This window comes from Thamnophis elegans, chromosome 1 (genome assembly GCF_009769535.1).
Source record: "Thamnophis elegans isolate rThaEle1 chromosome 1, rThaEle1.pri, whole genome shotgun sequence".
In the NCBI taxonomy this organism is placed as follows: Eukaryota; Metazoa; Chordata; class Lepidosauria; order Squamata; family Colubridae; genus Thamnophis; species Thamnophis elegans.
Genome location: NC_045541.1, coordinates 86,429,359 through 86,685,278, shown reverse-complemented (window position 1 = coordinate 86,685,278; position 255,920 = coordinate 86,429,359). Strand labels below are relative to the sequence as shown.

Sequence of the window (255,920 nt, the reverse complement as noted above, 5' to 3'; positions counted from 1 at the left end):
GACTTCCGGTTTGCTCATGGGGTCATTTTTTGTCCTTCAGAGCCTTCAGGGAAACCTCTGGAAGGCCCCTAAAGGCTCTGGACGGCGTAAACCAGCCCTACGAGCAAACCGGAAGTCCATTCCCAAACTTCCGGTTTGCCCATAGGGCCATTTCTTTGTACTTCAGAGGTTTCAGGGAAGCTCCTGAAGCCTCTGGAGAGGCTTGTGGGGAGGTGGGGGAGGCTGTTTTCACCCTCCCCAGGCTGCTATAAAGCCTCTGGAGCCTGGGGAGGGTGAAAAAAGCATACAAAAGATGGGAGGGTTGTGCCTGTCATGTGCGCATGTGTACTGGGGGATTCATGCATTGCATTGTGAGTATGGCATGCCCACGCACAATCCCTCTGCACTCCCCCCACTTATGGCACGGGAGCCAAAGAAAGGTTCGCCATCGCTGCAATATAGTATATACAGCTACTTAGCAATAGCAATAGCACTTAGACTTAGATACCACTTCATACTGCTTTTACAGCCCTTTCTAAGCAGTTTACAGAGTCAGCATATTGCCCCCAACAATCTGGGTCCTCATTTTACCCATCTCGGAAGGATAGAAGCACTGTTCCCTCTAAGGTGCGCGGCTGCGCGGCCACGCACATGGCAAGAAAACCCCGCGCAGCAGTTTTTATCTGCCGCACAGAGATTTCTTTAAAGCAAACGTGGGGAAGTCCTTTGCAGGCGGCTACAACTGGCCGCCTGCAAAGGACCTCCCCAGACTTGTTTTGAAGAGCACGGCTCTTCAAAGGGGGATTCCTTCCTGTGAGACCCCGTCCAGAAAATGCGGGGAGCGGCAGCGGAGCCCCGGGGCTGCTTCTGCTGCGACCGTTGGACTGTGGGGCTGGGAAGGGGGCGGGAAGAGTGGCGGGGCTGCCGGTGGCTGGCGGTGGCAGGCTGGTTCGCCTCCTCCTCCTCCAACAGCACTGCCGGATTTCCGCCCAACGCTGCGGGGGCGCCAGCGGGAGCTTTGGCGGCTTCACCTCAGCTGCAGCGCTGGGCAGCAAATGTGTTGGTGCTCTTGGAGGAGGAGGAGGAGGCGGCAGCAATAGCACCTGAGGACAGGACAAGAAGCAATGCAAACTTGTCAGAAGGAGACTCAAGCTGGAAATAAGGAGAAATCTGACAGTAAGAACAATTAAAATCAATGGAATCTTAATTCATTTGCTACAGGTTTTCAAAAGACTGGACGGCCATTTGTCTCAGATGATATAAAGACTCCTGCCTTGGACAAGGGGCTGGACTAGAAAACCTCCAGTATCCCTTCTGATTCTATGATTTTAAAAACCACAAGCTTTTTACAGCTCGCTTGCAACTTTACCAAATTTAATTCAGCCATTTCCTTTTGTTATTAAATGGGTATTGCTAGTTCAATGCACATGCGCTCCATTTTTAAGATGCTGAAAAAATCCCCATGACCTGCAACAAAATTCATTCTTCCACTCTTATCTTGCCCTAACTTCTGATAGGTTCCTGAAATATAGATCTATAAAATTTAGTGAAAATATTTCTATCTATTTTAATACAGACTCGTAAAACAGATTGGGACAAATGACATTAGTGCTCTGGGATAATAGCAGGTTTACTCTATTTGGATTTTCAGATAAAAGGTATCTTTTGTGCTAAGTTCTAACAATGTAGTTCTCTAATGTAACTAGGAAACAGTCCAAATATATAATTCCCCTCAGGGAGGAATTCTGGGAGTTGAAGTCCACAAGTCTTAAAGCTGTCATGTTTGAAGACCCCTGGTTTTTTTTTTCCCTAAAGGGTTAGGGGTGCAAGGGTCTTGTAACAACAGCTTTAAGACTTGCGTGCTTCAAATGCCAGACTTTCTGAGCCAACATTTTGGTTGCTAAGCAGGAGCGTTGTTAAGTGATACTGATATTATATAACACTTTTAATTAAGCGGGTACCTTGAATAAACATAACTTTGAGTTTCAAATAATACTGATTTCGTTGTTGTCTTAGATGACATCTGTGAAAAAAATTCGGGTGCTCAGGCATGAAAATATGCCGCTCAAACACTATACTTTTCTGCTCACACTGAAAAAAAATTAGAGGGAACATTGGATAGAAGGCTGTCAACCTTGAGCCTGGTGAGATTCCAAATGCTGACCCGCAGCTAGCAGTCACCTGTAGTAGCCTGCAGTATTGCACTCTAACCACTGTGCTACCTCAGCTCTCTATCACTTACCACCTCAACCCAAACCAGATGAAAAAAAGGAAAAATGCAGCCAGATATTATCAGCATATTGATACTCCAAATCCTTGCTCAGCAGCTTCAGTAATATGTCTTACAAAATCTAAAGAAGCTGTAGTAGAACAAGTCCATCTCATCTGGCTCAGCCCCACCATATTTCTTGGCTTCTTGCCTTGCTCTTTTCCTAAGCCACCCAAGGGTTCCAAGCAGTGTCCTCCTGCTACAGGTCAGGCCTGTTTACTTGATCACACTTAGCTTAAAAATAGATTCAGAAAGGCCAGTGGTCAGGACCACATAAGCAGATGCATGCACCAACTCTTTTTCTTTCATTACAACATATGTGAATAGCTTCCTTTGATGCTGCATAAGTTTCAGCATAAAATGAAAAGACACAAATTGCTTCCAACCTCACCCAATCTTCTGTACATCAGACAATATGCAAAGTTATATATTTATATCTGTACATCAGGCAAGAGAGATAGAGAGACAGAGACAGAGATGATCGAGGTAGAGAGAAAGAGATGTTGCCTGTGTCCTAAAGCATCCCTGCTTGTCCTGGACAAGAGAACCCTTAAAGCCCCTGCAGCTGTTGTTTACTATTTGGTTGAATATTCTGGTCCTCCATCTGTGTCTCTGTGGACATACAAAGCTCTTTACAAGAAGTGAAGGACAGAATTTGTTATGTAACCGGTGAGAGGCGGCAACGGCAGAGAGCAAGCAGGATGTACAACTAAAAAATCTACTGGATGAGATTATTTCATGACAATAGGATTTCTTTTCTCCATCCCATCCCAGGTTCCCCAAAAGATTTAAAATATGACCAAGCAGAGGATATATTTACTGGAAGACAAGGGGTGCAGACAAAGCTACACCAAACCACTTGCCAAGAAAGACACACACAAAAAACATTCAAACAAATGCTAGCTTCCACAGAAGAAAAGGACAAAGATCAAAAAACTTGGAACTGGTTATTACAATTGCACGCATGAAATGCCTGGCGGAGGAGCCATCTCAACTGTCAGTATTGGTAAAGAGAAACAGGCAGACATTCGGAGTTTGATGGCCAGATTTCAGCAAATATTTTCGCTCCGGGAAACAACCTCAGAATGCAGATACTGCCACACTTTTCCCCTCACATTTAATACCATAGTCTTCACCTTCTGCGCCTTTCAGATTAGGAGTGCAAGCAATCAGATGGGCAATGGAGAATGCACAAGAAATGTATGACATTGCAAAGAGCTGAAATTTACTTAGATGGTGGCATTTCTGCAAATCAGCATCAGCTGATCCAAAAGTCATGCTCCTAGCTTTCTCTAGGGCAGGGCTGCCAAAGTCACGAGCCGGGGACTGGATGCATCACGTGCTGGCCACGCCCAGTTTAGCAAAAGGGGGACAGTCACGATACGTCACGTGACACTGATGTGACAACGCGAGTTTGACACCCCTGCTATACGACTATACAAATTAAATTGAAATAACATCTGATCCAGATCATGTCTTCATTTGCCAACGCTGGCCACATAGCTGGCTGCTAAAGTAAACAGATTGAAATTACTCTGCTGCTGTGCCATCCCTTTAAACAGAAGTCATTAGGTAACCAACTGCTGATTTATTTCCATAGTGCATAACTAAGGCACTAAAGAGGTTGGGAGGTTTAGTGGAATCCTAAACATTAAAAAGAATTAGCTGTGGTTTTACAGAAAGGTCTAAGTAAGAATGGCCCCCTACAAAGAACCCACCAGGCTCAGTGATGGCAGAATGCTTGGTTGACTGAAGAAAGAAGCATAAAAGGGAATGAACATGAATAATCTGTACAAAGATACTGAATAGAAAAATGCACTGCAAGCCTCATTGACTTGCTATTAACACGTGCCTCAAGACATGTTAGAAGCTTTCTATGTTAAGAAAAAACTATGACTCAGCGTTCTATCCTTCCAAGGTTGGTAAAATGAGGATCCGGATTGTTGGGGCAATATGCTGACTCTGTAAATCACTTAGAGTGGGCTATAAAGCACTTAAAGCACTGTGAAACGGTATATAAATCTAATTGCTATTGCTATTTCACCTTACGGTTCCAGCTAGATATAGCTTAAGATTGACCAGTTGTTGATTCAAGGCCAGTGATACCCTGTCATATAAACAATACATTGTCTGTGTTACATACTGATTTGAAAACAAGGTTTAACTAAGTCCTTTCAGTAGTTCTTTTTCATGGTCAATCTGTTGTGTCCACCCCTCATCAAACCATTGAAGTTCATAATTATGATTTCAAAGTGCTTCTTTTCTTTTCCATGTGTTGAAAGAACAATCAAGTCCAATTTCAAGCTAGGAGAAAAATGCTGCAAATAAAATGGAAGCTGACCACAAGGAAATAATGTCTCTGTTAGTTTGGTTTCCAGAAACTTCAGTGACAGCAGCATGTTCCTGGGATGGCTGACAAAATGGCTGAATGAGTGGATGGATTTTTAATGGGTTCTGGGGTTTGGTGATTGAGATGCTCCAGGAGGTTCTGTAATGTAGCGAGCTTGTGTCTTTTGCTAGTCTAGTGGTGGTGGGTAAATCCTAAGTACCTGTCCTGTCCTTAGAATTAGGGTGGGTGAATGTAAATTATTACTCCCATCAGCTCCAGCCTTCTGTGGGAGCTGTGGCTGAAGGTGTTTTGTTTATGAATAGATTGGCCAAGTTTTTCTTAATAGGTAGAAAATATCCATCTCTAAAGGCTTGAGGCTTGTGCTTGAGGCTATGGCAGGAAGACTGGAGCAGCTTTCTGCCTTTGTTAAGATTTTCCTCCATTTCTCATTTGAGGAAATATAATATTCTGCCTCTTTTAGGTAAGAGGTAAAGGTTCCCCTCGCACATATGTGCTAGTTGTTCCCAACTCTAGGGGGCAGTGCTCATCTCCATTTTAAAGCCAAAGAGCCAGGGCTGTCCGAAGGCGTCTCCATGGTCATGTGGCCAGCATGACTAGACGCCAAAGGTGCATGGAGCACTGTTACCTTCCCACCAAAGGTGGTTCCTATTTTTCTACTTGCATTTTTACATGCTTTCGAACCGCTAGGTTGGCAGAAGCTGGTACAAGTAACGAGAGCTCACTCCGTTATACGGCACTAGGGATTCGAACCGCCAAACTGACGAATTTTCTGATCAACAAGCTCAGCGTCTTAGCCACTGAGCCACTGCATCCTCTTTTAATATTCCCCAAAATATTTAATTCTCTAGGATGGGGGGACGACACTTCCCATACTTGCATTGCTGGTCCAGGGGTATTAACTCTTTCAGAGCTGAGAACCTCAGATCTAAAGGGACAGAAGGATGGAGACAGAGTTAACATCTCCACCATCATTCATCTGCCCTACTTCTCTGCCTGGAGACTGCCATTTTCAGGCCTTTTTCCTATCTTTGCTCCCAGGCACACAGATAGAGCCTTTTGGTCCTCCTCAAAGTAGCTAATAAGGTGCTAAGTTACCAGCAGCCCCTCCGTGTATTTTCTTAAATAAATAAACCTTAAATCTTAAAACCTAACTTAAATAAACCTTGTTCTGATTAAAGTGACAAACCTGCTTCATTAATCCTTGCTCAACATAGAATTTCACTCTCACAAATTCCCATGTTGTAATCTTATCTTTCCTTCCTGCATTGCCAGTTCATGGATGAAGCATCTAGAAAAATCACAGTTCATGTTATCAACAGGTCTTCTTTATGTTGTTTCTAAGGCACCAATGTTTTGCATGCCACAAAGCAGAATATCCAAATTCACCTCAGCATGAATTTGCTTGCTTGAGGTACTTGAATTCACACAGCAAATAATACCTTATTCCTCATCTATTTCTAAATTACATGGTTTGGGATTTGCCTGCTTGCCTTGTTAGATGCAGAAGGCCAGGAAATTAGAACTCTACCTGCTGTTGTGATGGACTTGTTCTCCTATTCCAGCTTTCTTTGAGCATTTTTATATAACTTTATTATTTAAAAAAATACTAAGCAGAAAAAAATGAAAAAAAGAAAACGCTCAGGAAAGAAAATGAGAAGGAAGGAAAGCAGGAAAGAAAGGAAGGAGAGGAAGGAAGGAAGGAAGGAGTAAAAATACATCAAACTCTTACTCTAAGGTTAAGATTTGTCTATATTTGCAGAAAATCTACATTGATAATCCCATATAATTCTAATCATCCAATCCCCAAATCAACTCTTCATTTAATTTCTTGCAAAAAGTCCAAAAATGTTTTCCAAGTAGAAATAAAAGTTGTCAAAGTCTTTTCTTTCACCAAGGCTGTCGATCCCCATAGTGTTTTGTGGTTTTTAACGAGAAAAGTTAAGTGCTTACTTTGATTTAGAAGGATGAGCCTTAGGCCAAGACTTTCTCTTAGCCCACTGACCACAAGAGACCTCATCATCTTCTATAAAATGGGTCTTCTCTGAAGCTCTTTCCCATTTTACCTAAAATAACAGCCATCTGGCACAAAACTTTACAGTGTTCATTAATGTCAGGCTGTGAGCAATTCTAGATGGATGGAGAATTGTTTCTTCATCTCCTGGAATCTGATCAGCATTAAGAATCTGTAACGCTGCAGCCGTAAATATAAGACACAAAGGTAACATTTATATTGAGTCAAGTTTTCTTGGCAACAATATGGAAGCTAGTGATCTTTCATATGGTCCACTCAAATTCTTAGTCCGGTTTTTGTTCTTATGTCTTATGCTATTTTGCAAAAATAGCTCCCAATTGGTATCATAATGTTAAAAGGCTGACTTAATATTTCTAAAGCAACACTAAGCTTCTATTTTACAAATGTCAATTATTTTACCCTTTTTAACAGCATATGCCTTTTTTAAACCTTCGCTGTTCTACAAAATGCCTTAAAGCTTTCACATTCAAAAAATAATTTATATGGTTGAATGTTATTAAGCCTGTTTTTTAATATTTTAATAGTAATTTTATTTTAAAAACACAATTACAATGAAAAAATTAATACAAACAAAAAAAGAAAAAGAAAAATTAGAAAGTACAGAAAAGAAAAATAGAAAATTATATACATACACACACACATAAAGAAAAGACTTGCACTTTTATCACACAATAAGTATAAACAGTTTTAGTTACTTCTATTAATATACAACAAATGGTCTCTTCTTCCCATATCTAATCTCTTCTCTATAAACAAATCATTAAAACTTCATCATTTCAATCCTGGTGAGCAAAAATCCATAAAGGGTTACCAAAGATATGATAGAACATATCTATTTTAACCCTGATCAAATAAACCAACTTTACACTCCTTCCTTTTATATTTAACAATCTTGATTTTTAGTCCCATCAAATAATGTCTTATAACTTGATTTCTTTTCATTTTTCTTACGTTGCTTCTCACAAAATTCTTCAAAACCTTAAGAAGCCTCTTTTGTAAATCCAGCATACAAAAATTATCCAGAGCCTTTTCAGTTTTTTATTTGTATATCCCTTTTAATTATTAAGATTAAGTTCCCTTTTTATGTTCAGTGTTTCATCTTTGGATTTCTGGAGAAGAAATTGCAAACTGAAAAAGTTCTACTTTTATGATTGCAGCAGAATGAAGTGTAGCAAGTAGTAAATAGCAAGCAAGTAGACTGGCTGTTTCTCTACAGGCAAATAGACAGCCTGGGATCGCCCACAAGTGCTGCTTATGGAAAAAGACTTTAATGGAAAAATGCTTTTAGGGAAAAAGGCTTCTGTTTTTAATTCTATTAAAAACATCATGATAAGAACTGAGGTGGCTCAGTGGTTAAATGCAGCACTGCAGGCTACTTCAGCTGACTGCAGTTCTGCAGTTCGGCTGTTCAAATCTCACCGGCTCAGGGTTGACTCAGCCTTCCATCCTTCCGAGGTGGGTAAAATGAGGACCCGGATTGTTGTTGGGGACAATATGCTGACTCTGTAAACTGCTTAGAGAGGGCTGAAAGCCCTATGAAGCGGTATATAAGTCTAACTGCTATTGCTATTGCTAAGATGAGATTTTGAGGGTTGGACAATAGAAGGAACCCAAAAGTACTGAAGATTACCATTAAAGAAAAAGAATATTTGACTTGCTAATATAAAATAATATAAACATTATAGTGTAGGGCCGAATATTTTAACATTGAATATATTAATGAACATTTTGGAGTAATCGATTTAGAACTAAATTTTAAGAGGATTTGGCTCTAGACCGTGTTAGACTGTGATACATTGTTCTTAGAGCCAAGGTGGCGCAGTGGTTAAATGCGGCACTGCAGGCTACTGCTAGATCAGCAGGTCAGCGGTTCAAATCTCACCGGCTCAGGGTTGACTCAGCCTTCCATCCTTCCGAGGTGGGTAAAATGAGGACCCAGATTGTTGGGGGCAATATGCTGACTCTCTGTAAACCGCTTAGAGAGGCCTGAAAGGCCTATGAAGCGGTATATAAGTCTACTGCTATTGCTATTGCTTAGAAGTTGTTATGAAAGAGGAACAGGTTTTACTGGACAAGACTGATCTGAAAGTGGTTTTAAAAATGACAGGCTACAAGAATAATATGGGGAAAGAATGTTATGAAGCTGATGAGGTTGTGCAAGCTTTAGAGAGTGACTACACTACGTGAGTGTACTTTTAATGATCTATTTAAAAAGAAATGAGAAGGAAGCCAATTGTTTCTGACTAGAACTGCATAAATATAAGAGATACATATATTAACAGTGGGAGAAGCGATTTGCATACAAAATACTGCAGACATCCATTAGAATGAATAATTATCCAACAAGATGTTTACATTTCAACATAGTATATATTTTCACCTTCAAACATCTAACATGTTCCAGGGATATATTATGGAGCTGGATATCGACAAGGAAAAAAATATATTAAGACATCTCAACATGCTGTATGCATTTTGTGAAACATTGTTGCAAAGACTCAAAAACAATATAGGCCAATTATGGCAAAGCGACACTGAAATTTTAACAGCAGATGTCACCCTATAGTCTCTACTATATAGCCACATTCTAGCTTTCTATACAAGTGTGTGATTTTTAAAAAAGATATACATCTAATTTTCTGTGTATATATCAGAGGTGGGTTGCTACTGGTTCGCACTGGTTCAGGCGAACCGGTTGTGGAAATTGCAACTGCATCACCAAACCGGTAGGATGGCAGGCTCACCACACCCCCGAAACGGTTCCCCAGTTGCCACAGCATGTTTGTTTGACATTACAGGCAACTGTGCATGCAAATGCACCAAACTGGCAGTAATGCTGACAGAAACCTACCCCTGGTGTGTGTGTGTGTGTGTGTCCCCTAATATATTTTCCTACATATCAGAATTATCAGGTTGATGGGCATGCTGGATTGAGATTATAGAAGGGATAATCCATCACAATGGAAGTTTCCAATTGGAACCCATGAGTGGCTCAGATCCATGTGAGATGCCTGAAAAAAGGTCTTTCTCAGTTAGATGGGAACAATTCAATTTTGTTGCACCTGAGGAAATGGACAGGGACCTCAATGCAATAGTGCAACCACCTTTCAATTAGATCCTTCTGATCCCCCACCCAGTTGGTGAAAGCCTCGAGAATGGTGACTAGCAGGTGAGCAAAGACAATGATAAATTCTTCACTGCAGGAGGGGATGTTCCCACGGCCTTTTAAGGAGGCCTTGGTTCAGCTCCTCCTTAAAATCCATTGCTTAATCCTACCTGCCTGGACAATTTTTGACTAGTTTCCCATCTTCCCTTTTCAGAGTAGCTGGTAGAAAATGTGGTTGGTTGTCAGTTTCAGGGGTCCTGAATGAAACAGATTATCTAGACCCATTTCAGTCAAAATTCAGGCCTGTATGGCACAGAAACAGCATTGATCACATATTGGTGGATGATCTTTGGCAAGAGCAGGCTGTACATAGTGCAACCATCCTTGTTCTCCTTGAACTCTCAGCAGCCTTCGATACAACCAATTATGGTATCCTTTTGAGCCGGATATGGGGTCTGGCAGCACATGTTGGATTGGGTTGGTTCCTTTCCCCAAGGCCAGTTCCAACCTGGTGTTAAGTGAGTGACAACTCAGCCCACACCTGCTCCTTTTGGCATATCACAGGAATTGGTACTTTCTCTTCTCCTTTATAACATCTACATGACGCTACTGGGTGAGATCATCCATCACCATGACATGAGGTATCTTCAGTATGCTAATGATATTCATTTTTGTATCTCCACTTCCGGTGACCTAAGTGATACTATCACTGCCCTCTCACAAGGTCTGGAAGTTAAGGGACTGGAGGGGCGAGTATAGTCTGGCTGAACCCTGGCAAGACTGACTGGTTTTGGGTGCATGGAGCTTCAAGATCTAACACTATGACATCCTTAGTTCTGGATGGGGTGATACTACTCCAGACACATCTTGTCCACAAACTTGGGATTCTCCTGGACTCACCACCAACTCCTGCTCAAAAATCGAGTGTCAGTCACAGCTAGAAGAGCCTGTGGGTTATGGACCACTTGTGGCCTTAGATGGATCACTTATTGTATGCTCACTTATTGAAATCCTGGTCATTTCATGTCTGGACTTCTGCAATGTACTTTACATGGGGATTAATGTAATAAAGATCAAGGCAATTACAACTACTTATCTTTTCTCTAGTAAGTTATCTTCATATAATGCTGCTACTAAGTCTGTTCTCGGTGAAACACAAGAGTTCTATCTATATGGTACAGCTATGGCTGGTAGAAAAGTACAAACGTTTTAACTATGATTGCTAATTGTTTTAAATTAGTGTTCCATTTTTGCATTATTTTTAAACATGAATGCTTTAAACACACCCACCAGTTATAACAGCATAGCCAGGTGCTGAGTGTGAACAGGTCAAGTTAAAGGATAACAGGAATATGTTTCCATGATATGATAAGATATGATTTCCTTAGGAATCACTTTGAAGTGCTGAACCCCATGAGAGGGAACCAAAGAAAAAGTAAAATGAAGACAAAGAATGTGAAAACAGTCTGCCAAAACTCAGAAAACAAAGGAAATCAACTGGACATAAAAGCAAATGATAGAAATCGCCAAGAAGAAAAGAAAAGACAAAAGCTAAGAGAGACAAAGATTTCAGAAAGGAGTTTAACAAAAGATTTTCAAAGCACTATTAGAAGAGACAAGAAGCAACAACATTGGTAAAGGCATCAAAAGTGGAACCAGAAAAACAAGGAGTCTTTGTCATTCTTGGGCTTAGCCTGGCAGAACACTTCTAGCTATGTTTGCATAATTCCCCTTCAATCTTTTACCTTTTGTTCTAAAGAAGGAATGCTTTAACTAATATTTTATTACTATAATGCCAATTCCCCCAGTAACTCAACTTGTAGTGCAAGTGATGTACTACAACAAAGTTACTAAGCATTTAGAAAGTTATTTTAAAACAAGATGTTGACTTGTGCACCAAGTTTACCTCCCAGGAAAAGCATTTTGAAAGTGAGACTCCACTTTTTGAGAAGCACCTCTCCCCTACAATCATTCCACTTCATTTCACTTGATGGAGGTACCCTAGTTAGTATATAAATGATCTCTGTCAGAGAATGAATATATTTTATTCAGAGGTGATATTCTACCGGTTCAGACCGGATTGCCCGAAACAGTAGCAGAAATCACAAGGGGCTCCATCCACCCGCACCTGGCTCTATGGCATCCCATTTCTGCCCTTTTTTCACCAAAAGTGCATGTGCGGAAGGATATGCGCATGCACAGAGATGATACGTGCGAGCGAAGCGAGCGTGCTCACATGCTCCTCACATTTGCGAACCGGTAAGGAAGGTAAGTGTATACCACCCCTGATTTTATTCTACTTTCTTCTATCGTGGAATTCAAAGTGATATCCAAATTTGCCACTAATAAACAGAATCAAAGCTGCAAGGATTAATATCAGAAAGAACTTGAAGTACATGAAGTTCTATGCACCTTTCTCTATAGAAGCTCAATAGGTTACCCCCAGCTTCCAAATTAAAGGAAGAATATAAATCTGATAAAAGTTCTTCCTGAACAAGAATTGTGGATTAAATCAATGCAAGGAGCTAAATGATCTAGGGCACCAGTGCTTTCATTTATGGAAATGCTGTGTCACTATTGAATGATTTGAGGATCACTATATAAGAGTCAACAATGTGGTACATATAAGTCCCCTAGGACCACATATTAAATATATTTTAATTTATATCCACATGTTTTGAGATTTTGCTACTGCCCTATAACCAGTGTGAGATTTAGGATATGAATGCCAAAATATGACAATCCAGGGTGTTTGTTTTAAATTAAATTAAAAATCATTTCTCAGCTTGAGTCACTTCATTGTTTGACTCCCACTAAAAGATGATTTTCAGTACATTATCTCGAACTCTTTAGAAGAAAATCAGGAATAGAATAGTAATATAAATACAACCATTATGTAAAAGCTTTGCACAAAGTCTCCTCTATCTTTGGGTTCTTCTTAGTTCTGCCTCTTGCACTTTCTGACTTGCAAACAGAAACTTGGAAAAGAGTGGAAATCATGTAATCACCCTTCTTCGAACTCTCCCTTCAGTGTTTGCATTCAAGCACGTGTAAGTCTATCTCCCCATGAGACTTCCTGGCTGGACATGCAGAGGTTAGGAGGAGCAAAGCACAGGATGTGCAGGACACAATGGCTGGAGGGAATGGGTTGGGAGCCAGGATACATCCTGGGTGCACTTTAGTCCTCTTGTGCTCATTACGAGCACCCGAAAAGGCTTTCTCCAGATTAGGATATATATATTCTCCTCGTTTATTAGAGAAAGGCCTTTTATGGTATTTTGATAATATTCCCTCTGATAGAACCTACCTATACAGCAACTGAGCACAGTGATGAAATTTCATGAATACACAAGAGTGCCATTAAAATCAATAATTAACCACTGTGGTGTGCTTTCTTATAGCACTTGATTTCAGTAAAAGCTAGTATGTCTTTAGTAACAATGGATATACTTTCAGGAAAGAAATATCAATCCATCCAACTGCTTTCCCATCAGATAAAAGAAGCAACACCCAAACATGATACTTACCGTATTTCAGTGATTCCACTGAGCTGAATCCTCATTTATTGGGAAACCTACATTCTTTTTTAAAGCTTTCTTTTGTCTAAAATGTCCATAGAGTCAACTACTCAATGCTGGAAGCTTTCTTATTTTGTGAACTACCAGAGCTGGGTTCAACAAAGCACAGCATAAACATTGTGTTGCATGGTGCTCCCAAATGATTCCAGAATGTAATTAAAATTACATTTGAATTACATAAATAGTGTGAAGGTTGAAGGGCAGGGTAGGCAAGATAGGCAGACACTTGATTTCTTTGTGTCCTCAGCTGGGATTAAGAAACTAGGAGATGAGATAATCTCATGCATCTGAAATTTTCTGCCTCTGTCACATATGGCTGCTATGCAGGAGTACCCTGATGTCCTCCCTTTTCTCATGAACTGCCTTTTGGGAATGGACACACTTTATCTCCAACGTGGCATTCAGATAGTTTTCTGAAGCTCAACTTCATTTTTTCTCAGGTCAAAAACAATGCCAGCAGCTACATATCTTTTCCTCCCTGAACTTTGATTACCACCAAGCAATATTTGGTGACCAAAGCCCACGTTTAATTTGGGAGGCTAAGCATCAAAAGGTGGCTGCGGTCAGAACAAGTTTTAAAAGAAATTTGGGTGCTTTTCTTAACGTTCTTATATTATGTCCACATCAGCAGAAAACTACTGTCAGTCAACTAGGGTGCTCCAAGGCCATGCAAAGAAGGTTAAGATGGAGCTATCACACTGCCTATGAAGACAGACACTGTAAAAGGAACTAATGAAAAATGTAAGCATTTTGTCAGCCCTGGAGGCCATCTTTTTCTTTGGATCTTCAGGGCAGCCACACTTAGTGCATAGGCATGCTGTGGGAAAATGGGAGGGGGATTGCATGACGTTGGTGGAGATATATAGCCATAACAATTTTCTTTTCTCTGGAAGTCAAGGATTTTTCAGCCTGCACTTGGAGAGGCGTGACTGGGGAATGTCTCCACTTGGGACGATGGATTGATTGGACTATGTGATGGACATGTGGGTGCAGGGCAAGGGACTTTGACTTTCCTTTGGGTGGGGAAAACCCAGGGGGGCTTTCAGATTCAGGTTTTCCCCGATGTGCCAATATGACATCTCTAATAACATGGAACTTTGAGGAATTACCTGACTCTGACTGCATGTGAGTGTATGCATAATCAACTACTTCTGAAGGCCTTTATATCATGGTTGGCATAATGGATACGCTTGTAGTCAATGGCCATCCAGAGGTTTTGGGATAGAGCTTCTAGGAATTCATGCCAAATGGCAAGTCTAGCGGCTGAGCTGGCCACTATTTTTTTTAAAAAAAAAAACACGTGTCAGGGTTCTAATTAATACTCCCAACCACATAAGAGTCCTGGAGGTGGTGAACCTTTGAGAGCTGTGTGCAATGAAATGTTAATTTTAATGTATGCCAATTAGTGTACATTCAAAGTGACAAAGTTATTCTATTCTGTTCTGTTCACTTTTAAAGTTTACTACCCATTTTCAGACCACTCTGTTATTTGCAGTGGTCTTTAACAATTTCCATAACCATCTTTGGTGCATCTTGTTCTTTGCTGTTCTTCTTCTGATCAAAAGGATGAACCCTATTGATGACTTCTATTTCCTCTGCTCCCCTGGATAATAATTCTGCCATAAACATTCATAATCCACAGTTATGGAAAATGGCCAGTTGAGGACAAATGGAATGGAATTCAAGCCATGCCTGGAATTCTAATTTGAGACAGCTCTAGAGAAGAGCTTAACAACTCTTTGCTGGTCCTCTTGGGTCTGAGGTTTGACAGGAAATGAGTTTGAAAGGTTCAGAGGCAGGTCACAGAACTCGCATCACTGCCAGTTGCTCTGATGACCCCAACAGTATGTTTTGAGAAACTTAATACACATGCTTATTATAAAGCTCTTTTTCCTTGCAAAAGGCACGTCAAAAAGTTGGTTCCACTAGAGACATGGCTAGCCTACTGTATCCTTCCTCCCCCACATTCTTCTCAAGTGAAACCTATCGTCCGACCTAAGACTATAATGATGCAAACAATGCTATGTTATTAACTAGAGGACAAATTCAAAAGAATTATTTGTTTACAGGAACTTTCCAGAATTGCTTCCTTTGCAACATTTGTTGTGGTTAACAGTCGCCCCCAAATCCAGGAACAAACAAAGAGCTGGAAATTCCTGAGATCTGAATCCCGTGGAGCACAATCGGATGAAAATAGTTCTTAGAACACAACTACTGAAACATGGAAAACTGACTGGACTAAATGCATCTACACTAAAGTTTACTATTCGAAAAAGCCAAATACAAATGGATGCAAGTATGATAGAAGAGTGAAAATCTGAAGGTTTTCTTGTCCTTGCAGACCTGCAGAAAGGCTTCTATCAAGTCATTCCTTTGCTACTACAAAGAAAATGGTGAGGGGGACTTACCCCTGGGATTCCTTTAACAGTTCCCACCTGAGCATTCATGGAGTAAATAAGTGAGGCTAAACTTACCCATCCCCAGCAGAGCACTAAGCATCTGCATAATTGAAGTCAGATAGGGACCATTGTAACATAGCAACATTCTCACTTCCTGTGGGTGAATTACAGATAGGCCTGTTATTATAAAGTCACAAGAGAGAGGATTCTATTTGAAATGGAATGGTTTGTGTATCTCAGTATATGAAGATGGATATCAATTAATTTTATAAGTGATAAAATTTTATAAATTTATAAAATGATTTTATAAATCATTAAATGATTTATTAATCAGTTATTCTTTTATTTTTGGTCTTTTTTGGCAAATGTGTCATTCATGTGTGTGTGTGTGTGTGTGTGTGTGTGTGTGTGTTTGTATATATCCATGTGAGTCTGTCTGTCTGTCTGTCTGTGTGTCTATCTATATCTATCTCTATCTATCTTATCTATCTATTTATCTATCTATCGTATCTATCATCTATCATCTATATATATCCATGTCCATATCCATATAGTTCAGTAATAGTAACTGTGAGTGGGATCTTAGAAAAGTTAAATAAAATTGAATTATATTAAAATGTTGGCAAAGACAAGTAACAAAAATCAAGAATGAAAGAATAAAAACCGATACATAGAAGTCTTAGATGAAACTTAGAAGCAACTTAGAACTAAGAAGAAATTTCCTGACAGTTAAAACAATTAATCAGTGGAACAACTTTCTTCCAGAAGTTGTGAATGCTCCAACACTGGAAGTTTTTAAGAATATGTTGGTTAACTATTTGTCTGAAGTGGTGTAGGGTTTCCTGCCTAAGCAGGGGGTTGAACTAGAAGACCTTCAAGGTCCCTTCCAACCCTACTATTCTATATTTTATATTCTAAGTCAGTTTGACATACATTTTCACAGCGTACAATATTTAAAAAGGAGAGTGAGATAATCCACACACATGGCCATTTCTAGTTTCATAGAAGGGAAACGGAAATGGGAAGACATTAGTTCCAAATCAGGAATTCATTCTTTCACGTGAATTTAAGTGATCTTGAATTCTGCTACTTCTATGGATGACCCTTCACAAAACAGAGAGGACAGAATCATATTTTGTGGATTTGTCTTTGGTGAGGTTTAGTGCTGGTATTCCCTGCGTGACCATAATAGATGCATCTTTTTCTTAATGATAAGGGTGTAAGTGTTTTTTCAGATAAAGCTATCACATATGAAGGGAAACAATGATTTTTAAAAAATCTTGAATTCTGAAAAAAAAAATGTAACATGAAAGATTATGGAGAGAACAGATGTCTGTTGCTCTTCTTAATAGAAGCACCGGGCCCAGAACAATTCCTGTCCTTTTATAACACCTAAAAATCTGCTGTCTGATGTAATTAGTTAATGATAGAGCTGACTTTGGATGGGCATTTGCAGGACAGATAGATTATTAGAACACTTTAATATTAAACAGACAAAAAATTAGTTTGCATTTTTCCCCAAGAACCATTGATTAGTAGTCACTGAAATTCCCTCGCAGATGTTTTTCAAATGTTGAATTCTTGCCTCCACAGCAAAGGGAATATAAAACATCATGTTTCAATATTGCAAGCCAACCTTAAACTATTCTTAAAATTCTCCTTTGGCATCATGTATGCCAAATCTAACACTTAATTCATTCTTATGAAATGCTGAAGGTTGATCCATGCATTGGAATCACAGTTTTGGACCAAGTATCTATATGTCTTTGTGGTGGTAAATAAAGAAATGTAGTCTTAATTGCAGAGCCATTTTGGAAGTGATCTTCTGGGAAAGTATCTTGACCCTATTTGATCCATTTTGGAGTACATTCATGATTCACATCCAATAATGTATTCCAAAATGGAATACATTCAGTCTGATTGCATTCTAATCTAATGGCAAGATTAGACTGAATGCAAGAAATACATAGGAGTAATCAAAAATCTAAGCTTGCTGAATTGTCAAAATCTGGGAAAAATATCAATATCTTCTAATAGCAACACATGGTGTCATGTAAGAGAAATAGTTCCATGAAATACAGTCTATTAGCCACATTTAATTAATGAAAGATATCAGCAAAAAGATACAAAGTGAACTAATTTAGCAAATTGTTCCTATTTTTGTAGTTTGAAAAAAAACCAACTTAAGAACAAGTTTCATGTCTATTTTGATCTGATCTTTAAAGTTGGGAACACACATTACATATGAAGAACATAATCTAACCAAAAATTAATAAATAATCTCACAAAAAATATAACTAACCCAAAAAATAGCACCATACTAACACAATAAATTTCCTATGTTTTAAGCAGAGTTTCTTCATAAGAGAACGCACTGCCCCAATCCCAGAAGGAATGGAAATAGCTTAGACTACACTGTTTCTTCTTGCCAAAGCAGGGAATGAGCTAAACAAAAAAAATCCAAAGTATTTTAATTGATCCCGCCTGGCTCCCCAGGGTGTACTGATTCCTCAGCTTGTGGGCAACAGAACCAAGGAAGTTGTCCCGTAGTGATCTGTCATCCCTCTGCTCAAAAAATGGAATGCACAGACCAAGGCTTGATTGACAAGCCATCTGACCACAAATGGAAAAGCTGACAAGACATACCTTCCAAGTGCAGAGTGATGTAGACAAAGGTCAGAGAGCCTCATTTCACTGTAGACTAAATTAACAGCATTTCTCTTAATTTAATTAGCTGTTACTACACTTCAGTTGTGCACATTCCAATGGAGGCATATTTGAAAGAACTGGCAATTCATTCAATGAAAGGGAGGCTTCAAATAAGGATTGAAATGTACTTAATTAGCATCCCACCCACCCACTCCAAGTAGACCACTATAAATGACTTAAATAGTCATAAACCATTCACTTTTCTCATCTCTTTGCAATACAATAAGGATAAAGCTGATATACTGTTGGAATTACACTGTAGTCTTATAAAGGAAAAGTTGTGAAAGAGCTTTTAAAATAATAAATATAGATAAATATGAAGGGTGGAAAACAGAGTAAGAATAGGGGCGGGCAAAAATATTTTAAATGTCAAGCACTTAATTTCATATTCCAAACAGTTGTTTCAAGTTTGGGATGGGTTGTTCCAATTGTTGTGGTGATATTTCAGGCTCACAAAAATCTTGTCTCAAAGCCCTTCCAAAATAATCAGAACGATCCATGTCAAGCAAGTATTTTAAACTTAAAATGCTTTGTGCACCTTAGGTTAGGAGGCAAAAGGGCACCTGCATTCATCAAGCAGGGGACGTGAAAAGCTAGACCTATCATGTTCACCGTGCATGTTTTCCTTTAAATTTCTGTTTTCAGCAAGGCAGAAATTAATATGCCAGGAATTCATGGCAATCTCTCTTAAGGATACATTTTTCTCTGAACAGTATGTAACAGAATAACAGAGTTGGAAGGGACCTTGGAGGTCTTCTAGTCCAACCCCCTGCTCAAGCAGAAAACTCTATACCATTTGTCCTATCTTCTTAAAAACCTTGTGTTGGAGCACCCACAACTTTTTGTGTATCAGGGCACAGCTCAGGATCCAAAGTATTGAGATCAGCCAGTATGCTAAGCCATAGTTTAACTGGTAGACTCATTCATAAAACATTCTAAGCCAAGCCAAGCAAAGCACTTATACTGTAGTCTACAGGTAAGCAACTCTGTGGAGTGAGCTGGAGCCTCCATCTGGATCTTGATACCGAACAACTTTACTCAGCGCCAATGTTATTATTTAAATCTGAGATTAGGCTCTCATAGTTCTGGCAAAAAGATGGTATTTCAGGAGTTGGGATGCTGATGCATACTTGATTTTGCTCTCCCTATTTCAAAAGAGCAATCTGTTTCTTTTCTGAATCCTTCAAAGCTGGTGGGGTATTGCTTACATTCAAGCTTGACATAATAATTTGATGTTCTCCAGACCAGGTGTTATTTTAAATAGTTAATCATATTAATTTTGTTTGCTTTGTTTGTTACAGGATGTTTACATTTCATTTTTTTCCCTTTCACAGCTGTTGATGCTGTTTGTTTGTACTTAACCTGTCTTGCTGAAGCTTTCTAGGCATTTCGAAATAAAATGAAAATTAAAAAATTGAATAAAGATTAGAATGCAAAACAACAAAAGATACTGTTTCTGGAATTGGAAGTCCTCTCATGAACCTTTAGTTGATGGAATTGTACAGATTCAGGCCCTTCTGTCATTGTTTTCGTGAACTGCAGTCTTTAAAAAATAATGAAAGAGCAAATAAATGTGTTTAGGGTTAGGTAACATCCAAAGTGTAGAAACAGCTGTAAAAATGCATATACTAAAGGAAGAGAAGGTGAGCAGAAAATGTTGCTTGTGCCCTTCACAAACTACACGATAGAAGAGAAACATTAAAATGATTCTCATTAGAACAATTCAGGATCCCAACCTGCTTAGGGGACCATTGATAAAAGAGACTAACACAAACACAAAATAATCTCAGTCTTTCCCAGCAGATCATGCTAGTTCAAAATTATTGGATTTGAAGCCCAGTATATCTAGAGAATGCCCACTGAAGAAAGCAAGAATAAATTGTGTTGTTAGTCAAAATGTATGTCTTAGATCAGTGGCAACACAAATATATCCCACACAAAAGCAACCAAACCACCAATGAAAAGTAGGTAATGAATGTTCATCTATAAAAAGGGGAATAGATATATTTTGTTTAAATTTGTAGAATGAAACAGAAAGACATACATGGATTAATTATTAGAGCAAACATATAAAGTTTTCTCCAGGCCATAAGGTGGCAGCTTTTCACTGCTTTTCACTTAAAATTAAGTGGGCATGTCTCAATATCATTAATATATATTTATGTAACTCATTTTTTTTCTAATCTGTGATAAATGAATATAAATTTTCTGTTTAACCAGTACCTCAATAGAGTTTGAACTGAAAAGTAACAATAGGGGGAAAATGCTTCCAACAACTGAAGCATTCAATTATGCCAGTTATACAGTTATGTACGATTAATTCCAATTGCCCATCTCCCACCCCTTAAATTTTAAATCTACAAAGGAAAATTTAAAATTGTAATATAATTTAAAATGGTCCTTTTGGGACTTAAGGTTATTGTTGTTGTTGTATTAATATAGTTGATGTGGTAACATCTAGTAATGTAATAACCACAAGTTGATTTTTTGCAGTTACTATGTATTTTGGATTGTAGTTAAGTTTTTGTAGTTACTGTGTATTTTGGATTGACTAGTTCTTGGAAATGCTTCAGAAATCAGAAGTAATCAGAAACATTTTCCCAAGTGGTATAGAATCACAGAATTGAAATGTTAGAAGGTACTTTGGAGAACATCTAGTCCAACTATCACTCAGTGCAGAATTAACCACAATAGCATTCTTGTCAGTCTGACAAGCTACATGGTCTTTGATTGAACATTTTAGTAAGGAAGAGTCCAGCACTTCTGAAAGTAATCTGTTCCACTGTTGAATGAGTGGAATTCTCAGGAAGTGTTAGGACTATTTAATCTATCCCGGGCTGGTTTTCCAAATATTTAAAGTATTCCATTATTAGTGTAGCTTTTCTCTCTGAAAATTGGTAACTTAGTTCAGGAGGACATTATCCTGATCATCTACCTATTCTGACAAGTCTACACCACAACCCAATATAATTCTTTGTTGGTTTGTTTCTTTATTTTTTTTCTTTCCTTTTATTCATAACGAGCCATCATGTTGAGTCACAATCTAAAACCATGCCTTGGAAATCTTGAAGATTTCAAGTTGCCAAAAAGACATTTTATCAAGCCCTCCTAGGTTTTAAACTTTCTTCTTAGCTAGGCATTCTAAAGTTAGTAATGTAACAATTCACCCGGAAATAGAGTTTATTTAACTTATTCTGGAAGAGGCAGCCTCTCACAATTCCAAGCCATGACATAGCTCCATTAAAACTCAAGCTGAAAGCCAAAAATCTTCCAGCCCAAGAGACCCCAAAGAACATCTAGAAAACAGCAAGGAATAGAAACAGCTGGAAGCAGGCCTTGTGTAATAAGCAGGCAATTAGACCTGCCACACCTGATGTTGTCATTGCATTCTTCCTTCTATTCTTATTTTTGTAACCAATGTTTTACAGACAGTGAACACATGCATGTTACAGATGCTCTTTTAACTCTTTTTTTAAAGCCTCTCTCTCTCTCTCTCTCCCTCCCTCCCTCCCTCCCCCCCTCTCTCTCTCAAGCGCAACAAGACAATGGGAAGAGTCTCTATTTTTTCTTTAGTCATGATGGTTGCCATGATTTAAATGAGTTGGAAATAAGAACAACATGGACTCAAGAATATTTCTTCTTTTTCAATAAAGGCTGGAACCCTTTTTTTAAAGTAGGATATTCTTTATAAAACAAACAAAAGACGAATAAAGGAAAGAGGTGTCCTTTGTAAGATTTTTAAAAAATCAGCAACTGTGGTCCCCAATCTGCTTTTGTCTCTCTTTTGGGGGATAATATTTTGAGAATGACCCTTGGATTTTTTGAAAAAAATGTTTATATAAATTGGCCTGACTAAGCCTGACTAAATGACTTGAAATAAAACTTTACTGTGCCTAAAACAGATAAATAACATTTTAAAACAATCCTATGATAACACAGCTGTTAGGAAAGTTAACTGCAGTGACAATATTTGTGACACAGTCCAATGTGCTTAGTAGCTGGAGTTTATTTAAGGCAGGCAGAATCACCTCTTATCACATTGTTCATCAGGCTGTTTATTAACCTGGGCAATTAACATGCTTAAGTTCTGTTTTCATTAACACCGATGTTCAAGCTTTGATTGTTTCTGCAACTCCATCTCAGATCATTGTTTTGGAGCAGGAAAAGCAAACATAAAACCACACTTCCAAAATATTCATTTGCACAAACAAATCACAGGCATGAGGACATCTGTGTGTTCTGTGCTTCAAATCCTTTCTCTTTATTATTTTGTTATGGGTATCAAACATACATTGGCTGTAGCTGCTACACTTATAGAAATGATTGGTTGCTCCCAGGATTTTACCATTCCCAAATAAATTCCATATAGTTTTGCAAAATGCTCAAGGGACCTGTCTGGCTTTATGTGGGAATAATAATAAATGTCAGCCCCAGTTAAGCCTGTCTGCCCAGCAAAGAAAGAGTGACGATTCTGCAGAGACATGAACTCTCAGAAAGAGATCCCAGACCTGCACTACAAAAATCCAGTTGACCATAGGATGGCAGTAAAGAGCTAACAGAAGGTTCTTTATTCTTAGTGGTCAGCAGAGTTTCAACAGCTCTAGTAGAAAGAGATTAACTGCACTTCTCCTTTTTGTCTCTTACAGAAAACAAGCTTAATAAAAAAGCAGGGGGAGGGGAGGTCGTGCGCATAGCATTATGGGTGTGGGCACGCCTGCGCACGACCCCCCTGCTCTCCCCCGCTTTTGGCACGCAATGGGAAAAAGGTTAGCCATCACTGATTTAGTGCATTCATTCTCCTTTCTTTCCCATTTACAAGATAATTGACTTTGTTCTTTTAAAAAAGTAATTTCCAGCACAAATATTTCTAGGATAAAAGTTCTCAATCAAGAGAAGAATTAAAACAGATTCCTTAAAACTATTAGTCAAAGCTCTGTTCATAACACTAGAATTTCCCACAACTTTTTCCCAGAATCTAATCAATTCCATCTAACATAGTTCTTCAGTCTCCCCATTGATTCATTCTTCTTTCATTCATTCTCCTTTGTATACTTGTGTTTTGCAGTTGTATTCTTATTCTTCCTACGTGACTAAAGTATCTTAATGTGCTTACTTACTCATTTTTGTATACCATTCACATTCTTTCAGCATCCATTCATTCATGACCCTTCCTCTAGTTTTATGACAAGCATTCCCATTTTACTCAACTTTCATACTTTTCTTGATAGACTTAACTATGCCTTCCACATAACAAACAAGCAGAAGCACTTTTCTTTCTTTTTTCAATAAATGTTCTTTCCTCTCAATAAAGTGTTTTCTTTCTACCACAGTTTGCATGTCTCCAAATTTCTGCTTTCCCATTTTTAATAATCATTCTACCAAGTATATAAATCTATTTGCTGTAGTTGGGGCTATTGGGTACATCTTTCAATTTGTCCATTTTACTGTCAAATAGCAATATAGCAGTAGACTTATATACCGCTTCATAGGGCTTTCAGCCCTCTCTAAGCGGTTTACAGAGAGTCAGCATATTGCCCCCAACAATCTGGGTCCTCATTTTACCCACCTCGGAAGGATGGAAGGCTGAGTCAACCCTGAGCCGGTGGGATTTGAACCGCTGAACTGCTGATCTAGCAGTAGCCTGCAGTGCTGCATTTAACCACTGCGCCACCTTGATCTTTAATATATTTGCCTTGGTCTTTAATATATGTAGATAAGTTAACAGATTAACAGAATTGGAAGGGACCTTATAGGTCATCTAGTCTAACCCCCCCTCACTCAAGTAGGAGACCCTACATCATTTTTAACAAATGGCAATCCAATCTCTTCTTGAAAGTCTCAAGCAATGAAGCTCCGAGGGCAAGCTGTTCCATTGGTTGATTGTTCTCACTGTCAGAAAGTTCCTCCTTATTTCTAGGTTGAATCTCTCCTTGGTCAGTTTCTATACATTATTCCTTGTCTGGCCTTCAGGTGCTTTGGAACATAGCTGGACCCCCTGGTCCTTCTTTTCACTAAACTAGCCATGTCCAGTTCCAATAATGTGTTTTAGTCATATATGTCATATATATAACTATATATAACTCTGTGTGTGTGTGTGTGTGTGTGTGTGTGTTTTCCGAGGTTTTCGCGGGTGTTTGTATGTAGGTCTTTGGTTATTCGGGTTTTCTCCCGCGTAAATTTGGAAGTGTCTTGGTGAGGTTTTGATGAAGTCTCATTCGTCATCTTCAGCCTGGTTTGCTCAGCTTTGTGATCCTAGAAACACAAAGCTGAGCAAACCAGTCTGAAGATGACGAATGAGACTTCGTCGAAACGTCGCCAAGACACTTCCAAATTTACGTGGGAGAAAACCCGAATAACCAAAGACCTATGTATGTATGTATGTATGTATGTATGTATGTATGTATGTATGTATGATAAAGGAGGAGAGCCTGTGACCTAGTGGCTAATACAACTGCCTAATATGTAATACAGCCCAGGTTTGAATCCCAGTTAAGGGTATGGCTAGCTGATGAGGGCTAAATAGCTTGAAATAGATCTATACTAGTCTCCCTTTATTTATTTATCAGCACAAATGCAAATGAATATAAAAAGCTCATATAAAAGCAATAAAACTAATAAAATAGAGAAACATTTAATAAATTGATAAAGTAATATAATAAAATAACCCACCCCACCCCCGGCCCCAGTGACAAGTCATCACATGAGCCATTTAATGGTCTCCATCCCACTCTGCATTCCCCAGGCTCCGTGGCATCTTCAAATCCATTGTGCTTGTGCATCAGTGTGACATAGTTTAATTTAGTGTCTGATCTAGTACAATGCCTCTCTGGCTTTGATCTTCCAAGGAAAAACTGGACAGTGCTCAGCGGAACTGTGCAGGTGCAAAATTGGGACTAAAAAATGGGGCCTGATTGATAATACTAACTGTGACATCCCACAAAGTTTATATCATGTTGCAACGGAATGCCCTCCTCATAAGGTTCCATGGATCCCTGCAAGAACTACAACGTCTCAAGGGCACTGCTGTCCAATGGCTAAACAATCTAGATATCCAGCTATAGACTCAGTCTAGTAACTGCTCGTACGTAATCTAATTTTATTCATAATTTTGTTTATCATTTATATTATGCATTTTAAATAGTTCACTGTACTAGTGTTTTATATTTTGATTCACATTTTATATGCTGTTTTTGTGGATGTTATGCACCAATGCTGTATTGTGTTATGCCATACAAAATAAATAAAGTGTGGTATAGTAGTTAAGGGGATGGGATATCTGGAAGGCAACCTAGCTTCTAGTCCACCCTTAGTCACTGAATCTCATGGTGTGACTTTGGGTCATTCATTCTCTCTCAAATAGAGATTGGTTTATTTACTGAAGAAACTTATAGGACCACCAACTCACAAAAATCACAATTTGGGTCAACATAGAACAATGAAGCTAGTACTGCTGTTGTGAGGAAAAATAGATAAAAGGACGGTATTGTGGTATTGCGTTTATGAATAAATGGTGGGATATAAAGTTAATGAATATATTTATGTAGTAAACATTCAACATTAAATTATTCAACAGCACTTTTTCCTTTGGCTTTCGATAAAAATAGGATCGCCAACATGATCGCCAACATCTGATGACAGATATGGCACAAGAAGAAGATAAATTATTCAGGCTCTGGCAGAATCATGGCATTATTTGCATACAATCTTATACTTGCATTTACACCTCCAATCAACACATCTGAAATGTCAACACATTTATCCATAAGTACATTGTGCAACCAAGGGAAGGTCATATACTTATTGATAGGTATCCACTACTAATCATGTGATGAAAAGCAAACAAGACATCCCAGCACAGATCTGCTGACAACATCAGATTCAAGTCACAATGTTCACTTAGCTTTATCATTTCCCTCTTCCTTTCCCCCCTCCCCCTTATGCATGTCCTGTTTAATGTTGAACCACTCCTTTGTTGTCTGATTTGGGGAACACAGTTTCAGTCCCATTTTCAGGCATTGCCTTAATTTAAATAGGGAGTTTACAGGCCATGGTAACTGTAGCCAGACTTTCTTAATCCAAATATGTTTACAGTGATATATAAATTGAAGCTGACTAAAGTTCTCACCACCTGAGAAACGTTTGTGCACACTGGCTTGTGCACACCGAGAACTCACTTGTGGGAATTGCTCACTATGCGTCACTCCAGACTGTTTCTGAATTTCATCCCAGCATTTCTGTCAACAACCACATTAAATTTTTCTATAAAATAGTCATGACCTGACATGAAGAAATTAAGCAGGCTGCTTTGCTGTTCCTGGCATGGGCAAAAAAAAAAGAGGGGGAAAGCAATTTTCACATGACAGACAGATGTTAAAGTCACAGAGGCAGAGACACTAAAAGAAAGTTGGCCACTCCATTAATAGAGAACCAGGGAAGGGAGAAATTGACAAGCCAAATCTGAAGGGTAGGAGAGGGGAAAGAACAGATTCTGACAAAGAACACTTGAAATAAAACAGACCCTTGGAAATTCCATCTGTGGACAGCTTGCAAAGTGAAGGAGGTGGTGCAGAACAAAACCAATAGCAAAATTGGAAAACAGTAGGGGCTGGATGCAAGAAGTCAGAATCAATTCTGCTATTGTTGACCCTCTTACTTAGATTCTGCTCTTAAAAATAAGCAATTAACAGGGGGGCCCACCTTTCTCCCTTTCTCCCTTTCTCAAAATAGAATAGGAATGTAGGGATTTGTGAAGTTGGTCATGGATATTGTCAAGTTTCACCTAAGAGGCACTTTAGATTAGCTGTTAACTATAGCATGCCTATCCAAGTACTCGAAAGCATGTTGTTTAATAAATTGTTCAACTGGACCAATATAGATGTCACACTGACAGGTCTGCAGTTTTTTGGTGGTGGCAGTGGCGATGGTTGTTGTATGCTTCTTCTTCTTCTTCTTCTTCTTCTTCTTCTTCTTCTTCTTCTTCTTCTTCTTCTTCTCCTTCTCCTTCTCCTTCTCCTTCTCTTTCTTCTTCTTCTTCTTCTTGATGGGGAAGACATTTGCTCTCCTCCAGTCTTCTGAGATCTTACTACCTTGCTGGGAGATCCAGTACAATGGTGAGGGTATCTCTTCACAAGCTAAGGCTGGTTTGATTAAATAATTCACTCCATGAAGAAATATTGTGATGGACCATCTGAATCAGAAATCCTGTAGAATACAAGCACCTAATGAATCCAGAGGGTAATCTATTGAATTGCTTGGAGAATTAGCTAAATGTTGAGAGCAAGAAAATTTAGGAGCAGATTTTGTTTTATCTCAAACCATTGTATATCTTCAGGACAAGGTGTTGATATTGGTTAAAACAGCCATAATGGACAGATTATTTTAAACAGTCAAGAAATTTATGCAATGGTTGCAATGAGTAGCATCTCTACAGATATTTCCATTAATCCAAAGGTGATGCAAAAGCCAGCAAAAGGTAATCATATAGAGTCTAGTGACATAATGTTCCAGGATTCGTATCTAGCAAAAATTCATTGTTAATATTGTGGATTATTGCATCATTTCAGAGATCACTGTTGCCCACTGAACCCCCTGCAAAAATTATATTGCAAAAAAGATGGACATTTTATTGGATCCATACAACAAGCACACATTTACAATAATTAATTCTTATTCTTCTTGCCCAGAGGCAGTTTTGTTGCCACGTATTTTACATGATTCCACTGTCAATGCACTGCAGACATTTTTGTTCATTTTCAGTACACTTATTAAATATTACAGTTGATTATTTCTGAGAGGTGGTCAGTTTCCTTTCTCTGATCTTGTCAATATACGTGTGTGTGTGTGTGTGTGTGTGTGTGTGTGTGTTTAACACATATTTCTCCTTATTATGCCAAGAATAATTGAAAGATAGAATGCTTTCATCACAATTTGGGGGAGGGGGATGCATACTGCACACTGTGAAGGGAGGAACTGAAAGAAGTAATTTTCTAAGGTGTTAAAGACATAAAGCTTTGTGCTACCCTTAAGAGTTTGAAGGGAGACACCTGCCAAATTGCTTCTTTCTGAGGATCGGTACTATATTTGAATTAGTTTCTATCCTGAAATGAAGATGGGTTTATTTGATTCAGCTTCCAAACATGTCTTCAGAAGTGCCAGGGCAAAATGAAAAATTATGCTCATATCCCAAACACACAACAGTTTTAAAATGTAACATTTAAAAATTAAATTAAATTAAAATTACTTTATAAAAATTTCAACAGCAATTTTCAAGTTGGGAACTGAATATGTGTTACTAACAATATAGTTTGGAGCCAACCTATCAGAATGTTCCCTATAGTTTGGAGTACTCTATGGACTACTTAAACACCAAAGATGATCATATTGAATTAGAAATTCCAACTTGCTGAAAAGTAGTGACAGCTGCATCTCAAGATTCTGGGGCCAGACAATAGAAAAACCTGCAACCCCCCCCCCTCCCACCCCGATAACAGCAAGATGTGGCAGACCTTATAGATTTCATAATATAGTTATACAGTTATATAATTTTGAGTAAAGGTGTTCCATATATAATTCTTAGTTTGCTTCTTTTTAGAATTGTGATATTTTCTGTGTTAGATGTGTAACTTATTAATGTATTTATCATCACATTTAAATTTATATGCCACCTATGCCACTATCCAAATTATCTCTTAAAGGGTGTTACGTTACAGCTTAATCTGTTTAGCTTGTGTTAGAACCTTTAACAAAGAACATAACACTACCATTCTTTTCGTGATCGTTCAAAGTTACAATGGCACTGAAAAAAGTGACTTATGACCATTTTTAACACTTTTGACCATTGCAATATCCCCATGATCATGTGACCAAAGCTCAGACATTTGGCAACTGACTCATATATATGACAGTGGCAGTGTCCCAGGGTCATGTAGTCACCTTTTGTGACCTTCTGACAAGCAAAGTCAATGGAAAAGACTGATTCACTTAACAACCATGTTATAACTTAACTACTGTAGTGATTCACTTAATAACTGTGGCAAGAAAGATCATAAAAAGGGGCAAATTTTACTTTGCTTATCAAAGGAAAGTTTGGGTTCAATTATGATGGCAAGTCAAGAACTACCCCGAATATGGGAATATTTTCAAAATGTATTTATTAGACTTATTTATTAGACTTAGCTAGACTTAGAAATAGCTTTCTCTCTGAAATACTGATTATCCAAGGTTGTTATGTAATGTTTTAAAATATACAATCCTGTATTATTCCAACAAGCAGTCTTTTTGGCTTAGTGTAACTCTTAGCTTTTTTTTTTAATGTAAACAAACATTGAGGAATAGAAAGTCTAGAATGTTATTCCTGAGAGCCTGAAAAATAATTGGAAATTTATATTTAGTACTTGGGCAAGAAAAAAAATCTAATAAGCTTTTCAAAGCAATTCTATGTATCTGAAATAAAAGTTGCTGTCTTCACTGGAATGTAACCCCAAGTGCATGAGCTTAGTCTTAAGTCATAGCAAACTCACAGACTTTTCTTAGCATTTTAAAATCAAATTACATATACATAGTTTCATAAACAGCTTTGTCAAGTTGAACTTTAATTCCCAAATCTGAACACACATGGAAATTTTCCAGAAGGCAGAGATGAAATGAAAAAGCAGCAGCTTATTCTGCAGATCTTAAAGCACTTAAGGAATTTCCTCCAAAGCATCATCTACTGGTCTTTTAATAATTATCTATGCAACAAATCTGGGACATCTTCATAATCAGAATGTTAGACAATTTCCAGAACTGTTCCACAAGAAGGCACAGGACATTCGTGCTACAATATTGAATATTGTAAGAACTGTCTCTATTTCTAGGCCAGACAACATGTGTGACTTTTATAGTCCTGTTAGTCATGTGTCTGTAACTTAGATCTGACACTTGTCTCATTAATCAATTCCAGAGAGAGAGAAGGGAAAAACGGGTTCTACTCTAAAGAAGTTGAAGAGTCCACAGCTGCATAAATCTGATGCAACAATTGCTTAATGTTGAAATTCAACATTGCAAGAAAGGAATTGAAGTTTCATGTATAGGTAGTCCTCGATTTACAACTGTTCATTTAGTGACCATTCGAAGTTAAAACAGAACTGAAAAAAGTGGCTTATGACCATTTTTCACACTTATGACCATTGCAGCATCCCGATAATGATTTACAGTCGGATGCTTGACACATTTATGGTGGTTGCTGTGTCCTGGAGTCACCTTCTGACAAGCAAAATCAATGGGGAAACCAGATTCACTTAACAACTGTGTTATTAATTTAAGGACTGCAGTGACTCACTTAACAATTGTGGCAAAGAAAGTCATAAAATGGGGCAAAACTCACCTAACAAATTTCTCACTTACCAACATAAATTTTGGGCTCAATTGTGGTCATAAGTTGAGGGCTACCTGTACTTTCTTAATGACTAGATGTGATCTTTTCCCTACTCATAAACAGCTAATCAATATGAAAGATCAACAACAATCCAATAAAAAAATATTATTTTACTGGCTGCACTTGATATATTAAGTTAACTACCAAATAGACTGAAATAGGCAGATAATACATAGTACAGTTCACTCCCAATTAAATATTCAAAGGATTTCATTTTAGGTCAATATATCAAGCATAAATATGTGGAATTATAAGAAACGGAGAACAGAAACTCACTACCAGCAGATATTCTATAAACTAACAACAGTAGAACTTCAGAGGGATACCTAAGATCTTATTCAGCAGACCATGAACAAGTATGCTAAGACTTCTCACAAAACACTTTTCACTTCCAAAGACGGTGAACTTTTCTCATCTTTAAGCCTCACCCCAGATGTTGATTTTCAAACTTTTCCTCTTATGAAGAGTGTTTAAATCTATTTCTTTTTAAAAATAGAAATAACAGTTTGAAATGTCATTCTCCTGCAAAGTAAGAAAAGCAGATTAAAAAACAAGATGGCAGATTTGCTCAGCAACAGAACTCACAATTTGCTCCAGCTGCCAGCCCAAGGCTTGAGAGAAGAGCCTGGTTTCCAGGCGCTCCAGAATGCTATTAGGATTACATCCAGATTACAAGGAGGCCTTCATTCCGGAGAGCAGGCACTGTTTAAATGAAGAGGCCCAAACATGCCAACCCTGTCAGTTTGCATTATCCAGGCAAACTGAGAAAGATGGCCCTGCAAATAACTGAGCCTTGTGCCATGTAAGATTTTATAGATCATAATCTGCATTTTATAGATCATAATCTGCATTTTAAATCACACCTGGAAGAAGACCAGCAGCCAATGCATAGCCAAAGATTCCCATGGGCATACTAAGTCATACCTATCAATACCATACCACTGCGTCCTGTATAAATTAGAGTTACCAAGTAGTCTTTAAGGGCAGCCCATATACAGTGTGTTGCAATAGTCAAGCTATGGGATGACTAGGGCAAGAATTGTCAGAAGCGTCTTTCTTATTCAGTAATGGGTGCAACTGGGATATCAGATTAAGACTTGCAAAGCCTTTTTGGCCATAGAAACTAAGCAAGAATTGTGAAGACCCAATATTACACACTACACTTAAGTGAGTAACTGCAATCCCAGATTAAAGTTAGAATCTTCCCTGCTCTAGAAGACCCTAAATATGCACAACTATTTAATTTTGGTAGCCTTCTCCATCCTCTGGACACTGGAACAGGACTTCCACAGCCTCACTTGTATGCTGATGATATCCAAAATATAATTAGGTGTGGTCAGCATACTGATAATATTGAACCCCAAACTGACCTCATTCAGTAGTTTCATGTAGATTCTGAATTGAAGAAAGTGCCAAACTCTGAGGCTCCACAAAGGAGGGGCCTAACAAGTGACTTCTCCCCCTCAACCAACATTAGCTGCATTATTTTTTTATTTAGCATATGGCATGGAAATCTATAGACACAATGCAATCCTGACAGCCTAGGCCCACGATGATGAACCTATGCCACGTGTGCCTGAAGTGGCATGTGGTGCCATGTTGCCTGGCATGCGCTGCATTGCCTGTTTCTCTTCTGGGTTTCTGATGTGCATGCACACGCGGCAATCAGCTGGTCTTCGTACTTGCAGCAGTGCCAGAAACTGTGTGAGCATGTGCGTCGACCAGCTGATCGTTGCACGCTCATGCACACCAGAGTGTGTGCATATGTGCTGGCCGGCACATATGCACACACCGGAAACTGGAAGTTCATTTTTGGGCACACACATGCACTCTGAGCAGCTCCTCTTCCAGGTTGAGGCTCAGACGAGCGCACACACTTCCTTTTCGGCACTTGGTGCCGAAAAGGTTTGCCATCACTGGCCCAGACCTATCCTTGGTGCATCACATGCCAAGAATTAGCATTACCCCAATCAGCTAGCAGCGCTCATGTGGCTGGCTCTTCCCAGCTTCCTTCACCAGAGTCACCTCGCCTCATGCATTGATACCTCATGTCTGGCCAGGTCCATCGCCAGCTTCTGCTTTTCACACATGAATGCAGCTAAGTGGTACCCATTTATCTATTTGCAATATTGCATGCTTTTGAACAGGTGCTGGGCAGGAGCTAGGGATTGAGTAACAGGAACTCATTCCATCTCACAAAGCTAGGCTTGAACCACCAGAGTGCAGAGCAGTTCCAGCATCATTAAGCCACTGCACCACTGCATCCCTGACTGACTGCAACCAGGGAAGGAAGGAAGGAAGGAAGGAAGGAAGGAAGGAAGGAAGGAAGGAAGGAAGGAAGGAAGGAAGGAAGGAAGGAAGAAAGGAAGGAAGGAAGGAAGCCGCCATGGCTGTGCTCCCAATTTCCAACCCAATTTTCCCTGGAGATATTCAAAAGGACACCCTAGTTAATGGTATCAAAAGCTACTGAGAGATCAAGAAGCACAAGAATAAATGCATCCCTTCCATCCCAGATATGCCTCAGGGTCATCAACAAACATGATTAAAGCTATCTTCGTACAGAATCTGTACCTGACTGTAATGGATCCTTCTAACACCAAGAAGAAAACACCTTCTTTTATATTTAGAATAATAATATACATCTCTTTCATGTAATCCTAATCTCTTTATTTTTTATCTTAAAAAAGAAAACTCTAGGCTTAGGACATATTAACCTTTCCTCGTAGGAGAGTTGCCCAGCCTGTTCAGCATTTATGTGGTCATCAGTAAACCATAGTAAAGGAGTATGGGACCACATGAGCCCCTTGGCAGAGGCTAGAGCCATTGAAGGACAACATGAAACTTCTTGGGGTAGCCATCAAACAAGAGCATCATAACCAAAAAGGATTTACTTACTTATGAAATATGACTTTGGCTTAAGAGGGCAGTCACTGAAGCTCTCTGTTTTCTTTTCTTCTTTATATTGTGTATTAGGATAAGCCATTTTGCAATTTGGGGAGAATGGAATTTGTTCTTGGCTTCCTCGAATGTGGATTCTCAAGAGAGCAGTTGTGGAGCATTCCCTTATGTCAGGCATAATGTACTCAATGTCCGGAGTGCTCTTGGGGTCAACCAAACTGCTCTCAGTGTAAGACAAAAAACGCCTCTGCGTGGCAGCACTTGCATCAACACAAGGGCTCCTTGTCCAATTACACATCTGCCAGGTGATATGCACAGGATGCTGGGAGTTTCGATGGATTGTACTGTAGTTATAAATAATTTTGTGTCAAGCCACAACAGCTGTTTTACAAAGCCAAACTGCACACATCTATATATTACAGCCCGTGCTACATTTAGGGCCTGTCAACATATCTAGTTTTGGAGAAGGATCTTGGCAGTTAAGTTGCAGGATTACAACTAATAGTTGACACCGTATTCCTATATTGATGCAGGAACTGATGTGTTTTTTTTAACCAGATATGATATGCATCAGTTGGCCATAGAGAGAAGGCTTTATTAAAAAGTCAAGACTGTTTTTAGAGCAACGAGACAGTGGAGTTTTCAGGATGCCAAAAAAAACAACCTTCTAGTTCTACTAATCTAGTTAATCAATGCTTCTAGCATTCCTTCACAGTCTTAATGTTTATCCTAGTAAGATTACTCATGAGCACGTCCAGTTCATTCTATATGTGTTTCTGATCTGTATCTGAATGTCTGAACCACCTTTAAACTGTCCAGTGTTAAGAATCTACATTATTGGACGTCTGGAAAGGGTACTTCCAATGACATGCGGGCCACAGGTGGCACATGGAACCATACCTGAGGGCATGCAAGGTGTTGCCCTATGTCAGCTCCAGTGCCCATGTGTGTACTGGCCAGGTGATTTTCAACTTTTTGGAGGATGAGGGAAGCCATTTTTGCCCTCCCCAGGCTTCAGGAAATCCTCTGGAGCCTGTGAATGGTGAAAAATGGGCCCAACGGGCCTACCGAAGTTCAGAAACGAACTTCAGGTAGGCCTGTTGGACTGTTTTTCGCCCTCCCCAGCTTTGAGGAGGCTTTCCTGAAGCCTGGGGAGGGTGAAAAATGGCCCAACAGTCCTACCGGAAGTCCAGAGACTTCAGTGAGGCCTGTGCACATGCATGAGGGGAGTGCAGGGGGGTTGTGCGGGCATGCGCAGGAGGAAGGCATTGCATTATGGTGTGGGCACGCTATTGTGTGCACGCGTGCTCTTTTGGCACCCAAGCAGAAAAACATTTGCCATCACTGCCCTATACTATTCCAGACAAATGGCTGTCTAATTTCTTCCTATAAATCTCCCACAACTATCTGAACCCATTCCACTGATTAATTGTTCTCACTGTTAGGAAATTTCTTCTTAGTTTAGGATGGATCTTTCCTTAATAAGACTTGCTCTCGGGTGCTTTGGAGAATAGGTTGTCCCCCACCCCTCTTCTTTGTGATAGCTTGGAATGGACGATTCAAGAGTGACCCCGGGAGACGCCTTAAAAGTCCCATAAGCCATAGGTCCCTTCCATTTCTTTCTAAACCTATTGAAGATGTAACCTTTTCCTCAATGTCAGATTCAGAGTTCATCTTCACCACTGTTTTTCTGAGCCTTATCCATGCAGGAAAATAAAGGTCCAGAAATAGCTTAGGGCCCTTAACAACTAAAAATCAACAAGGAAGCAAAACAACTGCACTCAGCAATAACCATCAACATGATTTCACACCTGCAATAATAATTTGGAGATTTTTTATCATTCCTGACACATTTCGAATGGTTGGTTATCAATTGAGACTGTATTACATAAAAAGCAAACAGAGACACTTTGTTTCATATCCTGAACTTCCAAAAAGCACTGGGAATAATAAAATGTAAATTATTACAGCATCTGTTATTTCTATTTTGATGACCTTTTGATAATTACAATAAGAACCTCACAGGGTTAGAACTACTGGAAGACCAGGTCGTGGCAGCATTCCTTGGACTTCAGACCCTGCAGATTTTTGCTGGATTCTCTGTGACGATTTTGCTCTTCCAAGAGAATCTGTCAGCTAACATCTTCTACTCTAGGTTGGCAACGCCTTGTCTGTGAGTCTGTCACATTTCTCCTTTCTCTGAAATGACTTCTGATGTGAGTGTTCTTTGCTTCTTCGTAGGCACCTCCTCAAGGGAGCCACTCTGAATATTCATGCTGTAATCTGTCTCCACTAGACTTCCAGCCAAGCAAAAATTATAACCTACACAAAAAACATGCTTTAAATGTGACCTCATTTGGGACAAGGATTTCCTTTGCTAAGCAAGGCACTTATTAAGTGAGTCACATGATGGTTGTTTTTTTTTACCATGGTTATTAAGCCAATCGCTGCAGTTGTTAAGTGAATCACATAGTCATTAAGTAATTCTGCTCCCCCTTTTCCCCCTTGACTTTGCTTGTAGGAAGCCAGCTGAGAAGGTCACAAAAGGTGTGTCAGGCCTGGAAGCCATCTTTTGCGTTGGGCCTTCAGGCCTGCCACATTTATTGCTGTGGGAAGCTGGGAGTGGAGATTATATGGAGCAGGGTAGATATAGTCAAAATAACATTTCTCTCTCAGAGAGTCAAGGACGTCTCACCCTGCACCTGGAGTGGCATGAGTGGGAGGCAGCTTCAGTTGGGACGGTACCTGATTGGACCATGTGATGGACCTGTGGGTGCTGGGCAGGGATTTGAAATTTTGTTTGGGTAGGGAAAACCTGGAAATTTTCAGATTCAGGTTTTCCCAGATGTGCCAATATGTCATCTCTATTAAAATGGAAGATACTAGCTTCAGCTATAATGGTTTCCACCAAGGTCCTCTGTTCCGGTGGGAACAGAGGTTTAATCTCATTGGTCGAAGGGTCTGACAGCTCTCTATAAAAGGGCTGCTGTCACTCAACCTTTGCGGGATTGTACATAGTTGTTACTGAGTTAATAAAGAGCTGTTGTTACCATTAGCCTGTGTGTGCTTTTCCGTTACCCGATGTAACAGGAACTTTGAGGAAACTCAGGCCTCGGAGTCTCCTTTCATCAGGGGTGTTATTTGGAACCCTGACATTGTGATCACATGACCTCAGGACACTGCAATTCCCATAAATACAGATCAGCTGCCATGTACACAAACTTTCATCACGTAATTCCAGTATTTATTAAGCGTGAGGACTGGTTTAAGTCACTTTTTAGTGGAGTTGTAACTTTTTAAATGAATGGTTGTAAGTGAAGGACTACCTGTAATATGTTTTCTATCGTGGCCCGACAAAACCGCGCTCGTCAAAATAGCAGCGACAAAACCGCGTCGCTAAAGCTGCGACGTCATCACTGCGACATCATCACCGCGGCGACAACAGCGCAGCGACAGAAGGGCACTTTAAAACAGCGTGGCTACAGAAAGCCGATTTAAATTAAGGTAAGGGTTAGGATTAGGTTTAGAGGTTTGGTTTAGGGTTAGGTTTAGGGTTAGGGTTAGGGTTAGGTTTAGGGTTAGGTTTAGGGTTAGGTTTAGGGTTAGGTTTAGGGTTAGGTTAGGGTTAGGGTTAGGTTAGGGTTAGGGTTAGGGTTAGGGTGCTGAGCGCTTTGGATGGCGCGGATTTGCCCTCCGCGCTTATGTCGTCGCGCTAGGGTCGCCTTTTTCCTTAGCGCTTCGGACGGCACGGAATTGCCCTCCGTGCTTATGTCGGCGCGGATAAGGGCTTCGCAGTTTTGTCGGTGAATCATTTTCTATGAGAGTCTACTTTCTCCTTAAATTGACAAAAGTAGTATCAGCTAGTCCTCCTCCTTCTCATCTCCTTCATGTATACTCAGCCTGCCTAACAAACCTTAAATGCAATGTGAAATTAGAAAGAGGAGATACAGCCTGGACCAACTTTGGGTAGTTACTGAATAGGTTTAGAACGAAATACCAGGCAGCAACAGATGTAAATGCCTCTATTCCTCTTTATTGACATTCTCTTTTAATGGAGTTCTATCTCTTTGTATGAGACAGAATTTTACTGAGAATTGTCACAATCTTACATTTTAGGGCCAGAAGCAAATACTGTCTATCATAACTGATATATACCAAAATGAATCTTGATACAGGTAGTTCATTTAGTGACTATTCAAAATTACAATGGCATTGAAAAAAATAATTGATGACTGTTTTTCACACTTACGACCTTTCTAGCATCCCCATGATCATGTGATCAAAAGTCAGTGCTTGGCAACTGAATTATGACTTATGACTTTTGCTGTGACCCAAGGTCATCTGATCCCCTTTCGCAAGCAAAATCAATGGGGAAGCCAGATTCACTGACTAATTTATGTAACTTACGTTACTAATTTATGAACTGCAGTGATCCACTTAATAACTGTGGCAAGAAAGGTTGCAAAATGGGGCAAAACTCCCTTAACAAATGTCTCACTTAACAACTGAAATTTTGGGGTCAATTGTGGTCGTAAGTCAAGGACTACCTATAGTGCCAGTAGACTGTCCTTTCCAATTTCAGGGCTTCTATTTGGCCCAGCAATTGTTTTTCCTCAGAAGCGGACCACGTGATTTTATTACTATGAGCTCTTGCCCAGTTCTTAGCATTGCAAATACAGCTTGAAACATCAACAATTGGTGCTAAGTCAATGCATGCATTTGGTCATCCCAGTTTTCAGTTAATTTAGTTCAGTACCATTCTAACCTGAGATCCGTCAGATCACGGGTAAAGTTCAAGCAGTTTGGGGCACTGTTTCTTTTCTGATCTGCTGGACATGCACAGCCCCCAAAGTTGAATTTTAATTGCTCTCTCAGGAAAAGTCTACAATACCTCAGCACCCACAAGCACAGCACCAAATGTTACTCTCCCCCCTTGTTTCAATCCAGATGTTATAGGTTTGCATAGCCTTTGGGAAAAAAACTACAGTATGAAATACTACAAGAAAAGGGGAAAATACAAAACATTTTATATTATAGTCAATTTAGTCATTCTGAAAGAGAGGCCTCATTATAGAACATGGGTGGGGAACAAAGTTATTATTGTATTGTTGACTTCTGTGTTTCCCTGGGAATAATATTCAAAAGCCACATGCCAGCAATGGGAAAGGTCAGAACTGGCAACTAAGCAGAATCAGAGAACAATTGCATGATTTCATAGTATTTGTCCTCTTTGCCACACATCCTATCTCTAAAGTCTGCAGGAAAAATAAATAAAAGTAAAGACGAACATTCAGGATCCTGCAGTCATGGTCTACAATATTTACGACATAGATGCGTTTGTGAACTGTATTCCTGAAATTTGTAGTAAAGGCAGGTTTATGGCAGTGCTTAAAAAACATAAAGGGGATTAGAACAGCAAATGAACATGAGAAAGAGTACAGATGTATGAGATCAAAAAAGGCTGCATTATGGCAGAAATTGGCCAAGAAAGCAACTCTTCAGAAGAAAGATAATAAGACAAAGGAGAAAATCCAGGAAATGAAACTGACTGCCAGAAACAAAAGAGATGGAAAATATTCTGCATTGCTGGAATACAGAAACAATTTTGTATCCCTTGCAGAAGAAATTATTTCTGAGCTTTCAAGGGAAGATAAGAAATCATTTGGAGTGAGAAGGAGGACTGCAGAAAGGGTTATCTTATATTTTAAACTGTGTGGTTGTGATTTACTTGTGGAGCTGCTGTAGGCATTTTGACAAAATATCTCCTGACATTATCTTGTTGGGTGTCATCTAGACCAGCGGTCACAAACTGGGGTCCAAGGACCACTGGTGGTCCACGAGAAAATTTAGTGGTCCACAGAAAAATTATTTGCATTTTCTATAATGCACTAAATCAGGGGTCCTCAAACTATGCTCCCTGGGACAGATACATGCAATGAACATTTGTGTTGCTGCAGAGAGCCTCCCCTTTAGGGCCTTTTTGTGTGGGTCAGAGGGGGGCAGAAATTCCAACTTGGGGTCTGCCTCCTGGTGCGGGGCTTTCAGCGAAAGGCTGGAGGGAAGTGCCACTGAGAGCCAGAGGGCCTCATTCCAATGGGACTGCATCATGGTCTGGAAGTGGCTGACCATCTCAGAGCACTGAGTCTCCAGGTGCTGGCATCTGGCCTTGCACTCTCGCTGGTCTTCCCTCTGCTTGGAAAGCCTATGCTCATAGTCCTCAGTGAAGTGCTTCTGCTGAGCCTCCTTCTCGGTCAGATCCAATTTGAACTGAACCAGCTGCTTTGCCAACTCTTTCTCATGGTGGCTGTTTAGCAACTGCTTCTTGTCGGGGCCCTAAGGATCCCGGCAGACAGATGAGGAGTGGCAAGTAGAGGCTGGCAAGATGCCCCTCGATGTGAGTGACATTAAGTTGGCCATGCCCACCCAGTCACATGACCACATAGCCACGTCCATCCAGATGGTCATTAGGCAGATCATTTAGTGGTCTGCGGGATTTAAAATTATGAATTTAGTGGTCCCTGAGGTCTGAAAGGTTGGTGACCCCTGATCTGGACAGCATGACAATAAAGTAGCTAGATTGCTGGTTCCAAAATGGTACTCAGAGAGAGTTCCTCACCAAACTAAAGAAAAAAAGGTATTCAATGGGACACGGCAAGGTTGACTTTTGAATCATATATTCAAATGATTTTTATTAATGGGTTGGGTGAAGAGATAAAGAAATGATTATCAGATCAGCAGTGATGCAAACGGCAGAATAGTTAATACTGTAGAAGATAAAACTAAAATTTAAAGGCATTTTAATAGATTAGTGCAGTGTTTATCAACCCTAACAACTATGGACTTTGCCTTCCAGAGGTCCCCAGGCAGAAGCCATCGCATCTTCAAGTTGCTTAGGTTGAGAAACACTGGATTAGAAAAAAAAAGGCTGAACATAACGCAATGACAATTACCAGTTACAAATACAAAATTCTTAGGAAACAAAAATGAAATGCTTATGTATAAAAGATGGGATATTTGGCTAGCAATACTACCTGGAGAAAAGATTTTAGAATAATAGTTCCACTCAGTGGTGGGATTCAATTGTTTTTACTACTGGTTCTGTGGGCATAGCTTGGTGGGCGTGGTGTGGCTTGGTGGGCGTGGTGTGGCTTAGTGTGCGTGGCAGGGGAAGGATACTATAATATCTCCATTCCCACCCAATCAGCTGGAACTTGGGAGGCAGAGAATAGATGGGGGCAGGGCCAGTCAGAGGTGGTATTTGCCGGTTCTCCGAACTACTCAGAATTTCCGCTAACAGTTCTCCAGAACTGGTCAGAACCTGCTGAATACCACCTCTGTTCCACTCAACAGTATGTTGATCAGAAGTCAGTACAAATAAAGTTCTGGGCACAATACTTATTTGGGTAATTTGGAACAGATTGAGCCACAAGGATGACCAGAGAACTTCACGGGGGGAAGTCTTCTGAAGGGAGATAGAAGGAAATGAGAGTGTTTGCAGAATCTGCAGAAGGGAAGTTTGCAGAAAGATATGATAACACTCCCCAAAAAGAATATAAACACATAAGAAGGTCATCCCTGAGTTCAAGCAGGCCAGAGTACAGGGCACAAAATGATCCCCCCAAGTTATGGGAAGGCAGGAATCATTTCTAATTATACAAAGGCTTGTCCTATCTGCTCTCTGAAATGAAAATTCCACTCCAACCCCAGAAATCCAAATGACTCCTACCCTGACAGCAATACCACATAAGACTTACATGCTGCTTCACAGTGCTTTACAGCCTTCTCTAAGTGGTTTACAGAGTCAGCATATTGCCCCCAACGATCTGGGTCCTCATTTTCCGACCTTGGAAGGATGGAAGGCTGAGTCAACCTTGAGCTAGTGAGAATCAAACTCCTGGGGTGAGCAATGAGCTAGCCTGCCAGAACTGACATACTAACCAATGAGTCACCATGGCTCTTTTGATGATGTCAGGAGCTATTAAAGCTATTAAAGACTTATTTATTCTCTAGTCTCCCAAGCTTTGGGGCAAGGGGATAGAAATACCCCGCTGGATGGGGGGGTTAAGGTGAGGTACATGTTTGTCTTCAGGACACTTACCGAATTTCTTCTTTGTATTTATATATTTTTTTCTCGTTTGTAATTGTAAACTTCCCAGGGTCACTGGGAGTAGAGCAACCCATGCATTTTATTTAAAAACAAAACAAAAAACAATAAATACCAATTGAGTTTTAAAGATTCATAGTGGTAGGTGACATTCAGAGTGGAAGTGGTGGATTTCCCTTTGATGGATATATTCACGTGTAGTCTAGGCAGTCCTCTGTCCGGAATAGTTTAATCTGAATTCCTTTACTGAGCAATGGCTAGACCTAGTACTTAGAAATTCCCAACTCCGTCCTCTATGAAATTATGGCAACATAAAACATGAGATAATGCCACACAAGAATGTGTGAGAGAGGAAGCACATTTTTATTTGAAGAAGATTACACTACTGATCAACATCATTTCCGTTTAGGAGCAACTATCTGATTCTTTTTCTCTGAAATCCCTAGTGGATATGGATCAGAGCTATTTTACAGCCATATGCATTATCCCACTTAAAATAGCTTAGTAATCTCATTCGTAGTCACAGAACAGAATGTCTCTGTTTCCAGCCTTTTGAACTCAGCATGGGTAGCCAGTTCACCCCTTTAAGGCTTGGATAGATTAGATTTTATTGTAAAAATTGCTGGGAGATGCCTGGGAATGCAGGAAGGTATACTAAAAGCCACTAGACTCCTCTGCAATAATAGCATTTTTCAATATCTGGAAAATATGATGCTGTGAGGCTATGTCTTGATTGCCTTAAAGCTGACTGCTGCAGTCTTCTGTCTCAGACCCATACATTTCAAGAATACATGGCTGTCAACAACAGGGATTAGCATGTTGAAAAGAAATGTAGACAACGTCCCGAAAGCATTTGGCTTCTCAGCCAAAATGCCATTTTTCCTATTTTCTGCTTCTTCTTTGGAATCACCTCAAGCCACTTGCTTTGGATTATAGGGCAATGTAAACAAAGAACATGTCTGTGACTACCACAACATTCCAGGAACCAGCCTTATCTCTCATTCCAGTCATGTATCCTTACATGACTCTTTAATCCCTTGAAACCAATATTCAAAGATCATCATCTGCAAACATTTCCCGTTTCTCATTTCAATGTTACCAATTCATTATAACAGAGTTTATAATGAACCATTATGCGACTGAACCATTTTACTGTTTTCTTGTAGTTGACCATTTTTTAAGGGAACATGGCTTCAAAATACTTTACAATTATCTCAGAATCTTACTAACCATATTTCTGCCAGAAGCATATTCAGCTGTAGCACTGAAGTTCTTACTCTTACCATTGGGATTATGCAACTATCATAATGTCTTAAAAATTGTATTAAGATGTCTTCTTTTCTTTCCTAATTCATACGTGGATTCTCTTCCTCTATGAAATTGAAATTGTGCAAAAAATATTTTTTCATAGGTTGGTAGAGAGTATTTGGTGTTAGCTTAACACCAAAGCTTAAAATAAATAAAATTGTTTTCTACATACATAGCAACACTTGAAATATATATTAGGATGGCCTTCAGATGGTCTCTAAATGTTTCTATCAAATGAGGCATTTCTAGAGAATGACATATTTAGTGATTACTATAAGTGGAACAGAATACATGGTCCAGAAAGGTTCAACTAGTTCCTATTTTCTACTCTGTATAGTGCCAGGATATTTTTTTCCAGCTATCTAAGCATTTCAGTTTTTAATCAATGTTAATATTCATTCTAATCTATATTGTTGGTCAATGTGATTTTTCCCTGCTTTTTTTATTTTTTATTTTGTACATTTGCGTTTAAGTCTTAAACTGAATTAAAATTCATGAAAAGTGTTCCAGAGAACTTTCTATTATAATAAGGTACAAAATAATATGAATAGAAAACAAAGGAAAGGGAATATTGGGAGTACTGAGAGTACTCTCAGCCTAGACTTCTGCTTGACTACAGATTTTTGGCATAATCTTGTAAAATTAACTTAGATTATTCCAGGCTCATCCTTTAGTATGGGTAGTAGTTGTGTCGCCAAAGAACAACATTCTTTAATTACCACATCATAAATGAAAGAAAAAACATTTTGTCAATCCAAGCTGACAGCATTGTAAGGAACAATTTCAAGGTAAAATGTTTGCAACCAATCATATTTCAACTGCCTAGTGATGAAATGTACGGAATGGAATTAAATGAATTAAAAATGAAATTGGATTCTGAACTTTATTTAAGGGTCGCTGTGGGATGAGTGCTAGACAGAAGAAAATATTTTGGCTTTCTGGCAATCCAGCTGTAATGCGCTATAATAGAGTGCGCTATTCATCAGTCTATAATTTGTCTAAGGAAGTATGTTCCAGATCCTAATCAATTGAGATGAAGCCTTACTGGACCACATTCAGGTCAACTTCTCATGAAAACTAAATCCACAAGTCTCAGGGGACACTAGGCACGATAAGCTTAGTTAACGCTGGAATGTTAGCATTTATAAAGAAAAGATCTCATGACACAACATAGGATGTATAAAGCCATGAATGGAATGCCTCTACTGTACTGAAAGAATCTTTTGGAGCAAGTGCACACAGCCAATTTACTACCTGATGCCAATATTGGGCTTAGATCTCAGCACATGTTAGTTTTCAAAAACCATTTTTGATCTGTGTACTAAAAAAACATATCTAGATAAGGTCTCTGGGGTTCTACTCCATACTGTAAGAGGGGAAAGATTTTCTGAACCTATATTCAGTGGTGGGATTCAAAAATTTTACTACTGGTTCTGTGGGTGTGGCCGGTGGGCGTGGCATGGCTTGGTGGACATGGCTTGGTGGGCGTGGCAGGGGAAGGATACTGTAAAATCTCAATTTGCTCCCCATTCCAGGGGAAGGATACTGCAAAATCCCCATTCCCTCTCGATCAGCTGGGACTGGGGAGGCAGAGAATAGATGGGGGTGGGCCCAGTCAGAAGTGGTATTTACCAGTTCTCCAAACTACTCAAAATTTCCGCTACCAGTTTTCCAGAACTGGTCAGAACCTGCTAAATACCACATCTGCCTATATTGCAATAATACCTTATTTTCTATATTGTATCCACTACCCAAATGGTCAGATAAAGCAAGCCAACTGGCTAAGTGGTAGCAAGGGAAGTCTTGAAAAATTGCTTTTTTCCAAGAAGGCTTGCTGAATGAAAATAGCCAAGCCCAGCATTCTAGCTACAGACCTGCTAGACTCACACAAATAGACTTCCTAAGACTACCATTTTTATTTGCTGATAACACAGTGCAATTGAGCGGCAATCAAAACGGCAGAAAGGTGACTTTTCTATCAGAGCTGACCATTCTATCAGCATTAGAGAGTAAAAGAGAAAACTACTGAGAGAAGAGGAGATAGTGGCTGCAAACAATCTTTCAGGTAATCCTAAACACTCTCTATTCGGTTGACTTACTTTGTGTCGTTATTTTAGCAATCACGTAGATTGTTCAGAGGTTCCCAAATTTAGAGGAGGAAGCAGCAGGCTTTGAGAACATTGTGAAAGGAAATGCTGCTATGAGGGATGTCCATTCAGAAAATAGCTTCCCCGAAGGGCATGGTAAAATATAACTTACTAAAAACTTACTTGCAAACTGGCATGAGGTCAGGTTATTTGTCAGACTATCTCTCCCCTGTTTTGTTTCTACCTATCCCACTAGATCCATCAGAAAAGACACTCTCTGTTCCCTTCAATTAAAAAATGTCTTCTTATGGAGCTTCAGAATTATGCTTTTTCTGTTGCAGCACCTGCCCTCTGGAGCACCATATGCCCTGAGAATAAACTGACCTGGTCAGCCTTTCACACAACATTCAGATCCATAACATTCTCTGGGACTGAGGGATTGGAAGGTTAAGTGTCCCCTCAGAGGACACTTTGTTAATTGTTTTGCCTAGGTTTGTCTTTCATAACTATGGTAATTTTCATTCTTTGCTAGTGTTATTAGCATTTTAACATGTTGTTAGCTACTCAGAATTGCATTTATAAGAGCAGCCATATAAATCAATTATATGACCAAATAAACAAATTGCTAGTGTCTTGATAGCATTTTTTTTCATTCTGGACAAATGGACTTGGACTGTTGTGCCTATCTTTTTTTTATTTATTTCCTAAGATCTCCTCTGAGGCTCATGTCAAATCCAAGGACATTCCTGGAAATAAAGATAAACCTGAGACTGATGCATTTCTCCCACCTCACCTCACCCCAACCCAGCATGTCTGCTTTCTCTTAAATATTATTTAATACTTCAAAGTGTCTCTCAAATTGAGCACATCTTCTGGTGACTATATGGACAATGAAAACTTCTATATAGTGCCTTTATTTACTTTTACATCAAAGCAAATAAATAAAACAATGGTGTGTGGCAGCTGCTAGAAAACAAGGAAACGCTGGTGCTCAGAGACTTCATACTGTACTCGGAAAAGCAGTCTTAGTGCCTATTAAGGTTGTCAAAACCATTTGTAGTCAGAAAAGACACTGTCACTCCTAAGCTGTAACTGCTGTTTGGCTGGTACAATGCAAAGCCTGATTTGCACGTGTGAGGGATTGCTCATAACCACTCATATTACAGCGGCTTTGCTGAATCCTTTCTCTGACATAGCAAATAAGCATTATGATGATAACTGTGATTCTAACACTAGAGGTATGAGGGGAGTCTAAGCCAAATATAGAAAGTTAAGAAACTTGGATTCATCCTGCCTATGGATCACTGACATTAAACAGCAAAGTCTTTTTTTTGGGGGGGGGGGTAAATAAAATCCTCAAAGAGAGAAGGAAGTTTGGAGACAGATAGGAAAGGGGTGCTACTGGCTATTGAATTTTAAGCCTCTCTACATGTCGGCTACAAGGAACGCGGTGGCTCAGTGACAAAAAACGCTGAGCTTTTCCATCAGAAGGTCGGTAGTTCAGCGGTTCAAATCCCTAGTGCTGCGTAATGGAGTGAGCTCCCGTTACTTGGCCCAGCTTCTGCCAACTTAGCAGTTTGAAAGCATGTAAAAAATGCAACTAGAAAAACAGGGACCACTTTGGTGGGAAGGTAACAGTGCTCCGTGTGCCCTCGGCATATAGTCATGCCGGCCACATGACCACGGAGACATCTTCGGACAGTGCTGGCTCTTTGGCTTAGAAATGGAGATGAGCACCACCCCTCGAACTGGAAACGACTAGCACACATGTGCGGAGGAACCTTTACCTTTACTTGTCAGCTGGTTAGCACATTAATATTTAAAGATCATTGTGAAAAAATCAGTGGTGAAGATAGTCAAGGGGCACCATCATTATTTTTAAAGTGCAGGGGAGGGGTGGCTGTGTAGACATGCCCTGTGTAGAAGAATTGTATCAATTCTAAGAACAGACCTGAAAATAATTATACAAATATGACTTCTTTAATTTTTTGTACAGATCACAAGATTATTCCAACTGCAGTATATTTATTGTCTTTTTAAAAGAACCTGCATATTTTGGTAGAATTCATATTCTTTGGGGGGTCTCTTCAGTGGAAACTCAGAAAACATATAGAATGTGCTGATATATTTAAATTTTATTTGCTTAACCTTTCATATCCTAATTTTTTAAGCAGCACATACTGTATACTTATTCTATAGCTAATATTTGTTACTAGATTAGGGGTTTCTTTGCTCACAAAGAAACGATTCCAGCTACAACCGTTTTGAATGCCTTAAGTTTTGCTCTTCAGAAAATAATGTATTATAACATAAGAATCAAATAAGTTGACCTATCAAATCAAACTGATGGTCCCTCTAGTGCAGTTTTCCAGATGCTCACAAGCAAAGGGTCTCCCAAGTTTTTAACTAGAAGATTTCTCCAACCTTACTTGGAGATACTATGAATTGGAGCTTATGGAGGTAAACATGTGCTGTAGTATTGTATTATAATATTTTGCTTCCAAATGCAACCAGAGAGCATCAAGTAATTTATGAGGATGTTTGCCCTAAAACTGCTTTAACAATATGTCCACAAATAGGGCACATTTCATGAAGTTATTTTTTGGTGACAAGCCATTCAAGACAAACTCAATCTGTACAACAAACCGCAGTTTAAGAACCGCAATGTTCAAGCAAGACAACAGGAGTCCTATGGACATATGAGTCATGCTTTCTCCATCGTACATTCTGTTCATTCTGTCACAATAAATACTATTTGTTTACTGAATTCGTCAGAATTAAATAGTGAACATGACCAAAAAATTCATATTATTTAGGCTTTAATAATACCAAACATTTCAAAATTATTTTATTTCTTTTTTCCCCCAAATTCAATTATCAACTTCAAAGTTTCAAACCCTAATATTTTCCAGCCCTTCAAGATTCTGCAGAATAAAAACAACAGGAAGTGAATCAGGCTCATAATTTTAGCATTTATGATATTTAATGTTGGAATAACTCCTCATAACTTCATTTCTCCTTCATGTTTTGTTATAATGAAACTTTCTGGAGTTAATTTTTATAAGACCAGAGAGAGTTGTAAGAAGCAAATGCAATTTATATGGAAAAATCCATAAATAAGAACAATATTTTATAAACACTATATTTATGGCCTGGAAGAGTAATTTTAAATTTAACAAAACATTCCAGTCCATTTATCTTATAAGATGTAACAATTTCAAATTCAGTCATATTGAAAAATATGTATTTCTCACAGTGGTTTCATTTGTATTCTTAGCATAGTTATTAGATAATACTATCATAGATTGTGATCCAGTCTCAACGAACAAGGGGCTAAATCTATAAGAAATTATCTAAAATTATGTCATCAGGAATGTGGATTGGAGATACTGCAATGTTATGGGCCAAAGAATCTAAGACAATGTTGATATGTCATTAACTTTATAAAATCAGCATTATACAATAATATAGAATAGAGAATGAATAGAGGCAACTCAAAGCTGTTTTTTCATTCCAGATACCTACTGTCTGAATAAAGATTTCAACATATGTACTATATTATTTACTATATTATTAATATAATTAATACTAACATGTTGTCCATATCTTTGCTAAGAAGCAATTAATGCAGAAGATAAAATATAGCAAGAAACTACAACAGCTAACATGTAACGTATCTTAAAATAAGTAAATCAAGAATACAGTGAAAGTAATTTAAAAAAAACAAGTTCAAAAGATGTGTCTTAATATTTTTCCATACGTACAAGCAGGATTTGGATTCCACTATCTTTGCTATAAATGTCTTGTCTTAAAAGACCTTTGTTTTCTAGAAACAAAAGGACATAGAATAACCAATGACATAAAGTGGCGGTATTCAGCTGCTTCGGACTGGATCAGGTGAACCAGTAATGCTGACCTTTGCCCACCCACCCCGGCTCTATGCCGTCTTATTTAGCCACGTTTTCTACACATGTGTGCAAGCCACCCACATAAGCAAAGCACATGCATGCAAGCCATGTGTGCGAGTAAAGCACATGTATGCAAGCTGCGCGTGTGAGCAAAGTGCATACATGCAAGCCATGTGAAGAGCAAAGTACATGCATGCGAACCACAGACAAAAGCAAACCACATGTGTGCAAGCTGTGTGCGCTCACAGTTTCAGTGCACGGCGAACCAGTGGTAAGATTATGTGAAACCCACCTCTGATGACATAGATATGAAGTCTGATATTATTCAGGTACCACATGGCTTTTTATATATAGTACCTATTCAAGCCTTGAATGGCCAGTTTATTGTCATGCATTTCTCTTTTAATTCCAGCCAGCAGTGCTGGCTGTCAAATGTGCAGTATTTCTCCAGTGCATTAAATCACTTAAATCATATTCTGCATGTACCTTCCCCAAAGCCCACTGTCAATTAAACATAATCATTTCCAGGTCCAGATAATTTACTTCTGACATTTTCATCCAATGGCAAGAAACAGGACCTAATCTTCATTAATAACTAAAGCTGACAATTCTTTTAGTTCAATTTTTGGATAGTTAACCAAGGAGCAATGGGATCCAACTTGCTTCTGTTACTTGGAAATTATCATTGTTTTGTTTTTTAATGAAGAAAAAGATGGAATTTATCAGTATTTCAAGAATATGGAAAATGGAATTTTTCACATCACATTCTTTTCAAAGAATGGCATTATACATTATTCTTCTATATAATACTAATTATGTACTAATTTCACCTCCCAAGGAATCTTATTACCAAAATGTTCAGTAAAGTCTAATAGATTTCTTCAGTGAAATTTTAACTCCTATTGTTGGCAAGTTTCAATTTTAAAAGTGAAACTCTCCTTTAAAGCAAGACTAGAGGTATATTTAGCTTAGTACTCTAGTATTTATTACAAATACTCTGATAATTTGGTTTCAGACACATAGTTCGCAGATCAGACCTATCTGTCTGAAGCATCTGACTAGTCATTATTCCTAACAGAATGCCAGACTAATCTGATCTTTCATCAGCAGGGGTAAACTTATCACTGTAGAGCAATTTGTCATCTAATACCAAGGAGACTGTTGATAGCTTTCAGAGTTGCCTAAATGCAAAGATGGACTGAAGAACTTGAAATTAAAAATTGACAACACAATGATACATTCAGCCAGTAGAAAATCTGACTGAAAGATTGGGATGTAACTTATTCTGAGAGCAATGTTCTTCTTGATTCTTATCCATCCTTGGATATTACCGGTAGTTGATGCATATTTGTAAGATAACCATTGTAACTTGTACTGAGTTTGTCTGATTTGGCATCTATTATTCCTAGTTTGCTTACATCACATTTAAACAACCGCAAGGTATTATACATGGAGGTATTCTTGAAGACTGTCTAGAAACTCCAGTTAGTACAAAATTTGGTAATTGGGATGCTAAATTGTTGCAGTATATGTTGAAAGACCTGTACTAGTTGTACAAATAATTATTTTTGACCGGTTGAACATTAATTGAAATATCAAAAAGAGATCTTAATTGTGATGAAAAATGCACCAGAAAGAGACCCTGTCCACAAAGTGGGGGGGATCTATTCAGCAGGATTATGCTGTAATAAAGTGATTTTATATGTCCAAGTAGGAATGGATTTAAATGTCAGCTCAAACATAATGCTCAGTGAGTGACCACAGATTACAAAATGAAAAAGGAATGAATAAATTCAATCACTTAATTTGTTAATAATCAATTAAGATCTTACTAACACAATAAGATTCAACTGAGCTGGACTATCTGTCTAAGAAAATCCAGCTTTCTGTAGAGAGACAGACAGCTATGATTTGTTTTCTAGACAGGCATTAGCCAAAACAAACTCAAGTTACATTACCATTTTGGCTTGAAGCAGCATTTATTTTTATTTTCTTTATTTTACGAGGCACATAAGCCATTCCACCAGAACTCAATGATGTATTTGAGACGTCGAAGACTATTGGAAAGCAACAATGCACAAGGCAACCAGAAACAAGCATGTTAACAGTATAACCAGAGAAGGGAACTTACTAATGCACAACTATGGAAATAGGTGTCTGGATAGGAAATGGATTGCTTTTGGTTTGCCAATTCTCTAAAAGAAAACAAATTTAGTTTAGAATGTCTAAAGATGCCCTTGGGCAAAAGTCTCAGCTTCTTAAATCCTGTCCGTACAACATATAAATCTTACTTTGGTAATATTTTGAATGAAGAACAGTGTTGCCATTTTCTTGACGGGATCTGCTATTTACAAATGGAAACATTTGGGCTGGATATATTAGTTTTTCCAGTATCAACAGCTTAACTGGAACAGTCTAAATGGTTTACTAAAGCTTTGCTGAGTTTTTCCTCTCTGCAAAGGTTTATCTGCGTGAGGGGGCGATACGTTTCATTTGCATTGTTAGATGATCCTGTTGTTAACCAAACCACTTTTATTATTAATTACTTCATGTTCGTTACTGAAACATAGGCAGCTGCTCTTCATTAATTGTCTTGGACTCCACAGCACTGATTCCTGTGATGTAATGGCATAAACAGTTGGCTCTTCTCTAACCTTCCACCCACAAGGTCTAATATGGAGCATGGCAAATCTCTACAGATTGCAAAAAACAGGCTAGGCTCAAAATGGGCTCCAGCTTCAAGTCTTGCTTGATTGCACCAAACAACAAAAATGTGCTCGTGCTCTTTTTTTTTCTTTTTCTCTTATAACAAGGATAATAAATATGACTCAGATGCACATGTTGGCTATGGAAGTGCTTCGTGTTGGCTATCACTTCATGGCCCTAGGAAGAAGCCAAGGCAAATAAAAATTGTTTTGCATACATACTACATTTCTAGAGCAGGAAAAAGTTTACTCTTAGAGCCAGTGAAAATGATAATTGAAGCAGGCAAGTATCGCTGAATCTTTCCCCTTTCTTGTGTTTTTGCAGATAATTTGCAGCCAAAGGTCATTCTTTGCACTGATAGTCTGAGGTTTTGCTATCCGATTTCATTTTGAGCAAGTCTCAGCACAGTCAGGGGAGTAATGGAATTTAAAAAGCCCTTATAATTCAGGTAGTCTCTACTTTTTCTTTTCTTGTGTTGAAATACAAATTTTATTACAGAAAAATATCCAAGCTTTGTTGCAGCCCTGGCACAAAGTGGATAGGGAGTGTTCCAAATGTATGCATTTGCATACCTGCCCAACTATTATAACAGTGTGTAATACATTGCGTAAAAAAACTTACTATGAATAGCCATATCCACCTGCTACCTAGCTTCTACACTTAGCTAACTTCCATAAGAACTGTGGTGGCACAGTGGTTAGAATTCAATATTGCAGGCTAATTCTGCTGTTTGCCAGTAGTTCGATTCTGACCAGCTCAAGGTTGACTTAGCCTTCCATCCTTCCAGGGTGGGTAAAATGAGGGCCCAAATTGTTGAGGGCAATGTACTGATTCTGTAAACTGCTTAGAGAATGCTGTAAAGCCCTCTGAAGTGGTATATAAGTCTAGGTGCTGTTGGTATAGTCCTTCAGTAGCATGGACAATGGATGTTGGATTTCAACTGCTGTAGAAAATATCATGTAGAGAAGGCTAGTCTTGTGACTAATCCCAGTAAATTCTCATATTACTGTCCATTGATCCAATGAGTATTAGAGGCTCTAATTTGGTGAACTAGGATCTCTATTCTCACAAAGCATACACACAGAGACACACACATGACCTGGAAGACACTTCTTTTTTCCCTTACTTTCACTTGTTCCAATTTCTCTTCCGTCTCATTCAGTGATGGAATTTTACGGGCAGCCAGACATCCAGAGTGCAATGAAGTCACGTTCTATTTAAAGAAGACAAGTCATGGATTCACTAGGACATTGGGAATAAGAGACCAGTGTATTAATAACTTTGGAATAAAGAGGTTTTTTTTCAATACCTTCTTCTTAAATGACATTTAACACTTTTGCATATATGTATTGAATGTAAATATAATATAAACTACATATGTACATGAAATCTTAAGTTGATATAAGTGATATGACTTCAGCTATTAAACCATATGAGCTTTCACTGGGTATTTTGCCAGCTTCAGTTAGTTTACAATTATCAAACAAAATTTCTGTTCCTTCCTCTACTTCTCCTCTCCTCTCCTAGAATATACCTACAATTCTTCCTTGCCCTTCTGGCTCTATAATGAATTCCTATTCAACACAGCACAGAAGTATTACAAAGCACTATTCCACTTATTCCTTTTTAATTGAATCTATATAAAAGCACAAAGAACTGGCTGCTTAAGAGCAAATTAAAATGACATTCATTAGTTGATGTTGCCACCAGTGTGAAGAAGGAAAAAAAGATAACTAGTACTTAGTAGCACAGGAGCCTTACTGAATGGGAAATAGTTCCTAAGACATGATGATGATGAGCATTGGTGGAAAAATATTATATTAAGTCCAATTGGGAACCATCATTTTACGTCTACTTGTAGCTAATTTTGGAAAGTTATTGTGGAGTTCTGTAGCTCCCTGAGAGACACCATTGCCATTCCCGTACTGAAAAAATTCTCAGTCTAAGTTTCTAGTTTTATTAATATAAATGGAGCATAAAATATTTATTAGTTGAAAAAAGGTGGAGAAAAGCCAAAGAACTATTACCGTGAAAACTCTTAGAAAAGCACTCAGCCAGCATTACCAAATAAATTCAGCCATTATTTCAGGAAGAATATTGTGACTGCAAAGTTGACTGATTGCCTGAGAATAATAAAATTTTATTATGTTGTTGTGGACAAGTACTTTGTGTGAGGGAGGGAGGAGAAGAGACTAAATATGCACTAAGTACTCTGAAAGAAAAAAATGGTAAATCAAATGAAACCCATTTCATTTAGGTACATATTTTCCCCCTGACATGGGCTGCTTGTCCTTCTTTTCAGCGTAACGGTAAAATATGTTGATATTTAGAAGAAAAATGGACTGTATTCTGGGAATTTTGATTTAGAATAACCAAGTGTTCTAAAAATGTCATTGATAAAACTAGACCATACTGGCAGAGAGAAACATTAACTTATGTCCTAATGATACAAGGGGTTCATAGGAAAGCTACTATAAATAGTCCTCAACTTACAACAATCCGTTTAGTGACATCACAGTTTTTCACATTTACAACCACTGCACATAGTCACGTGATCAAAATCCTGATACTTGCCAACCAGCTCACATTTATGACAGTAGGCATATCCCAGGGTCATGAGACCGACTTTTGTGACCTTCTGACAAGCAAAGTCAACGGGGAAACCAGATCCACTGAACAAGCATGTTACTAACTTAATAACTACAGTGATTGACTTAATCACTGTGACAAGAAAGGTCATAAAATGGAACAAAACTCATTTAACAAATGTCTCAACTAGCAACAGAAATGTTGGGCTCAATTCTGTCATAAATTGAGGGCTACCTGTTTAGAAGGTTACAATAGTAAAAAACGGAATTTAATTTACAAATACTGCTCAACTCTGGGAATAGTTTAACCAATGTAAACTCCCAAGCCAGCTAACAGTCCAAGGAGAAACACTAAAAAATGGAGTCCTGTATCAAATTCATGTTTTGCTTCAATCTGTGGACTCTGAAGAATAATACTTCTATTTTGCAGGATGCCAGAAGCCATTCCTGCCAGCAGAAGAGCTCAAAATAGTAATAAGTGAAAATTATCCTTTCCTTCTGCATTATACTGTACTTTACAAGTGTAATACGAGGAAGTATTTTTAAATAGTAGAGCTTGTAAAAAATTCAACTATTTGGCTAAACGTACAATGGACATTTAGTAACAGGAAGGTTGGTGACATGTGACTGCACTAGCACTGAATGAAGTAAAATTTACTATGCTTGGAAACTGAAATCCATTGATAGGATACCCAAAGTTTTATTTTAATCTTCATTGCAATTAAAGATGCATATAGAACTCGCCGTGCATTTTTAAGAAGCTAACTTTTTGAGGAAAATCATTGGATCCAGTTGACTGAAAATCCCACTTGTTTGCTTTCTAAGTGATTCTTCAATTTGAAAAAAAAATATGGGCATCTTCTTTCAGGAAATGTGCTTAAATCTTTCATCTAATTCTCACAGACAATGTTAGTCTGCTGTTGATGTTGTTGAAAGAAAGAATATGCATTCATGCCTTTGATTAATTATGGTGAATATTATAATTATTTTATGGTATTTTAGGTTACTCACTGGTTAAAGAATTGTTTTGGTTTTGGTTTTGTGGTTTTTTGAGGTTTCTTCATGGTTTCGTGGTCTCTGATATACAAAAAATGTATATCAGAGTTCAGCAGAGAAAGCCACAACATGTAAAATGATGCAAGCAGAATAGCCTGGAATCCAGGTAGCAGTTTTCACATTCAGCCTCTCCTTTTCCATTTTCCATCTTTCATTCCTTCTAAATAAACCCAGTTTTCTCATTTCAGGGACATAGTATGAGTTCAATCAACAATACAACCTTTTCAGCACTCTTCTTTCCGGTACTAAATTTATATTTTAAATTTAGTTTTGACCTTCTTTAGATTGTTTATTTTGCTGTTTATTCTGAAATGCATAAGCTAAAGAGAATTCAGCAGTCAAAAATAAAATATGGGGTGCAGGAAAATAAATATTGGTTTCATTCCGCAAGGAGAAAATCAACTCTTTAGCCAATTTTTTTTATTCACGGGGAAACTTTTTCAAAGCAAATTTTCTACTCTTGTTCTGCAGGCTGTGGGTGCCATCTAGTGCCCAAAATCTCCAGCAGATTCTTCAGTCCCTGACCTAAGGTCGGGCAAAGAGAAAAGGAATCCTTGCTGAACTGAAACTTATTTCCCAAAAAGCTTAAGTGGGGCATGAGATTTGTACTACTATCCATTACCATCCTTGCAATGACAAGTGGTATTGATGTCTTAGGATCCAGAGCCCAGGATTTGTTTTTTGCCTTGGTTTTAGATATGACTGGTCTCCTGAAGGAAAAATAGGATAGAGGAAATGTAAAATGATTTCATTTAATTCAGGATGGAGCTGGAAGGGACCTTGGAGGTCTTCTAGTCCAACCTCCCTGCTCAGGCAGGAGACCCTATACTATTTCAGACAAGTGGCTGTCCAGTTTCTTTTTTAAAACCTCTAGTGATAAAGTACCCACAACTTTCGAAGGCAAGCAAGTTCCACTTGTTAATTGTTCTCACTGTTAGGAAGTTTCTCCTTAATTCCAGATTGCTTCCCTCCTTGATTAGTTTCCCCCCATTGTTTCTTACCCTACTCTCTGGTGCTTTGGAAAATAAGTTGACCCCCCCCCTCTTCTTCTTAGCAGCCCCTCAAATACTGTAACATTGCTATTATATATAGCAGTCCTAGTCCTTCTTTTCTCTAGACTAGCCAAACCCAAATCCTGGAACCATTCTTCATATGTTTTAGTCTCTAGGCCTTTAATTGTCTTAGTTGCTCTTCTATGTGCTTTTTCCAAAGTCTCAACATCTTTTTTCTAATGTGGTGACCAAAACTGAATGCAGTACTTCAGGTGTGGTTTTACTAAAGTTTTATAAAGCGGTATTAATACTTCATGTGATTTTGATTCTCTGCCTATTTATACATCCAAGAATTGTATTATTTAAGCCACTTGTTGCCATTTTATTGTAGTATCCCTCCTTCTAAAAAACCCACCTTATGACTGATTTAATTTATAAGCAGCCTTGTGTGACCCTTTGGTTTTTATAAAAAGTCAATAAATTCACTGCCACTGTTGCTGTCACTCCAAAAACTGTGCTGCTAAGCAATGCCTGTAGGCTTCAGCCACCAGCTCCAGCATTATTGCCATTCCCCTGTCTTCCAAACAGTTAATCAGCCTGCCAGGTAATCCTTGGCAACTGGTAATGCTTTTTTAATTAATCAATGTGGTCTTTTTCACTCTACAAATTGTGCAGGCTTAATCCTAATCTATGTCCAATTTAAAATAAAAACAGAAGATTTGGCATCTAGCACCCCAAGTGCAATCTTCTCTGAGATGATAAATTTTGGTAATAGTTATCTGTGCTGTAGCTACATCCTTTCCTCTAGCAAAACATTTGTCATCAGTACAAATTTTATTATTTCTTTGCCCCACTTCTAAGCCATCCAACTCCAAAAATGACTTGAGGTGGTTTCACGAAATTAAAAATGTTTAATAAAGTACAATTGGCCCACAGGAATTATAAAAAAATTAATAATCCTCCACCTCATCTCTAACCTGGAGGATCTAACAGACATTCTAGCTCAAGGCTTAGAGCTCTCTGAATAGAAGCAATAGTATAAATATAATAAATAATAAACCAGCAATGGATTTTTGTTTGTTTAATTCCAAATTTGTACCTGGATATTCTCCGCAAAATAAGATAGAAGCGGCACATATTAAACTATTTGCCCTTGCCAATGGCTCGCTGAGCTCAATTTAAGATGTTGATATTAATCATTAAAGCCTTTGTACCCTTTAAAGTTCTTGGGCCTGGCTCTGTAAAGATAGGGTATTTTAATGACTGCAATTCAGACTGACAGCTGGGCATTAAGCAAAGCAGTAACTGAAAATCATGTGACTGCAACTGTGCTTATGATTTTACTTCATCTTACCTGTTCTGTTTGGCATCAGAAGGATAAGACCCCAAACAGCTGGGTGAGCCCAAACAGCAGGGAAGGCTTACAGAACTTGAGTCACAAAGAAGGTGAGTGAAAAGGCCAGTGGTGGGTTCCTACCAGTTCGTCCGAACCGGTAGTGGTTTGGCAACCTGGGTCGCTGAAACCAGCAGGGACCCAGACCTGCCACACCCACGAACCAGTTCTCCAGGCAGCGCCAACAGTGGTGCCATCTTGTTTTTCGGTTCTGCGCAGAACAATTTTTATTGCACTGCGCATGCGTGCGCAGCATGCACACGAGCAAACTGTCAGTAGTGCCTGCCAGGACCCACCCCTGGAAAAGGCAAATCTTATATGTCTTTTCCCCCACACCTGCGGTCTTGGGAATGCTCACCCTGCAGTGCTGGGATAATTAGCAAAAAGAGCTGTTTATATTGGAGTCAACAATTTAACATACAACCTGTTTGCAGCAGTTCTTAAAAGCAGTGTGCAGATTCAGCCCTTCATCATCTCAAGGAAGGAGAACACCATCCACTATTTTTAGTAGCAGGCACCATGTTCATATCTAGGGTCAAAGTTCAGTTGGACATTCTTAACCCTGGGGGCTGCCTGAAACGTCAAGGGAAGCTGTCTTAAAGGCTCATTTCATCATTGTGGCTTTTTGGCTTTTATTTATTTATTACAATGAGCATTCCAACTGACTTATGACAGCATGGACAAAGGGGTGAAAGATTCAGGAAAGTGTTGGTGGTAGGTGTGGCACCTAAGCAAAAAGCAAATAAGCTGAATGAGAATATTTCTCCCTCCATCCCAATTGAGCCCATGTGCTATAATTGTGTGGTACACATTGTTGTTGTTGTTGTTGTTGTTGTTATTTGCAGGCCTGAAGATTGTACACAGCCTTTGTAGGGGAGGGAATGCAGTAAAGAATTAGTGGAACAAAAAAGTAAATTTACTTTTTATTTCATTTAAAGTTAAATGCAAAGAATAAGATTACCTACTGAATTGGTTGCCCTTTTTCTCCCCACACCAAAAATTACAATGTAGTTCTAACTTTGGAATGGTTTCAGGGGCTACACCCAAGCTTTAGGGAGCCCCAGGTTCTCCACTCCTATTTTAGATTCAAATTCAAAACTAAAAATGCACATCAAAGGTTTCTTTGGAAAAAAAACACAACTTAAACTCAAATCATCACCTTTGCCCTACCAACATTCTAGACCCTGCAGCCAGGCAAATGGAACTAGTATAGACAGCTGGTAGGTGTTTTCTGCAATTAATGGTTTTGCCATAGCAAAAATTGGCAAGCAGCCCTCATGTAATGCAAGCAAAGAATATAGAAGATGCCTTACAACATTCTTGGCTGAAGTCCTATTACCTTGAAACAGATGGATAAGATGTTTTGAATAGGAGCTCTATCCAAGCAAGGTAGATCGGTTTTAAATGAAAGAAACATTTTGTTTGATCTCTGTAATGAACTTTCAGGTCCTCACAGGATTTATGCTAATGAAAAAGGGTTGTTTAAACAGGTCTCTCTTACCCTGGGAATCCTCCGTATAACAATATGGGGAGGACATACATAAAAAGCCAAAAATCTTAATGTGTTCTTAGTTACTCCATAATTTTTTCAATGTCAGCAGGAGCTGCTGCTGCCTGCTCCAAGACTGTGTTTGCATAGCGTATTACAATGATTATTTTCATTATGGTTTATGTCACTTAATTTTCACAAGATACACTGAAACACAAATCACCACAAACATGTTTAAAGTTTAGGAAATGGTTTTTCTAAGATGCTTTAAAAAAAAAGTTTCAAATGCTTTCGATTTCCAGAAATGTATGATAGACGCACACTCTGCCAGAGAGAAATTCCCCGAGGATGGGCTCCAGCACAACTCTGAAAGCTTGGAAGACTAAACCTCTGGTCCTGGTGACTGACCCAGATTGGATCTTCCATATGACAGTTGCCTTAGACCTGGCTACTGATCCATCATGTACCTTTCATACCAGTCTTTGTAGTTGGGAAGAGGTCCTGAAATAGGTGTGAGTGCATATGTGTATACAACATGCATGTACAAATACATACAAACCCAAGAGCCTCTGGATTTGTGGTAGTGATGTGGCCACATCAATAAGGCAGAGGTGAACTTTCCAAATATCCCCCCCACCTCAGATTCTGAGGATTGGGTCTCACACATACACAGCAGAGGTGGGTTGCTACCAGTTAGGCCCGGATTCCCTGAACCGCTGGTAGCAAGGGCAGGAGGCTCCACCCACATGCCCAGATGCTTCTGCGCATGTGCAGAAGTGTCACACGTTCCCGAATCGGTAGTTAAAAAATTAGCAACCCACCTCTGATACACAGGCACAATCAGTATATGAAGCCACTTACACAAGAGCAATTCTAGCAATTCTGATCCTTCATTCTTGGCAAGAGGCTTGCCTGATATTTCCAGGTATTATTTAAACTAAAGATGATTAACTATTTTGTCTAGATGATTGCATACATCACTAGTTGTAGCATACATGCTACCTTTAATCTTTTTTCCCCCCTTTTGCTCCTTCAAGTCAATCTTGATTCTTTTTTTTTTTCTCCTTTTTTTTTTTAAACAGAACTTTTTTATTTTTCTTTAAAAAAAAACACAAATATGTCATCATTTGTCAATCATTAAGACATTGAAGTACAATTTTTTTTGTTGTGTGTGCCCCTCCCTCCCTCCACCCCCCACCCCCCCCTCCTCCTTCCCCCCCCCCGACTTCCCAGAACCCGTACACGGTATGGATTTTTAACTAACACAGTCTAAAATCTATTGAGAAAAAAGAAATAAAGAAATTAATGACATTCTAGATTGACCTTAGCTTCTTCTTACTGAACTAACTTTTAACAGTTTAAATCATTTCTGATCTTAAGCATAGGCTAACTGGAATTTCTTAGTCCCGTATTTATTTTGTATATAGTCAATCCATTTTTTCCAGTCTCGTTTATATATCTCATTTGAATGATCTTTGAGATATGCCGATATTTTAGCCATCTCGGCTAAGTTTGTTACTTTCAATGTACATTCTTGGATTGTAGGCAAGTCTTCCTTCTTCCAATATTGCGCCACCAACAGTCTTGCTGCAGTTATCAGGTGCAGAATCAAATTGGTCTCTACCACTGTAAAGTCAGTACATATACCTAGTAAAAATAACTGAGGAATAAACTTTATCCTTCTTTTAAAAACATTTTGCATGACCCACCATATTTTTATCCAAAATGCCTTAACCTTTTGGCAGGTCCACCATATATGATAATATGCAGCATCGAGAGAACCACACCTCCAACATTTAGGCTGTACATTCGGATACATAGAAGCCAACTTTTTAGGATCTAAATGCCATCTATAGAACATCTTGTAAAAATTTTCTCTCAGATTTTGAGCTTGTGTAAATTTCACATTTCTTACCCAGATTCTTTCCCATGTATCCAACATTATTGGTTCCTCAATATTTTGAGCCCATTTTATCATACAATCTTTAACTAATTCTGTTTCCGAATCCATCTGTATTAATACATTATATATCCTCTTTATATGCATTAAGCTTTGATCTCTTATTTGTTTAAACAGATTATCCTCAACTTGGATAAAACCAATTTTTTGATCTATTTTCCACCTAGCCTGTAATTGCCCATACTGAAACCATGTTTGAACTACCTTCTCCTCTTTTAATACCTCTAAAGATTTTAATTGTAATACCCCCCTTTCCGAGGTAAGAAGCTGTCTGTAAGTAATTCTGTCCTGTTTTTGTGCTGTATTCATATTTTCAATTGCGTGTCTAGGAATTGCCCACATGGGTATCTTGTCATTTAATTTATATTGGTATTTCTTCCAAACCCGCAATAAAGCATTTCTTAAAATATGACTTTTAAAATTCTTATCCAATTTTTTGTTGAATAACAGGTAAGCATGCCAACCAAATACCAGATCGTGTCCCTCAATATTCAATATTCTATCATTGGTTAAATGAGTCCAATCACTAATTACAGATAATGCCACTGCATCATAATATAGTTTTAAATTAGGTAGTTTCAATCTTCCTCTCTCACGTACATCTTGCATTATTTTCATCTTTACCCTCGGCTTCTTTCCTGCCCACACAAATTTGTTGATACCCTTCTGCCATTCTGAAAGGTTCGCATCTTTTTTAAGTATAGGTAACATTTGGAAAAGAAATAAAAATTTTGGTAAAATGTTCATTTTCACTGCCGCTATCCTACCCAGCAAAGATAAGTGCAATTTCTCCCATTTTTTCATCTCTGTCTGTATGCTATGCCAAAGTGGTTCATAATTATGCTTATATAATTTCCCATTTGAAGTTAAAATGTTAACTCCAAGATATTTGACTTTTTAACTACCTCACATCCTAGCATCACTCCTAATTCTTCCTTTTGTTTAATATTCATATTTATAGCTAATATTTTGGTTTTTCCTAAGTTTATTTTAAAACCCGACACTTGACCATATTGATTAATCGTATTCATTAAAACCATACTGGATTCCTGCGGTTGTTCCAATATTATGACCAAATCATCCGCAAAAGCGCGGACTCTATATTCTTGCTGCCTAATCTTGATCCCTTTTAAACCATCCAAGCCCCGTATTTTATTCAACAATACTTCCAAAGTTATAATAAACAATAATGGGGACAAAGGACAGCCCTGTCTTGTACCTTTTCCAATTTGAAAAGAGTCTGTTAAATTTCCATTGACTATAATTTGTGCTGTTTGCTGTTGGTATATTGCTTTAATTGACTGTAAAAAATTATCTCCTATCTGCATTTTTTCAGTATCTTCAGCAGAAATTGCCAGTTAACTCGATCAAAGGCCTTCTCAGCATCCAAAAATATAAACGCAGCAGGGATCTGGTTGTTCTTTCCCAAATATTCTAATGCATTAATAATTAATCTAACATTACTTTTCATCTGTCTCCCTTGTATAAAACCTGTTTGGTCCATATGTATCAATTGTTGAATGACCAACATTAACCTATTTGCTAATATTTTAGTAAAATTTTATAATCTACATTCAGTAATGAAATAGGTCTATAATTTTTGGGTTGAGTAGTATCTTGATCTTCTTTGGGTATCAAAGATATAAACGCTGTCTTCCAAGATGGAGGGACTTTACCTTCCGTTTGAATCATATTAAATAATTCTCTAAGAGGTTCTACCATTTCTAACTGTAAGTTTTTATAGTAAACCGCTGTCAAGCCATCTGTACCTGGTGCTTTCCCTGACTTTAATTGCTTAATTACCTGCAGGATTTCCCCCGAGGTTATTGGTTGATTCAATTTTTGCCTGTGTTCTTCTCTAACTGAAGGTATTTTCTCTTTGTCTAAATATTTGTCTATGTCTAAACCATTAATTTTATCCCCTTTATACAGTTCTGTAAAAAATTCCCAGAAAGCCTTTTGAATCTCTTCCTGTTGAAACACCTCCTTCCCTCTGTAAATCAGTTTAGATATATTTCGAGTTTTCCTTTTTTTCCTAATCTGATAAGCTAACCATCTGCCAGGTTTGTTTGCATTACAAAAAGTATTGTGTTTTGCATATAATAAATTAGTAGCTACCTGGTCAGAGATCAACATGTCAAATTGAGATTTTAATATGTTAATAGCTTCCTTAACCTTTGTATCGTCTGGGTTCATTGTTAACTCCAGCTCTTTTCTCTTAATTTCCTCTTCCAGTTCTGTTCGTTTTAACCCTTGCTTATTTCTATGTGTTTTATTTATATTCATCAAAACTCCTCTCATATACGCTTTGCTTGCGTCCCATACAAATTCCATAGATGTACCCTTATTCATATTCAAAACAAAATATTCAGATAGTAATTTTTTACAATCATTAATATACTTTTCATATCTAAATAAGTTTTCATTCAATCTCCAAGACCTTCTTGCCTGCACTACCCTTCCCAACTCCATCCAAACTGGGTTGTGGTCCGAAAGGACCCTAGCTGCAATCTTTGTTTTCTTGACCCTAGAAAGCAAATCATTAGTGGTTAGGATAAAATCAATCCTTGAAAGGGATTGATGCCTGTCCGAGAAGAAAGTGAAGTCATATTCCTCTGCATTTCTTTCTCGCCAAATATCTCTCAATTCAAATCATCCATAATGTCAAAGAAAGATTTGGGTAACTTTGCTCGCATCTTGGTATTTAGGCGGGAAATCTTCTTATCTCTCTTAGTATCTATCACTCCATTCCAGTCACCCAATAGTATACAGGAACTATAGTCCCACTGTACTAATTTAGCATGAAGATTTCTATAGAATCTATCTTGCTGTTGATTGGGAGCATAAATTCCCAAAAGTAATGTCTTTTTCCCTTCTAAGATTAAGTCTAAAGCAATATATCTTCCGAAGGGATCTGCTTCTATTAATTCAGCTTTCATATCTTTTCTTAAGTATACAACTATACCATTCTTCTTTTCCATAGCAGAAGCTGCAAAATGTTGACCAAGTTTTGAGTTGATCAAATATTTTTGATCAGTTGACTTGATATGAGTTTCTTGCAAACAAATTACATCGTTCTTAAACTGTTTGAGATAATGAAATATTTTCTTCCTCTTCTGTGGAGAATTCAGTCCGTTGACATTCCATGTTAAAATCTTAGTTGTCATCTTTGGTTGGTTGAAGCATTTTTAGAGCTTCCTGCACGGCCTGTTTAACCTTAGGTCTAGCTCCTCCCACTGCTTCCAGATTTGTTATTGTAGTTCCTTGATCGATGGCCGATGATTGTTGATGCTGTTGCTTTTTAGCTTGTTTCTCCATACGTCTAGTAGTCATGCGGCTAGGTCTTAGTTCCATAGCACCTTGCACTTCTAGAGAAGAGAGATGCTCCATCTTGTCTGGTGGTTGTGTAGTTTGCTGTCTATCCTGTCCTTCTTGTGGTCTTTCTCTGAGTCCAGATGGTGCAGGGTGTCCGGCCTTCAATATATTATAATAAAAATCTCGGGCTTTCCATACAGAGTTGAGGCGGTACCTTTGCTTATCAAATGTAAATATGATGCCAAATGGCGCATCCCATCTATACTGTATCTGACGATTTCTGAGTTCTTCGACCAAAAAAGCGTAGTCTCTCCTGGCTCTTAACATTTGAGGTGGTATCTCTTTCAAAACAGCCAGGTCTTGACCGCCAATTTGAAGCTTAGTGTTATAAGACGCTTGCAGTACCATATTTCTAAGCTCTCTTGTAGTAAAATATATAACGATGTCTCGAGGAAGCTGCTTCTGCTTTGCCAGCCAGGAGTTAACGCGGTAAGCTTTGTCAATTTGCCAGTCTTGGTTGGTCCCTGGTCTTCCCATCAGGCGATCAAAAGCTTCCGATAGGATCTGTTTCAGGTTCTCCTGTTTCTCCTCACGCAGCCCCCTTACTCTTAATGCGAACTCCATTTGTCGGTACTGTATCATAATAATTTCTTTTTCAGCATTTTCCACTTTTTGTTCCACCACCTCTGTTTTCAATGTCAAGTTAGCATTGGCATCATTAAGAACCTCTAGAGTATCTTCCATTCCAGAAATATGTTCTGTTAATACAGTTACAAGACTCAGCATGTCGTCTCTAATTTTATCAACCTTAGCGTCAAATTTCTCATACAGCTCCTGTTTAAGTCCTTTTATTTCACTTTTAATTTCTTCTTTCATTTCTTTTATTTCCTCTTTTCTCTCCTCTCTATTATCTCTAAACTTATCTTCCATTTTAATTGTCTGTGCATTAAGAGCCTCACTTAGATTACTCAGGAAAAATTCTTTCGTTAACACATCCCCAGCAGGGGGCGTAGGAAGCGGAGGCTGCAGCTTTGTGCCAGGCACTGAAGATGTGCCCCTGGAAGTAGAGGGTGACAACTTCAAGTTAATATTTGGTTTTGAGGCCATTTCAAAATTTATCTGCCTGCAGTTAGTAGAACTCTATTGCCTGTATATGCAGCTTTAAGTAAAGAGGCTTTTATTTTGAAGTTTAAGGCTTGGCAAAACTTTCAGTGAGTAAACATTGTATCAAAACCGTTCAGCAGATTCATCACCATTTAACTTCCAAATAAGGAAAGTTAATGAAGGAGTAAAATTCTTCTATTGTGAAACCAAAACATATGATAAGCAATCTCTTTTGTTTTGAATTCTTGTGAGGATTAGCAAAAAGTGTTCGTTATTACCGGAGAAACCAGCCTGCTCGGCGCCATTTTAAAAGCCTCTAAGTAAATAATTTTTCGGAGGAGAAAAAGAAAAGAAGCTAAAATGTTGATAAACAATTATTGTCCACGCAGTAAATGGATTCAGCTCGTGATAAGATTAAATCAAACAAAACTTTGAGTAGAGTGGGGGAGACTTACTTTGTCCCTGCACAAGGCAGTTTGAAGTTCCCAGCACGGACAGCCGTTCTGCCTTGGGCTAGCCCCCCTTTCCTTGCAAGCACAAAAGCTGCAAAAATCGAAGAGCATTTGCCAGCAAAACAGTTTCTTCTTTCCTTCTTGCCTGAAGGATAAGAAAACCTGATAAGACGTCAGATGGAAGATCCTCTAAACAGGTACGTAGCCAGGAATTCGGAGGCAGCTGATTTTTTGCTGCCTCCACCAGCAAGCTCCTCCCAGGAAGTCTCAAGTCAATCTTGATTCTTAATGGCTGCTTGGACAAAAGTCCCTGTCATTTACTTGGCAACATTTTCAGAAACATTTTTTTTCCATTGTCACCTTCTAGGACTGAGGAGTGACTGCCCAAAGTAATCCAGGTGACTTCATAGCTAAGACCAGCCTAGGAATCTCCCATTATTTTAACCTAGTGCCTTTAACTGCTACACCAAACTAGTTCTCCTAAATGTGTTAGCTTATTATCCTCAAGTACACAACAGGATAATATTCAGGTAGGACTACTTCTATTACAATTCCCCAGAATTAAACCACTGAAAAACAATTCCTGTGATGCAGCTCTTACCACGTAACTTGTAGTCTTCTTAAAACAAGATTATCCGAAGAACTATGTCAGACCAGTCTGGCACAAGGTTTTACCCAGTCCTATGCCAAATTATCATTTGATTGTATAGATTTATTGATGTCATTGTTTGACATTCACATAGAATTGTACATTTAGTTTTCCCATTTAGAGCTTAACATAAACCTTTAAAACATTTTAGTAAAACTACCATCCATAGATAGTCCTGCTATGGTGCCTCATTGTGGAGCATGGGGTATTCCTAAGAGGGATGGTGAAAGATGGTGGGAGGGTAAAATTTATGTTGCCGAGACATATGTTGCTAAGTGAGCTTTGTCCCATTTTACAACTTTTCTTGCCACATTTGTTTAAGTGAATCACTGCAGCTGTTAAATTAGAAACCCAGTTATTAAATGAATCTGGTTTCCCCTTTGACTTTTGCTTGTTAAGAAGGTTGTAAAAGGTGATCAGGGACACCGCAATCGTCATAAATGTCAATCAACTGTCAAGCATCCGAATGTAAATCACATGACCATGGGGATGCTACAACAATCATAAGTCTGAAAATTGGTCATCACCTTTTTCAGTGCCGTTGTAACTTCGAGCAGTCACTAAGTGAATAATAAATCGAGGACTACCTGTAATCTCTGCAGGGTCAGCCAAGATCATCCTAGTTGCCCAAATAAATCAAATAAACACCTAAATTAGGCAACAGCAATATAGGAAGATGCTGGAGACTTCATCGCTTTATGGACAATGGGAAAGGCATCATTTCATGCTATACAGAAGACAATGGCAAGCCACTCTTGAATTTTACCAAGAAAACAACACAGATAATATAAAGTAATTAATAATATAGTCCCAGATGATGGCTCTCTCTGGTCAAAGGCACTCAATATGCTACTGAGGAAGAGTTTTTGGATTACTAATGGTATTTATGAAATTGGTAGATTAAAACTTCTGAGGCATCTGGTTGCGTACATTGCCACGCTGAAAAAGAAAACTGAAAGTCCAAAAGCAGAATTACAACAGGAACACAGAAAGTTAGAAGGGCATGGAAAAGTGCAACACAAATTAAATGAAAAATTAAATAAACCTCTTATGCATTGGTATTTTAAACATCAGTGAATTAAAACAGACTGGAATTGGTCAATTTGGAAAATCATGTTTGCTACTCAGGTTATGAAAATCAAGGAAGGAATAATGCTGTTTTCAGTCACAATTCCAATTCATCCTGAATAAGATTCACTAAATCATAGGTGTTTTTTTTTAAAAAAAAGTCTATTGAACTGGCATTATATATATGTTAACAACTGCAAAGGTTTTATGTGTTTTTAATTGGAAAAGATCTTTGATGCTCTCTATGGATCAACCAAATTGTAGGAATGTGCTTCAATGTCTAGAATAACTTCATATTTCAAAAGTAAGTTTAACATATAAAACAATATTATTTGGAATTAAATTTTAATTCCAATTATAGTTACAACTGCAATTCTATACATGGAATTGTGCTAAAATTTGAATTTTAGAGTTTTTATTTTGAAAAATAACCTACACACACATTGTCTGCAGTACTCTGTTCGTGTATTATTATCCATACAGGTAGTCCTCAACTTACAACAATTTACAGTATTTAGTAACCGCTCAAAGTTACAACAGCACTGAAAAAAAGTGATTTTATGACCATTTTGAAGACTTGTGACTATTGCAGAATCCCCACGGCCACGTGATTAAAATTCAGATGTTTAGTAATTGACTAATACTTACAACCGTTGCAATATTCTGACAAAGTCAGTGGGGAAGGAAGATTCACTTAACAACCATGTTACCTAATAATTTCAGAGATTCACTTAACAATTGTGGCAGGAAAGGTTGTAAAATTCAGTTAACAACTGTCTCACTTAGCACCAGATATTTTGGGCTCAATTGTAATCATAATTCGAGGACTACCTATGGTTTTTTTCCTCTTATTGACTTTAATGATTTTAACCAAATATTTTTAAAGTTCAACAGATACATGATTTATTTAGAAACTGGTTATGTCTTACAGTACTTCAAGCTTTTAATTGCATGTTAGAATATATTGGTAGCATATTTTAGATTTGTGGCTTATCTCAGATATTTTGACAATTCATTAAGTCTTTATAGTATCTAAAATGTTAAAGAATAACAAATGGTATAGGATCTATAGTATCTATAAAGTGGTGGGATTCAAAAATTTTTACTACCGGTTGTGTGGCTTGGTGGGCATGGGAGGGGAAGGATACTGTAAAATCCCCATTTCTTCCTGATCAGCTGGGACTCAGGAGGCAGAGAATAGATGGGGTTAGAGCCAGTCCAAGGTGATATTTATCGGTTCTCCGAACTACTCAAAATTTCCACTACCGGTTCTCCAAAACTGGTCAGAACCTGCTGAATACCACCTCTGTATCTATACCATTTGTTATTCTTTTAAATTTTTCTTCTTGTAGTATTTTTATTCCATTTCTTTTGAAAATTATAGTATTGTCACCTAGATTGTAAAAGCAAATCAATAAAATATTTATATACATAAGGAGATCTAGAAAAGAATCTTTTTTCATCCCCATTTTTTCATGCTTAGAAAACCGATTCTATGACAAAGATTTGTTTCAAGTGATTCCCTCATGTATTAATTCTGAGTAGATTGCATTCCACTGATACGTTTCAATTGTAATAGTTTTGATCTCTGCAGTCGACATTAGAAAACACCACTAGGGGGCAGTAAAGCCACACACACACACACAAATATTAATTAGCTCATTCTACCACAAATTGTCTATTTTATATTGTAGAATATATATATATATATGTGTGTGTGTGTGTGTGTGTGTGTGTGTGTGTCTGTCTGTCTGTCTGTCTGTGTCTGTGTGTCTGTGTGTGTGTTTTGTATTTGTGCTGATAAATAAATAAAGGGAGGCTAGTATAGATCTATTTCAAGCTATTTAGCTCTCATCAGCTAGCCATACCCTTACTGGGATTCGAACCTGTGCTGTATTACATCTTAGGCATATATATATTATATATATATATGTATGTATGTATGTATGTATGTATGTGTGTGCGTGTGTGTATATATATGAAAATATATATATAGGTTTTTTATAGGTTTTATTAAACACTTATAGGCCGCCCTTTTCCCTGAGGGGACTCAGGGCGGCTAACAATAATGAGGGAGGGGAGTGCAAGACAAGACATAAAAGAAAATGTGAGTAAAAATAATTAACAATAAAAGCACAACATTCACTCGGCATTCGGGCAGGGAGAGAGTAAAGTCCTATCCCCAGGCCTGACGGGATAGCCAGATCTTAAGGGCCGTGCGGAAGGCCTGGACGGTGGTGAGGGTGCGGATCTCCACGGGGAGATTGTTCCATAGCGTCGGAGCTGCAACTGAGAAGGCTCTCCTCCGCGTAGTCGCCAGTCGGCACTGACTGGCGGATGGAATTCGGAGGAGGCCTACCCTGTGCGACCTGATGGGACGCAGGGAGGTAATTGGCAGAAGGCGGTCTCTCAAATAGTCAGACCCACTACCATGGAGCGCTTTGTGGATGGTAAGTAGGACCTTGAAGTGCACCCGGAGATCAACAGGTAGCCAGCGCAGCTCACGGAGGATCGGTGTTATGTGGGCGAACCGCGGTGCGCCCACGATCACTCGCGCGGCTGCATTCTGGACTAGCTGAAGTCGCCGGATGCTCTTCAAGGGCAGCCCCATGTAGAGCACATTGCAGTATTCCAGCCTAGAGAGCACAAGGGTTCGAGTGACTGTTGTGAGGGCCTCCCGGTTCAGGTAGGGCCGCAACTGGCGCACCAGGCGAACCTGGGCAAATGCCCCCCTGGTCACAGCTGACAAGTGATGGTCAAAATTCAGCTGTGGGTCCAGGAGGACTCCCAAGTTGCGGACCCTGTCTGAGGGGTATAAATTTTGCCCCCCCAGCCTGATTGATGGAACATTAGCCAAATTGTTGGGAGGAAAACACAACAGCCACTCGGTCTTTTCCGGGTTGAGTACCAGTTTGTTAGCTCTCATCCAGTCTTTAACAGCCTCAAGGCCCCGGTTCATCACGTCCACCGCTTCATTGAGTTGGCACGGGGCGGACAGATACAACTGTGTATCGTCCGCGTATTGATGGTATTTTATCCCGTGCCTCCGAATGATCTCGCCCAGCGGTTTCATGTATATGTTGAATAGTAGGGGGGATAAGACCAAGCCCTGCGGCACCCCATAAGTTAGGGGCCTCGGGGACGATCTCTGCCCCCCCACCAACACCGACTGCGACCTGTCCGAGAGGTAGGAGGAGAACCACTGCAAAACAGTGCCGCCTACCCCCACCTCCCGCAGTCGTCGCAGAAGGATACCATGGTCGATGGTATCGAAAGCCGCTGAGAGGTCAAGGAGAACCAGGATGGACGCATGGCCTCCATCTCTGGCTCTCCAGAGATCATCGGTCAATGCGACCAAAGCGGTTTCTGTGCTGTAACCGGGCCTGAAGCCGGACTGGAAGGGGTCAAGATAGTTAGCTTCCTCCAAGGTACGCTGAAGCTGGAAGGCCACCACCTTCTCAACAACCTTCCCCACAAGGTGTGTGTGTGTGTGTGTGTGTGTGTATGTATGTGTGTGTGTATATATATATATATATATATACATATATATATATATACATATATATATATATATATATATATATATATATATATACACACACACACACACACACACACACACACACACACATATATATATATATTAGATTACATTTATTTTCACAGGTGTAGGTATGCTGGTGTTGTTGTATTCGGGTCTTTTCCTGTGTAAAATTGAGATTGTCTTGGCAACGTTTCAGCGAGGTCTCACTCCTCATCTTCAGGTTGGTTTTTGGGCTTAAAGTGTGATTGGAGCTGCAGTCTTTCTATAAATCTTGTTGGGGATGTGTGGAGTTCTGGCTTTGTTTCAGTAAGTGGAATGATTGGTTGTGTGGTTGTATCATGATTGGTAGATTGGTGCTGATTAGTGCTGGCTGTGTGTCTATTGTTATTTCATGTTGTAACAGTGGTGGTGGGTGGGGCTCGTTTGTTGATTAGGGCTGGTTTCCAGATGTCTAGTAGGTGGGAGGTATCGTCACATTTATTCATGTTGTGGGGGTGTTTCTCTATTTCAATAGCTTCCATAATTATTCTCTTGTTGAAGTGTTTTGTTTTGGAGATTAACCTGGTTCCTTCAAAATTAATTTCATGTCCTGTAGCTTTAAGGTGCTGGAAAACGGCAGCTCCGATCACACTTTAAGCCCAAAATCCAGCCTGAAGATGGCGAGTGAGACCTCGCTGAAATGTTGCCAAGACAATCTCAATCTTACACGGGAAAAGACCCGAATACAACAAGACCAGCATATATATATTCTACAATATAAAATAGACAATTTGTGGTAGAATGAACTAATTAATATGCACAATATCTAGCAAAGCTCATTTGATGTGAAATTTGTAGAACTGACATGCTGAAAGGGCTCACTAAAGAGCCACATCCCCTTTCTAATCAAGATGACTCACATTGAGCTCAGCAAGTCTTATCTGATTAAAAGTAGGTTAAATGGAAGAACAAAATTGAAAGCAAGTACAAAATCAAATGGAGCTAAAGGCCCTGCGAATTTGAGGGGTAAGAGTGTTGGGCTCTATCATAAAATTGGTCTAAAATTGAGTGAGAATGGTACTCTAGCTCAGGGTTATCTTCAACACATGGCAGTTTTAACTACAGATCCATTTCCTGAAATCATTTAGCTGACTATCTACCAACTACAAAGAATATACTCTGTTAATGAATATTGCACTGCTCAGAAGAATTAAGACATTTGACCAAACTCGGGAGAGGGGGGGGAATCTTTGTAAATCACAACCAATAATAATGGCAAAAAGCCTATCTCATCACATAGTTTTCCTACGTTCTCCATCTACCTGATATCATTCTCCACAAAATGCCTCTGTGAATTAAGGACTAAGATCATTGGAATCCATATTATACAGGGTTGAGTTATAGTATCTGTTCATTCATGTCCTTTAATGAGGAATACATGTTTATCTCAATCTATCAGCACAACTCTTACATAACTTACAAGGGATACTTTTTGTTGTTATGATCCAGGTATTTTTAAATGAGTTCTGTGGGCCACAAAAGAACACAGTAGTGAAGTTACTCTAAAAGGCATACATTTTAAAGCTGATTTTCCCCCTTGTTTTTGGGGGGGAGGGGGGATGTTTCCGTTAAGAGGATATTTGATAGGGATTTAAGCAAGAAGGGGTGGTGTTAAACTCTATAGCGGCTTAATATGTCATACAGCTTACTTTTACCAAAAGCTGTAGAGAAAGGAGCCATCAAAAATAAATATTTTCCTGCTGAATATTAGCCTATGCTGTCAGACATCTCTTTCCTACATGAATATTAACTATCATAAAGAAAGAGAAAGCGTGGCTGTAACAGGGAAAGAAATATTTACATTTGCATTTAATAATCTATCCAACTGAAAGCCAAACATAAGATGGAATAAATATGCAAATACTAAAGTTGTTTTTATTTATTTTAACAAATACTAAACCAAAAACAAAATGGAACATATGAAAAACTGGCAGTTTCTTAATTTGGTCCAACCGTAATTAGCACAACAAATAGCTTAACTAATGTAAATTAACAATCATGATTTGGTAGTTTTCATATTATAAATATATCTCAACTGGTTTCTCAGGATGTACCAGAATACAACACTCCTAGTACAGTATTATTGGTTCCTATCCAACTAGAATGTTTATATATCAACAGCATAAAAAGTCATGATTACTGTACAGTAACTGCACATTTAAGAAAACTTAGTATTACACTATAATACTCATTAAACAGGTTGAACTTATTTTATAAACACTTTTCAGTTAGAAAAACACAACAAAATAAAAATGGAGATTTGTGCAAAGCCTCAATTTGATGCTTCACTTTGATGGCCTTCAATGATGCCTCCCATGTAGCTCCATAAAACAGTCCAACTTTCAGATGGCAATTCTGATAGGCTATTTTGCATATACAAAATTATTTCCATCAATGTTAAGTGGCCTATTTCCATTCTTTGTGGAGACCCCAAAGCTTAAGCCAGTAGTTTTTCCTTTGATATGTGGCTTCAGTGATCATAGTCAAGGCAGTTCCATGATACAATATCACTCCTAAAAAAAAGAAACTACACAAAGAAGCTAACACTGTTGTAATCCATCAATAGTTGCTCATTTCTTATTTTGAAAGTTATTTCACTATTTAGTATCTTGCCTTTCTAGACACAATTTTTTACAAAAAACCCCCACCAAATCTCATTAACAAAAGCACAACACAGTTTAAAAACAAATATCCAAGATAACTTCCTCCTGGGAAGATGATGTTTGAGATGAGTTTTGCCTACCTATCTAGCTTCTTTTCTTAAAAAGGCCCAAATTTTGAAGTTTCCAACTCAGTCAGCATTATTGATGCTGCATATATTCCTAATTTCAACTCAATTAATAAGAGAGTTCCGTCATTTTTAATTAAATGAATGGGCACTTATTTGACAGCATTTGCATGATTCTCCTAATGACTTCTACAATTGATTAGCTGATCTTTTTCAAAGTAATATTCTACTTCAGAAATAGTTGAGCTACAGAGAATCTACTGATAATATTATAAACTTCATTACTTTTAAGTCTAATATATTAATGCTACATTTACCTGCAAAATAATTTAACAATTATTCGTTGTATCTGGACTACATATGAAATCAAGGAAATTTAGTGAACGAGGATAGATTATTAATTTGAATTGGTTGTAATCAATTGGTTGACCATATGGATAACCCTATGCATATTTTCACAGAAGAAATATGTTCATATGGTCAAGATTAGACCATGTATTTCTGGATCAAGATCCTAACCATCTCTCAACAAAATCAAAAATGATATTCAGCTATCTGTTGGCTTCATGCTATTAGTGTAATGATAAAAAAAATCAAAGAAGGCTGCGAGGTGTTCAATTTTTCTTTCTTTTTCTCCCTTTCAAACTACAGAATTATTAAGAGTCAAAAATTACTACTTGAGAATATATTCTGTATTTATATGGGGAAAGTATTTCAGTCACACACTAATTCAGTGCACCACTAATATCCTGACATATTGGTTCAAACTGCTGTATCTCCATGTATCTTTGGCCTGGATTTACCAAAGATAACAATCTTCCTACTGTTCACATAAGCTTTTATTGCCCCAGGTATAAAAATAGATGGGTACGTTCGCAGTTTTCTATTGTTAGAAACAATATGTTAACAATATATTCCCAATATGTTCTAGCTCATTCAACTTGTCCAATTCCAAATTTAAAAAGAACACACTTCAAATTACAGCATTTAGATTTTTATAAACTGTACACAATTATTCAGTTTATGTAAACTTTAATTTAGCTCTCTCAGAAATTCTGTTATAATTCATGTTGTGCGGTAGAATTTGTTTTTTGTATTCAATTTCTTTAAGTATCTTGACTAGCATGCAGTAAATTGATTATTTAATTATCAGATTTCTGATCTGTATGGCCCTCAATTGTATTTCAGCCACGTTTCCTAATCAGACGTGTCCCTTTTCCCTTTCCAATTCTTCTCTCTTTGCTCAAGTTCAGCTTCAGTGAAGGCCGCCGGCCCCCAGTTAGTGATCAAATAGGAATTCTTGGAACCTATAAGACATAATAGTTTAGATTTAGTAATTTAAACCTAATTTAATACATGTGCTAAAATCTAGTTCAAACATTGCTTTATGATTAGTCATTTGAAAATATAGCTGGGGAAAATATATTAAAAATGTGCCCAATCAAAAGCATTTAAATAAAAATATTTTTAAAATACCTTTGATCCTTATGTATAACAAGGTGGTTTGAAATAAATGAATAAAATGATTATAAATAAACCAAATAATATTAATAAAATGATTTAGCCAAACCTTAATTTTCAAATTAATTCATCTTTTTGTAAGCCGCCCGGAGTCCTTCAGGATTGGGCAGCCTATAAATTATATTATTATTATTATACAATTGTATCACAGCGGCCAGTTGTTTCGCTGGATTTGGCATTGGTTACTAGTCGGGCCCCACCCAGGGGCCTAGGACGTCGTAACATATTTTCGTAATATGCGTGCAGATCCAAGCAGTGCGGCTTTTTGCATTTGACTGATGGTGATTTTGTCAATTTTTAACTGTTTTAAAAGTAATTCCAGTGCTTTTGGTATAGCACCCAGTGTGCCAATTACCACTGGAATTATCACTGCTGGTTTGTGCCATAGTCATTGAATTTCGATTTTTAAGTCCTGGTATCTTGCGATTTTTTCATGTTCCTTCTCGGCGACCCTGCTATCACCTGGTATTGCAATGTCTATGATTGTGACCTTATTTTTCTCAACCAGTGTGATGTCTGGTGTATTATGCGCCAGTATTTTGTCGGTTTGTATACGGAAATCCCACAAGATCTTGACCATCTGATTTTCGGTGAGTTTTTCAAGGCTGATGTTCCCACCAGTTTGTTGCTGTTTTAATATTATAATTTTTGCACAAATTCCAATGGATCATTTGTGCTACTGAATTGTGCCGCAATTTATAATCAGTCTGCGCAATTTTTTTACAGCAGCTGAGGATGTGATCAACAGTTTCATCAGCTTCTTTGCAAAGTCTGCATTTGGCATCATCAGAGGATTTTTCGATTTTGGCCTTAATGGCATTTGCGCGGATAGCTTGTTCTTGCGCAGCCAGGATTAGTGACTCTGTTTCTTTCTTTAATGTACCTGTTGTTAACCTAACCAAGTTTGTTCACTGTCCACTTTATCTTTTATTTTTTCCAGAAATTGGCCATGCAGTGCTTTGTTCTGCCAACTCTCCATTCTTGATTTTATCACATCTTTTCTGTATTCTTGTTTCGTCTGTTGGGCCTTCAGTAGATTTTTCTTCTTTACTTCGATTAATAGATGTTCTTGACTTTCTTTTAAATTATTATTATATAATTGTATCACAGCGGCCAGTTGTTTCGCCGGATTTGGCATTGGTTACTAGTCGGGCCCCACCCAGGGGCCTAGGACGTCGTAACGTATTTTCGTAATATGCGTGCAGATCCAAGCAGTGCGGCTTTTTGCATTTGACTGATGGTGATTTTGTCAATTTTTAACTGTTTTAAATGTAATTCCAGTGCTTTTGGAATAGCACCCAGTGTGCCAATTACCACTGGAATTATCACTGCTGGTTTGTGCCATAGTCGTTGAATTTCGATTTTTAAGTCCTGGTATCTTGCGATTTTTTCATGTTCCTTCTCGGCGACCCTGCTATCACCTGGTATTGCGATGTCTATGATTGTGACCTTATTTTTCTCAACCAGTGTGATGTCTGGTGTATTATGCGCCAGTATTTTGTCTGTTTGTATGCGAAAATCCCACAAGATCTTGACCATCTGATTTTCGGTGACTTTTTCAGGCTGATGTTCCCACCAGTTTGTTGCTGTTTTAATATTATAATTTTTGCACAAATTCCAATGGATCATTTGTGCTACTGAATTGTGCCGCAATTTATAATCAGTCTGCGTGATTTTTTTACAGCAGCTGAGTATGTGATCAACAGTTTCATCAGCTTCTTTGCAAAGTCTGCATTTGGCATCATCAGAGGATTTTTCGATTTTGGCCTTAATGGCATTTGTGCGGATAGCTTGTTCTTGTGCAGCCAGGATTAGTGACTCCGTTTCTTTCTTTAATGTACCTGTTGTTAACCATAACCAAGTTTGTTCACTGTCCACTTTATCTTTTATTTTTTCCAGAAATTGGCCATGCAGTGCTTTGTTCTGCCAACTCTCCATTCTTGATTTTATCACATCTTTTCTGTATTCTTGTTTCGTCTATTGGGCCTTCAGTAGATTTTTGTTCTTTACTTCGATTAATAGATGTTCTTGACTTTCTTTTAAATAATCAGCCAGTGCATGTTTTTCTTCTTCAACTGTTTGCTTCACTTGTAATAATCCTCTGCCACCTGATTTTCAGGGCAGATATAGTCTATCGGTATCACCACGTGGATGTAAACTGTAGTGCATTGTCATTAGTTTCCTGGTTTTTCGGTCCAAAAGGTCCAAATCAGCTTGTGTCCAGTTAACTATACCAGCTGTGTATCTTATAACTGGTATTGCCCAGGTATTTATGGCCTTGATTGTATTTCCACCATTCAATTTAGATTTCAAAATTTTCCTAACTCTGTTGGTGTACTCTCGCCTGACAATAGTTTTTATTTCTCCATGTTTGATGTTATCCAAGTGCAGAATGCCTAAGTATTTGTAGGCTTCATTTTCTTTGCATTTAATTAATTGGCCATTGGGCATTTCAATTCCCTCGCATGCAGTGATTTTGCCCCTTTTTATGGATACAGTGGCTCATTTTTCCATGCCAAACTGCATTGAAATATCGGTGCTGAATACTCGGACTGTGTTTGTCAATGATTGGATTTCTATTTCTGACTTTCCATAGAGTTTCAAATCATCCATATATAGTAAATGTGAAATTTTTTCAGCTTCTTTGGCTGTTTGGTAGCCTAATTTCATTTTTTTTAAGATTACTGATAGTGGGATCATTGCGATGATGAAGAGAAGAGGTGAAAGTGAATCACCCTGGAAAATTCCTCGCTTGATATTAACCATTCCGTAGATCTCATTCCCTACTGCCAACTCAGTTCTCCATTGTTTCATTGCCTTTTCAGTAAAGGATGTAATATTTTTGCTAATGCTAGTTGTTTCTAAGCATTTTATGATCCAACTATGTGGCAGTGAGTCAAATGCCTTTTTGTAATCAATCCAGACCATATTCAAGTTCGTTTTTCTTTTCTTACAATTTTCTAATATCATTTTATCAATTAGAAGCTGATCTTTTGTGCCTCTGCTCCTTCTTTTGTTGCCTTTTTGCTCTACTGGCAAGATGTTGTTTGTTTCCAAATAATCCATCATGTTATCTGCAATAATGCCTGTGAGTAATTTGAAGGTTGTTGGCAAGCATGTTATTGGTCTGTAGTTTTCAAGTGTTGTTCCTTTAGTTGCATCTTTCTGAATCAAGTATGTTTTTCCAGTTGTCAACCATTCATCAATTTGGCCCTTTTGTAAAATTTCATTCAGTTGCCTGGCCAATATTGCATGTAAACTGGTCAGATATTTGAGCCAGAAACCATGTAATTGGTCCTTTCCAGGTGATGTCCAATTCTTTACCTTTTTAACTCGATTTTTGACCATCTGAGTTGTTATTTCTAATACATTATTAGAAATTCTAATAAATTATTATTATTATTATTATTATTATTATTATTATTATTATTATTATTATACAATTGTATCACAGCGGCCAGTTGTTTCACCAGATTTGGCATTGGTTACTAGTCGGGCCCCACCCAGAGGCCTAGGACATTGTAACGTATTTTCATAATATGCGTGCAGATCCAAGCAGTGCGGCTTTTTGCATTTGACTGATGGTGATTTTGTCAATTTTTAACTGTTTTAAATGTAATTCCAGTGCTTTTGGAATAGCACCCAGAGTGCCAATTACCACTGGAATTACCACTGCTGGTTTTTGCCATAGTCGTTGAATTTCGATTTTTAAGTCCTGGTATTTTGCGATTTTTTCATGTTCCTTCTCGGCGACCCTGCTATCACCTGGTATTGCGATGTCTATGATTGTGACCTTATTTTTCTCAACCAGTGTGATGTCTGGTGTATTATGCGCCAGTATTTTGTCCGTTTGTATATGGAAATCCCACAAGGTCTTGACCATCTGATTTTCGGTGACTTTATTATTATTGTTGTTGTTGTTATTATTATTATTAATTAATTATTATTATTGTAGTATAATAATAATAATAATATACAAATATTAATATACATGTATATAATAATATACATGTTGGATGCAAAAATACATATAAGTGACATATCTAAATAGATTTAAGCTATCTTCTGGATATAAAAATATATTTGATTTATCAGTTTTCCATGTTATGATAAATCACACTCAATACAATGTTTAATTTAAATTTAAAACAACTACTAAAACATTTAGTAATGATGACATATCAAAGCTGCTGTGAACAGTCTTTCATTATCTTTTCTGATAAATTATAATTAGACAATAATGTTCACATTGCATTTTAATGCCATCAACAATAATATAATTCACTTGACTGAAAATTTCCTGTTGAATCAAGAGCTTGTACTCTTTATACGGTAGATTAACTCAGTGGTTGTTTAACTCATGTTTGCTTGGTTAAATTCCATTAAAAACCTGAAACTGAACTTCATTGTTCTTTCAAGATAAACCATAAGAAATATCCTTCAGGGGTTCAGCACCAATAAAGGGTAAAGGAGATAAACCTATATACATTACTAGCTGTATATCCATGCTTCACGACCAAAATATGTGATAGGGCTGTGCAAGAGAAATTTGGTTCACTATCAGTTGACTCAGTGGTAGTCAATGATTGAAACACATAAGAGAATATCACCCCCACCGCCTTGGGTCCGGAGCAGTTCCATAGGTGGAAGGCGTAGACATTTTAGTGAGGTACTGACATTTAGTACCATAAGGAGCCTCAGACCTCTCCTGAGTGAAAGAGTGGAACGTCTGCCAGTTTGAACTGAGGTAATGGAATGTGAGGCAACTGGCAGTTGGAACAGAGTTCTTTTCAGGTGGGGAGGGAGAGTAGAATGTTTAACCTCTTAGTATCAGAGTGTGCTAATATAAGGCAAATGGCAGTTAGAACAGAGTTTCAGGTGGGGAAGGAGAGTAGAACTCCTTAGCATCAGAGTGTGTTAATTACTGTATAAGAAATACTAATGATCTGATGGTCATTTTGAAAAATCCTTTCTTAGTGAGCACCTAGAAGCCAAGAGGAATATATGTGCCAAATTTCAAGTTTGTAGACTTTACGGTTCTGGATATTTCATGATAAGTGAGTGGTACTTGGCTTTTGTATATACTGTATATAGAAGATTCTATCCTGGATGCAACATAAATGCATCTCTTATACAGCACTTATAATTGGATAATAATAAATAAGGACAGAATAATCAAAATAACGTAAATGTTGTAACTAAACCTCAAGAGCTAAGGCTGACAGCTTTATGTCATGATGAGGCTAATGAGAAATTTGACTTGAAGGCACCTAAAAATCTCAGCTGGCAGTGTTTGCATTGACTTCCTTTCTTTTATTCAGAATTTGGTTCAGCTACGTTTCTCCAGACAACAGCACACACTAAACAGGAAGTGCAGCCTAGGCTGACTCAGTAATATTCAGACTTCTTGGAAACCATAATGGTTATTTAAGATAAAAATAACAGTATGAGTGCTGATTCACAAAATAAAGGGTTGTTTCCTACCTGGTTCAATTAATCGAATTAATCCCTCATGATGAGCTACTCTATCTTTCCAATTTTTAGTTTTGCTTGCTGCTACGTCCAATTTCTTCTTTACCTCCTGAAACAGAATTAACACCAACATTATACAGAAACATTTTTTTTCAACAGAGATTCTCAAAACAGCACAAAAAGAATACCTTTCCCCAAGATTACAAAAAGCTGAACTTTTTAAGTTTTTACCTGGATGTGAGCAGGGATCAGATAAGGTCAGCACATGAAGGACTACATAATTGCAAACATTTGTAAAGCATGTATTCACAGTGCCCAAGGCCAATCTTAGCTGCTGTTAAGTTACCCATCAATTACTAGGACATAATTTTATTGTATATCCCTATAGGCATGCTTTCATAGCTACGATAAATTTACCAAATTTTATCAACTTCCTAAATCTATTCCTGATATGGCTTTGAATTACAATTATCTTTGATCCATCTCTGCCCATTTTATTATTGTACCAAACTGGTACAATGTTTTATACTAGTAATTCTCTATAGATAATTTTCAGTTAATATCTATTATTATGTCTGCGTATACAGAACAAACATAAATGCCCAATAAGAAATGATTCAACTCTGTGAAGTGGTCAGAGACTCTGCAGTCTGGTGTCTCAAAGAAGGTATAATCAAATGACTTAGATAGCCCAGTTACCAACACTTGAACACATTTAGGTGACTGATGACAAGCTGTTGTGCACACATGCTTATGGAGATGACTTGGGAAAGCTTTACAGCACCCACACTGAGCCCTCTGAGGAATGCAATTGCCTTCACCCTTCAAGGAAGAATGCTTCAGGCATATTAATGCATTTTGCGAAGTGTCCCTTCGTATAATCCTAGGAAGGTTACAATAGCTCACCTCATATTGTTCAAAGGCTTGCTTCCTCTCCAATTCCAATTCTTCCAACTGCTGCATGGCGACCTGTAGAGCATGTTCCTTCATTTTCCTCTGGTTTTCCAATTCTTGCTTTTCTGCCTCAGTCACCTGAATGGCCTGTTGCTGTTCCAAGTGCCACTTTTCCAACTCTGCTCTCTTGGTTGTCTCTTCTTCTAGCAGTCTAGAAAAAAAATTAAGTAACCAAGGAGACATATTAATTCAGGACTGACACAACATGTATGCCTTTCCTACATGAGCTAAATAGTTAAGAAAGCATAACCTAAAACAGTTCCATGGAAATTGCTCGTTTTTGTGTTTCAAGTCCATCAAGATACCACATTCAGAAATGAAAGCATCCCACACATATGGTAAGTGGTTTCCTTTTTCATTACCCCATTTAGCATCTGCAGGTACTCCTTGACTTATGACCATAGATGGGACCAGAATTTTGGTTGCTAAACAAGTCATTATGCAACTGGACCCAACTTTATGAGATTTGCCATGGTCATTAAGCAAATCATGTTAACTAAATCATATGGCAGTTAACTGAATTCAGATTTCCCAATTGACTTTGCTTGTCAGAAGTCATCTGGGAAGCTCATAAATCGCAATTGTGACCATATGATTCTGTGCCTGTCATAAATGAAAGCCATATGCCAAGCATCTGAATTATGATCATGTGAACATGGAGGAGGTAAGATGGCCATAACTTCGAGGATGGGTGGTATGTCCTTTTCCAAGGCTGTTGTAACTTTGAACCATGGTTAAATGAAGAGTCATAAGTCAAGGACTACCCGTACGTCAGTTAAATGTGCTTCATACATTTGCTTCAACTTACTTTTTGGTCTACAAACAACTCCACATGATATATTTTGTTTACATCTCTGTGGTACTTAATATGCTGAGAAGCAGAAAGAAGGAAACAATCCTTTAGAATGAGTCAAGGACAGAGAATTCTTTTTAAATGTAAGAATGATATTTAGGGGTGAAGGTTCATTCTCTGAGGTTGTGGGTTGGTTTCCAAATGTTTCCGAACAAAATGTTCGGAAACCAACCCACAAGTTCGGAAAACAAAACTTCACCCTCATCCTATACCCAAACTACAGATATTCGCCACTATTGCAATGATATTTAGGTTACTTGGACAGTCTACAGTTTCTATAGTCTCTGCCATCCTTCCTCTGGAACATAAATGACTGCCAGCCTTAGCATCCAATTCTATCAAATTACACACTGACCTGGCCTGAAGTCTCCTGACAGTTTCCTCATCTTGACGGGCTTGTTTCTCATCCTCCAAAGCTTCCTGTAGCTGATTATACATTTCCTCAAGTTCTTTGACTCTCACTAAGTACTGCTCAAGCTCAGATGATTTCTGAGCAACCTGTTCTTCCATTTTCTGTCTTACCTAGAAAACAAGAAATGAATGAATGCTTCAGGACAAGCCGTGCTGCCTATTTCCATGGAAGAGAAGAAGAAAGTTTGCAGCCTTTTTGTCCAAACATGTGCATGCTGTTAATATATCATTAAAGAAACCACATCAGAGTTATCCCATTCTTTTGCTGACATGTACCATTTTTTCTCTCTCCAGTTCAAGACTGAATCGATCTTGTAATTCCATATGAGTCTGCAGACGTTTTGTCTCTTCTTCTGAGGCTCGAGCGGCTGCCTCTTCTAGTTGCTGGGCCAAAGAAAGAAAACAATAATCATCTGTTTCCAGTTAATGTACACATGAAAGTACAGATCAGCTATTCAATATGTACCTATAAATATACTTCTTCTATTTTTTCATAAAAGCAAACATTTTATCAAAGGGAAATATGTATGTATGTATGTATGTATGTATGTATGTATGTATGTATGTATGTATGAAAAATTAAAAAGAAAGGAATGATGTGCATCAAGAAGGGGGTAAATTAAGGAGGGAAATATCTTCAAGTCTTCATATAAAACTTTCTGAAAAGATCAAGCACTATCAGCTCTCAAACAATGCATAAACAATAAAAAGTTGGGGAAAGATTAAACTCTACATAGGTTTCTGTAGAGCTAGAGATAAGATAAACATTTCCAAAAATAGCACAGTCAATGCTGAAAACTCATGCAAAACCTGTTCCTTCTAGTTCAAATTTACTGTCAAAATAAGTAAGCTACAGTATTTTGTTGCACAAGAAGTATGAGAAATTTGGCAACTAAATTTCTCTAGTAAAGTAATCCCCACGTATTTTGAGGCACGCCCAATTAGAAGTTTCTGAATGGTTTAGTTAAACGAAAACAAGGAAGTAGTATGATGGAGCACTTCTGCAACATTAAATGCTTACAGTAGCACCACTGTTGGTTCGTAATTTTCTCAAATTGCTGTTAGGAAGGCACATTTCAATGACTCAGGTAATTTGGCTTGGCTGAACTGACATTTTTTTCTATCAACAATTAAACTTTAGGTTTGGATTAAGACAAACTTGAACTCATTCTTGTTTTTGTTAGGATGCTATGCTGCTTAAAAAAATATAGCAAGCCACCATCAGTGTCAAATACCCAAATTCAGCATCTATGACAGAATGTTTTTTTCTAAAACTTCAGAATGACACAATACTCCTGCCTTATTTCATAAGTACTCTCAGTGTTCTTGGATTCATTACTTGACTAATGCTGGAACTTTTCCTTGAGAGTCTGGTTAAAATATATAAATAATAGCTTTTACGTGCTATATTCTGTTCTTGTATATTTATTCTTTGCTGGAATGTTCATTTCATTTTACATTGAAAGTGCTCAGATGTAAAAATATATCTCATCCTACAATCACCATTAAAGATATTTTAGATGTGCATATGTCAAATTTTAGCTATGAAATATCCTAACAATTCTGCAATGATCAAAGCTGCCAATGAAGATCTGGAATCTTAGTTATTATTTACAGACAGTTATGCTTTCATAGGCATAAAATACTCATGCATATGAAAGCATTAGGAGAAAAAAAGCAGACACACTTATCATTTCCTTAGTCTGCAAAATTATTTCAAGCTTAACTGAGTGTCTGGCGTCACCCAAGAAACCTCTCCTTGACTGCAAAACAACTAAGATAAGCAATGTGCAAATTACTGGGAAAAATACCTCTGTTATCATTCCAAACTAGAACTTTCGTGGTTTCAGTACATAGCATTTTTCTTCCAACAACTCCTTCTTTAAATCCAATAAAACATCTATATTCATCCCCAATCTTTGTGGGGACAAATAATTTCTCCTGCCCTCTGAGTTTTCCATAAGCTAACATTTCCAGAAACATTTAAGAAGAATGATGCAATTACCAATTCCCTGTGGCAATGCTGTAATCTTAAGAAGGAATTTCATCAACCTGTCCTCCTTTCTGAATGCCCTGAAGACTTGATTTTAGACAATTGTGTTCAGGACACTTTCCTAGGAAAGTTGACTATTTTATTTCCATATGTTAATACATACATTGCTATAGTCATGAACCACAGTGTATTGGTTAAGCTACTGGACAAATAATGGGTAGACTGGTTCTAGTGTTTTAGCTATAGAAGCCAGTTATGAGGCCCTGGGCCAGTCAATCCCTCAGTCCAAATCAATGTCAAATTCTGCAGTGAACAGCCTGAAATGTAGCCTCCTCAGGGCATCATACATTGACAGTTCTGTTGCGTGAACTAAGTGAGCCTGAAACAAAATCAGAAGACCCTACTATTTAGCAAGACAAATTCTAAGAACATCATTAATCAAGAATAAAAAGAACTAAGAAGAACAATGACTTCTATAGTCCCCTCAAATCTATGGCCTCAGAAATACAGTTTACAACTAAAGTACTAATCCTACATTCTAGAATGCTACAAAATCTCAGATTTACCTTTCGGACGGTTTCCAGTTCCTTCTGTTTATTTTCATTTGCTATTTGGAGCTCTTTCATTTGTCTCTCCAGTTCTGCTTGTTCCGCCTGCAGTTTTTGGCGTAATTCTTTCCGTTTCTGGCGTGCCTCTTTATGAGGTGAAGGGCTTTTTAATTTCAGCAGATTTACCATTGTCTGAATGGCTAAATAATTAGAATAGCCACAATAATATTTCTAGCTTAAGCCCATAAATACCTTTATTACTTTTTCAATCTTACAATGCTGTTTGGTTTCTAACATTCATCAATAATTTTAAAAATAAAGCCACATTTGTTTGCCAAAAAAATCCCCATAGTGTATCAATATCAAATGTAATAGTGATATATAATTATAGTACCGTGTTTCCCCAAAAATAAGACAGGATCTTATTTTCTTTTGACCCACAAAATATGCCTTGGGCCTTATTATCAGGGGAGGACTTATTGTTTTGGGGTTGCCGGACGGCTGCTCCCTTGCAAGCCGGCTCCCAAAGAGCCAGGCATAGCCTCAGGGGTGAAGCAACCATGAGGTGACCACACTCACGAGCAATCGGAGTGCGCTCTATGAGCTGCCATTGCTGGAAGAATTGGAAGCCAAATTATGGAGTTTGGAAACTAGAGAAGAAGTTATGCTCGAAGCACAGTGGTAAAAGCGGCGGCGGTACCCTGGCCCCGCAGGGAGAGCTGGGCCAGGGCATGGTGAGGCTGGGAGGCATGCGAGCTGGGGGCAGAACAGGCGCTCGCGGAACCACCCTCTCCAGCCGGGCAGAGCTCCACCCACTGACCTAGGGGTATCCCGAATGTGCCAAGCCGCGGGAGCTTGGGGGTGGGTAGATCGCCATGTGGCTTGGCGCCTTCGGGATACCGCTAGGTCGGTGAGCGGTGCTCTGCCTGGCTGGAGGGGGGATTGTCCAGGGGCTTATTTTCAGAGGGGGCTTTATATTTTTGCCCACGCAAAAAATGTGGCAAGGCCTTAGTTTCAGGACAGGTTGTATTTTCGGGAAAACATGGTATGTGAAATATCAGAATGAAAACAGTTAATATCAAATACAATTTGTACTTTGTAATAATGCTAGTTCTCCATACAATGAAATACATTTTTCACCCTAATCACTGCATGGGGGGTTAATCTGTGATAAAACCAGTCAGATGTACAATCAGACATATAATACAGAACCAAAATATTTGGCAAGAAGAGAGAAACAGAAATAGTAATTAGATAATTATTTAACTCAGATTAACAGAGTTGGAAGGGAGGTCTTCTAGTCCAACACCCTGCTCAGGCAGGAAAGCCTATGCCATTTCAGACAAATGGTTGTCCTATCTCTTCACTGGCCTGAAGCTTAGTAGGACATCTACTGTCTTATTATTAGTCAGATTTATAAGTGACTTCACAACAGGCACACGAACAGGAGGTTCCATTATGCAGTGAATAGAAAAACAGAATTTACAAACTTCCCAGCTGGCTTCTATCAACCAAAATGGTAAAAGTTTACCTTGAAGCCACTCCTGTTTCTTCTTCTTATCAGAGGCACTAATCTCAAAACATTTCTCTGAATTATTTATAAGAAAGAGACATTTTTTGCCATCTTTGTCGGGCAAGGCCTAATAAGGGAAAATTAGATTTAGTTTTCTATGAAGTATAACAAATATGACATTGAATTGACATTTACAATATTGTTTGTTAGTTCAGAGCCTCTGAACATATGAAATATCCTCAAAATAATATCCCCATACACAAAAGTTAAATATGAATAAATGTTATATCATTTTTTTCTAAAACAAGCTAACAAGGCATATTTGGGGCAATTCAAATTTTTCTCCCAGTTTCATGGAACAAAATGTGCCATAGATAATTGTATGGACAGAAAATATCTGAGTGGTATGTATTTTTAGAACATCCATACTATAAAGATAAAAATGGTGTTGATCAATGCTCTTCACAAGGAAAGTACTTTATTCTGAATCATATTTACAAGCTATGTCCCGCTTCTAATGAAGCCTTTACAGGAACAGGCATAAATTAAAATAAAGTGTGCAATCTTTTTTAGGCATGTCAGAGAGAAAAAAAACCCAGCGCTATAGTCTATATATACTACTCTTTTTCACTGGTTAACAAAAATTCCATAAATTAAGAATCCTGAATGGGCATTTCAAAAAATAAAGATTCTTCCCTCTTTTCATGAATACTATTGTTAGCACTCCATTGTATTTTCCATAAAAATAAAAATTCCAGAATTTATCCAACAGGTTGAATCAAATTTATGTAAGTTATGTTGTTTTCATGTTCATCATCTAGAAAAGTTTTTTTAAAAAACATTTATTTTTACCTCTGCAGTACAGTTGCCATCCAGTGCAATGTCTCCTCTTTTGTCTTTTAAATCTTCACTAACATAGTAGGATATAACATTTGGTTTTAAAACAAACCAACGTTCTGTCCAGTTTTTCCTTTTGTGACCCTTCTTCCACATATAACCCTATAAAAACAAAGAATTACTTTATTACATAATTTTAACTTGGAATGTTTAAATTCTTCAAGAGATATTAATCAGACTTTTCAATCCAATCACTGTAGGCATTTAAATATAATTTTTAATAAGCACAGTTTATGAAAAACCATCGAAGTAACTCAACTTTTTATTTTCAGTGAGAAAAAAATGCAAATACTTAGAAGAAAAAAACACCCACCCTGACATTTATTGGATGGAGAAGAAATTGAATAGAGAAGAAGTCCTCTCTACCAGTTAAGCACAGTGACCATCAGCCTCTACTCCCCAACCTCCCCCAGTCCATGGACCGACACCTCTCCGCAGTATCCAGAAACCAGCTGTGAAAACAAGTGAAACCTCATCCACGGGATGCAGGCAGCTTGAGAAATCACATCCCATCCCATCCACTGAAAAATCTCTCTCCATGGAACCAGTCCCCAGTGCCCAAAAGGTTAGGGGCCACTGGATTACATGATGTAAACAAAATAGGTCTTTGAAAGGCGCAAATTATCATCTATCATTCAGTATCAAATAACCCTGTTGAAAATTTTAAAAGACACAAGTACATACCTGTTAGAAATCCACTTTGTAAACTATTTAAATAGTGTGAGACAGAAAGAAATTCACATTTAAAGATAGATCATTCTATTATTTAACATGAAATAATTTACTAGACACCAAAGACTCTGAATATGCCATGAATCATCCCTTGAATCTTTTCCTACCAATTTTATTAGCATAAATACCCACCAGGTTATTTTTCTTTCTTAAAACATTGCAATATGAAAGAGAACTCACATTAGAATCACAGATTTGGAAATGACTACTTAAGCATCAAATCTAATAGCCTAACTATAAAGGAATCCAAATTCAAGCATTCCTGAAAAATGGCCATGCAGCCTCCACCTGAACTGATTCGATAAAAGGGAACCCACCATCTTCCTGGATAACTAGTTCTGTTGTGTATTAAGGCTTCACTCCGGTCCGCTATTCAAGCGGGAGGAGACATTCGTTCTGATTGGCTGTCCACCTGACAGCTGACTATAAAAGAAAGAGAATCAGCTGTTGCTGTTAGCTGAGCTGTCACTGTGAGCCAAGTTGTTAGAACTAATAAAAATTTAGCTAAACATTATGTCTCGCCTCCGTTCTTCCATCCTCTGTTCCCAGAACACAATAAGTGTAACAATAACTTCTTATTGTTAAGAGGCTTTTTCCTTCCCTAAAATTCAAACAGAATCCGCTTTCCAGTAACTTAAATTCATTTTTTCATGTCCTATATTCTGGAACAGATGTCTTCTATTTGAAATTCTTTCACATATCCAAAGAAAGGCAGCTAAACTATCCCAATCACTATTTATAGGTTACAGTTTTTAGTGCCCTGATCATCTTCATTGCCCTTATCTAAATATGTGCCAGGTTTTTTTTTTTCCAAATCCTCCTTAAAGTGTGGTGATCAGAACTGGACATTGTACTCAAGATGAGACATAAATAGAATAGGGTGGAAAGATTACTTCCTGAGTTTCAAAATTACGCTTCTATCGGCGCAGCCTGAAATTGTATTTTCTTGTTTTCAGCCACCTTACGTTGTTGATTCATATTCAGTTTGCAATGTATTATAGGTAGTCCTTGCTTAGCCCAATTGGGACCAGCAAATCCATCGCTAAATGCCATGGTCACTTACTGAAAAACCATGTGACCATGGCAGATTTATAATGTCACTTCCCATGTGCTTGTTATGTGAGTCACTGCAGCTGTTAAGCAAGACATCACACAATTGCAACTTGAAATTTTACTTCCTCATTCTCCATTAATTCTGCATATCAGAATTTCTTTTGGAAAGTACAAAAATGGTGATCACCAGACCACAAGGTCCTATGACAGTCATTAATGTGAGAAGAGGTGGCAAAGCTGCTGGTTTTAGACCACTGTAACTTCGAACAGCCATTAAACAAGACATTTGGTAATAAGGACTACCTATACTACTCCAAGATATTTTTCACATATCTCATGTTCTACAGTACATGCATGCATATAATTTTTGTATCCTAATAAATCTTTGAATGTTAAATCAATAAAATAACCACATTACTGGTTAAACATAAAGAAAAATAAGGGAACATTGTATCCATATAGCAAAACTAAATAAAAAGACAACCACCACACTAAATAAGCTCATCTACTATGGGGACCTAATTTCTGGGTGGGAAACCAGATACTGTCAGCTAACTCTTCCTTTTTCTCCTTCCTGAAGTTGGGAACACTGCTTACTATCTTCCAAGCCCCTGGCAATTCACAAATCCTTCAGGATGCCTCAATAATACTGCATGAGAGCTTGTTAGATTAATTCCTTTAATACCCTAAGTCCTAGGATGCCATTTATCTGGTCCTGGATATTTACATTCATTTCAAACATATAAATATCACATCCATTGTTCTATCAGTCTCAAGCTCCTTCAGTTCTGATCTTCACAATGTCCTGACACATCACAAAGAGTTTTATTGAAGAAGACCCAACTAAAGCAAGAGTTGAGATGATCATGATCATGGTTCATCACAGTCAGCTAGACAGTCTATCCTATTTGCCTTTCAGAAAGTTATTCATTTAGGCAATCCACAAGTTTGTTAAACATTTATGAATCTTAACTAAATGGGTTTCCTCACTAATTCTTGTGTCTTTCTCTTCTACCTGTTTTTAGAAATCTGAACTGTAGTGTCAATTCACCAACTAAAACACAACAAATACACAACTTCATATTTTTAAAGATAAAAACTCTTCAATGCTTTACTATAAGGAGGATATATTATCCTTAAAATAAAGCACAATATGAATGCTGCTGAATCTCTGTAAAGCACTGAATTAAGTTTAAAGAAAACTAGATTTAAGCTAGATGTCTTAGATCAATTGCAACATGTGATAACTTTTCTAAAAACTTTCATGAAAGGCAAATGAAATGCTTTTTATTTAAAAATGCTTTATCATAAAATATCAGAGCTTCGGGCAGCAATGTAATTTGTTCCATGCAGTGCTGTGAACTTATCAATGATAAGAAACTTGTGCTGTGCTCAAAGGACACTTAATCACAATGCCTTACAAAGAAAATTAAATTTGGGGAATATTAGTGAATCGCCTGACAGAACTGAGTCAGATGTGCAACCAATCCTTAGGGGCCTTGGTTGCATTAAAACTAAACCACAATTGACATGTGTTTTAAGCAAATCTTTCCCACTCTTCCTCCTTCCCAGCCATGCACCTGGACTTCTGAGATTTACGCTTCCTCTTTATGCTCTCATATGCTCCATGTTTCATGTCGTATTCAAATTTGAGAAACCACAAAAAACTGCAAAATAAATGTATGCATTTTTGTAGAATTTAAGTCCTACAAAACTTTGTTCTCTGTGCTTTTAAGATGTTTATCATCACATTACTATTTGTGGCAAACAGGATATTGATAACCACCATTTTCCCATAAGGCTACACTTTGACTGAGGGGGAGGGAGATGGCCAAGCCCGGGTTCCCACATGTGATGACTACTGTTAGGAATATAATCTAACGGTTGGGTTGGCAATATATAAATCATGTAACAATGGTGTAACTGTTTCTTTAAATCATACTGTAAAATGTGATTGGTTGCTGTTTTCCTCAACCGGCCATAAGAGGGAGCCAGAACGACTGTTAGCTCTCTGTTCGTTAGATGCTGGGCTGATCTGATCTGAGTGTTTTGGAAGCTGGCTGTTAGAAAGCGCCGTGAGCTATTGTAAGTTTTGCAACTGTTAGCAAACTTTGTGTACCGGACTGATTATATGATACTGGACTATGCTATTTGGATTATCCCTTAACTGAAAGACATTGATGACTGTCTTAACCGTGTATGACTTGGACTGTTTGATGGACTCTGATATCTCTATTTCCACAAAAGTAAAAGTCTATTTAAACTGCAGTGTCTCTGTATGCTGGTTTGTGTGTTCTCCAACAACACTCTCACAACTCTTCGCTGAACGTACTCGCTCTCCCAACGGGGAGCTTACCTAACAACTACCACTTCCTCAGGCTGCTTTAGGCAAGGGGCAAGCAGTGTACATGTGCAGAAAACTGCTTTGTTTCTTTGCTCTGCTGTGGCCATTAGCAAAACTGAAGGAGCACACGGCAACTGCACAAAGCGGGATCTGACTCAGCTTCTTCTGTCTACCCTGCCATGTGCTTATTTAGATCTGATTTCTAATTTCCGATTGACCTCACATGGGCTGGACAGGGAGAGCCAAAGGGCGGGATGTGGCCCAGGGACCATAAAATGCCCAGCTCTGACCTAGGATATCATTTTGGTCTTGGGAGTAAGGCAGATCAAATCCTCAGTAAGTGATTTGCATGACATTACAGGACTTAGTTGCATGGAGTAAGTTCAAAGGTGGATTCCTACCGGTTCGGACCAGTTCAGCCAAGTAGGTAGTAACTTGGCCGCCCATGCACCCAAACCAATTCTATTGTTGGCAGTGCCATCTTGATTTTTGGTTCTGCACATGCGCAAACAATCTCCATTGCAGAAATGTAATGTTTTCCTTTTTCCAACATTCTGCGCATGTGCAGACCTTTTTAGGTGTAAATGCGCATGTGCATGGAGCACACGTTTGACATGTGCGTGAGCAAAGCAAGCGAGCACAATTTTTTTTTTGCCGGTAGCAACCCACCTCTGGGTAAATTAGCTTAGCCCTAAACAAGTCTGAGAATATTGGGGGGGCCAAACCTGTTTTTATTGGTTATATCTAATATAATCAATTATAATTTCTAACATTGTAGAAAATTATAATCTGTGGGTTAAAAAATTCAGATGGCATGTTTACCTCCCGTGAGCCATATTTGGTAGTCAGCCCAAAATCCCATGTTAAACTGTTAATGTGTTAGTCAGAAATGGTGCCACTGAATTACTGGTATACGAGTTCTATGATGCATTTTGTACCCCAAGATTAAATACAGAGTGATGTAGAATTTTTAGAATTTTAACTTTCATTTCAAAAACTCTTCTAGCAGTGAATACCTATCCAATAGGGACGCGGACTTTACATTTCATAAAGAACACAGCAAAAGTTTTTCAGTTCAGGGTTCTTAATTTCTTATGAATTGCAGAAGCTGATTAAAATAATGAGAATTTATTTGTTCATCTAATTGATATAGGTGTCCAATATATACAAGGAAGTAACTTCTTGTGGCAAAAAATATATATTTTCAAACTACATTAATTTCAATTATTTTTATACTGAGAATTTTAGCTTTCCTTCATATAAAATGTACTCACCAAACAGTTTTTCTAAATGAAAAACGTCTTGTTTCCATATAATTTTATGAGGCATAAATAATGTTGCATAATTCATTCAAGTTTGTCTGTGTGTAGGCTGAGCTTACCTGTTTTAATACGTCCAATATAAGTTCACTGAAGACTTCATTAATGCCCATTGAAACTGTTGTTCCATCCAACCCTTTGCTAAACCGACCACTTCCAATGAGCTCAATCAGTTCCCAAACAGAAAGACCTTCCCAATTGGCATCCAAACTGATCTTATAATGTTCAAACTGTTCTTGGTGCCAACCTAATCCCATTGCTTCTGTCAGCTTCTTAAGCAAATATTCAATCTGTATAGAAAAAGATACACAACAGCTGAATGAATGTAACAAATATGTGTAGGAAAAACTATTGCTCTAAAATCTCTCAACACTGCACAACTGCACTTTTTTTGTGTGTTCCTTCAAGTCAGTGTTGATTCCTGACAATTGCCTCAACATGCCTCTGCATTTTTCTTGGCAATGTTTTGAAAATGGTTTGCCATTGCCTCCTTCTGAGGGCTAAGAGATACTACCTTTCCCAAAGTCACCCATCTGGTGTGATGCCTCAGGACTAGAACTCACGTCTCCTAGTTTCCAGTCTAGTGCATTAAACACTGAATGCAACTGACTCTCTTGTACCACTCATATGACCAAAATATTGGCTGAAAACTGAGCTTGTGAGAAAAATAGCTCTGTGTCAGTAATATGTATAATTGCATGAACCAACATACACAGAATTGACGGATCATTTTTTTCTGTTAAAAATCAGTGGAGAGAAATTATTCTGTTATGTAAAAAAATACTGTAAAAAGTCATCAGTTCTACTTAGCTCAAAGAAAAAAAAATCTGATGCTTTCATACCTCTTCTGGCACGATGATTAATGGATATTTGTCTTCAGATAGAAAATTGAAGATGACCCATACTTTAAAAGCATCTTCATCAGTAAGGAGTAATGTACTTTTCTTGAGATTTTTTCTGGCACACAGAGTCCAGCACATTTTATAGAATTCAACTTTGTCAAAGTTGTCTTGAACCTAAATAAAATAAAATAAAAAGTATGGTACAAGACTCAACAATAAACTCAGGATGACAATAGCAACAGTGGGAAGATGTTGTGAATTCCACTCCTAAACCAACAGCAAAGGAGCATTTTCTCAGACAACTGAAGCTAAACAAAATACCTATTGTGTAGACTTTCTCAAAAACCACCTCTCCAGCTGTTAAACACTGCACTTCATCTACTTCCTTGATTACAGCGGAACATTTATTTTCTTTTATGACCCTGTAATCCTTTAATTTGAGAAAGAGTTGGGGAGACTGAATGAAGCTGATTTACTGGCCAGATGTCCTTCCTGATGCCTATGTTGAGTTTGCAAGAGGTATTTTCTTTTTGCACCCCGAGAGAGAAACATCTACTATCCTAAGGATTAATCATCCAAGTGAAAGATTAGCATTTCTACCACTAGGCCACCACACTATTTTTGATTACACTGATAATACTAGCAAAAAAATAATAATTCTTTGTTCAGACTTTATCTACTACTTATTTTTACAGCAATCACTGGTTTTTCTTCTTTTTTACCCTCAAGGCCACATTATACTTGAGTGTAAATATTTAAGAAGCAATTGTTTAAAAACCATGAACTTTCTTGATACTTGTTGCTGTAACATAACTTGTTCTTAATTAGAAGTTTCAGATTCAAAATCTAGACTGTAAAGAAAAAAGAAAAAAAGAACTGTACTACCCATTGCTTCTTTTTGCTAAACTGCCAGCCTGGGCATTTCTCCACTTCACTCCCAGTTCAACAGTCCACACTTTGTTGAAAGCTAAGACTTGCCCACTGAGCTAGATAATTAATTCATTTGCCATCAAGAACAGAAGAGAAAGTATTTTGTAAATCTAATTGGTATGGTCAAGGTGTTTTCCAGGAGACATGTGAGACAGGAAAACGAATGTTAAACCAAGAGTTTATTGTATTTCTTGTGGAAATTATCTTGAATGATCTGTGTGTAGATAGGATAAGAACAGAACAGAACCAGTGCTCTTAATACAGCTAAATAAACTTTCTAGATTTCCGTCAAAGCAAGCAATCAGTAAGAAAAATGTATATGATAATTGATAAAATATATTCTTTCCATAAAATATCATTGCCTAAGAAACTGTATTTATATTAACACAATAGAGTGATACTTGGAATGTATGGCCAGAAAATTCTGCATTCTTAAAACACTGATATGCAAGCAATCACTTTAACGAAAAGGTTTTTCAATCAATAACCAATATATCCAGGTTGATCCAGAGGTGGTATTCAGCCGGTTCACTCCAGTTCGGACGAACCAGTAGCGGCGGCTACGGCAGGCTCCGCCCACCTGCCCCGACATAATCCGCGAGCACTGCGCATGCACAGAAGGCGGTGGACCTGGATATCTGAGAGACCGCCTCCTGCTACATACTTCCCAACGGCCGATAAGAACTCACAGACTGGGCCTCCTCTGGGTGCCGTCGACCGGACAATGCCGGCTGGCAGCCCCTCGGGGGAGAGCCTTCTCTGTAGTTGCTCCGGCCCTGTGGAACGATCTACCCGCAGAGATCTGGACCCTTCCCACTCTCGCGGCCTTCCAAAAAGCTACCAAAACCTGGCTGTTGCGGCAGGCCTGGGGCTGTTGACCCATGAATGAGGTCCAGCCCCCAGCTAAGTCGAGTGTATGGTGTGTTCTTTTTAAATTGTTCCTGTCTTTCCCCTTTTTTTTATTTTGTTTTATCTTGTATTTGTAAGCCGCCCGGAGTCCTACGGGATTGGGCGGCATATAAGCTTATTAAATTACGAATTAATTGCGGTGCATATACGCAGACATGTGCGCTCACATTTGCAAACCAGTAGGGAAGGTAAATGAATCCCACCTCTGGGTTGATCCATATATAGTAAGAAACTACGTAGCACATACTAAAAAGCATGGTAAAAGGCCAACCATATTCTACTATATAACTTTAATATAAAGGCATTAATATGGGAGGAAATGGGGTTATCACATCCTTCCCCCGTGTTCCCAACCTGGCTCAGATCATCAGGCATGGTGTTTGCACTGAAAAACAACTTTACCCTGAAACCAATGAAAACCTTTCCCCTTGCACTGAATCTAGTCTTCTTTGGGACCAAAGTTTCACTATTTAAAGATGGTGTATTGTTTAACACTACGTGCAGAAGACATGTGCCTATCGTGTTGGTAATTCAAAACTGCTTCTTTGAATCTCTGATTGAAAATTATCTTCTACTAGAGAAAATACCCTACATTTAGGAAAGAAAGAATCCTGCAGAGGGGCTGCAATGGTGACACACAGAAAATCTTACCTGTGTTCACTTTGTGTGTGCCTGAGCCTTCAAGTCATTGCTGATTGCTGGCAACTGCTTGGACAGGTCCATGCAATGTTTTTGGCACTGCTTTTCCTAGGGCAGTGCTTCAAACAAAGACAAAGTGACTCGCCCTGAGCCATCCAGCTGACTTTGACGTAAACAACCCACTCCCCTGATGTCTAGCCTGGTGATTTATACCACTGCATCAAACTGCTTCTTAAGTGGCTCCCCAGAAACCGTTAATTTAAAGCTTTCACAGTTTTGAAAAGCAACAATTTCTTAGGACTTTGCATATGTCTCACCTCATCCAACGTCAAAGAAGCAGATAGAGCTGTCTATTCAGGAACCTTTCTTTCAAGTGCTACCAAGTACCAAGATAATTCCTCTCCAGAAACTAACTGCTTTCCTGTGTGTGTAACTTTAAAGGAGAAATCAATCCTACACAGAGATATAATCTGCCCTTTTGGGAAGAAGTAACCCAGTCCTCAGTTTAATTCTTATGCCCCCACCTTCCTCTCCACTTTGGATCAATCTCTCAACTTAATATGAAGGGAGATTCTTAAAATCAACCACTTTTGTGCAAGCCCCACTTTCCACAATCAGATATTCAGAGAAGTGGGAAATAATTCTACAGCTTCCTCATACCTGAAATCAGATTCCTGTGGTATTTATTACCAGCTTCCAAGTTGGTTATATTCACCCAATCACTGAGTTTCAGTAAAATGATGAAATAACATTGAAAAAATAAATCTCAGGGGATTTTATTTGTAATTAGACATATAGAACAAGGAAGTTCACCTTTTGGAGTTAAATATTTACATCTTATTCTATTCCCAGATTTTGCTACATATTTTTAAAAGGATAAAAGCTTTTTAAGCTTGAAGAAAAAGGTTCTTCACAGTTTTGTATGTATATTCAATTTTTTAAAAAGTAGCACGTTAATAATGATGGCAAACTATAATCCCATACCAGTCAAGATAGTTCTAACATTTGCACCATTGTTGTTACCAAATTTATGACTATTCAACTTTGTTGCTTTACATATGACAGAATAAGTATGTGCCAGTAGTGGGTTTCAAAAAAATTTTAAACCTATTCTGAGGTGTGGCCTGTTTTGTGGGAGTGCCTTGGTGGTCATGTGACCGGGGTGGGCATGACTTGGCAGTCATGTGACTGGGTGGGCGTGGCCAAGTTGGAAAATGTGGTGAAACTCACTTAACAATGCTCTTGCTTAGCAACCAAAATTTTGGGCTCAATTGTGATCATAAATTATCTCCCTCTCTCCCCGTCTCTCTCTCTCTCCCTCTCTCCCTCCCTCCCTTCCTTCCTCTTTCTTATTCTTTCTTTCTCTCTCTCTCTCATTCACACAGACACCATTTCCCTCATGTCTGTCACTGACAGCTCTCAAAGATAAGGAAGGACTCCTGCCTTGGGAAGGGGTTGGACTAGATTACCTCCATGTTCCCTTGTATTCCTCTATGTTCTCTGTCCCATTTAGTCACAAACAGCCTCATTCACTTTAAAGTTGGTCGCAAACTCCACTCACCCTGCACGTGCCCTGGTCCCACCCAAGGAGGCGAGCTGTGGGGCAGGGGAAAGGGGGGAGCCTGTGGCTCCACATCTTTCGATCTTCTGCCCTGCCTCGGTTCTGGAGGCAGGCGGGTGGGTGGTCAGCGCGGCGGTGGCGGGGGAGTCGGGGCGCTGCCCGCTACCCACAGCGAGCCCAGGAGCAGTAGTCACCGCCCTGCGCTGCGATCACTCGCAGCCCCCTCATTTCCAATTGGGGGGGAGATCCATGGATTCATGGAGAGGGATGGAAAAGATGGATTTCTTCCTCCCCCCCAATTGGAAACGAGGCAGCTGTCAAAGCAAGGGAGCGTGCCCCACGTGGCTTGTTCAAACAGAAGAATTAACAGGAAGGGAGGATTCGTTGGATAAGCCAACCAAGCCAACGGGCATGCACTGCTCTTTCCTCTGACAGCCACCTCATTTCCAATGAAGGGGGTGGGGAATCCATGCAATTTCCTACCTCTGCATGGATTCCCCACCCTCCCTCCGCGCGCACACCAGCCAAAACCTGGGGGGAGATCAGGCCAGGGGAGGGACCGTTCTGGTTCCGGGCCCCCAGAAGCTCCGGTACGGGAAGGCACGCCAAATTCTTTCAACCGGTACGGGCGTACCATTCAGAACCGGCTGAAACCCACCTCTGGTATGTGCCCAAAGACTGCTTTAAATATATGACTAAAGCAGCACAGAAGTATTCTTGATTTAGACCACTCACTTAGCAGCTGTTCAAAGTAACAACAGTCCTCCCTAGGAAAACTTATGACCCAGTTCCAACGTTTCAATGGCCACCTCAACCAACCCGCAGTCCTGTTATTTCATTTTAGGTGCTCAGCAACCAGACCGGATTTGCCGCATCTTGGGAATACATGACTGTGTTTTATGTTTTGCTGAAAACCACCATTTACTTTCAGTTTTTGACAAAACCAGACCATAGCAGACAACTGATTTGCTTAACAACAACTGCAAGAAAGATAAAACCAGCTGAGTCATATGAGTGACCTGCTTTACAATAGTTATGACTTACAACTGTAATGGACAGGCTCCATTATGGCCATAAGTTGAGGACTCTCTGTATAAATTTTGCAAAGACACACAAACACACATAAAATCACATCTACCGAGTAGTTCTTATACAGCAGCATGAGATCCAAGGAAAGTCATGCTTTCCATGCAGTCAGCTATAACAATGTTTTACTGGTCTAGACAAAAAACTGTTTAGAACGCTACTACTTATTTGAGGTTACTGGAACCAATTTGAAAATTCTGATAATTTTCAGACAGAGAAACTCGTAGAAATTTGTCTTATTGACAATTAAATCTTGCAATTTCTTATTCCTTCACCATTCTTTCCATTTTCATGAAAACACATGATTAATAACAAAGCAATAGGTGATAAATCTGAGCTAATTTTTCCTATGTCTATTCCATACTTTTAACTTACTTCTTATTGAATTATTATTGACTGTTAGACACTGTATCCAGCTAAAAGTGATTATATAAATTACTTGGAAATCCTGCTCTCTCAACTAGTCTCCTGGCTAACTTAGATAGCCGGCTTGATAATACAGTTTGAAGTTTGGCATTGTCAAGCTATTCTTTTTCTGAATCTTGTAATATCTTAAATTTAATTTCCTTCTTTTATCAAATCATATAAAGGTAGTTATTTTTCTTCTCTACTCGTTAATATCGCATTTTTAATAATTATTGAAATAATTTGAAACAGCAAGTTACGCCTTGGCAGAATGTGATTATATCTCTTTGCAACAAATCTAGGCTGATCGGGAAATAATAACTCAGTTAGGGTTTATTTTCTCTGCAAGTATTGCTGTAAAAAAATACTGTATATTCAGTAAAGAATCACTTTAGACTGCAAAGACCCTGTTCTCAGTCAAATGATCAGAGGGAAAAGAGAGACAGTTGATAGATTCTGAGTCAACTTTTTTATAGGAAAGCAATGGGTTTTTTTTAAAAAAAAAATCATTTGGAACTTTTTCTCTACAGCTCCTGGTTGGATCCTTCCCATTTCCAAATTTGAACCTTTTTTTTTTTTTGGTCTCTCTGTCCTATTCTGTTCATTCTTTGGAGAGTTATCCAGGTGACTAACAAGAGTTCCAAGGCAAAGATCTTTACATATTTCCTGTATTTTGTTGGGTTGGAAAGAACAAAAGCTCAAATGAAAACTAACCATGCAATTAGGAATAGAGGCACACATACCTTTTCCAAGATGAATTTATTTAAATAAGGCATATATCCCTGATTAGAAACAGGCCCTTCATCATCATCCCTAAAATGCTCCTCTAAGGCCACTGGATCATGAGGAACTTTCAACAAAGTGCAGAGGTTGTGAGAAAGGACCTAAAAATAGAGAAAAACAAATTAATTAAGATGGTTTCATTGTTATTTTCCATACCTGTTTGTATAGATTTCTGGATAACAATACAGATATAGTTTGCTACTATTTTTTTCTGGGATGCTATATAATTCCTGATGCTATTAAATACTGAAGGAGAGGGGAAACACTTGCAATATTGCTTTTGAGAAAATACGGACTCCATTGGAACTAATGAGATATATGAATGACAAAAGGGAGTTTGCATTGTAAAATTTAGGAATTCATACAGAATAATTACTACCCCAAAAACGTATACTGGCTTGAGAATGAGCATGTAAACCTATTTTAACTCTAGGCTTGAAATATAAATGAATAAAAATAATGATCCACAAGTGAATGGTCATATTCCTTTACTCCAGAATTAGTAATTGATGTTCACTTTTTTTCCTTGTCAATGCTTAATAGAGACACACAGAAAAAATTCCTAATCTCTTTGTCAATGAAAAAAGAAATTTATAGAGGACAGATCCTTTAGAAGCCAGTGATCTGCATATTTACAACCAACGCATTCCGCAAATGTATTAAAAGCAACTACAAGCAGAAGGGGCACCTTTAATACTGAAAGCCTGGAAACCGTTCCAGAGCATCATTCCCACAGCAGATTGTTTTTAAATTTTTAGAACCAAAAGCAGAGGTGGGTTCCTACCAGTTCGCACCAGTTCAGTAGAACCGGTTCGTCAAATCTACCGAACCGGTTAGAAGAGGTTCCACCAGTGGACCCGGAAAGCAAGCCACACCTACAGAAGAGGTTCCAAAATGTTTGAAACCCACCACTGACACACACACACACACACACACACAAACAGACTCAGACAGAGAAAGAGAAAAAAAGGAAGAAATAAATAAATTAAAAAAGAAAAAAAGAAAGAAAAAGTGAGAGAGATGAAAGAAAAAAAGGAAAAAGGGACAGAGAGACAAAAGGAAGGAAGGAAGGAGAGAGAGAGAGAGAGAGGGAGAGAGAGAGAAAGAAAACACATGGCCGGCAAGCCACTCTCACCAGGTCACACGGCTGGCAAGCCACTCCCACAAAGGAGGCCACACCCACAGAGTAGGTTCGAAATTTTTTTGAAACCCACCACTGACCGAAAGTAAGGAAAGCATGACTTCTAAATTTCTTTCTAAACTCTCTATCTACAGCAGTGGTAGTCAACCTGGTCCCTACCGCCCACTAGTGGGCGTTCCAGCTTTCATGATGGGCGGTAGGGGTTTGCTGTAACTCTGCTTTATCAATTCTATAAATTAAACTTACTTCCATACTTTATAAATCACCATTACTGTGGAACCGGTGGGCGGTTAGAAAATTTTACTACTAATAAAGATACAAAAGTGGGCAGTAGGTATAAAAAGGTTGACTACCCCTGATCTACAGCATCCATCTGTGTTTCCTTTTATGTAACAAAGCAACATTTTGTTTATATAATTATGTACTTTCTCTATATGAGCTATTTGGAGAGTCTCCACTTATGCATTCCCCCCCCCCCCCATGTTGTGCATCTGAATGCTTGTTCATGCCCCGGAAATCACAGGGGAGGCTGCATAATCTCTATTGTAGGTTACATGACCAGGGTGAGAAGAAGAAAAGGTCTTGGAATGGAGCATACAACAACATTCTGAACATCTGTGTGTGTTTCTCTCATACGATTCATAAAAAGAATATGCAGGGAATTTTTTCTGGCCCATCTTCAAACTCAATCCAAATCCATCAACTGAGGGAGGGACAACTTGGAGAGGAGCAAATAACAGCATGTGCACCATAATGTAATCACCAAATGTCATGTCTTACATATTTGCATCATTACCTCCTAGTATTATTAGTAAGATTAATGTCATTGAGCACTTGTCATTTTGAAATTATCAAAGATTTCAACTAATGCTGCTGAATTAATATTCTTTTGAAGGCTCCAACATTGGAAAGTTTTAAGAAGAGATTGGATAACCATTTGTATGAAATGGTATAGGGTTTCTTGCCTAAGCAGGGGGTTGGACTAGAAGACCTCCAAGGTCCCTTCCAACTCTGCTATTCTAATAATTCTAATCAAAAACTGTGTGCATATGTATATAGTTGTATAAACAATTTAGATGGGGGGGGATCACAGTACTTTCATTTCAGCTTGCTTTGCATATAGGAAGGGGTATGTCTTGCATATCAGGAGGAGAATTCATGTCCCTTTGTGCATATCAGAAGGGGTAAGATTTACAGAAGAGCCGAGGTGGCGAAGTGGTTAAATGCAGCACTGCAGGCTACTTCAGCTGACTGCAGTTCAGCAGTTTGGCTGTTCAAATCCCACCAGGCTCAAGGTTGACTCAGCCTTCCATCCTTCCGAGGTGGGTAAAATGAGGACCCAGATTGTTGTTGGGGGCAATATGCTGACTCTGTAAACTGCTTAGAGAGGGCTGAAAGCCCTATGAAGCGGTATATAAGCCTAACTATTACATAATGGGAGTATTTGCGAGACAAAATGGTCAACAAACCCCTGCAGATTACACACTACTTTGTGACACTCATGGAAGCATTGTGCAACTTTGGCGGATCACCAGCTCAGAAAGGGGTGTACCATCTGCCATTTTGAGTCAACAGCCTGCTCATAACTACGAGTTGTCTGTAAGCCGGATGCTCTTGCATTCATTATTGAAGATCCTAACTAAACACAACCACCAATAGTTTGAATAATGAACTCCTAAAGAGTCCTGTGCTTTACTGAGAAATATGAATAATGTGTTAGGTCGAGAGCAGTCCAAACAATGTTTTGGACCAAGTTCAAAGACAAAGGAAGGAACTGGAAAGATCAACCAGGCAACTTTCACAATAACCTTGGCATGACATCAAAGCACAAACCAATAATGCTACATTTTCCTCTGTCAGAAACCCTCACAACCTACAAATATTCTAATGCTCACCCAACTCTGATAAACTGAACTAGCTTCCTTCTATGCCTGCTACCTTTAAGTTCCAAAGTATCTTACAATATCATTGATGAATGTTCTGTGTTCTTTATAGTTTGACAGAAAAATGTTAATAATGCAGAATGCCAGTATTCTATATGCTCGTCCAATTTTAAGGATTTGTACCTTTTATGAGACAAAACAAATACAAAAGTCATCAAGACTGCCTTTGAAGATGGTCCAGGAGCTTCAGTTAATTCGGAATTCAAATATCTGGTTATTACCAAAGCATACAACGTTGCTTCTGTAACAAATTCCCAGCTAATTCTGTGCTTATCAGCTTAAAATAGGTTTGGTCCAAATAACTTGAAACACTGCTTACACATGTATAACTCTGCCCCAGGTCCTAGGAACTTATTACACTGGCTAGCAAAAGAGATATGGCATTTCTATGATAGCCTTTCGGTCATGAAGGCTTACCTGTTCCAAGATAAGAATCACGCAAGCCAAGCTATTGTTATGACATTCTTAAGGAAAGGAAAGATGGACTTTGAAGACAAAGGACAGGAAGACTTTAAATCACGGGTGTCCAAACTTTTAGTTTGCCTGGGCCATATTAAGTAAAGAGGAATTGTCTTGGGCTGCATATAACATACAGTTAGTAACACCGTTAGTGAATATAAATAACAAACTTCCTGTTAAAAGCTTACAATGTTGTGGGGCCACAATACTAGCTGTCCAAGACTGCATGTGGCCGGCAAGCTATGGATTAGATGCACCTGCTTTAAAGAGATGGATGATTATCTATTTTTACATGAACCAATGAACATTTTTATTTTAAAGATTGCGCTTTTACAGATAGTCTTAAAAGTTACTCAAGAGCAGGTGACTAGAGTGACCACAAAACATTCTGGGAATGCAAGCAGCAGAAACCACAAGTAATAAAAGGAACAGGGTAATAGGAAAATAGTTAGAAGGTATGGGTGCTCCAACACTGGAAGTTTTTAAGAAGAAATTGGACAACCATTTGTCTGAAATGATATAGAGCTGTGATGACAAACCTATGGCACGCATGCCACAGGTGGCACACAGAGCCCTCTCTGCGAGAATACAAGCCGTCACCTGGTTCAGCTCTAGTGCATGTGCATGCACCTCCTGACAGCCAACTGATTTTCAGGTCTCTGCCGTGCATGCGGGAGATGCGCGTGCATGCATGGGGGAGCATAGTGCGCGTCCCCCATGTTCCATTTTTGGTGCCAGGAGGCTTCTGGGAGGTCCTCCGAAGCCTGGGGAGGGCGAAAAACGAATCTCCCGGAAGTTCCAGAATTCCAGAAATGGGCCTCCGGAAAGAGGCCTCCGGAGGTCCTCTGCAGCCCAGGGGAGGCCGTTTTCACCCGCCCGGAGGCTTGAGAAAAGCCTCCAGAGCCTAGGGAGGGCAAAAACGCCTCCCACAGCATTGGTGCAGGAGGCTGAGTAGGCCATGGGAGGATCGCACACACAGGTGCATTGCATTATGGGTGTGGGCACAAGCACAATTTCAGCATGCGAGGAGAAAAGGGTTAGCCATCACTGGTATAGGGTTCCCTGTTTGAGTAGGTGGTTGGGCTAGAAAATCTCCATGGTACCTTCCAACTCTGTTATTCATACCTTCAATCATTTGTGTAAGATGCAGTAAAGTACTATTAAAAAAAAACAAAAATTGTAAATTAAAAACATATAGGATGGTAATTCTGATGTCCTGTCTAAACCAGTGTTCCCCAATTTTTTCAGCTTTGCAGAATGACAGAGGGGTGGGGAAAGGAATGGTTCTGCACGAGCGGCAGGCAAGCGCATGTGCAGCTCCATTTGCATAATCCGTGGGTACAAGCACCCGCCACTTGCGCAAATGGAGCTGTGCACATGCGCACACTCACCCGCTGCTCACAGAAGTGGAGCCACGCACGCGCTCACCTGACACCGGATCCGAATAGGCCACAGCCCAATATTGGACCATGGCCCGGAGGTTGGGGACCCCTGGTCTAAACCGTGTTCTATTACCAATGATTGAAGCAAAGATATTTTATCTCTGTAGATTTGCATTTAATGTACCAGCCTTAATCAGCGAACATAACATTAAAAAACAATATAATGGGATTATATAAAGCTTCACCCTCTCTCAAACTGGAAGATTTTCAATAGTTACCATTCTTTTTCACCTTGTTATTAAAGGGGAAATCCTTTATTTTACCATAAAAAGGCAAATTTCATAATCCACCTTCATGACAGAACTACCATTCAATCTACATGATTTATACATTAATGCTTGGAGCTAAGATGTTGTTGGCTGCAAATTGCAGACTATTTTTAAAAAGAGAAGTTGTGAATGGCACTGTAGTGAATTATCAAATAAACCAGTGGTTCCCAAACTTGGCAACTTTAAGACTTGTGGACTTCAACTCCCAGAATTCTCCAGCCAGCAGAGCTTGGGAACCACTGAAATAAACCAAAGCACCTTCCCTACCCCCACATGCTCTCAAATGCTGAGAGAGTGTACCTGTTAAGAGTAGCCAGATAAAAATTCCACTAAATAATCTGAAGGACCCACAAAGCACTCTTCCCAAACATGGAAAATTACAGATAAGGTGGCCTTGAACTGCCAGCATTATTGCAATTACACCTGAGTTCGTCTCACCAAACATAGCACCCTCACAGATTTGACACTTGTACACAATTTGAGAGAATCCATCTGCAAAAGTTAATTAATTAAAAAAACATGATTCTAGTACTGGGAAAGATTTTTTCTAAGCAGATTTTACTTAGCGCTATCATCCTTGAGGAAATTCAGTTTTCAGTACAATATATATACATATATGATTTATGATTTATAAGTGTATCATTCATTCCAAGTAATTAAGAATATCTTGAACAATATTATCTTAACAGAGATTAATACAGATCTGTTCCAAACATTACTTTCCACTATACAATACAATACAATAGCAGAATTGGAAGGGACCTTGGAAGTCTTCTAGTCCAACCCCCTACCTAGGCAGGAAACCCTATACTATTTCAGACAAATGGCTATCCAACATCTTCTTAAAGACTTCCAGTGTTGGGGCATTCACAACTTCTGGGGGCAAGCTGTTCCACTGATTAATTGTTCCAACTGTCAGGAAATTTCTCCTCAATTCTAAGTTGCTTCTTTCCTTGATTAGTTTCCACCCACTGTTTCTTGTTCTACTCTCAGGTGCCTTGGAGAATAGTTTGACTCCCTCTTCTTTGTGGCAATCCCTGAGATATTGGAACACTGCTATCATGTCTCCCCTAGTCCTTCTTTCTATTAAACTAGACATATCCAATTCCTGCAACCGTTCTTCATATGTTTTAGTCTCCAGTCCCCTAATCACCTTTGTTGCTCTTCTCTGCACTCTTTCTAGAGTCTCCACATCTTTTCTACATCGTGGTGACCAAAACTGAATGCAGTATTCCAAGTGTGGCCTTACCAAGGCATTATAAAGTGGAATTAACACTTCACGTGATCTTGCTTCTATCCCTCTGTTTATGCAGCCTAGAACTGTGCTGGCTTTTTTGGCAGCTGCTGCACACTGCTGGCTCATATGTAAATGGTTGTCTACTAGGACTCCAAGATCCCTCTCACAATTACTACTATTGAGCAAGGTACCACCTATACTGTACCTGTGCATTTCGTTTTTGTTGCCTAAATGTAGAACTTTACTCTTTTCACCATTGAATTTCATTGTATTAGATAGTGCCCAATGTTCAAGTTTGTCAAGATCCTTCTAGATCCACTAGCTTTTCATTGTAGCACTTCCTCTTCTATACTACAATGCCTTGCTTCACTGGCTCTAATACTTACACCATTTCCTCTTTGAACAAAATAGAAATATTAACCTTATGAACTGCCTTAAAGCTGTTGAGATTGCCTACTTTGCAGCTTTTTTTGCAGTGTTAAAATATGTATGGTTATAGACTAAAATATGGACAATAACGCAGCCTTTAAGGGACAGGGAGGTCCTCCCAAAATCTTGCCAATAAATTCAGCAATAAACTAAATTACAATGATACAGTTTCTTATTTTAAAAAAATACAGCCAAATTCTTTATAGCACTGATTTGGTGGGGAGCTCTAGTGCAAGAGAGAGAAGAAATTCTATTTTTTGAAGAATACATCTCCTAACACAAAGTTAATTTAGGCGCTGCTGAATTGGCAATGAACGCTGCAGGATGGGTGGGCTAGTTTGCAACAGGGGACAAAGTCTCTACTCACTAATAGGAATACAGCAGTGCAATGTTTTATGGGTTTTAAGAATGCAAGACTTGACAGATTTGGTTTGTAATGTGTCAACATATCTAAATCTTTTCTAATCTCCACTTCCCTCATGCCAGAAAGCAGTCCATCAGGTTTTGAACCTGCCACATGCATAAGGAAACATTTACAACCTTTTACATGAAATAATTGTATATATTTAGATTCAAGATATGTATATTACAATATGATCCATAAGATTTTTTTAAAATATTGAAGTGTAACATTTTTAAAAAGTAGAGGAGCAACACTTAAAATAATCTAAAGTTTCAAAAATCAATTACACTTCATGATGCAAGTACCATACAGAGATACAGAGTCTAGCGCTGTAAAACCAAATATGCTACAATCTTATATAAAATACTCCTAACCCTTTGATTACTCAAACTACAGAAACTCCTATAACTGCTTGCTGCACCTCTGCCCAATGCAATTAATAAATTTTCACTGCAGCTTCACACAGAAAACTGACACAGCATCTACTCGGCTAAAGTTATTCAATGTAATGCAGAAAACAAATGCTAAATTCTTCCTGTTCCTTATTTTTCTCTACAATGTCTAAACTAAAGTAATTTTTTCCTTGTGGTAAGCAGTGTATTCATATGAGGATACGAAAGCTTCCACAGCATCACTGTGGTGTGGAAGCACAAGGTATTTGCTTTAATCTTGGCCTTCTACTTGCTCCATGACATGAAATCTACTCTCAAATTTCAAGACCATTTCATACTTAATCTAGCTTTTAATTTAGAGTTACCACCCATTGTCTCAATTTAAGTAAGAAGAAGAAGAAGAAGATGTTTGAAGAACTGTGTAAGATTCCCAGCAACGTTTATAAAAAATTCCACAGACAACTTTCAGAACACTTATAAATACAGAAAAGAATTCTGGGATTTCTTTCAGTCCTGCCTAATTCTCTTAAATCTGCCATGAATTATTAACAGAATTCACAGTTGCCAGCACAGACTCCAGCCAAACTAGTGATGTTACAATGATCTACTATCAGAGGCATTCCACAGGTGTAGAAGCCTTTTCAAAACATTCTTAGTGTTGGCTTACTGAGAGGAAATGAGGGCCAAGGGAGCTTGCTGGAATATGTCCAGATTTACAGATCAAAGATCTACAAACTGTGTAAGAGTGCTGTGGTGAATGCTCCAAAGAGTGTGTAGCAAGAATGGAGCTCTTGACTACTTGTCCTATTTGGTCTCCAGTACAGAATATCTCCTTTTGGCAAGCTCCACACGGAGCTGAAACAAAAGCCAGTTCTTTCATTTGGGTGTCTGAATGTTGTAACCCAATGGAGTAGAAAGAGCAACAGCCAATTTTTATGTTTTGCAGCATTAAATGTGAAATACAACGATAGAATAATTCTTATAATAAAAATGGCTTCGTTCCAATTGTGCCTGGCAGCCCAACCGTGGCCTAAAATAGCTAAGATTATATGCTCTTTATTTTCACAGAACAAAAAGATCTACAGTAATGAGCAATTAAAATTTGTCAGTACTTGAATGGACGCTACAGCAAAAATGGCAATTTTCTAAGCCAAACTGAACTTTTAGCTCAATAGTTGGGTGTGCCGGATATTACTGTGCTTAAATCACTTATTTTTTTAAAAAAACAGGGGAGATCCACATTCTAAACTAATTATAAAATTATGTCTTTGTTTCAGTACGTCAAACAATTTTTTTGTGTTCTATGATTTGAAAGACTGAAGAAGGAACCACACTTCAGTGCTAGAACTTTCTAGCAGATCTGGGTTCCATCCCTCACAATTAATACGTATCTAATAACAAGTGATGGGAAAGCTTTATCGAAAACCCTTTTAGGATAAAGCGTGTTTTATAGGTTTTTGGGGGGAAGTTCTTGTAATCAGAGCAAGGACAAAACTAGATGTCCTTGTGTAGGTGTGGCGGTCACCCATGGCCCAGTGCATAAAAGGGCATGCGCAGCCACGCTGAACCACACAGGAAAAAACAAACTCCTAAAAGACATAATATCCTGATAGTTCACTCTAGATGTGCCTTACCCAACGACACCCAGGATTTGACCATATATAGACAGAACTTCCCTGAGCAGATTAGCAATTGTAGTTTGACAGGCTGTCTTAAATCACATGCTGATTGCTCCTCCTGCCTTTGTCCTATCTCAATAAAAGGGACTCCCAGACCCCAATCTAGGTTGCCTCATCCCGAGAAAGCTCGTGTCCGTGTCTTTTCTCAACATTGGCCTCATGGGCGAACCACGGGTACATCACAACTAGATATGGTAAAATAGAAAGTGGCTGCCTCAAGAATAGAGTGCATTTTTTAAAGCCATATACAGGTTGTCCTTGACTTACAACCAGACTGTTTAAGTTCCAGATTTCCAATGGCTCTTCACATTCACACATGGTCCCATGACTGCATTTTCAGGCAATCAGCTCTCTTTTATGTCCAGGTGTAGCATTCCGTGGTAACAATGTCCACAATTTACAACACTGTAGTTTTCAGCACAAAAAAACGCTCATAGGATTACTTTGGTTCACTTATTGACTATTACAAAACAAATAAGAAAATTGGGTCCAGTCACATGGTTGTCTCAACTTATAAGAGTCTTGACATGATGAAAATTCCAGGCTCCATTACAGTTGTAAGTTGAGGATTATCTACATGGGTTTCCTCCACCATTCATTTTCTTAAAATCACTAAGCTTAATTTACCTTACTATAAAACAGTGGCAACTAAGAAAGCGATCAGTGTGCAGGAAAAAACAGGAAAAGTTCATTGTCTCTCTAGATTCTTTACTTTTTACCCAAGAACTAGAAAACATTTTTATATAAGGCAGCTTTATATCTCCTTAAACTATTCCCAAAATTCTAGGTATCAGCCGAGGTGGCGCAGTGGTTAAATGCAGCACTGCAGGCTACTTCAGCTGATTGCAGTTCTGCAGTTCGGCTGTTCAAATCTCACCGGCTCAGGGTTGACTCAGCCTTCCATCCTTCCGAGGTGGGTAAAATGAGGACCCGGATTGTTGTTGGGGGCAATATGCTGACTCTGTAAACCGCTTAGAAAGGGCTGAAAGCCCTATGAAGCGGTATATAAGTCTAATTGCTATAATTGCTATTTTATTAATTAGAATATATCAATTAGAGAGAACTCTAAAATAAGAACAATTATTCACTAATTAATCTAAACGGATCTATGATGTCTGGGTTAAGAAACTAAACTGGTTTGGTTAATAATACATGGATTGTGACAATCAGGGAGAGCTAGCTTGGTCCAATGATTAAGGCTTCAGGCTAGAAACCAGGAAAGTGTGAGTTCTAATCTTACCAGTTGGTTGACTTTGGACCAGTTATTCTCTCTCAGCCTAACTCAGTTCACAGGGGAGGTTGTTGTGGGGAAAATAGAAGATAGAAATATTAGGTATGTTTGCTGCCTAGAGTTATTGATAAAAATAATAAAAGTGGGATAAAAATATAAAATAAATAAAATAAAGTTTCACATATCTACCCCTACGAGAAGGAGTATTAGGGAATATTCTTAGAAACAGCCAAAATATTTTGATAGGGTTGAGGTAGGCAAATAACACATCACAAAGCTGCAAAAATTTAGAAAACAGCAAGAATTACTTTACTCCACATAAAGGCATTAATATAGTTAGAGCAGTCTTGTCTAGCTGACTGGCTCTTCAAGAGAGGGGAATTTCCAAGTTTTATGTGGAACTATGGAAGACTGAATCTTATTTTTTTCCATGCAAATTAGGCGCTCTAGCCCAGATTCTTCTCTTACACAAATGAAATGAGATCAATCATTAACAGTGTGTTGTCCTTATACAAGTATGTCTCATCTGATCATTTAAAATAAATCACTGCCTAATAGTGTAACATTGTATCTGAAAAGTCTATCCACAAGCCCAAACATGTTAAGAATATAAGTATATGGATGTAATTTCTAATCTGCACTGAAGCATCTGCAAAATGCACACCTTTTGATATGTAAACTGTTTTAAGATTTAAATCCCACCCCGCATGCACATTTAGCTATTTCAGCATTTATAGAACTCTAGCATGCCAATAATTAAATGGGTAATGAACTCATCCTAAATTACAAAATGAGCACATGACCACATAGCAACATTAGCAAGCCAAAATCATCACATTTACACAAAGTGCAACATAGCTGATACCCAAGTGGCCCCAAGAGCAATCTACATTGAAAATATACATAAATGCCACACTAATTTATTGTATTATTTTATAATTGTTTTAAATTAGTTAAAACAGAAGAACACCTGAGTTGCTAATATCCTTATTCAGATATCAAGGGGGGGAGTTTTTTCTCTTTTTATATTTTTTCTAGAGTTCTTGATAAAGATGGGCTAATAATTTGAAATCTGCTTGCCTCGTCCTTTGCCAGTGTATTCTATCACTGACCCAGAAAAAAATAAAATTGTCTTCTAAAGAAAAAAGCATTTTCAGCCTCCCAGCTTGCAGAAACAAAAAAGTAGGTTTGCTGGAGGGGGAGGCAAGTATTACTAAATGTCTCTCAGAAGCCCATCTTGAAGGAACATACTTTGATTTATGGATTCTCCCAAACGAAGCCCAAGATTACTCTGATCAGGAGTTATCAACTCCTGCCTCGCTTCAGATATCGTACTTAGTAATTACATTGTTTATTTGGTTTTGGCTTCAAGTGTTCTCTTAGCCCAGTCTGTGGGATTCCAAAACATGCTTTATGGTCAGCCCGTTGTGTGAACCCATACAATTGTGTTCCTCATTGGCTCAAGGTTGACTCAGCCTTCCATCATTCGGAAGTGGGTAAAATGAGGACCTAGATTGTTGGGGACAATGTGCTGACTCTGTAAACCGCTTAGAGAGGGCTGTAAAGCACTGTGAAGCTGTGTATAAGTCTAAGTGCTTTTGCTACTTCATAAAGTCTGATAAAGCAACCAATGGCTTATTGTGAACAAAGTTTTTAAGTAAGGTCCTCTATGAAGTATACAACAAACAAAGCCTCTCTGCAAATACAGATGGTCCTCGACTTAAAAGAGTTTATTTAATGACCGTTCAAAGTTACCAATGACACTGAAAAAAGGGACCTATGACTGTTTTTCACGTATGACCATTATAGCATCCCTACGGTCACATGTTCAAAATTCAGATGCTTGGCAAGTGATTCATATTTATGACGGTTGCAGTGCCCTGGGGTCATGTGATCAAGTTTTGTGACCTTCTGACAAGCAAAGTCGATGGGGAAGCCAGATTCCGTGTTACTAACTTAACAACTGCAACTATTCACTTTAACAACTGTGGCAAGAAAAATTATAAAATGGGGAAAACTCACTTAACAAATGTTTCACTTAACAGCATACATTTTGGGCTCAATTGTGGCTGTAGCTCGAGGACTAGATGTACAGCCACGGTACCATGGAGGGCATCCGAGCTGCCTGTACCACCTCCACCATCTGCCATCCTAAGGGACTCACACTCTGTTTTAGCCCTGAGGCCAAAAGACAAAATGCTCAGAGACGCCACCCACTGTGAAAACTAAAGAAAAAGCTGCCCAGGTGGAGAAGAGTTTAGGTGGGACAACTGGGCTTAGCAATGGAACCGGTACTACCCCTGCTCTTGACTCTAGCTCTCCCTGCCGCTCTGACCCGTGCCTGGAAGGCTCTTCGTGTCTGCCAAAAAAGGGGAAATGCCTTGGGAAGGCGCTGCCGGGGACAGCAAAAGGGCTTCCCCTCGAGGGCTCCCCAGAAACCGCACCCCTCTTCCCCCCAAACCCCTCGCCTGGTGGAGGGCTGGAGGCGCTCTCCCGTCTCTCTTGGACTTGCCTTAAGCTGCGACTTGGAGACTTTACCGCTCCTGTCCAAGTCGAGGGCGGTGAAAGCGTGCCAGATGGGCTTCAGGAGCTCTTCCTTCAGGCTCCCCATGGCTCTCCTTCTCTGCCTCCCGGCGCCTGGTTCAAAGCGCGCCTTCTCCTCCCCCGAGGGAGTCGCTCCGCCGCTCGAGCCGCGGGACCTTCGCACCCTCGCGGGCTGCCTCCAGCCGCCTGCGGTAGGCGGCCCCGCTAGGAAGAGAGCGGCCTACGCACCGCGAGGTTTACGAAAACGTTGTGCGGCTGTGCTTCCGTCTCAGCCCGGACCCCGTCCTGGAGCGGTGCTTTACAGAGAGAAGACTTAACTGGAGGGCACAGGCGCCTTCCTCCCAGACCAGGCTCTGACTTCATCTGTGACGGTGGGCGGGACTAAATTGCAAAGCCTTTCCCGACAAAAATGCAGAGAAATTCAGGCAGATCTTCCTCAAATCCGGCTGAAGTCTGATTGTTTTATATATAGCATTACCGTTCGCCGCAGCCTTGCCTAGATCTCGTGTTTACTTCCTTTGGGGTATATAATTGTAGCCTTCATGGGACGCTGATCTCAGAAAAGCTTTCCTTTTGCTTTACAGGGACACAAAAAGAAGAGTTGGGGAGGGGAATGGAAAAGATTTGAAATTGGAAAAGAAAAAATACCACATGTTGTTCTCTACCTGGTGTATATAGGAAGGAATGTAATAAGGACTTCATTTGCTAGGTGTATATCACTATTTCTTCCTGGGGAACATCTGTCTACTATGATGGTGCAGCTTTGCAATGCAAGAACCCATAGAAAATATTTTTTTCAAGCTGTCTGTTAAAAGTTTCTAATAGTCTTAAAAGTCTTTTAATGGCTTTGATTTAAACTTACAGCATCCAGTAAATGGTATTTATTATGCTACTTAGTAATACATGAGAAGTTTTTCAGTTGGTTTTGAAATCTGTTACAAAATGTGCACAACTAGTGTGTAAAGTAGAAAACAAATTTTGTTTTGAATCTGGAAGAAGCCATTGCTTTCCAGAAGTTCTGCAAACTGTTTACCATATGCAACTATTTTGTTCTATAGGCGATCCCAAGCTTCCAAAATGCTTATGTGTTGATTCAGCCAAAACCAACTGTTCTTCACACAAAAATAGTACGTATATAGTTTTGTGCATTCTTAGTCATATTGATACCAAAGCTGCACATTGCCCAGATGCATACATGTACCATGCCTCAAACCATGATATATGAAAATTAAAAACAAAACAACTTTATTTTATTTATCGAAAACAAGGAAACCACATCTCTAGGTAGCCTAACCAGTGTTCCTTAAAATATGTTCCTGGGATTATGGATCCCAAAATATCCTCTTCTCGTTGGATTTGTAATAATAGATCATTGTTGGTTTTTTGTTTTCAATTTTTGTGTAATTATAATTGTGTAATTTGTTTTCTTCCTCTAATCCTGCAGTTGGTTGCTCAGCCAACTGTCCTCAGTCCTGCAGTCCATTTATCATGAGATGTCCAGGAACTCCAGCACCTAGTGGTCCTTGTTGGCCCAGGCAATGACCAATTCAGTATGAATTCTGTAAAATGCTTGTCACCATATTGTTTATGGGGGAAACAACCCTTTGTCTGGCTTCTCTGATGAGACCTCTCCAGTATGATTGAACCTCTGGCATAGCTGTCTTTTTTCTCAGAGAACAGAAACCTCACAACCGCATCAGCCCCAAACAACACTGGAGGATTATTAGTGTACCAACCAGTGGTGGGATTCAAAATTTTTACTATTGGGTGTGGCTTAGTGGGCATGGCTTGGGCATGGCAGGGGAAGGATACTGTAAAATCTCTATTCTCTCTCCATTCCAGGGGAAGGTTACTGCAAAATCCCCATTTCCTCCAAATCAGCTGGGACTCAGGAGGCAGAGAATAGATGGGGGCGGGGGCAGGGCCAGTCAGAAGTGGTATTTACCAGTTCTCCGAACTACTCAAAATTTCCACTACTGGTTCTCCAGAACTGGCCAGAACCTGCTGAATACCACTTCTGTTACCAACATATGGCAAAACACATTAAGACACTTTTTTTTACATATATTTGAATCAGATAAATTTAGCAGAATAGTTTTGGACCATTATTGAAGAAAAGGAAGATACGAGGATCAGAGAAAACCTGGATTAATTATTTCCACCTGTCTTTACAATAGAAGGTGGAGATATGACATGTACTTTTCAGACAAGGAGTTGAGGCAAAGGAAATTGAGATACCCAGGTAGATATTCTGGGTCATTTTGAGAGACTAACAATAACAAGACAATTCTGATTCTGAAAGCATCTACTCTTCTACACTTCAATAAACAGAATGTAAAATTGCTCAATATCTACCAAAAATATTGTTTTTTTTTATTTTTCTGTGCCAGAGGCTGGAATATATTTTTAAAGGATCCAGGAGAAAAAGATTTGGAAAAACTGGAAAAAGTTTAACATCTATTCCAGACAAATAGATTTAAATGGTAAGCTAAGCAATAGTATGAAGCCTAGCTGAAGGGATTAGCATAGATCCTCAAAATTTAAATCTTCCCTCATTAAACTATTATAGTTTTTAAGAGGTCAGCAGATCCAGCCATACAGATGGCCTCTTGATATTGTATACTTGGATTTTTCAAAACCCTTTGGGGGAAAAAAACAGTCAATAACTATTGAGTAAATTAAGCAGTCCTAGAATAAAATGATCAACCATTGTATGGACTGCTAGCTCAACAAAGACCAGAAAGTCAATAACAGGAATGTATGGACAATTTTCTCACTGAAGTCTCTCAAAAATCGATGCTGCAATCAGAGGTTTATAATTTGGGAAATGATCTCGAGAGTAATTTGGGGACTGGCCATATTTCTGGAAATAAATCGCGGACTGGGCTATTCAGGGTGATAAAGTGAACTGAAGAGCTTCTGAAAAGTGAATGGTCACCCAAATAGAAAATGCAATACAATACAATACAATAGCAGTGTTGGAAGGGTCCTTGGAGGCCTTCTAGTCCAACCCGCTGCCTAGACAGGAAACCCTATACCGTTTCAGACAAATGGCTATCCAACATCTTAAAGATTTCCAGTGTTGGAGCACTCACTTCTGGAGCAAGCTGTTCCACTGATTAATTGTTCTGTCAGGAAATTTCTCCTCAGTTCTATGCAGTTTAATGTGATGCATAACGGGATTCCCCCACCCCCACCACGCCACCAAAAGAAAGTCATATATAGACTGATAGTGTCTGAGTTGTCTTCAACCAACCAGGAAAAAGATCTCAGAGATGTAGTGTTGAGAGCTCAACAAAGATGACAGCTTAATGTTTGGCAGCTGTAAAACAGCAAATCCCATGAGTAAGGCATAATTGTAATTATGTGTCTCAAGCAACATCCATATAAGAAAAATCTAGAACATTTAGGACATAGCTTTGAGAAAAGTTAACTGAAGGAACATTATGCAAATGATCCGGGTGTAATAAAACCATGCATGGCATGGAGAAAATGGAGAGAGAAATGCTTTTGTCGCTTTCTGAAAACACTAAGATGAGAGATGTAGCTGATTTAGTTGACTGGAAGAAGATGTAGAATACAAGAAAGCATTTAAGATAGTGATTGGATTATTGTGCCATGGAAGGGGATTGGAAAAGGAAGGAAGAAATGGTTTCAATTAAGAGATTTGGTCCCTAAACACATCAGCAGAGAAATAGCATCAATATTATGAGAAGTTATAGTACTGTTTTATATTGCACTAGTGAAGCCACACTTGGAATACTGTGTCCGGTTCTGATCACCATAATACAAAAAGATGCTAGTACCCTAGAAAGAGTGTAGAGAAAAGCAACTAACATAATAAGGGATCTGCAAGATAAATTGTACGAGGAATAATTAAGGGAGCTGAGTATATCTAGCCTAATGAAGAGAAAAATTAGGGTGACATGATAGCTGTCTTTGATATATGAGGAGCTGCTATAGAGAGATGGGGATCAACTTATTCTCAAAGCTCCTGAGGGTAGGACAAGAAGCAATGGGTGGAATGTCATTAAAAAGAGATCCCAACTTGAAGTTACTAAAAAGAAATCCAATCTAGAACTAAGGAGAAACTTCTTCACAGTGAGAACAATTAACCAATGGAATAGCTTGCCTCCCGGAGTTGTGGGTGCACCATCGCTGGAGGTTTTCAAGAAAACATTGGACAACCATTTGTCTATGTTTATACAAGGTATCCCGTGGGAAGTCCCTTCCAGCCCTATGATTCTATGATTCAGGCCTTTTTTTTTTTTTTAATAAAAGACAGTCACATAAGATGGGCTGCATGCAGTGATGGGTTTCTGCTGGTTCGCACTGGATCAGGACAACCGGATGGTGAAATTTACTGATCCGGTGAGAGGAGGTTTCACCAGTGGACCCGGAAGTAACTTCCAGAACACCTGCCCCTGCCCTGTTGCTCTTCGCTCACCCCCGCCCATCCGGAAGCCGCTCCATCGCTCGCTTCCACTGCCCATCCACACTATCCTAGCCCAATTCGGTGTCAAGTCCCATATCTGGGAGTAGAGGTGGTGAATGGAGAAGCATGGAAAGGTCCAGCGGCACAATCCACTAGACAGCAGCGGCAAGCTCAGGAGTTTTCTCCTGGATTCCTCTCTGTCTTGCCTCCTCCGATCTCCCAAAGTTCTTTCACCAGCATGTGATAGCTTTCTACTGGATTCCTCTCTGTCCTGCCTTCTCTGATCTCCCTAATTTCTGCCCTTAATCCTCCAGTTGTCTATTTTTGGGAGGTTTTCCCCTCGCTTTCCCCCCCCATAGGAGTCCCCAAAAAAATTTCCACATGGCTTGGGGATGGTGGTCATGTGACTGAGTGGGCATGAGTGATGTCAAGTTGACCATATCTGCCCGGTCACATGACTGCCAAGCTGCGCCCACAAAATAGGCCATACCCACAAAATAGGTTCTAAAAAAATTGAAACCCACCATTGGCTGCATGATACAAAAAAGTCAAAATGTTTCAGCTAACAATATTGAAACATAGTGGTTGATGAGAGATGCTTTAAGCAAAACCCTGGTAGGGTTGAAAATGGAAACTCAGACCTGAGAAGTTGAGATAAAAATTTGTACACTGAAGAAGGAAGTGAAGGATTGACCACAGTTCGATTTTTAAAATAATAAAGAGGAAGAACATTTGCTTATGAAACTTGCAGCCTTTGTTGCTTATTTATTAAAGCTTAGACTATGAGCATTGTAAAAGTTCAAATGAGCTTGAACTCATAACATACAAAGAGAAAAAAAGATTTATTTATTTATTATTGCTTTTAAAATAATGGAAAAGGGAAAAATAAACACCAAGATAATTATGATAAAAAATAAATACATTGTTAAAGAAAAGGGGGGAAATAGTGCTTTTTTTAAAAAAAAAATGAAGATCTTTCTAGGAGGTATGAAGTAGTAATAGTGAAGATTTTAATTATGACAAGATCAGAAGCGAAATACCCTACTACACATAGTCTCTCGCTAGACTGTGGGAAACTTGTGACTTGCTTTGCTGATTATCACTTTCTCCTTCAGGGAGTAGAGTAATATGCAGGAAATCAACTGCTTGTCTTGATTCCTGCAATATGAAAAATAAAGGCTTTCCCCAAGTTAAAGCAATAACCTCATATAAATTGTATCCTGGATACATACTAGCATTCTGGTCCAAACTACATAAACATGGTACAGAATTTGCCAAATAATTGAAGAGGACAAATATACCTATCGTCAAAAAGGAATAGGCTCCAGGAAACTATCAATCTGGTAATAACAATCTGACATAGAGCAACAAAGTTTATCTAACAAAGTTTCCAGAGCAAATGGAATGCTGGAGCCATGCAAGCTTCAAATCTGATTAAAAAGATGTGCTTTAATCCTCATGCAAGCCGTTATTCTTTGTAACACCTTTCTTTTTTCAGACTTCGATGTGTGTATGAAGAAAGATACGGCTGCTTTAGGACTCACATTAACTTTAATAAATTGACTCTTTAAAGCACTTTTTGTCCAGACTCTCACAGATATTGGGGGGGGGGGGGGCTGCTTGTGCTGCAGAGAATCTTAGGTGAGATTTGAAGCACATTTTTCAAGTCATTTTTAAAGTGTGCACAATGCTTTCAAATGCCCTTTCCCCATATTGTAAGCTGTGCTATTTATAATTATAAAAACAGTTATAAATTATACATACTTGCATACATATATCTTACATGGTGTTGCCACATGACTCCACATACACACACAGGCTAGAAGTTAGGCAATTTTAAGTGATATTTCTCTTCAAACCTGCTCACTAACCTCTAGTTTATAGGAAGGTAGCCAAATAGATACTGGATTGGATTCTTGGAATTTCAAGAACCATTGACAAAGTTCTTCACCAAAGGCTCCTGAGAAAATTCAGCTGGCATGAAAAGGACAAGTGCTCTCACGGACTGTCACTGATTGAGAAACAGAATAAGAATGAGTAATTCTCATACTGCTAAGATGTACAACAATGATATCACTTACGAGCAATGCTGAGACCAGTGCTATTTTTTTACATAAATGATCTGGAGTTCAGGCAGAACATTGAAGTAACTGTGCCTAAACTGCTCAGGTGGGTAGATTCAAAAGGAATTATAAAAAGCAAATGCAGTTCAGTGTAAACAAATGTGAAGTGACACAGATTGGCACACACAAAAAACCTAAATTTAATCTGTATTAGTGCCAACTGAGCTAGCAGTAAATGGCTAGGAAAGGGATCTCAGAGCCCCTATGGATAGCTTAATGAAATACTAAACCAGAATGTGGCTAGTGTAACAAATTATGAAATCAGGGTTTGGAAATAGAAGTGTCAGGATAATAAGCCCTTATATCATTAGATACCAGTTCAATGCAGTACTGGTTATTCTATTTTTTCCAGAACCAAAAAAGGTATAAAAAGCACAACTAAAAGAGCAATCCCTCTTTTGAGCAAAGACTACAGCTAATGGTGCCTGTTAACTTTAAACAAAAAGGCATGACATAAAAATATGTATGGTAATGGTAACTTTTTCTTTCTCTTTTTCCCAATTTTAAATTTGCTTTGGTTTTTGTTAATTAAATGCAATTTAAAATATGTGATTTTGGAACTCAAGGTCCTCCATTCAAACTCAGGGGCAGCAGAAGGAAATCCTTTTAACACAATGCATAATTATACCGGCAATTCTAGTAATAAAGCCAATTTGGATGGCTTTCAAAAAAGGACTGGACAGGTTCATAAAGGACCAGATTTTCAACAGTTATTAATATGGCTATGTACCATACTGTCATCTCGGTCATAGGCAGCTGCTATTAAGCCATATGGGCAAAAGCTTTTGGGAGCTTGTCTGCATGAGTTATTAGTTGGGGATTTTTTTAATCACCTGTCTGCATTTGCCCTCATATAATAGTAGCTTCTGTGGAGGAATATTTTGCAAACAAGTAGCATCCACTAATATATACATATATATACAGTATATCCATACACATATATACTTGCACATGCACATATACACCCAGAGGGTGGTTTATAATATAGTAAAAGTGTAGATTGTTGGAAATAATTTTCAGATGAAATTGACAGTATGATAGCAGAGTTCACTATGAATTAGTAGGCAATGTTTCATCAAGGAATGTTTGCTCCCCTCAGGAATCCTTCTCTATCTTAGAGACTATTTACCACAAGTGTTCACATTGTGCTAGGGGCAAATTGAATTTTTGCCCATGGTCTTTTGCAAAGGGTAGGAAGAACATGACTCATACATGGAAGAATCCTAATCTAAAATTAGGATTTGAAACAATCCCAAGAGTTATTTCAGTATTTTGGGTTCCCCCACATACTTCCTACTGAACCATTGTTTTTGAAGGACAAAAAAAGACAGAAAAAAGTATTACATTGTCCAAAGATTCTGTGAAAAATAAGAAAGATTCCCAAAATAGTAAAAAAATAAATAAATGAAGAAGCAGCAGCAGCAGCAGCTTCTGGCATCTAATTACTGTCACAGAAATGCTTCCAAACATACAAACTCACACCCCTACAGAATTTCTCCTTATTTGCTACGGCAAATAAACAGTGATGTTGCTTAAACTCATCTCTCAATGATGTTTAGGTGTGAGATTATGAAAAAATGACCCCCGAAAAAATCCAGAATAGTTTTCAAACATAGAGTTTGTTCAATTTTAAAAATATTTTTGGAATTGATTGTACTTGATCATCTCCTAGAACAGGGGTAGTCAACCTTTTTATACCTACTGCCCACTTTTGTATCTCTGTTAGTAGTAAAAATTTCTAATTGCCCACTGGTTCCACGGTAATGGTGATTTATAAAGTAGGGAAGTCATTAAATGTTAAAAAGGAAAGTGCTTCAATATCGGACAAAACCCGTACCGCCCACCATGAAAGCTGGAACGCCCACTAGTGGGCGGTAGGGACCAGGTTGACTACCACTGTCCTAGAACAACCTGCCTGATATAATGTTGCTTATTGTTTTAATATCTCTTATAGTTAGTTCTCAGGTTAGGGATAAAAAAAACCAGAAAAGTGTAGTAAAGATCTGAAAACAGACTATCGGCTAAGGTTTTCATGCATTTCTTCTGAACTTTTGAAAAGCATCTCCTTATCCACCATTAAAGCAATTTAAGTATTATTCATTTATTTAATGTATAAGTATATATTTCATGGAGTAGGTAGCCCTGATCTGGTGCCTACTGCTTGCTTAGATGCTGTCAAAGAATGCTCCCTAGGCAGCTGGTGAAAAATATCATAAAAGAAGATTCTTATATTCTGAAGTTTCCAAAAAGTCAAGACAGCTGCCTCCTTTTTATATGTGTAGTGAGAGACATATATAAAAAGGATGGATTTGATCACATAGTTGTTGCTGCCATGTTGACATTCATCAGCTCCTCACAATCTTGCTTATGTTCCTAAGAGCAGTTTCTCAAGCTACTGAACAGATACTAAGTACAGGTAGTCCTCGACCTACAACAGTTCATTTAGTGACCATTCAAAGTTACAACAGCATTGAAAAAAGAGACTTATGACTGTTTTTCAGAGTTATGATCAGAGGTGGGTTGCTCCCGGTTTGGCCCAGATCATGTGAACTGGTAGTGGCAGCGGTGGGAGGCTCCGCCCACCTGCCCAGACGCTTCTGCACATATGCAGAAGCGTCGCGTGGGCGTGAGCACGAATGAACCGGTAGCGCCAGGATTTGAAACCCATCTCTGCTTATGACCATTGTGGCATCCCCGTGATCACACAATTAAAATTCAGATGTTTGCCAACTGGTTTATATTTATGACAGTTATACTGTCCTGGCATCCTGTGATCATCTTTTGCAATCTTCTGACAAGCAAAGTCAATGGGGAAACCAGGTTCACCTAACAACTGTGTTACTAACTTAACTGCAATTATTAACTTAAAAACAACGGCAAGAAAACTCACTTAACATATGACTCAAATAGCGATGTAAGTTTTAGGCTCACTTGTAATCATAAATCGAAGATGACCTGTACAGTACATTTGAATTGTTAAACAAATTCTTTGCTATGTCAGCTTTGATGAACCATGGAGATTAAGGGTGCAGGTGAGCCAGCTATTCCTTATCTAGAGATGAATGAAGCATTTATAATACTTACAATCAAGAAAACAAGAGAGAAAATTTAACAACTTGAACCCTCTGAATAGGACAAAATATCTTAGCATAGTATTCCATAGACTCTTGTGCAACCTAGTGGATGATCTTCCACAGTGCAGGTCCAACCTACTTTTGCGAGACTATAGTGTGAAAAATGTAAGGACTTACAAGAAATTACAAGCCATAATGTGTGCATTTTAGTGTGAAAAGAGCTTGTGCAAAGGATGCACCAAAACAAACCTTTTTCTGGTTCACCACCTACTTGCTTCATGCAGCACTTTTCTGCTAGAATATAAACAGTTCTGTGAATAGAAGCTCTTTATGAATTAAATGGGACTTTAGATCCAGACAATTTCCATTTAATTCTTATTTCATGCTTCTGCAGAGGATGGAATGTTTTATGACTATTACTAAATAGCTGGGCTCTACAATCTAAGCTAGATGAGCAGATTTATTCAAATGGTATTTGGTTCTAGCATGTTAGATAATATGATATAATTTGCAAGTGCACATCTGTGTGTGTATGTAGAGGTAATGCATTTTAAAGCACACATTTGTAGAGGGAGAAGGAAATCAATCTCACATGTACATTTTTCTCTCTCCAGATATTTTTCTAACTTGGGGCTATTTTTGTTCAGCCTCAGCTAGTAGTAGCATTTGACCAGATTTGTCTGTGCTTAGAATCAGAGTTAGATCTGGTTAATACTTGCATTGAGGCAATAGGGCCCAGGGCAATCATTACATGGGTCAAAAAAGTCGCAGGTATGACTGTGTAATTAAGCTTTGCCCTCTTTTAACATGTCACAAGTATATAAAAAGCAGGCAGGGCTTCAGTTGATCCACCACTCAGTTGACGATCAAAACCACCTTATTTATATTTTACATCCCACACATACATCTATACTCAACTACAAGCCATTTTTGTGTATGGCTGTTAAGAAACTGCAAGATTCTACCCATGAAACAGCAGGGAGTTGAGCTTGAATCCATAGCTTTGTTTTTGTATTTTGTCCCAGGGGTAATTTTGAAAACAGAAATAACACGCTCTAGTAGAAACACCGATGAGGGAAACAGCCAAAACTGCACAAACCTTACTCTACTGCCTACTTTACCTCTACCAGGTTTGGTTATATTTTTGTCTCAATCAAGAGAGAGATTTTGTTTGAATTTGTTGATGTTGTTATAGTTGCTTAGAACTAGTTTGGAGTAACAGTTTAAGGCACTAAGCTAGAAATCAGCAAGCTGAGTCACTTTGGACCAGTCTAGTCTTTTCAGCCTAGCAAACTCCACTCCTCTGCTCACAATAGAATCCCTTATGCCACCAGCCTCGAAATTTTAGGCTTGGACAATGTGGAACTGCGCCGCCTGAGTTCGGACCGAAAGATAATACACAAAATTGTCTGCTACAATGTCCTACCTGTCAACCGCTACTTCAGTTTCAACCACAATAATACATGGGTAAACAATCGATACAAACTCAAGGTAAACGGTTCCAAACCCGATTGCAGAAAATTCAACTTCAGCAACGGAGTGGTCAATGCCTGGAATGCTCTACCTGACTCCGTTGTTACATCTTCAAACATCCACAGCTTCAGCCTCAAACTGTCTACCGTGGACCTCACCCCATTCCTAAGAGGTCTGTAAGGGGTGTGTGCATAAGCGCACCAGTGTGCCTACCGTCCCTGTCCTACTGTCCCCATTTATTTGTATTCATTCCCTTTGTTCATGTCCATGTTCATATTTATACCTGCTATCTTGTATATGTTTGACAAACTAATAACTAAATAAATAAGAAAATGGTCAACCATTATGAAAAAAATCCTTAGGAAATTGCTTGAACTTTTTTTTTTGCTAAGAGTGATTTAAAGGTGGGGAAAAATAAGTATTCTATATTTCCCAAATTGATAATTACCCAGTGGTAAGACGGGTGGCCAATAAATTTTATAAATAAATAAACAAATGATCTTGTGGGCTCAATACCGAGCTAGCAGAGTATTATCCTTTTCCTTCTTTTCCCCATTAAAATCATAAGAATGGGTCTTCCATAAACATAGAGGCAAATATTACAAATGAATGCAATTGTTTTAATGTAAGTACATGCTGTACTCTCACAAAAGACAGATGTTAATACTGCTAATCTAACATTTGGAGGAGTTTATTTGCACTCTGACCTTTTAAGTACCGGCAGGGAAATTGTCTCATAGTCTTTCAATGGTGACTCATATCTTCAGGAGGAAATATTCACTAAGCTATGGCAGATGACAATCACTTTTCCCTGAACAGCTTAATTATCAGAAAATGCATTATGTAAGTTAAACAAAGTGTCCTTAAACCTAGTACTGTAGCTCTTTGTGTACCCAAGAATATATACTTTTAAGTCATTGTTAAGATTTTTTCTATCTTTTGCACATTTCTTAGGGCCTTGCACATGAGTAATACATGAGTAAATGGATGGAATCTGATGGTCTGATTCCATTTATGGAAGTAAGATTTTCCTCAGGCTACTGGAAGGTATGATCAGTCTTCCATGCATCCTTCCCATTATCCTTCCCTATTATCCTTAATAGGGAAAACGGGGGAAAGGAGGAGAAAAGGATAAAATACTATTGATTATTTTTGGATAATACTAAATTCCGTTGAATATGCCTAGAATTAGATTGATAGGATCTTTTTTGAGCTTAATTCATAGTCATCTTAAAATAAGAGTCTTGTTTATTATCTCTTTAAACCCTGTTTTCAGCTGTCCTATGGTAGCCAAAAGTAACCTAAAGGCAAAACTTTAGGTAGCAGCATAGACTGAATGTGAAAGTCATCTAAAATAAAGCACCTAATTAATATGTATCATCTAGGAACAGAATGTTTAAATATCTGCTTTTACACATATAAGGCTAGGTATTTATAGAGACTCTGCCTTGATTTAATTGACAGTAGAAATCCAAACGATATGGGGAACAAATCTTTTCTGTTGTTTAGTGTCCTGATTGTTAATGTAACAATTATTTAGACTTTCAGTTGGGCCTTTAATTAGGATTAATTCTCCCTTATAGCACTATTATCTTTTTAAAAAGATTTATTTTTGTTGGATTTTAGCAAAAAAAAGCCCTTATGAATTTCATAATTGATAAGCTGTCTTGGAGACTTTACGAGGAACTGAAAGATTGGACGTATTTTGTTCTATAAGCTATACTGATAATTCTTTTGGGAATAACACTTTTAATGTATAGTTTTAAGATGAAACAAATAGTATGAGGGAAGGTTTCTTTAGCTGAAGGACAGTGTGATGTGATGACAAGTAAATATAATTCCAGATGTTTAGCTCGTTGGAAACTTTATCTCCATAAGCAGCAAGGCCAAATCCTAAGCAACAGCAGACCAGCACAAGGATGTGTGGTATTTGAAGATATACATATGTGATTCACTGAATTGCATTATATCTTCAGTGTCAAAAGCATTGAAGGCCTATAGAGATGCACATATTAACTACTATGTTTAAATAGCATCAGAGCACATTCAGAGCTAATTAATATTCTAAAGTTAATGTCAATGGCATAATAAATTTATGAAACAATTCTTGAAAAGTTTTTCTCTGCCCAGCGCAAGGAGAATTACTTGTCCATCGTATGCAGAGTAAAGCATGCCAAAATAATTATTTCAATTGGTTTAGGCATCTGTGTTTGAGCATCATAATAGATTAAGTACCACAGATTTGAGTGCAATGGACTATTCAGAGAATTAAATCAATCTTTTACTCCCTCTTTAATGAACTATTCATGTATTTTTATGTATGCTTTATTTCTATCTTATTACCCTCTTACTATATTTGGCAACAACAGTTTTTCAGTTACTCAAACATTCCACAGTTCCAATCTATTTGCTTTATCCAATTACTCTTAATCAAGTACAACTATTTCTTATAATCATAGATTTTTCAATGAACAAAAGAACAAAATTCTGGCATGCATATGCTGCACGGCACTCTCCAAATTTTGTTGGCACCTCACATACCCTTCAGTTGGAATTCTGTTTTGTTTCTATAGTTTTTGCATTCAATCTTATTACTTACCCATTCATTTGTATAGGGAAACAAAAGGACTATTCTTTAAATCCTCATGCTGATTGGTAAATGCATATTAAACAAGGTAAGAGTTGTTCTATAAGCGAACCATATCCATATTTAACATTCCTCCAATTATAGCTATTCCTGAAATTTACCACCATACATTATTTACCAACATTCTCAAATCTGTCTTTTTTCTTCTGGTGATATATTTTAGCATTCATTTTGATTCATCTTTAACATACAATTCCCAAACAAGTAGACAAAATACATCTTTAGAACCCCTTATTGCAATTTTATCCCAAATTATTATCATTTTCAATTCCATTTCCACTTGGGGTCTCATTTATTCCTCACCCACTTCCAAAACATTTGCACCTTTTAAATCTTAATGAACAAAATACTTACAACCAGTCCTTGAAGTTGCAGCTGTGGAATTCCCACTCACACGATCATGATTTGGGCATTTACAAGTGTTTCCTGGTCACATGATCACAATTTGCAACCTTCACGGTTGGCTTCCAACAAGCAGTCAATGGGGAAGCTGGCAGGAAGTCACAGGTTGTACTCTCATGGCACACTTAATGACCTGTGGTGATTCACTTAATGACTGCATCTGGAACTAATACTAAGCTGGGCATGATCATGTTGTTTAATGATGGTGTTACTGGTCCCAATTCCACTGAGGGCATTTTTTTTCTCGCACGTAGCCTTTCATTTCAGAATTGCATCCAGCATCCCTTCCTTTTCCTACCTCCTAATAGCACAACTCTATTGCAATCTTTTTTTTCCAGTCTCACGCAGCTTCCACATCTTCTCTTACATTCACTCTGTTGGAAAATGAATATTGCTACTTTCCTAGTTATACTACATTGACTCATTTCTTTCAGATTAATTTTTCAAAGACAGATTCCTCACGCTACCCGTCTGTCCAACAATTAGGATCTCTCATTATCCTTTTATCTTTCATTGTTTCAATAGTTCATCATGAAAATGTTTTATTCGTTCCTTTTCCAAGTTTACTCATATTATATTAAACATTGTGCTTCTATTACCAAGTGGGAACAGTTCCTTTTATAAGCAGATATTCACCAATCTCATTAATTTTTAGGACTTGAATTGGCCCATAGTTTTTATGTATGCTCTCATCTTTCCATTTGCAATAGAACAACGAGAGCCTTAGCTTATATTTAAAATCCGGATATACTATAAATAAAATAAATAGGCCCTAGTTCTTTCATCACCACCATTCATTCACTGGTGTTTAACGGTAACATACATCTTGGAATTCTTACTTTTATAGAATATGCACGTACAACTAGATAATGTTGCTCTTTAATTTATAACTAACTTTTTTCATATATATACCACTCCACGTGAGTTTTTATTCAAGTCTATTTATATTCTTCCCTTTAATTTCACATTTTTATTTCCATTTCACCTGAAATCATGTTTTGCTATTTACTCCCCTTTCATTCCAAACTGCAACTTTCCAAATGCTGTCGACATCACCAGCTGGACCTATAGATATTGATCTGATTATAACTTATCTTCTTGCTAAAGACGGTACCACCATTGTAGGCATTTTAACTAGTACAGCACAGCCAGTCATGTTTTATCCCAAGTATCTTGATGATATGCTATGAAAGTTAGGATTTCTAATCAGAGACAATCTAATAGGGCAACCTTATTACCTGCATCTATCTAACTAGGAGTTATGTATACTGTAACTGGCACACTATCCAGGATGAAATGAAGAGTACTGAAAGCTAACATCCTGTCTCGAAAGCATCAGGCATTACCTCAGCAGACATACTGTCCTGAACAGCAGGACTGCATCAATGGGCCTAAGCAGACCTAGGAATGTTTTTCTAGAATGGTACAGGTGTAATCTTTGTAAACTGACCTCTTTCCCGCAAAAAAGACAATGTTAATTTCCAAGTGGCACTTTAATATTTGATGCAATGCTAATTAAAACAGAGTGAAACATTCAAGTAGGAAACTGGTTTAAACCAAAAGCCAGTAATAGATAGCACTCTATTTGGGAAATATGAAACAATTATTAGGGTACCGATTATATTATTCTTTTAACTAAAATTGAAATAAATTTGAATAGAATCTTTTGAAATTGCAAACTACAGTTTTTATGTTGCACAATGTAACAGTTATATACAATTATTTTGAAAAATGTTAAACAGTATATATGTACCAATAGTGAAACACATGAACAGTGACATTCACATATTAATAGAGGAGGGAAGAGAAGGTAGAAAAGGAAGAGGAATTAACTTGACAACTTTTATTAGAAACAATTATAAAAAAGACATTTACCACTAACAATGTAATTCAAATATAAAATTGGTGTGCTGTACACTAGCTTCAAAGAAGGAAGCTGCTTTCACTAGAGCAACTCTGGTATTTTTTTTCACATAATTTTTAAAAGAAAGCCCATTAACACAATGATTGTTTTAATGCTACAGTTTACAGCAAGACAAACTAAAAATAGCAGCAGTTTCACATGGCATGTATCCACAAGGTTACTCCTGTGGTTTGCAACAATACCTAACAAAGTGCTCCCAGTTGATTCCAACGAATAAATTCACAATAGATTTACCTGACAGCAGGTATGGTTTGGCTTGTTGTCCTTTAGACTTTCTCCATGGCACTTCTTATCTCCATGCCCCGATGGAGCAATTTATAAAGTAATTCTTTATATTATCAGGAAAATGCCTTTCTAACGATGCATTAAAACTAAAAAGTAGCACACCATTTCAATGGTTGGGTCTGGATGATATAATATATACTATAGTCAAAGCCTCTTCAGCAGTGGCTCCATCCAGTGTTCTCTGAGCAGCCTTCCTTTGTGCATTGGGATCTCCCTTTCTTCAACTCCCACAAAACATCTCCCAAATCTACTCATGAGAATCCCTTTCCTGACATCCCTAAACCCTCTAGAAATGCATTTAGGGAGTACACAGCACTGAGGAGAACTCCATTTCACTTGGCGGTGGCTATTTTTCCAGAAAATGAGATCTTGAATGTAACTTCTAAATATTGAGAGAAGCAGACAAAAGATTGTTAACTGCATCTTTTAAAATTCAAATTGCATAAGGTTCTTTATAAAACCATTGACAATGCTAAATAGAAACTTAGGAACAGACTCCTCTCTACTGTTCCTAATTCAATCAGCAATAATCAATTATCTTCTTTGTCAGTTTATGAAATAGAATCATTAGTATATTGTGAACTAACTGAACGGTTCATTTTTTTCCCAGTAAGACGAGCAATTCTACTCTGTGCTGTAGATTAGTGTCATTCGATCTGTAAATTGTGCTCGCTCCTCAGCAGCCGCCTTTGCCATTTGTGCTTTCTTCAATTCCCTGCAAAGAGGGTAAAAAATCTGTTATTTCCCTTCAGATATATTGCAGAAATTGTATCTAAATCATTAAAAAGAATCTGAAACAAAGGTATAACATAAATGGCATATCTCCATATTTTACTTTTTCTACAACATGATTAATTTGAGATGGAGTAATTCATAACACCCTGTATATTGGGCTGTGTTACTTCTTTTCACACCAACTTTAATTTGATCGCTCTTCCTATGGAATCATTCTTGTAACATCCCATCTTATGTTCCTTGACTCTTCACAACCAGTTTTATTCTCTCTTGTGCCCACCACCCCAAGAAAAACTGCTCTGATCATACTCCTGCCACTATTCATATACATAATAATACTAGAACATCCCAAATCATATCTATACAGTCTCACCCTAACCACCCCACTATTTTCTTACATTACAACCCACCATTCTCTTATCAATTAACATTCCTTCCTGGCCATTTAAACAGAATAGGCAACAAGGATTCCTTCTTACCACTCTCAATATAATCCTCTCAGATCAATCCTTCTCCAATATACAAAACCTTGATTATGGCACTGCAACTCATTTATTCATCCTTCTACTTCTCACTGAAGGATGACATCCAAGAACCAATTTTCTATTTAATCCACTACTGAAGTCCAAAAATCAAGTCACCCTGGCTACACCTCCAGAGATCTAACTATTTGAAGAACTCTACACAGAACTCCATCAGTTTTCAAACCAAATCCGACTTTGTTCTTAAGCAGACAGCCTTGCTCTGCCCTACAGTCAACCAGCAGCTTACCAGGTGAGGCTCCAACCCCAAATTCAAATATCGCCATGAATGCTGGAAGGATGTTCCAGCCTCATATGTATTTTGGAAGCAGCCTGACAACATTCATGCTGCTTCTTCCTACCATATCCAAGATTGTTCTCCTGCTGCTGTCACTGATGAAATCTTCAAGCCGTCACCCACCAATGCTTCTTCCTTCCTACTTGTCCTGGATTGCCAGACTCTAATGGAGAGTTTTCAGAATTAGCCCTAACTTAGGTCATTTGGTCAAAATCACTGAAATGCTCTTGTAGTTCAATCCTTCATGAGGCTGTGAGCAAGTGTCAAAAACCAACTGCTATATCCACACTAATACCAATGTTTTAATTTGTTGTCTTACTTCCCCAATATTGTTTTGCATATTCTGTAATAACCCTGCTTTATACTCCTCTCTTAAACTTATTCCAACTTTACACACTCGGCACTGGACAATTTACATCACATTTAATACATTTTCAAAAGGAAGGAGAAAGGACTGCAATAAGTATATTAGGTAGTACTCGACTTACAACCTTTTATTTAGTAACTGTTCAAAGTTACAGCATTGAAAAAACAATTTTTCAGGTTATGACCATTGCAGCATCCCTATGGTCATGTGACCAAGATTCAGCTGCTTGGCAACTGGCATATATTTGTGACATTACAGTGTCCCAGGGTCATGTGATCACCTTCTAACAATCTGGAGAAGCCAGATTCACTTAACAACCATGTTACTAACTTAACGGCAGTGATTCATTTAATCACTGTGACAAAGGTAGGTTGCAAAACTGGAAAATTCACTTAACTGTCATGCTTAGCAATGGAAATTTTGGTCTCAATTGTGATTGTAGGTCGAGGACTACTGGTAAAACCTTGCAATTTTGAGCCAATCAGGTCTCCTTTAAGAGCCCTATTGAAAAAAAAATCCATGAATCACAAAATAAAATAAAAAAACAGAATTTGGCGGGCAGGGGGAGGGGAGAATCATGTAATAAAACTAAAGAAAAAAACAGATCCTTTGCTGCCAAACCAACAGAGGGATGGATGAGGGGACTGTAGATGAGTTTCAGGATATATGCAGGATGGGGGATATTTCCTACCAAAATTTGAAAGCTTTTTAAGTTCCATGAGTACGATTTTGTACAGATGCCATTATCCATGAGATAATCCCAATTTATTAAGACTGAAAAGCATGCTATTTCTGACACTGGAGGCACTTCCTTTAAATCATCAATTTCAAGCTCCATTGATAAAGAAAACAAGTCATTTTCATTTTCATGGTGCAACCTGGCATGCCACACGTATGGGTAATTTTCACATTCAATTAGAACATTCACTGAATTCTCACCTTCCTTCTGATTATAGTATTCTATTTATATTCTGTAAATTACCTTTGGGTTTGATTTCATCAACTACACTGATAATACTTTAGAAAACCATCCATCTTCTGGGGATGAAAATCAGGATGGACTTTGCTCATCTATATCATTCTTTAAAAAGGTGATATAAGCATACCTCTTGCAGAACAACAACAATCACCTATCCATTTTCTTCTTATTGGGAACACAAAGATCTTTCCACAGCAAGTGAACACATTGTCTTTAAACACTTAGAAATCACAGTTTCACTCCAACTTTCTGTACTGGCACCCTGAGTTATTTTCTAAAGCCAAAATTTTGATGTTCTAGTTCAAATCCTTATGTATTAATGCTTTAGAAAAATTGCAGACCTCTTTATTTTGTTGGACAGTTGTTTACTATCAATATTACAGTATTTTAAAACTAAAATAGGTATAGTATACATTAAACTTACTTCTGCAACAAAGAGTTTTTGAACTTTTCAGCATTCAGTTCTATTCGTAGCTGATCAGCACTCTTTCTCGCAGTGGATAACAATGCAGAATGCTTAACTAGAGCACCTGCTGAGGGCCTTTTCTCTGGGTCAGGGTTTATCATAACCTGAAATAGATTAAAGATTCGTTGATTAATGTTTTCATTTTCATATATGAAGGAAATATGTATGTTGCTATATATGCTTAAACTTACTTTTAGCAAGTCTAATAAATCTTGAGAAAGAACTTGTGGGATTTGGGTAGTCTTCCTTGTCGAATTTCATGCCATTGATCCCCATTGGCTGGCAATGGTTCTGCCCCAGCAGCACATATCAGAGTTAATGCCAATGCAAAAATATCTGCTTTTGGCAAGTAATTATAGTTCTGAAAAAAAATCGCCATACAAAAGACACCAAATTAAACAATCTTTTTCCCAAATTCCAGCTCTGTTTATAGAAACAGAAATCTAAAACAATCCTTCTGTAAATCTAATCAAGATTAATACTCAAAGTTAGTTGTTTTGCCATAATTTAAAAGTGCATTACCTCTTGTAAACTTCATTGGCAAGAAAACGACTATCTCCTTCCTCCACCTGAGGACTGGCTATTCTAGTGACGTGACCAAGATCACCTTTATTAAACAGTAAAGGATAAAAAATTACTTTCTCAAACTTAAAAAAGGTTTGCATTAATAGATACCACTCTAGTATTCCTACCTATTTTGAAAACAACTCTGCTAGATGACCATTCATCTTCATCTCCTTCTTCAGATATAGTAGTTGAATTGAAGTCCTAGATATGAATATATTACCTACAAAGAATAGATTATTAAAAATGTATCAAAATATAAATTAATTTCAGAGGTAGACTTCTCACTGCTCTCTTGTGCCTCTTTCAATAATGTACACTAGTATTAACAGCTTCCTTGGAAAGAAGTCAAACTTTTAAAGACAAGCAAGCCAACTTAATCCCACAAAAATATTTCCAAAACAAATACAACAGTTGGCCAACCACATGTTTCAAAAAAGAACATTTACACTGTATTCTGTAGTTGGATTTGAAAAGTTTCAGTTGCTAAGGTGTGGTTCACTATTCATTACTACTGTACTGTACATGTATGTTCATCATGGAAAAACATTAAATTGTTACAATGAAGACATCAGATTTAAAGTACTTACTAGGTTTTATATCCAGGTGCACCAGTGACATTGAATGGATGTACTTTAAACCATGAGCAACTTGTAGTAGCAAATCTTTCAATTCTGGTTCACCAAAGTAACGCATATTTCTATAGTTTTCACTTATAGCATCAGCTAAACTGCCACCTGCATATAAAATTAATGATATCTTATTTTTAGCATGTAATATTTAATAATTGTTCTCAAAAATATTTGGCATCATAATGTTTATAGAAGCTATATGTTTACAGAATGGATTTGTTTATTGCTGGTATTTCTACGCCCTTCTACTCCAAACAGCTCCAAGCACAGTGGTTAAGATCACTACTGAGTTCACAATAAGGAAGAAATGGGAAGTATAACTCAGACTTTATATTCATGCTAACTCTAAATGCAAGCAGCACAAGGAAAATCTATGCTTTTTAAAGTACAAGTTCACAATGAACTGAATTACAAAATCCTCACAAATGTAAATAAGCCTGACTTTAATCAAATGCTTTTTAATAATAGTGTGGGAGCCAAAACTATGAATTGGAATGACTGAATTACAAACTAATAATAATCTCAGAAAACCTATTATTTTTAGGCTTCTCTAACTCTATGCAATAAGGAGATATTAACATTAATATTAACTAGATTGTCTAAATGATGCTCATGAATGTATATAAAACATTTGAAATACTTAACAATTATTGATATGCAAAGAAAACATTTCTTTTGTGTAAATTAAGAGTCACATTTGCTTGTACAGTCTGTTTAATTTTTTCAAAAGCTTCAAAAGTTCCTCTGTTATTTTACATCAATAGATGCCTCATAGATGCCACGTGTGACTTTTTCCATTGATTGGGCTGAATCCTGCCTATTGTTAAAATATATCACTGGATCAGAAGGCAAGAAAAAAAATTAAGGAAACTATAGTGCAGAGCTGTGCCTGCTCACAAGAAAACTAAGTAGTAGTAAGACAACGAGAAGTATAAATTTCAGCTTCCGTATGAATTCCTGTTGTCAGCGGACCCGACATTTCCATTGTGGAATAAAAGATAATCCTTTATGTGTACATTTTGAGGGTCGCTCACAATTAATGTAAACAAAATTAGCAGCAGAGAAAATGTATTTCAATATTTAATTTTACAGTTTCAGTTGAACCTGAAGCACATTAGTCAATTACTAACTACAGTATTACAATATTTTTATTTTTTTAGTCAGGAAATTTGAAATAATCAGCCTTGATGATAGATCCATCAAACAAAATAGACAACTATTCTGAGCTCAGGGGAAAAAGTTTTCTTTTAATATTTGAAAGAAAAGCTTCCTGTCTCATTTTATTCAATATGCATAAATTTATTATAATGCAGCTTTGATGATTTAAAGCAGTGTTTTTCAACCACTGTGCCGCGGCACACTAGTGTGCCGTGACATAGTGTAAGGTGTGCCGTGGGAAAATTACTTTATATATAGTCAATATAGGCACAGAGTTAATTTTTTTTAACATTTTCTAATGGTGGTGTGCCTCATGAAAAATTTTCATGAAAAAGTGTGCCTTTGCACAAAAAAGGTTGAAAAACACTGATTTAAAGTATCAAAGTTCTTCCATTTTTGTTCTCCTTTGTCATAATTGTAATCACATACTCAAACACCTGTACAAATTACTGAAACTGAAATCCTCAATTGTTACTAAATCTTGTAAGATATTTTATTTTAAGTAACAAGGATTGACAAATCTGTAACAGACAATAAATATACTATATTTACCTTTCTAAGCCACTTGCTTAACAACTTACTATAGGCATTTTTCCACAGTCATTAGAACAAAAGTTTACTTACCATTACAATATTCATTCTGAATAAGCATTATGATCATCTCAGCCCAAGCAGAAAAGTATCTGACTACATGTGAATGCTGTCCCAAAACCGCATGAGCATAAACTTCTCTAAGAGCATTTTGCCTATCATATTGGGGAAAAAAACAATTTCACTAAAGGTTATTATCAAATGTTAAGTTGTCAAATACGTAGAATTCTGGTCATTTCATTAAAGTAATAATATTTTTTAACTACAATGCATAATGCAATAGAGCAGTGATGGAGAACCTTTTTTCCCTCGGGTGCCAAAAGCACGTGCACACACCCGTAATTAAATGCCCCTTGCTGCCCCACTGCACATGTGCACGCGAAACATCCCGCTGCCCCCTGTGCATGCATGCATGCATGGCTTTCTTGGAGCCTGGGGAGGGTGAAAACAGCTTGTTTCCTGACTTCCGGTGGGCCCATTTTTCACCCTTCCGAGGGTCCAGAGCCTTTCTTGGAGCCTGGAGGGGACAAAAACAGCCTCCCCTTGCCCCCACCCCTGGGAGGCCAGAAACAGCCTGTTTTCTGACTTGGGCTTGGTAGATCTGTTTTTCGCCCTCTCCAGGCTTCAGGAAAGCCTCTTGAAGCCTGGGAAGGATGAAAAATAATCCAATTGGCCTAACGGAAGTTCATTTCTGAATTTCCGGTGGGCCCTTTGGACCTGTTTTTTTGCCATCCACAGGCTTCAGGAGGCCTCCCCATGCACTCCAGAAGTCTGAAAATCAGCTGGCTATGTCTCTGCAACTGACATAGGGCAATGCCTCGCATGCCCTCAGATATGGCTCCGCATGCCATCTGTGGCACGCGTGCCATAGGTTGTCATCATGGCAATGCACTGTTGTCCTATGTGCACTGCTGAAGAATCCAAGCATGGGTTATCTTCAGTCTATTTGGCTAGAGACTGAGGACTTAAAAGTTTTGGCCACCCCTCTTCCTTTGGCTGCTTCCTCAGTTTTTTGATGAAGGTGTGGTTTAGAAGACACAGTGTCTCTGATGCATCAACCACCTCCTTACGCTGGACTAGAAGGCCCCCAGGTGGAGTTGGACTTTCCTGCAGCGCACACAGAACGACCATTCAAATAAGACAACAGTCTTTCTCCTATGCACTGCTTGGAGAGTCCAAGCATGGGACATACACAAACAATGTCTCAAGGGAGGGAAACAGGCTGGTCCAGGGTCCCCACTTCTGTATGAACCATTGTGGCATTCGTCTCTCGAAGGAAGCCTCAGCTGAAGCAAACATGTCCAGTTTGTAATTCCTGATAAAGGGCGTTGGAGAGGCCCAGGTCACCACCCTGCAAATCTCCTCAATTGATGCCTGTGTAGTCCAAGCAGCTGTAGTGGCCACACTTCTAGTTGAATGAGCTGTAATCCAACCTGGCAAGAGCCTGGCTTGATGGTTGTAGGCCATGGCAATACAGGCTCGTATCCAGTGACCAATAGTAAATGGTGTCACCCTCTTCCCCATAGATGTCAGCTGAAAGGAAATGAACAGAGATTCCGTTTGTCTGAAGGAGGACATTCTCCTGATGTATTTACACAGAGCTCACCCTCACATCCAAGTAATGCCATCGCCGTTCCAGAGCCCCTGGCTGAAGGAGATCCTGTCCTGGGGTATCCTCCAAGGATGAGATATGGACAGTCCTTTTAGATCGCCGAAGGACGGCCTCCTGGGCCAGTAAGGTGCCATGAGAAGAATCTCCGACCCCTCCAACAACATCTTTCTGGTGACCCTCAGGATGAGAGGAGGGAGAAGAAAGGCGAGAGGAGACCAGGAGGCCAGGGACAATGGAGAGCATTGGTTGCTTCTGCTCCTCAGGATGGAACCAGGAGAAGAACCTCGGGAGGTGTGCGTTGACCGGGCTGGCAAACAGGTCGACTGTTGGGTGGCTGAACCTCTCATAAAGCTTTTGGAACAGGTCCGAATGCAGGTGTCCACTCAGACTGGTCAATGATAGTCTTGCTCAACCAGTCTGCCTGTGGTGTTGGAGGCTCCCAAGATGTACTCCGCCCATAGGGAGAGGATGTGCTTCTCCACGCATAGGCCTCATCTCTCATATGAGCACCTTGGAATGGGTGCCCCCTTGCCTGTTTACATGTGCTCTGGCGCCACACTGTCTGTGAGCAAGAGACCGTGTTTGTCTGATATCTGTGGCTGGAAGTGGTGGAGTGCCAGATGTGCTCCTCTCAACTCCAGCCAATTGATGTTGTGCTGAAAGTCCTCTGGTGCCCACCGCCGCTAGGTCACGAAGGACTGGAGATGAGCCCCCCCCCCCCCCCCAGCCAAAGAGACTGGCGTCTGACGTTATGCTCAAACGGCTTGGTTCCTTGAATAGGTGTCCTTGTGCCATGGCTGGTGACTTCCCCTACTTCAGGGAGCGGACTCATCCTGAGAGGGACATGGAACTTGACTTTGGAACTGCTGCTCCTGGACCTCTGATGTGGAAGCAGGAATCATTGAAGGGTTTGTGTGTGTAGCCTCGCCCAGGGAATGATGGCTACGCAGGAGATCATTTTTCCCTAGCAATTGGGAAAGAAGCACCTGCAACCTGTGACGAGATGTGACCTGCTCACGATGGATCAGATGGTGGCCCGACGTTCCAGGGAAGAGAAACTTTGGCAGGTCTCGTGTTGATCACCACTCTCAGATGGAGAAGTCTGGTGGAGGGATTCATGTGAATCTTTTCTACGTTCAAAGAAAATCCATGACTCTGGAGTACTTGGACCATGATCTGGAGATCCCGACCTGCCTGAAGCGGTGACGACAACTGGATGAGGATGTTGTCCAGGTAGCATTGTACTCTGATTAGTTGCTCCCGAAGATGGGCCGCCACCACCACTAGTAGTTTGGTGAAGGTTCTGGGGGCCAATGAAAGTTGAAGGGCATGGACCGGTATTGGAAGTGGAGCCCTGCATAGGAGAACCTGAGGACTGCCTGTAGGAGGCCGAATTGGGACATGGAGGTAAGCCTCCTTGAAATCTATAGATGTTAAGAGACCTCCCTGTCTGATGCAACCTAGGATGGACTGGAGGATTTGCTTGTACGCTAAATGTACATTGAGCCATTTCAAATCTAGAATGGCTCTCCATCCTACCAAGGCCTTCAGAACCAGGAAAAGGATGGAGTAAAATCCTATTCCCTGATGTCCCTGGGGTACCGGTTAATGTCCTGCAGTAACCTGGTGTTCACTATGTTGGAAGAAAGGATGGACAAGGGGGCTAAGGGGGTTGCAATTTTAAGGAGCTCCTCAAGTTCCTGGCTTACCCCATACATCTTCCCATCAATCCCACTAGGGGCTGCGATGGCACCTGGTGGTGCCACTGTCACTGGATGACATCGATAAATAACTTAGGGGAAGGAACAACCTCTTGTTCCATCACCAGCTCTGTGAACAGAAGGGAATTAGGATCCTGTGGAACTGGAACCGAATCTGTGGGTCTAGCCCCCTACTCCCATATTGGCCGTTGATTTGGCCCTTAAAGGTAGGGTTTTAAATAGGGCAGGATAAAACAGCCGTGTGAAAAGAAGTCCTTCTGGGATGAGGCCTTCATCCTCCAATAAATCCTGCTCCCCAGGTTCCTCATCACCCATGATCAAGACCTCACTGCAAAGGGAAGGAGAATGGGCATCCTGCCTATGAGGTAAGCCAATTGGAGGGCTGCAACTGCAGACTAGATAAGCAAGGATCCCTACTGGAGGATGGCTCAGGATACCTCTCTGGGTCAATGCTGAATCTATGCCCTGTGTAATGGTCTCAGCTATTATGGCATGTCATTCCTGAGAAAGAGCAGGGGCTGGATCCTCCCCAGAGCGAAAGCCTGCCTCTTGGGAATAAAGGTAGCTGAAAGGCCAGCGGGCATGATAGCTGTAGCAGCAGATGCAGGTGGTAGACAAGAGAGAGAAACGAAATCTTCCTCATAAGGCACTGCCTGAAAGGGATGCATCTCACTGGTATTGGGTGACCATTCTAGTTGACTATCCTCCAGAATCTGTGAAGGCAAATCAATCTCCAAAGGTTGAGAGATCTGGGGCCTAGCCACTGGAGTCTGGAGATTCTATCAGCTTCTGCCTGTTTTGGGGCTTTGGAGATTGTTTATCCAATGCCTTCTGCCTCCTCAAAACAAGGGGAAGAAATAAATCAGTCCCTCTAGCCAGACTGAGGAAAAAAATTGAGGAAGCAGCCAAAGGAAGAGGCGTGGCCAAGCTTTTAACTCTTCAGTCTCTGGCCAAATAGACTGAAGATAACCCATACTTGGACTCTCCAAGCAGAGCACAGGAGAATGTGTGATGCAATTTAGGTAAAACTTCAACCAAACTCATAGGAATGTACAGGAAATAATGTTTCCTGCCATGAGGCAAACAAATTTGTGAATTAGAGATACGCCTGGCCCATTTCTGGTAGTGCCAAATCAAATCCTAGAACAAAATTTGGAAAGGTCTAATGGGGTAAATATGGTGAGCCTGATGCTCCTTATCAATTTTCCTATTTTTTTCATAGCTTATGTGCTAGTCTTCCCCTAACCTCTAATTTTCTAGATCCTTGCTTTTGCTTAGGAACTGCACTTTGCATTTAATTGCAACTTGCTCAAAATTGGTGTATCTATTCTGCCCCAATCTTTCCAGACAACTTCCTTACTTACTATAGCAACCTTGCCCTTTTCCATTAATTCAGCCCAGAACATCTGTATTCTGAATCCATGTCAGGAAACATAAAAATGACTGATCTGTTCATGGCACATTTTGTACATCCCTAGAAAGGAGCTACTGTCAGTTATTTAGTCAGTTATATTTAGTCAGTTATATAGTCAGTTATATTTAGGATTGTTCCAAATATATAGTTGCATTTAATTGTTACTAATACTTACTCATCAACTGAGCCAGCCAATGGTTTCTTAGATCGCTTTATTGCATAGATGCAACCATCAAGCCGTTTCACACATTTGAATACAGAACCAAATTCGCCAGAACCAATCTTCTCCAATTCATGAAATTCTGTGGCATATCGAGATTTCATATTGCTTTCTGTTATGCTGATCCGCTAAAATTGTGTAGAAATAAACACTGCTAAATTCAATGTCACTGCAATGTGTTCATTTAGAAATAGAAAGTTTATGGAATTTATTTTACCTTGGCAGGTCTGACAGTTTCATCCTCAAGTTCTCCATCACTTGCTTCCATGTCCTCATCATAGGAGCTAAATATATAAAAATATACAGAAATACAATGAAATCTTAACTTTCCAAGATTTTTTTCTAAGTAATAATCATTCATTCAGAGGCAAGATGATAGAGGACATGTGGGCAAGAATAATGCTAGGAGAGTACAGAGAATCTTAAATGAAATTCACTCCTTGAGGTAGAATTGTTTCTTATTATATTATGCTGATACCACAGCATTTGACCAGAATAAGATATCTCTGTGAAGCAGTGAAAAGGCAAGTGAGGAAGGGAATTATTTAAAAGAAAAAAAAGAATAGGAATATAAATTAAACAAAATGCAATTATTTTTAATTAGTTTGAATAAATAAAAATAGAAATCTGATCCATAGGAAAAAGCTTGGCCATAAGCTCCTTTCTTAAACAATAAGAACATTTATGCTAGCAATTCTAACCAAGAACCAATCAGTTCGTTTCTCCTGATATATAATGTCCAACATCTCTTTATCTCCACATCAGTGTAAGTAATAGCTTAGAATAAACATAGGAAATCAAGGCTTCAATAATCCAAGCAAAGAAGCTAAACATGTAGCAATTTTGGTAACAGTGACACGTTTTAACATAATGATTTTATTTTGACTATCAGTCCTAGTTTCATGAACTTAGCTTTTTGCAGGGGGTAGGAATCAATTTCCATCTGGTTTAGCCAGAACTCATGTTCCATAAACTTGGGTTCTACTTTCTTGCTCGTTAACTAACATTTAGCTTTCCTTTTCTGTGCATAGTAGAAAGTGAGAGCTTCATTGTAAATTTAAGTTATTGTTGCTTTCAATACAGATGGTTTGAAATGTTTTGCTAAATCATATTCGAAGACCTGACACCATGATTCAATATACAATAACGGGATTTCACATATCATAAAATATATTTTATTAACAATGTTTATACATAAGCCAACAATTTGTTAACAAACCATTTTGATTTAGTCAATGTATAAAGCAGTTATAATTGATCTCAGGTTCATAGATTAGTTTAATAAAATACACATACTAAACTACCCCAAGCTCATATCTACTTTAATTCTAAAAATCCTGTTTTTACTTCTTCAGGCAACCACAGAAATTCTCTATTGCTCCCATTAATACTATTAAATAGTATTTATTACTCATTGTTCACTATGAATCAGTAAGATGATATGGACAAATCCATTTTATTTCTCAAGGTAGGCCTCTGGCTGGTGATTGTAAGAACTATATTTTAATAATGTATGGCAGATCAGATTAGCCAAGACTGTTGTTAAGTATAACACAGATTGTACAACACAAATTGCAGAATTATACTTTGATATCGTGTTTTTATTGTCATTGTACAAAATATATAATGAAATTGGTTGCATTTGTAAGATCTCAATAACAATTTTTTTAAAAAAATTTTTTTAAATATCCCTGAGTATCAAAGATCAATTTTGATACTCACTCATTACAAGTGTTCTCTTTTCTCCTTCGACCCTGTCCAACCGAAGATTGAAGAAAGACAGAGTCTGGAGTAAAGGGATTAATGTTGCACATGAGGGGCTTGTCCTGTATCACATTCCTGTTTTACTAGTTTTCCAACATTCATAAAGAGAGAGCGCACCTCGAAGTTTAGCTGAACTCGAGCCCATTCCTTCAGCTCGACAAAGGAGACTCTGAAAACCAATACAATATGTTTAACGAAATAATGAGCATTTAAAATGTAAATACATCCATATTCTTGTCATAAACCGTTCTTTGTGCTTTTTTCTGACACACTGCAGCAGAAATTGGCTTCTGGTGTTATTCTTAATGCATAACTCCTCTGACAATGAACAAAACAAATCATTATGGGAAGAAATACTGTAAAATATTCAGCTATTTTCAGAGTTAAGTTGCAATCAAGCTATGAGTTTAGCTATTTTAACAGGCAGATAAGTTATTTTCTGTCACATGGGTGCTCAAACTCAATTTCATTGAGGGCCGCATCAGCGTTGTGTTTGATCTTGGGGGGGCAGGGAGGGCATGGCCAGCTCAACTCCATTCGTGTTGGGGGCGCCTGTAGCAGCCCGAGTGCTCTGCCAGCAAAAGCAGAGCTCAGGAGGGCTTTCATCCGGCCACCCAAGCTCTGTTTTCTCCAGCAGAGGAACCGTGGGATTGGTCCCTTGCTGTTCCCCTGTTCTATCTGTACATCTTGGAACTGAAGCCAAGATACGGTGTAAAAAACCATAAATAATACATGCTTAGTATTAAGTCTTTAAAAGTTTCTAATCAGAAATAAAATCCCCCCCTTTTTTTTTTCACCAGAAAATCCTGCCATGTAAACATAGGCTTATTTAAAAATCAGGACATCAATGGGCAAGCTGGCTGTAAGGCATGTGAAAAGGTCTGCCTTTCCCACTAACTCATTTAATTTCTCTCTGGGCATGTGGCAGATTTTGCCAGTCAGTTTTACACTTGTCTATAGGAGTTCATGTCCTTTACAATGTTACTCTCATCTTCTTGTTCGTTTGAATTGGAAGGAACACTATTCCTAATGGCTAATGGTTAAATATAATATATATTGCAACAATGAGACTATTTCAAAAATGAAACAAAAATTGAAATTTCTAGCAAATTTTGGCCAATTTTAGGATAACAAGTGCTAATAATATTTTAATAAACCAATGTTAGTAAAGGTATAGCTGCTGCTTACTTCATCAAATGCATAAAATGGGCCCAACTGATATAGGACTACATTGGGGCAAGATAGGGTGTCTAAAACTTTTGTCTAAAGTTTTCACTCAATGATGCTGTTTAGTTCGCTTTTCCAAAACAGTCGCACTGAGGTCTGTTATAGAGCAGGGGTCACCAACCTTTTGGGCCTCAGGGACCACTAACTAAATCCCAGAGGACCACTAATATGATCTGCCTAGTGACTGCTAGGTGGGTGTGACAAGATGATAATGTGACCTGCATGGGTGTGGCCAACTGATGTTCACTCACCATAGAGGGCGCTTTGCCAGCCTCTACTCACCACTCCTCAGGTGCCTGCCCGGGCTCCTTCGGGGCCCAACAGGAAGCAGTTGCTGAAGCTAAGCAGTCACCATGAGACAGAGTAGGCAAAACAGCTTAAGTTCAAATGTATCTGACTGAGAAAGGCTCAGCAGATAGCACCTCATGAGGATTACGAGCATAGGCTTTCCAAGCAGAGGGAAGACCTGTGGAGTGCAAGGCCAGGTACCAATACCTGGAGGCTCAGTGGACTTGAGATGGTCAACCAGTTCCAGGCCATGCTGCAGTCCCACTGGAACAAGCCCTCTGCTCTTCGCCAACAGCGGCCACTTCCTCCCAGCCTTCATCCAAAGCCCACACTAGGAGGCTGAAGCAGACCCCAAGTCAGAATTCTGCCTCCCTTCGACCCCACACAAAAAGACCCAGGAAGTGGAGACTCTCTGCAGTAACACAATGTTCATTGCAGGTACCCAGCCCAAGGGGCATAGTTTGAGGGACCCCTGATTTAATGCAAAAAAAAAATGTAAATAATTTTTCTGCAGACCACAAAATTTTCTCTCGGACCACCAGATGGTGACTGCTCCTAGAATGTCCTGGATGGTTTAAAATGCTCTGATATTCTTCTTTTTTTCTTGTTTTGAGTCAAATGGATACCTATTAATTCTTTTGTGCAAGCTTGCCCATTGTCCTAAGTAGAATCCAGAGGTGAATTGCAGTATATACCACATTGAAAGAATAACAAGTGAAAGCGTCCCTCATCTTGTCTGTGTACTTGTTGGTGTTGCTGATGTGGAAATGGGAGCAAAGTATACACCTAGTTTATTGCAAGGTGTGTACTCATGCTTGCATTTTTTTTTCATGTTTCTTGTGCTCATATGCATCTGGTGTTTGTCCATATGTAAGCATGGCCTATCAATACAGAAAATGTGCACTGTCATTGTCCAATATAGGCTATAGCTTACTCATAATGTATTTCAGTAGCTTGAGCTGTAGGTGATACCTATTGGTATTCTGTTCTGTCGCTTTTTAAATAAATCCTTCCTGGGACTTCAACGTCCTGAGTGATGGTTTTTCAGAATTGTAGAAGATTCCACTCATCTTAATCAAATAACCTAGAATAGCTGAAGGAATATAGAACTGATCTTATAAATTTAAGAAAGCTGAAAGTTTCCCCCTCTCACTTTCAAGATGTCCATATGGAAAATCAGAACTGATATACAGAATCTAGATTTCCAGCAATAATTATACACTCTAACCTTCATGAACCTATTCTATCAGTAAACGATTTGGCCAGAAGAATGTTACAACTCAGATTTCATCAGTTTAAGTAAATTTAAAATACGCATTAATCAGATTACATATTCTGATTCTATACAAATCCACTCATAGCTGAGATTGGATGCACACCTTTATATGTATATTTATTCTATGTATGTTCTACTTACTGAAACTTTGAATCTTTTGATAAATATGAAATACTGATGTAGCAAGCAATAATAAGAATTTCTATCAGTAACAATGCAGGAAATCAATTAATAATAGAATTTACTAGTGAGTCTTTATCCAAGTAATAAGTAGCGCTAACAAGCTTAGCTTTCTGAGATCAGCCAAAATGCACTACAGGTAGTCTTTGACTTATAACCATTCATTTAGTGAAGTGACTTTTCAAAGTTATAATAATGCTGATAAAAGTGACTCATAACTAGTTCTTGCACTTACGACCATCCAATGTTCATGGGCACTTGGCAATCAACATGTATTTATGATGGTTGCAAGATCCTAGGATACGTGATTGCTATGTGGCTTCCCATACGCAAAATCAATGGGGAAAAACGGATTCACCTTAATAACTGTGGCAAAAAAATTTCATAAAATTGGGTGTAGTCATGTGTTGATCACATCACTTTGCAGAGGACATCCTAGTCCCAAATGTGATCATAAATTGAGGGACTATCTGTAAGTATTGCCACATACCAGAAAATAAGGTCATTATAAATATACGAAGCTGTACAAATCTAAGTCAGTTCATTAGTTTCTCTGGCCAAGTACTTCTGTGAAGTATCAATGGCTGTACATTGTTTGGGGAAAATGAGGTATTTTCACTACCAAACACCCAGTCTTTCTAATCACAGAAGCCATGTGATATTTACATATATACATTCTGAGTACAACACTTTAAACTCAAATTATGCATTAAGCTCTGATCCTTTTTTGACAGTGGTTTAAAAATATTGTACCTAATTTGTGACCTATAATTACAGCAAGACCAAACTAGAGTCATTTGTTATAACTAATGCATAATTTGAGCCTTATATTGTCTGATTACTGCATAATTTTCACTTTTATAGTAATTTTATTGTTATTAACAGCTAGTTAAACTCTACAGAAAATTGCAATATTATATGCAGCACAGCCCTATTATTAGAACATCATGAATTATCTCCTTGGCATTGTTATGGCTGAGGCAGGCAAACTTTGATCTCCAACATCAATTGTGATTTCCCAAACTGGGTACAAATATTTTTTTTCCAGAAAACGTACAGTGTCCTTTATACCTAGTACAGGTGAAGGTAAGGGATAACATAGATATTTAGAGCCTCTGCAAAGTTTAGGACAAGCATTTGACTCTTCAAAATACTCAAACCTCCATATTTCAGTTCTACCACACCAGTGACAGGCACTAAAGAGGTTATATGGAAGATATGTATCACAACATTCCATTGAAAATGATTGCAGTCCCCTTGTTTTAGGTCTTGAAATATCTAGGATAGAGTATAAATGACTAATATCCTAAATGCAAACCATTTATACATATTCACAAACTCACAACAAAAGCTGTTATAAAAACATGAGTATGATTTCCAATGGAATCTATGCAAAGCACATACAATTTTTCTATACATCTAAAGTTTCCCCCGATTCTTCATAGGTTCCTGAATATATATCAGTAATCCAATCTAGAATTCAGTTATGTCTTACTATAAGTAAAATCATAGTTATATTTCCTTCCAATTCATTTGGAATATCAAGATTATCTTAATAGGCATGAAAGCCAGCAGAGTGACTATCAAATCCAACTTCCCTCCTTACAGAGTTGTTCTGGGGGGAAAATGAGGAAGAAAGATTATTACATATGTTCACCTCTTTGAGTTACTTATAAAGCAATAAAGGTGGGATAAATATCTAATAGGCTTCCATTTTTAAGATAAGCTTTATCTTACACATACAGTATTGACAGCAAAACATTAATTTTATAGTATGAATGACAGCCTCACAATATGCTGTTATTACTAATTTAGAGGGCTTGATACATAAATATCAACAGAAAATTAGTCAGTTGCAAAAGTATTGATTCTACAGTTTTGTACAACTTGACCATTTTCTTAAGAAAAGCAATACATCACTTTCAGAACAAGCATACAATTGTGGTCTCAAAATCAACTCATTCATCTCTCAGATTTCTTTAAAATATAAAATTTACATAAACTTTCATGGACGCTTTACACATTTTAAAGTAAATGCTTTGCTTAGAAAAATCACAAAACTTTCTCCATTATTCTTTCTTTTAAAAAGGGTGATTTCCTAATATACTGAGTGATCCTTGAACTGATTTCTTTCAGGAAAGTAAACATTCCAAAATCACTAAGCAAACCAGAAGGTCAGCATTAGGATCATAAAGGTTGAGTACTTTTGTGAGCCAATTGTAGTGGATTTACCACATACTTCACAATATGAGGGAAATTATTTTGTTACAAATTTTAGTTTAGTTACATAATCTTAACTGACAATCTGTGGGCAGGACTTACCAAGATGCCAAGTTTTTTGTAATAGGCAAGCAAATCTGTTACATAGCTATTATGATAAAAGTGTTTAGCAGGGGGGGGGGGAATTGCTCTTATTCTTGGCATTGATTTATGATCTGAGAAATGAAGGGCTGCCAAAATTTAAAAGTCCTCCTAATGACTTTAAATCCACTCTGTCTTTAGCAGAGCTTGTCTGCCTCTTATAATGCTACCTGCAGCCAAATATCAACCACAGATAAAGTGGCACTTAGGACATTCAAATACATGCTGAAAGAAGCTGTAAGTGTGAAACGTGACCCTTATCATTACACACAGGAGGAAGACCCAGCTAAATAGACTGAAGGTTAAAACTCCAAGTCGAATTCATCATACTTCTTGAAAATTGTCTTCTGCCTTCCCACAGGGGTTGGGCATTGGTCAGCTTCTTTCCCTCATCGTTAACATTTGAGACCTTTAATAGTGGAGAAAACAAACATACATACACACACACACACACACACACACACCAGGGAAACACTCTAAACCTGGCACCAAATGAATAATCCCTCTGAAATGTCCTACGCAGAAAAATTGACAAAGACAAAAGGGGGCGTGGCAGTTAATCCAAGAGTGCCTTTTGCCGTCTTCCCTGAAAAACAATTCTTTTTTTTTCCCCACACCAGGCAATACCGACTTTATTCTGACCACACAAAAGGCCAAGAGGTCATGGTCAGGGAGGCCAAACGATCTACTCGCCTGGCAGAGGATCGACCACCTAAACTCGCCTGAGGTTCCCACATCACCCACGTGCTCGAACGAAACAAAACCAAACAGGGTTCCGATTCTCGGTTGGTTTCCCCAGCCCTCTCTCAAAAAAATAGCGTCCAGCTGTTTGTTTGTCCCGCCGAAGTGGCCAAATGTCCCTTTCCTCCCAGCCCTCCACCGGCAACAGAAGGAAGGCGCTCCTTCTCTCGGCCCACGGGCCGCGCGTTCCGCCCACCTCACCATTGTCTTCCTCCAGGGCCCCTTGCCCTGCTAAGCCTCCTCTCTCACCTTCGGCGTATGCGGAGTATCGAAGAGGCGCAATTTGCGAAAGGTCTTGTGCGGCGGTGTGCCGGGATACTCGGGCAAAGGAGAACTGGGATCTGGGTGTTCCCGATACCGGATTGTATCCGTTCGCGGTGGCGGCGATGACGACTGATCGTAGAAACGGCGAGGACCCTTCATCGGCGGGGAGCCAGCCATGAAATAAGCTCCGGGGGATTTCACTGGGGACGAAGAGCCGAAGCCTTCCTCTTCCCACGAGTCTCCTTCCTCTCCCGGGAGCGCGGTCGAGGCCAGTTCTCTCCCAACCTGCTCGGGTTGCGCGGTGGCTGAGGCTCCAACCGAGCCGGAGTACGATTGACCGAAAGAGGGGAGTCGGGTTCCTGGAAGGCCGAATCTTCCGCGGTGCTGTTACCGCTGCTGCCGCCTCCCTCCTCTTCCTCCTCCTCATAGCCGCCTTCTTCCTCTTCTTCCTCCTCCTCGCAGTCGCTTCCACCGCCCGGGAAAAGCAGTTTCTGCCGGATAGGGGCCGCAGCGCTCCGGACCGTCAGGCGCCGCGCCCCCGTGGCCAACGACGGTGGCTGCCGGCTCAGGAAACTCATGGTGGTGGCCGAGATCGTACACGCTCTTTTCTCCCTGCCGAGGCTTCCGTTCAGACAGGCGCTTTTGACAGGCCAAATCCTGCCCCCCTGCGGTCAAACTCTCCTCCGGCGCGCGTTCACACAGTCACCCGACGAGGTTCCCAGCTTGTCCCCAAAACCTCCGGCGCTCTCTACCCAACCCACAGAATCGCCTGTTCAGACTCCGCGGCTTTCCCGCGACCGTTAGTCACGTGCCGGTCACACTGGCCAATCACACACGCCCCCTCCGTTTGAAAACACCAGTGGCGAGAGGCGGGGCCCAACGTGATGACATCAGCGATCATTTGGCGCGAATTCGGGGGTGAAAGAGGGAGGGGTTGGCTTATTGGTGGGTTGGAGTGAGTGTGTGGAGGGGGGCTGAGGGGGGGGGAGTTTGTCGTCTGAGAGAATGGGGGAAAGTGCTTGAAAGGAGTAAACGTGACTGGAAGTTTAGCATTTGATCTTGGCGGAAGCGCACGGGGGGGGAGATAAAGGAGGGTTTCAAGTCTGCTTCAAGCGGTCGGGCCTGACTCAGACGGAATTCCCATATCTAAAGTAGCCCGAAACTGCGCGTTTTAGTCATTATACGTGTCATCAATCTCCCAGTTAAGGCCTCTTCCTTCTGGATGCGCTTTGCTGCCTGAGGCCAACAGTTTTATAGTCTCCGGGAAGCTGAATCAGCGCTCGTTTAAGATCAGCGAGCCTCACGTTGAGCCGAAAAAACTGCCAATCTTGATCAGAATGATTTAACCCACCGTCGAAACTGAGTCGATAACGCTCCGAAAGAATGAGGGCGCAAAACTCCGGATGTAGACCGGCTTGCGCAAACCCGAACGTCTCCTATTCCCTTTGAGATGAAACAAATGAGGCGCCCTGTATAGACCCTTTCCCCCCCCCTCAGCTTTCTACGCGGATTTACTCGGTCCTCGAGGCTGCAGTCACGGAGCCCCGTCTGTTGAACGTAGCATTGGCGTTAATTAATCGCTTTCTTGCGCTTTTTATTTTTCTCTCCCCTCCACCCCCAATGGGAAACAGCCAGAACTTTTTTTTTTTTTTTTTTGCGGTTTACATTTAGAATTGAGACCGTTGTGATAAATGTCTCCTCCAAACGGTTAACCGCAGGGGAATGTTGCTCGCGCTAAACTGTTTAAAGGGTTTCGTCCCTGCTGAAAACGGAAACTCGAGACTGCGAGGAGAAAAGCCTGTACACGACTTTCGCCTGCCTGAACAGGCAACGCCCGCGGTTAGACTTCCCAGCCAAAAAAAAGAAAGGGGGGGGGGACAAAAAAAAACAAACCGAACCGAAAGCGGCCTCAAGGGGCAATGGTGGACTTTTAAGGCTTGTCGGAAAAGAAAGCGCAAGTTGTCATATGAAGGCGTGAGATTGTCGACGCGCAGAGGGAAAGCACCGTGTACAAAATGCGGTCTCATCGATGGTCCCAGATGGGTTTTTACTGAACTGCAATGTAGTGCTTTCTTCTGTGTTGTCTCCTGCACCATTTGTTTCCTGCTACGGTGCCATTGAGCCAATTACTATTGCGCCTTCTCTACAGTCTCTCCAGCTGAAATAACTACGTGAAAGAAAGAAAAACACGTTTGCAACAAAACAGCCCCGTCCCCATGTTTGGCCTGGCCGTATGAGGACTTGGATCTACAACTCAACAGTTAATTCATAGTTTGTCTTTGAATTTACTCCAAATGTAAAACATTTTTTAAAATTCTAAATAAAACGGGCTTAGTGGACGCAAATCTAAGGTTAATATACAGAAGCCAAGACGTTTTTACTTTTGTCTCTGAAGATAAACTATGGCTGGTTTTAAAAGTCTGAACAATATAGAAATTCTAATGTATGTTTATTTAAAATCAAATATCAAAGACAAATACCTAATTGTCAACATGTATGTTGAGAATGGCTATTATGATAAACACTTGTACTGCTTAAGAGGAAACAGATAATCACTGATTTCTGCATTCATCTCTGAAGTGTTTACAACTTTCACTCATTCACAATAAAGATTAATGTATATCTAAAATTTGGCACATGCATGTTTATATATTTAACTTTATGCTTAAGTAGCTGTGTTCACCCCTTGCTATGCCATGGTTTTACCTATAGCTTATTAAATGAACCATAATCAATTTGCATGGTCACTGCATTTTGATCAAAATCAACCAACCATATACTGTATAAATCAAGAAAACTAAAAATTAGGGTTTTTTTCTAAGTGCATGGTAGCATTTGTCAAATACTGAGCCAGATGCTGAACTCTGCTTCCTGTGATTAGGATGTGACTTCAGTTGTTTTGTTACCTTAGCAAAGCCTCAATAAGAATTGTATTTACATAGCCCCAGGCTAATTAAACCATAATTTGCTGAATTAACTCATTGGTATGTACAATACACTAAACTACAAATTAACTAAACACCTTTTGTATGCTGATCAAATCCAAACCCAGCCTTGTTTGAATTGTGCTTAATAGTTCCCTGGAAGCTATTTCCCAAGGGAGCCAGTCAAAAATTAGGAAACATACAAGTGCTGAGATTACAAGCTTTTAAAATTACAAATGTAATAATAAACTGGAAAGTAGTTTTGTACTAGTTAAAGGTCCAGGCTAGAAACTAAGAGTCTAAGCTCTATTCCTGTCTTAAGCAAAAGGCCAATTGAGTGATCTTGGATCTTAGGCAGTGGCAAATGGCTTCAAAAAACATTGCTAAGAAAACTGCAGGGACTTGTCCAAGTGTCTCTAGGAGTCAAAAAACTGGCACCAAAGGGCAGTGGGGGGAGCTACATGTGGAGCAATAAAAACAATACCAGTTGAAGATACTGGAACAGAAAAGGGAAAAGTATGAATAACTTTTTCATTTGTTCTTTCTAGCATTCTTCCATTCTTCTGGGTTAAAAGAAACATGACACTATATTAATATTTTGTTTATTTGTTTTATTGATTTACAGAGGAATGTGTGCTATTGTTAAATCACTGTTACCTGCCTTGTCTCATTTGCCTGCATATGTCATTGTGCTGTTCATTGGTTTTATGAACCTTATCTGAAGAACCATTCATTTATGGTTTTTCAGAAATTATTACCATCTAATTGTTTTTTTTGTGAAAGATAACCTACGTAGAATAATCTATTAAATTTCCAAGATCAGCAAAAGGTTTGATTAAATAAATCCCGAGGCCCCTTCTGCTTCTATAATGACAAATTTATATGAACAATAAAATTGTCATCTGAAAGTGACATTTTTGCTGTAATTCCAGCTGATTTTCTAAATATGTTGTGACAAAAGGAAATGCAAAAGAACACAGAGCGAAGGGGTCAATACTGGTCTGGAAAGGGGAAAGTACATTTTATATATATTAATATAATCATTACAATCATAATTATTCAATGTTTTGACTATAAGAGTGAGACTTTTTTTAAGTCTTTCAAAAAATATGATTTGTGTAGGACTAATGCTGCCGTCCAAATAGGTGCTGCAACATTGTAAGTACAATTTACGATACACAATATTTTATTTTCTAAGTATACTGTATGAACTGCTTTTTACCAGTGACACTTGAGAAATATAAATACCATTAAGGAGTCATTCATGCATAATGGGGCCACTTGCAATATATTTTCCAAGATAACCGTTGAAGTCTTCTTGGACAACCTGGAAACAGCACAAAGTATGCCAAAATAGTCTGCTCCAGTAATAAGGTTGGAGAGAGGTACTGAACGTGGCATGCAAAAACAAAAGAGGTGGGCCTTGCATAAGATGGTCTGACACTGCCTCCATTAGTTTAAAACCCCAGTTTCTCCCCCTGGCTAGATTGCGCTGCTACTGTTCTTAACAGTTTACTGCAGGACAAGAAATGGATGGATTTCTCAGCTGCTGGAAGAAATTTCTACCAACTACTCCATCACACATGTTCCAGGTTTGGAGCTTTTCTGACAAAAAGTCAGTTTTGTCAGAACAGTTTTAACCATCTCTCAGACCCAATGCAGTTTGTTTTATAGAGGCCCTGATCCACTGGATTCTGTATCAATAACAGTACACCAAGAAATCCCTGTGTCTTTTTCTAACTATTGGGTGTTACTACGGAATGTTTCTGGAGAGAACCAGAGTCCAGATCCTCTCTAAGCATAAATAGATTTATGGTGGTAGGAAAACAGAAAATACTGCTTTCACATCATGTCAGAAAAAAATCTGAGTTTAAAAAAGTCTGGATCATGTGGAAGTATCCTTTAATAATTGATAAAGAAAGTTAAGGAGTTGTTTGTAGATTGAATGACAACTTCCAGTGTCTCTTGCTACTAGTCATATTTCTCGAGAAATGTCAGCATATGAAATTGCTAACAGATGGATGACCACAGGTTGACTACCTGTAACAGAGGTACAATACATAAGACGCATCAATCAGATAAAGAAAGATTCCACAATAAGTACCAGAAATACAATTGGTACATTGCAGGGACGTGCAGTCAGGGGAGGTGGGGCCTCACCAGTCTCATGAGGAAAAGGAAATAATTTTTAAAATAATTTAAAAGGCCAAGGTAGTTGCTGCCAGACTCCAAGTCACAGTGACTCTGAGTCTGCTTAGTGCTAACTGTAGGGGAGGCGAGAGAACTATGGGCCTCCTTTGCATAAGGAATTTTTCGCCTTTTAAGAGTTAAGCAAGGGTTAAAAGGTGAAAAATTCCGTATGCAAAGGAGGCATGTGATTCTCCCGCCTCCTGATCTGGGAGCAGCAAACCTTGCCTAAGTAAGTTGCTTTTTTATTTAATTTTTTACACTTTCATCATGGTGGGCGGACAAGAGGAGAGTTGAAATCGACAGCTGGAAAAGGTATGTGGATTGGACAGAGGGAGGGGGGATTCAAATTATTTGTAATGTAAGTAATTGTAATTTGTTTTTATTGTGTGTGTGTGTTTAAAGTGTCAGCGTGCCGCCCGGCCACAAACCAGGACATGTTTCGCTGTATGGCAGGCTGAGGCGGCATGCACTTTAAAGTGCCGGCACGCCTTCCAGGCCGGCCATTACCACTGAATGGCTGGCCTGGAAGGCATGCTGGCACTTTAAAGTGCCAGCCCGCCTGTCCGCCATAGAGCGGGCTTGTTCTCTGCTTTAAGGGTGCTTTGAGTGGGAAGGGGGGGCTCTGCTTGACTTTCCCCCCTCTCCTCAGGTGCAGCTGGGGCAAGGGGGGTGGATGGTGCGTGCGCGCACTATTCCGGCTGGTGGGGGTAGGCGAAATCCTGCCCGCTTGCCTCATTGGTGGTGAACCTCAGCGCACGTCACTGGTACATTGTATTCAATAGGTCAGTGGGGAACAATGAAAAAATAATGGGGCAAAGTTCTAAGTAAACTTATAAAAGAGGAACAAATGTTATTTACTACCTAAGAGGATGTGGGGATAGAATGTTGAATTAGATTTCAAAACTTTGTCCAGATTAGGCTGTTCTCACATGAGACAAGAGTTCTCATTTGTATAAAATTCAGGGTTTTCCTCTGAGCTATACGACGAAGAGGAAATGCTCAACATTCAAAATCTATCACTGGACAATGACTTTTTTTAGTACCAACATGACCAGGTTGTGTGGCAATTCTGCCCTAGTGTGCAGAGCCACTCATGCTCTAGTCATCTCTTGGTCCAATTAATGCAACACACTCTACATGGGTTTTAAGAGTTTTTGGAATCTACAGCTAGTGCGGAATGCAATGGCGTACTCTAAGGTGGTATGTAATACTCCTGTTGTATGTGCTGCTTTAATTACCAATTTGCTTCTGAGTCCAATTCAAGAGGTTGGTTATTACCTTTAAAGCCTGATATGGCAAGGGGCCAGGGTATCTGAGGAGTCATCTCACTCAATGGTACTAGCCACTGCATTCACACCAGAAGGCTTGCTGCGGACCTGTTGGCCAAGGAATTCTGATGTGTAGGATTAAGGAGAAGAACCTTTTTTACTGTGGCCCTGACCCTGTGGAACACTGCACCATTGGATATGAGAACTATACCAACACTTTTGGCCTTCTATAAGGACATTAAAATGTTTTACCAGTAGGCGTGAGGCCCCAAAAGGGATGCTTACCTCTAGGTGGTTGACAGAGTAAGAAGACCCCATCTGTCTCCTTTGCTTCTGGTTTTATGCGTAGTTTAATTTTTTTTTAAATTGCATAGTTTTAAAATATTAATTTTTTCTATTTATCTTTTTTTGATATGTAAGTCACCCAGAGTTGCCTCATCAGGGAGATAAGCAGCATATAAATTTAATAAATAAATACACTTTATTATTTATCTTCAATATTTACATACCACTTCAATAATGAAAGTTCTTTGCATAGAAACAATTAAATGCAAGAATACAGCATGACAATAATACCGGTACCTAATTTCAAAACCAGTCTGTGGATAAGCAAACAAGTGAACATTAGAGATATATTGCAATGTGACCTTTGTGCGTTAATTATCTTAGCCTTTGTTGGATTGATAACATTGTTTGTTCCTGCTCCTAAACATTCTTAACCAAAGCTAATCAGCAACATTGTATATTGAACAACTCTAGTTTCCTAACTAGGGAAGGTAAAACAACACATTACAACACACTTAAGAGCTTTCCAAAATTCTCAGAAGAAAATTATACAGTATTAATGCAACATAACATGAAATGGTTCTAGTTATTTTCCTGTAGTTGCTCTGGCAGTAGTGGAATCTCTCCTGGTAGTTTTTAAAAGTCTTTGGCGAAATATGCTTGATTTAAGGACTTTGCTTATTGTTGATTTATTGTTAGTTTTATATTCTGACTTTCCATCAGAAGCTTTAGACATTGTGCATAGTACACCTTCTTTAATTTTTCCACATAATCTTAACCTGATCAGTTGGTTGGGCTGAGAGGAGAGAAGTCTAAAATCACCCAATGGATTTCAATAGCTGGTTGAATAATAACCATTACTTGAGGCTGCTTAAAGTTATCCTTAGTTGTTCTAGTATTAAATTAACATTTTCTTCTTTAAGCAAGTAGCAAGCCATGGCAGTTTGATTGTGAGTATACTCTGACCCACTTCATTGACCATCTGACTGATGGCAGAGTCAGGTGACCATAGGAGATGGGATTAACTTGAGACATAGTACAGATGGTCTTCAATTTATGAACATAGGACAGATCCTCCCCAAAAGGTAGTTATGACCCATACTGCAAGTTCTGACAGCCTCCACCAACCCCACCTCATATGACCACATGTTGAGTAGTCAACAACTAGGCTGCCTTTACAACTGTTTGCTGCATCCTGCAGATGCATGGATGTGGTTACTTCTGCTTTCTGACAAACAACATTAATAGCAAGCTATGGATTGCCAATTACTGTGGCATTTGCTGAATGGCCACAATTAAAAAGTGTGTAAAATCAGACATGGTCACATGACAGCCCACTAAAAGACCAGCATGACTTATGACTGTAATTATGGGCTCAATTACCATCATATCTTGACAATTACCTGTGGCCACCTTAGATTGGTGTAATCATGTAACTTTCCTGCTGCCTCTGGAGACTTTTTTCCATGGCCATTCTAAATTAGGCAACAGACGAGTGTTGCTCTTTCATATTGGCCTTTCCTCCTGAACCCATTAGGCCCAGAGACAAGGAGCAACAAATAACCAATGGGGGCAGCTGTGGGAGGTGGATGAGCTGCCTAATGAACTTTTACTGTTGTTGGTTTTCATATACATTAAGTTCTTCCCAGATTTTAAATTCCTCATCAAATAAAGCTGATGATTATATCCCTCGTAGGAGTGAATTGCACAGTGGCCACTTCCTGCCACTGAAAAGGCCGTATCTCTAGTTATTTCTAGTTGCCTTTCAGGTACCCTTGCAGAAGGCAAATTAAACTTCTTTGGTAGTATAACAGAGAAGCTATAAAGGATTTTTATATTAAAACAACTGCTTGGATTTGGCTTAGAGGGCAACAGGAAATCAATGCAACTTTACTAAGATGCATGCTGTGTGTTGCATATATGGTATGATTGCCACAGCCTAAGACCACTGGAGTTTTTTTAATCCTTTAATTCCAGGCAGAAATTTAGAGTCTACTGGACAACTTTTGAACTACATCAGAAAACTTACAGGCTGTTCCATGCTACGTATTACAGGTGCACATTCTATTATATGTACAGTATGATTTGAAACTGTTCTTGTTGGTTAACTTCTTCTGCTTGGTGTAGCTTGGTCAGAAATACCCAATATTATTGAATGCCAGATGGCTTTCTGATGGAATTTAGTGAAGAGACATGTCTTATAGCTCTAGTAACTGATACTCATTTAATGGAATGTAGACCTGACAATTCTATTCATTTTTAAATTTATTATAATGCAGGCAAAATCACATGAGATTTGTTTGAAAATTTGGCCCAAGCATATATCATAAATTAAATCAACATGTTAAATGTATAGGCTACTGTGTGCATAGATCTGCTGAAAATTAACTTACACCTAGTTTTTTTTAATGTATGCTTATTGTTGTATGACTAGTTTATTTTTTATGGTCTATCTGCAATAATAACAAATTATAGGGGGTTTGTATAAAATTACTATATTTCAATCTCAAAAAAATAAATACATGTTAATCTTGCAATCTTATATACCGTACATATTTAAGTGAGAACAAGTCTGACTGAATTCAGCAGAGTTAGTAGTTAAGTATAAGCACAGTGTAACAGTGTGACATCTCTATTTATTAAAAAAATAATTCCCATCAAATAGAATGGATTTCCTCCTGAACAAAAACACTTGCATGACAATCAAAGATGAAGCCCAAAAGTATGCTTCTGTCTACTCTACACAAAGGAAAAAAATAACCTGCTAGTGGAATTGAAATCAGGGAAGGGAATTTCCTCTCCATGTATAACTCCCTCATGTAGGCAAAATAAATAATAATAAGCCAAACACACACATGCAAGCACGAGCACACATACTTTGGAGGTACAGCAATTGTCCAAAACAAATTGAGGGTGAAAAGGTTATCTTCTGGCTGTACCACTCATAAGCCAAAGCACAAGATTCATTTCAATCATTAATAATATAGAATTTTAGGGGTTTATTTTTCCTAAAGAGGTCATAGCCTTTGCTTTTTTTTTAAGGAGCTGTACAATTAAGCATTTTTTTTGGTTAAAATTTAATGGCTACCCTGTGGGTGGGCTATGTGCAAATTTAGCAGCAATAACCTTACAAAGTAAATATTGATAAAGTCTGTACAGGAGTACTGTGCTGGTTTTAAAGGCAGTGAAGGCCAGAAGTGTCATCTTTAACATGCAATTCTCATTCTGAATTGAACTGAATACCTACCTATAGAAACTGTATATAGACCTTGAAGATTTTAGTACTGTGGATAAAGATTCCATTAAAACACACATGGATAAGATTTATTAATTAGTCACTGTCAGAAAAAAAACAAGAGCAACACATTCATAACACCCATGTTTTCAGAAAACAAAGTTGTAGTGCTAAAGTCAGTTTTGTTTATTCATTGGCCCCAAGTAAGAGTTGCTATTCCTGTCTCTCCCTTCCAATCTTATGGAGCTCATTTTGAGATCTTCGGAATAATTTTAGATTCTCTTCTGCCTCTTATTCCGTATTTTGCTGCCAGAGCTGCAGTTTATTTCTGTCTTTGTAGCATAATCAGGATTAATTCTACAGTAATCTTAATCCCTGATACTACTTAATTCAGAAGAACCTTTTCAAAAGAAAGCCACATGCAGTAATACCTGCATTTATCTGCATGTGCTTTAATCTTTGGCATTAGCTTAATGAAACACTCAGGTAGTAGATAGTAGATAATTTTTGTGCCACAAACCTAGGGAGCAGGCACTGGTCAAAATAAACAATTCTTGTCTGATGGACTATGTATACTAGATTGTGTAAGGTAACATCTATGTCCTACCCATCCTTTAGAAAAGTTCAAAAAAGTTTGATCTCTTTATGTTGGTAAACTTGTTCAGTAACTTTTCCAAGCAATTAGTATTGTTCCATTACTCTGAACATTTCAACTCAAAATATTGTATCCCAGCAATAATAATGAACTACAAAGATCAAATATTTTTAGCTCTATTTACATATTTTCCTTACATATTTTTCCAGATTGAAAGATGTTAATTATTATAGTGTATTTGCAGAGAGGCAGCTGACCATATTCAATGTCATTCTGTTGCAATTGTTGTGTATAACATTTTGTAATGTATATTTGTGTATGATCATATTACATGTGATTTATACATGATTGTGATGTGAGTATTATGCCCAGTCTCACGTATTACTGTGTAATATACCAGCTAAGTGACAAAGAGTTATAAATAAGGATATTATTTTACTATTCCAATTACAAGGTAGGGCTTAAATCAGTTATCTATCAAATGGGGTCAAAATGTTTATATTACTTAATGTATAAAATTTTATTTTCCCTAGTTATTCTTTATGTTTTGCTATCTCTACAATCAATTGTTTGTAGTCTTTTGTATCAGCAAAACAGACATTCCATTTAAAAATAAGCAATATAAATTGCATGTTTGGTACTTTTCCCCAGATGAACGAATAATAGTTTTTTAATAAAATATTGAAAACAATGAAGTTGCTTTAAAAATCTCTAGATTATATTAAATATTTTAAGAATCATGCAAACTATAATCTTTCTAAGAATAAATTCCTTAAAAAACACTGCACCTTCTCCCAGATAAATTATAAAGTCAAAACCCAATTATGGGAATAATGGCTCATTTTTCATGTGATTAGAAAACATCAACTGTAAGAGGCGGTTAAGATACAATTTCTGTGCCAGGTCAAACAATTATTGTTTTAAACGTTAAATATTAGGCTCAAATTTTATTTTTCTTGCTCATTCAATCCCAATACTTTAAATGTATTAATTGATAAAGAACATCAATAAAAGGTCTAAGAAACTATCAGATACATTATTAAAAAAAATAGTGGCCAACATTTTCTACTGCTTTGATTTACAGTGCAGAGGGCTCCTGCAACTGCATCAAGTTCAGCTAGGTGTTTGTTAACTTGTTCCCCCGTTTGTTTTCATAGTTGCTATAGTGACACAATTGGCAGGGCACCAGAGCTCCCAAATTACATAATAGTACCTTTGCAGAGGATTTGAATCAGTATATCTGTTAGAGATGTCTGTCTTGCTACAACAATTGTTGTACACTGCTCCATTTCCATTTTGGATTGTTTACATTTAATTGGGAACTGTTCGTAGTGGTAGCCCTCATTTACTGACTGTAATTGTGACTGGCAAACGTGGTCATTAAAATGGTCAGTGAAAAATATGTGATAGCAACAGTTTTTTATATAGGACATGATTAATAGAGTGTAATTGCAAACACATAACAGAGATACTGCAGAAGTTATAAATGCAGGCATTGGTCATATGGTTACTTTTCCAGTATGCTGTAACTGCAAATAGTTTGCTGTCCAGGATGGTTGCTTAGTAAAAAACTATCTGAAATGTCTAGTTTTATTTTTTTTGCCTATTTCCCCCCCACCCCACAATATCCAAATGTAGGTGCCTAATGAAGTAATTCTCCTTTACAAGTTTAAGCCTTAATATATGTAGTGTTGATGAATCTGATAACGATTGACTTTTAAATGTCTACACATTGCAACAGAAAAAGTGGAAAGACCCGTCTTTGGACATCCTGCTTATGAAAAAAAAATGTTTTTTAATAATTTTTATATATTTTCCAGTAAGTTGAGTAATATTGTGATGAGAGAACTGTAGGTTACTTGATACTTAACTAATCCCATTCAAACTAGCTAACCAGTTCTTATACTAATTCAAGATGTTGATTTCAAGTTAAATATATGGGGAGAACAGCAAATGTTAGAGTGGGATATTCCAGTTTAGTGTTTCAGTTAGCCACTATACCTTTTTAACTATATTGTTACTGTATTACTGTCCCAGTGAGCATTCACAATCACTAGGGATTTCCTTCTTTTTCCCTTTCACGATTTCTTTTTGTACTTCTGTAAACCTGCCGATGCTTCCTCTCTTGTGGCTGTATTGTGTCAATTTGTTACATAAGAATCTACCTTTTAGTTCTCTCTAGTTGCTCTCAAGCAGATATCCAATGATTAAAGTAGAAATAAGAACACTTGCTTTACTCTTTGTTACTCTATAAAGAAGAAAAGTGGACTGTTGCAAAGTGCCTCTTTCTGTATAATTTATATCAGGGGTCCCCAATCCCCCGTCGCTGGACCCGCACCAGTCTGGGGGCATGCCAGAAACCGGTCCGCAAAGCCCCAACCACAGCATGCAAGCAACACATGAAACCATACCCCCTTGGTCCGTGGAAAAACCTCTCTCCACAGAACCGGTCCCTGGTGCCAAAAGATGAAGGCCATTGATTTAGATCCTAGAAAATGAAGTTTTTAAATCACATGCATAAGAGTAAAGATATCTGATGCTCGCAGTCACTCATGTTACACAAGTATGAATATAATAGAGGGGTCACAGCATAAGCATATCATCCCATTTTTCTTCCTTTTACTTAGAGTTTATATGTACTCCAAATGACTGAACAAAGATAAAGAAAAATTGTCTCTCAGATATAACATGATGGTAGGCTAGTAAGTAGAAACACCAGTTTTAATTCCTTTAATATTGAACAACCAAAGTTTCATTTTATACATAATCCAATTCAAAGACAATATAATAGCAATTCTGGCAATTGTTTGTATTTACAATCAGTGAGACGGCAGAGGAAACAAAAAATGATAAATGTTCAACATGTGTATGAACCACAATTAAAATGGAATATTTACAAAGGTTTCAAAATTCAAAACTGCATATAAGAAACAATTAAATTCGTGCTTCCAAAGGATTTTGAATGATGATTGCTGTTATGATTTAAAGAGTTGAAATCTTCAATAATGCCTTCGTTGATTTTGTATGACTTTAAAATTAATTCCAGCATTTCTTCTGTGACTGTTGCTTGTCTTTAGTTTGGTTTGGAATATAAGCAAGTAAATTTAATACAAAACCTAATTCTTTGTCCTGGGTAGAGAATAATGAATCTTAAGAGATGGAATTTGGTATTCCCAAAGTTCTTATACATAAACATTATACACTTTAAATGTTCTTCACTGTTGCGTAAAGTATATGCACAGTATTAGTGGAGGAAAAACATTTTATGATTTTCACCTGGCATAGACTTTTGTTGAACAAAAATAAAATAGAATTCTATAGTTCCTTTAGCCAAGTTATGAATTATCATCAATTTCTGGTGTTTCACCTTGTTGTATTCTGGAAGCTATTCGAATTGCTTCTTCCAAAGACTGTTGTTCTCCAAGCTGAAACAAAACAAAAAAATAGATTAAAATAAACATTGTAAAGTGTTTAAGAATATTTTTCTTACGTGTTTAAATGTGTACCAATATTACTTATGTAATGTTAATAGTAATAGATTGTCATTGGTTTTTTTGAGCTCACATACACAATTTCAAGTGATTTCTTTTTGAAACTTCTTTGAGGTACTTGTATTGAAAAAAAGCAATTATAGCATATTTCAAAAAATATTTTACTTTAAAATCAGTTGTACATACATTTAAGAAGACCCAGATCTGTTGTTCTACAAAATTAAAGCATATTATTGGATCCAATGAAGGTTACTGGGTTATGTTTATATTTATTTGTATCCCACCTTTATTATTTTTACAAATAACTCAAGGCAGTGAATATACCTACCGTATTTTTTGGTCTATAAGATGCACTTCTCCCCCCCCCCCAAAAAAGAAAGAAAAGTGGAAATGTTTGTGTGTCTTATGGAGTGAATGGTGCTGAATCCCCGGCCACCTGCCGGCCCCCACCCTTCGACCTCTGCCTCCCAGCAATTTGCCCTACTTGCAGCAAATAGCATGGTCAGCTTCAGCACAGCCTGATTTAGCATGAGCAGTTGATTGGCGTTGTATCGGCTCCAGGAATACCGCCAATCAGCTGTTCCTGGCTGCGGGTATCGCCACTGTCCATCACTGTCGCCTATCGCCGCCTCTGCATACCCCATTTTCGGTCTCTGCATGCCCCATTTTCGGCATCAGCACATACTGTTTTTGGCCCGTTCCAGGCGATAGGGATCCCTGCCACCTGGAATGGGCCAAAAACAGGACGCATGGAGACCGAAAATGGAGTTTGCACAGGCGACGATGATTCCCGCAGGCTGGAACGGCTGATCGGCGGTATTCCGGGAGGCCGATCCAATCGCCAATCAACTTCTCTTACTAAATCAGGATGTGCTGAACCTGACCAGGCTGCTTGCTGTAAGAAGGCAAATTGCTGGGAGGCAGATTTTTTTCTCCCTCCCCAAAAGCTAGGTGCATTTTGTGATCTGGAGAGACTTATAATACGAAAAATTATGGTAATACTCCTTCTTCTCCTCCTCTTTTTCCTTACAACAACCACCCTGAGAAGGGATTGGACTGAGAATGATGGCCCAAGGTCACACAACTGGCATTATTTGCTAATGCGGGATTTGTAGAAGAAAAAGAGTAGAAGAGAAATTAGTGATCACTGATGCCCTCTTCTCTAAAGATCTCAAAATTATTTCCTGTGGTGTTCCAAAAAATTAACCAATCTCCAGAAGCAGATTGTGGAGCGCATAAAAGGATGCCAAGAGATATAATTTGTCTGTTGTCTTTCTAGGTCTGCAGATTCTCCAGTTTGTGAAATTCTACCCTAGATTCAATCCATATATTATTAATAAAACATTTCCAATGTATATATGTATCAAAATTACCTGCACTGCTATTTGTGTTCCATTGGATGTTGCCAGCAAAGTAACAGGTCTAGATTCTGCACTGACTAAATGATGTCCATGTTGCTGATGTCCAATTTCTGGTGAAGCACTATGAAAAGCTGCTAAATCCTGAGCCACAATGGCAACCTTAATAAAAGCACATGGAAAAAAACATTCTAAATACTGAAATCTAAAATAATTAATTATTTTAAGTTTTTAAAGTTACTGATGATCAGTCTTACTATTTTAAAAATAATATACTAGGACATAAAGAGAGATATATGAATAATACATATTCTAGAAACAATAGTAAGAGAATGAATATTTGCAAAGGGTAAACAAATCAGTAAAATATTTATACAATATGCTAAGATATATTATACATTAAACTATAAATAATTCTTCCTTCTGGTATTTGGGCACAGAGATAAGTGGCAGTTACAAAGTATGTTGATTTATTTATTACTAACAATTCCATGCAGCTTCGATCTGATTTTAAACAATTTACAAAGTTGAATGATAGTACCAAAATAAATTAATACATAGAACAGTTAAAAAAAGGACTTCTGTTGCACTGAGTTCTTTTTAATTCCTTCCTATTGCATGTATTATTCTAGGCCTAACTAGTTTGGCTAGAACTATATTATAAATCCTGTAATATTGTTAAGCTTTTTATTGTATAATAGTAAACAATAACAAGCCTATATATATTTACCTAAAATATCCTCTGTAATTTATTTTTTCTGTTGTATTTCTTCTTATTTTTAGACAATGCTATAATTTTTGACAATGTAGTTTTGTTCCTTTCATTTTTATTTTTCTATTATTACTCTTAAAGCAATAAAAATATATTTTTAAAAAATCTTATGCCGAGTCTCCCCCCCCACACATGTATATTGTTTTGAACTATGCTTTATATGTGGTTTTATTGGTTATTACTGTATTATTTACCCCACCCAGTAAGGTGGCTCTATTATTAATCAATCTAATTAAATCAAATGCCATTCTAATGGCTAGAAAAATCTGTTGTCAATACATGTATTTAGAAAGCCTCAATTGTTTGTTTTCACTTATATATTTAGAAGTAATTTACCTGTTGTCCTTCCGTGCCTTCCGCGGTGACCATTGCAACAGAATGTGTTCCTGCAGAAGAAATAACTGCATCATGTGCAGGGACTGTGATGGTAGTGCCATCTTGTGTTACCATAGTGATAGTATTTCCAATGGCCTGCATGTCAGCCTGAGATATATTAACCTGAAATAGTATATAAACATTTAGTTAACAGCATTGGGTATGAGCACAATTAGATTATATAAGATTTCAACCTGGGATATATTAATGTATCTTTATAGTAACTAAATAAGCTAATGAAAAGGTTTAGGTTTATTCGATTTATATGTCGCCCTTTTCCCAAGGACTCAGGGCGGCGTACAACATTAAAAGAAACACATAATACAAAAGTTAAAAAGAGATTAAATAGGATATCCCAAACCCAATTAAAATTGACAATGACATTTTTTTTAAGAATTAAAATTAACAGTAATCAATAATTTGTTTTGTTTTGTTCAGGCCAGGCTGGCTTGCTGGAAAAGCCAACTTTTTAGGGCGCGTCAGAAGGACCGGAGGTTGGGGATTATACCAAGCTCCGGGGGCAGCTCATTCCAGAGGGAAGGCGCTCCCAGAGAGAAGGCTCTCCCCCTGGGGGTCACTAGCCGACACTGTCTGGCCGACGGCACCCTGAGGAGGCCAACTCTGTGGGATCGCACTGGACGATGGGAGGCTACCGGTGGCAGTAGGTGGTCTCGCAGGTACCCGGGCCTATAGCCATGGAGCGCTTTAAAGGGCATAATTAGTACCTTGAATCGCACCCAGAAGACAACCGGCAACCGGTGCAGGCTGCCTAAAGAGGGGTGTAACATGGGAGTACCTGGGTGCCCCCATGACAACCTGCGCAGCCGCATTCTGGACCAGTTGAAGCTTCCGGGTGCTCTTCGAGGGCAACCCCATGTTAAAAAGATTAAAGATCAGAAGGTTCATAATAACTTTAAGCAGAAGTCAGACATAAAAAAAATAGAACTGGCACTTTTAAAGTAAATTTATTCTGTTTTAAGTATTAGATGGTTTCCACAGTATTGCAGCCCTTTTTTAAAAGTTAATGTATCACATGTTCCTAACATTATTAGCGTACTGGAAACCAATTTTAATGACACCTGTAAATAAAACCATGAACAAAATGTTTAAGCTATTTTGATTATGGCAAATACTTACATGCTGAGTTCCATCTTGAGAAATAAGTGCTACCTGCTGACTCAGCCCAGTCTGAGTCACAGTAGCAACTTGTGAAACAACATCTTCTCCTTCAACACCCGTTACATATGTTATTTGTGATCCTTTGAGAACATCTTCACCTTGACCTATTTAAAGAAACACAAGTTTAATTTGCATTTTAAAAAGTTAAGAATTCTTTTATATTGAGCTCAAGCCGTGACTATATGGAAAGATAACCGTTGGGATTCTGGCAACAAATGGACATGATTCGCATTTCCATTTGCAGCTTTCTAAGTATTTTTTCAAGTGCCCTAGAGCAATTATATTATATTATTAGACAATCGGTTAAACTGTTTTTTTTATTAGCTTTATTAAAATTATCATGGTCCCCTACAATCAGACTCCTAATGTCTTCCAAATATGCCAGGCTTTTACTAGCCACAAAGGTAGGGGCTAATACGAGGGAAATTACCACAAAGAATACTTGCTGTTAGGTCCCCTCCATCACAACTCTTGATAGTAATAACCTTTAGTAAGTGCCTTCTGGCTATTCAGATTAGGATAGGCAGAATTATTTTGGAGAAACAATTTCCATTATAGATCAACTATATCTCAAAGATGTTATGAAAGAAGAGTGAGAAACAAATTACTCAAGTAATTAGAAGAAAATGAGAAACCCAGAAATGCAATCAAATGCAGATATCAAACTCCTGAGTTACTGCACAAGTATTTGACAATACTAATGACTTAACTATAAGTTTGGAATATAAGTCTGACCCCAACAGTGCTTACTATGAAGATGATTTAATTACAGGTCCCCCAATGCAATTGAAAGAACAACATCTGCAAGTAAATTTACAACCCCCAAGAAAATAGGTTTTCATCCCCACTTCAAATCAGAATGGACAATGTTGATATATTTGCTTTAAAAATCATATTGGAGAATTTCTTATGAGAAGGAGAACTTTGTACTTATTTAATAGATATTCCAAAGAAGAAAGATATTTTATTTTTTTCAATTTTTATGTACTGCAGGGATTGCCATTGCTAAACGATGTGGTCATACTTTACAACTTAGTGACAGAAATTCCACCCCCAATTGTCATTGTAAGTCAAGAACTGCCTATGCAATAATCTAATCAAGAGGAATATATGAAGATATATGACTGGATATCATTAGATCAGGGCTTTCAATCTTGATTTCATTGAGGGCCACATCAGGGTTGTGTTTGACTTGGGGGGGCATGGAGGGGTGTGGGGCAGGGGGGGCATGGCCAGCTCAACGTCACTTATGTCAGGGGTGCCTGTGGTGGCCTGAGAGCTCTTCCAGGAAAAACGGGTTTCCCAAGATCTGTTTTCAGCTGTGACAGCTTCCTGCAACCCGCTGCCAGCAAAACAAAGCTCAGGAGGGCCTCATGCGGCCCTTCTGCACTCCGTTTTCGTTGGCAGGGGCACCGTGGACTGGCCCTTTGCTGTTTTTAGGGCCAAATCTAAGCACTCCCTGGACCGGATTCGGCCCATGGACCTTTAGTTTGACATCCCTGCATTAGTTTATTGATGATACCTAATCCCAGACTGATGGATGGCCTCTTCTAATGGTGCAATCTCAGAAACGTGTACAGCACATTCCGTATTATTTTTACATTTGTATTTCCTCTGTGACTGATTAGTTTCAGAGAACCTTAACTATGTTTGTAGTAATTAATTACAATGGCAGGTTGTTTACAATAATTTTAAAACACAAAGATATGGGCACCATGGAAGACATCTAATGTTTAAAAGTAGAACTTAAATATAATGAACTATTTGCAAGAGGTAAGGAACAAAAACCATTCTTACAGTTAACTTGAGAGAAAAATCATATTTTTCTTTATTCTTGATTCAAAAATCAATAATTAACTAATACCTGGAGGTGGCTCAAAAAAAGCTTCTTGTTCTTCCTCTATTGGCTCAGTATCATTGTGTGCTGTTCGCTTGTGCATTGCAAGAGTAGAAATCTGTTTGTATGTTTTTCCACAGTGATTACAGTTGTAAGGTTTAGAATGCGTATGTACCACATGGTGTTTATATAAACTGGAATATTCAGTAAAACGCTTATCACAGCCAGGGACTGTACATACATAAGGCTTCTCCCCTAGGCAAAAAAGAGACAAGCAATGAAGGTCACTGCATAGGTTGTACATTCTGGCAATCCCATACCATAAATAAAAGTCATTTTCAGATATTGCATATCATTGACATTTATGTTAAAAACAAGAACTTCAGTATATTGGTTTCTTTGTTACAATATTTCAAGTCAATCACCAATTTTCATTCTCTTTCCACTTGCCTGCCTTCTGTCCTCCCTTCCATTTCCTTCTCTTGCAGATTTCTTCTAAGCACTTTCTCTTTCCTCTAAGCCAGGAGTGTCAAACTCAATTTCATTGAGGGCCACATCAGGGTTGTGTTTGACCTTGGGGCGGGGCGGGAGGGGCATGGCCAGGGTGGACGTGGCCAGCTCGATGTCACTTGTGTCAGTGATGTCTGTGGTGGCCCAAGCACTCTGCCAACAAAAAACGGACTCCTGAGCACCATTTTCGGCTGCAACGGCCTCCTACAACCCTCTGCCAGCGAAAACAGAGCTCACGAGGACTGCACACAGCCCTCCCAACCTACATTTTTCATTGGTAGAGGCACCAGAGGCCGGTCCTTTGCTGTTTCCAGAGTGGCCCCGCGGGCCAAAACTAAGAACCCCATGGGCTGGATCTGCCCCACGGGCCTTGAGTTTGACACCCCTGCTCTAAGTCAATCCTTCCACCAACCTTTGTCCACTAAAACTTTCTTTCTTCCAGCATTCTTCCCCTCAGACCTTTTTCTTATCTTACTTTTCAATAAATATCCAACTACAAGTAGTCCTCGAGTATGATCATAATTGAGCCCAAAATTTATGTTGCTAATGAGACATTTGTTAAGTGAATTTTGCCATATTTTATGACCTTTCTTGACAAAACTGTTAGATGAATCATTACAGTTGTTAAGGTAGTGACATGATGGTTAAGTGAATCTGGATTCTACATTAACTTTACTTGTCAGAACATTGCATGGTCGTAGGAGACTGCAACCATCATAAATATGAGTCAGTTGCCAAGCACCTGAATTTTCATCATATGATCATGGGGATGCTGCAATAGTCATAAGTATGAAAAATGATCATAAGTCACTTTGTTCAATGCTATTGTAACTTTGAACGGTCACTAAACAAACTATTGTAAATTGAGGACTACCTGTGCTAGTAATCATGATCATTTTGTGGACCAATGCCCACCTGAAACAGCCACCTCCTATCCATCCCTCACTCTCCACTGCTGATAGGCACCTAAAATTGTCTTTTTCAGAGACTTCTCCAGCATCATTAATATTCTTGAAAATCACAAGGAATCATTTTACTTTTACAAAATTATATGCTTATAAAGCATAATAATTGGTAATGTACATATATTACATTATTATTCTTTTAAGTGCATATAATACAAAACATCTGATCTCACTAATGAGACCCAAAGTATAATTGTTTAGAAGGATGCAAATCACTTGAATGAAAAAGAAACTTTGGGCCCATTAGTGGCAAAGCCTTACAGGGAAATGTGCTAATACTGAAAAAGAAGAAAATATTATTTATTTTGGGAAACTTTTCCATGCACTATGTATCAGCAACAGTTTCTCAAAAAAGGACGTAGCATGCTTAAGATAACACACAGTATTATGTATATTGCAAAAAAAGAAAAGAAAGAAAAACAATACATATAAAGTTTTTAAAAAGTCTTTCTTTTCATGGATGATTTTAAAATTATTCCTGAAGTTCCAATCTGCAATTCAAAGTACATTATTTCTATTTTTATTTTACAACCATAAAACATAAAAATACACATCATCTTTAAAACCAATGTATTATAATTAACATGAACCAGAGACCCAGGCTTCAAATCTAGAACTACTTTATCAGAATTAATGGTTAGACATCAAATGCAAAGATGAATACCTATATTTTCAGCTGTTTTACAACCTTACTTGCAATGACAGTTTGAGAAATTCTGTTCTAAAGTTGCATTCACATTATTTAAAATTCTCTCCATTTTCTCTGATTGTCATTAGAGAATATTTCAAGTTCCATTTTGTTAAGAGGAGAATGAATTGTTTCCTATTTTCCCAAAAGACTGAAAATTATCCCTCAAATTAATCTGCAAAGTAAAAAAAATCAAGTACTATAAGCAAAACATATCAAATACAATACCTGTATGTATTCTCACATGATTCTTATAGTTAGTTGCACTGGCAAATGCCCTTCCACATCCTGGCTCTGTACAATAATATGGTCTTTCTCCTGTATGTGTCCTGATATGAACCTTTCTGATGTTAGATGTTGTAAATGACCTACCACATCCTTCAAAGGGACACTTGAAGGGTCTTTCACCTTTAAAAAATTGAGACAAACAAATTAGAATACTTTTTAAAAAGCATATTAATTCATTTATAAACATTTGGCACTGAAAATGTCAATAAACACATCTCTCCTCCTCCTTCCTTCTTTTTTCACTATTTTTAAAATAGATTATAGTATTCTGGTACAAATAAATTTCTAATGCTGCCTTGTACAAAATTGTGAGCTCTAAAATACAGTAAATTCACTATATTTTACTGAATCACTGAATTCACCTTTTGCTTCATTTGTTTTATATTTATTTTGTGTGAATAAACTGTTTCAGGGATTAATATTTAATATTTTCATCTTTTTTTTCTTTAACATTTCATCTTAATGAATCATGCCTAAAGTTTGGGGAAATTTTGTATATTCAATACCATTACTAGCTTAAGTCAAAGATGCAGGTAGACAAACTTCTATAAACAAATAAGGCAATATTTATATATGTTTTGTGTTGATCTATGACTGTAATAAAGGTTGAAAATTTACATGTTTTATTTCTCTCATTTCTCTGAAGGTTAAAATGCTAATATACACATAGTGGTAATAGCTACAACAATATGAACTATTCATGTGGCATATGAATAATTCACAAAAACAATAAAAACCTCACTAAATGAAAAGCTAAACATTTTAAAATACAAATGAGACAGGATGAAAAGAAACCTGGAGGCAAAGATTTTGAGTGTTACTATGTACTTTTTGTTATTATGTATTGTGTACAAAGTGTGGTTTAACTGCTGCTGGCAAGTTTGTCATTTCAGTTACTCCTTAAATTAAAAGGAAAATTCCTTAGAAATAGACTATAATCCAGAATATTAAACTTCTGAATATGTGCATTCCCAGTCAAATACTGAACTTTGGACACATATTAGTAATATAGTATTTGACAAAAAATGTATGTGTCATTAAAATGTTAAAACAGCATGAAAAACTGCTGCTTGAGAAAGAAAGGGCATATTTTGTTAGGTCGCTGGGTTGTAGCACTGGCTGTGTTTAAACAAATGGGTATCAATTATCCATCTGTAAGAGAACACTCTAAAACAGTGATGGCTAACCTTTTTGTCGTTGCGTGCCAAAGCGTCCACATGCATAATGCAATATACCCCCTTCCCCTGGCGTGGTGCTACTCCCCCATGCTCCCCCTGCACATGCATGTGCACCCCCATTTCCCCTGCACGCGCACCCTGTGTGTACCCCCACACATGCATGTGCATCCCTGCATATGTACCCCACCCACCGCGCACGTGCAGCAGACCCAAACACCAGCTGGTAGGCGGGAGACACGCCCGCATGCGCAGTGGAGCTGAGCTGGGTGACAGCTCACGTGCCCGCAGTGAGGGCTCTGTGTGCCACCTGTGGCACACATGCCATAGGTTCGCAATCATGGCTCTAAAACATATGTGTATTAAACTCACCTATGTAATAAAGAAAAAAAGTATCTTTTCCCTGTTTAACTTATATACAACTAGAATAAATATGTCTGTACTGATCAGTACTTAAATCCCTACAACAAATATTGCTAGCATACCCTTATGCTGGTGTGCGACACTTTCTCAAGTGCTTTTGCTAAGAACTGTCGAGTCTCTGTATACTGTCATGCCACAGAGAGAAGCCTAAGAGGGATGGGTGAAAGCACAATTTTATAATTCAATGTATTATTGAATATTACCGAGATATTTATTAATCCCCCCACTACTATTATAAAATACCAGATAGGAAAAAGCCTTCAAATTATTTCTATGAAAGACAACTATTGGCTTCCTCCTAGAAAAAACTGCAATTTTTTTACTTTAAAAAGTCTGCCAGTTTTTTGCCAGAAAGATGTATGTTTTGAAGTGTTTACTACAATATTACATTGCCATAGTTTCCATAATCCTTTCATGATGCTGGATATCATATTGTTACAAGGGAGAAAAGAGCTGAACTGTGCTAAGACACACCCAACACAGCTTTTCTTTAAAGGCGGTCTTTAGTTCAAATAGAAGGAATGGAATGTCTGTAAGAATGTTACACAACCTGTTTTGATTCTTTTTCTTCTTTTTAGGGCAAGCATTAAGGATATGGTTATTTTAGAAACTGGACTTTTAAGAGGGAAACAAATTTATATAGTTTCATAGATCCCTCCACTGTAGATTTCAGTTTGTGTATTGTATTGTAATGTAAAGCTAAATTTATATGAAGTCTGTCTCCCTTATGAAGACATTTAAAACTGAAAAGCAGAGCAGAGAAATAGGATATTGAGCTCTACCTGTGAAGCCAATTTGGTGTAGTGGCTAAGGCACCAGGTTAGAAACCTGGAGACTGAGAATTCTAGGCAAGAGAGCTAACTGGGTAACTTTAGGCCAATCACTCGCTTTCAGCCAAATTACCACACAGGGTATTGTGGTGGGGAAAATGGAAGGAGAGAAGAATGTTAGGTTTGTTCACTGCCTTGAGTTATTTATAAAAATAAAAGGGAGATTAAAACAAAATCTAAAAATAGATAAATTAACATAAAGACACACACTTCAGCCTTGTTTCTTCTATGGGGTTTTCAATTTCAATTTAGATCTCAGTATTTCTGGGGATATATTCTTTATGCTTACATTAGAAACATACAAGAAAAAATATTATTATTCAGAATGTATGTGATAAATTTTGTTTGTTTTTCTTAGATGCCGAAGGCAATTCCTATTTGAAATACTTTTAGTATTAATATCTGAAAGCCAAATATTATCAATATATAACAAAAATAACTAAGGATTACCTCCTAGAGAATATACACTGTGTCTAGCTATGGTTAAAAAAAAACCTACTGTGGGTGTAAACTATCGATTGTAATTGCTTTCTTCCTGAGAAATTGCAAGTACCAATTGTATATAGGCTGTCTCCACATTTAATATGAACCATGTCCAACAGAAGTTAAAATAATGTTTCTACAGCACAGATTTATATTACTTCACTTCTTCTAGAAGTAAAGAAATGAATTGGATGGCAATTTTTTGGTTGAGTTGTGAGCCGCCCTGAGTCCCCTTCAGGGGAAAAGGGCGGCATATAAATAAAATAAAACTCAAAAACTCAATTTATTTCAGTCTTTGATAGTAAATCAGCAACTGCCCATAGACTACCTTTGCCTGATATTCATTTACTGTATGAAATTCATGGATGTGTGGAAACTATGAATATAGGTCAGTGATGGTGAACCTTTTGGCACTGAGTGCCCAAACTGGAATGCGTGCACATGTGCATGCTGGGAACCCGAAGACCAGCTGGCTGGTGCGTGTGCCCACAGAGAGGGCTCTGCGTGCCACCTCTGGTGCGTGTGCCGTAGGCTCATCATCACGGGTATAGGTAACAAAAGCTTCACAGAGGAACAGAGACAAATGAAGGAATGGAGTATATACACGAGACTAACAAATGAAATGATGGAATAAACAGATGTGAAGAGCTCCATAATAGCACAGAGGAAAAAAAGAATGAACTGGGGTTATAGGACTTTTAAATAAAAATGAGGAAAATCGAGATAATCTGTCAATACTGTTAAAGAAAATAATGGCAAAATAAGAAACAAAAATGCTCTAGTGTATATTGGGCATGTACAGAGAAAAAGAAGGAAGGTTAGGGGAGAAAAGGGATCCTCAGAAGAAGCTGAGTTGTACCAAACTATCCCTTTTACACGTTTGTTAAAAATGTATTATTTCACTCTCCATTGTTTAATATCTCAAAAAAGCTAAATAATGCTTTGGAATGAAACATCATCAATATGTTGATGATTTCAAAGTCCATTTGTTATTCGTATCTCAAATATCAGGCTGAAGTTAGTGATGTGCTAAGGGAGGCTAAAAAGTAAAACAGCCAATTAGAAGCTACTGCTGATAGATTGGCAGACTAACCAGGAATTATTTGTTCTATTACTGATAAAATTGTGCAAAACCAAATCTGCAGTTTTTGGATACTTTTAGGCCAGGTCCATATGGCATAAACTGCATTTCAACAGTTCCAACTTTGTATCAGCTGTATATCCTCTTGGCAATCCAGACAAGTCTATTGCAAGGTCTTCTATGTGGGCCTCTTCATGAAGATTATGCAAACACGATCATTGGTGAAAATACAACAATTAGCTAACCTAAGCTGTCAACTTTGCCATACATAATTAATATTTAAAGAGCTTCATATTTTTTGTTTTTGTTTGTAGGTTTAACTGATTTGTGAACAGAAATGAACTTTTACTCTACTACTTTCCAACTGCAAACATCCTACCAAAGACATCAACTGCATGCAGAATTTTAGGTGACTGGTAAAAAAAAAGAGCAAATTATTTTAACTAAGAAAGAGTATGATTGTTACTGCTGCTACTAAATATTACTAAACAGTTATGTTGTCGTTATTTTACTTTAGATCTATGGTGCCTTTAAATTAAACTGATTAAATTGCTGAATTTTGTTTGAATTTATGAATGTTTATTGGTAGCAACAAACTTTCTAAGTTACGTAAAAAGAAAAAGTACTTTTGTTGAACATTTTATATAAAGTGAATCAGGTGTTATAAAGCTTAGGTTTTTATTTTAAGTTTCAAAATGTTCAAAGTAATTTACAGTTAAGCCCTCTATTTGTTTATGTAGATATAAGAATTTCTGAATTAAATGGGACTTATCCTAAATAGATGCAGTAAAACAATACATTTGAAGCTTTAGGCTTTAGAACAGATTGGTTAAAGGTAGATGTGTTTAAGAAATACTTTATGACATCCGAATATGCCATTATAAAAATTAAAGTGTATTAATATGAAAAATACCTGTATGGGTTCTTATATGTTTCTGCAGGTCTCCTGAAGTCTTGAATGACTTTGTGCAGTTTTCTTCTGAACATCTATAAGGCTTCTCTCCAGTATGAGTTCGGACATGACTTTTTAATCCATAACCTTGACAAAAATTGAATGATTTAAAATCTTTTATTCCATCTGTCTTTAATTTTCTATGACATTCAATGATTTGCATGTTTCTTTCACACCACTAAAGTAGTAAGCTTGCATTATTTATAAATCTTTAATTAAAATTTCCACTTAAAAAGAATTAACCCTCTACCTGTTGCAAATGCTTTTCCACAACCTGGATGGTCACACTGATATGGCCGATCTCCTGTGTGTGATCTTTCATGTACCTGTTGAAAGACAGAAATCATACATTTTGTAATGTAACTGTATATTTGGAGTTTATATAAAGTAAAAGCAAAAGTCAACTTGCCCATGTTGGCCAAAATGAATTAAAATGACCATATTACAATTTGAGTGATGTCTTAATAAGGTTAAAAAAATTGTTTCCATTACAACATGTATACATAGCATGTTTAATAGTTTGCAAAAACAATGTCATTCTTATAGCAATACTTTTAACACCTATCGGTAGTTAAAACTTTTGAAAGGAAAGTTAAAAGCAGAGAAGCAGAGTTTCATCATTTATCTAAATTGACAAAAGACCTTCTGTTAGAGAATTAGAGGAATCTTATGATAAGATCGCCTGACTCAGTCAAAAACCTCCCAAATTAGGAAAGTCACAATGTTTTGGTCATTTTCAAACAATTCTTATACAAAATGTCTATGTTAGGCTTAATATCTGTTATTTTGTTTGTGTGTGTATGTGTGTGTGTGTGTGTGTGTGTGTGTGTGTGAGAGAGAGAGAGAGAGAGAGAGAGAGAGAGAGAGAGAGAGAGAGAGAGAGAGAGAGAGAGAGAGAGAGAGAGAGAGAGTGAGTGCCATATGACTAAGCACTTAAAAGTACACTCAGAATTATAAAAATATATGTAGCATCCCTGCAAAAAGAGGTAAAATTTAAACTATCATCTGTCACACGTTGACTGCATTTCTATCATTTTCAGATTTAATTGCAAAGAACAACTGGAAGGTTTGAATAGTTTTTCAATAATAACCTTAAGGTGATGAGCAGTAGTGTACAATTTTCCACAGCCATCATAATCACAGCGAAAAGCCTTATCTCCAGTTGACTGGGACTTAGTTGTTACTCTTGTGCCATGGCTCTGCAAGACAATCTAAATGGGAAGAAATGAGAATATTAACATTTCAGTCATATTTAAATTCTAGAAAAGGACCTGCATTTTAAAACAAGAGTTCTTTAAAACGGTACAAATAAAAATGCTTCCTACATCTTTTGGCACCTAAATATCAGCATTTCCCTAAAGATTTCTTAATCATTAAGTTTAAGATTTTTTTTAAAATTACATAAAGGGACATTGTTTTGAAATATGAAGTACAAATAAACAGGGATCTGTAGCATTAGCTTTGAAGGGGAGAAGGTGCTTTGGAAAATACATATATCATGCTCAAAAAAGCATCCATGGGCAATTCATTAAAAGTGCATTATTTCAAGAAAAGGCTTTTTCAACACACACCTATATGTATCTAAAGCTAGCTCTAAAACTCTACCCAGCCCTCAAAGTGAATTGCCAATAAATGCTATTTTGGACTAATCTGATTTATTTTGAGAGAGGTTTTCAAAGAAAAAATTCAGGCAGTTTATCAAAACCACATGGTGCTTTTTAAACTAATTTTTATTTATGTTAATAAAATTGTATCTAAAAAGAAAGTCTTTTATAAGTATGTAAAATAGTTTGATACAATTTGGATATTTTATCAAACTGCAATGTACAATTTTGAAATGAGAGAATTCCACACCCATGAAAGGTACAGTTCTCTAATACATGTAGAAACAGCAATGCTCTGAGAAAGCCCACTTGTAGTCTTTTTCATCTTGCAATAGAGAGGAGGGATTATCCTTGGATGAAATTTATTTATATCCATCTCAACCCTTTTCTGCAGTGAATGGACAATATGATTTAACGGTATTAGGAAAGGCATTCTGCACATTCTATACTTAGTATAACACATTTCTTTTTATGGTCAAGAATAGAATATTCATGTTATAAATTTTTTTATACTGAGCAAGTCCCTTAGCGAACAAAACTAAGGATTTATTTTCATTCTAGTTTTTTTTTAAAAAACAGGACAAATTAGATTATTATATACCTGCATTTTTTTATCTTGTTCACTGTCACCTATCATCCCAGTGCTACTAACGCTGTCACTTCCATCAATAGACACCTGCAAATAAAAAAGAATAATAACTTAAAAATCTGCTTTGTGCTTGTTCACTTTCACAAAAATTTATTCACTATGAACTCTTCAGCAACCTAATCAAATAGTATTACACAATAAATTAAGTTTCTATTTAATTTATTTCCCATGATTGTTTTAAATAACAATTAGGGCATCCAAACTACAATTGGTTTAGGGGCTGCAGAGTAGGTAGTGCTGCGTTGTCACTGCAGTGTACAAAATTGCAATCTAAGGCACTAAAATTAATTATAGTACCAAGTTTTCCTGAAAATAAGACCTCCCCGGATACTAAGCCCAATTGAACTTTTGAGCACATGGGCTAAAATTAGCTGTCCCCCAAAAATACACCCTCCCCGAAAATATTGCAACACAGAAGCAGCCATGAGATGACCACGTTCTCTGCCTCTCTGCCGCACTTATTTCGGGGGTCAAAAGAAAATAAAACCCTGTCTTATTTTCAGGGAAACATATATGCAAACAAAGGCCAAGATCTCTTAAATATGCCTGGTAAATTTCTTAATATTAGTTTGAATGCAGATATAGTCCTTCTGCTTATAGAAGAGTCTTTCCTCAAGTGGAAGGTTTGTTGGGAAAAACATAAGATACAATTTTTGTCTATTATCCATTATATTTGTCTAAGGATTCCATAATTCTCCAGAATAACATTTTAGGAGCCAATGCATATTTTCTTGCAGGAAAAGGAATTCCTAATGAGGATAATTCTGCCCCAGAGGGGAAAAAAATTCTAGCACACCACTGTTGAAATTCCTAAACCCTTGTTATTTGTTATTAAAATCATCTTTAAAAATGTAATTATTTTAACATTATTATCTTCAAGGAACTATATTATACAACTGATTTATTGACACTAAGATATGTTATGAACTGTGATGGCACAGTGGTTAGAATGCAGTATTGCAGGCTACTTCTGCTGATTGCCTGCAGTTTGAGTCTCACTGGCTCAAGGTTGACTCAGCCTTCCGTCTTTCCAAGGTCAGCAAAATGAGGACCTAGATTGTTGGGGGCAATATGCTGACTCTGTAAACCACTTAGAGAGGGTTGTAAAAGCACTGTGAAGTGATATCTAAGTCTTAAGTGCTATTGCTATTTCTATTATTAATTTTCCTTGCAGGTGAATGATTTATGATAAGAATTATTTTCTTAAGATCTTTTTGTTTGCTCAAAATATAAATATAAAAAACAGAGATGCTATATTTCTATTAATTATTTAATATCTGGTATATTCATTATGTCTGCATTTCTTTGATTGTACTTCTAATGGTTTGCTGTACTATTCTCCAGTCTTTTTTACTGTTTCCAACCTCCATTCAAACCCTTTCTGAATATCAATTCTATTATATATTTAAGTACAGCTAGTTTGGTTTAAATAACAGGATTCACATACTGCACAGGATTACCCTAAATATGTTTTATTGAATAAGTCACAATTATGAGTTCACACAACATGCTAAACCATATACGAGCCTGACTACTAGCTACTCTCTTGTTACATCATATTTTAATTGCAATATAATTCACTTTGATTTTATCATGTTCACCAATATAAACTATATGTAGTTGTAGAGCAAAGTACCTTGGCTGCATATTGTTCGAGAGCAGTTATGGTATCTGGGTCAATAGTAGCATCTCCCGTGTGAAGACCTGCCACTGTGCCATCTGCCTGAATAGCTAATATGGTGTCCGATTGTGGCACTTGTACTGCATGGTGAATGTAAGCAGTGGTCCCATCTTCTAGTTGTACTGCTTGCAGGGCACTCTGGTCGTAACTGTCTGATAAATTATTAAAAGATGAATATTAAGACAAGAGATCATCTATCTGTCCTAAAAGGAATAGCACAATTAAATCAGCATCCTATTGTAAATTCTGTCATTCGTTATAGAAAGGACTATGAATACAATGTTTAAATATCATTAGATCTACCAGCTCCCAAGATATATCCAGCAGCTTCTATAGATGGCCCATAATATCTTTAGCTACCCAGGCAGGCAGGTAATCTAAAATCTGCATGGTCCCACAAATTCACCTGTCTAAGTTTCTACTAGTTAAATCACCTATGAATAAAATCCTAGAGGTCTGGGATATTTCTTAAAGTATGGCATTTTAAGGTCATTGTTAAAATAAAGTATACAGTACATCAATTGACCTTTAAAACAAGAATATGTGTATGAATTTATTCCATAGAAGGTTTAGCAGTTAATATCCAGCATTTAGAGGGCTAAATCTTATTACCACTTTACATATTTATGCATCAGTAATTTTGTACATTAGCAAACGAACTTTTTATTCTTCAAACTCAGGATAAATTTAAGAACATAGGTATGAAGCCATATGGATTAGCAGAAAAAATATTTTGAATGTCCATGAGTGCATTTTTCTCACTTCATTAAATAAAATCCACCCTCAAGGAATTATCAATTGGTAAATAAATGTGTTCTGAATTGCTTCCCACCTTTGAATCCAGATCATTGCACCAACCTACTATAGAATAAACTTGAGTTGTATATACAATTATAGAATGTTTTAATTGTTGTTTTTTTAAACTTATGCAGTAAAATTCCAAAGATTCAGATTTCAGAAAAATAAATTTCTTGTGTTATGGTATAAATACAATTTGAAATACACTGGTATTTCAATAGTTTAGAACATATACATTATTTATGTGATTAGTAATAAATGTGTTGTTTTGTATTTTCCATCAACAAAATGTCATCAGTGGTACTTGTCTGTTGAAAGAAATAACTCAGGTGATTTTGTTTGATGTCATTCTATAATCCCATATGCTCTCTCCGGAAATAAGGGAATTAAGACTGAAAGCCACAAAGTCAGTAATTGAAAAATACTTTCCCTAAGTGAAAACATATACTAACTTTTGACTTCCTGTGGGAGGAGCCTGTCGCCGAAGGAGCTCAACGGAGCCCCTCTCAGAGTTCTGGTCTGTATATCTAATTAAGATCAATAGATATCACCCCTTTCTGGCAGAAAGGGGCAGGCAGAAGCTCAGGTGCTAGGATTTATTCGTAGTTCACAGCCCCCTTTCTTTTTTTTTGGGCTGCGAACGGAGAAGAGATCCAGCGTAACTGAGCTCTTATCTCCAGCCAGTTCCTCGCAGCTGCCTTTTTGCAGCCCTAGACAGGCGACCCCCCCACTCAGGACAATGATAAATTGTTTTAAAGCAACTTAAGCTAACACGAGCGGGTCTCACTCCTGTGATGTTTTTTTTTATAACTATCTAAACACCAGCCTTGTTTTTCCTTTGAAACTTCTCTGTGCAATTGGGATACAAAATGGCGTTTTTACTGTGTTGGTGATTGATGACGTAATTAACCGGCTTTATCTCCCCGGAGACTGCTACTCATTAACAAGCAAAATCTACAAATAATTTATTGAGAACTGACCAGCTGAAGACACTGTTTATCTGTTTATTCTCAGCTTTTATCTATAATGCCTCCCAGGTCTAAGCAAGCAAAAAAATCCCCCCCGCATGTGCTTAAAGAACTTGTTAGTAAATCGCTGCCTTTGTCTCCTACACCACCTACTGGAGATTCCTTGACACAGGAGCTTTTCTTTCAAATAATTAATGACTTTAAACAAGAAATTAAATAATTTGTGCTGGATTTATGCGATAAAATACAGACTAAAATTGCCCAAATAAAGGCGGATATGTTTGAAGTTACGTCTACTTTGACAGATTATATCGAAGAAATGGAGACTAAACTGGAAACTTTGGAGGGGGCTAATTTTAATTTGACTTCTAATATCCAACCATTACAACAAGAGATTAGAAATACTCAAACACAACTTACAATGATAAATTATAACAGAAAGGCGTCTGCAATAAGAGTCAGAGGACTGCCCGAAAAGAAAGGAGAGAACTTGAAACAGACGTTTGTAGAAGCTTTCAGCCAAGCGGTGGGAGGTCCGGGACTCAATTTTGATTGGAATATTCGAAAAATCTATCGCCAGAATTCGCGTGTAGCAGAGCAACGACAGCTTCCAAGAGACATAATTATATACTTTTTCACAAGAGAATCCAGAAATGCGATCACTCAAAAGTTTTACAATAACAGGCTCCGAATCGATGGCCATGATTTGTTTGTCTTTAAAGAAATCCCGCTCCAGATGCTGCAAGCAAGGAGAGGCTATACTTTTTTAACCCAAGAACTTAGAAATCGTCAAATACAGTATAAATGGGAAGCTCCAGTTGGAATCACAGTTACATTTGAAAATCAAAGATTTCGTATTAATTCTGTCTCGGAAGCTCGGGACTTTTATTATAAAACTCTGAAGGCGGGGCTTCTTGACTCACTCGGAAACGCGGAAGGACAAGGTGAAGGAAAGACAAGCAGCAAGTCACTTGGTTACAAGAAGGAGGGAGTTGCTCTCCCCCTACTGGAGAGGCAGAAGAGCGGAAACTGAGGATTCAGTCATATTTTCAAAGCAGCGGGACACGTGGTTATAAGGGAGAGGGTAGCCTTCTCTTTTCGAAAGGGCAGAAGAGTAAAGAATATAGATCCAGCGATGTCTTTAAAATACTTTCTAAGCTTTTGGACTGATTAAAACTTTAGGATTTCTGTTTGGTATGAAATGGTAAAGCTGTGTACTGATGAGGAATGGAAAGAAGCATTGCTTATTCTAGACAGATATTATACGGGACTTTTACAAGACTTATTTGAATCTCAATCCAAACTGCGCATGAAGTGTTTTCTGTGAGGAAAGCGGGGACTAAGATTTATTTGAATTGCGGTTTGGGATGAATGGAGTTGGGAGGAGTGGGGCAGAAAGGAAGGTGGAGCGGGATATCGATGAAGGGATCTTGGGATTGAATGAACTGGTATGAATTTTGGGCACACATTTTACGGATTTACATGCTTGAAGTATAACATAAAAAGCTCAGGATTTTAAAGTGAAGAGCGAGATCATAATCTTATGCAATTTGGGCTCGGGAGGAATGGAGACGTGAAACGAAGGGTAGGAAGATGAGTAGCGAAAGTATGATTAGACTGCTCTGTATTTGAAGATAAATTGATTTTTGTATAAACTAATATTTGAATATAAGGTTAAGAAAGGCTATCTGGAGAGTCTACAGGAAGATGGGGGTAAATATCAAAGAAGTAAGGGACGAGGACAAAATATAAATGGAATGATTCACACTGTTTAAATTTTAAGAATGATGGGAGGCTGAGCATAATGCAAAAGATTTTTAAATTTTTTTTTTATTTACTTTTTCGTTTTTTTTTTTCTTTTTCGGAGTGTTCTTTTTATTTTATTTTCATTATTATTGTTAATAAGATATTTTGAAGGTGAATGGTACTGAACGGTGCCGGGTGTGGGACCTGGGAAGTCGGAGGGGGTTAGGGAGGGGGGTTCATTGGGGGTGGGTGGGCGGGTGGAGATATAGTTTCAATATATAGAATAAGAAGAATACATTTGTATACTGTTGATCCTTATATTTTCTTTTTATTTTTCTCTTTTTTTTCTTTTTGCTTTTTTCCTTTCTTTTTTTCTTTTTAGCGTAACTGAATAGATTAAGGAATAGAGAAATGCACCATAGCGAGAAGTAGAGGAAAGGAAGAGGGAGAAGTAAGGAGGGAGGAAGAGGGGAATGTAAGGAGGTTGAGAGGGGAAGGAGGGTGAGGAAGGCGAGAAAGGAAGACAGGAGGGGAAAGGGAAGTAGGAGGGGTGATCGTTGGAGGGAGAAAGGAAAGTTGGAGGGGGAGAAGAAGGGGTGTATGAAAGCGATAGGTTGGGTTTATGAGTTGTGTTTAGGTTGGGGTTTTTCTTTTCTTACTATTATGTTATTATTGTTGCAAATATACAGTATATAAGTGAATGTACAAAATTGAAAATGAAAATGAATAAAACATTTAATAAAAAAAACAAAAAAAACATATACTAACTTTTGGGTGTTCTGTAAAGAAATGTATTGATGTAGGGCAAATCTTGAATAATATATTTCATAAATTGAAGAAAAATTGAGATAACCTTACTGGAAAGTCAATAATATATTGACATAGAATTTACCTTTTGAAGTGTGATGTATAAAGGCTGTTGTTCCATCTTCAAGCTGAACTGCCTGCCCATCTTCTAAATGAAGACTGTCTCCTACATCAAAAAAGGAAAAACACAATTTCAAAGATGCAATATCCCATCATTACAAATGTTCAAGTCCTTATTTTAACATTTTAACTTGCACTAGAAAATATATTAATAATGAACTTCAAAATTCAAACAATTATATTTTATGCAGTGTTAAAATAACAAAGCATAATTAATTTTATTATGAAATCAATAGACTGAAATTTGTATTTAATTAAATATACTTACTACTTTTAGACATGGGAACATGTTGGACATAGGCAGCTGAGCCATCTTCCAGCTGTATCACCTGGCCATCCATTAATTTGCCATCTGAAATAGAAGTATATTTAATACTGAATAGCCCATCATTTCCATCAAGAGGAGCAAGCTCCAAAAAAACAGGCTACACTGCAAATTTAACCATGGAATGCATTTTCAACATGCAGAAATTTTTCCATAGTTATTCTCCAAACTCAGCATCCAGCATTTGGATTTTATATATGTCTTTCTTGCTGCACTGGAATTACTGTATACAGAAAATGTCCTCAAGTTGCTTATCTCAAGTTGAATCAGATGACCTGTTGGGAGGCTGAGAAGCTGAATTAATATGACTGTCCTCTCACTTTCCCAGAGAGATTATTAAGAAAGAGATCATATGGACTAGAAGACATTCTGGGGGTAATAGCATTCATATATTCTGATTTTGGATTGGTGCTCATAATGCAGCCAAGAAAGAAGATCCACTTACGTTAATGTTAATTATATTTTGACTTCATCATTCTTTTACTCAAATAATACAACTAGGGGAATGAGTGTATCTGTATAAGTTATATGTGTGTGAAAATCAGAGGATACTTATTTTTTTAATTTACTTTTCCCCTTTCTCAACCAAACAAGCAATTCAAATTCATTTTCAGAATAAACATTGGGATGCTGTTCACATATATGTAGACTGATCTGGATTTGAAAGAAATGTAATTACATCTATTTTTTTTAGACTTGACCCCAATGTTACATTTTGAACTATGTTATTTTTAAATAAAATAGCTACAAAAGTTCAATCTTTAAATAAAATGACTAAAAAAAGAACACTTTTTGTTCTAAGCCTCCAAAGGTCCCTCAAGATATGGTTATGTCAGCAGGCTTGCAGACCAAAGATCATGTAAACTAGTGAGATGGCTTCTTGACTATTAACATCCTCTGTTTATTATTCCTAGTTTTTAATGTTTTTAAAATTTGTTAATGATAATGATTTTAGATGTTTATTATTTTAGTTTTGTTTAAGTCTTGTATGCTGACCAGAGTCACTTGCTCGTGAGAAGCTTCTATTAATATCATAACAAATATAATAACTTTGTAAACTGGTCACAATATGAAATAATAAATTTCTGAGATTATTTTTATTAAATAAATTGCAATAATGGTCTTCTAGATATACCTTTTGAGTTGTGTTGTATGTAGGCAGTGGATCCATCAGAAAGAGTAACTGCCTGTAAGCTCACTCCTTCCATATTGTCCAAGTTGTCTCCATCTACAACAATAAAAACAACAACTGGTATTGCAGCACTTACTACACCTCTACTGCATGAACTACTAAGACATTTTAACTTTTGGGATAAATTCTGAGTGAATTTTGTGCAGCATTTTAAAACCCACAGTACCACTGTGTTTTATTTTTAAGTTCAAATATATTTGGGCTTGTTGGAAAGGGGATTATCCAAAAAACTTACCTTGTACAGCTACAGCTTCTGTTAAACAGAGAGTGACATGCTGAGCTTCCATCCCTCCTCCAGAGAACTCTGTCATTCCCTGAGAATCCCGATTTATCTGGGCTAGTAACATTGTCTACCTAAACGTAACAGAAAGTGAATACAAATAATATTTGAATTAGATTCGCACCAACACTTCCTTTCTTACACCAACACTTTAATATTTCTCAGACCATTAAGTATTTGTGATTTTTTTTAAAGAAGAAATAGTTTTGCAAATACTTATAATCCTCTAATGAGGTATTGCAAGAATCCTTGCTGCTCCCAAACATCTTGTCTGAATTTTTTTTAAACATTATTTTGAATAGTTTTGTCCTCCAAGAGAAAATATTGTGACATGTTAAAGACTCAAATAGTAATAAACATACTGTGGGGAATAGTTTATGCATCGAAGTGAAAAAGTTCTAAGGAATTATGATATCCCTTTCTAAATAAGAAACTGGGGATTGAAACAGAAATATACAAGATTGGTTTACTTTAAATAAAAGACCACAGCATTCATACAAGGTCAAGTCAGTTAGCTAATGTAATTGATACTATTAAATAACAAAATAGGGTCTTCAACTGGTTTTTCTACATTTGCTCTGCACATGTAGGAAAACCAGCCGTTGGGCCCAGGATGGTTGATTTGTTCTGCAACAGCAGAATAACAGAAAGTTAAGTTGGCAGCCCTGAGCTTTCAAAAAGGCTAATCAGATCACTTAAGACTAGCTACCACATAAAATTCCAGGGAAATAGGGTATACTGCAAATTGAAAACCTCTTGGAAGATGACAGTGGCAAACCAATTCCAAGTAGTTGCGAAAAACCCAACAATTTTCTTTGTATGTAGCTATCTGGAGCTGAACTTGTCTCAAGAATATTAAAGACTCAAAGGATACTTTACTTTTTTTGACAAAATATTGATAAGCTATGGATTAAATTAGAATAGACATTCCTGGGAGTCCAGTTTCACTTGTTGGATATAGGCTCTGATATTGCATATTTTTGTGACTGGGGACTGAATAAAATAAAATTCAGGTACACGATAATGGTTTTTTTTAGGGGGGGGGTCTTTTGTGGCTTTAGCAGGGTTTACTTGTTAATCTTAGATTAACAAATCTACTTTATACTTTTTTAAAAAGCAGAAAACTGAGCTGCTAATTTTTAGCTTTTCGCTGTTGATTTGCAAGAATATAATCCTGCAAAAGACCCCAGGACAACAAAAAACAGCTTAACATGAGCAGACACAGTGCCTTTGACTAATAATTCTTCTCATATATGCTCCTCAAAATCAGCATATATTTTAGCTTTTTATTTGTTTCTCTATAGATGCTTTTTTACCTCCTGCTGTCTCAGCCATCCTAGGATAATTTCATATTCCATGTTGTCTATGCAACAGCCCTGTATTGTCACTGTGATTCCTATCTTTAATTTTTTTTATTTAATTATTTATCCTACTTTTGTTGTTTATGTATTTATTCATTATAGTTAATTATTATTAAGAAACATGGATCAGGAAAACTGAAATACAATTCATCAACGTATCCTGACTTATACACAATTTTAAATCCAGTAATAGAATCAAGGAGCATCAGGATAGGTACAGTATGTTCCCATTCTGCAGCAGCCCATTTACAGTAACATAGAGGTGGTTGCCCCCCAAAAATACTTTTACATTTAAAATTGCAATTATAAATATAATCAAAACTCAGAAGTATGCTTTGGAATATTGTATGTTTGCATACGAGAGATGGTATTCAGCAGGTTCTGACCAATTCTGGAGAACCAGTAGTGGAAATTTTGAGTAGTTCTGAGAACCGGTAAATATCACCTCTGACTGGCCCTGCCCCATCTATCCTCTGCCTCCCAAGTCCCAGCTGATCAGGAGGAAATGGGGATTTTGCAGTAACCTTCCCCTGGAGTGGGGATGGAATGGAGTTTTTACAGTATCCTTCCCCTGGAGTGAGGTGGGAATGGAAATTTTACAGTATCCTTCCCCTGCCACGCTCACCAAGCCACACCCACAGAATGAGTATTTTTTGAATCCCACCATTGATGCTTAAGATTACCAAAATCAATGCTTAGAACATTTTAACTCTTAATATTAATTAATTTGACAACAGATCATAGGTTTTTCTTAAATACAGCTTAGTTTTATTAATTTGTTTCAATAAAATTACCAAGTACATTTTCAAAGAGAAAGTTGTTTCAACTGTACCATATGAATTTTTCGAGATAAAAGCTCTGTTGCATGAAAAAAAGGGAAAAATGAGGCAGTTTGTTCTAATGGTTAAGGCACTTGGCTGGAAGCTAGGAGATATGGAGTTCTAGTCCTGCCTCAGGCATGAAAGCTGGTTGGATGACTTTGGGCCAGTTGTTCTTTCTTAGCTCAACATACTTCACAGGCCTCTTGTTGTTGGGAAAAATAGGAGGAAGAAGGAGTATTAGATACACTCACCACCTTGAGTTGTTTATAAATGAATAATAAAGATGAGATTACAGTTACTTATTTCTCCCCCCCCCTAAGAAAAATATTATCCAATAGCTACTACTAATGGAATCCATTTTTTTTTCATAATTTCTCTTTAAAACCATCTATGCCCACAATTATGACAATTTATGACACTGTATTAAAAATACTTTTGAACTATCAAATACATTCAGAATAAAGCTAATTTCATTGTTAAAGAAACTGGTCAATATTTAAATTAATCCATATGATTGCCATATATACAAATGTGTTTACCTATGGACAAGCAACATCTGGCATTATAATAAACTTTGCCCGATTTGAAGATCTTTCTTGCCAGTTGTTAAGCAAATCACTGCAGTTGTTAAAGTTAATAACATGTTTATTAAATGAATCTGGCTTCCCCATTGATTCTGCCTGTTAGAAGATAGCAGAAGGTGATCATGACCTCGGGACACTGCAACTGTCATAAATACATGCCACTTGCCAAGCACCCAAATTTTGATCATGTAGCCATGGGGATGCTGCAATGGTTGTAAGTTAGAAAATTGGCCATATAAGTGTCTTTTTTCAGTGCCATTGTAACTTTGGTCACTAATAGTTGTAAATCGAGGATTACCCGTACAATCAAAGCTTGGTTGTTTTAGTAAAGGAAAATCCTCACCTTGTAAAGTGAGTTATTGAGAGGAAAAAATATATGGAGAAATTTTCAGGATCCAAGACCCAATATACTGATGATTAGGATCATCTCCATCTAAGCACAAATGCTTCAATATATTTAATATTGTAATATAGAATATAATAATTATAAATTCAGTTCTCCATTAAATTCTTTCCCTCTAAGGGTAATATATACCTGGGTGAATGCTCAAAATATTTCTAAGGTAAAAAATAAATGCTTATATATAAAGGCTGTACCTCATAATAGCAAAATAAAGACCTGGGAGCAACATCAGTTCATACTAGTGTTGCAGAAAACTTTATCTACTTCCTCTGATAAAAGGATATTGAATTAATTAGGTTGACATTTCAGAATGGCAATGTTTCTTCAAGTTAATCACAGTATAATAGTTTTCTCTCCCTTGATGTTTAAGACTGATCAGAATGAAACTTGATTTCTATGCTCACATCATAAATTTCACATTAGCCTTATTGTCTTCACAATGCAAGATGAAATGAAAGCAATTATACTTGCTTAAACATAGATCTGAATCAATTATCCAGGGATTTAGAATCAGTTTTAATTAGAACATCTAAATGAGATGGTTCCAACAATTTCTACCTGTTGCTTACCTGTCCATAAGAAAGGGCAAAATCAACTCCTCCCCATTACCACCTTGGCACGAGCCTCTGCTGGATTCCACTTCCTTCTACATGTAAGATTTTCCATTCAGAGAATGGTCATTCTAGATTTAATCCAATATAACCCAATTACTTATCAAAAGCTCTAATATACATGTGGGAAAAATACCTTTTAATGAACATCTGCAAGATTAGAGCAGCTAGGCACTATCTTCCAGGACAACATAACCATGTTAGGTTTAGAGATTCCTGTGATCCAAGGAAAGCAAACAGATGCTATTTTTTGTACCCCTGGTTTCAAAATTACCTTCTTGAAAATGAACCCAAAGCACTGATCCTTGCCACCTGGGTCTTTTATGATATTCCAACCTGCTTCAATCTATAATAATTAAACTATGATTGAACAAGGAGGAACATTAGATGGAAAGATTTGAGTGATTCTTACATAATAGCACCCAAGCAACTTTGAGGGTTATAGCTAAATATAGTTATAAATCAGTTTTTCTTAAACTTTTTTTTTCTCAGGACCCTTCTCACTTTTAAAAATTATGAAGGACCTCAAGAGATTTGTGTGTATGGAGGCAATTATCAATATTTCATGTATTAAAAACAAAAACTGACACATTTGTTGGTACCACTTCTAAGAATTGCTTGTTGGAGTTTTAATATTGCATTATTTTTCAACATAGGCTGGGAAATAATGGTGATCTTGTGGTCCCCTGAGAGTCTTGGGGAGACTTCCCAGAATTTTAGGACCACCCTTTAAGAATCACTGCTATAAATGAAACACTAACACATCATTAAGCTTACTTAATTACCAGAACTTTTATTGAAAAAAAGTTTTATTTTGTAGGATCAATAAGTAAAACATGTCATAAAAAATAGTTTAAGAAAGAAATAACTAACTGGGTTTGTGACTTAGAAGCATGCCTCGTTTTCTAATTCAGTGGACTGGGATTAGATTTAGATACATACATCTGTAAGTAGACTCATACTTTTTCCCATGAGCCCCTACACCATAACCATTTCATTCCAGTGAGTTCAAATCTCTAGCTGCTTCATAAAATTAAAAAGTTGTAATTATGATCACTGGATGAACAAATCTTTTATCAATCTTGTTCCTTCTGGATGCAATTATTATTTTCTACATAAATCTATTTTGATAAAGGCATATTTATTATCCCACTAGTGTTTGCAACTAAGCCCTCTTGAGCTTTGATTTTTGATCTTCCCTTAAATGGGCAGATAAATTCCTTTTAAAAAATTGACAATTTATTTATATGTAGCATGCAATTATCTATATTGCATATCCTATGATAGTTTTTTGTTTGTTTGTTTATTGGATTTATATGCCGTCCTTCTCCCAAAGGACTCAGGGCGGCGTACAACATAAAAAAACACATATTACAAAAGTTAAAAAGGAAATTAAATAAAGTATCCAAAAACAAACCCAATTAATATTAACAATAAAAATTTAAAAATTAGATTAAAATTAACAATTAAATTAATCATTTATTTTATTCTGTTCAGGCCAGGCCAGCTTGCTAGAAAAGCCAACTTTTTAGGGAGCATCGGAAAGACTGGAGGTGCTCCCACAGAAAAGGCTCTCCCCCTGGGGGTTGCTAGCCGACACTGTCTGGCCAACGGCACCCTGAGGCGGCCAACTCTGTGGGATCTCACTGGATGGTGGGAGGCTACTGGTGGCAGTAGGTAGTCTCACAGGTACCCTGGGCCTAAGCCATGAAGTGCTTTAAAGGTCATAATTAGTACCTTGAATCGCAACCGGAAAACAACCAGCAACCAGTGCAGGCCACCTAAAAGGGGTGTAACATGGGATCACCTAAGTACCTCCATGATAACCTGTGCAACCGCATTCTGGACCAGCCTCCGGGTGCTCTTCAAAGGCAGCCCCCATGTTGAGAGCGTTGCAGTAGTCCAGGCAAGAAAGGACAAGGGCATGAGTGACTGTGCACAGAGCATCCCGATCCAGGGAGGGGGCGCAACTGACCTACCAGGCAAACCTGGTAAAAGCTCCCCCCCCCCCCCGGTCACGGCCGTCAGGTGTTCTTCTAAACTAAGCCGCGTATCCAGGAGGACTCCCAGATTGCAGGCCCTCTCTGAGGGGGCTAAAATTTCTCCCATCATCAAAGATAGAACAAGATGCACAAATTGGGATGACGGAAACCACAGCCACCCAGTCTTGAGCCTGTTCCTCCCCATCCAGATCCGCACAGCCTCCAGGCATCAGGACATCATGTCGAGGGTGGGTTTGGGGTAGATGAAAAGTTGGGTATCATCAGCATATTGATGATACCGTACCCCAAAACCACGGATGATCTCGCCCATATGTAGGAATACATATATGATTTAACTGAGTTTAGAACCCTCTATTATTTTTAAGAGCTCTTAAATAAGATTTGCAAATCATGTTCTTATATTTTCCTGATACATGTATCCTTTATAAAAATTTACTGAGATGATACCAAGTCTATGTATGTTTTATGGGAGAACTGGAAATGTGATTTATTGCAAAATGGCAAAAATACTATATTAAATGAAGAAAGTAAGATATTGAGTTTTCAAAAGCATGTCCAAATTATCTTGACAAGTGAAATTACTTTCCACTTTTATGTATTTTTTGTGAAACTAAAATATTTGTGGCATTAACATTTAAAAAAATAATCTCAAGGAGACAATCCAAACAGTCCACAATCCTAAAATCTCTGAAAATAATTAAATCAGTGAGCCAGTTCTGATATCGGTATTAGATTCGCAGTCCAACCAACACACACCAACCAGATCTAGCTGATTTTTTTTTTAAAAAAGGACCCGCAAGAAGAAAACTTCCTTTCCTATACCTAAAAAAAAACCCCACCTCCTCGTGCGAAATGGGCCTGTTGAGAATCATGTACGCAGAGCTTCTTCCATCAATCATATTTGCGTATTATAATCGGAAGGAAAAAAACGTGTTGTCCACGTCCTTAAATAACGGGTGAAGTGTTATCGGACTTTACAGATCGACACACAAGTTTGTCGCACACACTGATTTGGAATCTCGCTTTCCGAACCTGCAGCTTTAGGTCGCCGCTCGTTCATATATATACGAGGTTTTGTCAAAAATGGTTCCGCTGCTTTTTTTTTTTAAAAAAAGCGCGGCGTGGGTGAATTCACCAGGGAGCAAAAGGCGACGGTGACGTTTTGAGACTCCTTCGGCTCGGGACCGATGTCGGGAGAACAAAAATGCCTCAAGACAAGACCTTTTTCTGTCATGGCTTGCAAAGGGCTATATACAATATGAATCTTGTCCAGTGACGCAGCCCCTAAAGAGAAAGCTTCCTCAAGCACACGCCCCTGGAAGTCATTTGGGTAACATGTCGCTCGATTCCGCTTCGCCTTACAGCCCAAAGACCCCGAGCGGGTACTTTACGCGGCGACTGTTCCACCACCCCCCCCCCCCCCCGATCCACCCCGAGACAAATACATCGCAGGAGAAAAGACCTGGAGCCAGGGAAACCAAGGCGGGAATATGAAGGAAGGGGTGGGGGGAGAGGGAACGGACGGGCGGGCGGCGGCAACGCCTCGGCTTTATTATTAATATGAGCCGCGATCCTAGGGCGACTCCCCGTTTTCTCACACATTTCCCTCTGTGGAACATCGCCGCAGAGGGATTAGGCCAGACCAAACCCGAGAGTGAAGCATCCCAGTCGGAGATGGCGGCGGTTAGAATAAGGCACACTGGGTAAAAACACATTTATATACGAACCTCGCTGAGAAATTTTCCAACAATTCCTTCGTCCGACCACCATGCACCAGGACAGGAAACGGCCGTCTCAGCGCCCGCCCGCCTATCCCAGCACCGCCCAGAGCCGCGCGGGGAGGCCCTGCCACCAGCAGTTGCTTAGTTCTCATTGGCCACTTGGCGAATCCAAACTCCGCCCATAGTCGCCATTGGGCGTTTTAGCTTTAGATGGCACCATCTATTGGTAATCGGCCCGTGGGACCGCCTTCACGCTACAGGGTACTTGAATATGCTGAGTTCGGGGCCGTCGCAGCAACCATTTTATATCACGTCGGGCGAGGCTGTAATGCGTCAGTGAGGGAAAAAGGGACTGGCGCCATTTTAGTCCCCCCACCCACCCTCTTGGGACTTTCCCCGTGAGGAGGGTCATGTCGCTACCGTTTGAAGTAAACTATTTGAATTGAACCGAACAGCTTTGCGTTTAGAAGGGCTTGATAGAATGGAAAGTGAAGAGGAAGTTCCGTCTTCGCGAAGTGCTTTTGTTGTTTTTTGAATCTTGCTAGTCACCTTGGGACTTAGTCGACCAGTGCTCAAGCTTTTATTTTCTTGGGTGGGAAGGCTTTCTCTGTCATCACCGCGATGAAAGAAGGTATCACTAGAGGAAATTGCTTCAATTTACTATCGGTCAACTTAACATAGTATTTTCGATGTCGGTCCGAGCAGTCTAATAAATAAATAAATAAATAAACCATCTTATTCGGAACTGCCTCTATACTCAGACGTTTCCTTAACATCTCTGTTAGGACTTGAACTGTTAAGTTTTTACCAGTCCCAGGCTGAATCAAATTGAAGATTAAATCTTAAATAATATAAGTGTGTTGTGACAGTTCTAAACTAGCTTAGAGTGACTTTCGACAAAATTTTCTTTAAATAGCTTAAGTACTTTAATAATTACAATTGAAATGTTAAGGCTTCTGCCTCATAGGAAGAAGTGAAATATTTAGATTAAATTAATTGACCGGTTGAATAAATCTCCGAATACGGTCATTCTGATTTCCAATCCAGAATGATTATAGCTAATTCCGTGAGCAGGTAAGTATGCTTTCTCATTCTTTTTGTCGCTGTAAAAGTTCAGATAGTCTTTAGACTTCTCAATTTTTACACTATTAGGATGAGAAAGATCACAAAAAATACACAAATGTGCAAAAATCTCCGGATATTACACAGATGGGTTGGGTAGGGAGAACATGTGATTCTGAAGTGCACTTTGTGAATAGTTCCAAACTGGAAGTACCTCACTTTTCCTACATTTTAACATAGATTGTATTAAAATGTTCCCAATTAGGTGGCAATGCTTGGGTGCTTCTAAAAATAGAATTCTTTATTGGCCAGGTATGATTAGACACACAAGGAATTTGTCTTTGGTGCATATGCTCTCAGTGTACATAAAATTATTCACAAAATGCATTAAGATTGCAAAAAGTGAGAAGGTTTGAGGAAGCAAAAAGGACTACAGTATGTTGAATTCAGCTTGTTTTCTATTGAGCTTTTTATCAACTACACTATGTAAAAATAGCCTTAATGAAAAAAGGCACTCCATCCCGCAATCATACCCACCACTAAACCAGGTAATCTAATTTGAAGAGTTGCAGCTTTTTCACCCATCTTTTAAGGATCACAGGATTCCACTTCAGAATCACATGTTCTCCCTACCTGTTTCATCTGTGCAATATCCGGAGATTTTTGCACACTTGTGTATTTTTTTGTGATCTTTCTCATCCTAATAGTGTAAGAATTGAGAAGTCTAAAGACTATCTGAACTTTTACAGCGACAAAAAGAATGAGAAAGCATACTACCTGCTCACGGAATTAGCTATAATCATTCTGGATTGGAAATCAGAATGAGCGTATTCGAGATTTATTCAACCGGTCAATTAATTTAATCTAAATATTTCACTTCTTCCTATGAGGCAGAAACCCTAACATTTCAATTGTAATTACTAAAGTACTTTTTATTAAAGTTGTATTAAAATGTTCCCAATTAGGTGGCAATACTTGGGTGCTTCTAAAAATAGAATTTTTTATTGGCCAAGTGTGATTAGACACACAAGGAATTTGTCTTTGGTGCATATGCTCTCAGTGTACATAAGATACATTTGTCATGAAAGAAATTAAGCAATCGGACCTAATTGGAAGTTGGATTATTTGATAAGTAATTGGCAATTAAAATACCTCAAGTATCCTTAGCCATCTGTCATGTATATATAGGCCCTTATTGTCTACTTACATTTTTGATGGGTTTAGCCTCATAATCACTTGACATTCCTGGAATAGCTTACAAAAGAATGCTGACAATCTCTTCTATACAGAACTGTCAACAGTTCTGCCTTATTCTTTATTCATTGGTCTTCAAAAACATTGATTCATAGTGAACGAGCACTGCAACTATTTTAATTGAAAGAATTGATTTGACACCTTTTCAGATGCCACTACAAGTTATTGCACTCTTCACAAATACACTGAAGATCACTAACCAATAAATGCAATGTGCATTTAGAGGAAAGTACTGTATTGTAAAATATGGAAATTGTTGTTTGTTCCCACAAATAAGTTGTGCTTTTTATTTAAGAACTATTAATATGAGAAAGAACAATTAGTGGTGACAAAAAACTGCAACTCATACTATTTTAGCTTATATTACTGCATCACAGAGAAAGCTTTTTTGTTGCTAGTATTTTACCCATGCTAACTATATGCATAGCAACTCCGTGCAAACAAAGCATAGGATACTGTCAGCTAGTTCTGAAATTTCTGCAAATGTATTGGATAAAATGTTAAATTAAAATAGTAATTTAACTACCACAGAATGTCCCACATTTGTGTCTCAAGTTATTGCTTCTTGCATCTTTTTTTTGCTTAGTGGCTATTTAGAACTGATTGCTTTGATTTGGAGTCATAAGAATATTAACAAATATCTTAAGAAAATATGGGCATTTTATCTGCAAGATGACTGAATTTAAAAGTAATCCCTGCTCCCAAAAAGAAAAAAAAATATAAAATTGACTGCCTACCCTCCATATATTGGCAAACTTGGGATTTAATTTTGGCTTTTATTAACTTGAGATCATCTCTGCCACAATAAGTGTATCTTGCATTTGGGGTACAGCACATGCTAAAAAGATATGAGGGTAGTACTTAACTACTGTTATAACTAATGGATTAAAATAGGGCAATCATTTATAAAATCATCTTCCATCTGCACAAGAAATCATTCTCCTGCATATTAACATTTATCTCTCTGATATCAGACATATTAAAAAAAATGGAAGATGAACAAGATAGAAACTGAGTGGAAAAACAAAGGTTAACAAAACTTGCTAGAAATGAAAGATGTGACAAAAATATTTATAGGTATATAGCTAGTGTCATATAAAGGCTGACTCAGAAATCCTCCTTTTCTGTCTTTGTAGTCATTTGCACATTCTGCATATTTAACAAATTATCAGTAATGACTAGTCATTATTTTACCACGCACAAGATTTTAATCCCAAATCTACAAGAATACAAGTTTTTAATAACCAATATCACTTATTTCCTACTCAGGCCATCTTTTCCACAGGTAGGAATATTAAATCAAAATTTTCCAGTACTGCAAATTTCTTATGCAAATGCCTGCAAGGAAAGCAGTACAGTAACAATACTATCACTGCATTTCATGCAATTTTTATAAGCATAATGTGGTCAAGTGAGAGTAGTCCTCATTGAACTACTTTGTATAGTTTTTTTTAAAATGTAGGTAAAGGTATCACTTGGGGAAAGTGTTCATAAATTATGACATTCTAAATTAGTTATATGGATTGCAAAATTTTGTAAAATCTGCATGTAGCACTTTTTGATTATCTAAGTTTAAGTATCACAAAGAATAAAAGCTGGAAATTTCTTTCTTGATTGTTTCCTTTTAGATAGCATTTATGTACTGTAACATAAGTACATACTATCTATGAAGAATAAACTTCATTCATTTTAGCCTTTATTAAAGAACATCTAGAAAGGAAATTCAATTTGATTTATCATAGTATATAACCATTTGTAAAATTCAGTTTATACAGTAACTGTTACTGAAAATGGCACAGCATTTTAGGAGACCTGAAAGTTTATTGTACCCAGCAAGTGCTTCAAAGGGGTTTTAATGATAAACCATTGCAAAATCATTAGGTATGTAACGCTAATGTGATAAACATATAGATAGGCCAGCAAAAATTAGAGATTTACTTTTCCTGAAGTAAAACATCCCGATTTACAATGATTTAGACATGGTGATTTATAAGTTCTGGTGCAACTAGTATTGAACTAGTATTGTTCATTTTTAATATAAAATTTATACTAAAATTCAATCTATTTAAAATATTCATAATGTTACTAGTGTCCATTTTTAAGTTTACGGTCAAAATTGTTTTCTGACAAGCCACACTGTTCTATTCTGATATGTGTATTTTAATCTTGCCTGAACTAAGAAAAATCTACAACTGTAGAAAGAAATGTTTAATACCTGGGAAAAAAAGAAGGAAAAGTGTCCAATGACATAAAACTCAGAAAACAGAACATCATAAAAATATTTACAGATACAAGAACTCACTTTAAATCTACCCAAAACTGAATGGGAAATGCTCTAGCCACTAGCTGTAGAATAAGAGAAGTCTTTAACTGAATCTGTATTCAGTTAAAAACAGTACAAGGGCTCTTGTATCAAGCTTGAGAAATTGAGAGGTAGATAGTCCACTAGGAAGTCAACACTCCAAGCAGTCTGCCCCCACTAATACATAGAAAACAAATACTCATCACACAAATTGGTTTTCTGAAGATTGCATTTTTGAATATCATAATATATATGTTTCATTTCAGTTTTATTTTTATATATATAAATTCAGTTCATTTAACCTGTCTTTAAAGTTTGGAGGCTTACATTTAAATTAAGGTAGCTTGTTTAATACCAGTTATAACAGCAGATGACCATTAATATAAAAACAGCCAGGAGAAATAAAACATTTTGCTTAAAAGATTTGACACCAATGATCTTACTGCAAGATCAGAAACTCAGCATCTATGATTTTATCTATGTATTTATTTTGTAGATGGGGCACTAAGCCAGCCCAGTCACATTATTTGATGTTCCCTTCTTCACCAAGTCACTCTTCAATAGTGGTCCCAGCAGGAAGAAGTCTTCTAAAGTATAGCTAAAATGCTAGCTATTATATCACCTGACATTAATGATAAAACTGTTGCTTCAAAGATAGGACTTGGTAACCCTGAGATCATGTCTAGATGACCATATCCAAGTTTCTTAACTCAAAATATGAGACTTTTTTTGAGGTGCAGCCCTTTCATGGCTAGAAGTCTCTGACCACAGATCCCCATTTCAGATCAAGGGCTTGTATTATGACAACACGTTAAATTTCAAATTAAGTTAGGATTCTAACAAGTTAGAATTCTGAGTTTTTCAAAACTGATAATCAAAGGATCTTATCTTCAAATAGAAATCTATGGTTAAAAACAGTTTAAATGCTGCATGAAGAGGCTGCATTATTGACAAAATTTATTTAATTCTTATTTAACTAGACAGCTGCATAAACTGTACCACTGTTCTAAATGGATTAGACAAAAAATCCTGGATTTTGGGCACCCTAAAGTGGGAAGGGACATAGATGAGAGAGGAGATCCTTGAAATGTAATACATTCTGACCATATTCCCATATATGGGAATAAAACTTTAATCAACTCCAGCCCAAGTTAGCCAAATTATATTTTAATAGATTGCCTATGTAGATGTTTCACCACGCATCAAAATGCACTCCTGGAAAAGCAGAACTTCATGTCAGTTTTCACGTTGCTGAGAAAATAAATTTCCACTCAGCATTTAAACATGAAGATTTCTATTTTCTATTTTCCATTTGTACAGTGACAGCTTTAAAAAAAAACAAAGGACACAGAATGTTGCCATTTTTTTCTTTTTTTAGCAGCAATGAAATACCACTAGCCCCTTCTTTACATATCAAATTCAAGTCACAACCAGTGGTAGCTGCACCACAGTTCACCAGGTACAAAACTGCTAGTTTTAAATTAATAACCTGAAATTTTCCCCAGAACATCCCTTTTTTTATAAACAAACATTTTGCTAATTTTGTACATAGGCTAGCAGGCTTGTTTCAATATGAAAGTGCTAAATCATTTACAGATTTTATCAGTTATGTAGTGCTACAATAAGTGTCCGATATTCTACATATGAACAATCTTGATAAATGGAAATAATGAAATGTTAAGTAAGGCCATCCAATTGCCTTTATGTACATTAAAAGAATAGATACCCATTGGGGGAGAGGGGGAGAATTGGGCAAATACTCAGTCCCACAGTTGTAAAAATTAAATTGGCCTTCAAGCTTGTGTACTGTAAATGAGACCTTTCCAACAGTCCTGCAGCCAATGCCTATTTTCTTCATAGAAAGGAAGCTGCCTTCAAGACATCTCCTTGATTTCCAATATCCACAGTGTGTCATTTGAAGCTCAAGTTTCAGGTTCTTCCTATCTTCATAAAACCTTCTTTCCAGTATTAGGTTGCATGATCAAGTCCCACTCTTGGGTTGTTTTTTTCTTTTTAAAATATTCCAATCTACCAATTCATTTAGCGTGAGCTGTAGATAACATGAACCAGTTCTGGAACCACTATATTGGGAGGAACACAAGCTCTTCACTACAATCACACAGTAGGAGGAATAGTAGTGGTAATTCAATTCATTCCTGGGGCTGGGCCACCAAAATTAAATGAACTTGGCACAACTGGAGCACTGAATTTATATCCACCATGTTTTTCAATCATTTTAGATTCTAGAAGAGAGAAGATACAATTATTTAGTGTCACAACTTGTTTCTGTAAGATAAGTTATTTACAATCAACAAAAAGTTCTGTTAAAAATACCTCAAGAGATCCTCAAAAATCAGTTCTTTATAACTGCATATTAAAAAAAGAGGAGTGTTCTATAAAATAACAAGCAGAAGAATGATTAATATATTATATATACTTTTCCAGCCTTAAAGAGAAACAAATAAAAACTTAAAATTATCATACTCATCGTATTGAATCTGGCTGGTTCAAAAAAGGGCCCTGATTTAAAAGAAAATGCAAAATCAAAATCAGAGTCACACAAGTGTGATGAACAATATAGAAAATTATTAAAACGTAAAGATTTCTCCCCCAAAAAGAGAAATATATTTTAAGCTGTTTCTGTGTCCACAATGTTTTTAAGAGAAATGTCTTCAGACATTCTCATCTATAAATGAGAATGAAGATGAACATTTTAATCCCATCAGTTTATTTTGCTGCAAACCACATACTGTTATTGAAAATATAATTATTTACACAATTTGAGCTGCAGATGTGGCTGGCCCTCAGACAGAGGGAGCTGGGATGACAAATGAGTGCTGATTCTTTCTGACTGAGAATTCTACAGCAACATACACTTTGACCTGCCTGATACAGCATTTGATTATGTGGTTTTAAAGACAATAGACTATTGACCTTACAGAGAGCACCCGAGAAATATTTTAGCACAAAGTACACATCTAATTTGAGACAGATTCATTCTTTAGTACAAGAGACTTAGGCTTAAATTTGGAAATACAGTTTCTTGTGTGGATGGAGTTTGAAATGGGTCCAACAGGAACCCTTGTTTGGGCCCAAAGGACAAGTACCATGACAAAAAGAGATATATGACTGGCAATGAACGGAGGCATACATCTCTGAGGAAGTGGTATATGATAAGGATAACAGATATGGGGAAGCTGTTCCCGTCAAGAAGATAAATCCCAAAGTGCAAAGTATTTGCAGCAATCTCCTGATCCACCTCCAGAAATCACATACTTCAGAAACTATGCAAAATCTGAAAGTTTATTGCTTACCTGGCAAGCACTTGACAGGTTCCTCGTTGAAAACTGAATGTAATAGCTAAGCAGAGACCCACAAACCCTTGAAATGCAAGAATGACTTTCTGAAGAATGGTATGGGTATCAGTATCTACTTTGACAAATAGCAACTCTCCAGGGTCTCATTCAGAAATTGAATAAACTATTTGTAAACTAGAGCTTCTTACAATTGCACCTGGAACTTCCTGCAGTCAGTTAGAACTTTTACAAACGAAGTTACAACCCATTCCTTTATGCCAGCAGATACTGGATAGGCAGCTTCTAGTTGAATGTTTTAGGTTACATATTATAGAAATAAGAGCATTAGGTTATGGGTGATTGTCTAGATTGCATAAAATCATTCTCTAAAGGCTGGACTTCTCAGCTGGAATCCCACAGGTACCAGGCCTCTGATGTCCTGTGATATTTTGCAATATTCCTTGCAAGATACAGGGTTTTGCTGGGTTCAGAAAAACAGCAGAATGGCCAAACCCAGATAACAAAGTTCTGTCTAGTACAGATGACTGGCTCCCCATAAGCTGGTTAGTACTATATATTTTGTTTTGGTGGGAGAGCAAGATAGAATTTATTTTCACGTAATTCAGACTGAACAGAACCATGTTCTTTCTTAAGGTTCTGGGATGTGTCTTGCAATGAATTTTGTATCTTGTATGTTTCCTGCTGTACCAGAATAAAAACAAGTCCTCCCTCTCTTCTCTAACATATCTCATCATATAGCATTTTTTAATTTGCTATTGCCATTTTAGCAATGGACAGAGGGCAGGAATGTCAAATTCACATGTCCTCAATGTAGCCTTAAGACTTGGATCTTGCTGTGCCTTTGTTCTTGGCAGTCAGCTGATCATGTTGACTGTCAGCAATTCACTGCTAATGATGCTAACTACAACTTCCTCAAGCTACATAAGGATTACTAAACTTGGAGCTGACCAGGTCTAGTCCTGAAGAAGGAAAGGCTGCCACAGAATTGTCACAATGAGTGGCAACTGTAGTCTAGTACAGTGCTCGCTTTGTAACCCTCTTCTCTACTTCTGGAATTGCTTCTAGAAACTCATCTAGCTTCAGTTTGACTTGTGAGATAGGGTGCATATTCTTCCCTGAAAAATTCCTATGCCTCTGGTTCCATGTGGCACATCAATCCACATCAGCTGTGGCTGTTGTGGACTGCTTTTTAATGAAACTATTGCTCAAGAAATCATGATCAGGTTGATGCTGCTTCTTCCTATAGCTTCCTCTTGTGCATAGGAGTTTGACAACCAGTGACTTTCATTCTCTCCAGTGTTCGCTGAAACTTTTTTCTTGGGTATTATCTTGTTGCTGCTCTAGAGTTTGAATATCTTTCTTTGGCACTTGGTGGCTTCTTCTATGGAGACCTGAGGAGCTAATTGCTGACCACGCCTCTCTGATTAACTTTACTAGGCTTACATTGGTTTTGCAAAATCCTTCTGAAAAGGATTCTTTGACCCTTCTGAACTGCTTGTTCTGAAGGCCATCGGAAAAGGACATGTGATTTTTCTTTTCAGCTCTAATATGGAGCTGAGGAAAAAGTCATCCATCTTGAAAATGCAGAGTTAAAACTAAAGAAGAGGGGATTCCTCCATAGGAGGGGAAGAAGTCTAAACTAATCTTCTAGTAGAAGAGTTAAAGTTAGCTGATTCTTTTTGGCTCCAACTTTAGTGATCAAGACTTTCCTAATTTAAAGAGGAGGTAAAGCTGCTCTTTCAGGGTGAAACATATCCCAAAATGCTAATGACGTGAACTTAATATAGCCATGTAAAATTCAATTAAAATGCATACCATGAGCAGCTCTTCTCTGATCTGCTAATGTTGCTATGTCCTGTAACTGTTTTCTTTGCTCTTCATTAAGACCACGTGTCAATGCTTGATACCATACTGGGTTACGATTCTGAAGTGCTGCAAAATATATAGACCTGTAAGTATTTGGAAAGTTCTATGCAGATAAGTCTTAATTTACTATTTTTAGATGCCTCTTGATTACTATTGGTAGATCTTAGTCTGTTCTTTGCTTTCTTGCAGATGTTCTAATTTTGCTTTTGCTGTTATAATTAAGTATCCTGCTCTGGGATTATTTTTACTGAGAGATTTTATAAATAAAATAAATAATATTAATTATGCAGTCTTTAACCCTGGGGGAAAGAATGTATAATTAAATGCATCAATCCAACAAAACCTATATTTATATATGCTTTGAGATATCCTTTTTCAATTTATTAAGAAATTAGTTTGATTTGCATAATGTGCAATTGAAATTTGACTTTATTACAGAGTACAGTGTTTCCCCGAAAATAAGACATGCCCTGTTAATAAGCCCAATTGGGCTTTTCAGAGCATGTACCATAATAAGCCCTCCCCTGAAAATAAGCCCGCCCCCAACTATTTAAGCGCATGCGCAACTGGTCCCCGCCATTACCACTGTACCATCGACTGGTACAGCTTGCGGGGCAAAAAGAGGGCTTGCTGCAAAAACAGCAACAGGCCAGCAATGCGATCACCCCCTCGTGCCTGTTCCTTCTCGCATAAAAAAATACCGCCCACCCCAATGGTAAAGGCAGCCTGCCTGGTTCCCTTCCCCACTGTTCCTTTAGCGAGGGGTGGCAGGTGGGGAGGTGAGAAACAAGGCGCGCCTCTTACCTTTCCAGCTCTGTCGCATTCCTCGCCCTTTTGCCCATTGAATACCCTTGTAAACAAAAGGATTTAATGGGCGAAAGGGCAAGGAATGCGACGGAGCTGGAAAGGTAAGAGGGGCGCCTCACGGCCCAACAACACCCACCTCACCCCAATGATAGAGGCAGCCTGCCTGATTCCCTTCCCCGCTGTCCCTTTAGCGAGGGGTGGCAGATGTGGGGGGGGGGGAGAGAAGCGAGACGCACATCTTAGCGCTACCAGAGACTGACAGCTCCGCTGCGTTCCTCGCCCTTTCGCCCATTGAATCCCCTTGTAAAAAAAATCTCGCAAGTTGAACTCATGAGGTTTTTTTACAAGGGGATTCAATGGGTGAAAGGATGAGGAACGCGACGGAGCTGGAAAGTTAAGAGGCGTGCCTTGCTCCCCCCCACCTGCCACCCCTCGCTAAAGCGACAGTGTGGAAGGGAACCAGGCAGGCTGCCTTTACCATTGGAGCAAGGTGGACGGTGTTGGGCCATGAGGCACACCTCTTACCTTTCCAGTTCCGTGGCGTTCCTCACCATTGTGTTCAGGGAAGACCCTGGTAAAAAACAACAACAACAACAACAACAACAAAAACCTTCTCGCGATCTCAAGATGTTTGATTGAACTCACCAGAAGGGTTATTTACCAGCCACTTCCCTGAGCACAATGGCAAGGAACGCAAAGGAGCTGGAAAGGTAAAAGGCACACCTCGCTTCTCACCTGCCCCAGAAAATAATAAGCCCTCCCCTATAATAAGCCCAAGGCCATATTTCATGGGGCAAAAGAAAATAAAACCCTGTCTTATTTTTGGGGAAACACGGTAGGATCAAAATCTATTTAATAATTGTTAGGTGGAATGCATCTACAACTGTTGATTAGAAATAATACAATGTATCTCATCACTTGAAATTATTTTCTCTCTTCTATTCTTTGATAAGACAGACATGTCAGAAAAAAATTCAAGCAAAATATTATCACCAGAGAAATATTAGGTAAGAGTTAACTGTTATTCAATTTTGCTGGGAACAAAATCTACTTGTTTCTATTCTTACATGTATGCATCTTACTTCCCCCACAATTGCTTAAGTTTTTCTTACCAAAGTTGAAAAATCCTCCTGCCCCAGTTCTTTCCTTCCAATGTCATTTATAGATTTTTCTCCCTAGCTATTTCTATAGAAAATACAACCAGTAATCTGACGCTGTAAGATCAGTTTGCTACAGTATTAAAAACATTTGCTCTAGCCAAGGTAACCTAAATATTTATCTCTGACAGACTAATTTTTACAATAAAAAGTGAAGTATCAACTAATAATTCTGCTAAACTATCAACTTCCATCAAACCTGACTCATTTCAGATTTGATGAATGCTTATGGTGTAGCTTTTCAAATTCCTTGAATGCGTCCTCGGAGTCTTTTCAAATTACATGCATCCCTTGAGTTCCCATATTTCTTATAAGCACAACACAATACATATTTCAGCAGATACAGGAATACAGATTTTCAATGAAAACTATGGCAGCTCTTACTCTGAAAAATTGCTTTAAATATTTGATATTCATCAACAGGGTTATCTTCATCATCAATAATAGTTGAATATCCCTCCAGTGCTGTCTCTTCAGCATCATCATCTTCCCAATCCTCATCATCTCCATCTTCTCCAGCCTGTTTTGCCAAAATCTCTAAATACTCTTGACCATCTTCATCGATATCATCTTCATCACTTCCCAGTTCTGTAACCAAACAAACGGTTTTAAGAGTGCTCAAAATTTCATTTAGTCTCTTCCCCTTTAATTATTTTATTATTTGTATTGCATAAAATTCCACGCTTTTTAAAAATCACATGGTCTTTAATACACTAGGTTAGGAATAGAACAGAAATTTAATCATATTATACTATATTACCCAGCTACCAAATGATAACTGCAAACCAGATAGAACACAAGAACATCAAATGAATTGAGCCAGTGATTTAACAGTGTAAGTCTGCTTAGCTTTATTTTCAAAAATAAAAAATATTGGAACAGACTGAAGAGCACAACAAATATGACTAGATATATGCAATCAAGGCCTATGTTCTAGGGACAAATAGTTGCAGAAAATGAAATATATGTTTCCTGGACCATACTAAATTTCCATTTTGATTTTATCACCACCACTACCACCACCACCACCACTCTATTCTGATTTTCTGAAATTAATCTTCCAAATGAAAAGATCTTTCTAATTTGAAAAATTAAATTAAAAAAACAATAGCCGGTAAGTCCATGAACAAGTCAGCAGAGAAGAAAATGAAACATTCCAGAGAAATTCTAGCAATGGTAGTCTTTGCATATTCTTAGACATGGCAAAAGACCAATTATTCATACGCAAGAGACCCAAACAGAACAGAGAATGGAGTACTGTAGGAAAATACTTAATACATAAATACTTCAGTCCAATTAAAAGGCAAAGGAAGCAATCACAGGAAAAAACCACAAAACACACCAAAAATTTCCTGAAAAATTTTCTATAGCTACTTCAGTAATGTTGCTGATCAGCTCTACAGAAAAAACCACTACATTACCTGCTTCTTCATCTTCCTCTGCGTCATCATCGTCATCGTCACTGTCATTTTCTTGTTCAGCATGGCAAGCATATGCTCTTTTTAACCCATTAAATAAAAGTATGAAAGCTGGCAGGATCTGACCCGAAACCTGATTTAAAACCTGTGGTACATGCTCCAAATCAATCAATGCACACAGGCCTAGCACACACATTTTTCTGTCATGAAGTCTGCAATAAGAAAACATCATATTACTTTTGGTTTTAGGAAAGATGCCATGGATTCTACCTGAGATATTCAAAAAGGGCATGGCTGAAGCGATCAATGTGCATGCCCAATAGACCTTGTTACGTTTCTTCATATAAAAGTAGCCCACATTACCTAAAGAAGTTAAATGGAAAAGAGGCACCTGTTGTATCTATATAATCCCTTCTCTCTACATTAGAATTTAATGAATTAAAGCCATAATCCCAGAGACAACAAGCTTACCCCAAGAAACAGTCTACATCATTAAGCCACTGTGTAATGAAGTGATTTGTAACAGGCTCCACGTTATTGGGGAAGCGAAGATTTTCCAAGGTATTCAGAAGTAAATGAGGATTGTAATAGAGAGCAGCTATGGCAACCTGGAGGCACATTGTCCGTAATTCGCTTGTTTTAACTTCTCTAGTCAATCGTTCTAAAGCAGCTTCCACAAATAAGGGTATACACTAAAGAGACGGATGGAAAAATGTTACTAAAGTCAGAGGCAAATATTAACACATCGCTGTAGTGATAAACATTTGATTTTCAATATCCGTATCTTGCAATGCATGTATTAAATTCTTAACTTTTAAACTCTCTGGTATAACAGAAGACACTTTCAGTTATTCAGATCTGCTCTTTCCCTATCTCCCCTCCCCTCTCAGATTTCTTCTTAGGATTACCGGACATAATATAGATGGTACTAAACTTACAACAGTTTGTTTAATGACTGTTCAAAGTTACAATAGCACTAAAAAAATGACTTATGACCATTTTTCACACATGCTACATCCCCATGGTTACGTGATCAAAACTGAGACACTTGGCAACGTATTTATGACAACTACAATGGCTGCACAAGATCAAGGTGGTTCAAAATTGAGAAAAAAGTTAAATGTTTAGGAGTTAGATAGGAATAATTATGAATTTGAAAAGGACAACACTGAATTTGATGTATAGTTCTATACAAATGATATTATATCTTAAAATAAACTTTTACTGAAAATTAAAAAAACAGGACAAGATTATACAGATAATCCTCAATTTAACAACAGTTCATTTAGTGACTGTTGGAAGTTAAAATGGGACTGAAAAAAATGACTTGACAGTTTTTCATACTTATAACTGTTGCAGCATCTCCTTCGTCATGTGATCAAAATTCGGACACTTGGCAACTGGTTCATATTTATGAAGGTTGCAGTGTCCTGCATGTGATTATGTAAACCTCTTTTTCAAGCTTCTGACAAGCGAAGTTTTTAAAATTTTTATGAACAGACTGGACAGCCACTGGTCTAAAATGGTAGAGTCTCCTGCCTGAGCAGGAGGTTGAAGTAAAAGACTTCCAAGGTCCCTTCCGGTTCTATTCTCTAGTCAATGAGAAACCAGATTCACTTAAGATCTGTTAGTGCCCTAACAACTGTCGTGATTCATTTAATAACTGTGGCAATAAAAAGGCATAAAACACCCATTATGCCCATGATAATGAAAGTTCAGCTTTTGTATTCCTTCTTGATGGAACAAGCTTTTTAAAATTCTTTCTTTTTTTATTCACATTGAAAACTTGATGCTTTCTTTTGAAATGAGCAGGAATAAAACAGAAAATGCAGAACATTATAATATTGCTATATTTAGAGGACATGTATTTATTATGACAGTGTTTATTTACATAAAGGTGAGAGGTAACTGATTATGTCCACAGTATGGCTTCCTTCACAGATTTCTGAAGTCTCATTATTTAACCTACCTGATCGATTCCACGGCCTTTACATTGCAAAATGATAACTTCTAATAGTTTTGCTGCATGACATTCTGCATCTTCTCCTGCTACACCTGTAAGGACCTAGGAAATACATGAACTATGAATATTGGTACTCAGTATTATCACTTTCTATAAATAAATTCAGCTATATAAAAATGTTGTCATCTTTAGGTTTCATCAATATATAAATGACTAAATCTTTTTACATATCTATATGAAAGGGATTGAGCTAGGCCTTCCCTTACCCCATGCTCCACTTAATGATCCACATGTATGCCTAACAGCTGTATCAGTGATAACAGGGGTGGAGGTTATTAAGTGAGATCATTTCACTTGCAATCATAATAGGCAAGCTCCATTACGATCATAGGTAGAGAGCTACCTGTCCTACATATAATAAAAAGGATGTGGGAAGGCAGAAGGGAAATCTGAATTAATATACCATGTTGGAATTTGGCTCTAGACTGAAAATCCTCTTGTACATAAACACATTCTGTGCAAGAAATCTCCAATCAAAACAGAGAGACTTTTCATTTTAATAGCAATGATCACCAAAATAAATAAAAGCCTATGAGAACTCAGGCTCATCCTGATTTTAAAAAGCCCAACTTTCCAAGAGATTCCTAACATTTAGCTCTGCTTGGGTTATTGAGAGCACACCTGGAATTAGTTTTTAGTTTTAGTTTTATTAAACATTTATAGGCCGCTCTTTTCCCTGAGGGGACTCAGGGCGGCTTACAATAATAGGGGAGGGGAGTGCAGGACAAAACACAAAAAGAAAATGTGAGTAAAAATAATTAGCGGTAAAAACACAACATTCATTCAACATTCGGGAGGGGCGAGAGTAAAGTCTTATCCCCAGGCCTGACGGGATAGCCAGATCTTGAGGGCTGTGCGGAAGGCCTGGACGGTGGTGAGGGTGCGGATCTCCACGGGGAGATTGTTCCATAGCGTCGGAGCTGCAACTGAGAAGGCTCTCCTCCGCGTAGTCGCCAGTCGGCACTGACTGGCAGATGGAATTCGGAGGAGGCCTACTCTATGCGATCTGATGGGACGGAGGGAGGTAATTGGCAGAAGGCGGTCTCTCAAATAGCCAGATCCACTACCATGGAGCGCTTTGTGAATGGTAAGTAGGACCTTGAAGTGCACCCGGAGATCAACAGGTAGCCAGCGCAGCTCACGGAGGATCGGTGTTATGTGGGCGAACCGTGGTGCGCCCACAATCACTCGCGCGGCTGCGTTCTGGACTAGCTGAAGTCGCCGGATGCTCTTCAAGGGCAGCCCCATGTAGAGCACATTGCAGTATTCCAGCCTAGAGATCACAAGGGCTCGAGTGACTGTTGTGAGGGCCTCCCGGTTCAGGTAGGGCCGCAACTGGCGCACCAGGCGAACCTGGGCAAATGCCCCCCTGGTCACAGCTGACAAGTGATGGTCGAAACTCAGCTGTGGGTCCAGGAGGACTCCCAAGTTGCGGACCCTGTCTGAGGGGTATAAATTTTGACCCCCCAGCCTGAGTGATGGAACGTCGGCCAAATTGTTGGGAGGAAAACACAACAGCCACTCGGTCTTGTCCGGGTTGAGTACCAGTTTGTTAGCTCTCATCCAGTCTTTAACAGCCTCAAGACCCCGGTTCATCACGTCCACTGCTTCATTGAGTTGGCACGGGGCGGACAGATACAACTGTGTATCGTCCGCGTATTGGTGGTATTTTATCCCGTGCCTCCGAATGATCTCGCCCAGCGGTTTCATGTATATGTTAAATAGTAGGGGGGATAAGACCGAACCCTGCGGCACCCCATAAGTTAGGGGCCTCGGGGACGATCTCTGCCCCCCTACCAACACCGACTGCGACCTGTCCGAGAGGTAGGAGGAGAACCACTGCAGAACAGTGCCGCCCACCCCCACCTCCCGCAGTCGTCGCAGAAGGATACCATGGTCGATGGTATCGAAAGCCACTGAGAGGTCAAGGAGAACCAGGATGGACGCATGGCCTCCATCTCTGGCTCTCCAGAGATCATCGGTCAATGCGACCAAAGCGGTTTCTGTGCTGTAACCGGGCCTGAAGCCGGACTGGAAGGGGTCAAGGTAGTTAGCTTCCTCCAAGGTACGCTGAAGCTGGAAGGCCACCACCTTCTCAACAACCTTCCCCACGAAGGGGAGGTTGGAGACTGGACGGTAGTTATTAAGAACGGCTGGATCCAAGGATGGTTTCTTCAGGAGGGGTCTCACCACCGCCGCCTTGAGCGCGGCGGGGAAGTGCCCCTCCCGAAGAGAGGCGGTAACAACCGCCTGGATCCAGCCTCGTGTCACCTCACTGCTGTTGGCAACCAGCCAGGAGGGACACGGGTCCAGTATACAGGTGGAGGCACTCACAGCTCGCATAGCCTTGTTCACATCCCCGGAGGCAACATCCTGAAACTCAACCCAGAGATGGTCTGCCAAGTCATTCCCTTGTGTCTCGGCTGGATCTGCGGGAGTGGAGTCCAGGTCCGACCGAAACCGAGCAACTTTGTCCGCCAAGAACTGAACATACTCCTCAGCCCTACCCTGTAAGGGGTCCCCCGTCTCCCTCCTATGAATTACCATTCATGCAGCAGTTAACAAAATAGTAACAAAAGTGTTTCAAAATTCTACTTCATTTTGCACCATTATGTTTGAGAATTTGGAGGCTGGACAATGGTAAACTTGTCTTTCAACATCATTAGACCAGTACTATGATCTCATGTTGCTCTTTGGCTGCAGATTGTATGTGAGCAATATAGTCTATGTGCAGAACGCAAATGGACTTTATCACTAGACATAGATAATATACTATGCACATTTGACTGCAGCCATTTAAATCTACTCTGGAAGATGAATTAAAACCATAGCAGACATACTATTCACGTATCTTTTTTCCTAGTTTTAAAAAGCCATGCAATATTATTCTGAGGAAGATATAATGGGTTACCTACCTTTTTACACATACTGTAGATCATTTCTAGGTATTTTGTATCAGACAGGAGTGTGTCTGTGTCAACAGTCACATAATTATGCAACAGTGGCATCATATCTGTATTTTAAAAAATAATGCTACAAATGTTATTTATGTTCCCACCTCTTAATATTCATAAAAATACGGTATACATTAGCGTTTCAGTTTATGTCATATCATTTCCCCTTTGAAACATGAGCTCCACAAGGCATAATGTATTCACCTGTAAAGTAATCAAAACCGTCCTGCTGAAATACCTCAAAGACCAGAGGCAGAAGCTGCCACATCTGTGCAGAGACCTGCTGACAGGTCAGACTGTGAGCCAAGGAGAAGATTTCCTCATAGAATTCTGGAACAGATCAAAGTATCGTTAAGTGTGACTTTGATCAAATTAGCAGGAGATTGTTTAATGTGTTTATATTATTTAATACAACTAAAAAAAATACCTAAAACATGCTGTTGTAGAACTGTTCCAATTACTTGTAAACAGATACCTTCTAACTGCTGAGTAATCTGAAATAGAATATTTAAATGTAAGACAAGATATGTATAAAATTGCGTACTTTGAAATGAAAAAAAAAAAAACAATTTTGAGATTCAAATAGTAGGTGATCCCCCATAATCCACATTCATTCTTTTCCCCTCTTACATAATACCTATACATTTTTGCACCTTTTCAGAACAACATTTTACATTTGCTTTATCTGTTTTTATATTTTTCTTCCAGTCCAGGTGCAGAATTTTTCAGAAGCTATTTTATTCTAGAAAATAGATGTAATAATGAAACCTGATACTTTTTTTTCTGGGATAGCTGATATACAGGTGAAAAAAAATATGGGACTTTTTTATATATGGCTATGGCAGCAGAATTGTTATATGGTTAAAGTTAGAAAGAGTATATACCCACAATGGAAAGAATGGATTTTGAAATTAACAGAGTTAGCTGAGATGACAAAATGCTCTGAGATAATGAGATAATGATTTGATTAAATTTCATGCAACCTACAAGCCATTGATAATTTTTTTTGCAGGATAAAGAGAAGAATCAGCTTTTGACTTTGTATTTTGAAGATTAGATTAGACTTAACTAGATAAATAATTGCAGTTTTTAAAATAAAAGTTTAACTACCTTTGATATCTTAGAGGGGCTTTTTTTGATGAAATTAAAAACATTTACTGTATTTTTCAGAATATAAGACACACTTTTTTCCCTTTTAAGAGGCTGAATATTTGTGTGTATCTTATACTCTGAATGTAGCCCCATTCACCCGCCGGCCCCTACTCTTCGGCCTCCACATGTTCTCTTCTTGGTTGCAGATTGCCATTGACAATGGCTTGTTTTTTGGGCTGCCCACATTGCGTTTTCAAATGCTTCCAAATGCTTGACACACAGTGCCCAAAATGACTACTCGGAACAGCTGTTGTCTTCTCTTACCCCTTTCCCACTTTGCCCGCTTTAGTCACTCGACTTCCCTCTGAGGATCAGCTGTGCTTTTGCAGCTGTTTTTCAGCCCAAACACGAGCTAAGCAATTTTCGGTGCTTTGCCTGCTTTTTTAATTGCTCCAACCTCAAAACCAGCGAGCTAACTAATGTGCTGAACCTGACCAGGCTAAGGACTAGCCAGATGAATACCTGGTAGGCAGAATTTCCTCCCCCCCCCCTCCATTTTCCTTCCCAAAAACTGAGGTGCGTATTATATTCCGGTGTGTTTTATACTCTGAAAAATATGGTAATCAATATTGATTTTTAGTATGAAGACTATGAGTAATTTAAGATATTTTATAGATTGGTGTTCCTTAAACCCAGAGAGGTGGTTGAATTTTCAATATACATCATATTAAAAGAAAGTTATTTTTGTTACATTTGATGCGTTTTTATCACTTTGTTTTGTCATTCTCTTTTCTTTTACTTTGTTAGTTTGTATTTTAAAGTATAATGTCAAAAACTTAATAAATGCATTATTATTATTTTTCATTAAGAAACATGGAGGGTTTTTAGCTTTCTAGCCAGAAAGCTAGCAAATGCGATGTTTCCATACCATAGAAAACTGGCTCTTTCTACAGTCTTCAGAACAATCACAAGAAGAGTGCCTTCAAGAGTGTTGAAATGTTTCTGAAGGCACAGAAGGCTGGATAATCTTTTCTACTATTCAGAAAAGTCATGTTTACTAGCTTTCTGACTGGAAAGCTAATAAATGCAATGTTTCTGAAGGGCAGAAAGGCTGAAAAGATCTCAGAACTTCAGGATACAAGCTTCTTTTCTTTAGCATACACACACGAGTTCCTCCCTGCATGGAGGATGAGGATAAGAGAAAACCTTCCAAGGAACTAGGAAGCTTTCAATCATCTTTATAAGCTTCTGTGTTAACTTTTTAGGGAAGACTAAAGTGGTTTGCAAAGTGCCCGAACTGCAATCATGTGACCATGTGGGTAGTGCAGCTGTCATAACTTCAAGGAAGGACTGTAAGCAATTTTTCCTGAGTCGAATGGTTGCTAATTGACCGTTTATAAGTGGAAGACTACCTGCATTCATGCAATAATCAACAGATAATTCTTGCAGTTCATAAAAATGCATATAATACCTCCCCCCCCAAAAAAAAACACACATCAAGAATATGCTATTTAGTTATTTAGTTTCATAAATAATGTAGTCAAGTTAAGGCAATTTGCAAACATAAAAAAATAAATAATAAATGAAAAAAAATTTAAACCAACTAAAAAGAGCTCCCATAAGATCAATTCAAAGTGGATAAATACATAAGTAATTAAAAAGGAATTTGTATAAGCTTATGTATTTTATGACTTAAATGCTCCCAATCGAATACAGCTTCACATTTATGAATAGCGTGTCCCAGCCGCGCTGCTAGCTCCGCAGAGAGGAACAAAGCTCCTTGCTTAATATAAGCACTCCCCCTGCCTGCAAGATCTTAAAAATGGCAGAGGTTGAAATATGAAAGTTTTAGAAATAACCAATTAGTAAGAAAGAACAATATAATCAGAGAAATACAACTACACGTCCAGCCCAGAACTGGCTGAGTCTAAAAACTGGGGAAGAGCAGCAAGGAGGAAGGCTTTATAATCTGTAGGCTCAGCCCTATTGGTTACTGGATAGAGTGAACCCTACGTGACTGCTGTCTCCACCAATCGTGGAGAATGCATATAACAGATGAAGTCTATTGCCTTCACAGTTATCTTGGAAAATACCTAGAAACACAGCTAGGCTACTGGATGAATCAGTTCTGATCCAGCAAAAAATATAGATGTTTGTATCAATTCTCAGTCAATAAATAATGTTTGACTACTTATTTAATATATGTCTGTGCTTTGTAATTTGAAACATTTTGAAGACATGATCAAATACATTGTAGTAGTACACATTACTGTATACTAAGAAAGAACAAAACAAAACATATTCATTTAAAAAATGGACAGGGGGAAAATATTTTCTTTCAAAATTCATATTCTGCAGTGCTGGTTAAATATACAAATTTTAATTAGCTGCCTAAAAATACTATAGTAGCCTCCCAAATTTTGAGTGGAGCATTCCAGAGCAGGAGTACCATCGTACACTAGATCCACATACACACACACACACAAACTCAAGTTGCACTAGATGTTATTAATGTTCTGTGCAAGTAGTAATTTTACTTGTATTGGAAATGATACCAGTACTGAAATTCTCTATTCATTTCATCACTAGTAGATGCAGGATTGTATTTTAAAAAATACAGAATCAAATTTTTGTCTCATTAGCTTAGGCTGCTACTTAATTGTCCAACAAAACCTGTCACAGACCAACAAAATAGTGTTGTCCTGCCCCAAAAGGCATCCTACTAAAATAGGAAAGGGGGGGGGGGGATATAATTGCAAATAACCACAAAAATCCTTACCTCTTTGTGATCTTCAACTACACTAAGAAGTGTATCAATAGTATTCAAAATACCCATAGCTGTTACTGCTTTATCATCACTCCCTTCTTCATCTGGTCCTGTCTGAATCACCTGGTTAAAAGTCATTGCCTAAAAACACAAAAAAATATCAACTAAAAGTTATACAGTTTGAGAAACGGATAGTAAAGAATCAGTAAAGAAATCTTGACTATGTTTCCAAGAATGTATGCATATTTACATTATACATTAATTAAATATTTATTAAATATTTGTTTATTTATGTTTATTAAATAAATAAACATACCTGCGTGAGGGGGACAAGCTATAATCAAGAGAATTTGGATTTTGTTTTCTTATGGCTGAGGGGCTTAAAAAAAATGATGCGGGGTTTGTGTTTTTTGCCTCATTGGGAGTTATCAAAGTAGCATGTTTTTGCAAACCATTCAAAACAGACACTCAACAGAGTACTGTCATTAGCGAAGCACCTATCCTTCTTTCCCAATTTAGGTGATATCAAATGAAAGCAGAAAAATGAATTCACATCTTATTTTTTAGTATTTAAAAAGGGTATCTATTCATACTTTCGTTATTCCGTGTTATTGGATACATATGCGGCACTTAACTACAAACACAGGTTTACCACAGTGTAAATGTACCTATTATCCCTGGGTAGCAGTCAAACTTTAGCTAACATCCTACACAAATATTTAGGAAATGTCTGAAGAGAAATACAGCCAATGGAAACGTTAAAATAGATGAGATGAGCAGCAAACATATCAAATAAATAAATAAATAAATAAATAAATAAATAAATAAATAAATAAATAAATAAATAAATAAATAAATAAATAAAAAAAAATGTACTGGAGCCAGACTTACCAAGTGCTGAGTCATCTCAACTGCTATAGGAGTAACTTCTTCACTATATTCACAGATCATTTTTTGAATTACATTGGTAAGATCATCATTCTCAGTTTCTCTAATTATGTGAAGAAGGGCCTGCATTACAGGTCTAATGAATGGTGTTATATATTCTTTAGCTGCAAAGGAAGTAAGTATAAATATTACTTTTTCATAGTCATTCACAAAACTGAATGACTTAAGCATTTTTATTTGTATTTTAAAAATATGGTCTGAAATAGACCCTTTCAGCTATTATTTAATTAATTTTATAAATAATTTTATAATAATAAAGCTGGCTGGCTTTATTTTGAATAAATATTTTAGTAGTACACAAAAAATTCCAGGTCTTCCCTATGTCCCTCCCTGAATATTTGTACTTATTTCTCTCTTATATGAAAAGAGGAGGCATAGACTTGGATCATTATTCTGTCTCCGTCTGCACCCATGAGTCTGTTTTTCTAAAAATTCTCCCCTTTCCTAACTGTAAGATGCTCCAGCCCTCAAGGTCACCATTCAAACGGCTCCAAGAGACTAAATAAGAGGTCACAAACTCATATCACTCCAGAATGCACCTCAGTCATTTACAACATAAGAATGATAACTAAAAACAGGACACCCTCTTTTGATCTTCCCTTAGAATGACAAGAAAGTGGACTTCATGTGTCTAAAAGTCCACTCTTACGTTGGCAATAGGGTGGTCTCACATTTAGAGCTAAGATCTGTCAGCTTTGGGATTGTGTTTCTGACCCTAAACTTGTAGTTTTATGAATACAAATATTGCAGCAGCCCTGGTGGAGATGGCATGCTGATGTAGAGTGCTATTCCACCTCAATTTGTTTTGCTTGGACAAAAAGTTGTTTCTTGCTGGACAAGGTGGTGTCACAGGACTAAGCAGAGCAAGTTCCAACCTCCAACCCTAAGGAGGAAGTGGCAAAATCTACAATTCCAATACTTTGGTCACCAGCCTAATAAGAGGGAGGGGAAACACATTTGCTGTTGCGGCTCCTTTCTATGCAATAGCTATCCATCATACATTTTCTGTTCCAATGGCAACAGAACCTCCAATTCATCACTACATAGATATTATAGCTGCTCAGGTTCATGAATGACCATTGTATCACACTCCCTGTCATATTATGCAAGCATACAAAGACTTCTCCACTTTTCAACTCTGAAGTTAGACTACACTTTTCCTTTTAATGTTCTGTAAATCCCTCAAGGCCATGTTTTGTCAAGAACAGGATATCTTAAGATGGTTCTAGCACCGTGTTTAAAAATACCAGATGGTTGTATTTTTAATATGTTTTTAATAACTGTTTAATATTTGTACTGTTTTAGTGAATGTATACCACCCAAAGTCACTTGGTGTGAGATGGGCGGCCATCTAAATTTACTAAATAAAATAAAACTACACTTTCTGTAGATACTTAGTTGAATTTAGCAGCGTTACTCAGAAAGATCACACTACCTTGTTTTGCAATTTATTAATTAGACAGTACTAGCAACCGCACTGAAAATATTCAGAAACAGATGTAGCTATTCTATGCAGCATCCATTTTGATGTGTACCACAGAATTCACACTCTTATCAATGTGCAAGTAGTCATCAACTTACAACCACAATTGAGCCCAAAATTAATGTTTGCTATGTGAGAAATTTGTTAACTGAGTTTTGCCCCGTTTTACGACTTTTCTTGCCACAGTTGTTAAATGAATAACTGCAGTTGTTATATTAGTAACACGTTGTTAAATGAATCTGGCTTCTCCATTGGCTTTGCTTGTCGGGTCACAAAAGATGATCACATGACCCTGGGACACTGCAACCATCATAAGTATGAACCAGTTACCAAGCATCCAAATGTAAATTACATGACCATGGAGATGCTGTGATGGTCCTAAGGGCGAAAAATGGTCCTAAGTCAATTTTTCAGTGCTGTGGTAACTTTGAACAGTCACTATGTGAATTGTTGTAAGTCAAGGACTACTTGTATAAAAAAAGAGTTTACTGTTAAAGCCTTCGTATTAAAAACCAGGTCTGCTAGTCTTCATGATAATTTCACTTTAAAACCCCTAGAATAAATTACATGCCTACTTTTTTCTAATGACTCATCATTTCCACTCACCCCCCCTTCTCTGAAAAATGATAGCAGGAAAAAAAATCGTAACTAATTAGCTAATCAAGAAAACACTGAGAATTCTATCCCAGGCTTTGTTGCATTTGCATGTGTCCACAAGACTAACCCTTCAAAGATAATATCTATAATATGGTTTTATATTTTCCAAATTACATGATATATTTGTGGAAAAAATCCAAATAGGAAAAGAATTTTATAGAGGTAAAGACATAGTCCTTTTTCTAAAAAAATGAGACGAATAGAAAATGGGGAATGGAATGGAATAGAAAATAATTAGAATACTTTATTTGCCAAGTGTCACTGGACACACAAAGAATTTGTCTTCAGTGCATAAACTCTTGGTGTCCATACTGAGAGAAAATAACCTAGGTATGAATTTGGTTTCTTCTAACAACTGCAGCTAGACAGGGTATAATTTTCTTTTAAAATAATTTAAAGTAAAGTGATAACTTGCATTTATATAATAAAACAATCAACAGAGAAATAAATATAGCTGATTACCATTGATATCTTCTATACGGACTTATCACAAGTCTGGCTATTTTTCTTTTCTTGTTTAAACATGCAATGACATTTTGTGCTGACAAATTATTTCACATTTGCTTTTAATTTATTTCCTGATTCTCAGCTCCTTTGACAAAGATGAAAATGTACCTCTCTCTTGATTACTAATCAAAACTTGCAGTGCAATGGCAGCTTCCACTTTAACAGGCATTTCTCTATCATCAATCAGGCATCTTCTTGTTAACTCCAGTGCTGTCTGAAGGTTTTGGTCACTCTTAAATTTAACTTCACAAAAATAATGGAGAACCCAGCAAGCCTGGTAAAGTTGGTAAGCAGAAAAACACAACTATGTTCAAATTGCATATTACTCTATATACATATAATTATTCCATGGATTAACTGTCAAAACTGCAAAAATTCAAGCACTTTTTTCATTTCCCTTCCCACAGTGATTTTTGAGAATTTGTAATTAGTTAATGACAAACTTGTCTTTAGACAGCCAAGATCAATATAACAACTGCTACTTGTTCTAAGGTTGCAGATTGTACATTAGATGTAATACAGAATACAAGTGTACCATACTGCTAATTACAGCTACTTTAACTCACAATTTTTAGCAGGGATAGGGTTACGCAATCAACTTTGTAAGTCCCTAAAAAATTCAACTATATATATTTTTGGTAGTATTGTGCATTAAGAGCTGTCTCACTTTTTATAACATTCCATTATTAGTCTGGTTTTATAGTAGCAAAAAGATTTAGCATGTAACTTATATACTAACTTGCTTGATACCAAAAGTCTTATTCTACAATCCTTATAGAAAACTATTTTTCTGGATGCTCAAAATATTATTCTACAATTGTTACGGGAGACAAAATTAGATAATATTGAAATATTCTGTAATATTTGCTATATACTGTATTTTTCAGAGTATAAAACACACCTCCCCCCCCCCCAAAAAGAAGATGAAAATCTGGGTGTGTCTTATACACTGAATACAGCATTTTTGGCCTCCCGAAACCCTGTTCCCTTCACAAAAATGGACGAGCAAAGGGTTTGGGAGGCCTGCAAAGTGCTCCTGGAGGCTGGGGAGGGCAAACACCCCCCCCCCCAGCAGCACTTTTACAAAAAATGAGGCGTGCAGAGGGTTTGGGAGGCCTGCAGAGTGCAAAAACTTTTTTTTAAATTTACCTCTTCAAAATCCTGTTGCGTCTTATACTCCAAAAAATACGGTAAATACAGATTACAGAATCTTGTTATAGAAAAATGTTATGAAAACTAATGAAATGATTTTAACAGGAAACCAATATCATCTAGAGGCAGAACAGACAAGCCACAATTACATTTATCTATTTTCCTTGAAAACAGCCCTTGCAACTGAAGAATGAGTCTACTATTAATAAATGTGTTTGTTGGTTTAAATATAAAGTATATCTCACCTTTTTTTTCTCAAAAGCCGAAAGCAGTATCCCCATTTATCTCCAGTCATGAGACTGAATTTAGTGTCACTGGCTGTCTAAAGTTAGATGGTAAACTTCCACGACTGGAATGGATTTGAGTCTTCATTACCCTGGGCCTATACCTTAAATATTACATCATGCTGGCTGATGATGGGATTTTACGGAACTCAAAATTCTGACTGTAGTTCTGGACCAAGAGGCTTTAGAAACATTAAAGTCATGTCCTTGTAACCTTGCACTTAGATTATTGCAACGAAGCCCACACTGGACTGCCTTTGATATCAATTTGGAAGTTATAACCTTGCCCTTAGATTATTGCAATGCAACCCCACACTGGTTTGCCTATGATGTCAATTTGGAAGTTATAGCTATCACTAAATGCTGTCTACAGGTAATCCTCTGGTTATGACTATTCATTCAGTAATTGTATGAAATAACAATGGTGCTGGAAAAAATGGACTTATAACCATTTTGAGTTCCACAATAGTCAGCCAGCATGATATAATATTTAAGGTGTAGGTCAGGGAAATGAAGGCTCAAATCCAGTGGTGAAATTCATTTTGTGGACGTGGCTTGGTGGACGTGGCAGGGGAAGGATACTGCAAAATCTCTATTCCCACCCGACTCCTGGGGGAAGATATTGCAAAATCTCCATTTCCACCCCACTCTGGGACCAGCCACAGGTGGTATTTTCTAGTTCTCCGAACTACTCAAAATATCTGCTACCGTTCTCCAGAACCTGCTGAATTTCACCCCTGCTCAAATCCATTCCAGTCATGGAAGTTTACAAAATTAAACAAAATTTGGGTGCTTGGTAACTGGACTGCATTTACAACTGTCAAAATATTTGTGGGTCAAATTCTCCTACCCTACGCCTACTGCCTCCACTTCAATTACTCCCAGGTGGTGACAGCAGAATACAGCAGCCTCTTAGTGTCAGCCATGCTCTGCAGGGTGGTCAAAAAAGCAGATTGGGAAGGAACAAGGGAAGTTGTTGTGCAGGACAGAAAAGAATCTGCATCTTCTGACTTAATGATCCCCTGAAATCCCCTGCAAGAACCAAGGCTTGGGGTTCAGAAGGACCAAGTTGGGAATGGCATGTATTGGGGTGGGAGCTTTGGAGAGACAGAAAACATGATTGCTATTTTCAACTTTCCCTGCAGCTCCTGACAAATAAAGCCAATTGCAAAGCTGACAGGAGGCCACAAATTGTGGTTGCAAGAGGTTCTCATTTAATGAGTTCAACCGGAACTGCCAGAACTGCCATTGCTGAGCAGTGCAACCATGTGATGTTTTGCTTAATGCCACTTTGCTAAGAGATGGAAATTCCAGTCTCAATTAGAATCATAACCTGAAAATGATCTGTAATATCAACACCGAGTAAGCTTTCTACTTTCTACTTGCAGGACTATGTGCTCCAAATAAAATTTGCCCACATATGTGTTGGCCAGAAAGACATGCCATAGATTCCTTATTTAACATTCAATAGATTTCGCCGTATATATACACACCCCACAAATACATTTACATTCTGGAAACCTGTGAAAGAAATGTTTTTTTCAGAGGACTTTCAAAACCGACAGAGCATTGAAGGCAAATGTTTTTGGGGAAGGGGTAGATATACTATAGTTGCAAGATATTAAATATTGTATTTTATGGTATAATATATAGGATCCCTGAACGAAGTAGGATACAAACACATGTAATAAATATATTGTCAAACTGCTTATCAGAATCATCTATTTCCCATCACGACACATTACAACTTTTATAAGACTAAGGGAACTTTGTGTTCCTTTACATTCCAGAAACTTCCAGAAGTCTGGATCCAGCTTTGTACTTACCCTTGCTCTCATGTAGCCTAGCTCACTACTGAACAGAGGAAACACATGATTCTGCAGCATGTACTCCATCTGATCTTTGTATATCTTTTTCTGTTGAAACATTTTTCCAAAAAGTAGATCAGTCTCTTTTTTTTAACATATATAACTCTCTTCTCAAAAAGATATTTTGATTTTTTTCCCATCCTATTAACTTTAGTAACTGGGTTAAATAGTTGCTAAACAAATACATAATACAGTACTAATACTGACTCTGGCCAAAACAGTACATCACAGATAAGAAACTTTTACCTAAATTATTGAAATAAAGCAAAGATAGTGTAAATCAGGAGTGTCAAACTCGTGTCATCATGGCATTGTCACATGACATGTTGCTTTTCCCTTCACTAAACTGGGCATGGCCAGCGTGTGACACATCTAGCCTGCTAGCTGCAAGTTTGACAGACCTGTTGTAAATGATTCATGTATTACGGAGTTATCTAAATCTAACCAGGCAATTGTTTTAAGCAGAAATCTGTTACTGAAAGTCAAAATTAATTGACACAATTTAAGAGGTAAAATTCTAGATAATCTATTCTGTTAGATATAGAATAGTGATAAATCACAAAAGGTACAAATTCAACACAGATATCATGCATTTAGCATGCTAGGACCATTAATTTATGTCTATTTTACAAGGTGTTTCTTACAATTAATCAGGGTGGATAAAAATTGATGATTTAAAAAAAATATTTATATAAAAAATCAGATTGCTTAAATTTAAATCGGATTTTTTTATTTAAATCAGATTTTTTTATTTTTATCAAATGTATTTTAATAAAATGCTAAGATAGTTTTCTATTTAAGATATATTAATAACAGGACATAGATGACAGTTGCTCTTTAAAAATTATGATTTAAATCGAGTTAAATCAATCCATTTTACTAGTGACTTAAATCATGATTTACATCGACTTGATTTAAATATAATCCACCCTGCGATTAATTCCTTTAAATTAGAAAATATGCCCCAATTGATCATGTGGTATGTTTGGAAAGTGTAGCTGCTTTATTAAGTACAAGCCTTCCGCTACCAGTTTCAGGAAGACAAACATCTTTAGATTATGTGTTGGATATATTCCAACACATAATCTTAATATGTGTATGCAGGTTGAGCAGCCTTAAGTTACTGTAGCCATTGCCAACTGTAAAAAAAGGGCCATAGAAAAACATTCTAAGGCCATCATGATTGAAATAGTCATTAAACAACCAGTCATACTACCTGTAGTGAAAATAAGGCAGAAAAATCTTAAGACATTTAAAGAATCAACAAAATTCTACTTACTTTCAGAAGTATTTCAGCCAAAGAACCAATCATATGCAATGCTCCATCTTTTTTACGAGGATCTGCATTTGGCTCTGTGAGGATTTGGTAGCAAAAGCCCATTGTTTTTTGCAGGACCTAATATGAGAGTCAAATAAATGCCCAGGTACATTTCATTAAATAATTATATCAATCAATCAAAAGGTTCAACCAATATTCTGAGTTGAGCAACTCCTATTGCCGAAGATATTATCTGCCTATGTTTAATTTTTCTAAATATTGTGCATGAAAATTGCTTAAATGTAATAAAGATACCAGGTTTAAAACTGCATTTAGAGAATTCAGTTAAAGTGAAATTCTATTGACTGCAGGAGCTAATTATTAACAAGAAAAATCTAAAATTTAAATCTAAAACCCTTAAGACGCATTCTGATTTTTTTCAAAGCTATAAAAATACTGAACACAGATCTAGCCCCATCATCTCCATGATGGAATGGAATGGATTCTCAGGAGGCAAGAGGACTAAAAGGCAACTCAGTTCAGATAGTTTGCGTGAGACAGAGGGTAAAGACAGCTCCTTCTTAATAGTTCTCAAAATTAATCGGGCTTGATGGCAAGATTTTTTCCATAGATGTGGAATAATAAAAAACCCAGTTGGAAGATTCACGACATGTCTCTCCTAATTTGGGGGGCTGTCATGCTTTGAGTCAGAACCTGACACAGTAACAACAATGCCAATGGTACAATCACTGCATCTTACATGAATCAGCTGGGACTTCAATGTTAGGGAAGTGGTGAGAGGCAGTCAGCAAATCTGAATTCTTTCACTTGTGTGCCATATTTTGACAACAAACTAATGCAACAGTCTACATATGAGATTTAAAAAGAACTTCTTTTTGGATTTAAGGTAGTCTTTATGGAACATACCTCTTTCCTTTTACCACATGCTGTAAACAACAATGTTTGTGCAGCAGTTGTGGGGGAAATGAAGTCTTCAAACACATCTATTAAAAGAAACAATTTACATTATTTGCCTTTTAAAATATTCAGAAATCAATGCAAAAAAAAGCAAAATCAGACATAAAGGGTTTTTGTAATCAAGAATCACTAGAAATTTCCATTCCGAACTTCTATAAAGCATTTTAAATATTTTTAAACTTTGGAGTTTAATTAATTATTTGGAGAATTATGAATATAAATGTCTCAATGCTATAAAATGAGTAATATTTCTAAAATTTTAGATAGTGTAATAGTCAACATATTGCATATTATTATTATTTCAACAACACCATCTAAAATGTATTTATTAAGGTTCACCTAGGACATATTTATTATTCCATGCTGAATGAAATTTCAGAGATTTGTGAAAAAGGTTTTTTTAAACCAAAAACCCTCTTCTTGGATTATGCTGAGAAAGGAACATAAATTATTTTGTTCTCATTTTAGAAAATTCCATGTCAGTTAAATGCACAGAATAAACATAAGGAAAAAAGAAAATGCAGAACTGATCCTGCAGCATTTTATAAACCTAACACTTTTGTTCTATGCAAAATTCCATGCAGTAACTCCACTGATACAATAGGATTCTCCTACATATAACTGGGTTGCTGATGTTGTACTTTGAAAAGTTTAAATTGAGGGATTGACTGTAAAAAGATGAATATTAGACAGAGGCGGCATTTATACTTTGTATGTAAAAGATCCCAGGTGTGTTGCTTGACATCTTCATCTAAAAGGGTCAGATGGTGGGAGAGATCCTGGAGAGCAGTTGCTTGTAAAGTGTAAAGCAGGAAAGCTACACAGACTGGCACAAACTAGCTTTCTGTTTTAAAACCATAAGAATTAAATACAAGAAACGTGTCAAAGAGCCATGGAAGAGTTACTGTTGGCTCTGGACAGTGTGAACTGTTACCAACTGAAACTTGCAAATGGAGAAGAATCTTACTTAATGGAAGAAAAGTTCACGAAGTATTTGTCTCATTGTATCTTGCATGCCTCATATAAGATGAAGTTTGAAGTTTTATTTTATTTATATGCCGCCCTATTCCCTAAAAGGGGCTCAGAGCGGCGAACAACTCCAACAGGAAGGGGAACATGCAAATACAAAATAGACAAATAGACATTTAAAATAACCAACAACCACACCTGTCGAGAGGGGAAGGGAGCTCATCAACCCCAGGCCTGCCGGCACAGCCAGGTCTTAACGGCTTTTCGGAAAGCCAGGAGAAAGGTGAGGGTCCGAATCTCAGCGGGGAGTTCGTTCCAAAGGGCTGCAACAGAGAAGGCCCTCCCCCGGGTCGTAGCCAGATGGCATTGGCTGGTGGATGGAACCCGGAGGAGGCCCGCCCTGTGCGATCTAATGGGTCTTTGGGAGGTAATTGGCAGCAGGCGGTCTCTCAAGTACCCAGGTCCAATACCATGAAGGGCTTTATAAGTAATAACTAGCACCTTGAAGCATATCCGGAGACTGATTGGAAGCCAGTGCAGCTCGCGGAGGATAGGTGTAACGTGGGTGTATTGAGGTACACCCACAATCGCTCCCGCAGCTGCATTCTGGACAAGTTGAAGTCTCCGAATGCTCTTCAAGGGCTGCCCCATGTAGAGCGCATTGCAGTAGTCCAGTCTTGAGGTCACAAGGGCGTGAGTGACTGTTGAGAGTGCCTCCCGGTTCAGGTAGGGACGCAACTGGTGCACCAGGCGAACCTGGGCAAATGCCCCCCTGGTCACAGCCGACAAATGGTGTTCTAAAGTCAGCTGTGGCTCCTCCCTACAGCAGGGGATTGGTCTCCGAAAGTCGAGCCTCAGTAGGAAGTGGTCCGACCATGACAGGGGCAAGGTCTCACTACCCCTCAGACCAAGATCACAACTCCACTGCTCCGAGAGAAATACGAGGTCGAGTGTGTGACCCGCCGAGTGAGTCGGACTCTGAATTACTTGGGTCAAGCCCATGGCTGTCATGGAAGCCATGAACTCCTGTGGTCCATCAGAGTGTTCGCCGAGCAAAGGCAGATTGAAGTCCCCAGTATCATAAGTCTGGGGAACTCAACTGCCAGCTCAGCTACTGACTCAAGGAGCAAGGGGAGGGCTGTTGTCACGCTGTTGGGAGGCAGGTACGTTAACAATAAGCCCACTTGACCCGCAAGGTCCATCTTCACCAGCAAGGACTCACACCCGACAAGCTCCGGAGCAGGGATCCTACGAGGAGTTAAGGACTGCTGGATAATAATGGCCACTCCCCCGCCCCTTTCCTGGGGTCGCGGTTGATGAAGCACCTGAAAACTCTCTGGGCACATTTCGGTGAGGGGGACTCCTCCCTCCGGGCCCAGCCAGGTTTCAGTAATACATGCCAGGTCTGCCCCCTCGTCTATAATTAGGTCCTGGACGAGGGGAGCCTTGTGAACCACAGACCTGGCATTTAGCAACAGCAATCTGAGACCAGGGTCCTGACTACTCGCGCCATCTGGCCTTGGAGTGGAACACACAGGGCCGGAAAGAGGGATCCCTCTAACATAGGGAGCCCTCCTTCCCCGGTAATGGCTCGCCCTGAAGTTCCCGCCATATCTGCCCCTCCCCAGTATGACCCCAATATTCCAGCCCACTCCCGCATCTGTGGTCCCTCCACCCTCTCCCCCTGCCGCCGAATTCATCGGCAGGCCCTTCGACACAGACATCAAGGCCGGAACCGGACCTGGGCCCCCCTGACACTTCTGCTAAGCACTCAGTGCAGGAGGCACCCAGCTAGGCTCCCGGCCCACCAAACATACCCATACATACAATCAGTCAATCCCCATAAACAAGTTAAAAACAGAAAACAACAATATAATGATAAAAGTGGGAACATTCAATCAATCACTCATACCACACACTCCCCGTACATTTAAAATTATAAAAAAAAATTCAACAATTTACCAATATATAAAAATTATAGTATAAAATATATATAAACTCTGCGCACTATCGCGGGGTGTTTAGTCCAAAGAGGCCAAAGAGGGTGGTATCCAAGCCTCCCATACAAGTGTCCGAAGTCCAGAAAAATAATAAGGGCATATGATAATGTCCCAGCAGTAGTCCAAGGGGAAGCCAAGAAAGTCTGAGAAGCAAGCAGGCCGTAGGCGATAAATGGCGACAGTTGTAGGGCCAGCCACAGGCAACGGCGGCCAGCAACATCCCCCCATTGGGAACAGAGAACACCCAGGAGCCAGGGAAACCCCACGGTAAAAGGGGGGGGATATGTTATAACTACTACTAGTAAATCTAAATAGTGAAAATAGATTTTGAACTATTTCGCTAACATATCTGACATTTGCATTCTACTGTGAACTTGATCTGTTTCATATATTAGGCAAAGTCTTGACTGGCAAAACTGGGATAAAATGTTTACTAATTATATCACAATATAATATAAACCATGTTTTAAAAACCACAATGACAGAATGTATTTATCACATTAAGCTAGAAACCAAACAAGCCAACTAAGACACATTGTGATTTGTGAACCTATTACTGCTGAACTGGAAAACTCTCTGAAAATTTAATCAGTTCTGAATCACTTACCAAATTTCATACGTATATATTCGTAAGGGTCTTCCTGCCACAACTCTTCATCCGCATCTGTATAGCACATCAATGGGAAGATAACATCTTGGATAATTCCCTGCAAATAAAAATTATTTGTTTTTATAAGCTGCTCGAATTTTTTTTTAAATGGAGAGAGGCTTCCAATATCAAATAAACTTAGAAATATCAATGGTCAAATCAAATGTAAAACTCATCAACACAAGTTAAAACTCAGTCAAATTATGCTACAGCAGAGCTTCAGAGGAAAAATGTCATAACTTATTATTTAGCTATGCAGGCTGCATTCCAAAAAACAGGAAAAACAACTTACTTGAATATGAGGTTTCAGATTTTTCCAAGTAACTGCATGTGATACCCCTTGATTGATATAGTTCAAAGTCTGCTGTAGAACTCTCGGAGCCATATACTGCTTTTCTTTATATTGATATAACACTTTTAGCAAAACCTAAGAAAATGGATTGATTAGTTGTTTTTAAAGATTTAAGCTGTTTTCCAAAATGTGTTAGATAGCAGCTTTCCACACAGCTAAGATAGAATGAGTGTGTAGCATGTGATCAGTGGCAAACTGTGACTGTTTGCTGAAAGTGGCAGAAAGGAAAAAGAAGCTAGCTACATACAACAGCATTTTCTTGCCCGCTTATGAGTGGAGGTTTCGGATCCGTTGCAACAGGTACCTCCACATGAACGTGTGCGCCATGCGTGCACATGCGTCTTACTATCCAGCAATGCCTCCGCAACACTACAGCTGCTGGGCGGAGCATCGCGCAGGCGCTGTATGCGCCATGTGCAAGCGCAGAAGCACTGAAGGGTTTAATGACAGGTAAGGAGCATGGGTGGGCTCTCCAGAGCACCGTACCGGAACAGTACCCGGTGCTCTGGGCAGGCTCTGGTACGCCCATACTGGGGCGTACCGCCTGCAACCCACCACTGCCGCTTATATGCTAGAAAAGTGGATATTAAACATGCCAGAAGAAACATAACAGTAAGTGAAATAAGATTTGGTGACTTAAGAAATGTATGTGATTAAAAAGAAGCAGCAGGGTCCACAATAATTGAGGGTTGAATGAATGTGACCAAATACAAAGTAAATAAATTAAGGGGGAGGAAAAAATAAAAAAGGCTATGACTGGATGGAGATGCAATCCTGAAAAGAAGACAAGTTTGAAAAACTTGGGCAATGCATGAAAAGCTGTATGGATGTGGTGGAAACTAGGATGATTTATAGAGATATATAAAGGTATGAAGAAAAGTATAATGAGTGGTTATTGGTGTGAATACATTTCAATCAGAATAGAGCTGGAAGGGACTTTGAATTTCTTCTAGTCCAAATATTTCAACTATATTTTCTCATTTCATTCTTTGGATTACTATTTCTTACTCTTTTCTGTGCAACAGCTTATCCCAAAATGAGAGAGTGAAATTATGTTATATATAAATGAACTGTCTTTAGTATGAAGCAATGCTTTATGTACTGCAAGGTGATACATACAGAGAAGGAAAGATGGCAAAGTGTATACAAAGTCTAATTGCTTGGAATGCCAGGAATTTGGCCTCAGGGAGCTTGAAACTGACTCATATAGATCAACATTAAAATGCTTCTTTTATCAACTAAGGCAGAATCCCTTTGTTTGAAGAAATTGTGTTCTCTGGGAAGTAATAAATTCTATTTGGCAAAAAGAAACAGAGACTACCAATTTTATTTAAAACATTTTCTACTTAAGTTTAAATGATTTTTAATTTTTAACCAAAAAAAATTATAGTAAGGGTCACTTAATTCTCAATCAAACCCAAATTATAAAGAAAAAAATCCTACCTGCTGTATACCAACAGCAAATGCCTTTAAAAAAACTTCAGCAAATTCATTGTATTCCTTGGAAACATTACCAGGGCTTCCATACCTATTGCAATATTAGTAAAAAAAACAACAACACTGTAATATATTATGTACAGGTAACAAAAAGATAACATCTAGAACACTTAAAAATGAATCTTGAGGGGGAGAAATGTTACCTTTCAAAAAGTCTGGCTAAGATGTGGAGTGCCCACTTCTTACATTTCCACCACGGCAATTCAGGCCTATCATCTTCATCCACCTGGAGGGTTTCCTTTTGAAGCCAAATTAAAATTTATAGTATTAATTTATAATGTAATATGCTTCTGGGTTTTTATTTTAAAGTCTAATTAAACTGGGGAGAGCCATCTTTTGATGGGTAGGAAACACCTTTAAAATTATGACGGATGGATGACAGCTACAATCAACAGAGAAATGTCACAAAATCAGCAGATCTTGTCTTGCATCTCTACAGGATAAGAGCTTATTTTATTTGTATATGCTCCATAGATGTAGCTTGGGGCATTAAAAAAAAAATTAGGATCATATTAAGATTACAATTTTTAAGTTTCCCACCACAAAAATGTGGAAAAAAATCCTGTCAGTTTTTAACTTTTGGAGGAAACCTTGAAGTTGAGAAAAGGGAGATTGGGGCCATAGGATGCTCGTCCCTTACTATAAATATGTTTACTCTCTTAGTCAACAAAAGATTTAGAATGGCAATATACAAAGAGAAATAACAAAGGGGCCTACAATGTTTATTTTTGAATTTTCAAAAGTCTAAGAGACATGCTTATAAAAAAGCAAGCGAAATCTATAAATGTAACTAGAATACCATTCTCCAAAATTTACATTGTCTATAAATAAAAATAATACAGCTGTGTATATCATTTATTTGTACACTCGGTCATACAACCAACCCACATACAATGTCATACACATAAATCATAGTCTGTATAAAGTAAATACTTACAGCTGGTACATCTCGGTCGACAACTGTCTTCAAAATTTCTATCCATTCTGCTAGGTTTTGCTGATTGATCAACTCCAGGGGTAATGTGTACTGTTGAGAAAAATTATGAGCAAAGCAATTTATGATTATAAATTAAGCAAATATATAAACAACCTGAAAAAATCCACTTGATATTTAATTTCTTAAATTATCCACTTTCTTGGCTAAGTATCAATATATAATTGTTCCAATCAGTATGTAAAGATTAAAACAACTTAACTGTAAAAGGACCAACCTGAACAAGGGCATAAAATATTTTGAAGATCTGTTTTTGGATAAGGACAGACTGATCAGATGGATCAGAAAGGAGCTGGATGAAACGATCTTTCAGAACAGGCAAGAAGTGTTGCATTGCTGCTATCAATGGAGTCCTCTCTTCTGGTTTTTTATATCTTTGAAAAATAGTTAAGAGCTGATTTTAGAAAAAAAATCTATTAGATCCACCACTGATTATAAATGAAGAAATTTTATCCTATCTCCAAAGAAAGTACTGCATAGGAAACATAAACCTCTACCTTGTTAATTTATCTAGATATACATTGTTATCCTAAATAAAGATGTTGCTATATGTCTTTCTTTTTAAATGCATGACAGAAAATAATAATAATAAGAAAACTATGTGCACTGCAATCCCATAAATGAAGTTTATCCAAGGCATCTTTTGTAACCTCCACTGTAGGTGCAGACATTAGTTTGGGTCAATTTTTTCATTGTTATTGGGTGTCAATTTAAGGAATGAAATGAGTACCTTAAATTAATCCCACACACAATTTTCCTTCTGTCAATTTAGGGGTATCTTAATGGATGAGAAAAAGTTTGAGCATATACAATTTCACACTTTAATGTTTTCATTTATTCAGCATCCTCATAACTTCAGTTGCTGAACAAATAATCACTAAGCAAAGACTATCTGTATCGCATGTTTAAGTCTACAATTGTAGAAGACATTCCTTATGAAAAAGTCATTTCTCCTGTATCTCAAAAGGTAAACAGACAATCTGTCAAATCCAATCATAAATTCAATTTCATGTTTTATGCAGACTAGAAGGTTATACAACTCTAATGTATAAAAAACAGTAATGTGAATTACAAATAAAGCACGCCATATGTGTATGTATGTATGTATGTGTATGTATGTGTATGTATGTATGTATGTATGTATACATACATAACACATGATAACTTACTCATAGTTCTTCACAAGTTGATAAAGACAAAGGAGTATTCCAAGCCAACAGGCACTATTATCCGACTGGAGATAAAATCCAATTTTCTCAACAACAGCAGTCCAACGAGTGGGATAATCATGCTTGATAATATGATGAATGCAAGTAGTAAGCTGTACTCTGGAACATATGAGATATTTCACAAGTAATATTGCTATTTTGAGTTTCTATACATTAATAGATTGTTTGAAATAGATGTAAATAAAATGTGAGGATTTGAGAACACCAAGGAGTTTGCTTAAATGTCAGCGTTTTAATATAGTAGAATACAATAGGCATTCTCTTCTGTCAATTACACTGTGTAATGTCCAAAATGGGATAGTAATATCCCTATCCCAATATAAATTTAAGAGCATAGCATCAGCATTATGCTTTCTATTACAACTGAAAATACTCCAATTAAGTATGAATTTGGAACAAAAATACTTTGTGACCACAACTTTAAATATACCTGATCAGTTCAGGAGAATGAATAATAGCTTCTACAATATTCTCTCGAATACAATGTCTATCTTCTTCTGGTATTGAGTAAGGCGGGTTATCCCCTGGAGTAATTCCCCGGTCAGGCCAATACTGGGTTATCATATTCTTCAAGTATATAACACCTGTCAAATAACAGTATTAACATGCCCTAAAATTGTATTATAATTCATCTGTAATAATCTAGTAGACATAACTATTAGGTCACAACCATCAAACAAGCAGAACACAGAATTTTATAAAGTACTCCATCCTGTATAATTTTGTCCTAAAATTTGCTGCTTCTTTATTTTTTTAAAAAAAATATGGAAGAAATGTGAGCTATTTGCATATTGCGGAATAGGGACCTTATCTATTGCAATCACTTATGCTACGACAGCCTGTGTGTTGTGGTAGATTAAATCCCTAGACATCAAACTAAGTATCAATCATTACTCTCATCTCACAGACTATCAGACTATAAAATGCCTATGCATGATACTATGAATTTTTGCAAAGAAAAATGGATATGAGAATATTTGTCACAGAACTTAAGGGCACACATTATTTATTTAACTTTCAAACTTGTCCAAAAATTTCTTAAGCTTTATGACTGGAATATTCAACCCGGTATGTATGGTATCTATCAGTACAGCTAATTTCAACATTAGGGAACTAGAATTAAGCTGAAGGAAGCTTAATTACCAAAATGACTTGATTGGAGAAATTGCAAAGAAGGATGAGATCACACACACACACACACACACACACACACACACACACACACAGAGAATATATATATATGCTGTCATGTAATCATAAATTCTGAAGGATGCTTTTAAGCACAAAGATTATTCTCCCGACCCAGATTTCAGAGACCATACTGTTTCTGTTTATATAGTATTACTCCACATTAAAATCTACTTTCCATTATTTCATTTTACTACTCATAGTCACTTATTAATAGTGCTAAATATTTATACTATAAAAAGTGATGAACTGTTACTTGCCTGCCTGTCTCACTGGTAAATCCAGTTGTTCTGACATAGTGATTTGAAGGAGAGTTGAAACGAAGTTCACTGATTTATGAGCCTATAAGCAAAATATAAAAATTGTTAGATGCTTACAATTTTAGAAAGCATTACAAAAAAGGTTTTTTAACCTTTTAGGACCCACATTTTAGGGAAATGTGAATAGACGTTAATTACCCTCCTACTCGATTAGCTTAGAAACCCCCATCATCCAATGCCTACTAGTTCCTTTGGAGGGGGGGGTCTTCCCATTTCTTTGATTTCCTTTACCAATTTCAGAGCTGAGATGGCATTCCATTCCTCTTACAATGTTGCATAATCTCAGTCAATAGATAGCTATCAGCAGAGCTTTGCTTTTTATGCTGCTCAGGCAGTGGAAGGAAAGAAAACAATCCTTGACTCAGACTGGATTTAAGGGTGCCTATTTAAGAAAACAAAAGGAGGCCATTGTTTCACCTTTATCCTTCACTATATTCACAACTAGGAAGGTCAACATAACACAACTGCAGTTTTTTTTCACCTTTTCAATGAATATGTGAGAATGGGTTTAAAAGTGTCGTCATGTTGCCATGCTAACCACAAACATGTAGCAATGAGTGTAAGATAAGAGACCCCAAAATATGACCATTATTTGCCAAACAGTTGCCCATATTGGAGCTTTCCTAATCATTTTCATCTGGAGAGAACAAAGTTGAAGGTGTAAAAATGTATTAGTGCTTTAAAAGAGGCCATCTGATTACTTCATAAAATATCAAGGTGTATTATGTATCCAAGAATGACTTGCTTTTCATATTAATATTTAACTACGAAGATTAGAAAAGTCAACATTAAAAAAGGCAGCAAAAGGAATACAGGTAATCCTCAACTTACAACAGTTCATTTACTGACTGTTCAAAGTTACTACGGCACTGAAAAAAGTGACTTATGACTGTTTTTCCACACTTATGACTATTGCAGCATCCCCATAGTGATGTTATCAAGATTCAGATGCTTGACAACTGACTCATATTTATGACGGTTGAGGTGGCCTGAGACCATGGGATCGCCTTTTGAAACCTTCTGACAAGCAAAATCAGATTCACTTAATAACCATGTTACTAACTCAATAACTACAATGAGTCACTTAACAGCTGTGGCAAGAAAGGTTGTAAATTGGGGCAAAGTTTACTTAACAAATGTCTCGCTTAGCAGCATACATTTTGGGCTCAACTGTGATCATAAGTCAAGGACTACCTGTAGTGAGGTTTTCCATACCTCTTGCTACCACTTCTTGTTCTAGAAAAAGAAAACTTGGAAAGAAGCAATCTCAAGAATCCCTCTTGCATCCGGTGGAGTCGGAGTGACTGAACAGAACTGAACCTTCAGTTTGGCTGCAGAAGGCCTGAATATTACTGATTGCTTGGGACAGGGGAGATAAAGTGCTCCAAAGTGACTTGAAGACCCACTGAAATAAATGAACTGAAAGTGATCTGAGGAAGAGGGGGAATCATGATCCAGAGAAAGATCAAAGTAAATGACATATTGCAATCTGATTGTCAGCTATGTGTTATTGATACCTTCCTTAACTAACACAGAAGGGTGATGTAAAGCTAGTTATATAAACATGTAGACATAGGTATAATACATTAGAAGCAGTGGTGGGGTTCAAAATAATTTACTACGGGTCTGTGGGCGTGGCGTGGCTTGGTGGGTGTGGCAGGGGAAGGAGACTGTAAAATCTCCATTCCCACTCCATTCCAGGGGAAAGTTACTGCAAAATCCCCATTTCCTCCCAATCAGCTGCGACTCGGGAGGCAGAGAATAGATGTGGGCAGGGCCAGTCAGAGTTGGTAATTTACCGGTTCTCCAAACTACTCAAAATTTCTGCTACCGGTTCTCCGGAATTCGACAGAACTTGCTGAATACCACCTCTGATTAGAAGGATATGGTTAATTTAGAAAAATTGGCTTGAGTAACAATAAATCAATCCTGCACTCTTTTTATGACCAATGTAGATAAGAGAGTGCACTGGCAGAGAAAATGACATAATTAGCTTTGCATGGATGAAAATGAAACTAAGTTTGTATGTATCTGATGTTATGAATAAAATAGGGGGAAATCCCAAGACGACACTTTTATGCTGAGTATTTGATCATTTTCTGAAAAGCGAAGACATGTGATGTGTGCTGTGGGATCTGAATAATTTAAGAACATAATCTTGTGTATAGAAAAGCATTACAAAGCTTCCCCAACCTGAGCAACCTCCTGCTGCATAAACGTTACTCTCAGAAGTAAATAAGAGCTGTCAGTTCTGTAATGTGAAGTCTGGACATATGGAGGACCCTTCAATTGTAAGATATTGTTTTAGACCAATGTTTCTCAACTTTACCAACTTTAACATTGAAAGTTTAACTTTAAGATGTTAAGGTTAGCTGGGGAACTGAAGTCCATACATTTTTGTTGCCAAGGATGAGAAATACACTGCTCCAGGCACATACATTACAGAATAAAGAATGGGCCTTCTTTCTTATGATGGCTTCAAATGACCACTCAGAAAGATCAAGAAACATAGTCCTCCTATATTAAAATACAGCATTTAATCTGAATCCCTAATCCTAAAATATTGTTTTGTGTCAATCCCACATCTGGCCACACACTACATTACTCTTAGGCAAGAGTAAAGTGGAATGAAAGCGTTGATAGGAAAAAAATAAAAGAAATAACTCCCGTTTCGGAGTATAAGACGCACCAATGATTTTTTTTAAATATTTTTTTTATTTTAAAACAAATAAACATAAAACACACACAAAACATAAAAACCATCCTCCAGTTACATACAGTATGTCGATTGGTTACAAAACTTTTGTGCTTCCTCACAATAGTCTTCACTTGCAATTTATATAGAATCTCACATCATCAATCTAATATACATGTATACAATTATTATTCATTGTTAAACATTCATTTGACTATAACTAATATTACATCCTTTTATGTGAGATATTCTAAATTTAAAATAAATTAATATTATGGTGTTTCATTACTTCATCCTAAAACCATCCAATAATATTACATCTTTATATTATATTCTATATAAAATTGTTTATCTTTAGTTACAAAACTTTTGAGCATCCTCTCCATAGTCCTCACAATTTGTATAAAATTTCATACTATCAATCTAGTATATATATATATGTCCATTATTATCATTGTTTATCATTTATTTGAATATAACTATTATTACTTCATTTTATGCGTAATATTCTACATTTAATTACATTTAAATTAGTTTTTATTATAACATTTCATTACATCATCCTGTATTCTTCCAATAGTAGTGCAATCTTATATCTCTTGGCCATTTGTAGTATTTGTGTTCTGATTGCTTTCTTGGTAGATCTTATATGGACTTCTCTTGGCAACTTGTTTTTCATTGCATAACTTATAAAGACACAAAACCCTCCATCTGTTCCTTCCATCAACTTCCCTTTGGTTATCACAGATGTTTCTGCCAAAATTTCTGTCATTACTTCTGCCAATTTTTTCCCCTTTTCTTCTTCTATGTTTTGGAATCTGAGGTAAAGTTCCAATCTGACAATCTCCCATTTCAATATTCCACTCCTGTCATTTCCAACCACACTCAATCTGCTGTCAATATCAACAATTTTCTTATCTTTTTCTTCAATTTTTCTGAACTCTGTCCTCAAATTTGGTAAATATTCTTAAGTTTTTTCATCTATTTTTTCTGTTCTTTGTTCTATATTCTCCATTCTCTTTTCAATATTGTGTTCTTACTTATATTTTTTGAATTTCTTGCATAACCATTTGCAATGTTAATTCCTTTTCTTTTTCATGTTGCGTCATTCTTCCAGATAGTAAATACTGCCACCATAGCATCCAAAACTTTTTTATTAAATTCCAAACAAGTTCACAGCAATCTTTCAAGTCAAAGCTTTATTTTCACTCATCCAGCTACTGATAGTACCCCAGAGGAGCACCTGTATAAACAATGTGTGCTCTTTCCGCTATCATTTTCAATAAACAAGCTCAGAAACCTTGAAATCTAGATCAAATGTTCAAAGAGAAAAAAGAAAAACAATGTTTCCAAGCCCCCAAGCCTCTTAAGTGGCAGTGTTACTTCTTTTTCCTCTGCTTTTACTCCCCTCTTTATATTCCAAACTTAAAGAGAAAGATTCTTAGAAAAACAATCCAATAGAGCGTTGAAAAAAGAAAAAGAAAGAAAATCTTAATCAATAAGTATTAAAAAAGGCTAAAAGAAGAAAAAAACCCAGTCCAGTTTAAAAAATAAGAAACATTTGTAAAAATTCCATCCATTAAAAAAAAATTAAAGATAACACACTGTTTGACTCAGGCTTAATCTCGCCGCTTAACCTCTTCTGTCTTCAATTTTAATTTTACTTTTGATCTTTTTGGATGTTCTCTGATAATAAAATTTATCTCATCAATTCGACACACTTTCTCTCCCGCTTTTCTTCTGTTCTGGAGCTGTCCCAACTTTCAGCAGCTCTAATCGCTGCTTCTCTGTGTCCAGAAAAAAGAGCTTCTCCTGGATCTACCAGGGACTTTGCAATGTCCCTGGGATCAGCAGGATGTGCCCTTCTCTATCACTGTCTCTACAGGACAGTTTGGGTCCAAAAGGACCGTCCAGCGGCAGGGATATCAACGGCGATCTTGGAGCTCCAAGATCACACGTCGTATTGTCGCGACGTCAGCACACCTCCATCGCACCAAGGTTTTGAAGAGGCAAATTAAAAAAAGTTTTCCACTCTACAAACCTCCCATTGTTTCTTTTTAAGGGTATGAATAGCCTTTAGGAAACTTGTAGAGTACTCCTGCCCCCTCCCTAAAAATGAGCAAAAAAAGGCCCTCCCCAGACCCCAGGAGCAGTCTGCAAGACTCCTAAAGGCTATGCACAGCCATTTTGATGAAGGGGTGGGGATTCAGGAAGCAAAAAAATGCTGTATTTAGTGTATAAGACGTACCTAGATTTTTCAGCCTCTTTTTTGAGGGAAAAAGGTGCATCTTATACTCAGAAAAATATGGTACCTCACAGTTGGAAGTAAGAATCTGAAAACTGAGTAGGAAGCAATCCTCTTTGGAATGAGAGAATGGGATTATCTATAACAGAGCTGGGTGAGAGCCAAGTGGAATATAGAGGAGAGTAGACAAGGAAAGTGGATCAAATTAAGTTATTTCTATTTTCAGGATTGATGGTTTGGAATATGTGAGAAGGCTTGGGTGCAGTTATCATGTTGGTATCTACTGTGATTAGGATGCTGTTAGCTATTATTGGGTTGGCTGTGAGAGGAGAAATAAGTAATAAAGAAATACGGAAGGAAGGGAAGGTCTAAAAAATAACTATTACTATTAACTATCACTTCTAGCACCTCCTCCATTTATTATCATGCACATATAAATCAGCAAAACCTAACCTAATACAAACATCATTTTCTAAAGATAAATTATTGTGCCATCCTAACTTTAAAATCACTTTCAACCAGCATATTGAGCAAATTACTGCCATTCACTATAAGATGAGAACGTCCCCAGACAAAGCTGAGTCATTTTGCAGCTATTATACATTCAAGATGTTTGGACATAACATACTACTCAATAGTGACTCATTTTTATGCCTGTCAATAAAAAATAACCAGAAAGAAATAGGCATGACAAAGAGAAAACTATTCCAGTCTTATTTGACAACATAATCTAATCTTGGTTCAAATATAATGGAGTAATGTCATTATTACATTGATACAACTTTGACAAAAATATAGGCAACTAATCTTGAAATAATTTTCTTATTCTTTTTCACTCAGGAGTCATTCATCATCTGATATGTATTGTTTGATTTTTTTAATCAATCCATTTATCATAGAGAAATTATTTATTTTAAATCTGAGTAAATCATTACTCTTCTTCAATATGTTGCTTTACTCAAGATAAGCAATGCTTATAATTGGCAACATTGCTCTTATAAAACTATGCAAAATTTTAGGAAATATATATACAAAATTAATGCTGTCTATGAGTTCAATATATATATATGTTTATTATATACTAAGTTCCACAAAGTTCAAGCTATAAAATGGTTACTCGCCTATATTTTCAATGACAGTAAGTTTCAAAGCCAGAAATATATCATCTTCTTATACATAAAAATGTGAAACATCAGTTTAAAAAGCAGAAAACTAAGACAAGGGAAGAAAATGGAAATCTTCTAGATATTCCCTCTACCCCTCCCCACGTTGTACTGTTTATTTTCATGATTTACTTTAAGAAAAATGATTTTAAAATACTGTAGTTCACCTCTGACATGACTCAACTTTCATCAGAAGGCAATCCATTGCCATTCTGAGTATATCAGTCAATATAAAACCTGCTCATTTAAACTGCCTTGTATAAACATGACATAAACTAGTGCTGTGCAAATAGTTCCAAGCTCAGCAAGTTTTACTGAGTGTGGAACAAAAGTTCTCTGAATTCCAAAATGTTGTCCCAAAGTAGGATATAATGTTATATCAATTGCTCCAGCATCCCACTTTGCACAGTGGCCAAAAGAAAAAGAAAAACAGGTCACATTCCTGGTGATATCTGAGGACAGAAGATAGTGGAAATCATCAAGAGCAGTGAAAACATGCATTCAAATTTCAAACTTATTTGAAGGACTAACAGGTAGGTCTATTGTTACTATTATTATTTTGTACAGGAAAGTTTGAGTTAAATGTAACATTGTTGTCTTTATATTCTCTGTGAATGTTGTGCTTTATCCAGCAGACTACCAAATGCTAACTTGGACACTGTGTATGTATATTAAAAACAAGCCTCAACCAAAGCCAGAAAAGTATTTCTCCATTACATTGTTCCTGAGTATGTTGAAATGAAGGTATTTTTATTGCTTCATTTCTGGTGTGTTCTGAGGCTGTTTGTGAAGGCAGAGGTTGCAGACAAGTATGTTTAACTGTTGCTTCTACGGCATGGTTCAGAATTTTTTAAAAACATTATCCCCTTGATTAAATACTTTTTTCTGCCTGGGGGACAAGACATATTCAACAAAGAAACACCAATCCAGGTTTTGTGACTCTAAAATGAAAAACAAGAAAGCTAGGGGCTTGTTTCAAGAGTTTTTTTTTTTTTAAAATTAATCCTTAGGACAGAAGACATAAAATAATAGTACTGTTCAACTGGAACAGAGGACAGTCAAAATGTTACAAGAGAACATTCCAAATGTCGCAATAAAATTTCAGAATTGTTTTGTGCATACTCTAATATTTTTCAGTTCAACTAAACTTATTTCCTAGATGTATATAGTTGCTCATCTCAGATAAGAGATTTGTGTAAGCTAAAACAATTCAAAAAATAAAATTTATAATAAATAAAACAAAGCAAAAAAGGACACCAATGATAAACCAATTAACAGCAAATACATTTAACTCAGTGGGTGAATAGCAATAGCAGTTAGACTTATATACCACTTCATAGGGCTTTCAGCCCTCTCTAAGCGGTTTACAGAGTCAGTGTATTGCCCCCACAGTCTGGGTCCTCATTTCACCCACCTCGGAAGGATGGAAGACTGAGTCAACCTTGAGCCAGTGAGATTTGAACCGCTGAACTGCAGATAACAGTCAGCTGAAGTGACCTGCAGTACTGCACCCTAACCACTGCGCCACCTCGCTGAACCCCTCATAACTTTCATGTGGTTGTGTTAACTTAACACTGGAAGGAAATGGTGTCCCTGAGAAGCACTTCTATGGAAAAGACATGCTTCCTAGGTCCTTCGAGGTGACACTTTTCAATCAACAGGACCTTTTGTCAAACCTCATGGGACACAGATGACTGAAGAGGGACAGTCCCTTAAATAAAGCACTCCACGTTGTAAAGGGCAATAAACAAGTCATATGAATAGTATCCGGAAGAAACTGGGTGACACTGCAGCTTGGGAAATAAAGGCTTATGATCATTATAGGCACACCCATAATTGCTTGTGCCACTGCATTCTGGGCTAACTGCAGCTTCTAGATGCTCTTCAAGGGCAATTCCATGTAGAGCATGTCGTACTCCAATTGGGAGATAACCAAAGCAATGGGTACCACTGATATACAACACAAGACTTTTACAAAAGCCTTCCTGGTCATAGCTGCCACTTGCTCTCTGAACAGAAGCTACAAGTCCAGAAGGATCCCCAAATGTACACTGAATCTATCTAGGAGAATGTAATCCCATCCAGAATTAGGGATGGGAAATGAGATCTAAGAGACGAAAAATCCAGACCCGCATAGTCTTTCTCAAGTTTTAAATGAAGCCTATTCTTCCCCATACAGCCTTGAATGTAAGCAACTTATTGGGGGAAATGATTATATTCACATGTAGAATGAAAACCTTCTTTTCCAAAATCTGGATTTTTAGATCATAATATGCATAGATGACTCCTTCTCTCTCCATTTCCAAATTTTAATAAGAAAGCAACATTAATTACTGTTTCTGTTGTACTGGAATCTGAGATAAACACCAATTGCTCCTAAATATACTAATGTTCAAAATAAGATTTAAACTATGCTTTGAAATTGGCTTATACAAACTGATTTGATAGGAACTAATCAAACATATACTGAGAAACTATAGTTAATTGTGAATTCCTACTTAACTTTCCTACTTGCACAAAAGGAAAAATGAAGCAGGGGGAAAAGAGACTAAAGTGTGATAGGTTAACAGTCACGGAAATAAATGAAATATTACACACACACACCAATTGATAATGAAGCACGTCCCATACTACCCATCAAACGCTAAGCTAATGCATAGATGATCTATAGAAGACAATGCAAAATTCACAGTTCAGAAAAGTTAATAGCCGTAATAATCACAGGATTATGTGACCATTTTTAATAAAATTACTTATGCTGCAATATTATTTATTCAATTCATCTTAGGCACCACCCAACTGATAACTAATATCAGAAAATCCAATACAAACCAAAAACAAGATGCTATTTTCATACGACACACATACAAAAAGAACAGGCACATTCAACAAGTGGTACCACCCACTCACCTTGCTCATCGAAAAGTGCAGTAGGGATTTTATTGTTCTAAACAGAGATCATATTACTATAGTACATATAGAAAGTTGTGTATATTAATGAACAAGGATTCTCTCACCATCTTTATGTAAGAATCACTGATCTATGTAAACATTTACCAATTTGTACCCCAAATGTGGTATGCATCAAGAGGGGGTTATTCAAGTTGGACCATCCAGTTCACATAATCTCAATAAATTTCTTCCCTTCTTTAGAACTCATTTACATTGCAACATCCCACCCTCCATGTCAACAGGCATTCATTTCCTTGATCGATCAAAGCATATGATACGATTTGTTATTTCTGTTGTAATTTTCCCTGGGAGGAGGAAGGTTCAAGGCAAAGAAGCCAATCTAGATAACCACTTAAATATTTTGACATGTCTACGTGGTGTGTGTGGATGTAAGTATATGTTTTTGGTAACCAGGCTAAACAACTCAACTGTGCATGAAAACATGGGAACTGGGATGTAGAAAAATGGCAGAGGGTGCTCTTGACTGATGAGTCAAAATTTGAACTGGAGAACAGTGCAATAATGAGTGTCTGCAGACAACAGTGAAGCATGGTGGAGGTTTGTTACAAATTTGGGGCTGCATTTCTGCAAAGGGAGTTGTAGATTTGGTCAGGATGAAAGTTGTCATCAATGCTGAGGAATACGGGCAGATACTTATCCATCATGCCATACCATCAGGGAGACGTGTGATTGGCCTCAAATTTATTCTGCAGCAGGACAACAGCCCCAAACATATAGCCAATGTCATTAAGAATTATCTTCAACATAAAGAACAAGTCCTAGAAAAAAATGGTTTGCGCCCCACAAACCCTGATCTCAACATCATCGAATCTGTTTGGACATGAAGAGACAGAAGAATTTGAGGCAGCCTATATCCACAGAAGATATATGATTAGTTCTCCAAGATGTTTGGAACAACCTTGAAGAAACCTTGCCGAGTGCCTTAAAAATTGTGTGCAAGTGTAACCTAGAAGAATTAATGCTGTTTTGAAGGCAAGAAGAGTCACACCAAATATTGATTTGATTTTGAATTCTCTTCTGTTCATTTACTTTCTCTTTTTTAATTGACAAAGTATTAACATTTCTATTTCTGAAAATAAATTTACAGTATTTTTGCACAATTGCCTAATTCTTTTGCACTGTACTGCTCATACAGATACCAGTATATCCTGTATGCTTGTTAATGCTCCTATTAGATTAAAATAGGTAGACAAATTTGCATAAATAAATACATAAATGTGGGGCATGTTATTTCTGGAAAACTGCATTGCTGGGATCTTTAAATTATATCAGGTAGTAGATAATATCAATACGTTTTAATAATTTTCTAGATTAAAAGATAAATACCATTTGTCATTTACCACTAACTGGCAGTATTTACAATTAGAACATTTACTAATATCTTTATCTGGAGATTTTCAACCTGGTACACACTTGGAAGGCCAAAATGCCTAAAACATTATTTATAAACACCTGTTATCAAAACATTAATTTGACATACAAACATAAAAGAATGGAGTAAAGAACTGGATTTTTTTTTAAATAAATAACAGAGAACTTTTTTACTCCAGCGTTAAAAATGTACTTGGATCTTGCTATTTATTTTAAAAATCTATCTCAGATTTAGTGGACTCTACTCTGTATATACAGAAAATGAACAAGTAAATTACTGTCTTCTTAGGGATGCAACAAATAACTCTTTTTGCAATATCTTAATGTTAATTTTTGGATGCATATATTTTTAAATTACAGTATGTGGAATTGAACAGCTAGACAACAGAAATGGATTCTATGTGACCTTACTGTTACCAAAAGACTAATTCTTCGGCATTGGAAAGACAAATGAATGACCTCAATTACCCCATGGATTGAAGACTGATATAAATGAGTTTCCTACACATTAAAGTTACGTGTATGGACAATGACAATAAAATATAGTGAAAGAAAATTTACTTCATCTGGGTAAGTGTACATTGTAAATAAACAAGGTAGAGAAAGCAAGCTGAGCATTTCTGGAATTCTTTCTAAACCCTTAATAGCTCTGCATAGCTAGAAGCAAGTAAGGAAGCAGGCTTAGAATGAACTTGTCAGCTTCTGCTTTGCTACTGCTTCAGCTGCCATGAAACGGGAGGGGGGGGCGTGTATGTGGGAGGGTTTTAATTGATGTGCTGGAGGTCTGCTGCAGGAATGTTCTAGGATGTTCCAGTCGTTGGGGTCTACGCATGCGTACGTGTTTCCCGCCTGCATCAACGGCCTTCACATTCCATCTTGGCCTGTCTTTTTGAAGTTATCTCACACCTGACATTTGAAGGACTTATGATTGGACTGGAGCTTTGATCCTAAGGGGGGGGGACGGGCTTTGCCATATATCAATTGCTTTCGCGCCATATTATTCAGATCTTGCTTCACTACTGCTCGCTTACCATTTATAATTAGTAAAAGTACTTTGGATTTCCAACCCGTGGAGTCTCTTGGTCTTCTTTCCTAATTATGGAATGGAGTGGGGCGTGACAAGAAGCAAGATCTAAATAATATCCCTTTCCAGGAGATTTACGTCTACCGAGAAGGGACATAATGTCTTCTCCGACCAGAGAAGAGGAAGGCGCCACTTCCTTGAAGGCTCTAAACACCCTTTTGAGGTGTGGACTGACCACAAAAATTTGGAGGCGTTGCGCACGCCTCGCCGTCTCTCCCCAAAGCAGATGCGTTGGGCCCAATATTTTAACCGTTTCAATTTCACTCTAAAGTATATCCCGGGTGGAAAGAATTTCATGGCCGATGCTTTGTCCCGGTTACCTCAGTATAATTGTTCCAAGCTAAGTATCGTCCAACCTCTCTTGGCGGCTCCGGTGCTCACACGTCACCAGACCAAAGCCCAAAAGGACGTACCTCACGACCTGCTTTCTGACCTCAAAGCAGCTCTCCCGCAGGACGACTGGTTCCTGAACCATCGGGACGAATGCACCATGAGAGACGATCTACCGTGGATTGGAGCTAAATTATACATCCCCGCTTCCTTACGTCTTGTGGTCCTTCGTCGCGCTCATGACTCCAGGATGGCGGGTCATTTTGGATTCGTGAAAACTTTGCACCTCGTGAAGAGACAATTCTGGTGGCCCTCTTTAAAAAAGGACATTGAACTTTATGTCTCCAGTTGCCCGGTTTGCGCTACCGCCAAAAAACCTCCGGGGAAACCACACGGCCTTCTACAGTCCGTCGCCCGCCCCATTGCCCCGTGGAAGGAAATTTCTATGGACTTTATTGTGGACCTTCCCGAGAGCCAGGGGCACACGGTTATCTGGGTGGTTACTGATTTGTTCTCCAAGCAAGTTCACTTCGTGCCGTGCCACAAGATTCCTTCCGCCAAGGCCTTGGCTAAGCTCTTCCTTTCCCACATCTACCGCTTGCATGGCGTTCCCGACCGTATTATCTCCGATCGTGGAGTCCAATTCACATCCAAGTTTTGGAAGGAGTTCCTCACGCGTATTGGCTCCGCCCAGGGCCTTAGCTCCGCCTACCATCCTCAGACTAATGGCGGCTGTGAACGTACTAATTCCGTCCTTGAACAATATTTACGTTGTTTCATCAATTATCAACAGGACGATTGGGTGGACTTGTTACCACACGCTGAAGTGGCCTATAACAATTCGGTTCACTCCAGCACTGGGTTCACCCCTTTCAGGGTCGTTTATGGCCATGATTTTGTTCCTATCCCCGAACTGCCTACGGCCCAGCCTCAGGTTCCTTCCGTGGCGGACTGGAGTGAACGTCTCAGTCGCCTTTGGCCCCTCACTCGTTCCACCTTGGACGCTGCCCACAAGGCTCATAAGAAGCAGGCTGATAGGAAACGCTCTCAGCCTTATGAGTACCACGTTGGTGATTTAGTGTATTTGTCCACGAAATTCTTGCATACCACTCAAAAGTCTAAGAAATTGGGTCCCAAGTATGTTGGCCCTTTCCCGATTTTGAAAGTTATCAATCCTGTTTCGGTTCGTTTGCAATTGCCCAAACATCTTAACCGCATCCATCCGGTATTCCATATCAACCTCATCAAGCCAGTTCGGGTATCTGACCTGCGCCCCGCAGATGACCCTCCGCCTGCTCCGTTGCTTGTTGATGGGGAACGCCATTTTGAGGTCCGGGACATTCTGGATTCCCGCAAGCACCGCAATCGCATCCAATACCTTGTGGCTTGGAAACATTTTCCCCCCTCCCACACGGAATGGGTTGATAAGTCCCACGTTCGTGCTCCCCGCTTGCTTCGGAAATTTTATGCTGCTTATCCCGACAAGCCTTGACTTTTCTCCTTTCCCTCTCTTGTTTGTTTGTTGTTTGTCTGTTTTGTTTGTTTTTTCTTTCAGGCTTGACAGCCTTTTTTCCGGGGGACGGCCGGATGTCAGCTTCTGCTTTGCTACTGCTTCAGCTGCCATGAAACGGGAGGGGGGGGGCGTGTATGTGGGAGGGTTTTAATTGATGTGCTGGAGGTCTGCTGCAGGAATGTTCTAGGATGTTCCAGTCGTTGGGGTCTACGCATGCGTACATGTTTCCCGCCTGCATCAACGGCCTTCACATTCCATCTTGGCCTGTCTTTTTGAAGTTATCTCACACCTGACATTTGAAGGACTTATGATTGGACTGGAGCTTTGATCCTAAGGGGGGGGACGGGCTTTGCCATATATCAATTGCTTTCGCGCCATATTATTCAGATCTTGCTTCACTACTGCTCGCTTACCATTTATAATTAGTAAAAGTACTTTGGATTTCCAACCCGTGGAGTCTCTTGGTCTTCTTTCCTAATTATGGAATGGAGTGGGGCGTGACAGAACTGATCAATGTAGGGATTGGGGAATTTAAATTATATGCAGCACCAAGTGGATCAAACCCATTTTAATGTGATTTTTTTTTCTCTCCAGCTTCTCTGCCATACCAAATTTGGGTCCCTTCTGTTCTCTTTCCATTATTCTATGTGTTTCCAATATTCTATTAAGTTGGAAAGAACTTTTCTTTCTTTTTCATCCTAGTATTTTTTCAGAAAGGTCTGCTTTTTTCAGATCAAGCAAGTGTTGATCTATTGGTTGTGACAGGAACTGACCCACTGGCTTGTAACTGGAACTGATGCCATGGGCTGATACAAGTGATTAGCCCAAAGTCACCCAGCTGTCTTTCATGTCTATTATATACTATTGCTATTTCTCTCATGTCACTTATAGGATGTCTTGATCTCCATGTATCTATGTGTAGGTTTATTTCATTTCATTTCGTGGGATGCACTTCCATAAAACCAAGCACCAAATGTTTACCTCATGAACAATTGTATGAGCTCTTTGGTGGTGGAAAAGTCCTTCAATAAGGTCCTTCAAATATTCTTTTCAGAACTCTTGTCTGCCAGTGACATAAAAAAGATTGTAGATAGGTTCTATCTTTATTCATTGAAGATTTACTAACAAGTTATCTGTGATTAACATTTTACTGTAGGTCTTCAATAGAGGGAATCCAGGAAGATTTGCTTTTCTTTATTCTTATTTTTTAAATGGAATATATACGTACGTATACATACATACATACTAACATACATACATATTCACTCATATTTTATGGTATTGGAATATGGAATATATACGTATACATACATACTCACTCATATTTTATGGTATTGTACTATTATAATAAACAAGCCTTCGCCTCCTGGAGCTTCGTTCAGTGATGCACCTGGAGAAGGCTGGAAAAAGCTTATCTTTGCAACAATTATATTATTTTAGTGCTATTTTTGAATTGTTTGGTTTATTCTTGCATGTGATAGAATTGTAATGGAGCCAGGTGGTTGCTATTCTATATTCCTATGTTAAGGAATATAATGAATGTACTAGAAGATAATAGCACACAAAAGAATAGTATCCTCTGATATTTTTTTTATATTTTATGTTCAAAAACTGAATTAAATTCAGATTTTCTTGATAAACTCAGAAATCATTTTATTTTTCAGTGGAAAAAATACTATCCTTGCTACACATAGATATATGGAGATCAAGACATCCTATAAGTTACATGAGAGAAATAGCAAACTAATAGTATATAATAGATTTATTATAATTTAAATGAAATAAACCTATAACCTATAACCTAATATGCTTTCTTAATAAACAGGATACTAAGTGTGAAATAATATATAACCTAAAAGAATATTTCACTGCAAAAATACAGAGCATTAGTTACATCTGGAAAACACTGCAAACCAGAATTGTAAAAAAAAAAAAAACTTTTGATATATTCATGAATGAGAATGCACTTGTCAATCACTTGTGCACATAAAGGTTTCATCCACTGGTTTTGTGGCATTAGGTCCAAACATGTATTTTGGCTTGTTTTTCTCTTAAGAAGCCATAATCACATGTCTTGCTTTATTCTGTTAATGGTTTGGTTCAAACTGTTCGGAGAGAAATAAATCAAAACTTCAGATTCAAATATGTTAGAAACTAGGGAAACCTACTGCCTTGCAAACGTCACTGAAATGCAAGTTCCATAAGCCACAGCAATTTTGGCCTACAATAAGAGATATTGGGACTTGGCAGTTCATTAATATGTGAAGGATCACACATTTCCCTACATTAAACAAAAGCTTAGACAATCATCTTAGCTGCTTAGGCAAGTAGGAGACAAATGGCACACCAGCATGTTGTTTAAGTAAGGCAATTCTCATTTTCACAATATCCCAATATACAAATTATCTCACTATTTCTGATGTAACAATACTACTTCATTACTTTATTAGATTTTTTTTTCTCATGAAAATTAAAGCTGCATCCTTTTTGGTATTTGTGCTAAGAATGATTATAATCTGTAATTAATAACATAGAACTTTGGTGTATATGTGTGTGTATGTATGTATGTGTGTGTATGTATGTGTGTGTGTCTGTATGTATGTATGTATGTATACACACACACACTTTCCAGAAGTAGCAAGCACACAGTGAGGACCTATTTCAGACAAAATACCTTAATCTCTTCTAAACCATGGGAACAGTAGAACCCAAAGAAGCATAGTAAATTACCTAAGAACCAAGTGGACCTTCCCATTATTTGATACTTAAGATAAGATGCAATCAATAAAGCATGATCAACACCAACTTTCAAGCTTCAACCATTCACACCAAACATCCTTCATACATCAAAATGCATACGAAAGATGATTCACTTGACTTAAATCTGATCAAATTTAGCAGTATAATAATTTATACACCACCTATCTCTGAATGACTGGATGGTTTACAAATGAAAGCTAAAAACCATTAAAAAAACCAGCACTGGGAACACCCAGGACTGCGTATCACTCCTCATGCAGTATAATAAAGAATTACACATAATTTGGGTAATAAACAGGATTTGTAAGGTCCTTCATACTTCACCCAATGTTTTTTCCTACTTTGATCTTTATCCTGGCTGGTGTTTCATGTGTGTTATTGATTTCTGTTTTTATGCTTTTATAATTTTCTTTTAATACATATAGCGTCATCTTGAATGGGTGGCCATAAACTGAAATAATAAAGTACCCATTTTAGAGAGCTTGAATATCCTGGTTATATTATATGTTGAAAGATTTGGATTAGAAAACAGCAAAAAAAAAATTATTAAGATACCATTCTTTAGCAAAAGCTAGGCATTTCATTCAGTTCACTTATATCATACACACTGATTCTTCATACTTGTGGGGCTTTCCATTGAATCATAATCATGATGTAAGTTGCATGTTGCCTGGCTGCTTCAGGACTGCAAAATGTTGAAAAACAAACATGGTTTAAAATAGGATGCCAATTTTAATATGCCATTCAGACTACTTCCACGAGGTATCTTGCCTTTTAAAATCTGTTTCCCAGTTAGCTTATTACATTTCAAATTTTGATTGAAAACTTGGGCATAACACTGTGGAACTATATATGAAGCCGGTTTTAAACGCGGTTTTCGGTTCACAAACGTGCACCCTTATAAATAAATTAAAGTTTGTGCTGTGCAATTCATGAAAACGAAATACCGGCCATTTCATTCTGAAAGGTGTCTTCAGCAGCCGTCTTCTTTTTCCCGCCGCTAAATTTAACCTTAAACTGCAAAGTTTGCCTCCATATAAGGAAGAAGGACACCCTCGGTCTCCTGCACTAGAAAGCCTTCTGCCGTCAGTTTCAGAAGGGACCCGTTTGAAATCTTTCTTGCTGCTATCATGAGCAAAGCGACTCTGGCTACTGCCCACAAGGCATGGCAGAAGGCGGGCAAGGGCCGGGTACACTGACGAGCTTCCCCAGATGAGGACGGAGCTGCCACGTGCCCGAAGACAATGCTTGAGGGAGCGGGAAATGGCCTGACATTAGGCTCGATCGCGGGAGAGGCCTTTTTCCCTTCCGCCCCAAAACCGCGCTTCGCCACACGGCCTGGCTTCCCTCGCTCCGTCCACGCTCTTGCCTCCGCCGCCGCCGCCTCCTTTCCTCTTCCTGCCCACGTTTCACCCTGGGAAAGGCGGCTCCGTCAGGCCCACTCCTGGGCCGCTCCAGGTGCGTGTGCACGTGCGTAAATAGCAAGGCGACCGGCGACAACCTGGCCCAAGTTTCCACTCTAGAGGCTGGGCTTCTTTCCTCTAGGTTGGAGGTGACCTCCCGGGTGCCACCGAGGGATCCCTCCTCGCCTGTCCGGAGCCCATCGCGGACCTGCTTCTCCTACCCTCCTACCCCGTCGCCAACTTCAGTGCAGGGAGAACATTCGGGGTTCGCACGCCCGATTTCTCTCTTTCCCCCGCATGCGCCTGGACCCCAATTCGTGGCCACGAGCGGTGTCCCCGACTCGCATCCCACCCCAGCCACCCCCCGCGGGCCTTGTCGCCGAGACTGCTTCTCCTGTTTGCCCCACTCCCAGGCCGCGCCGCCGCCGCCGCCTTCTCACCTCGTTCAGCTGCCTCTCGGCGGCCTCCCGCAGCGTGGAGTCCATGGTGCCCCGCAGGGCCTCGATGATGGTGTTGGGGTCCATGGCGGTGCGGTCGAGGCCGAGACAGGCAACGCGGGCGAGATCTGGGGCGGCAGCGCCGTTCGATGCGCACATGGACCCGCCGCTCTACAGCGGCAGCCGGCGGCGCGAAAGGAGGAGAGAAGCGCCAAGGCCCCGGATAGAGCTACTCGCCGCCTCTGCGAGGCCGACGCCTTCCGCTCGGCTCTTGCCGCCTTTGACAGGCATCACGGGAATTGTAGTTCTCCTGGAGGGCGGGAGAAGACGAAAGCGGCCTCAAATGCCATCCCTCCCCCCCTTTTGGAGCCCTCTGCTCTGCAAGTTAGGACGGAGGTGGGTTCGGGGAAAGAGGGAGGGGGGAAAGATTCTGTCGTCACCCATTAAAAATTGACTACAGTAGTCAGACGGGGGAAAAAATAAATCGCAACAACATCCACGTATCTGGACCAATCTTATTCTCACTGATCGCGTATGAAGCGCAGTTTCCATTTACTTTTTCTCACAAGGCTGGGGGGCGAAATGTCTAGGAGGGAAGAGTCGAGAGATTGTCATTCCTCCCCCTCCCCATTGTTTCCTATTCTGTAAGTTTGAATGAAGTAATGAGAATGAAGTCTGACTTTAAGTGGAATGCCTATTAATAGAATAAAAACAAAAGAAAAGACGGATATGAACTGTCCCCTCACCTGAAATGTAATAATTGATCAGTTCATTTGGCTGAGTGACCAATAGTCCCTAATAGTTCCATTTCAATTAAAAAGAAAAAAAATGTACAAATGACATAAGGATGTCTGTGTGTGTGTGTGTGTGTGTGTGTGTGTGTGTGTGTGTCTAATATTTTAGGTGAAAGAAGATTCAAAATTAAATAGCAGTAATAGCAATAGCAGTAGACTTATATACCGCTTCATAGGCCTTTCAGGCCTCTCTAAGCGGTTTACAGAGAGTCAGCATATTGCCCCCAACAATCTGGGTCCTCATTTTACCCACCTCGGAAGGATGGAAGGCTGAGTCAACCCTGAGCCGGTGAGATTTGAACCGCTGACCTGCTGATCTAGCAGTAGCCTGCAGTGCTGCTTTTAACCACTGCGCCAGTTGTTGAGCAACAGGTTGAAATGAATGAAATTAATTTTAATTGAGAGAAAGTTCTGCAACTGAGTATGAAAAATGAAAGGCACAAATATAGTATGGCTTAGTAATTTGAATACCAGCTAGCAATGTGATATAGCTGCTAAAGAAATAGACGTCATTTGGGGGCATATTAATATGGGCACAGATAGTAAGAAGTGTTCTCTATTCTGCCCTGGTCAGACCCCATTTGGAATAACATTCCAGTTCTATGCAGTTCAGAAAGGTGAGTGATGTTCTGGATTGAATTTAGAGGAAAGCTACCAAGACTGAAAAGATTTGGATACCAGGTCTTACGTAGAATAGTTAAAGAATATGGTTATGTTTAGCGTACACAAAGGAGTGATATAAAAGCCATTTTTAAATATTGGAAGAGCTTTCATAAAAGAGGAGGTGGTTTATGCTATCCACCAGGAAGAATTTCCTGATTGTATTAATTGTCAATGAATGGAATAGGTACCACATTATATGATTGAGTTCTTTATTAGAGGTTGTCAGAACAAGCTAGGTGGTCATCTATCAGAGATATTGTAGTGGACTTGAAATAAGCTGGGTATTGGGCTAGAGCAGGGGTGTCAAACTCAAGGCCCGGAGGCCAGATGTGACCCATGGGTGCTTAGATCTGGCCTGTGGGCCTGCCCTGCAAACAGCAAGGGATTGTCCTGCGGTGCCTCTGCCAGTGAAAATATAGCTCGGCAGAGCCCTCCTGAGCTCTGTTTTTGCTGGCAGAGAGTTGCAGGAGGCCGTAGCAGCTGAAAATGGAACTTGGGAGCTCGTTTTCACTGGCAGAGCTCTTGGGACACCACAGGCACCTACGACAGGAGTGACAGAGCTGGCCACACACATCCTGCCCCCTGCCCCGAGATCAAATACAACCATGATGCAGCCCTCAATGAAATCGAGTTTGACATCCCTGGACTAGAGGATTTCTATGGTCCTTCCCAAATCTAGGTTTCTAACAAAAAAGGAAAATATAATATGATGACACTAGAGAAGACAGATATTGTCAGTTCCTTATCTTTCTCTAAAGTTCTCTATATAAGATATAAATGTAATGTGGACATAGTTATTGTACTGTAATGCTTAATAAATCATTTTATTCTTACCACAACAGTGATTGTTAAAAATGTAAAACCTTTTATATGTTTATAATTATAAATTATAACTAACTTTTGACATAATACCTTATGCTTTATTGATTTATGCAGTTTCATTTCCTTGTTTATCACATTTAATACACCTGATGCAGTTCATAAATGTGGAACTTCAGCTTCATAATTCCCAGGATTTTGGTACTGCTGTTTGGAAGATTATGAGAGCTGAATTCCCAACAAAGCTGGTGGCTTCAAATTGATAATGGCTAAGATTAGAGTCAGCTTGAAATAAATAAATTGTATTATATGCGTGCAATACTAAAATATTCCCCAAAAAATAGTTGTTAGGATTTAAGTGTTATTTAAAAAATCATATTTAGATTCTGTTGTTATATAGAATGCACAAATTTAAGGTCTCTTAATTCTAAGTTACCATGCAATTGATTTAATTAAAAATATGCAAAACAACATTTTCATTTGATGTTCTTCCTTTATCTTAGAAACATTTTAGACATTTTAAATATTCAAAACAGCAAATAGTTACATAATGTGATTAAAGAAACTGGCTGTTTGGGCTTTAATTCCTCTTATTTCTATACTATTTTAATCATCTAAACCTAATTTACACTGTTAGGAAACATTATAGTTAGAAATAAATTCATCCAGCACTGGATATTATTTTACATATGTCTCTTCTGCCTTTCCTATGGGAAGCTTCCATAATAGTTTCTATGAATTTCTCTTCACTGTAACCCCAAATCAAAACTCTTATGAGTTTGGCTGAGTTCAAACTTGGTCTAACCCAAACCTTAGCAAGCAAACTCCAAACTAAAATG

At 38.1% G+C, this 255,920-nt stretch overlaps 4 protein-coding genes and 1 non-coding gene across 16 annotated transcripts; all 5 read right to left on the bottom strand.

Annotated features, from left to right (window-relative positions):
- Positions 1-73,352: 73,352 nt before the first annotated feature.
- On the bottom strand, positions 73,353-114,524 carry SWAP70 (switching B cell complex subunit SWAP70). Its single transcript, XM_032223248.1, has 12 exons — positions 114,128-114,524; positions 100,951-101,091; positions 94,678-94,851; positions 93,898-94,125; positions 88,343-88,489; positions 87,509-87,617; positions 85,996-86,177; positions 83,713-83,820; positions 83,381-83,547; positions 82,125-82,323; positions 81,231-81,327; positions 73,353-75,532 (listed from the first exon to the last, which is right to left on the bottom strand). The coding sequence occupies exons 1-12, from the start codon at positions 114,224-114,226 to the stop codon at positions 75,423-75,425; spliced, it is 1,761 nt and encodes a 586-aa protein (XP_032079139.1). The 5' UTR covers positions 114,227-114,524; the 3' UTR covers positions 73,353-75,422.
- A 15,617-nt stretch (positions 114,525-130,141) lies between these two features.
- WEE1 (WEE1 G2 checkpoint kinase) lies at positions 130,142-150,779 on the bottom strand. The gene is given in 17 exon segments (XM_032225119.1): positions 130,142-131,164; positions 131,166-131,237; positions 133,847-133,992; positions 134,080-134,123; positions 134,126-134,252; positions 134,413-134,495; positions 134,581-134,646; positions 134,649-134,675; positions 135,043-135,189; positions 136,867-136,988; positions 141,756-141,928; positions 142,018-142,084; positions 143,523-143,608; positions 143,610-143,675; positions 143,677-143,733; positions 149,887-150,200; positions 150,203-150,779. Coding segments are annotated over 17 exon segments (1,965 nt in total). The 5' UTR covers positions 150,480-150,779; the 3' UTR covers positions 130,142-131,073.
- A 12,322-nt stretch (positions 150,780-163,101) lies between these two features.
- ZNF143 (zinc finger protein 143) lies at positions 163,102-194,568 on the bottom strand. 12 transcript variants are annotated; one of them, XM_032223183.1, is made up of 17 exons: positions 194,486-194,568; positions 189,169-190,826; positions 186,931-187,049; positions 186,639-186,731; positions 185,447-185,530; positions 185,144-185,230; positions 180,695-180,891; positions 179,011-179,085; positions 177,897-178,016; positions 177,056-177,131; positions 176,767-176,892; positions 171,802-171,981; positions 169,438-169,665; positions 167,532-167,677; positions 166,356-166,517; positions 165,263-165,409; positions 163,102-163,823 (listed from the first exon to the last, which is right to left on the bottom strand). In XM_032223183.1, exons 3-17 carry the CDS (start codon positions 187,040-187,042, stop codon positions 163,734-163,736), a joined length of 1,923 nt encoding a protein of 640 aa, XP_032079074.1. In that variant the 5' UTR covers positions 187,043-187,049; positions 189,169-190,826; positions 194,486-194,568; the 3' UTR covers positions 163,102-163,733. The 12 variants fall into 12 exon arrangements, with proteins under 12 accessions (XP_032079074.1, XP_032079050.1, XP_032079083.1 ...); XM_032223159.1 differs by having other exon boundaries at positions 189,169-190,971; positions 194,486-194,501; XM_032223192.1 differs by lacking the exon at positions 194,486-194,568 and adding an exon at positions 193,598-194,186.
- Positions 194,569-199,308: 4,740 nt separating this feature from the next.
- Positions 199,309-253,040, bottom strand: IPO7 (importin 7). The gene is made up of 25 exons (XM_032223138.1): positions 252,809-253,040; positions 234,772-234,853; positions 233,754-233,907; positions 233,264-233,422; positions 232,312-232,468; positions 232,038-232,127; positions 231,244-231,338; positions 231,047-231,131; positions 229,544-229,678; positions 229,210-229,309; positions 225,583-225,659; positions 224,677-224,793; positions 223,356-223,445; positions 220,202-220,367; positions 217,390-217,550; positions 216,511-216,639; positions 213,067-213,133; positions 212,844-212,969; positions 212,601-212,698; positions 209,632-209,727; positions 208,134-208,354; positions 207,666-207,874; positions 206,629-206,832; positions 204,230-204,346; positions 199,309-201,340 (listed from the first exon to the last, which is right to left on the bottom strand). The coding sequence occupies exons 1-25, from the start codon at positions 252,962-252,964 to the stop codon at positions 201,243-201,245; spliced, it is 3,189 nt and encodes a 1,062-aa protein (XP_032079029.1). The 5' UTR covers positions 252,965-253,040; the 3' UTR covers positions 199,309-201,242.
- Positions 212,295-212,475, bottom strand: LOC116523786. The gene has a single exon (XR_004257144.1). It is a non-coding gene; the product is annotated as a small nucleolar RNA SNORA23 (small nucleolar RNA).
- Positions 253,041-255,920: the final 2,880 nt, after the last annotated feature.

Bases quoted from the DNA above. Each gene is read 5' to 3' on its own strand.
- ZNF143 (XM_032223183.1), bottom strand. From the start codon at position 187,042: ATGTTACTAGCCCAGATAAATCGGGATTCTCAGGGAATGACAGAGTTC. The intron at 178,017-179,010 runs GTATATAATAAT...CTTCCCATTTAG, and splicing joins AACAAGATAAAAAAATGCAG to ATTGTCTTGCAGAGCCATGG. The intron at 176,893-177,055 runs GTAGAGGGTTAA...ATTTTTGTCAAG, and splicing joins TGGAAAAGCATTTGCAACAG to GTTATGGATTAAAAAGTCAT.
- IPO7 (XM_032223138.1), bottom strand. From the start codon at position 252,964: ATGTGCGCATCGAACGGCGCTGCCGCCCCAGATCTCGCCCGCGTTGCC. The intron at 231,132-231,243 runs GTAACATTTCTC...ATATTGCAATAG, and splicing joins TTAGCCAGACTTTTTGAAAG to GTATGGAAGCCCTGGTAATG. The intron at 223,446-224,676 runs GTAAGTAGAATT...ATGTTTCAACAG, and splicing joins TGGCTGAAATACTTCTGAAA to AAAAAGATATACAAAGATCA.
- SWAP70 (XM_032223248.1), bottom strand. From the start codon at position 114,226: ATGGGGAGCCTGAAGGAAGAGCTCCTGAAGCCCATCTGGCACGCTTTC. The intron at 94,126-94,677 runs GTATGAAAGCAT...TTTTCTATACAG, and splicing joins TAATCATCGTGCCAGAAGAG to ATTGAATATTTGCTTAAGAA. The intron at 82,324-83,380 runs GTCAGTGTGTAA...TTTTTTTTCTAG, and splicing joins GTCAGGAGACTTCAGGCCAG to ACTGCTAGAAGAAGAGACAA.